This window comes from Eleginops maclovinus, chromosome 23, assembly GCF_036324505.1.
Source record: "Eleginops maclovinus isolate JMC-PN-2008 ecotype Puerto Natales chromosome 23, JC_Emac_rtc_rv5, whole genome shotgun sequence".
NCBI lineage: Eukaryota > Metazoa > Chordata > Actinopteri > Perciformes > Eleginopidae > Eleginops > Eleginops maclovinus.
Window position 1 is genome coordinate 20,898,864 of NC_086371.1, and position 243,793 is coordinate 21,142,656.

The following is a 243,793-nucleotide window of genomic DNA, read 5'->3' on the forward strand; positions in this document are numbered from 1 at the left end:
AATATTTGGTGTGGCCACCATTATTTTCCAGAACTGCCTTAACTCTCTTGAGCATAGAGTTCAGTAGAGCTTCACAGGTTGCCACTGGAATCCTCTTCCACTCCTCCATGACGACATCAAGGAGCTGGTGGATGTTAGAGACCTTGCGCTCCTCCACCTTCCGTTTGAGGATGCCCCACAGATGCTCAATCGGGTTTAGGTCTGGAGACATGCTCGGCCATTCCATCACCTTTACTCTCAGTTTCTTTAGCAAGGCAGTGGTCATCTTGGAGGTGTGTTTGGGGTCATTATCATGTTGGAATACTGCCTTGCGGCCCAGTTTCCGTAGAGAGGGGATCAAGCTCTGCTTCAGTATGTTACAGTACATGTTGGCATTCATGGTTCCCTCAATGAACTGTAGCTCCACATAGCCGGCAGCACTTATGCAACCCCAAACCATGACACTCCCGCCACCATGCTTGACTGTAGGCAAGACATACTTGTCTTCATACTCCTCACCTGGTCGCTGCCACACACGCTTGACACCATTTGAACCAAATAAGTTTATCTTGGTCTCATCAGACCTCAGGAGCACTGGTGACTTCAACAACGCAAAAAGACCTGGACGTCCACGGAAGACAACAGTGGTGGATGATCGCAGAATCATTTCCATGGTGAAGAGAATCCCCTTCACAACAGCCAACCAAGTGAAAAACACTCTCCAGGAGGTAGGCGTATCAATGTCCAAGTCTACCATACAGAGAGGACTGCATGAAAGTAAACACAGAGGGTTCACTGCACGGTGCAAGCCACTCATAAGCCTCAAGAATAGAAAGGCTAGATTGGACTTTGCTGAAAAACATCTCAAAAAGCCAGCAGAGTTCTGGAAGAACATTCTTTGGACAGATGAAACCAAGATCAACCTCTACCACAATGAAGGCAAGAAAAAGGTATGGAGAAGGTGTGGTACAGCTTATGATCCAAAGTATACCATATCATCTGTAAAACACGGCGGAGGCAGTGTGATGGCTTGGGCATGCATGGCTGCCAGTGGCACTGGGTCACTAGTGTTCATTGATGATGTGACTCAGGACAGAAGCAGCCCAATGAATTCTGAGGTGTTCAGAGACATACTGTCTGCTCAAATCCAGCCAAATGCAGCCAAATTGATTAGGCGGCATTTCAGATGGACAATGACCCAAAACATACATCCAAAACAACCCAGGAGTTTATTAAAGCAAAGAAGTGGCATATTCTTGAATGACCAAGTCAGTCACCTGATCTCAACCCCATTGAGCATGCATTTCACTTGTTAAAGAGTAAACTTCAGACAGAAAGGCCCACAAACAAACAGCAACTGAAAACCGCTGCCGTAAAGACCTGGCAGAGCATTAAAAAGGAGGAAACCCAGCGTCTGGTGATGTCCATGAGTTCAAGACTTCAGGCAGTCAAAGGGTTTTCAACCAAGTATTAGAAATGAACATTTTATTTTCAGCTATTTAATTTGTCCAATTACTTTTGAGCCCCTGAAATGAAGGGATTGTGTTTAAAAAAGGCTTTAGTTCCTCACATTTTTATGCAATCTTTTTGTTCAACCCACTGAATTAAAGCTGAAAGTCTGCACTTCAACTGCATCTGAATTGTTTCATTTAAAATTCATTGTGGTAATGTACAGCACCAAAATTATTAAAACTTTGTCTCTGTCCAAATAGCTATGGACCTAACTGTATGTGTCTGTAATGGGCACACAATGTGGAAATAATCAGAGAAACATAAGTTTGCAGCAACAAAGTCTATTTTATTTAGAGAGAATCTGGCAGGGCCTTTCAATAATAAAGACCTACTGCATAATGACATCAATATATAACAATAAAATACTAAAAGTACTTCAGTTTATTTTTCTTTCCTCTTCAGAACATTAATGAAAGCGTCTTTGGGAACTTCCACGTTGCCAATGCGCCGCATCCTCTTCTTACCCTCCGCCTGTCTCTTCAGCAGCTTCATCTTCCGTGTTATGTCACCTCCGTACTACCAGGACAAACAAAATACACAGATTTCAACGTGTGTTGGTTAGTGGTGCATTTGTAAATTCAGCAACTTTTGAGCGTTAAAATCCCACTTACACATTTAGCCAGAACATTTTTTCTGAACGCCTTTATCCTGAAAGAGACAAATACAATTCATTGTTCTTTATGTACTATATATGCATTGTTTTGAATCTTATATAAGTCTAACAAAGCCTTTAGCGGCCTGTTATACTTACGTTTCCCTCGCAATGACCTTGCTTCCAATAGCTGCCTGTATAGCCACCTCAAACATCTGCCTCGGTATGGAGTCTTTGAGTCGCTCACACATGGCTTTCCCCATGTTGTACGCGCGCTCTCTGCAATGAAAACACACCGGTTAGTAACAAAAAACTACCAGCAAGAAGCGCAATCCATCAAAAAACTCAACATACAACAGCTGATAAATGCAGGTAGGACATTCAGTCAATCAATCAATCAATCAATCAATGTGTATTTATATAACCCAATATCACAAATTTGACATTTCTCTCAGTGGACTTTACCCTTTGTACAGAAGATGAATATGACACCCTCTGTCCTTAGACCCTCGCATCGGACAAAGACAAACTTCAGAAGAAACCCCAAAGTTAATGGCGGAAAAAAGGAAGGAAAGGAGGGATCCTTCTCCCAGGACGGAGAGACGTGCAATAGATAGTCGTCAATATAGCAGCTTACAATAAACACTGCAAATTTTGAAAAACCCACATTTTGTTTGGAACAATTGCAGGTAAAATGCTAACAAAGCAATGATCTAAGGAAGGGTTGTTATATTCAGCATTAAAAACTCAAGTCAATTCATGTGAAAGAAACTTCAGAAGATTGGAAATTGTTTTCATAAATGTGGGACTTTTGCCGGAGAATTTTTGAGATTTTTCTCAATAATTTCTATCATTAAAAAACAAATCCAAAACTATTTTCCGAGATAACTTTCAAAAAATGTTCTGTTAATTTACAACTGTAGTTCTGTTATTTTCTGAAACATTAACCGCCTTTTTTTTGTTCACATACAATTACCCTAATACGCCGTTGTACTTTATAAGAGTTTGTAAGAGTATTTTATTTTTTTTTACTTTGGACAGACATACTTAGCACTAGCTCCAAACACACAGACAGAAAGTGGTATTCATCCTTTCAACTCAGCAAAAATGAATAAAGATATTTCCCAAAATGTCAAACTATTCCTTTATTCATTATAGCAAGGCAAAGCATTAGAACGCATTAGACTACACATTTTAGAACTTACAACACAACTGTCTGCCGTTCATATAAAGTACTTTGGATAAGTACTTGTACTATACAGATGTAACCAAGCCTCACTTGAGCTACTCTGCTCTGTGATTGGTCGCTTTAGGATAACGTGTAGCTCCAAGCCTTACAGCATAAATGGTCATAAAGCAGCCGTTGTTGGTGAAGCATAGCACTCTTCAATTACTATAGTCCGTGCTGCCTTTGGTAGCAAGTACATTCAATTCAGATCTGCTGTGCGTCATCATTTTTGGCCCCTGAGTTTACTCTTATGTCCTTGTCACAAATGGAACAAAGTCCTTGTCTGCTGGGTAAAGTCGTTGTAATATATAATGTCACCACTGGCTGCCGATAGGTCATTTTTTAATGTTATCCTTGGTGTTGAATTACATTTCATGCTCCATAGGCTGAGAAGAATTACTATAGTAATGAGGGACAATACAACCTTGAAATTATGTAAACTCGTAAAATCTACCAGTGATAACAATGAACTACAGGAGCCTGCTGGGACAAAGAGAAATAGGAAATCCTGTTAAGCAGCGCCAGGGTTACTCCTCCTGAGACAAGTGAGGATCTCCTTCTATTCTAAATGTTCAGTGAAAAAAGGAAAAGGTGTATACCTGTGCACAATGGTGATGAGTTCTTCCACAGGTTCCCCGTTCAGCAGGATATTCATCTTTATCAGATCAGCAGCCTGGTAGCCTGCGTTCTCATAGTCGAAGCTACAGGAGATAGAATAATATAAAGCCATAAGGAATACAATATTATTATTTATTCATCCGCACTCAAAACAAACCTTGAAATGCATATTAAGTGTTTACAATGTGGACCCAGTGGTGGAAAGTGTATTTACTCAAGTACTGTACTTAAGAACAAATTTTAGGTACTTCATTTTATACTACTTAATACATTTTATGTGCAACGGTTTTAGCAAATGTTGTACTTTTTACACTCTGGGTTTATTTTAAAGATTTATTTTACTTCATACATTCAGATTCAACAGTTCAAAACAATAGAATTATTATTTGGCAAAGATTAAAACCATCCAACACTATATTTAACTAACTATAACCGAGTGTGTAAATACAATTTTTTGGGAATTAAGAGGTTCCAAATATTTGTATAAATGTATTTATATAAACCCTTTAAAATATTTGAATATTTTATACTTTTTTTTGTGCAATGAGTAGTTTTACTTCTTGTACTGTACTTTAGGTACCTTTTCCTAATCATACTCAAACATTTTTATTTAAGTACTATTTTAAAATAGTACATTCACTTGAAATTGGTTATTTTTATAGTGTTTCACAGTACTTTTAAAGAATCGGAATATTTTACAACCACTGTGTGTATCACATGTATTTATCCATAGCAACAGTGTTGGAGAGTCCACACAAGAAAAACTGAAACGCTGACATTAATTAAATGTATTATGTCAACACATTTCACATAGCTGTATTAGGATAGTTGAAAGCAATAATATTAAGTTGAACGTAATATTTCTTTATTTAAACTAATTATTATTACTCTCAATAACCTAATACAGTTATGTGAAATCTGTTGAGATAATACATTTAATTAAAGTCAGCGTTTGCATTTTTTAAGTGTTTAAGTGATAACATTTTGAAATAAAAAGTAGTTTAAAATACTTTTCCTATGTAGGGCTAGTTAACCAAACTAGATTTCTGTGTACTTAGCAGTAATTCATCTTCTTCAGTATGAAGTAATTGGTAGCCTCCCCAGCGCTTTGCAGCACTTGCGTAGATGTACCTGGCGTATCCAGAGGACATTGATTTGAGCAGGTCGTAGAAATCCACAACGATTTCATTCAAAGGGAAGAGGTACTTCATCATGACTCGCTGGTCGTCTATGTACACCATGTTCTTCTGGATCCCTCTGCGATTCTTTACAGAATCAACAATAAGACATCATTTCACATTCATTTACACTGCCAACAATTCAAGGAAACATAATAAACAAGGAGACACTTCTCTTGTGTGGAAGAGCCCTAAATTAATGTGTGAATGTTCCATGTTGCTCTTACCAAGGCGAGGGTCATGATCTTGCCGGTGTAGGTGTCCGGAGTGAGAATGGTCCCCAGCACCATAGGCTCCAAATACTCTGACACAACGGATCTGTCTGGGAAATGAGACGGGTTCACCACAGTGATCTCCTCACTGCCATGTTCCTGCAAGGAGAACAGATAACATATAAACCTCAAAATAAAACTGGCCTCAAAATCGTTCATGGTTTAAAACTCATATTCCTTCCAACAAAACACTCATTCCCAATCTGTCTCTGAGGTTATAGTCACAAATACATAATAAACCGGGTATTACACTTTAAAGACCTAAACATTGTGCATTTGTGGTTTTAATATACATTTTAAGTCTTCATTTTCACTAAATTACTGCTAATGGGATAACAACTTTTTGTTGCTTTCAGGCCTTCAAATTATTATATACAAAGCATGTTGATTTTCCTCCAAAGTATTCTATATATACTTTAAGTAATCAGGAAATTATATTAGCATCATTGACAAGTGAGACAGAAAAATATCATAATGGTTATGACATACAAGTTAGTAATACAAATCAACTAATATTTAATTACAAATACAGTAGACAAAACCACAAGACACTACTGTATACTGTAGATTTATTTCTCCTGAAGTATCCTTGACGTCGTATAAAAAGGAAGAAATAGCAAGCATATTTTGTAACACCAAAACCAAATCAACAGAAGCTCTAAACAAATATAAAAATTGCCCTTGCAATACCAGTGTGACCAGTCACATTCCACTCTTAACACTTCCATAAAAATATGACACATAATCTGTCTTTTCAACATTAAAAGTGAACAACAGGAACATCAGGCGGAACCGTCTCTCACCTTGATGAGTTTGGGTGAAGAGAAGACGGCCTTGTAGGGAACAGTGGGTGCTGTTACGATCACCGAGGCGTTGTATTCCTGCTCAAGCCTCTGGTTGAACACCTCCATATGCAGAAGACCCAGGAAGCCCAGTCTGCAGGGGCACAGGAACACTTCCATTTTATAACTGATATTCATTCTTTCTCTTACAAAAAGCATGTTTAGAAAGAGTTTAACTGTGAGTAAGAGTCACAGAGAAGACTTAAAAGATGAATATTCCAGCGCAGTGTCATTGTTCTGAATAATCTAAATCATTACCACTAAAAATCATATTCAATTTCATCGCATGGACAAATATGACCCGTCAAAATCAATGATCACACACAGGGTATGCTATGCTCTTAAAAAGTTGTTGATTTTTCTTATAAATCAAATCATGTGATGCCCAAGTTTGTGAAGAAATGTATGAAACTACATTTGGTTACTTTAATGAACAGCAGATCCTTTTCTGCAGCACTTTGCTACATCATCACCACAAATGTGTCTTTTGTTGGCTGTCACATTATGAGCCACTCCTCTGTTCTGTGATATCACATCATGTTATTTGGAGTGTGGATGGAGCAGCTAGCTTTTTGCCTGCCATCATGTCGACAGAACTGGAAAAGCATTGGTTGAGGCTTTTCAGTATCATTAGGCGGTTATTTTGGCATTCTTTTGATGTGTTTATAGCCACGAAATCTCAGCAAAATATGTTAATTTTGGGTTTACAATACTGTAGTAAACAAGATTCTTTCAGCCAACATGTGACATGCTAGAGACAGCTCTGTGTGTGTTTCTGGAAGACGTTTTGAACTCGGACACGATAGCGTTCGGTTTCCCAACATATCTGTAACTCTGTAACAACATGCACAACGCAGCAGGAGTGGTTATTTCAGTTCGGATGGAGAAAACGTTGCCGGCACATTTAGTTTGAGCAACACAAGTAAACAAATGATGCCGCGGTCAAACTCGGGTGAGTCCTGCGAGGCAGAAATGTGCTCCTTGTACGCAACATTAGGACCTATATTTCATTCTAATTCAAAGCAGGGATCCTCACCTCCAGCCGGCTCCCAGGGCCATACTGCTGTCTCTCTGCACTGTGACACTGGAGTCATTCAACGTCAGTCTGTCGATGGCACTGCGAAGGGCCGGGTACTCCGACTGGTCCATGGGATACATGCCTGGGGGCCAGGAAACAAATATGTAGATTGCACAATCTCAGAAAAAAAGAGCTGTTTCATTTATTGTGTAAAGCACTAAGTGCACCTACTGTGCTAGCTAGGGAGACACGACATGCACGAAGGGCTTTTAGCTTTGAATACATCCATTTGCGGATTATGAAAGAAGCAATACAAAAAAAAAACACTTACTCTAAGAGCAAGACATAACGACTTGTATTCAATGTGAGTGTCTTTGTTGTGGTTTTGTGCATCTTTGTATTCTTTTTGGAGTGCATTTACAGTGGGGCAAAAAAGTATTTAGTCAGCCACCAATTGTGCAAGTTCTCCCATTTAAAAAGATGAGAGAGGCCTGTCATTTTTATCATAGGTATACCTCAACTATGAGAGACAGAATGAGAAAACAAAATCCAGGAAATCACATTGTAGGATTTTTAATGAATTAATTGGTAAATTCCTCGGTAAAATAAGTATTTGGTCACCTACAAACAAGCAAGATTTCTGGCTCTCACAGACCTGTAACTTCTTCTTTAAGAGGCTCCTCTGTCCTCCACTCGTTACCTGTATTAATGGCCCCTTTTTGAACTCGTTATCAGTATAAAAGACACCTGTCCACAAACTCAAACAGTCATACTCCAAACTCCACTATGGCCAAGACCAAAGAGCTGTCAAAGGAGACCAGAGACAAAATTGTAGACCTGCACCAGGCTGGGAAAACTGAATCTGCAATAGGTAAGCAGCTTGGTGTGAAGAAATCAACTGTGGGGGCAATTATTAGAAAATGGAAGACATACAAGACCACAGCTAATCTCCCTCGATCTGGGGCTCTATGCAAGATCTCACCCCGTGGGGTCAAAATGATCACAAGAACGGTGAGCAAAAATCCCAGAACCACACGGGGGGACCTAGTGAATGACCTGCAGAGAGCTGGGACCAAAGTAACAGAGGCTACCATCAGTAACACACTACGCTGCCAGGGACTTAAATCCTGCAGTTCCAGACGTGTCCCCCTGCTTAAGCCAGTACATGTCCAGGCCCGTCTGAAGTTTGCTAGAGGGCATTTGGATGATCCAGAAGAGGATTGGGAGAATGTCATAAGGTCAGATGAAACCAAAATAGAACTTTTTGGTAAAAACTCAACTCGTCGTGTTTGGAGGAGAAAGAATGCAGAGTTGCATCCAAAGAACACCATACCTACTGTGAAGCATGGGGGTGGAAACATCATGCTTTGGGGCTGTTTTTCTGCAAAGGGACCAGGACGACTGATCCGTGGAAAGGAAAGAATGAATGGGGCCATGTATCGTGAGATTTTGAGTGAAAACCTCATTCCATCAGCAAGGGCACTGAAGATGAAGCGTGGCTGGGTCTTTCAGCATGACAATGATCCCAAACACACTGCCAGGGCAAAGAAGGAGTTGCTTCGTAAGAAGCATTTCAAGGTCCTGGAGTGGCCTAGCCAGTCTCCAGATCTCAACCCCATAGAAAATCTTTGGAGGGAGTTGAAAGTCCGTGTTGCCCAGCGACAGCCCCAAAACATCACTGCTTTAGAGGAGATCTGCATGGAGGAATGGGCCAAAATACCAGCAACAGTGTGTGAAAACCTGGTGAAGACTGACAGAAAACGTTTGACCTCTGTCATTGCCAACAAAGGGTATATAACAAAGTATTGAGATGAACTTTTGTTATTGACCAAATACTTATTTTCCACAATAATTTGAAAATAAATTCATTAAAAATCCTACAATGTGATTTCCTGGATTTTCTTTTCTCATTCTGTCTCTCATAGTTGAGGTATACCTATGATAAAAATTACAGGCCTCTCTCATCTTTTTAAATGGGAGAACTTGCACAATTGGTGGCTGACTAAATACTTTTTTGTCCCACTGTAAATGTGCCTGTATAGTCATTTTATGTTTCTTTGAAGTCACTAGTCTCTCTTTGTAGTGTTTCTGTTTCTCTTTGTCTCATTGTGGTCTTTTTGTTGTCTTTTTATATACGTTAGTAGTCATTGTGTGAGTCTTTGTAGTCGGCTTTAGTCTCTAGGTATTTTTTAGTCTCTTTGTTTTCATTTTGAGTGTCTGTATAGTCGTGTTAAGTCTCTGAAGTCATTTAAGGCTAAGGAGTCTCCTCCTGGTTTGTACATGTCTGTTTGAGTGACATTAAATAGTTAGAAGCCATGGGTAATTATGGTAATGGATAAAAAGTAAAATATTTTTAAAGAATCATCAACTCCAGTTCACATTTTCACAGAGATTTGTATCTTGACAGCAGGAAGCAGATAATCAAAAAATCTCACCAGCAAAGACCATTGCTTTGGCGGGTTTAAACCCCGGAAGAGCTTCCACTGGGTGTTCTTGGAGGTAGAGAGTGTCCCCAATCTGGGCCTCCTTCACGTCCTTCATCCCTGATATTATGTAGCCTACTTGACCTGCAAACCTATACAAAAACACAAGGAGAGGAACAGATTCAAAGGTAAAACCCCTTCAGTGCATGCCGTGTCTCACAAGCTAGGAAAGTAAGTGCACTTAGTGCTTTACACAATAAATGAAAGAGTTATTTTTTCTGATCTTCACCGCTGACCTTTTCAACATGCAACAAATCAGATAACAGCTGTATGTAGCAGCACAAGCTAGCAGGGGACGTAACCATAAAAACAACTGGCTGTTTGCACCGCCAGGTTCCTTGTCCAACCCCAGAAAAATGCATATCATGCAAATGCAGCTTAATAAAACAATTTATTATCGATTGTTTGATGTATAAACATTTTAAAAAATGTATACCATGCCAACTAAAATGTCTTGAAGCCTAAGATAATGAGTTTATTATCATACAAGTCTAAAAAGCAGCAACAACTGAGAAGATTGAACCAGAATGTTTGGCACTTCCGATTAAAAACACAACTAAATGACCAAAATTAACGACCAACATAGTTGCAAATGATATATTCTTTATATAAGATCAGCTGCATAGGATGACTGAAGTGAAAGAAGTGACTAGAGAGGAGAAAGAGTGAACGGCACATACAGCTTCTGTGTCGGGTGCTCAGCTGGCCGGAGGAGCCCCAGCTCGTTGACCTCGTAGGTTTTCCCGAGATACGCAGACACGATCCTGTCCCCTTTTTTGACGCGACCCCCGAACAGAGCAATGTTGGCCACCACCCCTCTGTAGTGGTCGAAGTTGGAGTCAAACACAAGGGCTTTAAATGGCTCATCAATACTTGCCACGGGCCTGAGAAGACAAGCGCAAATAAAAGAGCTTCACCTTTATGTGTCAAACGTGTTTCCTGAGAGAAATAAGACTGAATGAAGCTTCTTACGGGGGAATTCTCTCCACCACCGCTTGGAGAACCTGTTCAATGTTTGTTCCAAGCTTAGCTGAAATCTTAACCAAGATGGAATCACAAATTAGGAGGGAACATTTCTAAGCAATAATGAAATACAGCTTACATTTACTCCGACTCACCCTAATGCATTCCTCAGTTGGAATATCGAAAACCTTTTCAATCTGTGACTCCACTCGTTCTGGATCAGCATTTTTTAAATCAATCTGAGGGGAAAAAGTACAATTAAAATGACACGCTTAATAGTAGTCAAGCAGACAAATAACAAAGGGATAAAGATATTTGTACCTTGTTGATGACAGGGATGATGGCCATCTGAGCTTCAAAAGCCAGGTAGAAGTTAGCAACTGTCTGCGCCTGAATCCCCTTCACATGACAGCAAAAATATTACATTACGAGTACATCAACAATAATTTACTGAGTGAAAAGAGAGCAACGATTCTGGGTTTGTACCTGATTGGCGTCGACAATCAACAGGACACCTTGGCAGGCTGAAATCGATCGAGAAACCTCGTAACTGAAGTCAACATGACCCTATAGAAAAGAGAATCACCGGAGATTTGGAGATTTACTGTTGGTCATATCACTGTCACACAAGACAAAAGAATAGTTCTCCTATTTTAATTTTCATATTGCTAACTTCAAGTCTTTAGAACAACACCAGAATAGAACAATTCAAGAACAAACATTTTTGGTGTTGGAATTGGTTTAAAGAGGAAAAACTCAAAAAGGAAGGATCTGGTAAATGAAATATATAGAACTGAAAAAATATCCATGACAATTACAAGACATCACATCCAGCTTAACACTGACCGGCGTGTCGATGAGGTTCAGGAGGTACTGCTCTCCCTCGTGGCTGTAGATTAGCGAGGCCGTCTGCGCCTTCACTGTGATCCCCCTCTCTCGCTCCACCTGAAGCTTGTCCAACACCTGCTTGTTCTTGTCAGTCTTTGCTATGGCACCTGTTTGTCAGTGACATCCATAAAAAATCTGAATCAGAAATCCTTTATTTGTCCCACAGTAGAGATATTAACATTGTTACAGCAAAGGGGACAAAGCAGATAAAAGACAAATAAATGAGGGTAGTAATAAATTAAAGAGGCCCTATTATGCTTTTTGGGGTTTTCCATTTCCTGTAGTGTGTTATATAAGTTTTAGTGCATGTAAATGGTCTGCAAAGACTAAAATCTATTTGTTCCCTCCAGGGGAAGTTTCTCTCCTACACACTCCCCCTCTGGAAGAAATGCCTCAATTGGACTCTTTTGTTTACTTCTGTAACATAGTGACATTACTATGTGACACTCTTGCTTCTATTGGCTAGCGCTCCAATACAATGTACATGATAGGCTCAGGGGTGGGACATCATTAAGCGGTTGACCATTCACAACAGAGCCAGCCAGCTAACCAATCAGAGCAGACTGGGCTCTGGTTTCAGACAGAGGGTGAAAAGAGCAAAGGCAGTATGATAAAATAAAGAGCTTTCTGAATACTTAGCCATGTAAACATGTCACAGTAGAGGCACAAAATACAAATATGAACCAGATTCTGAGCATAATAGGGCCCCTTTAAAACTAAGTTGGAAAAAAGCTGATGTGCTCATGTGATGAGGAATCTTACCTGTCATTTCCAACAGCCTGTCAGCCAACGTGCTTTTTCCATGGTCAATATGAGCGATGATGCAAAAATTCCTGATTCTTTCCACAGGGAACTTAGACAGGTCAATAGTATCCTTAAAGGCAAAAGGAAAGTCTGCAGATTATTATGAGAGCCATTTAACAACTGCTGAGTGTGACAGTAAAAAGTGTCTATTAATACTGGTTGAGCAAATAATAAACAAATGATAATATTAGGGGATAGAATTTCTTTAACAGTATTCTAATAAAGTACTAAAAGTAAAATTACCACTTCTGACAAACAAAAGAAAACTAAATCTTTCAGTTTATTATTAAAAAACACAAGCAAAATGTAAGTAGAGATACATGGTTTTCAAATGGACATGAAGGGTAAGAAAGATTTTAGTAAAAGAGCTGTCTGATTAAGGTAGTGAAGTAAAAAGTGCTAGTCAATGGTTTAGTTATTAAGTAGGGCAATAATGACACAAAGAATAGAAATACTAGTACCCTGAATATGTGCTTAAGTACAGCTCTTGCTTCCAGCCCCTATCTGTATAAGGGCTGCTTATTGATTTAAAACTACTGTATTACAGAATGATGAACGGAGATGAACTCACAGAGACCATTCATATGTTCCAGTATTAGTCTGTCAGCCTACCTTGTCTGTTTTAGTGCTTAGCATCCTGCTCGAGAATACAGGCAGGCCTTTCATCCATCGGTGTCTTAACAGTGTGTAGGTCATATTACAGCTTTGTATTTTCCTTCTGTACTCTTTGAACTGTAAAACACGTCTTAATAGTGGTGTGTCACAGCACCGCCTCACTAGAGAAAGCGACATGTTGTCGTTAAGCTGCAGTCAGTTACGGCATGAAGGATAAACAGTCCAAACTGTGCGCTGGAGTTAGCTAGCTAGCTAACTAACGTTCAAATACTTCTGTAAAGTCATTATTAAAATGTAGACTGTGGCCACATTGACTGAACATTATATGCTGGCACGGCGAAACGAAACAGGTATATTTTAAAGTAAATAGTACTGAAATAACCCCGGTGCATGAGTTCTTAGGGTGCTGACATTTTGGGTGACAGTTCACCTGCAAAGACTTCTGGGAAATGTTGTCGATTTTCCAACCGGAGATGATAAAAACAAACAAGAGAACTATAAGTATTACTTCCGGTTTCATTTATGCCGATCAAAACAAATGAATCGACAACGCTTTCCTTTCACATTTTCCTTACATAAATATTCTACTGTTGCTCTTTGCTGTATCGAAAGGCTTTTTTTAAAATGCCAAATAGCTTTGCTTAGCTAACCTCAAATGCTGTCAACGTTGTCTCCCTTTAATGATATTTTTTAAATGATATTAAGGTTAAACATTGCTGCAGCCTGTTTACTTTTATAGTTTGATAGGCTCCTTAAAAGTGTAACGGTGCACATTTAGAATAATGTAATGATATGGACTACGTAAATCGATATTTTTGAAAGATTTGAAAAGCATGGGAGGAGGATGATCTTGACACATTTTTATCTTTGGAAATCCTCGGCAGACGGAAGTCCCGCCTACTCAAGCTGTTAGATGAAGGATAAAAATGGATATCAGTTACTATGACAACGAAGCTACCTCTTGCACAAGAATAGATTACTGCTTCTCTTCTTTGTGCAACCAGAGGTAATAAGCCTCCATTAGCCCTAGCTTCTGCCTGTCATGTAATCATTGCTTCTTTCTTTTTTACTTTTAAGGTTTGTATAGCCTACTGAGGATTGAATTCGAGTCCCAGACCTAATGATCATATTTCCCTAAAAATTGTACAACCTTAATAATCTCACTGTCCATTAAACAACATCACCTACACACACGCTTCCTGTTTTGAAGACATTTACAGATTCCTCAATCTTATACATAGCGTCCTCTGCACAATCATACATTTTTACCAAAAACAAACCAAACATAAAATGGAACATAATATTAGATCAATGATAATAAATAACCATTAACCTAATTTTGGTGGTGTTTGTGTTTGTGACTTCCTGCCATAACTTTTTGTTTGGCAGATGACAACTTGGATTGGAAACAGTGTTCCACCTACCACAGGGTGTTGTAGGTGGAATTCATATGCTTCCAAACGTTTTGATTTCCTCTAAAAAAAATACCTCAAGAGGGTCATTTTAGAAAAACCCTTTCTGCTAAATTTGATGTTCGCATACAACAAAACTTCCCTCTCAGGTATGATGAATGATGTATTTTTCTAAGATTACAGGAGATTAAAAGGTGTGTGAATTGAAACAAAACCAGCTGTTTAGGTTTAGAAGAAATTCATGGTTTGGGTTAAAATAGGTATGTTTGTTATGTAACTTAAGTTATGTACTTAAAATATGTTACATATATCAACAATAATAATACATTTGATTTGTATTGCACTTTTAATTTCAGCAACCTCAAAGTGCTACAGAGCAGGAAAACAAATTAGTTAAAAGGAGAACCTATAAAAGACATTTAGCAAAATGCTTTTTTTTAAAGACAAACTACCTTACGTATACGATCGCACCTACTTTTACCTACCATGATCTTTTAATAAACCTCACGAAGAAGTTGTCAACTCTGACTTTTGGATTGACAATGGGCACGAATGGGCAGAAGTAGTCTTCTTGGTGAATGTCCTGTGTTTATTTGATCCATCCCAACAGATCTCCCAATTGTTAGTACTTTTAGCCTCCTTAATGCTTTGCGCAGTGAAGCGTTTGCCTGACAGCAGCATTGTATCAAGTTTCCTGAAAACAAAACAATCAAATCATGTATTTTGATTCCACATAACCTTTCTTAGGCTTAGCTTTTCCCAGGTTAATTCTCCAGGAGTGCACTGGCCTGTTCTCTTGTTACTACAAATAAATCTAATTTAGAATCAGGTCTTTAGTCACTGTCCAATTTAAAGCAGCAGCTTGAAACCACTACTTATTCTCTTCACTTGGACTTTCTGTTAAGAGTTGAACTCAGGAGTTGAACCCTACAAAATGCATGCTATTAGTTTTCCTATCTGACACTTTGAATACATTTCAATGATCTTCAACTATGAAGATTGCCAGGACATGTATGTAATAATCCCTGCTCTGCCTTGCAGTTAGACACCTCCCATCCATCAGGATCGATTTCTGTCAGGCCACAGCCTCTGAGAGGATGAGCAGGTTCAGCTGTGGTCTGAGGCGATGGAGTTCGAAGAAGAGGAGACCTCACACCGCGCTTGAGTGGTGGAAAGATCCGGCCAGAAAATGAAACTTTAGCGAGCGCTGCATTACAGCTCAGTGCCACAGGGCTTTTTCTGTGGGTTTTACCAACACACTCATAATGACAGTCCCTGGCAGCGTCCAAGCATTCGTGACAGCATCCTCTCTGCTAAAGAGGCGCTTAGTTGGCTCACTCACGCTCCCATGATCTGATGGGCTGCTGGGAATTTGGGGTTATACGGAGATAAAATGGAAGTTTTTTGGACACTGCAGATTCCAATGGGCTTGTTTTCTTTGGACGGTTTGGATGGCATGAAGTGTGTTCATCCATTGTTTGGAGAAACATATTGCTGTAGATGAAGCCAACAGCAAAACATCAATGTCAGCTTAAGTGTACACTACAATTTCACTGCCTTACAGTATCAGCTAATTGCGGTGGCCAATGGGGGCAAATGGCCCAAAACACTTACATTAGGAGGAATGTTCTAAAACATATGCGAATTAAGAAACATCTTCAGCTGTTTCTAACACATGCTTAGCATTTTCAAAACATTTACGAGTTTAATAAAAGCGCTGTAAATACAAAACGCTGAAGGAAGCTCAAAAAACATTCAGGCAGTATGTCTCTCACGTATAGTTAGTCTCTTTCATAATTGTAAGAGTTTTGAAATGACTAGGTTAGCTACATTAGCTAGCTAGCTTTAGTAAACAACAAGTTTCGTCAAGTTAGTCAGTGTTTTTAATTTGGTGAAGATGTTATGCATGTGTTCTGGCACATTTTTGTTTTTATATTTGCATCGTTTCTGCAGATCATTTTGGGCCGTTGTAGTTTGTTGCCCCTGTCTGCCACCATAGATAATGGGACAGTATGACATTATCATATTTGTGTCATCTTCTAAAAACTGGCATCAGTCAGGCTCTAATTCAAAAACATGGCACGCACTAGATATAAAGAATTGAAATGATATGTTTTATTAGAAACTGTGCACCGAATCAAGCATCCACCTTGTGAACAATCATCTGATCTGGAATGTTTAAGATTCTACCAGGATGCGGAATTTCAATTAAAAATAATTTCTTACTGACAACATCATTTCTTAAAAATAAATATAAAAGCTAGTTGTTTTTTGTTCATGCAAAGTTTGAGTCAATAAAATAAGATAGATATTGGCGTGAAGCAAAATATCACTTTATGAGGAAAAACTTACAGTAGAGTACCATACTGCTTATGGCTGCTGATATGGGGCTTGATACACAACTTGTCTTCTTGATATACAGCATCTGTGATATCTTCAAAATAGGTTTATACTTCTTTTTTTTTTTTTACCACAGTGTCATATGCTCATAAAGTACAATCATTGGTTGTCCCTGTTATTTTGTTGCTGATGGAATTGGATTACATGATGACTGTATATGGCTTCAGAGTTAATTCAAAGTTTTAGTGACAATCAATCTGCATACAAATACAAGATGAAGCTACACATCTATGACCATTTTCTGAGAAAAAAAATAAGTTAGTCCCAAATCCTGGCTGTATCTTCACTTGAAGCAAATAACAGATAATAAATACTTGGAGAAGAATGTGACTGTTTTCTACCAACGATTGATGGGAGTTGATATTGGCACAAAACAGTCCTGTGTTTGCTGTTTTATCCCTGTAATTTGTTTGAATAGCTTGTGTGATCATGAAATGTGTTGTGAGGGGACAGACAATGGGTATGAAAGATGGCAGACATGCTGATAAGTAGTGCCACGGAGCTGAAGTCTACACCAATACATCCACACTGTCCTCCAGAGTCACTTCCACCACAGGTAAGTTTAAAACAAAGCTGCCATATAATCATTTAAAATAAGTGATGAGATGTTTTCACACACAAATAAATAAATATTTTAAAAGTAAATACTTATTATCTGTACTTTTTAATTATTGTTAATCATTTTTTAAACATCTAATCGTGATGTCTGCAATGTGTTGAGAGGACGTACCTACAGAAGATTATGGTCATGCTCAGGAGCTCTGAAGTTGCTCTTTAGCCTTTTGTAGTTTGTTTTTTTTGGTTTTAAATCTATACATTCTGTAAATCAACTATCCAGTACCAAATGCCAATCTGACAAAGTTAGTTGGCTGGGGAAGAAAGTCAAACTAATTAAATGCTATTCCAAGATATTTTCCTCAGGAGTTGGAGGATACCAAAATAGAGGTAAAAGAAGAGCGAATACTGGACTTACTTAATTTTGCTATGTGTCTGTTAGACATTTTTATCACTTTGTTTGACAATAAGTTGAACAAAACTTTCAGACAAAATTTGACCAGGGATGTGTGTCTTTCAGCTGTGTATTGTGTTCTTTTCTTGTAGAGGTAAAACATTGATCAATATATTTTTATACTGGAGGTTATTTTATTCAATGATGTTGCTGTTGCCTCTCAAATCCCTGATACATAACAGATACAGTTCATAGACTCTTATCATTAGGCACGCTCTTGCTCATAGTGTTTGAAAGTTAAGCTATATAGTTTATTAGTTTAATTCAGGTTAAACATAAATCCTTTTCATTATTCTTAAACTCTGCCATGGCTAACAAAACTTAACCTCATACAATTAGTGTGCAAACATAAATCAAACGTTGTTCAATGCAGAAACAATTTTTGACTGAATATCAGCTTCATTTGTCCTGAATAAAAACAATAATTACTTTATATTAAGCATTACTAACCTTACGCTTGAGTTTTTATCTTTTAACACCTCAACACAATCAGAGCGTGTTTTGTCATTCTGTTTTTTGATTGTTTCTTTTCTTACCCAATGTGTTCTCATTACGTTTCACAATAATATTTTCCTTTCATTCCAAATGATACCACACAAGCATACTAATGTTATATGTTTTCTATATTTAACAACCTTTTGGGCTTGAGGTGTTTAAATAATTCTGGAGGTCAGTGTGTGATTGTAGCCCCATACCTGCAGTCACAGATTATCATTGTAACAATATTATACAAAATGTGTTTTTGCATTGGCTTGGAGAAACTAAAAAATTGTCAGGCCACTCTTCGATGGCAAAGAAAGTAATTCAATGTGATAAAAATCAGTCCCTTTCACTCAAAAGGGGAAAACAAATCTATCATATTAAGAGAGTGGAAATTACCAGCAAACTTCAACACATTTAGAAATAAATAAAAGGTATGTGTTCATGTTTATTTCTTTACTCTTCATTTGAGTTGTATGTACAGTGGCCACATACTGTAACTGGAAACATACTTTCAAGGAAATATGCACTCTAATAGAAGTAATCACACGATATGTCACCATGAAACCATGAATATAAATATACATACACATTTACAAAAGCCGGGCTTTTCAAAAGTGCTGCAGACAGTGTAGAAAACAGGCGGAGATAGAGGATCACACTGCAATCCAGGACTTCACTCTGCAAAGGTATATGTACACAGTTGCTGGAGGTATTTGGTTCGTCTCTTGGACCCAAGACCAGAACGCACTACAACTGGCCTCTAAGTGGAGGGGACCATGTCCTTTATAATGGGTTCTCTGTTTAAGTATGTCGCCCAGTAAACAAGGTTGAAGCTACCAAAGAGAACCGGAAACAGGACCCTTGACATCCGGTCAATTTTGCTAACGCTGTTGAATGTCTTCTTGCTATCTGGTACTTTGCCATCTGCTCTGGGCTTGTTGGGATCCATAGCTCCACCTTTGGCGATAGTTGGAAGTGTGCTGGAGTCCTTGGCGATGTTTGGCGCATAGTTGGCCACTGCTACAGCGTAGGCATTATTCTTCTTAGCGACAGTAGCCCTCTCTTTTTTCTGTTGAAAGACCACAAGGATTAGATGTGAAAGGTTTAAAAGACAGACGCAACCCTGAAACCTGTCACTTGTCTATCCATGAATTTAAAATACATGCAAATGAAGCAGCGAAGGCAATGGATGTCTTCTGGTAATAAATCAACCACCCTGGAGGCCAAATATGTCAACAATTGGACATGGATGCACTGTAACTTTCACAGTTTTTTTTGCCTTTTATTACTTCCCAGGACGAGGTCAAAAAGGAAGCAATGTTTCTAAAAAAAACCTTTAACTTTGAATGTTATCAACCCATTTAATGTCCTTTATTAGTGGTTATCGGAATCTTAGATTTAAGGTAGTGTAGCCCTGCTTTACCACCTAGTTGGCTCAGTAGGCTGTTATCATTCATCACCGTGGAAAGAAATTGTTAGGCGGCAAACTATAGTGCCTACAGTAGTTATGAATTGCAAAGGAGGAAGTCAGGTTAGGTATTATAAAGAGAAGAGAAGGTCAGACCATAACACATTGAGTTGTTTGAAGTTACACAACTTAGTTAACATGCATAACCTAAATATGATACATTGACATTTACTTAACTGATATACATATCTAAAGTTATGTTACAAACATACTTATTATACCCAAACCACAACCATTTTCTTAACTTCAGTGAGTAGTTTTGTTTGCATTTGAAATGATAATGATAAATGTTTGAATTGTCAATGTTTCAGCACTCCACTCTCCAATCTCAAAGCATTACTTTCTTCAATGCACAGTGGTCACATGCCAATTTCTTTGGAAATGTAGCCTGTCAAAAGGTTTTTCAACTGGTTACCTTTTCAGTCACAATACTCTTTCCATCCCAAGCCCAGCCGCGCTTTGTGAAGTAATTCACAGTGGCAAACTCTATCAAAGCAGAGAAGACAAAGGCATAGCAGACGGCGATGAACCAGTCCATGGCAGTGGCGTAGGCAACCTTGGGAAGTGAGTTCCTTGCACTGATACTCAGTGTCGTCATTGTGAGAACAGTGGTCACACCTAGAAATGGAAGGAAGAAAATCATTAAGAAATGATTGTGTTATATAATACACATACATACATAACACTGTAACAACTGTTTGACCTTTTTAAGAATAAGCATTAGTCTTTACTGTCCTTTGTTCTTAACAGTATAAGGTCACTATTAGCCTGCTCTACCCTTAAAGCCATTGACCGTCAGTAATGCTTTAACTGCTCAGCAGGTTTGCTATCTTTGGCCAAAGACTTCTCTACCTGTTTTTCTTTCTATAAGCCAACCAGTCTTAGATAACTGTTATTAGTTCCACTTGGCTAACAAACAAGTCTAAAGCATGTTGTCCAGCGAGATTGAAAGACCCCTGAAGCCTTTTTCCTTTTTATTGTGTGTTCTCCTGTTCTCCCCTAGATCATCAATTGTCATTGCTGTATTCATTCTCCTGTGCTGATAAAGGGGATTTTGACAAACTAGAGCAAAATCGTCATGCTATCATGTGTGTGAAATCCCTTATTCATTAATACCATTCATGTATGGATAACTGAACCGACCCAAAATGTTAAGGGGCTCCGCTGGCCTTCCCCTTAAATATGTTTCTCAAAGACAACTACCGGCTGGGAGTTGATAAGAAAAAAAGGCACAAAGAGAACAAAAACTATCAAAAAGAGATGAAAAACATCTAGAGACACCATAGAAATTCCCAACAACTATGAAAGTGGGCAAAACAATCACAAAGAGATTAAAAAAAAGACTACAAAGACACAAAAAATGGTTACAAAGTAACTCAAAGAAACTACAAAGAGATAACAAATACAACTATTAACAGACAATAAACAGCTACAAAGAGACATCGACAAAGAGAAGTGTAACAACTTCAAAGGGACACAAAGATGCCAAACAACTATAAAGTCTGAGTGTCTTGCTTTTTAATGTAGGGCAGGTGGTGGGGCCTTTTCATGCATCAGCCCAGGGCTCGATTGTCTGATAACCCACCCATAATTACGTTAATGACAGGTAAAGACACAGGTTTATTGCCCATTTAAAATGTATCTTTGTATGAGAGATGGTATGACCATTGACAAAGGCAGACGCTTACCAAACACAGTCCTGGCTGGCACTGATTCTCTATTCAACCAGAAAGACACTTGGGAAAGGATGACTGTCATGATGCATGGGAGGTACGTCTGGATAACAAAGTAACCAATCTTCCTCTTCAGATGGAAATGAGCCGTCATCACGGTGTATTCACCTGTGGAGACAATAATCACAGTCACTTTAAAGCACCACCATTTCAGATTATTCTATCAACGTTTACAATTTGATGTTTGAATCATTTAATAATTGAAATTATTATTTTAATATGTAAAGTAATATCTGCGTAGCTACATTTCAGTTGAATGCTTGTAAATATTTCATATAGTGCTGTTGGACTGCATTTAATCCTCCAGAGGAGATTTGTTTTTGTTAAACTCTTACATGAACTCTGGTTTGTAACTGGATCATTACATACATTTGATGAAAATGCTATATTAAGGCACTGGGGTGTCCTTTTGAAAGTCTCTTAAAACATAAGGTCAACATTAACATAACTTTCTATTAGTAATGACGTCTCCGTTGGTCAAGCTTGGTGTCTCTTGCTTCAGAGTCGGTTTCTTTTTTTTCTGTAACCTTTAGAGAATAAAGTTACCTTTTGTAACTCCTACTGTAAAAATGATACATTGTTCCATGTTCTCTGTTACTCCCCAACCCCCCATAAAAACTATCAGAGATGATTTTAGCCCGATAACTCCATATAGCTTCAAACTTCAGTAATGTGTTTCGGGAGAACATTATATGTACATACATAAGCTTTATGAGAATGCTTGTTAAAGAGGCCAAAGCAGTATTAGATGCAGATTAAACAGACTACTTCAGCTGTTTACAGTATTATTGTATTGTACATATTTGATCAAATAATCTATCAAACATGGAACAGTAGGTCCTGAGCAAAGCCTTGTATCTGACGAGGCTGTGAAACAGTACCAATGCCGCAGCAGCAGGCAGGCCTTCCAAATGGAAGATATCTCAAAGAGACGCCAAGATTAGACATGAGAAGAAAAATATGTGTTACCCATGGCAACAGAACAGAGAAACATAGCTCATTTGCTGCGATCCTGAAATGAAGGCCTTGATACACGCTGCCACTTGGCAAGAGGAAAGTCCTTTTCAGCAGTGGGAAGGGGGGAGGGGGTGTCAATTCCAAGGACTAATCCCAAAACATGTTTTATTCCTTCCTTTTTTATATAGCTCTGTGGTTGAGTTGCCTATGTGTTGCTATTCTAGCAGTTCTCTTAAGACTAATGCTCTCTCTTTAAACATAAACACACACACACACACACACACACACACACACACACACACACACACACACACACACACACACACACACACACACACACACACACACACACACACTCAGCCACTGGAATTTAGTGGAATCGAGTGCACTTTCAGTACCCTATGGAGCTCTATATCTTCTGTAATTTAATTTGCATGCCAGCCTGTGTCGTGGATGGGGGAGGAGGAGGATTTACAATAATGGAAGGTGGCTAAATCTTTCTGTAGATGAGCCTGTGATCGCTTCACTGAGAGGTAAGATGTAGTTACTGAGGTGTCACCAATTGGTTTGTTCATGCCCTGCGTTTGGCATTATGGCAGGTTGGTGGGCTTTTGGCCGTCGCAATCTTGTTTGGTTTAAACCAGAAGTATCAATATTTGATAAAAGGGTGAAGCTGAATACAATCATTCACTTAAACATGCATTTGAGGCAAACGTTTGTAGAACTGGACACACACTGTATGAGGGTTCAAGTTCTATGACGAAATGCCCAGACCATAACATTTTCTGTCATTCACAAGGCAGCCAAATCCTAAAGCATACCCTGCTTTAAGTCTATTTTTTTGTATAAAGGCCCAACTTAAAAAAATATTTTGTTTAAGAAACTTCTCACATGAACAGCCAATCGAACCAAATGGGAAGGGTTTACTTTTTTGTATGTGCCTTTTTGGGAAGGCTACTATATAGTGTACTTTCTTAAAATTGGAGACTAACTAAATGCTGATTCAGCAGAAGCTGAGATATCCTGTCTTTTATTCCATGGTTTTGGTTAAAAACTGCATCCTACATAAACCATAATGCAACTCTATGGCGTTTCCCATAACACGTTACCTGACAGGGAAAAACGGCATACTCATTACACCCATTTTGTTACTTCTGTTAAAAATCTGTAGGCTCTAAAGCCAAGCTGAGGTTACTTGAAGACATCATGGAGATCCTTTATAAGAAACTGGTGGAATGCCCCAACAACAACAATAGTTAAAGCTGCATTGAAGAAATGTTCGGCCACTAGAGGGCACAATCATAAGATATAACTATATTAACCTGACGCACCAGACGGGTTGTTACACAGAACCATCTGAGAAGCCGTCATTGGAAACTGTTTGCAGAAGGGCAATCACTTTCAAAAACACTTGGCAGGTGATTAGATCAACCATCTGTCAATCAAACTCTTGCCAAGGCCAGTAGGTTGAAGAGCGAAAATATTTCTCTGAACCTTCTTACAAGAGGCATTTTCGTGTGATCTTGTGATATTTGCCAAAATCTAGCAGCTGTCCATGGAGACAGATAAACGACACATTCCTACCAAAGCAGACAAAGTCAGTACCGTAGACAAGTCGCATTACTGCAGGAACACCATATAAAATTCAATGTGTGAAGTAAAACATAATTTCTGTTCAGTGATGATGTTTTTGTCTATAATGCATACAGTAACACAACAATGTGTTAAAAAGCATACCAAACACGTGAGCTCATGGAAACTACAACAGTAAGTGCTTTAAGGTAAGAAGTCGAACATGGTTATGTGACACATGAATGTATGGCTGAAAAATGGGAGTTTCGTAACTAGGTGTTGAAATGTTCGGAGGTTTATGCAAGATGTCCGTCCTCGAAGCCTGAGAGCACATTCGTTCGCGCCAAATGACCTAGTTTGCAAGTACGCTACACCAAACACTGACACACTAGCGATGAATGATTAATTTAAAATCAGCCAATCAGATAATGTGGAGTGACTAGTTAAACAGCAGAAACAGTCACTGGCAGGCATTCTGGCTTCTACCGAGGATGCATGCACCACTTAACCTAGATAGGAGCATTTAGTGCATGAAAGGATAGTCTTACTCAGTGAAAAGGTAGCAGGGATTCCCTTGATAGTAGAATGCAGTCACAGGGGAAACACTATACCGCTAAATGATACCTATAGGCAGAAAGTAGTGTTGGACCATATGGTACAGGGATGCAGTTATTAAAGAGTGTTTTTCTGTGGTCGATGCATAATCGGGATAAAGACCCTATAAATACCTTAAGGATTCTGTATGCTTTTATCTCGATATAAAAAACCAGGTCTAGATTTCACACATTTTTGGGTGATTTCACCAACATCAATATAAACACCTACTGTATTGCATAACAAAAAAGTTCCAAGAGTGAAAACAGGATCATCTTCTGAGTAAGAAGACTTGCTGTACATGCTCGGACACATAAAGAAGATCTCTATCTCAACAGCTTTGCAAACCGCCCACTACTCCTTTGACTTTGCAGCTAAAGACTGGAGGCCTTAACCCTGAGATCAATATACTCCACCAGCAACAAACTCCTCAAACTTTTCCACGATCATCAAACTCATTCTTTACTTTCTTCTTAATCATGATACTCATTTACATTTCTACCACATGTTACCATTTGTCCAAAGGTAGGATCATTGGAGAACTTTATTGGAGGTCATTGGAGGTGGAGCCATTGTTTTCCAAGGCACAAGTTATTCTCAAGTTGTTGCAATGTAGTCCCAAGGCAAATAGGTAAAGCCCTGAATTAAGACCCCAAGGCATTTCTTAAGTCCAAATCCAGCATGTCCGAAGTCCGATTGTTGGATGAGTTAAAACTACATAAGTGAAACTGAAGTCCAACTAGAGTTGCAAGCATTTTAAGTCAAATGGAGTTAGAAGTCATCAAATTTGTGACTCCAGTCTGACTTGAGTCCAGGTCATGTAACCTCTGCCATTTTCCAAAGCAGATTTGAAGTTTCTGCCCTTATTAACCTACACAAACTGACAAAAATGTCTGAATTAAAAGTAGAATAAAACACATTCAGCAATCCAAAAAGATACCCTGCTTTAAAAGATGTTGCGCAGTAATGTTTGCATACATCAGGGATTAAAACACTAGTCCCCTGGTAATTACAGCACGCCCACACATTTCTCACCATTATTATGATCAACGCTATCATGGTCCTGCAGGAACTGTTTTGTTTTTCAAAAGCTTCTCCAATAATGTTTTCTTAAGTAGTATTGCTAAAATTAGATCAGTGCTGTCGCTCAGTGACAGAGAATTGTGCATCCTTTCAGATCTTTTCTTCACCTATACCCACCCCTTCAATACCATTTTTAAAGGATTTTCGATCAAGATTCTCAAGGAATACGCAGCCTTGCCATCATTTACTTGAGAGAAACATTTCTGGGATAAACTGGTTTTAAGGTTCATCTAGGCCTGGCTCCTTGCTCTCTGTATAACAAACCATTGGTGACGTGGCCATTCCCTTTACGAGTGGCCTGACAGGTTAGATTGGCAGACTCATATCATTCTAATTTGGCTCTAAATTTTCCTAATGACACCTTTTCACAGATTGCATGTGTCGGCTCAATGCAAATTGCCACCCTGTGGACTTGGGTATAGAGAGGGTGTGAGGCTATAAAACCCGCTGGTAGACAAGCCCGAAGTCTGTGTCATCTGTTGCTGTGCGAACATTATAGCGACAACTACAATCATGTAGACGCTGAAACCTGCAGCACTTGACTGAAATAATTGTTGGCAATTTTTCTTAGCCAAATTTTTATAGGGTAAAGACTGCTAGTATTTCTGGACAATCAGATTCAAATAACACTCTAATACAGTATTTAGTTAAACAGCTCATTTTAATTCTAACATGAACTAGCCAGGCGTCACTTTCTGTGATCACATGTTGCAGCACTGTTCTGGCACCTATTCAAAGACCCTCACTTTCACATTCACATCCACTGTGCATGCTGACGTGTTCTTGCTGCTGTTACTGCTGCTCCACTCCACTCAGCCTCCACCTGCTTCGGTTCTGCTCTGCTTGTGCGCAGCCCGGAGGGCGTTTATTTCTAAGTTAATAACCACTGGGGGATTATTTGCACTGGTCCCTGCATGTTATTTATCAATGTGCTAAGTATTTCATTCTGCTGCCACGCATTGCCACTGCAGGGAGCCTTACTGACAGGAGCGCCATGTTGCAGAATTTCCATTTTTATTTCCTGTGTGACACGATAGTTACAGACAGAATGAAGCTTAAAACATGGAACCTGAACGGTGCAAGGTCGATTTCTTCTATCAAGCAGTAAAGATCTGGCATATTAGACAACCGTTTTTTATTTGTATCAAAGGATTGTAATACATATCTTTGATCCAGGCTTGTTGTTCCAATCTCTTACATTTTTATAATTTATTTCTCTTTGCCTGCATACAGTCTCTTTCCGGTGGCTCCCTATGAATGCATGCATGTATGTACAAACTCTTATTTCGAATTTACAATTCATTACAGCCTTCATCTATGATTTGCTTACTGCCATCATATAATCTCCCGTCACAGGGTGTCAGATACCTTGTCACTCCCAGCATGTAAAGGCAAACAGCTGCCAACCTTCTCTAATCCCTCTGGAAGAAGCCTCAAGTCTGGTCTCAAAGCCAATTTATTTATCACCATTTTTTCTCATCCTTCAAGTCATTTCCTCGTCAATGTCTACTCTCTGGACAGCAATGGTATCCATCTCATCTTCACACACTTAGTCATGTATAGACTTGTGTAAGCACACTCTAGTTCTGGCACCCTTTCTTGGCATTGGTATGTTTGCATGAAATGTGTTAGTCCTATTTTTAGCCCTCATTATTTCTTTCTTCTACAGCCTGTTTTTCAATGTATTTGTGTCCATTGTTTTCAGTTTTCACTTAAAACAATGTCAGTGTTGAATCATAAATAAATTCAATTAGACATCTGATTGTCTAGGATAGATGATATTTCTATTTCTGTGCAGACCCCTGAGAAAGCCAATAATTATTCAAGACATCATCTGATGGATTCATTGACGAATTCTCAAAGCTTTTAAGAGTTTTTGTTTTTACACAATTTCCGATAAAATCTCTAATTAGAACACTTGAAGGAAGAGGTATTGACCATTTAGCTTGCCCTTGCAATCCTTTTGTGAGTTTGCCCCATAATGTGCTATTTTAAACTGGGCACTAAAAGTAAAAAATAACTAATTCTGTAACCCACGAATAATGTAGTGCTCCACATGGTTTTGTATTTTAGGAGCAACACAATTAAAAGGCCAAAAACAATTTTGACTCCCTTTAAAAGGGCCCTATTATGCTACTCTTAAGGATTCATAATTGGATTTGTGCCTTTACTGTTACATGTTTCCATAGTGATTTCATTCTGCAACAGTTTCAGTCAGGGGGAGTGTGTGGGAGAGAAACTCCCTCTGGAAGGAACTTTGGGATTTAAGCTTTTGCAGACCATTAACATGCTGAAAAACCTCTAAAAGACACTGCAAGAAAGGGAAAACTCCAAAAAGCATAGTGGGGCCTCTTTAAAGCTTTTTATCCAAGTCCATGTTTTATAACTCCAGACCTAGTCAGAGTTAATTACCCCGTCCACTAACGAGCTTGTCGCTGTTGGGATTCACTTGCTAACGTCTCCTGCCGGTCCATTTGAGTGAAATGCCACATTTTCAACGCACATCGACTCATTCACTTTCCGGGCTCCAGAACATAGATTATCATTGTCATTTCAAGCATCACTGCACTTTTGTGAGACATTTCTGTGGCTTTGGGCACCGACCGACGTAAGACACTTAAATCACAGAAGAACACAGCAGCTTGTCTTTTCTCCTGGAGCTCCTCTCTTAGTGTCTCTGACAGCTACAGTAGGCAGATGCGCTCCCTTATGTCTAATTTTGCATCAGCATCTGTCGTCTAGTCCTTTATTTATCATCCATTTGAAATCCATCCAAAGAAACTGTGCTGCATTTAAAGGTCTGCCACTCTTTGTTCTCCAAAGTGGGGGTTATAAAGTGCAAAAGGCTTGTCCCAGCAGCAACAGCTCACCTGTCATGCTGCTTTTTCTTTTTTTTAGGTCTCCAGGCCACACTAAATGTGGATTTACAGATACAGAACAAAGTAGAGTGTTAAAACCTAAGAAATCCATTTTTTCCCTGTATTTTTCAAGTCAAATAAAGTAGTTACATAACATTGTAAGTATTTCACAGCAGGCTAGAGTGACATAGAGTTGGTTCAACATCAACCAAAACAAGCATATGATTCTCAAAGATTAAAATCCCACAGTCAAACATTGTGTAACAGAGATAATTAAGAAGCAGCTCAAAGCTAGATGTCATCACAGTTTCAAGCTTAGTGTGGTTAAGCTATTAAATACCTTGTTTACCCACTGTAAGGCTGCAAATTATTCCAATTTAATATTTTTAGTATGGATGCAAACTTGTTTGATTTCTATTAGGGCACTATTATGCTAATTTTCAGATTCATGCACCTCTTCTCACTCTCTGTCAGAAACCAGAGTCCAGGGTTCTCTGATGGGTTGGTTAGCCGCTTAGAGATTTCCCACCCCTAAGCTTATCAAGTCCAATGTGTTGGAGTGTTAGCCAATAGAATCGCCAGTGTTACATAGTGATGTCACAATGTTCTCAGGTGTAGCATTTTAAATGTGTGCTTGCCTTTGTATTTTTCATGTTAAGCCAACTTATTGCATTTGCCTTATATCTGTCCCTTTAATGTATCTATATACATTTCATGCTGTGGTTTGATTTTGTTGTGTAGTAACCATACACTGTTTTAGTAATGTGGCTACATCATTGAAATACCAACGGTTTTTTTGTTTTTCTCAAGCTTGAGGAGCATTGACTGCAGAGGATGGAAGTCATTGAGGTGGATTTTATCATCCCCTGTAGACTTTTACTACTTAGACCTCTATAAATGCTTACCTGTGCTCGATTTGATAGTCTCCTGTCCGACCGTTTGTCCAAGCAGGTCATACTGGTTAAGGCGGGAGCTTTCTCCTTCCACCACCACAGAGTCGGAGGCATTTCGAGTCCAAGCATATGTCACTTCTGAGATTGTGTAGGCATCTAAAAAAGAGAAGAGGGATAAACCCATAGGGGATAAATGTGGGGCAGCTGCAGCTATCAATGATTTTACCAGAAATTATTTCAGTGACCCAAATGAAAAGCCCCGACTACATTGTGTTTGAAGCTGTGTTTCTGGAAAATAAAGGATACTGTAGGGAGAAAAATATCTTGGTGGCTGAAGATGGAATTCATACCACCCAAACAAGCAATTGATGCTCAGTGGCATTTGCCCTTTTCAATCAGTCGCACTGCGTACATTGAATATGGAATTTGAAAGCTTGTAGCTAACCTATGTATATCTGAGGAAACAGAAAAACTGATTTTTTTCCCGTTCAATACACATTATTGAAATATTCTGCCAATCATGTCATGCTACAGTACTGATTGTGGTGTACAGAAAAAAGGACATAATGCGTTTATACTTTTACATTTCCTTGTTTGTAGATCAGTATTTTGAAAAAAGCTTAAAGCAAATCCAAATGTAAAGAAGCCATGGAAATGAAATATAGATTAAAAAGTTATAAAATGGTAAAAAAAAAAATATTTGAATGAGATTTTTAACTATAACTCTCTTTTAATTGCTGCATATTTAGTTAAAATGTGAAGGGTTACTGCCACAAAAGTGAGCCCTGCATTCCAGCTTCACTTGGTTCTTAGGCTACTGTCTTTCTAAAGAACCAGTGAGCAGAAGAAGAAGAAACAAAAGGAAATAGCATTTTTCTTAAAGGTCCCTCAGGCGCTAGCATCATCAGAGGTACTCACAGCTGCCAAATTTTAGTGGACAGGAATGAAAGTCCATGGGGAAATCCTCCAGATGCATTGGGCACTCTGCATGCACAGTTAACCTGCATCCAATTCACAGAAAATTAAAGAGACTTTCCAAATGCATGAAAAGTAAACAGTACAGATTAGGCACGGTTTCGAATAAAAAAAGCAAAACCTCATACGCCTCATGCACTATTCAAGACACTTCCCATCTGTAACACCTTGGAATAAAAATAATTCATCTTGACTGTAAAGAGCAGAGCAAGGTAAACAAGGTGCTGCAGCAGAAATCGAATAAACAAACTACGTGACGTTAGCTTAGATAAGAAATGCAATCGCTGTGAAAATAACTTCAAATAGATTTTCATGAAAAAGGCATGTTGACAAAAATGATAGCATAAATTGCATAAAAAGGGATGCATGAAGAATACATTTGAACATTGGTTCTGCATTGCTTCTGGACAAACATCTTTAATGCGAGCACATGCTAAGAACAGTAGGTATGTCTGTCAAGGTTAAAGAGTGTTTGCCGAGAGGATGACCACTTTCATGTCTGTACACTCAATATGCAGCCACTTCTAATTTCATAAGCCCATTTAACAAAAGTTATTAGTTTTAATCCAGAGAATAGGTATTAGGTGGTATGGCCCTAACATGTAGCGACCTAAAGTCAACGTTTAGACATATTTTATTAGCAGATTACACCAAGTTAACTTATCTCAGGTAACGTAATGTATTACGTGAATAAAGAAACGTGTTTTGGTTTATGCTAAGAAATGTTGTTATGGTGGACATTATTGTGACCTGTACATGTATTTTAATGACATTCATAGATTCCTTCTTTTCATTTTTGCTATTGTGTTTTAGCCTCTGTGGGTGACTTTGTTTGACTTTCCTAAACTTTTGTATTGTTTTTGTTTGTTTTCTGTATGTTTTAGAGATTTTTTATCATGAAGTCTGTAGTTATTTCACATTGATATTTCAGATCTTTGAACGAGGGAAATGTAATGTGATTGGATAACTTACGGGAGGGCTACTTTATTCAAAAGCTATTCTTTTGGCCCTCCTGCTTTTACTTTTAGTTGAGTTTCTTTTACCTTGTGTCTGTGTTAATAACAACCTCAGTCACCTACTTAACTTACTTTTGTGACTTCTATAATGTAAAGACTTAACTAATGTACATACTTTTGGGAAGGTGCCTGATAGTTGCATTTAACGGGCTGATAACATTGAAGTTTAATGCAACACATATTAAGCTGTAGCTAATAGCCTGTAAGCAAAGCACAAAAAAAGTTGGGAATAATCTTGCCTAGCTTTGTCCAAATATTACAGAATCAGCCGTTGACGTTTAATAATATAATTACAAGCTAAGTTTTGGTGATACAGGATGTAATGTTGCAGACTTTAAGGCTAATACAGACCGCTGGCTATAGTTAATATTAGGCGTAAAGACATGACAGTGGTGTTCATTTCCTCAAGACAAGAAAGTTTATAAGAGTATCACCTACAATGTCGAGAAATACCTTTAAATCTATCACAGCAAATTAAACACAAATACAACTTTGTGGCTTTTTCTTTAGACATGCTCCTTGAATTACCTCATGGTGTACAGCAGCGTCCCGTCATCTTTGATCCTTAGCAGTTTATTCGGCATTGTCATGTTATGAGCCACAGACTTCTTCCCATTGTGGAAGAAGGTGTCCGGAGTCCAGATTTTACTTGCCATCAGGTTGTTGAGCGGCAGTATATTCATCGGCCCGTTAAATTTCAACCTCTCGTCCTTCCAGCTTTGCCGGAAAAAAACATCGATGGTGTACTCCTGTAGGGAATAAAAGAGTAAATAATCATTATGATGCTGCAACTCTCCATATGAAAATGAGCAGCATTTCTACTTTAAAAATGCACAAAAAAAGAAAGCATTCCCACTGCCATGTTTTCTCTGAGCCTACAAGCAGCAGCTCTTCACGGCTGACTACACCTGCCACTTTAAAATTCGGGCGCTGAATGGCTTTCCCTATTTGTCAAAGATCCATCAAGGTGAGGCCCGTGTCTCCCTGTTCCTCTCAGCTTTTCTAAGCGGGTGTTTTCTAAGCTTGCTCTGAGGCCGAGACAACCCCTTGACCTACAATCCTCTGTTGTCAATAAAAAAACACACACAAGAGAGGATTTAGGGCAGAAAGCGTTGCACTGTGAAATGTGTGTTCATGTGAGAGCCAATGTGTGTGTCTATGTGATTTGAGCTCACAGCGAGCAAAGAGTGAGTGGGAGATAAATTCCTCCAGAGTGTATTTTTCTGGTCACAGTTGAAGGGCCTCTGACATCTAGATAAACTGAAACCAAAACGTACGACTTTCTTTTAGCGGCTCTACACAATAAATTACAGTATAGGTTCATTAAAATGTTGGTTTCATTTTTGTTGTTATGGACAGCTTTAGTATTGGACATCATAACATTTTGCATTCTTAAAGAAGTTGGGATCTGGTAACATGACAAGATATGTCAGCTGTCAGTCAATCAGACAAGTTGTAAACAAATCAATTGTGTAGCAAATCAATTTAAAGCTCATTTTTTGAGAGTGAAAATGGATTTCCCTCAATGTCACTAATAAACATTGCACAAATAAAATTGAAGCAGGAAGTTATTTTAATCTTCCATAGATGTTTAAGACCACTTGTTTGTGTCACTGAAGAGCAAACACAGGAGGTTCACGGTTTACTAAAAAATACCTTCAATCGCAGGTTCTCTTGTATAGCAGGGCAAGGCTAACAAACAGACCAATACTCTTTGATGCACAGCAAACAAGGATCCAACAAGCAATGACAGGAAACCAGGACTTAAATACATGCAGGACCAATCACCAGGACAAGACACAGCAGGAAAAAACAAAACAAAGGGGCATCAGGCGAACACAATCAGGTAACCAAACATGAGGGAAAAAACTGAAACAGGAAGTGAAAACAGACATAATACAGGGTAACGAGAATTTTGAAAATAAAATAGGAAACAGACAGATCATGACAAATAATTTAACGTTGCTTATACATTTGACATCCTCCTCACAAGGAATAACCTCCAAGGTCCAGAAATGGCTTAAGTTAGCCACACTGCTGCACTGGGAAAAAAATGTCCCTTCGATACGGTGAACATGGGCTGTTTTTTTTTGTGTTTGATTCGGCCAACATACAACATCATGCTGCCATTACCCTCACTGGCCTAGTTTGTGTGAATCCGCGCCTGGAGATAGTCTCCAAACAAATGCACAATTTCCACCATTTGAGTAATATGTGATAGCTGTTATAGAAATACCTGAGCCTTTCAAAAGATGCAAGTTTTTATTTCTCACAAATGGGCTTGGTGCAGGAAACTACAACACCTGAATGAGTTCTGTTTCCTTTCATGTGGTTGGTTGACAATAAAATCTTGACTTACTGTAGCCGATAAAACCTGTCTGATCACTTCACTGCTTGTGACTCCTGCCCTTTCCGACGTGTAATAAAATTGATTTATGCTTGAATGCACGGTTACTACACACACCACACCTAGTACGTTCTGCTGCATAAATCTGCATAAAGACAATAGATCTTTTTTATTTGCGTAGATACCTTTAGCCTCTTTGTTTGGCTAATGCTCTTTTGAAGCTAACACAGGATATTTTCAGTTTTTACTTGTTTCATTTTGAAGCTTTGGCTGTCAGTAGTCCTCCTATAAATCTGTTGGAGGCCACCTCAGCAATCGGATGAATTGCTTTACAGTATTTGAATAAATCAATCGGGTCAAAGGAGAATATATTTCAGGCTGTGCAACATTAAAACCTGCAATAAATCACATGTAATCAGCCTTGTGCTTTATTTTGATTAACCATATATACAGCTTAGGAATAAATAATTCTATATTTTCTCAAACATGAATTTAAAGGCCTTATCCCATAGATCTTCTTTTTATCCTGACATATTAGTCACTTGCCGACCTCTGCCAGTGATATTCAAGGAGGTTTTAACCTTGTCTCTGTCCATCTGCTTGTTGGCAAATCATTTTTAGGAACCATTTGGCTGAAATCTAGCGTAGTAATCACCCTTGGGTAAATTTGTAGGTGGTGATCTGGGACTTCCTCAATGAGATCATTTTAATTTGTAATGTTTTCATATTTTGTGTGTTTGATCTGAGCCGCAGAAGTGCTGTTTCATGTTTAGAGTGCCCTCTAGTTTACATATCTCAGAGGCCACAGCATTGAACTCAAACATCATAACTGCTAAATCAATAGATCAATCACTTGGAAAATGGGTCTTCATCAACAGAACGGATGCTGATGATATGATGTGAGGGACGGGCGCATGTCAGTATGATAAACAGGAAAGCCCAGGATAAATGAAAAGGAGTGACTGGAATAACAAGAGGACTTTCAATAATTTATAAGGAGACATTCATCAGATGAAAAGACATGGTGCTGTGGTGTGGAAAACTCAGAACATTATGAAAGCCGTGTTGATACTAAAAACAAAGCCGAAGCATCTTTTCTTTCTTTGAGTAAGGTATGAATATTATCCACAGTGAAAATAGGGATGAAAACGTACTTTTACCCATTATGCTTTTTCTTTTTTTTCTTTGCTGTAGTGTGGTATACAGGTTTTAGTGCATGTAAATGGTCTGCAGAAGCTAAAATCCCTGTATTCCCTCCAGAGGGAGTTTCTTTCCCACACACTCCCCCCCTTCCTGAAACGCCTACATTGGACTTTTTTGTTTACTTCCTGAACATAATGACATCATTATGTAACACTCAGCCTTCTATTGGCTAGCTCTCCAACACTGTGTGTGTAGGCTAATGGGTGGGACATCTCTAACCAGCTAACCAATCAGAGCAGATTGGGCTCTGGTTTCAGACAGAGGGTGAAAAGAGGTGCAGCAGCACAGACAGTATGACAAAAATAAAGAGCTTTTTGAACATTAAGGAATGGAGACATGTCACAGTAGAGACAGAAAATACAAATATGAACCTGTAAATGAGCAGAATATGGGGCCCTTTAAAAAAAAAAAAAAGGTATGTATGCTCTCACCATGTCTGTGTCTGAAACTGGTCCGAAGCTGGTGACATAGATATTTGTCTTCACCTCTGTTATCCTGTCTGAATAAGAGATAAAAACAAGGCGTCAAAACACTTAAGATGTAAAAACAAGAACTTAAAGAGAAGAAGTTAAAAGTCATTGAAGTGGAAAATATTTGAGGTTTTTGGTCCTCCGAGACCTGTGAAATGTTTAGTATAAACAAGAAAATCTTACTGAAAATTATAAATGAAAAGTTTCATTTTTGAACTGTTTTAAGGAGAAAACAACTGCAAATGAGGAGTCTCACAATGAGCATAAAAGAGTTACAATCTCTAAAATTGTAATCCAATCAAACCCAGTTTGTGAAGCTATACTTGGTTGTCATTACTTTGTTTTTAACAGCCATTTATTGAATTGTAATTTCATTTTTAGTGTCTTAGTCAGCCATTCACATTACCTACGCACGACTGACTTTACTGTCCTACAACCTTATTAGAGCTGTATTACGGCACTGTTAATGAAAAATTAACCTACTGCTGCTGCTGCTTCACATTTAAAACATTCAACTGGCAAAACACAGGGAGGCTTTTATTGTGAAGCATTCAAAGGAAAGGCAATGTATTTGTATTTGGCTAATGTTTTAGACAATGCAGCAAATAACGTTGCTCTCTGCTTGTTGAAGATTTGATTAAATTGTAAGTCATCAGGGATTTACAGGGTCTTCCAATAGACCAATCATATAGCCAATAACATTTTCCGAGTCAGCATATTGCTCTCAATATCCTTGTTTATTGCCTTTAACTAACAGTATTCCCTCGCAGAGCAGGTGTTGTCAGCATTCCTGATAAACAGGCTAAAGTAAATCTTAAATAAAGAGTTTCTATCGGTAGCTATCCACATGTAGGGAGCCTAAAGCTGGATGACTTGGCCTTGTGCCCTGACAAGACTATGCAGTTGTGTAATTTAATCAAAAGATGGCATCGATTTGATTCAATTGAAGTGACAAATTGTATCTTGTGCAGAATAAAATAGTGAATTGTGGCCTTGATGGGTTTTTTTTCTCTCTATGGACACCCCTGGACTTCGTTTTCTCAGTTTTCTTTAATAAAAGAAAGAGATGTCAATAGAACGTATAAATGTGACTCGATACATCATGTTTTGATTATGCACCAATAACTCTTCACATTCAAGGATGTTTTTTCTTAAGGTCACATACGGTTCAACGATGCATGAAGAAGGACACATTTTTTGCTGATAAACCCTGCAAGTTTTTATCTGAAGTCATTTGTTTTGCCAATCAGATGAACTGTGCACAGACTCAGCTCACCCTTACGTGACCTGTTCGAGTTCAAAGGCATCTCTTGTAAGATTAGATTTGTTATACCACAGTCACATGCAAGATATGATTTCAAGCGTATACATTTGTTTGAAATGTTCACAGTGATGCGATGGATAAGGAAAAGCAAAAACTCTCATGTGCTTCCTGTTTAAGTGGTAATGTGCTACGTGCGTCCACGCCGCAGCATCAGGTCCATTTGCTTTATCTACACTCTGTCTCTTTCAATAATTACTGAAGCTCCATCTCTCATGCTCAGTCAATTCAAAAAGCTTTCACGTTTTACTCTACACTCTGTACTACACGGCCAACAGCATCTCACACACGATCTAAAGAGATTATTACTCCCCGATAAAGTGCTCTTCTGCATGGCAAGGGGAGCCGCCATTCAAGCCCGATATTATTAAAATGCTTTCTTATTTATAAGGTAATGTAAATCAAGAGAAAGTGGCAGGTCGCCGGGTAATAGGTGCAATCCATTTAGCACGACATGCAGCCAGGGCGCATTTATTTATGTAAACCAGACCTTTGTATGTGAATCCGGCTGATTTAAATTGATTATGTTTTAGTGTGATTCACAGAGGCCTCCATTAGTTTGATTTCTTTAAAGAGAAATGCTCTTTGTGGATGCACATGTGAAACAGCATCTCGGTTTAAGCCTTGTTGGAGAATAAACGCAGCACTGTTTCTTCTTGTAGAGAGAAACTCTGTGGTGTTCTGGAGGTTAATACTGTGAATTTCTCTAAGCTGTTTCTAAAACGGGTTCTTTTTTACAGTCCTTTGTATCTTGTTTTGGACATTTCTTAAATTCTGGAGTCAAATTAAATCCAATAATTTATTTTCTCTGCCATGTTAGCTCTTTCGGGGCAAGAAGACAAATTATTCTTCTGTGTTTTCTACAGTACTGCAATACCTCATGGTACAAGTGTCTGTCCACCACTTTAAAGTCAAACTGCTCCGCCGGTTGAATATCTGCTCAAAGGTCAATCTTAGAGAGAAGAAACCTACAATAATCACATGTTGAGGCTGGCTAACAACATTATCTCTGACCCCAGCCATGTCCTGAACAGTGAAAATGAATTGTTACCATCAAATTGGAGATACAGGGCCCCACGATTTAATCAGGTTAGACTGAAGCAATCTTTTGTGCAGCAGTCAATCCTTTAGATTAAATACAGAGATAAATCCCAGGTCCAATATACGATATAGGGTCTTCTGTTTCTCTTGAGTTAAATGGTTGTTCCCTTGTATCTTGTCTTAAATATGTGTCCTTGTTGCAAATGAAGCTGCTGTGATGCAAGAACAACTTGAGACTTGATCTGGCAATAAAGTATTATTGTAGGGTACCCTAAATTATCAGAACATGTTTGTTTTTTTGTATTTTATATGAGAAGCTTTGTCCACATTTCCTATGTTTTATAAAAAGTATTTCTTGTGTTTTTCTTCTTACTGTACAGCTGATTTATAATATATTATTCATTCATTTGGAATGAGAAATGCACTTTTAACTCTTTTGGGATATTTATAGTTGATTTTTTAAAATCCAATTTAGTTTGGTTGACCCCAACTGGATACTTATTTTGTTTTGGACTGATTTGACTTTTTTTAACGGTGAGTCATTTTTTGTGTGTATACAGTGTATGAATTGTTATGTACAGTTAATGCAAGTTTGTTGACTTTAGTTTATCCACCACCATCGACCGTGTTCAGGATTTATTTTTGTTAAATTGCAGCCAGCATAAAAAATCAGTATCAATAAAAACAACCTACAACAACGAAAATAAACAAAGCTCTGTGGAGAAACGCAACCCACCACCAAGTGACTCCTCCAGTCCATTTGCATTGCATGAGTGGAGCAAACTCACAAGCAAAGCTAACCTTATTTGCACAAATGATGCATCCTCGCAGCAGCAAACCTAGGAAAGCACAGCCCTCAGGGAAAGTCCGTGTTTTCCATTTAAAAATATCCAGAGTGCATTTATTGCCCCAGGACGTCAGGACACTTATTTAAAGGAACGAGGACAATACCCAAAGTTCATTTATTCAGCAAGAATGGTCAGAAACATGTGCTCATACACTCACATGGTGCAGACGGGCCTACTGAACCATGTTTAATTGGTCCGCCAAAAAAACCTGTCTCCTTGAGGGGTCAGCACATCCTGCCGTGTGACTACACAAAGGTCAACGTAATTCCTGCCAGTTCCGACCAAAAGCATCCACAAAAAGAAAATGTTGTTCAGCTGGATGGGGCAGGGTTTGTGAACAAAATCAATCCGGAGTAAATGTCTTTACACCCGATGTGTTGTGCTGTAGGTGAATGTCTTTAATGACATCTCATTGTATGAGCAGCTATAGTCAGCAAAACACCAACATTTTGACAGTACATTATATGTTATTTAGCACTTATATTCAAAGCACTTCAATACATATTCATTATTGACAGCCAATGGGAGCAATTTTGGGTTAAGTATCCTCCAAGGACACTTCGACATTTTAACTACTGGTAATCAAACCACTGACCCTCCTATTGGTGGAGGCCAATTTCCCCTGAGCCACACCCATCCTTATTTGGTCAACTATCTAGTTAACCAACCCAACCAAATTTCAACCAATCATAACACAATGACAAAGGTTAGCTTCAGCTTCAGTTTTATGTTATGGGATGCATAATGCATTTGTTACACTGCTTTTTTTTACGAAAGCAGTCTAACTTTAAGGTTTTATTGGAATAACCGTGAATAATTTGTCTAAATAAACATTGCATAATTTTCTAAATTGGAACCCATCTATCTCTTAAATTGTCTGTTTTTGGAGTTTTGCAGTGTATATTTTTTCCAGCAGCTGTTACAATAATAGCAAGCAGCGAATGCATCAAACTCAACATCAACATTGTTTTATTTTAATATGTGTCTGTTACGTATCTGACACATCCCTACGCAATACCACAAACCTTTACTAAAAACCTAAAGTCGTTTTTTGCGCTTTTGTGGTTGTTTTGATTCAGAACAACAGAAAATATACCGGCCACGGTAGATAGGCTAACTTTATTTATATTTGAACTAACATGTAATAATTACAGCTTAAATATGAACTATTTAAGGGTTAAAGAGAAAAATAGAATGAGGGCGCTGATCTTGTACATATGATATATCAATTCTCGCAATAACATGACACCGCATACAAGATGCTTCACGGACATAAACAACAAAGAGAAGTCGGAGCGCTGTAAAAACAAAGCTGTCTATGCCGTCTGACGCTCTATTTGATACAATTTTTATATTTTTGGAGTAATTATACAGTTTTTGACAAACAGAAATATTGTTTTCTGGCATCAATTACATTTTACATGGAAAATCAGCATATTGGTATTATGGCGCACGCTGAAAGTAAGAGCGCCCCTTATTTTTATACAAAACCCTGGTTTCCTGTCTTGGGAGATGCATGAATGGATGTACAAACCAAGATATCTTGGAAAGCTTTATACTTAAGACATGCGAAACTATTTTTCTCCAAACTCTCAAGTTGCCAGCTCACATTGGAAATGTAACCTTAGCCAGCAACTTTTAAACCTCACAACAACTCCTGCATCCCTTACATTTTGACATCATTTTTTTTGCTTCAAAGCTGTAACATAATGTATTGCTCTGAGGGTGAAGTCGTGGTAAGATGACATGTTTTTGGGTTGGAAAACAAATTAGTAGCAGAAGTGTGAATATGAACAGAAGTGAGCTGCCTCACACTCACACTAATGATGATGTGGGAGCAACTGTGCTTTCTGCATCCACTCTGCAGCCTGGCTAGATTTGTTGTGAAAGTGAAATAAAACCAAATGCTATATTTTAAAGTAACTTGGTATTGCTTCCACACTTCAAAGTAAAAATTAAACTGGATTAAAACAAGGTAGGGTTACATTTGAGTCCCCAGTCGTTACATTACGGGCTCTTTTTTATAAGAGCCAGGTATGTGTCTGCTTCAAAAACCAATAGCCATGTTTAAACATCAATTTCTGCAGTATACAGTATTTTCTATAAATAAATTAAAGAGAAATGTGCACCCTAAGCCCACAAGGAAATTCATTCATTGTTGAAATGATTACAGCTGCTGTTTTTTTTCTCATTCCCCTGAAACCTTCTAGTAGCCTCGAGGGAACACGTGGGATCATCTTGAAAACCTCTGCCCTAGATTCATATTTCTCTTCTTTATCATTTGATTATCAATCGGAGCGGTAAACTGTTTCATCTCTTGTTCACTGCAATAACACACAGAAGGATAGGTTAAGATGTCATGCACCTTGGGAAAAAAATCTGAACAATATCTCATTGTTCTACTTTGATATAGGAGCATACCATTTCCTTTACACTCCATGGTTACAGCTCTGTAACTAATTCTACCTTTATGAAGCTTTTTTTAATGTTTTAATTGGAAATGTATGTTGTTTTAGAAGTATTAAGGTTATTTAGGCTGTAGTCATTTGTGGATTCACTGCATTACATTACACAGGTGTTCCTTTTTTTGGTCCATTTTGCATAGCCGATTAAAACTGCTATTTTCTTTGGAGGGAATTGAAAAAGATGTCTACGAATGATCATGAAGGAAAGTTCAATAACTATGAGGTCAAACTCTGTATATATAAAGGCAATGTGTAATGATGCTGTAAATAAAAGATTGAATATTTCAGGGTTCACAGAGAGAGACTATGGCATACAGTATATTTTAAACACATGCTACTTGAACCGTGAAAACTTTAAAAGAGGCACATTTTGTTTACCAGAATATGCTGTATGTCTCGGTAAACACACTCCTGCAGCTGTGATGAGGTGCTTTTTGAGGCATTACAAACAACATGTTATAAACTTAGGCTCAGTTAAGCGTTAACGTGTTCCTCCCACAGATGAGACATAAAGCTCTAACGTGTCTACAATGTGGAAAACCCCATCTGATGTCACTTTGACTGCTCCATGATGTAGTCCATATGTACATTTATGGGTACAGTATATGTCTTAATGGACAGGGATGTCATTCATCTTAACATTTATGCTTTTTTTACGCATCAGACATAAGATAGCTGCTCTGTCTCTCTAGGTCCAGTTGCACAGGCTGAGTGCTGCCAAGCTAAAGGAGATCTGTTCCCCATATGGCAGCTCCTGGACTGGGCTGATGGCCCCAGGAATTTGAAATTCAAAAGGAACCAAATCCTGAGGGAGGAGCTCAGCTTTGGGGTGAGGGGCCAGCTGGAAAGGAGAAAGGTGAGGATTGAGAGGGAAGCGCTATGGCCGTGAGAGAAGACACAAAGAAGGCACAAAATGTCTTCTGCGGAGAGGGATAAATATTGAAGTCTGTCGCGATTACATAGCTGGAAATGTGTCAAACCTCACAAAAGCTCAGGAAAATGCTTTTTATATTATATGTTATACTACATGTGGTTATATTTTATATTTTATTTTTCCAACTTGTAGATTTTCTCATATTAAAACCCATAATGCCACAACTAGTAAACGAAATATATAGTTTTTGTCAACTTGCTTACTGCTAGTATTTACATTTGTCTATCGTGAGGTGTGCAATAAGATTCTCTTTTTTTTGGATCGGAATAGGAATTGATAAACTTGCATCAGAGATAATATGTCAGGTGTTGGCTGTGTGGAAATGTATGTGGCTAAATAGCACTCAAACATTGATATGTCATATTTAGGTCTTCGAAGTAAGCGAAGCAATTTTAAGGGTTTAATATGGAAGTGACTGCATGTCAGAAAGCTTGTCTGTTAAGGACATGTAAATATCATTAACAAAGAGCAGCTTTTTATTCTGTTTAATGTCACAAACAACCGTCGGCTTGACAACCTACATCGAGAAATATAATCATAGTCTCTAATTTAGCTTGACTACATGCTAAGATGGTGAAGCAACTTTTTGAGTTTTTATTTGGACAAATTTGCATTAGAGAATACAGAATACAAATACCATACAGGACATGGAACAAAATAATGAAAGCTATATTATTATAAAACATTTTTGCAAAAAAGCATGTCAATAAACTGTAAAGGGAAAGTGCATGGCTGGACTTCAATGTGATTCTCATCTCTGAGTATGGCACTTAGGGAAATTGAGATTGACACAGATGATTTAGAGTGTATTGGTGGCTTGGCAGATTTCCATTGAATAAACATTAACCATCATGCCAGTAATGACAGACAGGCTATGGCTTTTTGATCTGAAAGTGCAAACATCTCGACTCCAAATGTTTCGATTGTCTGGTCATATGATATGGTCAAATAAATGTGCTACATTTCACTCAAAGTAATCTTTTAAAAATATATCATCCAAGAAGGGATGGATCCAGGATGTTAGAAAGATCCAGATTCAGTCAGACTCTCCAAAAGTTCAACCATGCAGCACAACTGAACTGACACTACGCCCACTCGTTCAGCAGGCGTTTTCCCCAAAAAATGTAAGCAAGAATATAATCCTCTGCAGAGTTAAATGTGGACAGTTTTGCTGCTGTGACTTTCCACGAAGTAAAGTGAGCACTATATAACTTGTTTTTTGTTCAAAGGATGTGTTTGTCAGTTTATTTTTGAGGGAGTTGTTGCCAAAGGTACTACAAATCTGATGTTTAATATTGTATTTGACTCCAAATGTGCCATCAACTGGGCTGTATCATTACAAATTGGAGCTCTAAGCATGTAAAATGATTATGTTGGATGATAAACATACTTTCGGATAAAGTTAAATGATAATGTTCTGTACATCCAGAGAGAGAAGAGGATTTCCTTACCACCAAGCCCTGGCCGTAGACGGTTGTCATATCCATCCAGCAGGCTGTCCAGGATGCGCGTAAACAGGGTGATGTTGGTTTGAAAGGGATTAGATTGGGCATCACAGCTCACTGACCTGGGCACCGGACAAACAACAAGAACATGAAGAGACACTTCAACAAGAAGGAATTTGTTTGATTAAATGTTAAGGCTATTTAAAGTCAAAACTCTAGTGTTTCACAGAGGCCTGATTTATGGGGAATAAAAAGGGGTCATTGTTATCTGGCAGAGATTTCACACATGCCCACACAGACGCACACACATACAAATTGTTTCTCATCCACATGGATGACCCAGTTCAAGGCAGAACATTTGTGAGCCATCTGATCTTGAAGCCAAAACACAACTGAATATGCAAATGTAATCAGAGCTAGAGATTCATTGTAAATAAATTCAGATAAGGGCCTACATTAAAGCTTGACATTCACCATTGCCAACAGCTCTAGTGATGTAACGAACAGGTTTTAAGGCGTATTCACTTTAAGCAGGAATGTCTACAATAGTCATCATTTTACACTTCTGGGTGATTTCTGTTAACATATTTGTGTCATTAACATCAGAGAAAATGTAGCCTACTTATTATGTTATAACCTAAAAGACTAGGAATATTGTATTTATTATCTTAAAGTACAGTAGGTTAGCAACAGTACTTTGCCTCAGTATCAATCACACTCCTTTTTAGAACAGCACTTTGAAACTCTGTTAGCATATCATATTAATAAATCCTTATAAAATCTGCATTACATTGTGTGTAGAAAACATAAGGTGGATGATATTATAAATTAAACCTTTACATTTACCCCTGAACCTGTTTATTTATACCTTTTCAGATCATTTGTATTGTTTTGTGTTAGCATAAGCTTGCTAACATAACTAGCTGATGTCAAGGTTTGCTTGAAAGTTAGCATTTTAAATTAGTGAAGCCATAAGCTAAGAAATAGAAATGTTTGTCTCTAAAGAAGACCTGTTTTAAACAATTTCAGCTCTTACATTACTATTAAAGATATCGTAGGCATTTTTTTGTGAAAGTTAATTAAGCTGTGTAATGCTGTGTTGAACAAACCTCCAGCTTCCTGTTTGATAAAGTCAGAAAACTTCACAGTTAGTTTTTAGCAAAATGGTTCCAAAGCCACAAAAGCTTTTTAGAACAACACAACACGTTTATCCTCTTTAATTTGTGAACAAATAAAGTGTGGTGGGACATTTCCTCATCTTAGGTTTCACAGCACACATGTCCTAATAAGTACTGTAATCACATAAGCACAGGTGTTACTAATTATATTAAGGATGCTCTACTCAGGTTTCTCAGATAGAGACATTGAGCCATCATTTGGGCTATAAAACGCAAATGCCATGAATCTGATTCTGACATAATTGGTTGTATTTTGTACTCCTTTGCATCAACTGTAACATGTGAAAATATCTGCCATGAAAAAGGCTATAGCCAAGCACAGACAGTTTGGCCGCCCCCAGACAAGGTTTGTTGAATCTAGTAGGCAACAGTAGTGGGGACACAGTTCTTTTGAATAATGGATTATTTAAATTACCTGTCATGCCTGTGACATTGACAGTTTCTTCCTTTTGTCAACTGTCCTCTAGTGTGAGCGCTCAAATTAACCAAACTGTCACTCCCAATGTGCAATCCACAGACACCTTTACACCTGATGTGTTAATGTGAGATGTCCTCTGATAACACTGTGGGAGCTTGACAACAGTCCAAATGAAAGCTTTATATTTCAGACTTAATAATTTAAACTAATTACACCTTATATAGTCTACTGTATATTATCATATTGGCCTATATTTTCTTTTAAAAAGCTTCTATTTCGTATTCCCTTTGAGAAAAAGGCTACACAATTACAATTGAAGGTTGCTATTTGCTGTAGCAATTATCCAGAATTAGAATGGGCCATTAAAATAACTGTTAAATAATAAAACTCAAGCTGCTCTATGGAATGTGCAATATCAAATAGCCTAACCTTGGAAACCAGTAGCCTATATGGATTATAAATTGTATTATAGGCTAGATAATTACCTACATGCCCTGCGGGTTATTTTTGTGGTCAGACTGAGGATATAAAGGCGGTGAACTGCCTCTCCTGCCTCCTGCGCATTGAGTGCCCACTGATAATGAGCCCTGCGTGATAATAAAATAAAAAAAACTTGATAAATGGAGACCTCCAGTCCCCAGAGACTCAGTGGGTGAGTGATCCTCGGCATTCAGCTCGTACACTATCATCGCTTCAAGGCGTCTCCCCCCATTCAAAGCACTCACCTGGTTTTCCAGAGAGCAGTGAGCGCCAGCAGGCAGAGGAGAAGTGGAGGAGCGCTCTCCCTGCTCCACATGGCTGCTTCAACACCTACACACAGCAGGGCAACCGCTGCAATGAATGGACGCGCAAATTAACCGGCTTGACATGCAAGTGGATTTATTTATGTAACATGCAGACATGATATGCAACACTTATATGTGGGGATTCCCCTTCAGCGGACAAAAAATAGAAGAAGAAGAAGCGAGTGCAATTAGTATTCACTGACACGTCCCACGCCTCCACTCGCTGAACATTGACAAAAATGTTGCAACGAGAAGGATCTGAAGAAGTATTTAGACGATAACAAATCATTAAATGCAGAAGATAATCAATAGTATGAGAGGAAATATGGGATCAGGATCTTCTCCATAGTAAATAATAATGCAATAAACGTTTCCTTTGTGCCTGAGAGAGGGGATTCACAAAAAAAAAAACACCAAAATAAAACCCACTCACCTCAAAGGCAGAAAGTACCTGCTGCAGCTGGAATCGTCGAAGATGCAAGAAAGTTAAATCACCGCTCTCTTCTGTTTGGATGCGACTGAATGAGTTCAAGTGTGTCATGAGAACAAAGCTGCGAGCATTGATAAATCATAGTCCCAGCCAGCAGCAGGAATGCACCCGAAATGCACAGGCTTTCATAGTGTACCCCCTCCCCAAAAAAATGGGAAAAATGATAACAATGAGATGGTAAGAAATTAAATTTAAAACATAAATTAAAAAAAGCAGCAGTTGCAGGAGATGATCCTAGTGTATTTAAATTGCCCCTGTTCAGCTTCCCCCCGCAGCTGGTTAAAAAAAAAAGCTCGATATGAATCGTGATAAGCAAGAAGCACATCTCAGTCTCCCTCATCTCTCCACACAAAAACTACAAAGGCTGAGGAGGAGACACACTGGGTCCTAGAGACGGTTTGGTATGCCTGCAGACCAGTGGGGATGTTAATGAATGTTGTTTCCACTCAGAGCCAATGTACGATATTGATTATGCAAAACAGCCAGGCTTTGTTGCATGGTTGCGATGGAAATTGCACGTTTGGAAATGGTGTCCATGGGTTCAACCATTTTAGTCTGTTGTGTGTGTCACCAACTGCTCACCATGAGTCTTGGTTTTCTTTTAATTTCAGGCTACAAAAAAAGTCTGCGAATTAGAACTGTGTACTTTTGAACCATGGGACACTGAAACACTCCACTGAATTACTGATTAATGATGTTTTTTTTTATCATCTTCTGACTTGCATATTGTTGGCTGACCTATTCACTGTGGGTGCTCTGCTTTGTGCATGTATGTGCCTAATAAAGAGGGGTTTCATCCTCCGATTCTATCTCTATCTCTGTTTGTTTATGGTCAGTATAAACTGCTTTTTATTATCCAAATTGGACAATATTGGTGTATACGTTGATTGGATTTAAAGGTGCCCTATTATGATCATTTTCAGGTTTCATATATGTATTGTGTGCCTGTGACATGTCTCCCTGCTTTAATGTTCAAAAAGCTCTTTATTTTTCTCATACTGCCTGTACTGCAGCACCTCTTTCCACCCTCTGTCTGAAACCAGAGCACAGTCTGCTCTGATTGGTTAGCTGGCCAGCTCTGCTGTGATTCGTCAACAGCTTTGAGATGTCACGCCCCTTAGCCTATCATGTATAATGTGGTGGATGCTAGCCAATAGGAGCGCACATGTTACGTAATGATGTCAGTATGTCCAGAAGTTAACTAAGGAGTCCAATGGAGGTGTTTCAGGCAGTGGGGCAGTGTGTAGGAGATACACTCCCCCTGGAGAGAAAATAGGGATTTTAGCTTTTGCCGACCATTTACATGCACTAAAACCTATATAACACACTACAGGAAAGGAAACCCCCTGAAAAGCATGATAAGGCCTCGTTAAGACTCTGTGGTTGAAAAAGGTACAACATGTAACTCTTATCACTATGAAAGATCCCCAGAATACATGAATACAAATCGGTGTTTTTATTGTTGGCAATATCTACATTACAGTTTGTAAATGAGGCAAACTACTTTTGGTGAATTTAGGAAAATACTGAAGTGGACAAGGTGAATTAATAAATGTGTTTGGATGTTTTCTACTATGGTCCAAATTAAGTGCCAACATTCACAATTAGGACCTTTTTTTCTTTGTGTTTTGTGTGTGTGAAACATAGTGAATGGATGGCCCTCTGCTGTTGCTAGGACTGTTATTTTGTGGTAGAAATGGTTGTCCTTTTTTAACTAATTATTGTAGCTGAAATGTTTACAGTATGTAGACTCATTTTCTTGTAAGCCTCAAATCAAAAACTGACAAATAGCAAAAAAAACAACTTGTTACATTTTGGAATAGTTTCCTTAGTGCTGTTTTTCTTTAGGATGAGGCCACAGACTTTAATGTTGAGATTTTTCTTTCAGCGCCACACACTGCATGTCTTACATTGGATAATTGTAACATCATCTAACATGTGACTAGTTTTTCTGTCTATTGCAGTATTTCCAAATGCAACACCAGTGTGCCATCCATTGGTTTATCCTGTATCCTATATCCTATATAGAATAAATTCATCATTTAAGTTGACATTGTGATCAGATGGTACACATTTTCAAATATATGTGTAACAGGAGATCAGAAGAAGACAGGCAAGCAATTTCTGCCCCAGAGTCTCATAATAGGTTAATATAGCGATGAATTATTCAAGTGTATGATCCTACAGCTGTGTTAAATAAATAAAAATTGTGTGTGGTTGGATCCTCAATTGAACGTCTCGTCGCTATGCCTAGAATTAATTTTAAACCACCCAATGGTCACTTCAGTTTGTTAAAAGTGTAATATATGTAAGTTTTACATCATAAAATCCGGCCTGATACAACAGTGTTTATTATTAAAAGTGGAAGATTTCAAGCATTTATTAGGTTTAAAGTGTTTGGTAATGGGTAAAAATTATCATTATATTTCAGAATCTTTTTCTTTTAAATAACCTTCTCAATAATAACACTAACACCTTCTTTTTTTCATACATTTTTAGATTTGAATTTCATATATTGTTATATGTTTATGTTGTAATTCATGTTTTTCCTCCTTTTTTGGGGGGGGGGTTTATCCTTTATTTTTTTACTTTATTTTTTAACATTTTTGCTATGCCAATGAAATAAATTTTTTGTAAATAATAATTATAATTATCTTTTTTTTTTTTTTTTTAGATGCATAGGCTATTACGTCTAACCGTGTCATATGAACTGTGGTATATAAATAAACGTAACTGTCCTTTATATCATGTAACTGCGGCAGAAGCAGAGACAGGTTGGTAAAATGGACAAAAGAGCATTAAGGAGACCTGATTTAAGAGGCAGCAGAGAAAGTGAGTAATCTTTCTCTCTCTCGCTCTCTCTCTCTCTCTCTCTCTCTCACACACACACACACACACACACACACACACACACACACACACATACACACACACACACACACACACACACACACAGATCAAAACAGGTTGCTGGACCTCAGGGGTCGCTCCATTATCAAGCAGCCGCTGCCTACCTTTGCTATACTTCAGTCTAGCAGGCTGTCCCATTGATCTCTGCTCTAATCCATACCTGTGACAGGTGATCGATGAGCCAGGTCATCTCAATAACGCTGACCCCCGGGGCCATCAAGTCCAACAAAGCAGGTACGAAACAGCCTGCGGCGGAAAAGCAAGGGCATCAAGGACAAAATCTACCCTCCTTTATTCTATTCATCTGTGTGTGCACATTTAGATTCCCACTAAACTCAGGTTAAACTCGAGTTGTTAGCCTCCAAGTTACACACTCTTACAGCACAATGTTTATTGCAAGATGTTGCATCAGACTCCACTGCCAAGCCTGAGTGTGTCCCAGTTGGGCACAATGAGTGACAATGCATATTGATCAGGTCCATGTGGAGGTAGGTATGATTCTAGTTTGAAAGGTAGCATTTAATATTTAATTAAAATGACAAATGTAATCCTTTTATCACTGTCCCTCCTGGTTTATGATCAGGTAGAAGTCATGTGTGGAAGGGAAAGCTGCTCAAATCGTGTTAAGACTGTAAATGTTACAATGCTCTGATTCCTGTCACTTTGATTCGAGAAGTGCATTCTAAATACGCAAAGCAATTCACCATTTGTATGTTAAAGAAGGGCACAGCAATTCCAATCTGGCGTTTTCTTTACCAGATTACCTGCAAGAGGCGAAAAATACCAAAGGAGCAATACAAATGCAGATTCAGACAGGCAGGAATTGAGAGATGTGCTTTCATTCAGTCGGGGTGTAGCTCAATAAGGATCTGGTCGATCAACAACAAAAGGTAAAAGGCGGCGCTGATTGAATTATTTTCCTTGTCAGAATAAATATGAAATATGTGCGTAACTATAGCCCGAGCAAAAATGCTTTGCTTGTTATAGAATGAAATACATCAGAATAAAAATGCTTGACAGACATGTGGGGTGATATGAGTCACATGGATGCATAAATAGCAATGCAAACACACACACACACACACACGCACGCACGCACGCATGCTTGCACACACACACACACACACACACACACACACACACACACACACACACACACACACACACATACACACACACTCTCAGTGTCCTCTGCTGGAGAAACACAGAAACTGGCTTCTTATAGATTTGGAAACAGATGACAGTATCAAACATTTTCATGATTGTCTGCTTTACAACTCAAAGCATCTTCTCAGATTTCTCTATTTGTCATCCTGCCGAGCAGCTAAACATAATGTCAAGTGTGCCGCCTTTGATACGCTCCTGATATAAGAGTGCAGCACCAGCTGGTTGTTGACTCCAATGACATTTTGGGGAGAAAATAATACCTGAGCCAGTCATGCAGCTTTCTGTTGTCAGTTGCATGTCAGCGTGAGTTGATTCACCAGGCAATGCTGGAAATGCTAAACCAGTCTCAGGCCTGTTACCTCGGCAACAAGCCATGCATGGCAGAAGAACGATGTTGCGAGAGAGAGAGAAAAAAAAAAAGATGAGGAGCCCATCTTGGAGCTCTGACACTCTTAAAGTGATAGGTCATCCCTTCAATCACCCCCCCCCCCCCACACACACACACACACACACACACACACACACACACACACACACACACACACACACACACACACACACACACACACACACACACACACACACACACACACACACACACACTGTAGAACTAACATTAACCATTGTGGCCCTCCTCCTTTATTATTCTTGCTAATAAAAGCTCTATTGACTGTATTCCTTCAAGGTGATCCAAATTTAACACAACAGTAAATATTCATCTGGTTCTTAAAATTTTAACCAGGTGATTTAAATTATAAACGGGGAACACACACAGCAAACGAGGAGCTTATTACACTAACAACATGCTTTGTTACATTTAAACGGTCAATAGAAGAAGCCAGAAGTGGTCTCAAAATCTAAACATTAACAAAACATGATTGCTGTGTCTCAATTTGCTTATTCTGTGCTATAAGTAGCCTACCCTGATGGTGCACTCATAACGGTCAAAAAGTTGAGTGTTGAACATGGGCACTTCTCACCAAGGGCGGTTCTGGGGAGGGCTAACAGGGGTAGGCTAAGTGCCTCTCTAACACTGAGCCCCTGTGGCCCCCCTTGAAGAAGAGTCAATGACAATACCTTTTGCGATGGTGTTAAAGACTGTGCTGTTACTTGAGCCAGCGTTAACAGGAAATTGTTTTTGCTTGAAATAATGTAAATTAATAAAACAGTAACCGACACAAATTCAGTTTCTAAAACCAAAAAACAATCATTGTATTTTATAGTTTTTATACGCTAGGACTTTATAATGAACTAAAAATGTTTTTAAATTGTACACTGTCTTTGTCTGGCCCCAGCACTGCCCCCGAAGTAAAATCTCCGTTACGTAGCTCCGCCATCTTGGCTACGTAATGTTGTGCTACCAGCTGTGACTGCGGTTTCTCTGGAGAACACAGCACTATACCAATAAAGTTACATGTGTGTTTCCTATAATTGATACATGGACCACTATACTTCTGTAAAAAATAAAAAGCACTAGTAATTTCCTTGGGTTGAGTGAGCAGTCTGTGATGATTTGCGAAGTCATTGTTAGCTAGCAGCGGTATCATCTTGGTAGCACAGAATGCTAGCTAGCTAGCCAACAGCAGCAAAGGTCACTTCTGTTGAGGACACAACAGTGTTGACGGCGCACTACATGAAGTGTACTAAGGACAGTATCCAGACACAACAAGAGTTGGTTGGTGAATGTGATGTGGTGTGGGATAATTTAAACACGTTTACTTCTTAGATATTATGATAAAGTTAAATGTAAGTATTTCAATGTGATATTCATGAACAACAAAAACGACAAAATGTCTTACCAGCCATAAAAGCACAATGACAAAAAACATAAAAGGTCTAAAGTGCAAGGGTGCATCAAAATGGGATTGCAATGAATAATTTAGGCAGGTTCAAAAATAGTGCATACAGAATAAAGTGGGTGAAACAAAAAAAACATGCTTATATAATGTGTTTATTTTTCCAAAACAGATTCAGCATAATAAGTTAAAATGAAGAAAGGTTTGCTTGGACTTGATCATTCTTGATCAATTCTAATATCCACTAATAAACTGACAGAACTTGTGATTTGGCACAAAGTCAGCCTTCATGTATGACAGCACTGAGCATTCTCTTTAAACTCTACAATCAGAATCAAAACAACTTGTGTACCTGAACGCCTCGAAGAAGACCCACGAAAGAGAAGGAAGAGGGAATATAATAAAGTGAAATATTTCTTGTAAAAATAAACTTTTTGACTTTTGGAAATTGAACCCCAACAAATGGCTCTAATATTTTGTTGCTAATTTAGATAACATCTGACAGTTCAACAAACATTTCATATTGAATAAATACTTTTAAAGATTGCTTAAAGACAGTCCCAGCCTGTTTAAGAATGTGAGGTGTAGCATTGCATTTATACTGAGTCTTCAGCATGAACATTAAAATTAACTTGGCCCCAATCTCAAACAAGGCTAGGTAAGTCTGACATTTCCTTTCATGTCCAGAATCTTAGAATAAGCTTTAGTTGCATTCACTTGGTACACAATTTGCTGTTTGCTCACCGCTAGAGTCTTGCAGTAAAAGCTGATAGATAAGTTTTCTTTCTATGTCTGCCTCCCTTGCAAGCTTGCGCTGCTACATATCTAATTGGCTGTGGTCGAAAGGTCAGCGGTAAACAAGGTCAAAAGTTAAAATATATAATTTGAACTTTGAGCACAGCACTCAGTGACACTTTTGAAACTTAAAACCCGTCAGCAGGACGTAAAAGACCTGAATGTTTGATTGACAGGTGCCGACAGCTCAGGAACACCTCAGCTCTTTGCCCAAAGCGGTGCACATGGAGACAAACAAAAGTTCACTTAGAGTTCATGGTATCAGCTGCCAGATGATATCACTGTTACAAAACACATCTTTTTTCTACCTTTCCTCCACTCATATATGAATCACAGGCGCATTTAGCTTATAATAATTAAAAGGTTGCTTTTCTGACCCTTGCCAATTCTATTTGTGTAGTCGAGTATTCTGCACGCTGTTGCTAATTTACCCTCAGGTTACCAAGGAAACTAAAGCAAGTGCTGTTTAGCATTGCTCTGTGTTTGGCTGGTTCGTCTGCCATCTTCAGCTCCTGAGTTTCTACAATAATTCCCTTTTTATCCATGGCTATATTTAACCGCCGATCCAGTGTACAAACAGCAGAGAGATGAACCGTGGGCTCACACCTGCTTCCTGCTGCTCGATGTCACATGATCACTGTCACGATGCAGGAGAGGAGAGTAAACATGACAAAGATTTTAAATTAGGGTCATTAAAATAGTACAAGGCTGATAAAGCACTATTTAATGTGAATACCTGAAGAGTGTATCTCCTTTTCTTTATGAATGGTATTTAAAAGTGAATCCAAACATATGTTGTAGACCGTACCATAATGAAGATTGATTTATCGTTCTTTTAGAGATGGAAATAACTAATACAAACAAAAAGAAAACCCCTTTTGAGTTTGAAAGTTACATTCATAAAATGTTATATTTTACTCGACATGTACTTTATTATACAATGGGGGTTTTATCATATTGTTAAAATGCCAGGTGTGGGTATGTCAAAGTTCTTCTCTTGTGTCTGTTTAAGTTTGCTAACGGGTTAGTAATCAGTTGCTTATACAGCAGCAACGTTAGCATTCTTGCATCTCTAAAAAATACACTCTGTGTATACAGTGTAATATACTTGATTTTGACTACTTTCAGGCCAAAACAAAATTTTTCAATACTAAAGATTTTATGATTTTTTGTTATGCATATGAGAGGTTATTGAACAAAAAAATAAAATATCTAACAAATGATTTGAGTTTGAAGCCCTTTTCTACGATACTGACTATGATCCGGAATTAGAATTAAATAAGTAATGCCAGGTGACTTGGGGTTTGTGACTGTTATTTAGAAGGAAATAAAAAACAAAAAACATGGATTTTTACATAAACACTCGAGGTTAGAGTAAAACATGCAATACAAATAAACATTAAATTAAAGATATGCATACAAACATAAAAAGTTAAAGAAAATAATAGTATTACTACTTCAACATTTACTATTTATTTAGCACACACTTCTGAGGGTAATGAGGATGAAGGACAAATAACAGTGGTAGTAGTTGTAGGAATATTAATGGTGGTGAAGGTTTCAAGTATATTTCCAGTTGCTGCTGTACAGTCTAAACAGCCACTAGATGGCACAGTAGGTTTAACACACTGGTGTTGTTGTGAGCCTCTAAATCAGTAAGCAGAATAAATTCACTGATTACTGTGCATGTATTTTTGTCCGAGCACACTTTGTGGTCTTAAATCATCCATCTCTGATTTCAATAATCCCTATGTCTTCTCTTTTTCAAAGCATGTCTGTTTAACATTGCTGTCCAGGGATAGAGCAGTGATTAAACTCCTGGCAGTGACACATTATCCTGGTTGACCTATGACCTCCTTTTATTGACGTTTTCTCACTCTGTGACTGGTTTTCTCATTTGTTTCTGCCTGTTATATTATTGTTTTTCTATATCGCTAATGCAATGTAAAGAATGATTAATGTCCTATGAATGAAAACGTGTGTAGTTCTCTCCTTATCAGGAAATGTTGAAATAAATAAAAATAAACAGAAAAGGAAAATAATATATCTACATCCTGCTATTTATCAGATAGTGATATTTTTGATAATGTCCTCCCGTCCAATGGGGCTTATTATTCAAACAGATATTAATTACAGCTGGCTGATTTTATATTTCTCAAATACAAAACATAGTTTTATTTGTAAAGACATCACACAATGAGAACATTTTATATAATCTAACTTGAATATTTAGGGAAGATTTTTATCGAAGAGAAAACGTCTGCATCTCTATGAGCTTTTCATAAAATCCACTTGACTAAATTATTTCAAAATACAAACATCCTCATGCGTGATTTAGACTCAATAGTAACCACAAACTTAAAAAAGGAATTAATAAAGTCACAAAAAAATGCTGACAAGAGTGTCTAAAACTGTATTTCAGAAATATGTATCCAAAATCACCACCATGGTGCTGCTGATTTATTTGCAATAAGCTACATTTACCCACATATTTGTGACTTGATCTAACTCATCTATGTTGTGAAAAGGTCAATTAGAAGCAGTAACAATGGATTTGAGCAGATAAACAAGCTGTAGATCCCAAATGTAGATATTATCCCTTTGCAAGAGTGTTACGGCTAATGTGTTAGCAAATATTTGCCCAATACACATTAGGCTGAATGAGCAACACACGAGTCATTTGGACCTGAATTTCTGTACACCTGATTACATCTATTAGATGAAGTCCAATATTCAATCTCCATTCAGCTCGGTTTTGCATGAGGGAAATTTCCTCCAGCTCCTCGGTAAAATATCTGACTCTTTAATTGTCAAACACTGGGCTCTGTTTACCAGCTATCTCATAACTCTGTACGTCATATATTTGTCCTGAGCATGTTGTGTACAGTGGGTTTGTTTTTAATTTTTCAGTTCGAGCGGGAAGAGTGAACCAAAGCAGTAAAAATGCATGCCAAAACAAAGAGCTGAAAGACATTTAAACAACAAAGACGGATGATAAGTCTCCTCTCCTTCACGTCATCTATTGTTATCACAAATACATCAATGAGCTGCTTAAATGAATCTAATTGTTGTGTCCAATATGTCCTACCCATTTAATTTGATGAACATAGCAATTTGTCATGAGACAGATATGAAAGCTAGGTTTCTTCATTATGCAGATTTGCCAGCAGAATGCCAACAGTCGTCACCAGCCTCACATGTGATGAGCTGTGACACAAAACTGGCAAGCTAACCCACCAGCTGCTATTTTCCGTGAACACATGGCAGCGAAGAGAGGAGAGACTTCTCATCTTGCCGTCCACTTTTATATCTTGCCGTGACATTTTCTATCTCGATTTTGCATTTGTTAAATTTGATCGATGGAGAACACATTGTTGATTAACACTTATGCTGAGAACTAGGCAAAAGACCCCCTAATTCTAAATGGCCATGTGTACATACTGTCAAGTGAAATTGGACACAAGTAGACCCTTTAACCTCTGAAAGCTTTGCTACCTTTCATGTGAACTCTAACACCACCTGAGTCAGGAAATCAACCTGCACTTGTTCTCCCCTGCACACACTTATCAGATTAGCCCTCTATTTTGCATGCTTTTAGCTAAATGCAGCAAGCAGCTTATCTGACGGATGTTCTTGCACAGCCAATAGTTTAATGTAATCACTATATGATGACACGGAGCTTCCAGCTGTCTCACTAACATTGCTGGCACATTTTCAGATGCGTAATTTGCGCTGAGATGCTCTTGAATGCAGCAGGCTGGAAATTCATATGGTGGATATTTCTCTCAAGCTAAATAATTTCTGGAGTTTCCAATGATAATTTGACATGACACTCTCTTAGGTGTCAATTCTAAAGCTAAACTAATAATTAAATGTATGTGAAATCCCACTATGTAGCCTAATGTGTTGTTTAAAGTAAGGAAACGACAAGGATTTATGACCCAACACTGCAATTTCCCTCAATGTTTTATGGTTGTACTAGTCTTCTCTGACTAACAGACTTCAGGGTCATTTTGATATACATTCATTAAATATTTACAAGTTTATTCAACTTGGGATGTTAGCAAAGATTTAGACGTATGAAAACAAGCTTACTGTATGCTACTGTAGCTGCTGAGCACCACACAGTAAAGACGGAATAAGTAAGTGGCTAGCTGATAAATATAGCGACCATTTACTGTACCACTTGTGGTCCATGAAACAAGGATTTGTATAAACTGTTTAATTATGTTTCTTTAAAACAGTGCACTGGATAAGGACTGATTAGTTCAAAAATACTTTCATCAGTAAATAACTGTAAACATTTGAGAGGATGACAAATAGTTCAAGTCGAGACAACGTAAAGTCAGCCTTTTTATAAATTCAACTTGGCATTATTAAGAATAAGAAATCGTATGTCATTTCACAAGACTATTTGCATTCAAAGTTTCTGCACTGTTGTTCAAATATTATTACAACTGGAGATTCTGTTTTGGTTTGATTTTGATGTTTTCCTCCTTTGGTGCAGCTTCAGTTTATGTTAGGATGCAGGATTACAGTGCACATACTGCATGTCATTTTCTATGCTTTTGTTAACATTATGGCTGTGGTTGGAACTCCTACTGTTGAGAGTGTTATTCAGACAACGACTCGAGAAATCATTGTTTCATGTAACAAATAGGTGACCTCACTTTATGTGTGTATATGTTGTGTGTACATTGTACATGTCACTGGGGAGATTATTAACCCCCAATATCGTTGCACATGTGCTTGAAAGTAAAATACAAATGAGATGCACTCTCATCATGAACCGAGGGCCTACACGGTATTATCTTGAGCTATTGCATTGCATTCCAAAAACTGGTTTAATTGAAGTCACCTGAAATAATTCACACAATCCAGTTTATTTTACAAACCTTTTGTGTTAACCTCAAGAAAACCCCAGATACTCACCCTGAATTACACCCCCCCCCCCCCCCACCCCCACCCCAACTGTCAGATTTAGCCTGAAGGATTTTTATCTATGAAGACAGATGAGTGATGAGAATAATAATGTGGAGGGCAGACCTACATTGTTACTGTGCTAATCTCTTGAGAGTGGTTCATGAAATGAAACCATTCCTCATTTTGCTGGAGACTCAAAGCTGCCGTTCAAAGTGGTTACACAATAAAAGACAATCATCGATTTTGTTTAAAATCCGAAAATTCAGTATGCAAGCCCATTTCAGCAAATGTGTTGAAAAAAAGACGAATGTGAAACTTTCTTGAAATGAAGACTAAATACAGCTCAGATAACGGCTTTTCTCCAATTAAGAATTGAGTTTTGCAAGATAAGATCCCTTCTCAAGTTAAAAAATGTGTTATCAATTAAACAAAAGTTCCTCCTTGTTTTTTATACGTTTTTTTAATATGAATTCATCTTTTAAAAAGGTGGTCAATATAGTGATCCTTTTTTTTCATTACTAGGCAAAGTTAACCATAGTGTGTTGCTCCCTCTGGTGGTTAATCTCGTTCAAAATGTCACAATTGAAGTGATGAGATTAAACTAAAGAGCAAGACAAACCCCTCACTGTCTTTCAGTAAATCAAGTTCTAAGAAAAAATATTATTATTATTATTTATAAAAATAACGTTCTTATTGTCCCTTACTTTAATTGACTTCAGGATATTTAAAATGCTGTTTTTGCCACCGTGTAACAAAATACAATATAGGAGATTCGGAAAGTTTCAGGAAAAAATATTGTCTGTCTTTTTGTCTGATCCATTTATATAAAATCCTGTCTGAAAATGAGCTGATCAGATTTTGGCCAATGGTTTTTCAGGTTGTGCAACCATTAGCCAATAACCATCCAAGGTAACACCCGCCTACCTTATCACCTGAATCTCCTCCTAGAGCACTATTGCGTATTTCTAAGCCAATCATCTCTCAGAGGGGCGCGGCCAACAGCAGCTCATTAGCATTTTAAGCTACAGACACAGAATCAGCACTTTTGGAACAGGGCTGAAACAGAAGGATTTATGGCATGGTTAAATGTGTATTTCGAGCCAAACACTTCAGAGACATGTTTTGTATATATCTGAGACCTATAGTATATCGTTGAAAAAGAGCATAATAGGGGACCTTTAAGTAGATAAGGTAAATGGGTAAACTCCAACCCCTGCTTTATTATTGTTGTATGTCAGCTTTTCAGACGACCCAAATTAAGAACAGTTCGATGTAAATGGGAATGAAGTGTTCTATCTTTAGTACCTCAGACTTTGAAAATCAATAGTTGTTGTGGCCAGTGAGCCACACACGACCAAAGACGCTCGATCAAATTTCTCATTATCATGTTAATAACAAAGCAAGCACTATCTCTACCGTGGCACACAACTCCTACCTGATCAAATGCATAGATCTTTAAAATAAAAATGGCTCAGTTGATCCACTAGAGGGAGCCTTATGCCATGATTTACTTCCAAAGTCCTCCAAAACTGCAACGAATGGCCCATTTTACCCAGCCATCTGCACTGTGAAGAAGCTATTTTGATGCTCTTGAACTATTTAAGCAGCTGAAATGACAATGACTAACTGAGAGTTTAATATCGGGATGTGGTTCAACTTTCCACTCAGACCTGCAGCTTTCAAAATGGCAAGCTTGATTGATTGAGTCAGGAGCATCTTTAACTGTCTGTACAACAGCATGTTTGTCAGAAAAAAGAAGAAAACCCACAACATGGCTTTGACAGCTCCATCAATCATGCACACATTTAGAGCACCAGAATAAACACTGCACATCAATCTGTTGTTGACAGGGTCCTCATTAGTACATGGATGTTCTGTGTTTCTCCTGTGAGATGTGTTTTGTACACTGTTGTGAGAGACAGAGGGAGGCCAAAAGGGAGGTAGTAACGGCAAAATCAATTTCACACATGGCTGCGTTTAGGAGAGGTGAGTGGCGGCGGGCATCTTGATCTGTCCATCAGCCCGAGTGTTTGTCACCGCCGAGGCTGCATCATAACTCCTGTTAGACTAAGCGATTGACGAGGGCCAACAACCATGACTACATGGATGATGTGGCCATTAGAGCGAAAAATCAGGCAACCCACTGCAATCCCCAAACGCACTGTGGCCATATGACATCTCTGTCTGCAGTGGTGCTGAGCTCATCCACCGGCTGTTTAACCTTCAACAACCGTTCTCAGATGAATAATAAATCAGGCCACAAGGAAATATTTGCTGTTAGTTGAGAGCGATGTGTGATTCCTTGAGATATCTTGTTAATCGTCTTAAATTAATGAGGGAATACAGATTAAATTACATCAATTATTAACCAAAGCTGTACTTTTGTGACAGAGGCCTTTTTGCACCCATACACAGCAATCAATGAAAATGTCACTTTGTCCAGAGAAAGGACTCAATGACCAAACGTCCCTTGCTTCACCTTTACCAGACAGGACAAAAGAGACAGCAGAGAGGACAATTTTCTGACGTCATGTTGGGGATATTTAGATAATAACGTCCTTCAGATATTCAGAGATTCAATTATCAGCAGTCTCTTTTCTCATTACCCCTGAGGGTTGAAACTGCACAAGGTCCTGATCACACAGGAGGCTATTTAAGTGACTTTCAGTTGGGTTGAGGTATTCTGGGCTATTTCTAAAAAGGAGGACAAATAGAAATATGACATATTTGTGTCCAGAGGGATCATCATGATTTTTTAAAAAAAAGGGTTTTATATGCTTTTTGCTTAGCATCAGAGGAAAAATAGATAACATTCTCATATATCTATGCTAAATATGAGGCTACAACCATCAAAGGGCTTAATCCTATGTTCCCAGGGTATAAATGGTTATAGATTGGTTAGGGCTATGTCTGCAGATCAATTGTAAAAGAAAGGAGGGTGATGTTAAAATGCAGTTTGAATGGTTACACATCCATCCAGCCACTGTGTAGAAAAATAATGTCTACATTCGTCTTGCAAATTTGAGGGCGTAGGTTTTAAGAAGTATGACATGAGGTCTGCTTAATGTGTCATAATAAGAGGATATTGAGCTGGCTAACATAAAACCCTCTGAAACATAGATAAGCTTCCCCAGCTTCTTTTAGCATAAAGATTTTAGTCTGCTAGCCAACTTCCCGGAGTTTAATAAATAAAGTTGAGTTTTGAAGGTGTTGTAAGGTGGATTCTGTTGCCTATGGACATTCAGGCTATCCATTTCCCCTGTTCCACATAAACTGAGCTAAGCTAAATTTACAACAGGCTGAAACAGTGGCACTTTTAGACTATTTCAAATGAGGATTGGCCATTGTTTGTCTCAGAAAACTACAACTACTACCTTTTCAAAACTGCTTATAAACTGTAAATTAATGTTGTGTTTTAAATATATTAAGTGTTTTTTTTAAATTATGTTTTGATGAACTGTATTTCTGTAACGTGTCTGAGTTTTTAGAAAAGCGCTCTATAAATAAAATGTATTATTATTATTGTTAGAAGCTGAACATCAACATCAAGTAAAATGGGCGATGTGTAGCTTTTCATAACTCAAATCCTTAACCTTTTTTAAACCTAACCATTTTGGCATGAAAAAAGGCTGATCTACCACTTATTTCTAACTTAATGAAACCTTATTTTTGGTTCTGAAACATTCAAACTATCCGTGGTTTGGAAGGAACAAAAAAAGGCAAAGTTTTCTCTGGCGATTGTATTGGGATAACAATAAGCAGACATAGGTTAGGTTCTCCAAAATACTGACGATAAACAGATGATAATATATATCATATTAATTGGTAACTGCTTTTAAAATTGTCTCTCTCCCTGAATAAAAATGAGGTGAATAATGGATAAAAATATTTGCCACAGTTCAGAGATTTAGCCTGTTTAAGGCTAAACATTACAGAAGGACTGGTCCTCCTTGCCACCCCGAGACAGCCATTACTGTTTCGTTGTATTTAGTCTACAGATATGATAGTGGTATGAATTATCCCAACCAGTCTCGAAGAATCTCAAGAACGCAACAATTCCGTAAATTGATGTCTTAAACACAATCCAAATTGAAAGAGCTGGGGGCAGTTGTGCACTCAGACTTTTATTAGGGTTTTTTTGTTATGTAATTTAGCTACAGTATATCCCATTACCCTATAAAGGTTGTGGCGTTGGTTTCCAATGCAGCTTTATGATAACAACACTTATTGAGCTCAGCTCCAGTCACACATTAAAGAAGGTTCCGAAGTTTAAAACCAAGAAATGCAGCGAAATAGTGTTTTATGTGTTAAAACGGAAACAACTTAAGCAGGTGTTAGACACAATTGAAGAAGGTGGTTGGCAGAAGTCAGCTCCTGAGCAGTTGTTGAACAGTCACATTCCTTTATTGCACATGCCAAAATGTCCCTGAACAAACAACCAACTCACGGTTTATAGCAGCTGTGATCTGCAGACAAATTGCTTTACTTCTCTCTTGGCTTGCTCATGCTAGGACTGTATTTTTAATATTTTTCTACTATTTGGCAACCCATTGTGGCAGTAAAGAAGCTTAAATCCTACTGTTACATAAAATAATAACTTGTCTTTACTACTTTCTACTCAGACTGATCCTCAAATTTCATCTTTTCGCTATTTCAATATTTCCAGATTAGTTAATCCATCTCGTATAAGATGCTTTGTGAGTAGGTAATGTACAAGAGAGACTTCAAAGCTCCCATCAGCCTAGTTTGATTCTGATCAAAACTATGTTTTGTTTTTCATCCAGATGATCTTATGCCTGTATTTTCTCTTAATTGAAATTCCACAAAAGCTACTACCAGAGTCCCCTTGCTCTGTCAAATGGTTTAACATTGCATCATCTAGCCTCCTGGCACCATTGCAACAAGTCTTAATATTCAACTGGAAGTACACTGTAATCATTAAATATAAATCTGTTTATCCTAATAAATTCATATATTTACATAGCGTCTGTGAAGTTCATTTCAGTCAGCGTCACAAGCATCCTATCATCTGGCCAGGTGCAGCGTACAAAAATAGGAAAATGAAAAAATCAGATTCTTTATCCTGACTGCAGGCCAGAAGGGATCATGAGGCAGTCAAAGCCGACCCGGACCTTTTCAGTCTGACGTAGCATGATATAAGAAAAAAAGAAGACTGTCTCATATTCCATTGAGCAGGTGGTCTTTCTTAATTAGACTCAAATATTTCTAACTTGGTTGATTTGTTCCCATGCTTGCTGATTGAGGACCATAGGAAGAACAAAATAGTTGTGTTCTCCAGGATATGGAAGTGCTTCACAAGCAATTTGTTTATCTGTTTAGAAGGAACAATACTTTCCTCGTATTGTTTGCAACTCCCATAATCCTTGTTCGCTTCCCACCTGTTGAAAGAAAGTCTTCACTGTAGTTCTCAGAAAAAGTCTAGCCACCTTTCGCCACCATAGTGTCCTTTGATAAGTAGACCACCCAGTAGACCATGTTAAAAGCCCCGAAGGACACTGGGAACAGGATCCGTGCATACTTGTCAATTTTGCTGGTTCCTCCCATACCAGCAGTGGTGGGCTGGGAGCAAGGCGTCTGCTTTATCTCCGGTTTGTTACCCATCATCTGGATGCGCTCCAGCTTGGGCCCCAGCAGCTGCTGCAGAGACGATGAGTTGGCGTTCTGTTTGCACGGCGTTCCCGCCATCACGTCTGGTGTTGAGGCTGCAGCCTGTGGCGTGCTCTTTACCAGCTGGGCGGAGGATGAGGCCACACTGAGCAGGCTCTCAGATTTAGGGCTGGTGCGAGAGAGTGCGGAAGAGCTGCCGTTAACCCCACTGGCTAAATGTTGTACCGGCCTAGCTCTCCCCACTCCAGAAACGTTTATGGTGGACTGGGCTCTCTGGTGACTGCCGGACTCTTGGTAGGAAATATAGTTCATCCGCTTTCTTAGGTTACCGTTGCTATCAGGATTCTGATAAAAAGGAAAGAAAAAACAATAATTACATGAGTTGAAAACGTTAGCATGTCCATGAAGGAGGTTGTGTTTCCAATTTGGTTTGTTTGATGGTTATGGTCTGTCAGCAGAATTAGAGAAAATAACTACTGGCCTAATTTTTATGAAACTTAGTAGAAGGGTTTAGCATTAACCAAGGAAGTGATCATTACATTTTTGAAAGCATTACAGGGAAGATACACACATTATTTTAAACTTTTAAAACCAAATGGAAATATCAGCTCAATTAAATTTTGAAAATGTACAATTACTATGTTTTTATCAGTCTCTAAAATCCAGTTTTAGTCAGTTTATTTCTTTATTATCCATGTGTTTCATTATGAGCTCTTTACCTGACTGCTTGTAGAGTATATCTTCAAAGATATTTCAACATGATCAAATTGAGTCATGAAATAAGAAGAGTTGTTTTGTTGAATCGTGGATGTACATTTGAGAGAAAAAACTCAGGATTTGGAGTGTAAATAATCACATCCCTGCCGTCTGCCTCGATTGAAGGCGTTCTGTGAGCAAGGTAAAGCTCTGAAGAGAGCGCTGGGCAAGGTTAACCTCTTCATATTGATCTGATTTCAGTCTTCCTGAAACATATGGCCTTCATCTGGAAGCAGATGATAGAGTTTGTGCATTACAGATGTCACTTACCGAGGATTTCACACAAGCTTAAGACAGAAAGTAGGTAGCACTTCATCGGGGCGGTAAATGCAGTGTAGCTCCAAAGGAGCTTATCCTTTGAGAGTTGATGTTTTCTAGCAGGGAGAGTGTGATGCTGATACTAAGGCATTTGCAGGAGTAATCCACCCCCCGAAACTGCAAGCATCCAGTGTTATTGTGCCCTGTGTATGTCTGTGAATAGCGGGGTTTGCTTTCTATCACCGTGCACGTTGAAGAACTGCCCCTCGAGCCAAGCCCTTTAGTGAGCGGCAACAGGACCTGCTCTTGAGGAAAAGAGTATTAATTCTTCCCCCCAGTGCCAGAGCCTTTCTGAAACCTATACAGATGTACCCGGGCTGCGTTGCCTTGGCAACCTACTAATCCACTGAAGTGCCGTTGTCACTGTACTGCATTCAAGCATGATTACGCCACACTAGGATTTGGACCGGAGGGGGCAACTTAAAGTAGTTAGTGTAAACTGACATGTGCATTGCTGGTTTGCGTCAGCTTCGTTGACCAGTTAACATTATATATTCAATCTTAGTTCTTTAAAAGTCTAATAAATGCGCACCTCACCCTCCTTTATACCTCCAATCTGTAAATAGTGTTTGTACAGCATCAAAAAAACATTGCTGCAGTTGCATGAACACTGATATATGGCACATTCGTCATATCCAACTAGGGGCTCTAAAATAGCTTCATGGCATATTCATGAATTGTGTTTCAATCCTTATGTCAGCTGCCATGGTGTCAATGTAATTTGTTTCAACTGGTGGAACAGAAATAGGATATTATGTCAATGTATTCATGTCGTTTTTTCAAAATAAAGGTCCCGCAGTGAATACTATCTTTGAAGAAAATCATTGACCAGGGAAGCTGTTTAGTTTGTTTTTTGCACAAAATGTAATGCCAAATAAAATATAGATTAATTCCCACTGACATTTGAGGTAACAGGTATAATGTGTATTTATGTGTGTCATTTAATGCCTACCTAATTTACCACATATAAAAAGTAGTTTTAACAAGTCCAAGCTGCAGTTGAGAGAGCCATTATCTGTTTAAACAGGTGAGAGGAATTCATGTTTTGACCAGGAACAGTAAGAGTCCCAGAGAGATTTTGTTATAATTTAACACGTCAAAAATGTTATGTAGGTAAAAAAAAAGTTACAATTTCTTAATTGCTCATGTTTACAGTAATAGTACTTAGTAAGTTGGATTTGAGTGTAGTTAGTTTAAATTTACGGAAACTCTAATCTTTGATATAAACTCAATTCAACTTTCACATACAAGCAGATTCTGATTATATATGGAAGTCGAAACTTTCTTCAGTTTTCTCTATTTTTCTTTCTGAGCAGGAGCACAGCTGACGATCCCCAGGCAGACCCACTCCTGGCCACTCAAAAGTCGAGGCTAAAGGCCAGATACAGTAAGCACATAATAAGGGACATGCTGTGTAAGTGATCCTTGAAGTTAAGTGCTTTCAGACCATTCGCCATGGCTACTTTGAGGGAAACAAAAAAAATCACCTGCAGCACTTCCTCTGTGTCCTTGACCTTCACAGGCGTTGTTTGGGGGCCCGGAGGACATTTGGCTGGCTTCTTTTTGGCCCTCTCGAGCTGGGCGTTGGTGAAGTAGTTGACGGCAGCAAACTCAATGAGCGCGGAGAAGACGAAGGCGAAGCAGACGGCGATGAACCAGTCCATGGCGGTGGCGTATGAGACCTTGGGAAGGGAGTGGCGAGCACTGATGCTGAGTGTAGTCATGGTCAGGACAGTGGTGATGCCTTTAATAGTAGGGGAAAAAAGAATAGTGTCAAACCTGCATATAAGTAGGAGCTGACATCAGATGTTAATTGTAAACAAATTAATAGTTGTGATTTTAAATGATTTACAATGAGGACGAAATGTCTGCCATATGTAACTGCTGTTTGCACCTTACAGTAGATAAGTGTGCATCAAACACAGCCTCGTTGGAGTTTGAAAAACCCCAAATGAGATGTTTTCATGTCAATGCTAAAGAAATGGTGATAAAAACCATTTGCACGGTGTTCAATAACCCATATACATGATGTTGCTCTTCATCAGCATATTTCATTAACTGAATGTGGGGGATAATGAACCAAATATTTCCGGCTCTCTAAGAGGGAAGACATGAACAAAACAAAATGTGTTTACCTTTAAATAAAACCTGTTTACTACAGAGCAGAACAACAAGCTGTAAACACAACAGTAACATAGTATAACCTTATAAAAGTGACATGGATCCATGACATTCTACCTTCTCTCTTTTTTTTTTTTACCTCCAGATAAGTATTTTTGTTGTTGTTGTAAAACTTATTTTACAAGAGTCTCAAGTCCATTTTTTAAAAAGGTCTTTAAAAATTCACAACGCAAGGTACACACATACAGTGGGGCAAAAAAGTATTTAGTCAGCCACCAATTGTGCAAGTTCTCCCATTTAAAAAGATGAGAGAGGCCTGTAATTTTTATCATAGGTACACCTCAACTATGAGAGACAGAATGAGAAAATAAAATCCAGGAAATCACATTGTAGGATTTTTAATGAATTTATTTTCAAATGATTGTGGAAAATAAGTATTTGGTCAATAACAAAAGTTCATCTCAATACTTTGTTATATACCCTTTGTTGGCAATGACAGAGGTCAAACGTTTTCTGTAAGTCTTCACAAGGTTTTCACACACTGTTGCTGGTATTTTGGCCCATTCCTCCATGCAGATCTCCTCTAAAGCAGTGATGTTTTGGGGCTGTCGCTGGGCAACACAGACTTTCAACTACCTCCAAAGATTTTCTATGGGGTTGAGATCTGGAGACTGGCTAGACCACTCCAGGACCTTGAAATGCTTCTTACGAAGCCACTCCTTCGTTGCCCTGGCGGTGTGTTTGGGATCATTGTCATGCTGAAAGACCCAGCCACGCTTCATCTTCAGTGCCCTTGCTGATGGAAGGAGGTTTTCACTCAAAATCTCACGATACATGGCCCCATTCATTCTTTCCTTTACACGGATCAGTCGTCCTGGTCCCTTTGCAGAAAAACAGCCCCAAAGCATGATGTTTCCACCCCCATGCTTCACAGTAGGTATGGTGTTCTTTGGATGCAACTCTGCATTCTTTCTCCTCCAAACACGACGAGTTGAGTTTTTACCAAAAAGTTCTATTTTGGTTTCATCTGACCATATGACATTCTCCCAATCCTCTTCTGGATCATCCAAATGCCCTCTAGCAAACTTCAGACGGGCCTGGACATGTACTGGCTTAAGCAGGGGGACACGTCTGGAACTGCAGGATTTAAGTCCCTGGCGGCGTAGTGTGTTACTGATGGTAGCCTCTGTTACTTTGGTCCCAGCTCTCTGCAGGTCATTCACTAGGTCCCCCCGTGTGGTTCTGGGATTTTTGCTCACCGTTCTTGTGATCATTTTGACCCCACGGGGTGAGATCTTGCGAGGGGCCCCAGATTGAGGGAGATTAGCAGTGGTCTTGTATGTCTTCCATTTTCTAATAATTGCTCCCACAGTTGATTTCTTCACACCAAGCTGCTTACCTATTGCAGATTCAGTTTTCCCAGCCTGGTGCAGGTCTACAATTTTGTCTCTGGTTTCCTTTGACAGCTCTTTGGTCTTGGCCATAGTGGAGTTTGGAGTATGACTGTTTGAGGTTGTGGACAGGTGTCTTTTATACTGATAACGAGTTCAAAAAGGTGCCATTAATACAGGTAACGAGTGGAGGACAGAGGAGCCTCTTAAAGCAGAAGTTACAGGTCTGTGAGAGCCAGAAATCCTGCTTGTTTGTAGGTGACCAAATACTTATTTTACCGAGGAATTTACCAATTAATTCATTAAAAATCCTACAATGTGATTTCCTGGATTTTTTTTTCTCATTTTGTCTCTTATAGTTGAGGTGTACCTATGATAAAAATTACAGGCCTCTCTCATCTTTTTAAATGGGAGAACTTGCACAATTGGTGGCTGACTAAATACTTTTTTGCCCCACTGTATTAGTGTGTTAGCGCCATGTCTTCTTTCCGGCTAGAAAGAAAGTGTTATTATAGCGTATTCAAATACCCAACATGGGGTTGTGGTGAAATTTAGCTAAATTCACCAGCCAATAACTTCTTTTCATATAAATAAAATAAGTATCTCCACAGATTGTACTTGACAAAATGTTTTTTTCCCTGGACAAAAAACAATTAAAATCTGACTTCAAAAAATTGAGCACCAGGGTTTTATTGCCTCTCAGGGCTTCTGTACAAAGTATTACGATCTGAGGGTACAGTCGAATTGTCAAAAAAGCAGCTCCTATTGTCTATTCCAATATACCATCACGGGGTTAAGGAATAGTGGATAGGAGAATTCAAAAAGAATTAGGAAAAGAGACTGCGGTGCTTTGAGAATCCGACTGCACTTACACTATCCCACCTATTGATGATGCACCAGCGGATGTTATTAATGTGCATCTGCTGTGTGAAACTACAGCTTGTATAAAGCGGACTCATGAAAGCGCATCTACTTTACACCGTGCTCTCTTATGGTGTTGTTTATGCTTTGTGAACGTGGACAACAGTGAGACATATATTCTTCATTAGGTTGGAATTATAAGGAAATAAAAAAGGAATGTGAAATTTATGCCTGTGACAAATACTGTGAAATGTGGACTTTATTTGATAAGTTCAGTTAAAAAGTAACGTTCATATTTCGCCTTTTGATTAATATAGTGCTGAACGTTCAAAACAAAGCACTTTGGCAAGTTATAAAACGCTTAATAAGCACCGTAACTTTCATGATACGCATTTTTCGGTCACGATCGGTTGTTTCCATGAACAGCCGAATGTAGTGTTGTGGGCAAAGTTGCGGCTGCAAGGCATTGTTGGACAGCATTTTCTCCTTTCCTTTCGTAAATGAGGGTCCAGTGTTTCCTAAGCTAGAGGAGGTTATGAAGGAAGTTTCAAAGCTCCTTTCCTATCATCTAGAGAATTCGAACAGCTCTTATCATGGCTGCCACTGAGGTACTTCCGGGTCATTTCACTCCGTTAGGAACCTTCCTAAGCTAACCTGACAATTCGACCGCAACCTCAGTTTTCTGTGGTTAAACTCCGCCAATAGCATTATTTCTGCCTTTAGACAAGCTGTACCTCCACATAATGTTTGGACAACTTCCAGTCTGATGTATTTACAAAGATAGGACAGTAGCAAGAGCTTACAGCTGCACAAAGTATATCTGCTACTCAACAGAAGCAACCATGGACTCTGAAAATAAAAGGAGACACTGATCTGGCCAGCACGCATAATCCCATGCAGTTCCTACAATAACAGAAGGTTACAGTATAAGCATGTAGCTCGCCACGCGTCCTTGGTATTATTAACCAATAGCAATAATGTGATTTGGAGAAAATCCCCTTATGTCGTAGACCTAGAACAATATGTGCCGCGGAGTCCTTGCTGACATAAATTCATCCCCTGCGCCCGGACATGACCCCTTATAATTACCTGTCAATCAAAAGCAGCTGGATGACATTGATAGGTGAACTGTGGCTTGAGGCCACATACTGAGGATATTATCCTCTAATATGAAGCTGTCAACATAAGCAAAAACTGCGATGGTTGATAGATATACTGGAACTCTGCAACTGTAGCAGCTTGCCTTTCATTTTTCCAAACACCTGACTAAAAATGCTAGAGATACATAACACATCACCAAATTACATATTCATACCAACTGTTTTGTTATCACCTCTGCTCAATGACAGGTTAACAGCCTGCAGGGGATATATTGGTACTTCGGCTTCCACCCAAAATAGAAAACAGATGCCAAATATCAGTAACATTTAAAAGGATAACCACTGATCAGATTCCTCCAAAGTCTCAGAAAATACATATTGCATTTCTTTCTAAGATGAGTAGGAAATGAATATTTCTGTAAATAAAGAACAGTGCTAGAGCACGTAATTGGTACAGTAAGGTTTATGCATGCTCTAGATATTCAGGTTGAATCTATACAAACCAAAGTTACACAATTAACAAGTAAAGTTAAAGGTGTTTTCAAAGAAGATTAATGGCTTTGAAGAGAGTAGAGATGAAAGCTACAGTTCCCTATTCATAACTGTTGAAAAGGATTAGTAGAGAAAATATTCCAGATACTTTTAAACAAATAGATGGCTTTTAGCTTCTTGTTGGTACACCTGTCTGTTCCTCCAAACATAATCTATTGGAGGTGATACAATGACACCTCATTCAACCCTTATTCAAAAATAAAGGGGCCCTATTATGCTCATGTTCAGCTTCATATTTGTATTTAGTGTTTCTACTGTGACATGTTTCCATGCTTTAATGTTCAAAAAGGTCTTTATTTTTCTCATACTGCCTGTACTGCAGCACCTCTTTTAACCCTCCGTCTGAAACCAGAGCCCAGTTTGCTCTGATTAGTTTGCTGGCTGACGCAATTGTGATTGGTCAACCACTTAGAGATAAGCCTAAGCCTATCACTTACAATGTGTGGGAGCGCTATCCAATGTATCCAAGTGTGTGGGAGAGAAACTCCCTCTGGAGGGAACTTAGGGATTTTAGCATTTGCAGACCATTTACATGCACAAAGACCTAGAGTGTGAGATTGCTCATGCATCTAAAAAAGGCAATTGAGTATTACATTTTGTGACATCCTCTAACTTTGATTGGCCTCACCTGAATTATCGTGTTCCGTAAACATTGCAGTGAATACAGTCACATCACAATGCCTTACGTTGAACGAGCTTGTTAAAAATCATGCTTTTCACTCTGACCCCTCTAGCTCTAATCCTCCATCCACTCCCTGACAAAATGCTTCTTCAGGCTCATAGCAGGACACTGTGGTTGAGTCATTGAGGCGGGACATCAAAACAGAGTGTGGCTGCAGGGAGGAGGAGGAGGAGAAACCCAAACACCAACCAACCACCCTCCTCTCCCCTTCACCCAAAGCCAAACACGCACATTTAAACTCAGGGGATAACAGCAGAAACCCACTGCCTCAGAGGATCACCAGATACAACAACAGTCATGCTGCTGTGAAGCCTCTGTGTGTCGTGCGGGGCAGTATGGGGCGGGGGGTCGTGGAGCTGGACTGTCAAGTTACATTGGTCACTGCAGGAGAGCAGCATTGATCCCACAGTGCTTTAATACACAACATCGAGAGACATTTTTACTGAGGGTCACAGAGTCGCTGACAGCACATACTGCACAGTCAACAGAAACACATGGCATGTCAAATGCACACAGAGGATACAGGTGTGTGTGTAGGTGTGTGTGTGTGTGTGTGTGTGTGTGTGTGTGTGTGTGTGTGTGTGTGTGTGTGTGTGTGTGTGTGTGTGTGTGTGTGTGTGTGTGTGTGTGTGTGTGTGTGTCACCAGCAGCAGAAACATAAGAGACTATGTTTTTTTTTGTCACCATTAGTGAGTCAGTTTGCTGTCACAGACTAAATGCCACTGCCAGCCAACAACAGGCCGGTTATTATGATTCTAATACATTGCCTCAAGTGATGTCATTTGAGTCAGCATTAGTTGGTGAGCTTATCATATGTCTGTGGCTCATAACGCAACTATGTTAACGGCTCGAGGCTAATGTTAATTTTGTTATCCGTTTTATTTATTTGGGATTAGTCATTTGTCAAATGTCCTTTTTTAGTTTTAATCATATCTCGTCAAAATCGAGGTTGCATTTTGCAAAGTTTTAATTGACATTGACATAAAACAATATTTAGTCAGAGTTTTTGTTGAAGAAATTAACACTGCTTTAGGCTACATTAGCTTCTACTAGCGTATTGCACGCAAATCTCCAACTGAACGACAGATGAGGTGCATTGTGGGTAACAACGCCACCAGTTTTGAAAAGGAAAAATAATGCATGAATAAGAATCCATTATTTAGCTATTTTTTATATTGTGAAATATCCCATTATTTGTTTTATCCTTTCCATTTCGTAAAAATGCAGATATAATGTAGCCTACATGGTAATAATCCATTACAAAATGCTCCATAAATGAATGGTTTATTTAAGTTATAAGTTAATAATCAAGGTAAATAGAGTTGCTATGTTGTGAAAATCCCTTTGACTGTTTTAACTTAACCATAATTCCATTAATTAATAAACATTTTACAGTAAAACGTATCATTTTTAATCAATAAATCCCTTAAAAGGGGGACTCTATTTTAAAGTGTTGCATTTTCACTTAGAAATGAACTTATTTACCACATGATACATTAATAATAGTTATATTTTCACTAACAGACCACTTTCATTTTTTAACTTTAAAAAGTTGAATCATTAATTCCTACTGATGTATTCCTTCTCTTTAAATACTCAAGTAAAAATAACCTCTTGGAATTGATGCTCCCCAACATAATCCATCAGTATTGTTTTGGAAATAGAGGACGAGCGTAAGTGCAATTATCATTGAATGACTTTCCATCAACATAAGTGGAGGAACGTGGTCGACAAACGACCAGACAGAGACGCCCCTTAATAATAAAAACAACAACACCCAGCAACACTGGTCCAGTTATAGCAGCTCTGTTTGTAGTCCTGTGTCTCTATGGATACACACTCATCAGTCTGTTCTGACAGGCAGAGACCCTAATGTTTTACCAGGGGAGCCATTAAACGCATCTGGGTCACAGTCCATAAACTGAGAGCAACTGATGATGTAGAAATGGTGGATTATGCAACAACCTCTGAAAAACATGATAAAATGCCAGATATTATAGAAAGATCACACTAACATCTGTAGAAACCTTGAATCTAAATCACCAACGAGTATTTTGAATACTCTACCAGGGTAACTTTCCCATTTCAACCTTTTGAGAGGGGTATTAAAATTGCACCTCAAGCAGTTTTTATGCCTTCTACAATGAGCCAAAACACACATCTCTTGTCTTTGCTCTAGGCTTCTTTGCTTAGAAGATGGCTGAAAATTATTTTCCCTAATGCTGTCAGCTGTTTGTTTTAGCTTCAAACCTGGCTTAAAACTAACAGCAGTGAGTTTGCAATAAAGACGAATAAAAAACAGCAGCGCTCTACTGTATATTCCCCATAATCACCTCACACTGGAACATAATCTTGTTGTGCAGAGTACACACAAATGCAGACACAAAGTAAATAAACCGAGAGGATGTGAGGGATGTGTGAGGTTTACATACCGAAGACTGTGCGTGCCGGGACCGATTCTTTATTTATCCAGAAGGACACTTGGGAGAGGATTACTGTCATTATGCAGGGGATATACGTCTGAATCATGAAGTAGCCCATTTTACGTTTCAAGTGGAAGTAGACCGTCATCACCACATATTCACCTGGAGGATCAACAGAAAGGAATTACTTTTATTAACAAAGAATTTTTACTCGCACGCCGACAGATTTCATTAACGCAGCTTTAGACAGATGGCGCTTTTTATTTTTTTTTATCATTTTTCTGTGCTCCTCTACATATTAATACATGCCACCTAACATGGTTAAATGTTTTTGTTGGATACTTTGGGATTGATGTGAAACGATAGCCCCTCTTTAGTGCCTCAACTAAGATGTTGTCGGGTTCGATTTAAAGAGGCTGCTGTCTGCTCGTCATGCTCCCATGGAGGGCGAAAGCCCCAAAATTCTTCCCCTATCAACCCTCTGTGGTACATTTGTACAGTATGTGTCCCATCATTCATGCAGAAAATACAGCGTATATCTGGCAAAATTTGCCAGGTTTGACAATACAAACTGACAGCCAAATATATTTTCTTTCAGTAAAAAATAACATGTTTCTACAATTCAAAGAAGGAAAAACAAGCATTTTTCTCGCCACACTTCAGTTGACCAGTCAAGCAGGAGGAAATCTCACCTGTAATGGATTTAATGGTTTCACTGGAGACCGTCTGGCCTATGAGATCATACTGAACGAGGCTGGAGGACTCAGGAGGGACCTCCACTGAATGTTCGGGCCCCTTGGTCCATTTGTAGATCATCTCTGTTTTAGGATAGGCATCTGTGAGCAGAAAACCCCAAGATGTGAGTCACTAATGTCAATTATGAACAATGGATAATATAGGGAAAAAGCATGTGTGTGTATGTAACGTGTCTTTATAGAGCAAACTGTCTTGTCGACATACATAAATGACTATGATGTGATTTTAAATGAGTTGTTTGTATAAATTGTCAATCCAACAATTGTCAATAAACATTGGTTGGCCTTCTTGAAACCAACCAACCAACATGGATAAAATCTTCTGCTACATCTTTTTCGTGATCAAGGTTGTAATAGCTTAGAACTCCTATTTAGTTAGTTAGTTATTTAGTTATTGGTTGAACTAGAATAAAAATAAAGAATGCATTGCAGTTCTTTTTTTAGTTTAATATATGATATTTAGTGTTATTATCATGTCAACATACAGACAACTCTTTCTGCTCAAATGAAACCAATGCATAGTGGTGGCAGTCAAAGTTCATGAAGGTCACATCTGTCATATTTCACTTACTAATCCATCATTCTGAAATCTCTTTCACTAATGAAAGTTTTACATATTTATATTTTAAAAGGTATCGTAGTATTTTTTTAGGTATCATAAAGCAGCACTGTTTTAGCTTTTTAGGGGAAGTTAATTTAAGATTTGAGCATGTTAATTAGGCATAAATGATGATCATCCTTCAAAATGACGGGATGTACTACACAAACAAAATTATCTGTTAAATTCTGATTAATCAGAAGCCTTGTGTTATTTTTATACATTCCTTTAATGACAGATGTTAAGGACCTGGACACTTATTTTTATTTTTCTGCATATATAAACCACCGTCAGAGGCATTTATTTAAATCCAGAGACAGATTCAGTTTCTGTTCGAAACAAATGTCACAGTGAACAAATAGTGGAAGCAAATCATCTTTATGTCAAATCACGTCGGGGAAGAGATGAGGAGTTTTGTTTTGAAACAAAATTTTGAACTGAGCCATGTTGGTTTTCAAAAAGCTGACTTCAAAATCAAACAGATCACTTTTGAGTGATTTATCTGGACATCTCTGAAATGCCCAGATAAACCCCTGTGTCTTAGGGATAGTCTACTTCATAACAAGTCTTTTTACTTCGCAATGGTTTTCTTTATGTATCCTGGCAAGGTTGGTCAGTCTGTGGATGCATAACAAAAATGCCAGTTGCCTTCGCCTGCCACTCCCTATGGGACTCCACATAGGCAGGATACCAACTGTGCTGCCAAAATGAAATGACTCTGGTGTGTCATGGAGTGGAACGCAATGCCTGTGCACACAAGCCCAGATGGAGTTACAGAAAATGAGACGTAGAGAGAAAAGAGTGATGGAGGAAAAATGAAGGCAGAGCAGATAGAAAGCAAATTAGCACGCACACACCAGCTATGGAAAATAGCTGCATAGGTCTGTGCTATCCTGAGGCAGAGGAAGGGATTCTGACCTTTCCTTTGCTTCAGGCCGCATCAGATCCATGGCTGCTTCCTTCTGACTGGAAGCTAGCAGCAGCAGAGCATAATGGTGAAAGGAGGAGGACAGGGAGGGGGAGACAGATGACAATACCTCTCCAATGTCACCACATTCGGTAATTGACGGGCAGAATGGGCGAATGCAAAGGCAAACTCGTTGTCTTTTTCTCTCCTTTCTCCTGCAGATGTAATCTTCAAATTGCCGCTTTACTCCGATAAGATGGCGCTGAGAAACTCCTTTATTTAAGATAACTCATTTCTGCTGACCAGTAGGCCCACTATAAACACTGGTGCTGAGCGAGAGCTTCATTGTTCACGATGAAGAATGAAATGCTTTATTATTTAGTGCTACTATTCAGTTGCTTTGTGTCTCACAAAGTGCTCAGCTCCTCTGCACTCTTTTCAGAAAAGAATATATTTCAGTGCTGAGCTGAGAACAGTCATGTGATCAGGTTTTTTATCAGACCAAACTTAGTGACAGACCTACCTTAATATTTTGCTCAAGAAGGCACTACATGTAGCATTTGCAAATAAAAACATATCTACTAAAAAGCTTTATAAAACACTGGTGTTAAACAGTTAAAATCAGATAAGACTATAAATGAGGGGATCACTTTCTTTGGTTTAAAAGGAAAAGTTTGACATTTGCTCCATGAAAGATCGATAACACTCTGATTATAATGTTTTAAAGCCGCATGTAGCCAGTTAGCTTAGCACAAAGACTGGACACAGGTGGAACCCACTACACTCTTTACACTTTACATAAATAAAAAAAACAAGATGTTCATCGACATGTTAATAAGCTGCACTGGTTGGTATATCCTGTTACCTGTTCGATAGTGCTTAGAGAGGCGTTTTTCCAGTTCTATATGCTATGCTATGCTAAGCTAAAGGGCTGCTGGCTTTGGCTTTACATTTGCCTTGTGTGGTATCATTATTCTCATATTACTCCCAGCAAGAACGTTTAAAAATCCAACTATAACTCTGAGAAGCATGGTTGTGTTTGTTATCGGTGCTCAGTCTCACCTAGGTCACTCCATTTCTAATGAGATGAATTAAAAATCCTAAATTGAAATTGTCAAAACTCTGCTGAAACTACCTGCTGCTTATTATTTGCAAATTGCAGCCTGTTTAGGGATGTAAAGTAATCCAGTGGGTCATCTTTGGAACAACACTGGGGGTCAAAAAATGCTAAATGAATTGATTTGTTTACAGCAACAATAATTATGTTAATAATTACCTGTTTGATCATACAGATACATTTAATGTTTTCGGTCTAATAAGCGTCTCTCCGAAGGTTAACAGAATGTATTTGATGTTAAACATCAATGTCACTTGTTTGCAAAATGTATTCTAAAAAAGTTTCAAATTTGAATAGTTGCTAATAAAGGCACTGTTCTTTCCATCTCTATTCATACTTTTTTGTATCCATGACAAACATAAACCCATACGTATGCAAGACTTACAACTTCCAAATTTGAGGGGGCACGCATGTCCATCCATGGGGAAATCCACAAGCTTCATGGGACACTCGGCACTAATGGTCAACCTGTTGCAGTACAGGAGAAAAACATCTCCATAAGTGTCCAAATAGACACAAATGTTTTAAGAATGTGTGCAACATTCAGGGACAGCAACACTAAAGTTTGTCCAATATGTAAATGACCAAGGACTTAGATGATCGGCATATAAAGGTGAGTTATATTAAGAAGAATATTAAAATCACATAAGGCAGAGAGCTGACAGTTATTATAGACATACATACATACATACATACATACATACATACATACATACATACATACATACATACATACATACATACATACATACATACATACATACATACATACATACATACATACATACATACATACATACATACATACATACATACATACATACAGTGGGGCAAAAAAGTATTTAGTCAGCCACCAATTGTGCAAGTTCTCCCATTTAAAAAGATGAGAGAGGCCTGTAATTTTTTATCATAGGTATACCTCAACTATGAGAGACAAAATGAGAAAAAAAATCCAGGAAATCACATTGTAGGATTTTTAATGAATTAATTGGTAAATTCCTCTGTAAAATAAGTATTTGGTCACCTACAAACAAGCAAGATTTCTGGCTCTCACAGACCTGTAACTTCTTCTTTAAGAGGCTCCTCTGTACTCCACTCGTTACCTGTATTAATGGCACCTTTTTGAACTCGTTATCAGTATAAAACACACCTGTCCACAACCTCAAACAGTCATACTCCAAACTCCACTATGGCCAAGACCAAAGAGCTGTCAAAGGAGACCAGAGACAAAATTGTAGACCTGCACCAGGCTGGGAAAACTGAATCTGCAATAGGTAAGCAGCTTGGTGTGAAGAAATCAACTGTGGGAGCAATTATTAGAAAATGGAAGACATACAAGACCACTGCTAATCTCCCTCGATCTGGGGCTCCACGCAAGATCTCACCCCGTGGGGTCAAAATGATCACAAGAACGGTGAGCAAAAATCCCAGAACCACACGGGGGGACCTAGTGAATGACCTGCAGAGAGCTGGGACCAAAGTAACAGAGGCTACCATCAGTAACACACTACGCCGCCAGGGACTTAAATCCTGCAGTTCCAGACGTGTCCCCCTGCTTAAGCCAGTACATGTCCAGGCCCGTCTGAAGTTTGCTAGAGGGCATTTGGATGATCCAGAAGAGGATTGGGAGAATGTCATATGGTCAGATGAAACCAAAATAGAACTTTTTGGTAAAAACTCAACTCGTCGTGTTTGGAGGAGAAAGAATGCAGAGTTGCATCCAAAGAACACCATACCTACTGTGAAGCATGGGGTTGGAAACATCATGCTTTGGGGCTGTTTTTCTGCAAAGGGACCAGGACGACTGATCCGTGTAAAGGAAAGAATGAATGGGGCCATGTATCGTGAGATTTTGAGTGAAAACCTCCTTCCATCAGCAAGGGCACTGAAGATGAAGCGTGGCTGGGTCTTTCAGCATGACAATGATCCCAAACACACCGCCAGGGCAATGAAGGAGTGGCTTCGTAAGAAGCATTTCAAGGTCCTGGAGTGGCCTAGCCAGTCTCCAGATCTCAACCCCATAGAAAATCTTTGGAGGGAGTTGAAAGTCCGTGTTGCCCAGCGACAGCCCCAAAACATCACTGCTTTAGAGGAGATCTGCATGGAGGAATGGGCCAAAATACCAGCAACAGTGTGTCAAAACCTTGTGAAGACTTACAGAAAACGTTTGACCTCTGTCATTGCCAACAAAGGGTATATAACAAAGTATTGAGATGAACTTTTGTTATTGACCAAATACTTATTTTCCACAATCATTTGAAAATTAATTCATTAAAAATCCTACAATGTGATTTCCTGGATTTCTTTTCTCATTTTGTCTCTCATAGTTGAGGTATACCTATGATAAAAATGACAGGCCTCTCTCATCTTTTTAAATGGGAGAACTTGCACAATTGGTGGCTGACTAAATACTTTTTTGCCCCACTGTACATACATACATACATATCATATGCTAGAGGGTTAACAAAAGGCTACTTAAACTTGGCCATCTCCACTTAAAACTTAAATTAGACTTTATGAGTTTGCTATACTGAATTTAAGATTTCAAAGTTTGGTTGCTTCTGCTCTGCCTCCAAACAGCTCTGCTTACACATCATGAGCCACTGGCTTTAATTTCACAGCAAATCTGCTCAATAGCTTAAAATCAAACAAAAACTTTTTTCTTTTTATCAGCACAAAAACAAAATGTTTAAAAAGTGAACAGCTGACACCCCCTCAACAATCTTTGAGATACAATGGAGAATTTAGTCTAAACATTTCGCTTTGAATACGGTTGTGGCGTAAGCTACGGTACCTCATGGTGTATAGGATGGTGCCATTCTTCATGATGCGGAAAAGCTTGTTGGGGGCTGTCATGTTGTGAGCGACAGACCTCTTCCCATTCCTAAAGAAAGTGTCCGGTGTCCACACTTTATTCACCATAAGGTTATTCAGCCTCAATATCTCTATCGGGCCCTCGTACTTCAACCTCCGGTCCACCCACGTTTGCCGAAAGAAAACGTCCATTGTGTATTCCTGAGGCGGAGAAAGTTGCAAATGTCAAAGACAAGCATGCGAGGTCAGGTAGGTTTTCAGGTGGGATGATATGAGTTCATGATTATCAGCATCGATCTGGAACAAAGTCTGGTAAGTAAAATATGATGTTTGCTTCCCACATACTATAGTGCATGGGTGGATTATGAGACAATGGGCCCCTGGGCATAGACATGCAAAAGGCCCAAACACCTCTTATACTGCACACAGAAGAAAGACATACATAGTTTAGTTTCTTTTTTTATTTTATTTGTGTCGTAATTCTATTTCTCTAAGTAGTTTTGTGACAATTTGCATTTTGCCTCTCTGTGGTTGTTTCCTGTAATGGTTGTTTCCTGTAGTCATGTGTGTCTTTGAAGTCATTGTGTGTCTTTGTAGTCGTCTTGTGTCTCTTTGTACTCATATTGTGTCTTTGCGGTGGTCTTGTGTCTCTTTGTACTCATATTGTGTCTCTTGGTGATTTCTTTGTGTCTCTTTGATGTTGTGTTGTATTTCTTTTTAGTCACTTTATGTCTCTTTGTAGTCATTCAATGTCTCTTTGTACTCATATTGTGTCATATTTCAGTCATTTTCAATCTGATTGAAGTCTTGACTGAAGTCTATTAGGTTTCTTTGTGAATTTTTAAAGCTGTTTGTTATCTCTTGTAGTTATTTTGGTTTACTTGAATTATTTTGTTTTTCTTTGGAGAGGTTTTTAGTGATGATTTTGAGTCCCTTTCTAGTTGGTGACTCCTTAATTGGCATTTTGTAGGTGTAGACAAGGGGGGCCCCTTAACGTTTGGCCCCTGGGCTTATGCCCGGAAGCCTTTAATAATCCATTCATGAAAGTATTGAGAGTTGCCAGTGCGTTTCTGTTTTAACTGGATTGAGAAACAATTTGTGTAGAAATTCGTATCCTCATTATATTATTGAATTTCAGTTTGTGGGTCGTATACAATGAAAAATTAAATACCAGTTCCATAAAACACAGCAAACACTTTTAACCCTGTGTTCCCTCCCTGTACAACATTTCTATCAATGGAGTACAGTCATCAACAGTAGTAAATAAATCAAGATAAATAATCAGGATAAAATAAAAAAGTTAACTGTGTTTTCCATACTATGTACGAGATCACATCATTAACACAGCAAACACTGGTAAACTTAAGGTTGTTGTGCATACCATTTCAACATCCGAGACAGGTCCAAAACTTGTCACATAAATGTCAGTCTTGACTTCCGTCACAGGACCTATTGAAACAGACCAATGTAAAATATAATGTTCAAATCCTTTACATGTCACAATCCAGCCTCAGTCTTAATCACACTTCAACACACCTTAAAGACCTAAAGCCCATCAAAACCAAAAGACATGCAATAGCTCATACAGAGCTTTAGTGCCTTTGCACAATGAGAATGAAAAAATAGCTTTAACGATGTTAAACATAATCCTGTTTGATTTTTTTCCACTCAGTGAATGGATGTGGGGGCACACTGTATAGGCGTTGTTTATAAATGCAGGGATAAGCTGGTCTCTCTGTATGCATGTGTGTTGACAGGCTGTTTTGCACTGGGAACCAAACGAAGCTGCTTCTTAGCATGCAACGATGTACAGAACAACCAAATCCGTACTTTTAGCACTTGAACTTTCTGCATGAGCATTAAGTGTTTGTCCCGCAACATACACAATGTTATGTAGCTGCAGTGGTAAAATCTACAGCGTTGCATGTGCGGTGACACACATGACCGTGAAGCAACATGTTCTACATCAACCACACAGGAGTTAAAAAACAAACCAAAACATGGCATTGTTGCTATCATGTTTCTATGAGCACCACATACTGTATATCTGGAAGTTTCTTCCTCTTTAATGTTTTTAAAGGGCCTTAAAATCGCTAATCCATTAAATACAGATTAGCAATTAAGGGCTCTGCAAATTAAACTGACACATTGGGTAAATTCAGTGCTCAATAATGAGTTTACAGTTATCTTATCGCAATGGATGGTGTGTTTTAAGATCGTAAGGCATACAAAAGTTAAATCATATCAATAAATAAAAACATTTCGTTTCAGAGGTGAAATAAAAACACATAAAGGATGTATGTGGGGTTTCAAGTAAGTTTACAGCTACATTTATAGGTGTATTTTAACATATCTCACACAGAAAAGTCAAATACAATATACATTTGTATTTGACTTGTGCTTGATCATTGGTAGTTTTCATAACGAAAATGCTTCCTCGTGCACACGAATATATAAAATTGTTTTATTATCATTATTATTTATTTTTTATTTTACTTACCACCGAATCCAGGTCTCAGCCTGTTGTCATAACCGTCCAGAAGTCGGTCTAAAATGCGCGTAAAATTCTCCGGATAGATCCTTTCATCCTTCTTTGTCTGTCCAGAGATTTTCTTTACACTAGAAAGAAATAAAAAAGAATAATAGTACCATAACTTCATTTCTTTAAAAAAACAAACTCATTAGCATCGTTTCGGTTCAAGTCTCTCGGACAGCGCCACTGAGCCACTCACCAAGTCGCCAAACAGAAAAAGTAGAAGAGGGTCCGAACAAAAGCCGGGCACATCGCTGCCACCGTCTCCTTCTTCTTGGCAGAAATCATCTTTGCATGCCATACTTCAAGCCTCTTCACATCTCACCACTGCCAGATGCCTGCCTGTGTCCCGGGGAACAGAAGGAGGGATCCGCGGCGGCACATAGGGGGCAAGTTCTCTCGCTCATGCAGTCTCTCACACGCACATACACACCTTCACCCCCAGCCCCGGTCACCTCTTATCCGGATCTGAGCTGCTGGCGCTGCTGCTGCTGCTGCTGCTGCTGCTTGCATCCAAAGAGAGAAACTCTCTCCTTCTCTCCCTCTCTATTTGCTTCCCTGTCTCTTCCTCCCTCCCCTTCTCTCCCCCTCTCCCCTCTCTGTCTCTGGTTGCTTTCTCCTTCTCACACACACCTGGTCAGGACACAGATTAGACGTGCACTGCTTTGAAAATGACTTCACCAGTCACATCACTGACTTCCTCCCCCCTTTAAAACTAGGAAAAAAAGGATGTGGATAGAAATAGCTCTTTTTATCCTCAACATCTGAGCATTTACAGGTTTCGTGATGGCATGACCTTTAAAAAAAAAAAAAAAAATCATTAGATTTCTTTCAGTTTTAAAGATTTATTTTCTTTAACAGGCTCCTTTATGCCCTTTGACCCCCTGCTACAATCAGCGTCCGTCACTCCCGCTGCTGTGTGAGCGCAGCCCAGCCTACATGTTGAACTAGTTTCAGGAATGCATTGGTGGCGAGCGCCTGTATTAAGATTCAAATGGGTCAGTCTTGTCGCAATACGCAATCACACACACACACACACACACACACACACACACACACACACACACACACACACACACACACACACACACACACACACACACAGTAGAGGAACTGGGACAAGCCACATGCTGCTTCACAGATTTCTCTGCACCTGGGACAAGCACAAGACCTTCACTGTGTGTGTGTGTGTGTGTGTGTGTGTGTGTGTGTGTGTGTGTGTGTGTGTGTGTGTGTGTGTGTGTGTGTGTGTGTGTGTGTGTGTGTGTGTGTGTGTGTGTGTGTGTGTGTGTGAAGGTGAAGTGCAGTTAAATCTTGCAGGATAAACAAGATATGTCTGGGTTCCACCACAGTCGCTTTCCTGATTAGTTTTTAAGTGCATACAGTTAAAAGAAACACACATACACACACACACAGACAGGGATAAAACATGAGCCACTCAGCGCAAAGGAACGTTGAGGAAACGTTTTGTTGATACGTTACAAACTGAAGTCATGTCGAGAGTCTTATAACGCAGCCCCCCTGCACCGCCGCCCACCCCGGTCCTCCCACAATGCTACAGTGCAGGGCAGCTCTGTGGGGGATGAGTAATATTCATGCTCTTTGTGAGGGCAGGAATTCATCCAAGTAATGTTTCTTTTCTTTCTTAGACACCTCATTACAATATGTTCTTTTCACAGGATCACTTTCAGTACATTGTAAGAATGCTCCGTCCAATGTGGAAATGTCACACTTTTTAGAAAAGTCACGTTGGCCTTATTATGGCACATTGACCTTTCCTTGTAAATCTGTTCTGGGTATAAATTACGTGATGTAATATTGTGTATAATATTATATTACATTTGTGGTGCCAGCAGCACTTTTTACAGGTTCGTAATTTCATTTTTGTTATTGTACTTGTTTTTATATCAAGTTTTTTCTCCGATACAGTTTGTCCTGAGATCACTTGAAAACAGGTTTTTCTGCTTATTTGCCCTGCAGCAGAAATAACTGCTATGATAACCCAGTTTTGTATTGAGCGCAAGAGTGTGTGGAGTAGCAAGACAAGGTGAGGCACAGCTCCATGATTGCTGGTGTGTTTTGTTGTGAGGGGTTGAGGGTCACGACACCAGAGGGTCGTTACATTACCTCCCGTAGGATCCGCACGGGGCCTGGTGACAGCCTTCAGAGAGAACACACACACACACACACACACACACACACACACACACACACACACACACACACACACACACACACGCTTGTTAGCTGAAGCTCAGCACATGAAAGACTGCTGTCTTTACTGTATGGCAGCAACCGCGAGATCTCATTAACTTTGGGGATACAGATTTGGAGAACAGCAGTCCAATACGCCTCGTTATTATTCTTTCCCTCACTGGTAAACAGAAGGGGAACTTTTACTGGAGTACAAGTATGAGGTCCTCATATACCCTACCTTATTTAAGTATTTTCTATGAGATAGTATCCCTTAAATCCACAACAACAAACACACAATTATATGAAATTTGATCCTAAACCAGCATATCTATAATGACTTTTGCTTTATGACATAGTCCATGCAATGTCTTCCAAACAGTTATTATTCATCATTTACTGGCTTTGTGTGTGTACCAAGGAGGAATAAAGTGGTGCTGTGACAACATCATTTTGTAGGCTTACCTTAAAGTTAGCGTCAACAAAAAGCAATGAGATTTTCCCATTGGAATTCAGTATATTGTAGAAAATAAGATCTGTTGCATACACACATTCGTGATACTTACACACCTTGTTCAACAGAATAATCTCCACATACTAAAACCACTCTGGGATTTTTAAAGCATAAATGCAATTGCCAGAAGTAAAATGCCAACGTAATGCTATAAAAACGTAATCACAGTAGCATGGCGGCGTATCAAAAAAACATTGACTTTGGGATGTGAGAATTGGAAGTGGTAAAATGTTAAGTTATTTCTGGGTTTAGGACTAATTTCTGCACCACTATCTTGCAAATTCAGCATTCCTATGGATGACGAACACTGGACAAAAAAAACATTTTTGCTATACACAATTGTTCCTCAGCCCATTAAATGGTTATTAAATGTTAGCGCTACTGTTCTAATGCTTTTGAAACAAGGAGGAGAGTGTTGACAGTGAACCAAGAGTTAAGTACAGTAAATATCAAACAAAACAAAAAAAGGACCAAAGTTGCAAGCAGCACCAGTTTTGAAATTTGCTAAATCGAGAATAAAAAGAAAATTATGCTAAACCAATCTAAAATAAGCTATGCTAAATTAGGCAGGCAGGTGGAGATGGTGTTGTTTTAGAAACTTAGATATTTCAGCCAATGGAAGTTTCATTGGAGCAGGTAAGTCAAACCATTGGGTTAAAGCTGTTCCATTTCCTGCTTGCTCAGTTTCACAATAAAAGCCTCTGGCAACTGATCAGCAGGTCCCTGTATCTCTTGTCTTAGAGTGTTGAATCTTTATAAAAAAACACACAGCTCAAATCTACTGCCCACACTGTTAGTGCCTGAATGCAACATGTGCCTACATGAGAAGCCAAATGCTCTTCTCCTGTCTGGTTGCAGCCTGAATAGCATAAATGAGTGAATCACTGTCAAAATACTCGTACTTTTGACAGCCTTCAAAAAAATGTTAGTGTAATTGTCCTCCCTGAATCTGTTTTCTAGGCTGTTATGAGGAAAGAGTGCTGTAATGGCCAGGTAGGGAAAAAGCTTCTCTATTGCGCCGGGGGTTACGATTGATGAGGCTCATTGTGGCAGTGCAGGAAGCTAATGAGTCAGAACCACGAGTCAAGCTGTCGGGAAATCACACCGCCCCAAAAAAAGCCCAACGTGACATCTTCAACACCAAACAAATGCAGAGGGAGAGACACGCAGACTGAAAAATTAATCACCACCAGAGAGCGGAGCTTATGCCACTGCTTTACTTCAGCTGTAATTCATTTCTTTAAAAAGCATTTCAGCTTAACCATGCACCAATGACAGCCTGAAAGTGAGTGTCAGCACATTTACAGACAGACAAAAGAAGTGCGTAGCAGTTAAGGCAGAATTAAACCTTGTCCTCTTCAATCATCAGCCTTTCTACTTCAATTGGCAAACTCTTTTTAACACATCAGGGACCACATATATGGACTTACCTTTAAGTAACACTAAAAAAACACCCGTGGACCCGATAACAGGTCCCAAAAAGCTTGGGAATAACTCAAAAAAGAACAGGCTTTTAACATCAATCTCCCAGTGGACAAGGTTTACAAACTTTTCAACCCCTGAAATTAAATGTGTTGTTCAGCATTAGGTCGTATAAAAAAAAATCTTGATTCTGCTTTTAAGATGTAAAAATTACACTCTTACTCAGTTAGAGGGAGAGAGACTGAAGGGAGTTTGTGGCAAGTTTAGATTTGTTTTTCCCTTTTGGACACAGCTACAGTAGTGCATTCATTTTACTTCCAGTCCTTATGCTAAGCTAGGCTAATTACCTCCTAGCTGCAGAATTCTGTTTATGACACATACACAGTCAAATGACATTTCAAACTTTGCTATAACCTTTTATTTATTATAACCTTATTTATTTAGTTGTCTACTACTTATGGAAGTAGAGCTGCTGATGCAAACCAGGGAGTGTCCTTTTCTGAGGGACATTGTTTTGTATTACTCTGCTATTTGTCGCTCATCCATTAAGATTGTTTCTGCCTTTAAAGTAGCACTCACAAATACTTCTCAAACAAAACCATTCTAATCAGGTAATTAATACATTTGCCCCATGTTAAACTAGGGCTCAATGCAGAACAATGGAGGCATTTTTTCACCAAAGCTGCACGTCCATGCCTAACATAGCTGATGGAGAACCCAGCTTTGCTATATGTGCTGAAACCGAAGATAGAAGATCTTCCCTCAGCTTGAAGACAGGCATGTTGTTTGGTAGCTGACCATGACCTCTGTCCTCCCTGTAGAGGCGGAGGTGTAGCCAAAAGTAGAATCTCCCCTTCGGGTTAAAACAGCCATAAAAAAAAGGCTTTCACTGACATACATATATACAAAAATAACATCAAAGTCCACTCATTCATGTTCAGAAGAAAGAAATACTGACATGAGTCCTTTCCTTCGGGGTTGTAGTTACAAACTCATAGCTCACATCGCTGTTGGCCATTTCCCACCTCTATTATGACTTTGTAGAAAAATAGCAAGATGTGACTACAACCAAGGAAAGTCTTGACACAGGTTATTACCAGAGTATGATTGACAGATTAACCCTTCATTCTATATCAAATATGTTCCTGGTTCTTCTATCCTAACCCTAAACCCATTGCTTAAATGTTTAAAAAAGTCCTGCAAAAACATAATATTTTCAACGACGCATTGAGAAAACAATAGCCTAATACTTCTTCTATTGTTCAGTGAAATTGCCACCCACAATCATGGAAAATGAAGTTGTCCCATCCAAAGGACGCATCATGCTGAACCATTATCCACTCATGAAACTCATTGGAAGTAATTTATGCTTCACAGTGCCATAGTAGCCTCTCATGTACTTTGGTTAGCCTGCCCACCCATTACATGCAAGTACTCAACAACACTTGAGTGCCCCATTAATGTACAGATGACACATTTCTAGACAATTCTGTCACCCTTGAAGTTTAGGTCTGGGCCGTAGCGCAACTGGAAACCAACCAAAGTGGTGGGCACGTTGTCTTAAAACTGCTTCATGGAAAGTAGAACTTTAACTTTCATTTACATTAATGCTCTATCTTTAGCCAAATAAAAAGAAAATGTCCATAATAACAAACGTTCACTAGTATACCCTAATGCCTGGTCTCACAGCCCTCTTTCCTGACGTCCCGGCTTCTAAATATAGGCATTTGCCCTAATTTAAAAGGAAAGTTGGGTTTTGGGGGAATATAACTTTTTTTCCATCTGCAATAAAACTCATTTGTGGCTTTTCTGTGAGAAGGTACAGTGTGCTGAATAGTGAAATCAACCTGTCTCAGCTCAATTATTCTTTAAATACACCTTCTCCAATGCAGAGGATTGAGTGCCTTTTTCTTAATGTTGTTAAACTACTGCTCTGGCAGCAAGTATGCATACATAATGTTTAATATATCCACACTTGTATATCACACTTGATAAACATGCAAATCACCACATGAAAGTTCAACCAGCTATCAGTATGAAAGGGTGCTTACCTTTCTTGGTGAAACTCCTACTGTTGCCATAGAAATACAGTCCATGCACTCGTTTATAGTTGCATGTCAGGATGGCATCTTGGGAATAGTTCCACATGTTGGGAAATACGATAATTGACTGTGTTCCTTGACTGTGCATTCAGCTTAGCTCAGCTTAGCATAAAGTCTGGAAACAGAGAAACAGCTATCCCCTGTGCTAAGAAAGGTTCCGAACTTAGTGAAATTCCCCTAAAGAACCTAAGTGTCAGCCATAAGACAAGAGCTTTTCAATTCTCTAGATAATATCAAAGGAGCTTCGGTTTTAGTTACTACTCCTTTAGCTAAAGGACACATTTGACCCTCCTTTACAAACGAAAAGGACAAAATGCTATACCACAATACCTTGCCAATGCAACATTTAACGTGACAACATTCAACAATTCAGGTCATGTCAAGACAAACTCATATCATTTAATTTAACGGTGCTTGTTAGGCAATTGATAGCTTATAACATAACTTGCATAGTTGGTGATTTTTTTTCACAATTCAACCACAACATGGGACTCTCTGTGATGGCCACAGCTACAAATGGAAATGTAATCACAATGTACACTCACTTCCAGTTTCTACATACACAGATTCGTTTCAGTTGCAGTCAACCACACCAACAATAAAACCACACATTGCTCAAATGTTTTTTAAACCTAACATTATTTAGTTTAGGTGCACACATTTCAGCATGGTTAACACTGGTCTTTGTTTATATTTTCTTTGTGTTTGAGTTGCCGTGGTCCTTGGGGAGGTTCCTTCCTGGTTGAGCAAAAGGTGTGGCTAAGGGGCTGAGGACTGCTAAATACTGATGCAGTCAATTGGGCCAAACCATTTGCTTTAATGTCAAGGGTGGATTTGGGCTCCCTAAGTGTTCTTGTAGGGTCCGTTCAGTAGTTATCCCTTGTTTGTTATGTGGTTTGGCCAAAGTCCTTTATATGTTCCCTTATGTGTTACTTTCATAGGTTGGTTTGTTCAGTTTACATCTTGTTTAGTTGCTGTTGGTAAGCTTCTTGGTTTATTCTTTTTTTTCCTATTTTTGGGTAAATACATTTCTTGTTGCCTCACTGCTTTGTCTCTGACACATATAAAGTTCTAACACATCCAACAATTGTGCCTTCATGCTGCCCATTGTTCTGATGGTCGATTTTCTTTCAAAACCCTATAGTGCCAAATGTCAGAATAAAAGCGCATTTTAGGTTATATGAGTCTGAATATGGAAGAACTCTAATTGACTTGTGTATTTGGATCAAGGGTAGAGTAAAATGCTCAAAAAAATGCATTAATGTGTTTTTAATGTGTAATTTGCCCAATCAATCTTATCTGAAATTAACTCACCAACTTAATATTAGCAACAAACAGGCTTGTAAACATACAGTAACCAGCATGCAGAGGAGCACAGCTGTTGTAGGAGGTGAGCTTTCCTTTTTTCCTAAACATAGGAGGGAAATGAGGCGTTCACACATTTAGAGATCATTTCTGGTGATGATTTTGAATCCGTCTGTAGGGGATGTGGCCGATGGGAGATGCAAGAAGAGGCGTAAATGTTGGTGGGAGAATGTTTGCCCTGTAGCAAATGTGTGAGTGAGTGCATGTGTGTTTTTCTGTGCATAAGAAAGTGTGGTTTTCATGAAAAAATTCATTGGAACCACTCTTTTTATCAAGTTTCACAAAAAAAACAGAAAGTAAAAAAACAATGAAGTTTACCATTGAACATTATATTTCAACAAGTTTTAACTACAGAAAACCATGTGTTTTTGTATTTCTATATTTAAAGAGGACATACTATGCTAATTTTCAGGCAAATATTTGTATTTTGTTCCTCTGCTGTGACATGTTTACATGCATTAATGTTCAAGAAGCTCTTTATTTCTCTCATACTGCCTGTGCTGCTGCACCTCTTTTCAACCTCTGTCTGAAACCAGAGCACTGTATGCTCTGATTGGTGAGCTCGTCGGCACTGTTGTGATGGGTCAACCGCATAGACTGTATATATTGATGGACAGAGGTTCGTCCGTTAAAAGTGAAGCAAGCGCTAGTCCAGAGCCCCCTGGTGGCTGGCTGCAGTACAATGCGTAGCTCCGCCCATTCCCATGTATTTTCAATGGGCAAGTAACCAACTTTCTATGTCACTTTTCTCACCTAAAACAAATTTTGCATCCACAACTTTTTATTCGAAAAAATAGCTTTCAAGGTGCTTCACATCACACCATTTTTCTTTTTCCCGAGAAATTATTTTCTTTAATGTTATTTTAATAAATATAAAAGGGGCGTGGTTACACTTTGATTGACAGTGCAGCCGCTTGCAACCTCCTTCAACATTTCATTTCGTTCAGAGTAGCTGTAGGCTCGGCTGTAGTGGTGTTCTTTTGTCAGGCAACTCATATTTGTTTTATTTGCTGTTATTACTTTACATTTATATATTGACAGTCATGTCGTGTTGTGCTGTTGATTGTACTAACAGGCCATCTCAGGGGAGCTCTGTGCAGTTTTTTCGGTAAGTGAATATTAACTTAATATTAGCTAGCGAACTCATTAAAATGACGGTAGCGATAGCTTAGCCGCTAACGTTAGAAAGTTAACTTAATTTGACAGTAATCTATAGATTTTCGGACATCCTTGAAAGGATTATGGTCATATACCAACGAAAAACAGATAGATTTGTATGTTGAAGACGATGTTGTATAGTTTCAGCCAGTTTAGCCCCAGAGAGTCGGACTCGGCCTGTGTGTGTGGTGGGGAACGGACGGAGAAGGGGGCGTGTTTCACTCGATAAGGGGCGTGTTTCACTCGATGAGTGGGCGGGTCTGATCGCGACCTCCTCTTCACTGCGCATGCTTCAGATTCTACTGCGCAAGCGTACTTCGAACTGGCTCCAAATTTTCAAAGATGGCGTCGCCTCGGTTGCTTCAATTCTATAGAACACAGCTGAATGGAGCCACTCTGTCCATCTATATATACAGTCTATGGTCAACCGCTTAGAGATGTGTTGGTAATCTCCCGCCCCTTAGCCTATCACATAAGATGTGTTGGAGCGCTAACCAATAGCAGCGCAAGTTTTACATAGTGATATCACTATGTTACAGAAGTAAACAAAGGAGTCCACTGGAGTCATTTCAGGCAGGGGGGGAATGTGTGGGAGAGAAACTCCCTCTGGAGGGAACATTGGGATTTTAGCCTTTGCAGACTGTTTACATGCACAAAAACCTATATCACACACTACAAGAAAGGGAAACCCCCAAAATGTATAAAGGGGCCTCTTTAATATCAAATGCCTTATTTTTGGTTTAATTACCTTTAATGTCATAAGACTCAATACAGTCGAAAATAAACAGTTCCTCTCCTCTCGATGAGGCTCGCAATGTTTCATGGCGTAGGACATGTTGGAATCACAATCCCAGTTTGCTTCTGCTCCGCTCCCCACTCTTCTCCACAGCAGCCCGCGCCCCCCCACCGACAACAGCAGATGTAGCCATAACACTTTACTGAGCCGATTCTGCTGAGCCATGACAATAGCGACAGAAGCAGGGTGGCACCATAACCTCGGTATCATTGACGCACAACACGCGCACACACAAGGACATACTTGGCTTGTTGTATGGAAACTGTGTCATCATTTTAATCACTGCAGGCAACTTGGAGTCATGGGATCCAGTTTGGATGCCAATTTATGGAGCTCGTTTCGCTTGAGAGTGACATTATAGGCTCTTCTAAAGTCTAAAAGCAGTGTAAACAGAATGCAATATGTCCTTGCGGAAAGTCGCTTTAAAAGGACATTTATACCTGAACAGATCTGGCGATTAGAAACACAAAGCAGAGTGTTTCAGCGCCTGCAGGGATTTTAGCAGCAGTAGCCTGCAGCGCACATATTATCCAGCCGTTAGAGACTTCAGCAGGGAAAAAAACCGAAGATTAGGGTAATGAACTCAGGTTCTGTGAAGGGATCCATCCTCTAATGTGCACATTTCAACCTTAAGCCAGCACCTGTTTCTCTGATGTTTTCCTTATTAAGGGGATGAGAACCACTTTTCATTGTAATGGTTACAAAAAGGACATTTGCGTGACAGACGTCAACATGATTCTTCACACAATAAGGAATATCCTGAATTAGAGATTTTTAACATATCTTGCAGTGAAAATGGGATTTTGATCCATGGAAGCCCTCGGTTTCCTGGCCTGATTGCTGGGAAGATCTTGCTTTATTTCTTCTCTCTATTGAGGTAGGCACTGTATAAATAGGCACACTGGAAATAGACCCTCACTCTCAGAGGAGCCTCTCAGGAGAGGACCAACAGCCATATTTCCAACACTGAGATATAGGTCGCACATTACATCTGGATTGTTTTTAATGTGTTGTGGAATCCCTTCTCAATTTAAGAAGAAGTTTTCAGTCATACAGGAAACTGATTCACCAAATTTGTTTCAAAAATAATCTTCCCTCCTGCAGCCAAAAACATTTACCCATTTGCTCTCCATTTAGGTTTCTTCGCCTCATTATGCTTGTGTCATGAGTGTGTGCAGGTCTGTTTTCGAGCTCTTTTCCATCCCTGTTTTAAATAATTTCGCAATTATGTTGTACATGAACGGACATGTTTCCCCCAAAGACTCCCATGTTCCTCACAAGGTGCTAATGAACGTTGATTTCACATTATCTGTCAGACATCTGATGGGTATAAAACCCCTGGGTATAACTTGTGAACTTTTGATGTATTTGTTTAGGATTCAGCCTGGGAAACCTATCCAATTGTAACTGAATCGTTCTATGGAAAATCATCAAGTGATTCTATATGCTTTAAAATGTAAGTTGAGTATAACTTTGGTGTAGTAAAAAAACAAGTGTATGCATACTGTTCAGTCTGTTTAAAATAATTCAAAGGGAAAGCAGCAGCTATTTTCTGGTCACTTCCGGGAGCAAAACACAACATCAACAACAACAACATATTGTAATTTTGCCATAAGTGGTGAATGACAAACCTTTTAGCAAACAGTTTCCCAGTTACATCGAGCAAAACATAGAACAATTCCCATTCATTTTGAGTCATTGAGTCTAATATTCACTCTCCTTCTAAATCTCTTTTGTTCCCCACCTACATCTGAGGGATTTGTATGTGTTATAAGTAACTATTGCAGTCATTTAAGCAGGAAATTAACGCAAATTGAAGTCTTTCTCACCAAAGGAAAACTCTGAGTGCTGCTGCTGAAATAAATGCTGATGCAAGCACTGAAGAACAACCAAATGTAGTGTGTTGTAAAATAAATAGAAATGAGCTTAAAGATATTAAACGCTCTGTAGGGCTGAGGGGAAAAAGTGTCACTGATTTTAATACACATAGCCATTTGATCCATTATCAACATAGAATATCAATCAGGCAGGCAGATAAAAAAAATTTTATGTTTTTATCTATGTAATAAGTCAAGACGTAGAAGTATCTAATACAATAATTCAGCGTGTTGGTGGCTTATGACTTTTTATGGATCTAGTTGAAAAATTCAGCCCAGATAAGGTCCTTAACAGTCACTCATTTTCACAACAGGATATTTCATTTACTGCCAGGTTGGCTATCAATTTGATTATAGATGTTGCACTCAGAGTTTATAGATAATTTGAATGTAAATAATGTTTAAACAAATGAGTCAGGAAATAGCTTAATATGCTCATGTGTCCAGTATTTGACAATATAGCACAATATTAGCAAAACACTAACAGGGTGTGAACACATCTGCTGTGAATTCTTGTGTCATATTGGCACCAGTATTGTCGCCACTGTTAGATTATGGCATGGAGGCTGATCATCATGTCAGATTCATTTAGTATGGTCCAGTAACACACAGCAGATTCTGATACTGGTCGATGGCCAATACGTTGAGATGTCCACCGATTGTACAAAATGATGCTGCGTTTGCCAAATGATACTTTTTTTCCATAATGAATAGCTCTAGCAGGGGCGTGGTGTTATGTGGCAGAAGGAGACACAGGCGGAGCAAGAAAAACACAGTAGAGTCTCAAAGGAATAAAATGGCTGCCGAAAGGAATCTAACCCAACTCTCCTTCATTTTTGCGTCCCTTGAGGGGCAGAGCTCTTCAAGGGAAACTGATTTGCATGCAATTGTCTTCTGATTAAATTATAATCTATTGTAATACCTCAGCGATGAGACAGTCTTCCTTATAGGACTTGAGTTATGTAGCTCCACCTGATAACCATAGAAGCTTGTGAACAAATCAGCCATTACAAACAAGAAGTCACTTCTTTGACACTGAAATTGAGAAGTGACTTTAGCTTCAGTGGTAGATTGGGTCAGTCATTATTTTTGGGATGCTTGTTTGAGCCACAGCTTCGCATGACAAGGCGTATTTGAGCAAAAAACTGAACCTCAAATTGCTTCCCAAAGCCACAGGACCATTCTCCGGCATTTTCCTTTCCTGTGGTGACAGAACTTACAGTAACTATGATAATGAGCAATGGTGATAGTAGGCAGTAAAATCATTGAATCCCAACGGAATATAAAACAAATATCATTGTTGAAAAATATATTAAAGACTATTGTTGTCTTACCAAGGTTATTGAATTCACTTCTGGTTAAATTACTGTTTTAAATGATGTACATTTCTGGGCCAAGGTGAAAGAAATCATTATCCTTCTCAATTAATGATTAAATTCAAGGGGAGGATCCTATAATTCTCAGCAGTCTCAATGGCAATTAACTTTTCTGGGGTACAATCAAAGAGGCTTTATAACAAAGGATGACGATTGGCATCCATGGTATGAACTGGTATACACTTCCTGTCTTCTAAGTGGGTGTGGTTTGATGTATTTATATTTTATTTATTCCAACACTGGATATTAACACAGCTATCATACATATATTTTGCAAAATAGGAAAAGTACTAGTAGTAGTAGGGCATTCAGACATGATAGTTCTTGTTGCGATTTCATGAGAGTTTGTTGCTGAGACAGACACATCTTACAGATTGGTAGTGAAAGTGCACATTCACTTACTTTTTCTGTTAGAAAACAAGATCTAGTGTCAGAGTGTTCATAAAATAGTTAGCTTGCAAGAAATTGACCAAGTATTTAATGTTTTGACTTTTTCAAAATTAAATGCCTTTCCTTTAAGATGTCTGGATGCTGTGAAATACTCTCCCGAGCATACAACACCGACAACATTTTCTCTAAATAAGACTATGCATCTCTTTGTCAACACATTTTTAATTTTATGTGGATTAATTCTCCTAGGATCAGAGCAGACAAAAAAAGACGGATCCTCCAAATATGCAGCAGTACATTCCCACAACGAGAACACATGGCTCAGAAGTATCTCAAATTACAAATGGAAAAGTGTTAATTCATTCACTTACAGTACTACAAAGAAAGGCAAATTTCATAAATGCACTAGAATAAGTTATAGGTGTAGTCTTTGGCAGCATATCAATGATAACGGTGACTAAACTCTGAGTAATATGACTCATATTGATTCAATCCACAGCCAGTTCATCAAAGCTTGTACTTTTCTACACATTTCTAGAAATACAGCACACAGAAAAGGATGTTTTTTTTGCTGATGTGTAAGATTGCATATGTTGATATGCACATTTGAGATGTTACATGTGTTGATGGTTTTCTGGAACTTTATACTTGAACATTGTACCTGGCTTCTTATTTAACACGTTAATATTAGCAACGAACGTCCCTGGGTGGGATTGAACCACCAACCTTTCGGTTAACAGCCGAATGCGCAAACCAATTGCGCCAAAGCTGGGGAACAATAGTCTGTTAAGGGGAGGGAAAAAAGGAAGAGGAGGGGGAAGAAAAAAAAAGGGAGAAAAAGGAGAAAAAAGAAGAAAAAAGGAGAAAAAGAGGAGGAAAGGAGAGAAAAGGGGACAGTGAAGCATATATTTTTTTATCAACCAAACTTTTATTACAATAACAATATGATATATGAACAATATATGAATCAAACTTTTTTTTTTTCTTCATGTCCTCCAGCCACTGTTCTTTTGGGACAGTTTCAATCTTTGGGCAGTACACCTTTCCTTTATACTGGCTGTGTCCAGTCTCTGCCGTCCTAAACTCCTTACACTGCTTACAGGTGTTGTGTAGTACCCTGCGGGTCAGTTTGCGGACTGGAGGAGCAGGAGGAGGAGGAGGAGGAGGAGGCATGAGGCTGTAGCTCAGGGCCTGTGGGGCAGCCATCAGGACAGGCACCTGAGCACCTACTGGTCCCAGCAGCATCAGCTTCGGAGATGAACTTGGAGCTGGAGCTGGAGCAGGGAAGAGCTGCCGAGGAGTACGTGGCCTCACAGCCACAGGTGTGGCGGGTGTGTGTGTGTGTGTGGCGACTGCGGGTGTGTGTGTGGCGACTGCGGGTGTGTGTGTGGCGACTGCGGGTGTGTGTGTGTGTGTGGCGACTGCGGGTGTGTGTGTGTGTGTGTGTGGTCTTTCTCCTCGCTTGGCCCACGGTGCTGCTGGGCAGGTGGTACTGGTGAGCCGGGCCAGATTGGGGGGGTGCAGACACGGCCCGCGTTTTGGCTGTGGGGAGAGGGTCAGCCGCCACAGACAGTCGACTGGGCAGGTCCAGCCCCTGCATGACCACCGCAGTCTCCTGCCTCTGCACCCTCTTGCTGTTCCACTGGACCAGGGTGGTGTGGCTCACGTCCACCAGCTGCATGGAGGTCTTCGGCATGACCTCGGACCCCAGAATACGCCGCCTGATCTGGCGGTAGTCCTCCAGGACGAGGTCAAACCTAGACACTGTGCCAGTCCCCTTCTTCTTGGGACTGCGGTGGATGGCACAGAGCCTAACGAAGATGCTCTCCACGAGCCGGCAACAGTCTGGCCACTGGGCAATTGGGGCAGAGGTGGTGAGGGCATGCCTCTTTACGCTCTCCACCCCCGGCGTGAACTCCTGCCTCTTCTTAGGACTCCTGAACCTCCCCGTGGCCAGCTTGGTCTGGTGTCTTGCGGCAAAGACCACCCGCTGCTGGTCGTAGGGAAGCAGTTCCTGCCAGAGGCCGACAATATTGTCCACCTGAGAAAGACAAGAGCCACAGAGACAGCACTCCAAAAGAGGGTGTGGCCTATATGTCTTAGCCCCGCCCACTTTTATTGAAATTGCAGGTTTGATTATTTGATTTCCCTTTCATACAGTTAAGTAGAAGGAGCCTTAATACAAACCTGTATGAGCTAATTGTGCATATGATTCTAAAGCTTTCATCTATATCTTGATTTCAATCATTGTAAATAGGGACGTAGAGTGACAAACGACATGGTCATGTGCACATTTGAGATATCACATATTTTGATGGTTTGCTGGAAATTCATCCTTGAACATTGTACCTGGCTTCTTACTTAACATGTTAATATAAGTACCGAAAGGGGGGGCTTGAACCATTTAATATTTTTTGAAGTAGGGAAAATACTCTCAGACCTTTAACAGGACCTTCTTTCGATGAAAGTGAGGCTCTGCTGATAGATTGTCATTTCAATGATTCAAAAGAGGTCTCAATTTTTGTGTTTCATGCCAGGCTGAGGATCCACTCATTTCCGGGTAAATACTTATTCGGTGTATTCTAGCATTAGACATGCTTATGAGTGTACTATATTTAGCTAATGCCTTTCCAATATCCAATTCACAGTGTTATAATTCATTCAATTAAACAGATTGTCTTTGAGTACATTGGATGATTATAACGCCAAATATAATCAATTGAGCATATTCATTACATTTCGAGGCATTTACAATCACGACCCTCTGATATTCCTTTAATATTTATAACTGACATAGTTATTGTGTGAAATACTTGGCAGAAATACATGTACGAGTCAGTAAGGAAAGACTCTTCCAATTGTGATCACATAATTCACTGAACACTGCTGTGAATGGATTTAAAATGTAACCCAGAAATCTGAAATTAATACGACTGAACATTTATAGGGGCCCTACAATGTTTTTTGGTGTTTGCCCTGTGCATGTTAATGGTCTGCAAAGGCTAAAATCTCTGTGTTCCCTCTAGAGGATTTTTCTCTTCGCTTTATCCATGCCAATTTGAGCAAATCAATCTTTAAAGCTGTCCTTACATTGATGTCAACGGTAAAAACAGATAAAAAAATAAGAGAAGGCCCTGATATCTGAAACCTTGTTGTAGATATTATTAGATATGTTCAATAAATATTGGCAGAAACTTTATATTATTATTATTACTGTCCATCAGTAGACGTATACTGTTTGACTTCTTTTGTAAAAACAAAACATATATAAATATATTTTTGGCGAATTTGTGAATTGATTCAGAATCTTATATGTTTCGATTCCCTCATGAATAGATATTTCCCTCACCCCTAATGCATATTGTTTCTGGCTAGAGAGGAATATAATTTTGTGATGTTAAATGAATATATTGCTCAGGTAATGCCTTATGCTCTTATTTTTATTTTTTTTTCTGTGGGTATACATTTATGTGCTTGATAATGGATGTGCAGTTTTTTTGTGTATTCATTGAAGGTGGCGGTGTTAATTGCGTTTAAAGGAAAACTGCCATTATGTATAGCAGACTGAATGCTCACCTCTTATATAATATCCTCTGTCTTTGGGCTACAAAGCGGAGGAGGCGGAGGCATTATGTAATGCTCAAGCAACCCATGCAATGCTGCAAGAAGGCAGCTGCTCTCCATCTCATCTGCATTAAGACAGAGATACTGTATGAAGATCAACTTTCTGGGAAACAGAACTCAAGGACCAAAGTTTTTCGTTAAGACATTTTGTTGCAGAAGTACAGATACAGACATATAAGTGACAAAAACAATGTTTTATATATTGTCCATTCCCCCTATTATCCCCTTGTAAGATGAAACACCACAGTTTAATGCTTGACAGTGTTGTTTGAATTTTCAAATAAACAAACATGTGTTTACCTAGCCCAATATTCAGATTTATAAAACATATAGGAAAATGTGTCACATAAAATGTTATTTAATAAAAAAATGTTTTAAAAAATATATAAATGAATTCATCTATACATTAATTAAAATAAATGAATTTAAATTAAACTTAAAAAGAGTTGCACCACTTATCTTATGAGACTTTTTTTATATGCAAAGTGCAGTTAAGTTCCTTTTAAAGCACTATACAAATAAAATGTTTTAATATTATAATCGTTATTGTTATAATTATTATTTTGCATTAGTATTACTACTATGAGTATTAGCCTTTAAATCACTTGACACGTAAAATTTATTTTTATGTTTGTGTTTTGGTTTTATTATTTATTTTTGTATATTTTTCTAATATATCTCAAAATAACTCTTGACAAAAATTAAAATGTCTTCATTACCATGTAAAGTGCCTTTTTTTTTTTTCAAGCCCTATACAAAATATGAATCCTGTATATATTTATCATTTGGAGTTTTTATCTTGAAAAAAAAAAACACACACAATAATTATTGACAATTGGACTTGCTGTGAGGGATAACTGTCGATCAGTAGCAATATTAAGCTTCTAATGTAGAAACTTAGAAGATGTGAGACTCTATTCCTTCATGAATATATTTGTTCCCCACCCCTGCCTATTCATTCTGGCAAATAAAATGTATTTTTACAATAATAATAATAATAATAATTATTATTATTATTATTAATATTAATATACATGATAATAAAGCACCTGTTTACTTTATGTTTCCTCTCCATCCCTTACAAGCATGAAACTGTCGCCTTAATATCTGAAAAAAAAAAACACCTTTCCTCTCTCTTTACACAACGTGCCCTTTTTGCAGCGAGAGCCAACACTCCCCCACGTGTTTGCATTTTACTTTAGCCTGACAATCTGACACTGGGATTTCCTACAAGCAAGTGTGTGTAAAGTGTGTGGGCTGCTCTGTGGAGCTGAGATGTGCAGGGTCGTGTGGATGCGTGGGAGATTTGTACAGTATCAGCTTCTAAGTATATTCACTGGAACACACGATAAACTGAAACAAGTGTTGGCATCCGAGTCAACTTCGTTTAGGAAGACGTTATTATCAGGGTTAGGAGGGTAACTTTAGGAGTGCATTATTATTTTTGTATTATTTTAAAGAAAAAAACAACTGCCTTTCATTGGGCAAATTTACATACAACCACTTACAAATCAAATCAGATTTGAGCAAGAGGAAACGCTCCGTTTTACTTCTACACAAACAGTAGTTATAGATCACCCTCACTGTTATTTTTTAAATATGTGGGTCCAGCTACTGAATAAAAAAATCATGTTACATGTATTCTGTCAGTCCCGACGTCTGGTAATTAATGTCATAGTTGCACTATTCACTACATTTCAAATCAATATATTTCCGTGTATTTTTAGATCTGATATCTCAGTTTCTTTACTTAAGAAAGCACCGTAAGTGTTGAGTTGACTCTCTGATACAGATTGTGTGATCTGTCTATGCCACCTAGTGGAGGATTAATACGACTGACACACAGAATTTACTTGGCCCAATAGGAAAACATAATAAACAATCCCCAAGATCATCATTTTAAAAAGAGACGTGTTTGTGATAAAAATGTGATTCAGAAGCAATTTTACACCAACAGTACTTTTGGTATTGTTTTCACAGTTAGAACTGTTTACAAGTCCTGTGCACATTTATCGTTGGTACAGGAAATGCTGAGTTTGGTTTCTTCAGAAACCCAAGAAAAGGAGATAAATGTATTTTAAGGACAAACTTGATAATGATGTTGAAAATATGTTTTATTCATGACTACAACTAAACCCTTAATTTGTTGTTTTCCTCAAGGATAGATAGATAATGCCAACCTTATCTAGTGTGGTATAACCCTGGCTCGTGTGTTATTGTTTTATTAATATTCCTTGTATACTGAATCTGCATTAAGTTCTAGTTTTTCATTCAATAAAAGTATAGTTTGGCCATGAAACAGAAATAAAATAAACAACTATTGTCCTTGTTTAATGAACACGTTTTTTTTTCTTTTTTTAAATCTCCATCAATTATCTAAAAATATGTAAATTCTTATACAATTACAGCTACAGAAATCGTGGAAATTGTTACAATGCAAACAAGCTTGATCAAATTGAAAAGGAGACCGTGAATGCTACAGTGAATGCAACCGTTACCAAGGCAACAGTACACAAACGAAGAGCCCAGTCTGGAGATGTGTGACGCTAACAGCAGCATTATCTGGCGGTAGGTGGAATACATTATGAACATCAAATTAAAGACGTGCGTAAAGACTTAGCTTCATGCTAACCTGCACAAATGAAAAGCAACACTCCGTTTCGTTACCAGACAAACTGGGCTAACTTTACGTTAGTTTAGCAGGTAAACAGATTAGCCTAATTCAGCTAATTACTTCCGGGATAAAATGAAAACAATCCAAACGTTATATATTGACAAAGTACACAGAAGCTTTTTTGAAGGCCCATAAAGACAAAATGTAGTCAAATTGTTTATCTTAATTGATGGAAGGCCTACAATAAGTGGCTGTCTTTTGTCAAATATAAATAAATATTCGAAACAGCAAATTAGATATTATATGTCAGCTTTATTATACGCCTGGTCCCTGGGATTGATGTGTTTCAGTCATTTTGTATAAATAAAAAAAGAAATCCTTAACATGTCATTCCTGGTTGATTAAGAATCTCTTTTAAAAGTTTAGCAATCTGGTTTCTTGTGATACATTAGCTTCCATTTTTTTCAGACGTGTGCATAGTACAAAATGGTGAAAAACAAACCTTTTTTCGCCCAGTGTTGCCACAGACACCCGATTTGTAATACTGCAAGTATATAAATATTGCAACACGTTTACCACTGGGCCATGAGCAGGAATCACAGTTGACAGGTGAACATTTATTTAGAACAAAAAACAATGAGATTTTTACTTTAAGGGTTTGGAATTTATTTGCACTATTTAAGCACAAGATTAATTGAAAATATATGTATTTTAAGTCTGACACAAGGTAGTGTAAAGGGTCTATGTAATTAGCAATTATATCTGTAATTTTTTTGTAAAAGTTGTGATATTTAAATAAAGGAATAGCTCTACACACGTGTTCAATTAGAGTTACAGATAAGTAGATTTGCGCTTGGATAGTTTTATCAAGGTTATGTGGATTTACCCAGCTCTGCTTTAAATGACTTCAATAGTTGTAAAATTGAGAATTCATGCTGTTTGTTGTTTTTAAAAACTGTTTAATATTTTATTTCTGTTACCTGCAGACAAACAAAACTCTGAGCTAGCGTGTTGCCAGATGGTCAAGTCACCTCAGAGATGTCATCACCTAATCCCAGTAAATATTTGTTATAATACCTTACGTCACACATAAGACCCAGTGTCACTACAGTCAGTGATTAATCATGTTACCAACAGAATCCCCGGAGATTTCTCGTTGCAGCATTGTTGTTTCAGAGACTCTCAGTACTGCCAAATCACGCAAACCAGGTACAGTAGCCAGTGACAGATCTGTACAATACAAGCCAAAACAATGAGATTAAAAATGTTTTATTTATTATTTTGTGTGAAGACATGAGAAGGAGAGACACTCGACAGAGCCCATTCAAAGTGCCAGACAGCAATAGCATGTTCCTGCTGAGTGTTAATGCAAAAGCGGACCAAAAAGAGGTTGGTTGTGTGTACAAATTAAGTTATTTTACATGGTGTGTGAGACTCATGTCTGGGAACAGAAAGAAACATATTACCATGTTAAAGTCCTGCTGCTGTTCTCCTCCATGATCAGGAGATGCGTAAATTCCTGGCTTTGCCAATTAATGAGAAGACGACCCACGCTGCTCGAATGATGGCCAAGATGAGGAAAGAGCTGCAAGAACAGGTGGAGGAGGAGGAGGAGGAAGAAGAGGAGGGAGAAGACGAAAGGGAAAAGATAAAGAATCTCAAACAACACAAGAGTAGGACAGTTCTCCCTAAACAGACATCCACCAGACATGAGCTGAAGATGGCCATGATGAAACGAGGTGAGCGTGGGAGTGAGAGAGTGGAGTGGTACCGTGGATAACTTGTTAACGTAAATGTTGACTGTTGTATTTCCTCCATCTACAGAAAACATTGCAAAAGACAGCAAACAGGACTTGATCTCCATGGAACGGCAGAAAGCAGTATTGGAGGTAAATATACAACTTGTATTTCCATATTTTCTTTAGTTACAGAGCAGCTCTAATTGCTGTAATACTGTGGACTAATCAAAATGTTCGACCTATGTTGAAATGAAGATAGCCTGTATTCAGAAATCGGGCCTTTAAGCAAGCTATGATCCTGGTTGTGATGTCACAAACATACTGTTTATCAGTAGAAAATGCTGCTACAGTGACACAGAAATATCCCAGCAGCAGCAAAAAGTGGCCAACATCTCATCAGCTAATTTTTATATAAATTGATCGGGAGAAAAAGAGAGAGAATCTTTTTTCCTGAAACTTTCTGAATCTCTTAAGACAGAGGGGACACATACAGTAATTTAAGTGAGCTTTTCATCACAGCTCAGGGGGCTGCTTTGCCTTAAGGGTCTCCCGATATGAGGAAAATATGCAATAACATTGTTGAATATCATGATTACTTTATTAGTTGCGATGAAAAAACAAATGTTTGGGTCTACTTTAAGTGTAATTGTATTCTTTTGCTACTTTCAATATACTGCTAAAGTACAACAAATAGCTTGTTTAAAAAAAAAAGAAGAAATTATTGACCTTACTTTCTTTTAATAAACACATTTGTGGACACAAAATATACCATTAAAAAATGTTCATTTTATTTTAGAGTGCAGTGTCATATTAATATTCTATACTAACCCAAAAAATCCCTGAGTGAAATATCGCAGTTGGTCGTAATGTGTTTATCAAACACCGTAAATATATATTGTGCAGCAGTTATAATCCCTGCTAACACACCCATGAGGAAGATTGTGAGAAGCAAAAGAACCTGATACAACCCCTTATTCTACCCTCCCCAGATGTCTCTGATGATGAAGAGGTCCGAGATTTTGAGGATGGACAAGATCATTGCAAAGGAAGATAGACAGCTGAGGCAGCTGGAGAAGAAAATCGAGAGAGACAACCTGAAATTTGAAGAGTTCCTCAGGGAGAACGAGAAGAAATCTGTGGAGGCCAGATCATTGTGAGAAGATGTGTGTTAAGCTGGATGCTTGTTGCATGTTAAAAAGAGTCGCGCTCTAACTGACTGTATTGTCTCTGTTGCCAGCTTTGAACAGGAGGCAAAGGCCAAACAAGAGAAGAATGCTGAGATCAAGAAACTGACGGCTGAAATAGGAACCATAACAAGGTAGCACTATGATTACGTTGTATAATTACATGCAGTTGCCATCGAAATTATTCACCTCCAATTGCACATTAGATTTATTGGCAAAACATAGAATTTCACAGCTGTTTGCAATAAACAAATGACACAAGAACTATTTATGTAGTTCAAATAAACTAATATTGCAAGGGTTTTCATCCAAATTCAAAACAAAATGCTAATTTTAATGACTACTGCAGTCTCTAAATTATTCAACCCCCTGTCTCAAGCACACCTGTTGCAACTAATCAAGGGCTTCATTAGTTCAGGTGTGCTTGAGATAGAACACATACGTTCCTGGACTGGCTAGGGGTTTGTCGAGGGTGGCGTTTGAATACATGTTAGAAATATGGCTCGGTCAAAAGAATTGTCCAAAAAGTTCAGAAAATCATTGCTCAACCTGAAGCCTGGGCGTCATTGGACCTTCCAATCCCAATGATCCCAAGCATATCTCAAAGTCCACCAAGGCTTGACTTCAGAAGTAAAAATAGAAAATTCTACAGTGGCCGCCGCAGTCACCTGTCTGGAACACCTCTGGTGGGATTTGATGAAGGCAGTTGCAAAATGCACACCCAAAAATATTACTGAACTTGAGGCCATTGCCCATGAGGAATGGGCTAAGATTCCCCAGGAACGCTGTCAGAAGCTGGTGTCTGCATTATGCATTACATTTGCAGCAGGTCAGAACAGCAGAAGGGTGCTCTGCTAAGTTCTGAAGTAGGCTGTCATGAAGGGGTTGAATAATTTCGAGACTGCATTAGTCAATAAAAGTAGTATTTTCTGGCTTTCTTAATTTGGATTAAAACCCCTTGTAATATTAGTTTCATTTAACTACTTTAACATTTCTTGTGTAATGTGTTTATTGCAAACAGCTGATAAATTGTATATTTAATAAACCTAATGTCCAATGGGGGTTGAATAATTGTGACTATATGAGTGGGCGCGTTACTCATGTTGTAGTGTATAAAAGTGTATAACAATAATCATTTTAATGCAAACATTTTTTTGTCAGTGAGATTGCCAAGTTTGAAGATATCCTGATGGACTACAAGAGGTACAAGGAGCTGCTGTTTGAGTTGTCTCCTCCAGAGTGGCAGGAGGCCCAGAAAAGCAAGGCCCTGACTGAAGGAGAAGCTCAGGGGAAGGACAACAGGGAGCCGGAGGAGTCAGCTGTTAGGAAGGGCAAGTACAAAACCAAGTGAATCAACATTAAAGTCATTATAAAGACCATGGTATGGAAGCCCAAGTTATTTCAAATTAAAATAGCCAAATGCAAATAAAATAATAAAAATGTGCGTTTGCATTTGCACTAGTATGGACAATTTATGAACGTGTTTAAAGGAAAAATTTTAAAAAAGGTTTTAGAAGTACCACACTTTAGCGTGAACAATAGTTACTTTTTTTCCATGTGTATACAAATATTTAATTCAGATTAAAAAAAATGCTATTTTCTTCTAATTAAGAAATAAAAATGGCCAAAATAATTCAATATAAACGTGTACAATTTAAATGTAAAATCAGTGATAAGTGGTCCAAGAAGCCCTATGTTTAAATGTGTATGAATAGTGTTCTAGTGTGAGAATAGTGTATTTGTAACAATAACATACGCACAGGTTTGCAGATGGAGGTGTTCAGTCCAGGCCAAGAGCTGGCGTCCATCAGAGAGACCAGGCTGTCCTCAGCCAACAGCGCAATGTGAGGAAACAAAGACACATCCAGCTCCATCACAACACTGATTTCTGTTTTGCTTTTCATCTATTATTTATTATTTATATTCATACACAACACAGCGATAAATAAGATGGGCAATTTATGACTTCCGATAACAGTAAATGCAAAAATAATAATTGCTTATATACATAATAGAGATGGATTTAAAATAATTGGTACAAATTGAATACCTATGTACAGAAGCACTTAAGGCAGACCTTTGGGTGTGATCAACTTGTTTCTTTTTTTTTTAAATAGCATGATTGAAATAGATTTTTCTCCTGTCTTAATTAAGACCATTTGGACATGATTTCATAAGTCATTTTCTCAGATTTTCTGCAATCAGAATGCTTTTGAATATCATTTGGTAAAACTTTCTCCTGAGTCTAAAACTCCTTATATCTTCCAGGGTCAACATTTCCAAGCTGGATAGTGACAGCTTAGAATTTGAGGTCAGTTTTCCAAATCTAAAATATCTAACATCTTTTTATTTTGCAGTATTATTGCAGTACTGTTTTGCCCACCTTCTGTAATATCTCTGCAGGATGATCCGGAGCTGTACTTCTCTGACCCCCAGCAGCTAATGAATCTGGTGTCGGAGCTGACGGAGCAAATTTTGTCTCTGATTCAGAACTCTACGAGGGTGGAGGAGACTCTGGACAAACTCAGACAATCCATGGACACAACCAGCAAGAAGATGTAAGCATCACGGGTCAAAGGTCAAAGCTCTGGGGTTGAATTCTGCCTGTTGTATTGCTTTGAAATAGGCAGACTTATGTGCTCAATTATTAAACTTGGGTCTGAAAATGTATACAAAATCCATTGAACATTGAATCCCTTCTGTCTGAAGTGAAAAGGATAAGGAGCAGCTGTCACTGCAGATCAACGACATGAAACAGAGAATCGACGTAGAGAAGGAAAGAGGCGCCAAGCTCGGACAGAAGGTGGAGCTCCATGTAATACTGAAGACAGAAGACCAGGTGAGGAAGCAGCCTCTCTAATTTAAGATCTTAGTGACAACAATCAGGAAGTCAATTTTTTTCTTGTTTCTTTCTACTCTTGCTTGCAGGACGTTCTGTTAGATGATCTGGGGGAGAAGGTGGACGATGTCCATCGCTGCTGCGTGGATGACAGAATAACCAACCTCAGCACCTTGGAGAAGCTGGCCAATATCGAGAACCGCATAGCTTTACTGCTGCAGAGCCTCGAGAGCATCCCTGAGGATAGCTTAGAGATGATGAAGAAGATCAAGGACAGTGAGAGGAGGAGCAGGTATGTGTCAGTGGAAAATATATATGATCACTTTCTCTTCCCTGAAAGAAAAAGTTGATTGAGCAACAACTTTATTTCTGATTCTAATATCAACTGCTAAAATGCTAAACATTGATTGTTTTTCCTTTAATCAGGGTTACTACAGATTCTTAAAAGATATAGGAATCATTTAAATAAAAGGACTTCCGATACATCAGATCAATGCACTGATAGTGGAATCACTTCTTTCATTTTGGTTACTGAAAAGTTTGTCTTAAATTTAATTTAAAGTGGTATTAAAAACTCTTAAAAATGCATTTCATTTATTAAGTTAAAAATATGGACTTAATTGGTATTCAAACATATTGAATCAATTATGTGAAGAATAACTTTCCAAGTGACATCATGCAGATCAGAAGTGTAGAACTGACAATTGTTTTTTCCCCAAATGTAATTAAAAAAATACAATAGCTTGTAATATTTTAAAAAGTTCCTATTACTTTATGTCATCATCATGTTGCAGGCAGCGTGAGGAAAAGCTGCGAGAGCAGAGAGAGAAACAGCAGGAGAGGATGAGGAGGTACCTAGAGAGATCTCTGGCGGACTCCAAGAAAATAGTAAGTCATTTCCTGCGTTCCTGTGTGGCACTGGGTAAGATATGGATGAAGTTTGTAGGAACAAATAACAGCTCATTACAAAAAGACAAAAATAACTTGTTTATACATTGTTTTTTAAATTGTATTAGCTTTTAATGTTTTTGATGATTAACAGAGGCTCCACCTCATACAATTACTGTCTTTTAAATGGGAAACGGTTTAAAATGTGTCTAAAAACAATCAATACAAATCAGAAGCAATGTTTATATGTGTGTGTATTTCTTTCAGACTGGGAGGAAGCTTGTGGCCAGATGCAAACCTGTTGCCCAGAAGGTCAGAGTCTGCAATGTGGACAACACGCCTGATGAAGACGAGCTGCATGTCTACCTCTTCAGCGATGACTTAGACTAGAGAAAAAATCTGAGCTATAATCCATCGAGCACAACAGTGAAAGTCAAAATATTTCATAATATAATCATGATTACCTGCCTTCACCAAATCATGACATAAAACCAGATAGATTCCATTAATCATTAGCTGAAATTTGAACACGACATTATCATGCATGATAGTGTGACATGAGCAATGATGTGTATGTGTAAGAGAATCATGAAAAGAATAATAAGTCTGATTGCAATGAGTGTTTGGTTGTATCACTGTTGTGAAATCGAACATTTAGCAATTTAGATAATTTAATCATATTCATAATCATTTATAAAACATGCTTTCCTACTTCAAATCTGTTGCTGACTGTGTAGAAAAAACGTTGTTACTTCCTCAATTCAATCTCGGCACGTTTGTAAGACAACTCAGGATGTGAAATTTCCCCTGTGAAATTAAAAAGCTGACAGTCTGCTAAACTTTATTTTTATTGTCATGGTATAATATGACATCCTTACAGCTTCATTAAATAATTAGTTTGAGAAAATAATCCTCTTCTGTCTTCCCAATGTTTAACTTAATGTGTCATAAATTAGATGATTAGTTGTTTCTCTTTCATTTATACGAAATACACATTTGTTATCGATAGCCAAAATTCTTGAGGCAAATCTGTGATAAATGTTATGCTTGTTTTGGAGATAGCAAATATAAATGGGAGATGCCATTCCTACTTTTAGTTTTGCTGTAGAAATAATAACGTATATGTTATCTGTACATCTGTTTGTTTAAGTAATTATTAAAATGAACAAATAGAGGGGAAATCCAATTTGGTAAGTTCTTGAATGTTCAATTCATTAGGTTCTATCAAAAATTGGTTATAATTTAGGAAAACCCGTCAGAAACGACAGCAGGTGGTGGTGTCGAACACATGACTCTGTCATCATCGGGAGAGGAAGGAGGATGAGGAAGTAGCTGCTGGAGCAGGACTGGAGATGTAGCTTCCCACACCAATGCACCAGCATCTGTCAGGACTTTACTAGCTAGGCAGCTAGATAATAGTAATATTTTTACAATGCGATGGGTAACTGCTGGGCATACTGTTCTGGGCTCTTCCGGAGAGAGGCCAACAGGATCCAGAGAGGAGGCGGGTGAGTGAAACATGACATTAGCTAGCTGTGCTAGCTAGCATGAAAGCATCTGTGAAGCAGCAGCGTCCGGTTACAGCTAACGTTAGCTCAAAGTTAGTTAGCCGATAAGTGGCTCCACTTAGGACTTATTGAAAGCTGTATATGTGAGCCTGGTGGGGTTGTTGTTACCCAGAGATAAGGGTTAGCTAGTGGTGAGGCTATGTTTGGGTCTGTGAGGGGTCTAACCTGCAGCCGGACAGTCCAACAGTTAAGACCCCACCCCTATTGTCAACAGTGGTCATGTAGTTTAGCTAGGTCTAATTAAAATAGCACTAGCACGAAAAACACTGAGCTAAGTCTTTAACAATGATTTTACATTTATATTTGGACATTTTAGCTCAATGTGTTTTTAAGGATAGGCTATCCTGGGAATACATTTTCTGTTTCTATGCATTATTTGCAGGCCTTTATGTCACCAAATTTAAGTTAATAATTAATGTTTTTTGGTCTGACTGCTTTGTTCAAATCACAGAAGGCTTCCTCTTTTATAGTAGCTTGCTTTCACACTTAGCTATACAGTAAATGTATCCATATGTTGACATATTGGAGCTGACAGATAAACTTATACGTAGCACTGTTTGGTTGGAAATTTGGAAACATACATTATCATTTTGTAAACGTCCACTTTAAGTGCTCCTATTATGTCTGGTTTATGACACCCCATGGTTCTGTGCGCACTTAAAAGTAAAATAAAAGGAAGAATATAAACCTAAAGTGGACATCTTTGAGCTTAAATACATCTTATCTTAATCATGGACATAAGTCAAAAGAGAGCAATTGACCTATTGCACTGCAGACATGTCTTAGCACACAAACACAGGTGTGATCAATATTGGAAATTAAGGCCTCTATAGATTTATGCAAGTCTGTTAAAGGGCCCTGGTCCCTTACTTTGTGTGTGTGTGTGACTGTGTGTTTGCGTGCGTGCGTGCATGCTTGCGTGACTGTCACTTTAATAGAACTGAACCATCTTTTAATATTATTAATTACACCTGTGCTTTATTTGCTGTGACAGTAGCAAATATTTGCCCTCTAAAATGAACAGTGTTTGATAATCCATTAACTGTTAATTCCAAGAGAGCCATGTTTATCCAGGACTGAGCAACACAACAAAATGCATTGCATGTACACCTCTCAGTACATTAAATAAACCATGAGAACAGATTGTTATGATTCAAAGCTTATCTATGAACTTCGCTTTTGTAATTGATGTTTGGGTCCTCGTTGTACCATGTTACAAACGCTGTGTTACTTACTGCTTCATTATGTTCAGCTAGAGACATTTATTACATATGATATATATTTATTTACTGTGCAATGAGCTAAATCTTTCTGGCCTTTTACACATCACTTCCATTCAAACAGGCTGAAAAGATAAAAGGTCATAATGTTGGCATAAAGTGGCAGAGCTGCCGATACTGATCTAGTAGAAACACAGAAGCTGCTTTCTCTTCTTTATTTATAATTAATTACAATATAATCCTCAAACTGCTCTGTCTTTTTGCCACTTTTGAAATGACATCTTTAAGCCATCATCCAATTTTTTCAGAATATTGCCAGTATAATTAATATCTCTCAATTATTCCTACAGTTCAAAATACTTCCGGAGCACCACCACAGGGGAACATTATACAATAGAGGTGTGAGTCGTTCATTTACGAGCATTATGTTCAGATATTAAAGGTGACTCTTCATATAATGTAACATGTGTCTTTTCATTTTGCAGTTTGAAAATCTGGTAGAGAGTGATGAGGTAAGTCTCTTCCTGTTATGATGATGTTTTCATAAATAACAGCTTTAAATAAGTATAAGGAAAATATTGTTCTGTCAACTCTTGGGAGAGACAGACAGACAGACAGACAGGCAGGCAGGCAGACAGACAGACAGACAGACAGACAGACAGCAGCATTGTGGGCTGTCATTGCACATTAATTACAAATATTTGAAAAATAGAATACAATTAAAACAAACATAAACAGCAAATGTACATGCCCACTGTAAAGAAAACTATCAATAGAGTGTCTAAACAATGCATCATATAAAATATACACAATCAATTACAATACTCCATAATAGACCAATCTTCTCTAGAAACAGAAACAAATACATAGGGTGCTATATACATAATTAGCTGTTTTTATTTCTTTAAATAAACCTTTAAATTAGATCCCATGAGATAGTATTAGTACAATTTGTAAGAACAATATGTTCAAATGTGTGTTTTATAATGCTAATTAGAAGCTTCTTTTCTTCTGGTAGTCCCCAGATACCCTTTACTTTCAGACTTCACTTTGTTAGCTTTCTTCCAGTGATGGATAGGACATGATGGGTGCAGCCACTGTGCATCACTGTGTAACTAAATTACTGTCTCCAGATTCCCAGACTAGTAGCACTCGAGTCAAACACGGCAGCTGGGCATCTGACGCTGATAACTATTGCTGTAATGTAATGTTGTGTTTGTTGTATTGCAGGCTGAGAGCCCACAGCCCTGCCCGAGGTAAGAGATCTGGCGTGAATGAAATAAATAATCATACATTTTCTTTGACAAAGAACACTTGACCTTTAGTTTTTTTGTTGTTATTTTATAGGCCCATCAATGAAGATGAGATCAAGAACCTTAGGGAGCACCGCTACACTGCACTTTCAGATCAACAGATCGTGATTGACCAAAAGCTGCAAGCGGAGGTGAGACACACTGTCTTATATAAACAGCGACCATTTTATTTCATGTTTAAGACCTATTTTTTATAACGTCGTATCAAGGCCATTCTAAATACATTTTTTTTAAAAGCAGTAATTTTAGAGCTCTACAAGAGGGGGGGGGCGACAATCTGAGTAAAAACCAAAAATGTCGAAGTTTAAGTTTGTAAATTAAAGAGATAACAGGTTGAATATTTAGTTAGATTAAAAAGGTCAATTTAAGAGATTTCTTTTTATATTTACAATTTAAAAAACTGAAATATTCTCTGAGATCATGAAGTTATGAATTTGTGAAAAATAAATCAGAGTTTTTATGTGATTTAAAGTCACAAATTTACAATATGTACATTTTGAAAAATAGTGAGGTTTCTTTTAACAACTTCACTTATCTTTGCAAGGTTGCAAACCCAGTTTAAAGGACAGGTAAAGCAACTTGTTAGTGAGGAGGTTCAACGTATGGAACAACCTTGTGTTCTTGTCTTCTACAATGGCCAAATTCAAATGTCTCTTCGAAGTCGGGATAAAAAGAAGAGATTTTCGACTCAAAAATATTGTGCTATTGCTAAATCATAATGCAAAATATAATTTGGATAGATCTTGTAATCCAGGGGGTGCAATAGGGTTGACCGAAACCAAAGTTAACTGTTTCCGTGTAAAAATATTTTATTTTGAGGTATTTTTAACAAATCAAAGTCCCCCCTCCCCTCACTTTGTAAAGTATTTAATTTGTACCTACAATGGCCTTCATTTTGCCTTATTTTTAATTTGCTGCATTGTTTTTTCTGTTTTGTAATTTTCTGTTCTGTGTTTTTTGTGTTTGTGTTTTATTTTTGTTATGTCTGCCCAGTTAGAGGCACAAGAGGAGAAGTTGAGGCTAGAAGAGGAGGCTAGAAATGCCGCCCAGCGCGAGTCCGCCAGGTTGGCGCGTGAACGAAAGTTGAAGGAGGTGAGGCAGCACTGAGCGCTCCCTTCTGCCACTTTGACTAAAACAAACTAACTCTTCTAACCCGCCGGCCCTGTGCACAGGCTTCCCAGCGTTTCAATTCCTCAGCCTTATGTGTCTTTAAAGGAGATTTCTCTGTTCAGTCTTTTGTTGCCCTTTTTAATTTGTCCTTGTCATTGTCAGTCTTGTTGCTTAATTTTACGTAACAAACAACTTGTTAGCATTCCTAATTGTCATTGAGGCGGAGGAACAAAGCTAACTATCAGTAATTCAGTCTTTCTTAAAGACTTAAGATTGAAAGGTTTAATTGGCGAATGCTACACTTTTCACAAAGTCTGAGGCTCTTTCAAAAGTGCACTATACAATATATTTAAGACATAAAAGAAAATACCTAAATAGTGCAAGTAAAAATGCAGGAATAAATAGACTGTGTACATGTCAAATTAAAGGGGCCCTATTATGCATTTCAGGACATCTCTAAGCAGTAGACTAATCACAACAGAGCCGGCCAGCTAACCAATCAGAGCAGACTGGGCTCTGGTTTAAGACAAAGGGTGAAAACAGGTGCTGCACACAGGCAATATGTGAAAAATAAAGAGCTTTTTGAATATTAAAGCATGGAGACATATCACAGTAGAGGCACAAATACAAATATGAACACCAAAATGAGCTTAGTAGGGCCCCTTTGAATAAAGTAATGTAAAATGAAATACTCCACAGCGAAAAAATTGCTTATCGTAAAAACATATATTTTATTTTTTTCTAGCACAAGTGCAAAGAAACTCTCATATATATGATAACCCGTAGATGATGTACAATATACAGCAAGGGCTAAAGCGTAAAAAGACCTGCTATTACCCTCCTTTCCAAGCAGTAAAATGAGAAAACACAAGGCTAATGCTGCAAATAATACCATTGTTTCTGCCTTGGGATTTTTCCATTACAGTCCTCACAACTAGAGAAATGTGACCCATTGGATTGTAATAGTATTGCAGCAAGACACACATTATGGCTGTATATTTCCTATACTATTTCAGGGTACAGCTTGCTCCAGGGGGAATAGCAGTCATTGAATGTGAAATAATGAGTATGGGACTTTCTTTGCTTCTCACGCCTCATTCCACTGCTTTCTGCTGTCGCTTTGTTTCTGTTGTTTGCTCAAATGTTTCCTTAATGGCACCAAAGAATGTCTTTTTTCTTTAAGTTTAAGTCTATATTTTCATTCTGAGAAGGATGTTTTTACTCGATCTGTGGGTTTTTTCTGTTAGCAGCTGTCTGCCCAGAGGACACGGGGGAAAGCAGATGGCTCCGGCGGTGAAACTCAGCAAAGAAAGTGAGTCACTAAAGTTCATCAGACAACAGGACGGCTGTGTGGCTGAGGACACGCTGCGGTCATGAGGCCCCGCTAAGGCTTCAGTAGGCGCACTGAAGTAGACACAATTAGTAACGCTGGATAATAATAATAATTTCAATTGATATAGCGTCTTTCTAGTTACCCAAGGCCACTTTCCATGGTGTGAGTACAGACAGAAAACAAATAAACAAACAAAAAAGTAGGGCAAATAAAGGAATAGAAAAATAAATATAAATAAAAACTAAATAATGGCAGTTGTGGTAAAAGAACGGGGGACTAAGATGAGTTAGTGGTCAAGGGCTTTGGTGAAGAGGTGAGTTTTTAATGAGGATTTAAAGATGTCCGGGAGGCAGCATTGCAGATCTCTGCAGGAAGAGCATTCCGGAGGGTGGGGGCCGCAACAATGAACGCCATCTCACCAACGGTTTGGAGGCGAGTGCGGGGAATAGAGAGACGGCCCGTGTCCGAGGACCGCAGACTCCATGAAGGGGTGTAGGGATGGAGGAGGTCCGATAGTTACTGTGGAGCGACGCCATGGAGAGACTTGTAGGTGAGGAGGAGGGTTTTGAAAGTGATCCGGGACTTGATCGGGAGCCAGTGAAGGTGGATGAGGGTGGGGGTGATGTGCTGCCATGGCTTGGTGCGGGTGAGAACTCTGGCGGCAGAGTTCTGGACCTGCTGGAGCCTATCCAGGGTTTGGCTGGGAACCCCGGAGAGGACCCCATTGCAGTAGTCCAATCGGGACGTGATGAAGGCGTGTATGAGCGTTTCTGCCACAGAGTCGGAGAGTGAGGGCTGGAGTCGGGAAATGTTTTTGAGATGATAAAAAGCAGATTTAGTGACTGATTTGATGTGAGTCTGGAAGGAGAGGGTGGGGTCCAGGATGACCCCCGGGTTGCGGATGTAGTTAAAGGGCCAATATGTTTCATTGCTGATGAGGGAAGAATTAGCACTTCCATCTGGCAATCAGTTAGATGATTATAATTTACCATCTATTCAAACCTTTTACATGTATGGCATTTTCATGTGTTGGTGATTGGCAGACAGCACCTATTATATTTTTTAAGAGAGAAAAGCAGAAAAGCTTTTTTGAATGATGTAATTGTTTCTGCAGTTAAAGATAAGTAAGGATTAAAACAGCTAGCCTGTCATTTTTGTGTAGCTACTTACTAAAGAAGTCAATAACTTGACACCACATGTTAATTTAAATGGGATTTTATTGATTTTAAAAATTGACATTTTGCTTCTGCTAAGAGAAAATAGTCCTTTTCACTGAGCTGCTGCGAACATCAAATTAAGGCAGCACTGATCAAGGTTTTCGGCTCAGTCAGTTTGCATTTTAATGTCCATTTACCAGTCTCTAAACATTGCCACTGCTGTGTTCCTGTGTCTGTTTACTTACTGTCTGTTTAGCCACATTGTATTGATTGTTGTTATGACCCATTCCAGGGCTCCCGGGGATTTTGACGTCTACCTCCATCATGTGAAGGCCCAGTCGGACGCCTTCAGGAGCAACAGTAAGTGCATCCTCTGGCCTTGGTAATATTAGCTCCAATAATAAACAGGTATACAAAAGTTCCTATGAAAATGCCCCTCCCTTTTGTGATGATTGACTCTTTGTTTCCAGGACTGCCGTCAGACACAAACGTGGTGACCCCCAACACTGAGTACAGCTGGGACTTCACCACCAAGACACGCTCCACCAACGACGACGGCACCTCGCTGGATCTAGAGTGGGAAGACGAGGAAGGTGAGGGTTTCATTTCATCTGTGGCAAATCACTAATCCATCAAACGCTCTCGTGACATCTTGACTGATGTTCAATCACAGAACGCTCTCGTCCTCCAGACCCGGGCTCTGGTTATTTGTCAGCCGAGATCAATTCTGTTTTCAATGATTGCAGCAAAGCGGGGGGAGGAAGAGGGAGAGCAGGCTGTTTGTGCTCAGTGCATACAGTAATGAATAAAAGCATCAGGGTTATTTAGGTTTGGCAGTAAATTCTGCTGATCTGAGTGTGTTGGGCTGTTCTTGGTCCCCACTATGTTATTTCAAATCATCTTGAAACCCTCCTGATATGTCAGGTTTTCAAAAGTGATATTTGTAAATAAATATATAATTATATTTTGTACATATGAATGGGCAAATGTTAAAAACAATATGCATTTTCTCTTCAGGTCAATTAATGAAATATACATAATGTTAAGCTATGGCCCTTTTTCTCTTGAGTATCAATTCTCAGTGGTGGTTTGAAATCTTGAGGCAGGTTGACTCAAACATAGTAACTCCATAAGGTTAGAAATAATGTAATTAGCTGCAAATAGCTTTTTATATTAGCGAATAACTCATTAATGAATGTAGTGCGCTGTGTAATCACAGAAAAGCACATTTTACCCCATCAAACAAATCAATTGATAGGAGTGTAGGTAGAATTGCATAGACTTAGATGTTCTACAGCCCTTATGTACATTAATTGCCTCTTAGTTATATGAGAGGAAAATATATATATATATATTTAAATTATTAACATTATGGCTGAAAAATATATTCAAATGTTCATGGTGTACTGTTCAAACAAGGATTTTTGATCAAGTCTTTAAAATACCGTTTGTTGGTTGGCTGGTACTCCTCTGCAGCACCACAACACATCATTGTTAAGTTTTAAATGTGGTTTGGACATTGTTAAATTGAAGCAGATTACAGCCTGCAGGCATGTTTGACTTCAGTGACATCTGCTGTCAGAATGAAAAGCTGCCTTCCTTGCGTTGCAGGAATCAATCGTGCTCTTCCAGCCTGGGAGAGGTCTCGGACGGAGGAGGACATCCTGCGCGCCGCCCTCAAGCCCGGCGGCAAGCAGTTGACCAGCGGCCCCACCTCCACCTCGGAGGACTCCTACGCACTGGAGTGGGAGAACGATTTTGTGAGTACGCACCCAGAGGACAGCGCAGACACTGAGTTCGAAGGGTTCGTCAATCCCGTCCTAGACACTCCCTCTGAGGACGCGTCGGACCCTGGCCTCAAGTTGGACCATCAGGACAGATAGTGTCCAGCACCAAATGAGACGTTTGTTCTGTCCTCTCTATGTCAAAGCTCACCAGCTTCGGCCTCATCGAATGGAAACTCTTCATATTTCTGGACTCTGACGCTGTGGGAATATGTTGTGCTACTCACTACAGTACGCTGTAGTGATGTCTTTATCAAATACTCATTTTTCAGTGCCTTCATTTGCCATATTAGCCGACCATATATGCATTGTAACTTACACAGATCAGTTACCATCCATTACAATTAAAGACGTTGTGTAAAAAATAAATTCTAGGCAACTACAGAATGAGCGCTAACGTTAGCTTAAAGCTGCATTCACATGATTCGCGGTAAAGCGGCCCGGCGCTGAAATTACCGTTCTGTTTCTATGGAGACAGCAGTGGCAAAATTGTCGCTCAGCAATGCGCTCAAAGTTCAAATCATTTTAATATTGATCTTGTTTACCGCTGACCTTTCGACGAACCACCAGTCAGATGACAACTGAATTAGCGGCGCCAGCTAGCAAGGAGGTAACTAATCTCAACTCGCTGTTTTCACAGCAAGGCTCTGCGCTCAAACCCCACGTGAGCAAAGAGAAAGTTGCGCAACACGTGAATGCAGTTTAACAGAAACCTTGATCCTTAAAGTTAATTAAAGAGTTAAAATGAACAAAAACTACTTATCTGAAATCTCAAGTGCCGCACAAATTTACCTCGAGGCGGTCTTCCGGTCAGACAATTTTTGCTAGGGTGGGTTAAATCGTATAGTTCTGATAATCCAGCAGGTGAAATTATTTCAACCCGAGGAGTTTAAGGCACACAACACAAGGTGACGCTAAAGCAGCAAGCAAGAACATTTTCATTGACAACGATAACAAAGAGCTGCACCAAAGTTTTTTAAACACCCCCTGTTTAAACAATCATACAGAAAATACCCCAACATAAAAACGCTGTGTGTTTTAATCACAGACGCAAACTAGACTTTTCAATTGTTGTAATTTATTACTGTTGTTTTTAAAGCCCAGCATGAGCATGTCTCTGCATTTGAACTTTCCTAACTGTTGAGTAGGGCTCTAACAATACATTGATCTGGATCAATTCAGTGTTTTAATGATCCGATATCATCCATGCAAAGTGAAAACATGACACGCCCTTATTTTTTAAAATAAAAACAAATAACAGATTTTAATTTAAATGTCTAAAAGAGCCCCTTCACAAAATTGTCAAATTATATTATCGATGCCTTTAGATAGTTTTCATAAATAAAAACTGACTGTGGTAAACGGGCATATGATATGGTCCCAAATCGAATGCAGACCCCTGAAGGGAAGTGAATGGAAACTTGTGATATCAGCAAATGTGTTGTATCTTTTTTAGGAAGAGTGACTATATCTGAACCGTACAAAACATGTTGTTTACGTCCGTACTAGCTAGCAGCAGCAGATTGTCATGACTTTTGGTTTGTAAAGAAAATACACAAAGCAAAAAGCATCAACAAACTACAGCAACTTTAGCATCACTAAATCCTGTTGAGCCTGGACCCAAGATCGTTTCTGCAGACGCTCTGGGCACAACATTCATACTTTTTTGTATAATTTTTTTACTGTTTAATTGAGGGTGGTACGCCTGGGTGTAGAGCATGTCATGAAGATCAACAAATATGGTACGTAATGTATGAGACAGTCATTTACAATTTAGGTCAAAACAGCTTTCATATCTGATTTAAATGTATCAATATTCAGGTCGGTGTTCATAGGAATAAAGAAACTCTCAGTGTCCGTTTGCAGTTCCAAGCCCGGTGGTTTTATGGTTAGAAATATACATATTTCTAAAAACATCTGCCAACAAAGAAACATTTTATACCATTTTCTTGAAGTTCAAAAACAATAGCACAGAACAGCGACATCATTGCCAGAACTCAAAATATATTATGGATTATTAAGGAGAGTGTTCTTCTGCACCTCTACACACAGTATATATACAGCTCTGGAAAAAATTAAGAGACCACTCCAAATTTTTCTTAAATCTTTATCTCTACATGTATGGCAGCCTTTCCGGTGTTAGTTGAATTCCAACACAGAGATAAATTGTCAGTTGTTTAAAGAATACAATTCATTTAACTCAAAGACAAATCTCTAAATAAAAAAACAAAGAGAAAATGATAATGCTGAAGTGGTCTCTTAATTTTTTCAGGGGCTTTATGTTCCCTATTCCAAAAATAAATAAATATCTAAACTGGCAATTTCGTTTCTCATCTTTAATTCCAGTAATGCGCTTTAACTGTTTTTTTGTTATTGTGGATCATAGCTCTGATATACATTGCAGAGGAATAGCTGAAGAATGTACAAATATGTGGAACAAACATCACTTTATTTAGCAGCTTAGAAAAATCACGGTTGATTTCTGATCAGTTTCTGGCATTAGGTGTTCAAAATGTCTTCAGGAGACAAATTATTTAATTTAATATGAAATTACTCTGGACTAAAGACATTAATAAATCCGTATCTTATTATTGATTATGGTTTAAAATAAAAGCAATATTTTGTGGAGATAATGTGAAAAGATGGAGGTCATGAAACATTCAAAATGTGGTGTAATAATATTAATAGATCTAATGCTGCTCTCCGGAATCTGCTGTATACATTAATCTACTTCCTGTGCTTGGACCCTCGCAAACATTTGTGTTTCACATTAATTATTTAACCTGTTTGAATCAAAGGTAGTTCACTGATTGCACTCCAGTGTGGATTTTTGATTTTGGTGTTATTATCTCTTAGAAAACATTCAATGAAATGATTTTTATTGTGTGAGAAAAGGAAACTGATCCGAGGAATGTGCACTGCTCTTTGAAGTGTGTAGACAAGACCAAGTTGATTTTCATTTCTTATTTCACTTTGACTTTTGGTATGATATTATTTCTGATTAATCACTGTAACTTTTCTGTACATTTACATTACTTGTCACACTGAGCCTGAAATAAAATATAGAAAAAATGCATCCTGCAACACCTGCACTGTAATGACCAAATGCAAATTGAGATGAAGCACAGCTAGATGTAATACATTTAAATAGAAACCTTACTTTCACAATTACTAGAAGTAAATTCTAACATTTAGCATGTGTGAAATATCGCCTTAAAAATCACAAAGTACAAAACTCAAAGAGTGACAGACCAAACTTAAAGGCGACTTCAGAGAACTACAAAAAAGAAAAAGCAAAATGAAAATGAAACTTTCATCACAACACACATCAAAGAATCTACAATACATGTTTAAACATAAAATTGCGTAAATTTAGGTACAGTATGGACTCGGAGGTGTTATGAGACAAAATATGGGGCTGCCTTTCATTTATATTCCACTGTGTTTCTGTGTTTTGTTTCATCTCTGAACATTTTCAAGGGTTCAAGTCCCTTTAAAGGAATCTATGCTGATGAAAAACTGTAAGATTGTGCACCAAAGCCTATTTACTCTGTACAGCTTATCATGTTTTATTAAAGTTGGTTATAGTATCTTTATTACGGTGTCTGCTCATTTTTATGATTCACTAAAAGTCCCTATTATGCTTTTTGGGGTTTTCCCTTTCCTGTAGTGTTTTACATAGGTTTTTGTGCATGTAAATGGTATGCAAAGGCTAAATTCCAAAAGTTCCTTTCAAAGGGAGTTTCTCTCCCACACACTCCCCCCTGCCTGAAACGCCTCCTTCGGACTCTTTTGTTTACTTCCGTAGTATAATGACATCACAACGTGACACTCACGCTTCTATTGGCTAGTAGTCCAACACATAAAAAGTTATAGGCTAAGAGGCGGGACACCTCCAGGGGTTTGCCCAATCACAACAGAGCAAACCACTCAAAGGAGACCTGGCTCTGGTTTCAGACAGAAGGTGAAAGAATAATGTAAATAATGAATGTAAGTACCAAGTGTAAAAGAAACAGTGAAGTATATACAGATCATTTTAAAGTAACAGACTTAATGTGTTATCAAATAACACAGGTTATTGAGATGGAGCTCAGACACACCGGCAACATAAATGCTACTCTTGACAATTTTTAAATACAGCCAGGTTTCAACTTCCTCACAGTTCATGTTCAAAGTGTTACTCATTGAATGTTCTGAACTCTGTGTGTAATGCGTTTCTTTTCTTTTTTTAAAGTTTGTTATAAGGAAGTAATGCATTTCATATTTCTGTTATGCAAAAGAAAATGTTGACACAATGACTGAACAAGCAAAGAAAGGTTTTACACTCAAAGGTAAATACACCAAAAGGATCTATTTTTTCAGGCGATAACAATCTTCAATATTATATGTGGATGATGAACATTTCAGAAGGCAGGGAAGTGAAAAAACTAAATCTAATTTCCAGGTTTTTAAAAGTTTGTAAATTGGATAGGCAAGTAGAAAAATGTTGACTGTTACAGTCAACATCAATAAATGTATGACAGTGTTTTATGGGGGGTTTATATTTCACAAACTTTATTGCTTCTGGATTTTTGTGATTTTGTTTATTTCTTAGAAAGGCAATAAATAACCTTTAAAATAAATGTTAATGATCCCTGTCAACTCAAATTGTCAAAGCAGAAAAAATACGTTGTTATATATATATGGAAATTAATAAAGTACATTTACTCAAGTCCTGCACTTAGGTACACATTTGAGGAACTTTACTCGTGTACTTTCATTTTATACTTTTACCCTACTGTAGTAGGGTAGTAGGTTGGAAGCAAATGTTGCACTTTTTACTCCACTACATTTATTTGAAAGATGCAAACTAGTTACTTTATAAATTAATATTTTTAAAATATGATTATTTGGTATAGAATAATATATAAGTAACTAAAAGCATGAATGGGTAAACAGAAAATTAATGGGCACCAATTTTGCGAAGAAGTTTTTTGCTCAAAAATATTTCACGGTCCTAGCTTCTTTAATATGAAAATGTACTGCTTTTTCTTTTAAATATTTTTGTTGCTTTTTCTGCAATAAGCACTTTTACTCCTAGTACTTTGAGTACATGTTCCTAATTGTACTTAATTCAGTATTATTGATGCAGTACTAACTTAAGGTATTTTTACAGTGTGGTATTAGAACTTTTACCCAAGTAAAGAATCTGAATAATTGTTACACCACTGATAAGATGTAATAAATTGAACGGAAGTCTGGTTTGATAAAATACCTTAATAAAGTCTATGAAATATACCTTTAAAAACCCAAATCCGGGTGTATGTCGCCTGCTAGTGGTTGAACACCGACATCGCCTTTCATTTTGACCTGAAGACTGAATGGGGAATCCGCACTCCCAACATTATCCTGCAGAGAGAGTAGAGGCTCGTCAACAGACATTGGTGTGCAATGGGGATTATTATTATTTTTAGATATAGTTAAATTAGTTTATAGTGCAAGGACTTTAAAAGTTTGGAACAAGTGACTACAAAGGACAACAATACACAGCAAACCGCAGTGCTCCAGACTGAGTGGAGCCAGCAACTTGTGAGACGTCCTAGAGCCGCAGCACGACCACTGTAAGCACTACAACTTTACACTGAAACATCATAAACGCATTTAAAACACCCGTAATTGTATTTACGTTTTAGAATGTGCTGCTGATATTATATTGGACTTTCATGAACGTAACTATATAGCAATAACTGTCAAAGGCAGAAAAAGTTTGTTCATTCGTAACATTCACCTATCTCTGAGCAAAGAAAACGTGCTTCGAAAAGTTAACCCAACTGATTTTGGATACCAATATTAAATATTAATTATGGTTTGTACTATGGTGGTGTGTTTTATACAATATGGAACCGAAATCTCCTCAGCTGTAACGCCAAAGCGAGCCCTAGTTTATCAGTAAAGCGGAGTGATATGCACTCCGCCTCTCCAGTCTACTTGTGTCCAGGATCTGGAGGACATGGCACGGGGAGACGGAGAGAAGAAACGCTGGAAAACGAGAGGAAATATTTAAGCGTGTAGCAACTGCAGCTTTAACGTGACAAGAAAACTCTTTGCCATGGCTCTCATGGTGTTCCGTTGAGAGGTATGTTACTAAGCGAATTGTTTCATTAAAAGTGAACTCCAGTGAGCTGCATCAGCAGGATACGCTGGGCAGAGGAGGGCTGGGCTAACAGCTAGCATAGTATTAGCCTCAGTTGTGAGGAGTTCAAAAAGTTTCTGGAATGGAGGAAGAGGAGGAAGGGTGAAGTAACTTCGACTAACCGTTACGAGGTAAAAACTATGGCTCCAAAAGGCACGTTTTAAAGAGGAAACAGCGTCCTAAAGTGTGAAACTAGATAGTAAAAGTTGTCAGTTGTTATTAGATGTGTCTGACTGTAAATGTAAGCCAAACAAGTTGTGTACTGTTAGCTAAGCTAGTTAGCAAATTACTTACATTAGCTTGCTACATACCAGGGTAGGCTAACAGCCCTGGAATAATGTATAACATTATGACTGTGCGTGTTTTTGTGCTACAGTTCATTCAGAGCAGTGTTAAAAGCATTTTTTTCCTGCTGTTTGGGGATCTGTGTAACGCTAGATGTTTCTGAATCTCCTTTTCCCCTTTCTCTGGGTGCGGGGTGCTTACTACTCACCGGATCGTTCTTCCATATTGTCTGTGTCCTGTACCTCATACATGTCAAGCATTTCAGGCAGATCTCACACACACAGATTTGATTGCGTTTTTTTCCCCAATTTTACGTGTTTTGTAGGCAATAACTAAAGCATTATTTTTTACTCAAATGGGAACAGGCTGGGACAAACGACTTTATTATGCAGGCCATTTTTAACAGAGTTTTTGTTGTTTACCACTTACAGTTGACTTATTTTTTTCACTTTTTATCGAGTAGTTCTGGCTTTTGGAAAGAGCTTCAGATGAGTATTGATTCTAAATTATATCACATGGTTTTCTAAAACCATTTCAAAGCGTGTTATCTTAAGTTGAAAGTATAGTATGCCATGAACTGTTCAAATGTATGCATATTGGCCATGGAAAGTAGGAAAGCAATTGCCTCTCTTTCAGTCAGTAAAGAATATGTAGTTAGTACTCTTAGTTACAAATGTATATCAACCATATTCTCAGGTATTCTGAAGACATGGATCACAAACCATCTTTAATCATGGTTATTTGAGTTAATTTAGGCATTGATCAGTAAATACTGGGGTCCAGGATTCCCTCAACTCCTCTTTCAAAAGTGATGGTGTGTTCAGTCAAGAATGATTTCATTTTCAGCCTTTTGATGTCCTTGATGGCAGGCACACAAAGATCTGGCAGTGTAAACCTTTGTCAGTTTGTAAAGATTTATCTGAAGGATTAGTCATTTAGATGCAAATCAACCTTTATACAGCATCAACTCAGGCAAGTAAGATCTATGACCAAACACTATGTTTCTGCTCGTTTCAGGAAGATAGGACACGTCCTTATGTTGAAATCTATTATTTGGCATTGCTCACCCTTATACAATGAACTGATGAATCACTGCTGATGATCTAAAAGAGGACTGACTGCATCCAGCTCTCTGACTGATCAGGATATGTGGAAACAGCTGCTGGAACATTATCTGATGGATGTCTGAAAAATGTACAGGCTGGTCATTTTTATTTGTGCCAACATGAGTCCTTAGGAGGTTTCCCTCCGCTTTCATGTGCCTGTAGAACAATGAGCAGTGGAAGTGGGTGCAGTGCTGTTGGACAGCTGTGTGCTGTAAGGGAGGGATCGGGGCAGTGATGGGCCGAGGGAGGAAGCAGCTCTTTGTGGTCACATCCTTTTTGACTAAGGCCATTTTCACAAGCCCCCAAACAGCTGCTGCTGCTGCAGGCTGCATGTGTTTGACTGTCTGCTGTCTGCTGCATGATATGGAGTGTCAGATATCACAGCATTTCATTTAGCGTAGATATGCATCAAGAAGACGGTTTGAAAAATTAAGAAATGGATAAAAGAGATAACTATCATGCTGCGTAATAATATTATTAGGCTCTAGAAAAAGAAAGGGGCTTTGTTTGTATCTAATGCCTTTTGAATTTGTAATGTATTTTAAGGTCTCAGTACTAAGCGTTTGCAAAATTAGGAAAATGGTGTGATTTATCACATGTGGATCTAAACCAAACAAATATCTTAGCCCATCGTTTTACTCACTTGTAACACGGTTACAAATACTTGTATGCTGATAAAAATGATGGATTATGATTTTAAACTTTTATGGTATTACATGCTGTAGGGTATGTATACTTGCCAGCATTTAAATGCCGATGGGGGCCATTTGTTGAGTTGTTAGACTGTCTTTCACGTTTGTCTTTTCATATATATGACACGTTCTGCATGCAACACTTAGCACCTATCAGTCCTGCTGGAATTTGGGATGACGCATTTATCTGAGTCTCTTCTTGGAAATGATGAGTCGGATCAAACAGGGAATAGGGTGCTTTTTGATCATCGTACTTAGTCACATGCTGTGCTGAGGTTCAGACTTTATTTATAGTTGAATTTACATTTCAATATTTTTTTGGTGATTTTTATATATTTACAAAAGTCAGGAAAAATGGGCTTGTTTATCTACAGTGTAAATGTAAGTGCAAATAATTGAGTCAGTTGCCAATCTTTACATGTGTCTCTTTTCTCTTTGGCAGAACGCTTGTGAACCAGTTGGAGAAGTCAGTCCGGACTGAAGAGGAGCTGGGAGTTGTTGTTAAAAAGCAGCGTCTTCCTTATTTCTCAGCCTGTCTTCTTGCGCCGGTGAGACCTGCTGCATTGCTTCAGTTGGACAGAGGTCCTGATCTGAGCCCCTGCAGCCTGCACCCCCCCACTCCATCAGTGGTGGTGACCCAACTCCGGACTGCTTGCTGCAGGGCCCTTCCTGAGCAGCAGCAGCTGCGTCCTGCTTGCTGACTCCCCTCCCTCCCCTGCTTCCTGTCCTTGGTCAGACAAGGCTACAGCCTCCTCTCCCCTACCCCACCCCTCATCTCTGCTGGCCTGTCACACACACCCACACTGAAGTGGGTTCTCTTGTTAAACACACGTTTTAAGCTACCAACGCTATTCGGAGACCATCAACAGGGGACACCTAGACTCCCCTTTGGTCCTCCCCCTTTTTTAACCTACACTGCATCATCCAGCATGACCTCCATGTCCAGTCTCTTCTCCTTCACGAGCCCAGCAGTCAAACGCCTGCTCGGCTGGAAGCAGGGCGACGAGGAGGAGAAATGGGCAGAGAAGGCAGTGGATGCGCTGGTGAAAAAGCTGAAGAAGAAGAAAGGTGCCATGGAGGACCTGGAGAAGGCTCTGAGCTGTCCCGGGCAGCCCAGCAAGTGCGTCACCATTCCCAGATCATTGGACGGCCGTCTGCAGGTGTCCCACAGGAAAGGCCTGCCGCACGTCATCTACTGCAGAGTGTGGCGCTGGCCTGACCTGCAGTCGCACCACGAGCTCAAGCCCCTGGAGGTGTGTGAGTACCCATTTGGCTCCAAGCAGAAGGAGGTCTGCATCAACCCGTATCACTACAAGAGAGTGGAGAGTCCAGGTATGTGCTCATACTTTCTGCTAATAGTGACGCACAAATATCAACTTGTCAACTTGACCTTTTTTGTGCTGGACACTTATTTTTAACTCATACTCCTAACTATTATTTTTCCTATACTCAAATTTTATTTCAGAGTGCTATCTATCCCAGGGGGAATTTTGTTACTTATTTTCCATTTAAGATAAAATAAATTCTAGTAAACATATTGATATAAACATAAGAAGATGAAGTAGCAATTTTGCATTTAATGCTAAAAATAAAACAGAATAAAAATATCTAAAAATAAGAAGTTGAAGTAAAAAAAGGATAAAATAAGAACACCTTTATAAACGTAAGAAATTAAAGTTAAATGTTCAGTAAAATAAACAATAAAATAGAATAAACATCTGTAGATTAATACACATAGTGCATTAAAATACATCAAAAAAAATGCTGAGTTAAAGTAGAAGTGTACAATAATTTCTTATATTAATGTATATTTTTTAAATCCTTTAAAGTAAAAATGGGCACGTTTGTGCAATGCATAACAATTATACATTTGTTTTATTACAATGGCTTGATGAGCATTATTTCTAAATTGCACAGTTAAAGGTGTTCCGTTCACATTACCTTTCCTCATTTAAAAAAAGTTTATTCAATAATTCAGTCATTTCAAAACGGTTTGAGATTACATTTAAAATATGTGACAGTTAGCCCAGCGTAGAGCTGTGCACATCCCTGAGCTAGATCTCTGAGCAAACTGTGTAGCTGGTAAACAAATCCACAGAGGTCAGGAGGCTGTCATCACACGGGCCGTTCCACCCGCCCCCGTACATTTCACAGAAAATCAATATCAGTAGCTCTTTTAGGCTCTTATTAGATTATATGCCTCAGGCACTCCAGATGGGGTGTGGCATCGGAGAGTGGATCACTAAATGCATAAAGCACTCAGACTAAACTTCCAGCACTTTCTCATCGCTACCCCTTCTCTTCCTCTTTCTCTCCCGGTCCCTCACACACTGCATCACACACACTGTTGGGTGACCCTGAGGGGACAGCCGCTCTGACATTACACTGCTCTGGGACTGCCAGCTCTGTATTGACCAGTCCGACGATATGGATCACATGTCAGTCAGGAGAGGCTGAAAAGCAAAGCTCATTGGGTAGCTTTTGGAGGGACAGCCTTGGAGCCGTGACGCTTAGAGTCACTTAGGAGATGATAATCAAGAAGCACTCTATCTGCTTCACGAAGTCCACAATTGAAATAAATGTGGATGACCTCTGTGGTAGTGTCTTTGCCAAGATCTGAAGTGGCTTTTGAGGAATTCAGAATTGTTGCTGTTCAGTCTTGTTTTGGGGCTTCGAAACTGGGATTGAGCTTCAATCTGAATCAGAAAACTTTATTTATCCTGTGGGATAATGGGTTTAGTGAGAGACAGTTCCTCCATTTTAGAATAAAATAATACATTAATAATGGAGTTATATTTAAAATATAATCAATATATTTATATAAGCTTAAGAAATGATAGTAATGTGCAATAAAATATTTATTTAATAAAAGAAAAAAGGGCAAAATCTATTTGTTAAAAAATAAGTAAAAATATCTAACGTTTATTATACAATATGTACAGTGGTGTGTTAATATCAATAACATATGAATGCTGCTGGTAGTACTACAAAATCTAACAATACATATGTAAAAAAGTCTATCACAACAAATACAGGGGTGTTTAGTATTAAAACATATATTAATGATAAAAAACAAAATACTGTGCTCAACAATAATGTCCTTACTCAAGTATTTTAAGTGTTAATACCAGTATGAATTATTGCAGGGGGTACATAGTGAGTTTTTCCCCAGAAAGAAGTGTGACTGATAAGAAAATACCTTCTTCGCCGGTCTGAGCTTTATTAATTTCTTACGCCCAATTCGTGTTCCTCCTCTCTGTTCCTCCATCAGTGCTCCCTCCGGTCCTGGTCCCGCGGCACAGCGAGTTCAACCCGCAGCACAGCCTGCTGGTACAGTTCCGTAACCTCACCCACAACGAGCCGCACATGCCCCTGAACGCCACCTTTCCAGAGTCCTTCCAGCAGCCCCACAGCGGGGGCGGCAGCAGCACCGGCGGTGGGGGAGGAGGAGGCGGAGGCGGTTCCTTTCCCATCTCTCCCAACTCTCCGTATCCCTCGTCCCCAGCCAGCAGCGGTACTTATCCAAACTCTCCGGCCAGCTCGGGGCCCTCCAGTCCATTCCAGCTCCCAGGTACGACAAATACACCCTCTATGTACCTGACCCTGGGGGGCCAAACTATTGTGTACAACAGTCTCTGGTGATACTTTAGTTTTTGAGGTTGTTCAATGTAAAGGGAAACATGACAGTGTTGGTCGCAAATGTTTACAGTAGAATTGGATCAGAGAACCAGATAAAATCCATTTAATATGCATTTAATTTCAAAATACGCAGTGTAGGGACAGTGTGGGTGCAGTAGATTGAAGTTTCATCTTCATTGTTTACTACAACATCAGACAATTCCATCTTGGAAGCTCATATTCAGGTTATTCCGAGTAACGCTTTGAATGTCTGCCGTCTTAATTTAGGATGTCCCGTAAAAACCCTCACTTTAAATGAAGTAATGAATCCACTTTCTTTAATTATATAACTCATAAGTGCGGGCTTCTCTTTGTCTGTGGCAACCAGGAGAGCATAGCGCTTTTTCTTTTTATCCCAGTGAGAGTTGTTAAATAATATTTTCCTTTTGAAAATGTTTTCACACCAATCAGTGCGTCTTAACTTCGTGACGCTGGAGTTATTTTCTTTTTTTAATTGCACAAGTTGAACACAGTCCTATGCAGTCACTCCTAGACTTGAATACAAACCGTATAATGTTACTCGTATAAGTGAAACCTAAGATCTGCAACTCTGCAGACATACCAGTGTTGAACTTTATAAAAAGACATGGAAAAAAGCTTTGCGACATTCAAATGATGTATTTCAAAGAATGAAGCCTCACACTTTTTGGTATATCCCTAGTTTTAATCCCATGCATGACATCACTAGGCACTGAAAAAAGTTTTACCCGGTCAAGTTATTTTATTGATCCAAATAAAGCTAAACCCCTGAATGAGAACAAAGGAAATGCCAGCTAAGCATTGTCTGCCAGAGCCAGGGCTGCTGGCTGCTGTCAAGGCGCTCACTCAGCGGAGCAGGCCCCCCTCTGTTTCATGTCACTGACTGGAGACACAGCGGACACGACCAGCATGAATAAATGTCACTTCACTGAGACACTCCTCTGTCATGTTCAGGGGTCTTGATTTGTTGGAGTAATACTTTTGTGGTGCAGTGATGACATATTTTTGTATCACATCCGGTGGTTTCAAATAGTTGTGCTGAAAATGTTTTTAGAACATCTTAAGATGTTATGACTTGATCCTGATGGGTATTAAGCATCTAAATAATTGACATTTCCCCACTTGTAATCTAAGTGGAGGTTCGATGGATTGTCGTTTTCAAACTCTGTTGGGAATGGGTTAGCATGTGGCTTGGCAAGTGAGGGATATGTGAAATCTGACACCGTATCCGGGGTCCAGATCCTGTGATGATTGTCCGAGTCTGGGGAGATGTGTGTTTCTGAGTGTGTGAGTGCCAGCTGCAACAACTGGTCTCATCCTCACTAACTGGTCTCTTAATGTCTCAGCTGACACCCCACCCCCCGCCTACATGCCCCCCGACGAGCAGCTGGGCGGGGAGAGCCAGTCCATGGAGACGAGCAGCACCCTGGTGGCCCCCAACATGGCCAGAGGAGGTAAGGTCAAACACATTTAGAGACAATAGCGCTTCACTAATAACAATACTGAGGGTAAAATACCAACCAGGAAGTACATTTAGGAGGTTTATGAAAGTCAAAGACCGCAGACTAAAGGCATGACTTCACTTCGCTGGAAAGTTGCTGTAAAATGTTCCCCTAGTCTCAGCATATTTGTAAGAACAACTGAATGCAGACACTATCCATGATGATGTGCTGCTGTAAAAATGAAGCCAGGCTTTTGTGTTGAACTGCCCTATTTGTCTGTGACTTTAAAACTGCAAAATGAAAACATAGTTTCCAATTTTGTACAAAAACAATTTGAGGATTTAATGATCTCTAATTAAATCGTTTTTTGCACTGAAGGACATATTTTCGGTACGAATAAGTGCTGTGAACGAGCTGCTTTGCAGTTGTTTACTACACTTATTTGTTATTAATTAATGAATCCGGTTAAAAATATTTAGTATGTGTTACGGTAGGAGCTGGTGGTCCCAAAACCCACCCTGCCATAATTCATTCTCTGTATCTATTACTTTTTCTCTGTAAGATAAATCTTATGTCTAATACTGTCTAGTAGATATGTTTGTAACGATGTCATCAGCCAAGTTTCCGATTCGCCTGTATTTATCTCCCCTGTCCCAGACGTGCAGCCAGTGGAGTACGAGGAGCCAAGCCACTGGTGCTCTATCGTCTACTACGAACTCAACAATCGAGTGGGCGAGGCGTATCACGCCTCGTCGACCAGCGTGCTGGTGGACGGCTTCACTGACCCTTCAAACACTAAGAACCGCTTCTGCCTCGGACTGCTGTCCAATGTCAACCGCAACTCCACCATCGAGAACACACGGAGGCACATCGGCAAAGGTACGGCTAATGGCTACGGCAGCAGGTTTTTGAGGTGTTCAATCGTTTAAATTTGATTTAAATAGCCCGATACAAAAACCACAGAAGAGCAGGTTTTGCAAAGCTGCGTGAGTATCCTGACCCCTCTTATGTCTGTGTCTGTTATCCAGGAGTTCACCTGTACTACGTGGGCGGGGAGGTGTACGCTGAGTGCCTCAGCGACACCAGCATCTTTGTCCAGAGCCGCAACTGTAACTACCACCACGGCTTCCACCCCACCACCGTCTGCAAGATCCCCAGCGGATGTAGCCTCAAGATCTTCAACAACCAGGAGTTCGCTCAGCTCCTGGCCCAGTCGGTCAACCACGGCTTCGAGGCCGTGTACGAGCTAACCAAGATGTGTACCATAAGGATGAGCTTCGTCAAGGTGAGGCCCTCATGAACTCAGGGGAGGCGAAACATGTCAACTTTTTTTTAAAGCAAAATTCCTCACAAATATCATGTTGAGACAAAGAGCATGATGATGGGAGGCACTGTTGTTAAAAAGCTTTGCCAAATGTTGGAAAATGCCTTATTTACCATTGTATTTGAATTGTTAGTAATAGGCTAGATTTTGATATATGCTCTTTAGAAAAATACTTGATTTTGAACATAAGCTAGTATTTATTATATAACGGTTTGTTTTTTTAATCGTAACAATCCTGTTGTATTTTTTTGTCTGCTGCCGTCCCTCTAAACGTTTTTTTTAATTGTGTTGAGGGCTGCAAAGATTAATCAATTAGTTGTGATAAGTAATTTTTAAGAAGATATTAAAACAGTTTTCATTTCATTTTTCTGACATTTACAACTATGACAGCATGGTGTTCATACCTTTTTGAATTGTGGAATAAAGAAAAATGACATCACATTTTTTACCATTTTGTAACATTTAAGAGGCAAAACAACTAATGGACATTATCAAAAAAATGATTGCCATTGAGAATAATCATGATCAATTACTTTATATTGATCATTTCTTAAATTTCCTCTGCCTCTTCGTAGGGCTGGGGGGCCGAGTATCACCGACAGGACGTCACCAGCACCCCCTGCTGGATCGAGGTGCACCTGCATGGGCCCCTCCAGTGGCTCGACAAGGTGCTCACACAGATGGGCTCGCCTCTCAACCCCATCTCCTCCGTGTCCTAATGATGGACTTGTGGGAGCTCGGGAGAATCCTTTCTCCTTTTTTTATTCTTTTTTTTACTTTTCTTTTCTCCCCCCTTAGTGATTTATAATTTAAGGTGGTCTTAATGGCTGAACTGTTTACACTTAACTTTGGGAAGGGATATTGAACTTTGGCTGGAGATTCGACAACAGCAAACAGCCGGTATGAATTGTTGAAGCAGATTACCGAGTGGAGGAAGAGAGGAATAAAGAGCAGTTACGACATGGACACACTGCTGCTTGAGAATGCTACAACACCTGCAAGAATCCAGGGCTCCTTTGTCAAGCTTGAATCTGTCAAATGTTAATTTTTTTTTGCAAGTTTTTATTGTTTTGTTAAACGTTTTTACTTCTCTGTATGTGTAGTTTTTAATGTAGCAGAACTGTGTCACTACTCTGCCTTATGTCCGACAGACAAATTGGAATTTTGCCGAACACTTTTCTAACATCGTCGTCTCCGATATTTACAATTTTAAGATATAGACACGATAATGTTTACCATTAGGCTCGGATATAACAAGTGCTTTCTTTTTATAGTCTCTACTGCTAGAAATGAACACTGAGCTACCGCCCTTTTTAACAAGTACGCTGACCTGATAGTTTCGATATGGGAGATCAATCACTGAGCAAGTTTTAACACGCCGTAAGCTAACAACATTGTGAATGTTACATCTATCGCGATAGAAGTAGTCATTTATGATATATCCAGACAATACTCGTCAAGTTTGATTCTTGTTTGTACTCTCGAGTTCAAGTAAGAATGTTTTACATACTCACCGTATTAACAATATTGTGCACTCATCGATTTTGTGGAGGCGTATTTTTGGCGTGGGTACCAAGGCATTATGTTGATAATTGAATTCATTATCTCAATGAAATAAACAGGTTATTTGGTAACAATGATGTGTATTTTATCTCTATTTCTGTTCTTTTATACTTTTAGAAGTACTTGGAAAGATGTAAAAGGAAAATAAGTGAATCCAATCATAGAATAAGAAAGCCACATTTAGGGTTAGCTATGCTATGATGTATAAATTGAAGTATTAAAGGAGTCTATAAATAAAAAGTTTAAACATTGTCAACAATCTGAAGCAAGTCTAGTTGCCCTTTTATAATATTAATACTTATTTTTTTATGGTACTCAAACACACTTTACATTTACAGATTAAAGTTAATATAACACAACATTCCATATGTTGTTGTTTAATAAATAACGTTGGCCCTTAGGAAATATCCTTTGACTTGCATTATTGATGAAAAGCACTTTATGGTGGAAAGCCGTACACAGCAGATATTAGATTCAGAGACGGAAACAAATATCTATAAGTAAGTAAGACTTTTTGATTAAAGGGAGATGAAACATCCTTCGGCCAAATGTGTAGACTGATTTAGGCCCACATTTGCCTACTGCATAAGTCATAACATCCTTAGTGTGCAGTATCCCCACATTATGGCAGCATAAATCTAACCTGCATGTAACCTGACAACTTCCTATTGGTCCACGTTGGTTCTCTACCGTAAATCTCTTAAAAGACGGGTCTTGCAACTATAGCACATTCAATACAAGACACATTAATCTACACATACATATAAGGAAATGCGTGATTTAATACAAATACACTTTTTCGAATATCTAAGGCAAATATTCTCTTCGAAATGCTCTAAATCCGAGTAACTGACGGAAAAATGCACTATGAAATTGCTCTTGCGTCATTTTACCTCAGCAGCCGGATGTGATGTGGCTCCTAAGGAGCAAGCCAAAGATAAACACGTAGCCAGACGAACAGGGGCGAGGATAATACATATTATAGAGGGGCTACCGTGAAATGATCGAAATGGAGTAGGAGCTAACAATACAGAGATTTTTAGCAGGCAGGAAGCTTTGTCGAATTAACAAAGGAGCAAGTCTTCCGCAGACATCGAGTCGGTGAGTCCCGCAGAGTACTGACAGCTGTAACGTTACCTGCTAGCTAGCTAACTTTAGCTAACCCTAGCTAACTATCATAATTACCTATCTTTGACAGTTAACTAGGTGCTCTCTGTAGTAAAGTAATATTACTCCTACAAATGGGTATACTTTCAGCTTTCTGAGAAGTATATAAATAGCTCACAACTAAAGTAAATGTTTATTTTCTTCTTGCAAAAGCTGTTACAAGGTTGGAGGTTTTTTAGGCTTCAATGTATTAGGTTAGCTTTAACGTTAGCGAGCTGGGTTAGCCAAAACAGATATTTATTCTCTGGGATGGGTCATGTTGGTCTTTCGCTACTTTTATATAAACAGAAATAAGAGTAATGTTAGTTTTTGGTGTTGCATTCAACTTGAGGAATTGACCACATTGACACAGGCATTCAATACCTGAAACAGTGGGAGTGTACACAATGCTAACCAAGTGCAATGCTTAGCATTTGTACAGGAGCAAAAATAAATCTAGCATCAATGTTTAGATTTTGAACAGGTATATGCAGAACATGCTATGTGGCCTGATAAAACACATGTACTAAACACAATCTTCCACTTGAGCTATGACTGGGATATATATTGTAAAATAATGCTCTATCATGTTATAGCAGGTGTTTTAATGAAAGTGGGAACATAATAGTGTACAAAGATAAAGTATACCTTGATATCCTATTATAATCAGATTGTTTATTTTGTAAGGAATAATTTGGTGTAAGGATCTTTTATCAAACCCTTTGTCAGATTGACAGCTCTGTGTTTACTCCCTTAACCTGTTCTAAACAGCCCTAAATGCTTTGTTATTTGACCATCTGAAGATGAAGATGAAGATGAAGATTCAACTTCTGTAGTTAACACTTAAGAGCAGGTGTGATTCTTGACAATTATAAATATCAACCAGTCAGTAATAAGCACATCACCCTTTTTGAATTAAAATGCTTCCCCTGGATCCAATCACATCAGTTCTGAAAATGCTACTTTGCATCTATTTCCACATGAGCAGTTAACCTTACTTTTCATCTGAGATATGGGACATTATCTAAACATGGACTAAGCATTGCGCGTTTGTTCAATGTAGTTATTAATAGTACCAAGTTATATAGTGGCATTCTTCATTTATGCAGGGTTTTTTCATCAAAATTCACCCATAAGGGTCTAAGACATCTTCTAATGAACAAAGATATGAGGAAACCAATCTTATTGTTTGCCCTCGGCTACACTTCATTATCAGAGTATTTGGATGTTGTTGCAGTAAATTGTTGTAATCATTAGTATGAGCAGTATTTGCACAGAATATGTCTTCCTGATCACAAAATAAAAAGCTTGAAATTGGAATCTGTAGGTACAGATATGTCTGGTGCCTATATTTGACAATATTCCTGTCAACACTGTTCTGGAGAGTTTTGCCGTTTGTTGTTAACAGATGGAATGCATTACTTACTGTTCAGAAAGCAGTGACATGCGTTGAACAAAAAACAAATCATCATAATCTATTTAGCTGCTAAACCGATGATAATAACCAGTTAAAGTGTTAGTTGTCTGCACACAAGTGTAAGGAAAACAAAGGCATTGTACGTCGCATTACAGTAAACAAACACTCCTCAGTGCGACTGCATCCTATTGCCTCATTAACCCTCAAATATCATAATCATACATTATTGATTATTATCTTTTAACATCTCTAAAGCTTTGCTGTTGGGATGTTTTTAACCAGGGAGACAGGATACAAGCATGATTGTGTCCTTAAAATGTTGATGACAACAGAGTGTAGTTTCACAATGAAAGATTAAAAGGCTGTATATTTGCAGCGAATTAAATCATGAAGTCTGATTTACATCATCCACTACATCCGTCAGCTTTCACTTGCATCAACCTCCTCTCTCTTCTTCTGTTTCCCCTCCACAGTATCTGTAGCCGAGTCCAAAATGGTGCGAGCAGCCTTGGTGACCGCCACCAGCCTGGCTCTGACCGGGGCCGTGGTGGCACACGCTTACCTCCTCAAAAACCAGTTCTACCCGACTGTGGTCTACCTCACCAAGAGCAGCCCCAGCATGGCGGTAAGAGCAGCGTTCAATCCAAGTCAAATCCTGAGTATCCTTTGGAATATTCAAATATTTTACCTAAGGATGCACAGATTCAAAATGACTCGGCCAATACTAATATCGATGGTTAGATCAATTTTTTACTTTGCAGTAACAATGTTTTTATTTTTATTTTTGTTATTTACCCAAACCCCTGTCCACATGCAGACACACAGTCTTCACATTTTGTTCTTCATTATTTAAAAAAATTACAACATCTTCTTTGCCAACAATATTAAGTCACATGGTCTTCACAAAAAAAATGGATAAACATCGGCTGCTGCGAGTTTTATGTCACCTTATTTGTTGTCTGCTGATGTATGGCCCATGCAGCAGTGCGTCCCTTTTATTAATTACATTTAAACATGACAATAGTTCCTCCACATTCCTTACAGCGACATTGTAATGACTCATGTTTTGGTTTCACTTTTGTTTCTGGTACCAGGTGTTGTACATCCAGGCCTTTGTGTTGGTGTTCCTGCTGGGAAAGTTCATGAGGAAGGTCTTCTTCGGACAGCTTAGGGCTGCGGAAATGGAGGTAAGTTCCTGACTCATTACAACAATAAGCAATGCATTGTTTCGGTAGACAACGATTGATCTAATCTAATGTGCATTCTGTTCTCTCCCTCACCAGCATCTCATCGAGCGCTCCTGGTACGCCGTGACTGAGACGTGCCTGGCGTTCACCGTGTTCAGGGACGATTTCTCCCCGCGCTTTGTCGCCCTCTTCACCCTCCTGCTCTTCCTCAAGTGCTTTCACTGGCTGGCTGAGGACAGGGTGGACTTTGTGAGTGACTCCATCTTTATCTTAACTAATATAAAGTATGTCTGTGGCTTAATTTATTACAGTGACATTAAATAATCCCTGTTTCAGATGGAACGGAGTCCGAACATATCCTGGATTTTCCACTTCAGAGTGTTATGTAAGTTCACCTTGTCATTATCAGCCACGTCAGAGATCCTTCTCCCCGCCCTGCTCTGGGTTTAGTGTTTGACTTCTTTCCTCATCTCATTTGTTGTATTGACTTATGAAACACTTCTTTAAGCTAACTGAAACTGTATTCAAATCAGTGCTGCTTGCACATGAAGCCAGGTGCACCACGCATGAATGGACACAACAACACAACATTTAAATATTAAAACAACATTCTTAACACTGCTGGAAAAATAACTCATTGGCACTTCTTTGGAGATTTTGCATGTGGAAGTTTTATTGTTGTTCTTTATCCCCTGCAGCTCTCATGGGACTGCTGGCTATCCTGGACTTCCTGTTTGTTAACCACGCCTGTCACAGCATCATCACCCGAGGAGCCTCAGTCCAGCTCGTCTTTGGATTTGAGGTTTGTCATACTTTGAAACTGAATTGGAGTTTTGTGTTTATTTGGTCATTTAAACAGGCATTAGACAACCGCAATGTGCAAATGAGCATATGCTGTCGCCTGGGTACTTTCAGCGTCTTTTGGAGATAGTGCCAGTTACTTTCTTTAGAAAAGAGTTGCTGCTCTGTACGGGACGCACAACATTATCTTTCCACAGTTTGCTCGGTTGATGTACAATCTGGCATATCCACTTCTGGAGATAGTAACTGCAAATAAATTACATTAATATTATTTGGTAAATGAGGAGAGCTTCTGATAGTTACCAGGGAATGCAAAAAGGTTATCCTCTTCATGTTTTTGGTGTCCAAAGGTTGCGTAATTACTTTGTTCCGTTAATTGAGACGTTCATTTTTTGCGGGAAATTGAGCCCAGTAACAAAGAGGTTAAAGGAAGTGTTATAGGGAACCAAACTAAACTAAACAGAGCGATGATAAATATATAGTTCTAGTCATTACATTGAGTATTCAACAATTAATCCGCCAAGATTTATCACTTTAACGTCTTTAATGCAAAACAACATGTCTATATTGCCACATATAACCGACAATATTAGAAAGGTTAAACGGATGTCATGTTGAGACGGGTTGAAAATAACACCCCCCAATGCTTCACCACAACCTCATACCTTTATCCTTTACGTACTAAGTTCTTCATCCCCACACACATAACACCTCCCACTAACTCCTCTCCTCAGTACGCCATCCTGATGACCATGGTGCTGACCACCTTCATTAAGTACCTCCTGCACACCATCGACCTGCAGAGTGAGAACCCCTGGGACAACAAGGCCGTCTACATGCTCTACACCGAGCTCTTCACAGGTACCCAGTCCTGCAACGCCTCAAAGCGTCACGCAGGGATATTTTGGTGGTAGCAGACCAAACTTGTGGCAGCCATACTGACGTTATAGTCGATGTTTTTTATTCCAGGTTTCATCAAAGTGCTGCTGTACATTGCCTTCATGACCATCATGATAAAGGTCCACACCTTCCCGCTGTTCGCCATCCGGCCCATGTATCTGGCTATGAGGTGAGCAGCTGAGTTTGGTCATATCCAAATCTATGATGATATTTCATAAATAATAGTTTCTATTTTAGTCGCTTTATATCTTTAGAATGCATATGTAAGGCATGTTCTGAGTTTGGTATTGTTTTCTCTTTTTCTCTCAGGCAGTTCAAGAAAGCTGTGACAGACGCTATAATGTCTCGGAGAGCCATCCGCAACATGAATACACTGTGAGTAATAACACTCATTATTTTTAGAAAGCTCCTTTTTAAAGATAGTTTTACAAAATGCTGCAACAAAGAAAAAGCAGGATAGTCAGAATAAAATATAACAGGAAGAAAACAATAACGAGACAAAATGAACTATAGTTAAACAAGGATAAAAGCTATAAATAGAATCAGAATACCTTTAACGTCCCACAGAGGGAAAATGTACATTGACAAAATAATGTCAACCCTTTTTATGGTTAGCTTAATTCATTGTTTTACATAGCCTTTGGTTAGTTGCAACAAAAACTGAATTGAGGACACATTTGTATTTATTTTTCTAATTGTCTTCACAAGAATCTGCAGGTATCGCCCTGACAGTGTAAACATTACTAATATTAGACATGATAAATCAACATTGAAATCTTGAAGGATAAATAAATAGATGGACTAAAATATGAAAGTATGTGATTTTTAATTTAGTTTAGCTTTAGAGGTTCTCTGCATATTTAAATTTGGTGTAAATACTTGGCTTTAGTATTTTCTTTTTTATTCTCTTTATATTTTCACACATTGAGGAAAGGATTTGGTGTAGCTATATTTTCGTGTGTGTACGTTTCTCTTTAATGACACCATTCACTGATTTTAGTAATCCTTCCTCAGTGGTATTTGAAAGCAGACAAAAAGTTTTGATTTATACTAAGTAAAAGTCAGAATAATGCCTTAGCGTCATTTCTCTTCTGATTGTTTTCTGTTCAGTTATCCTGATGCTACTCCTGAAGACCTGCTGGCCTCCGACAACGTCTGCATCATCTGCCGGGAGGAAATGGTCACTGGAGCCAAGAAACTGCCGTGTAATCACATTTTCCACTCCAGGTGAGTCCCGTGGTCAGCCTTCTGACTCTGCGGAAATATTTCAGGCTGCAAACGTAGATGTGAGACAGTCGGGCTCTACAGTTATTGTTGACACACACAGTTCCTAAATTTAAACAGTAGTTTGCTAACAGATAAAACAGGACCTAAAACAAGAAGCTCTGGTTTTTACATTGTGTTTAAATGTTTGTTTGTCCTTGTACTAATAATGTTACCGCACCCCCCCTCCTCCTCCCCACAGCTGCCTCCGCTCCTGGTTCCAGAGACAGCAGACCTGCCCAACCTGCCGTATGGACGTCCTGCGTGCAACCAATAACAATCAGACTCCAGCCCCTGCTCAGGCTCCACCCCCTGCTCCTGCTGCACCTGCCAACGCCCCCGCAGCCCCGCCCCCCAATGGTAAGAGTCGCAACCATGAACACATGACGCCTAGCTATGTGGCTGCACAAGACTAAAGCAGTCTTTGAAACAACTTAGGCAATAGCATGGTGCAGGAATGAGTCCTAAACCAGGAAATAAGTTATCATTTTACCACTGTCCTCTTCTGAAGTAAACGTTTTTATTAAATCAGTAAACAGCCCACTTGGGAAGCTTCTACTTGTCTTAGAAACGTGTCTTTTTCTGTTATATTACAAAATCCAATAGAACATCTCATTGGGTTTTTATGGTAGCCCTTTATGACAACTTCCGGGTCGGCCTACAGAAACACATCATCACTGCACCACTCTATTCTGCACATTCCAAAAGCTGAGAGTACATTTACCTCTAACACATACTGAAAACCTTTTCCATTGGTGGGATTTAAGTCACTAAGGGCTTTTCACACTGCACACCAGAGATATAACACTGGCACATTCCAACCGACCTAGCCCGACTTTAGCCTAAAAGTGAAATGGCCTAAAGTAATAAATGGACTTTCCGGCAATCTAAGGCCGGGCTAAGAATAGGCAGCATTTCATTCTGTTCAATTCGACCCACAGTGGCTTTACGTTTTTGAGAAAATCGTACACAAATCACGATGTTTTTGTGTCCAACTTTTCTTGCTTGATAAACATGTAGCGTTTCCCGCACTTTGCAAAGAGGATCATTAAAAACACATTTCCAGAGCCTTCTCCAGGGTTGTTAAGGATCTCTTTTGTCCCGTTTCCTCTCCAGTAGCCCCAGGCATGCTACCTGGCTTCCCTCCTGGCGTCTTCCCCTTCTGGGGGCCATTCCCTGCAGTGCCCCCCCCTGGTGCAGCCGCCGCAGCTCCCGGGAACACAGATGCTCCACAGAGCACAGAAGCCACCCAGGCAGCCGGTAAGGACCACTCCCTACCTCACGAAAAGTAGAAAGTATCTGAAAAGCTCTCAGAGAATGCGTGTGTCTATGTTGTTCTAATGTTGTGTTTGTCCCTTCAGGGAGCAGCGCGGCCGGTTCGTCGACTGCAGACGCAGCGGCAGGCGCTGCTGCTCCAGGATCAGCCATCCCAGGCTTCCCCTTCTCCTTCCCCCCACCTCCCTTCCCCTCTGCACCGTGGATGCCCATGCCTCCACCTCCGCCCTTTGGTAAGAGCACACATTCTGTCCCGTCTATCAGACTGACATAAAGACACGCTCAGTGTCGTGTTACTCCTCTATAAGAATAGAATTTATGTGGATGAGTCACAGGTATGATATTGTTGTCTCACTTCTTTGAAAAGCCTTTGTTTAAGGACGTGCTGAAGGTAACCTTAGCAACAGACTATCCCGTCACACTGTGTGAAAGTCCCTGGCACTTCCAGCTACAGTTTCTTAACCATCACAAGTCTGTTCAAAGTTATCAAGAGTGGAGGCCTCTCACTGAAGGGAGTTTTCATTGTTTTCATTTGGTTTTGGAAAACTGCAAGTAGTCTGAGCTTCTGCAAATTAGTTTAAAGCTAAATAAATACAAGTAACAGTGGCTGCATGGATCTAGTGCTACAATTAATGATCATTGTGCTGATTATCGATCGGGGTTTTGGTTTATAAAATGTCAGATAACGGTGACACATGCTAATGAGTGTTTCTTAAAGCGTCCTAAAATGTATTTTTTGAACTTAAAAACATACATTTGACTAACCATAAAGAAACCAGCAAATATTCGTAATGAGTCAGCTGGAATAACCATTTTTACTTGCCAAATGGCAAACAGGGTCATTAAAGTTGATTTGCTTACTAACCAATAATCTATGCATCGTTACATGAAGCTGAAGCAGCTGCTACTCAGATCAATAATAGATTAACTTTATTAATTGCTCGCTACTTAAAATCAAGTTTAAAGTGTTCACACAAGACAACAAAAAGTATTTCACAATGTCCAGAGCACAACCAGCTGAGCTTCCTCATGTATACTGTGCATTTATGCTAATATAGCTAGTGTTCACGTGTTGAGGCTAAGATGAAATTTGTTTCACATCAACTGCTTAGTTTAATCTTCTCTCTCCTCTCTCCTCTCCTCTCCTCTCCTCTCCTCTCCTCTCCTCTCCTCTCCTCTCCTCTCCTCCTACAGTGTCTTCGATGCCCCCCCCTCCTCCCTCCCTGTCACGGCTGTCGGAGGAGGAGCTGAGGCAGCTGGAGGCTGATGGTCGGCAGGGCCTGGAGGCGCGGCTGCAGTGTCTGCAGAACATCCACACACTGCTGGACGCAGCCATGCTCAACATCCACCACTACCTCAGCACCGTCGCCACGCTCAGGTAACCACGGCAACACTGAAGATGTCCTTAAAGGCAGCTGACACACTCATGCTGCGGCAGTGTTTCCCACTTCATAATGACCTCGGAATGATATTATTATTTATTATTAGGTTATTTTGAGGGTATGCATTCGATCTTTTAGTAGAATCAATATGTGTAAATCTTTCAAATAAAATGGATTAAAAAAACAATAACCAATTATTAGTATTTTTGCCATAAAGTAAAAAATGTCTGCTGGGATTAAGTCGAGCTAACCTTCCTCAATTGGGCATGTGGTTCCATGACATAAAATACACAATTTCCTATTTGTGTAACTTAATTTTCTGTATGACTCTGAACTCGGAGAATTCTTTTATTTAAGACTTCATTATCCTAGAAAATATTGAAGATTTTTTGTAAATGTGTAAAATTGTGTTATTGTTCCCCGTAAATCCACATTTTCATTCCACTAAATATGACTTTAATCTCGTAAATTCAGTGTTTGCCTCTATTACCCCCTCTCCCTGCTTTTCCTTGACAGCAGGAAAAGGAAAAGCATGTTGGCCTTAAAATGCAGTTTTCAGTTGAATGCCTCATATTTCTTTGTCTCTGTCCTCCACAGTCCTCCCCGGGCTGAGGGCAGTACTGCAGAAGCCAGCGGGACAAACGCCAACCCCACCTCTGCTGCTGCTGCTGCATCTCCTGTATCCAGCAGCAGCACAGACAGCCCCTGCCAGGAGAAGGACTCCAGCAGCTGTAAGTCCACTGACACTTCCCACCAAACAGGAAGACAATCAATGAGATTAAAAGGACACTTTATTCACTAAAATCATGACCACAAGGTCTAGCTTCCAATATATTGGAGAGACGGCATATATGTCTATGTCGTATTCTGAAGAGGAGGAACATGTATCTCTGATGTGTGTATGAACGGTCCCTTTAAAAAAAGATGTACCCTGATTAAAAATGTTTTTCCTCATCTCTTATTTGTAGCCGAGCAGGCAGAAGGAGCGTCCTCTCAGGCGGCTGACTCTACTTCCACCTCCTCGGACACGGACAGAAAAGAAGAGACGGATGATGGAGTGGAGGAGGCTGGGGTGGGTGAAGGAGACGAGAACGGAGAGCCCAACGCCGCAGAGTTGAGGCGCCGCCGCCTTCGTAAGCTCGAGACATCGTCGGCACCATCCTCCCCGCCTCCGGACAACTGATCCCCGTGTTCTAAATCGGACATTACGCAGTCGACTGACAGGAACTTTGATACTTCGTCTCTGCGGTCCTTTCTTCCTCGCGGCCTTCCACAGGCTCGGGTTTGGAACTGCGTCGACCCGGACTCAGGACGCGATGATCGGTACCGCCTTTCTGGAGTGTTTCTGCGTCGGAAAGCAATAGCACCACCATTTACGCAAACCTAGAATGACTACTGCAATAAGACTGCAGATGTTTGTGAGTTTAATCAGGCGGGAGAGGAATCTCAAACCTTTATTTGGTCGAAGTGAGAGAGGCGGTGTTCAGATTTGTGTTTGGTAGTTTTACTGTCGGTGAGGTCCTCGCCTGCACTTTGATTTTTCTTTTCTTAATCCCGTTCATAGACATGTTACACCTGGATCCAGATCCAGTGAATTCAAATCAAAGGGGAAGTAGTTCCAACTGCTTTTGGCTTTTTTTTTTCTCATTTTAACATCATCATCCCTCTTCTGTTGCCGCTGCTGTAACATGCTGATTTATTTGAATGTGTACATACTGTATAAAGAGTTTTAATAGGATGATCTGTACATAATGCAGAATAAACTGTTTGACTGGAGTGGCACTGCACGTATGTGGGAGTGTGTGTTCAGAGGGATGCCGCAGAGGTGGAATGTGTTGAAGTGACGCTCGTAGACTGTGAGCACTTTGTGTGTCAGAGCGTAAATGTCGCCTTTGAATTAAAGATTGGGCTGTAAAATTAAACCTTTTTATCATTCGTATGTACCCAACTTCTTTTAAAGATCTCCTATTATGCTCTTTTATGGCATATATTATATGTCTCAAATGTATATTACAAAAAACCTCGTCTCTGACGTGTTTTGCTCAAAATACCAAACAGATCATTGATTTTAGCATGTCCGCTACCCCTCTGTTTCAGCCCCGTTTTCGAAAGTGCTGATTCTGTGACTAACTTTAAATTTGAGCTGAGCTGAAGCTGGCCACGCCCCTTTGGAGCGTCATGCAGCTCTCTGTCTGAAGTTTCTAGAGAAGTTTCTAACAGAGAAACTCAGCGAAACGCTGCCCTGATTAAACGCATATTATGTTCCAAACCACATCCAGCATTATTTCTGAAACACTTCTCAGTGTTTACCACTAGAACAGAGACATTATATGTATTATATAAACAACAACTCTAAGTCCCTCCTGCAGACATCCTGCTGAACACACAGACACACAGAGGTGCTGCAGAGGGGATTCAGCTCGCGACTGTAAATTGCGGATGATAGGTTGGGATGTGTCACGTGGGCGTAACGTTGCCAGGAGTTCAATGTAAAGCCAGCCCACATTTCCAATATGATGTCATAACCTCAGCAAATCTGGATCAGCTCGTTTGTACCCCCTTTTTAGAGATGTTGGTAAGGAGGGAAAGAGAGAGGGTTGTATTTTCTGACACTCTGTGAGTCTCTTTACACACCGGGGACACAAAGGTATGTATAAAAGGCATCAAAAAGTGCATTTTACATAATACAGGACCTTTAAGTTAGCTTCTAGGATAAAAAGGTAATGTTCTCCTTTCAGAAAAGCCAAATAAGACTTACCAGCCAGAAGGTAAGGAATGCACTGCAATTGACGGGGGCAAAAGCAAAGATTTATTTAAAAAAGAATCAGTTAAAGAGGCCATATTATGCTTTTTGGAGGTGTCTTTCCTGTAGTGTGTTATATAGGTTTGTGTGCATGTAAATGGTCTGCAGAGGCTAGAATCCATGTGTTCCCTCCAGAACATCTATCCCTTTAAGTGCTGCAGCTATGCTTTAACTTACAGATCTGTACTTTCTGAGTGATTTCCCAGGAATTCTCGAGACGGGAATATAAAAAATGTCCTTAAAAGGAAAGCTCTCTTCAAACCAAACTACATTTTCATTCAGTATTCATTGTTCATCGAAAACCTTCATTTGACTTTTTCTTATTTCTCTATATTATGTTTTACATTCACCTGGCTTTTGTTTTTAATTGTGCAAATTATTTTCCTGAATAATTAGTAAAAAAAATGACATCATTCTTTTTGGGGAAACTTCCTTGGAAATGATTTATGTTTAATCATAAGAGACTTTTCTGGTTAAATAAAATATAAGAAACTATGCAAAAAATAAATGCCTTCATAAGTTAGAATATTTTTTAAATTAAATTAGCTAAAGAATGTAATGCACTGATGACTTTTCTCCGTGTTTGTTTTGTGCTTCACAAAAGGCTGAACAAACTCTTTAAAGATCTTTATTGGTCGGTTGTTTACACAGTAAATATCAGCGGTATTTACATGACTCGCTATTAGGGAGCCTCTTTCCAGTAAACAAAGGATTGAAACATTTGATTGTACTGCAGATATAAAATAAGTTAAACTTTCAAACTAATATACAATTATACAGGGAAGGAATAAAAATCCAAATTAACTTTAAAAATGAACAGTAATGCTAAATTTACATTAAAAAAAAACTAAATAGCAGAAAAGAGGAATGTGTAAGAGTCGACCTGCTGATGTGGAATTATAATGAAAAATGGTCAAAAGACATTTATACTTTACATTTCAGTACATTCTCTGCAAATACATTTGGTCAGTGGTTGTCGCCAAGCTTATGAATTACTTTATGTGCATTAATGTCAAGGAATGCTATCGAAGCTAAATGTGCAATTTGTCGGGAATGTAAGAGCTAGTTACATCAACGATAGAACAAGGTTTGTCATATATAAGCGAACACACTGTAAACCACACTTTACCCTTTAGAAGGAGATCACTGAGCACCATATCTGTCGGTCATGGCTCACCTAACGTGTTCCCTTTGAGCCGAATGTCAATATATGCTCTGATCAAAATCTACAAGGTGCTTTTTCTCTGTTTGTCTGATGAGTTCCTGAGGATCTCAGTGCAAGAAGGGTCCACAGAGGGAGGGGCTGCTGGCTGTGTGCAGCCTGAGCTGGAGGACTCGCTGACCCTGATGGTGGGGAGGAGTCCGGGTCAGTTCTGGAGGTCAGTTCTGGGGGGTGGAGTAGAAGGAATGGTGCTGGTGGCTCTGGTCTCGAGGTTTGCTGGCGAACAGGAGAGGAGCACTCTCTGATCCGTACCAGCTGAAACACAGTCAGAAGAAACAGGTCACATACATGCATAGACGATTACACATCTTTTAGTTTGGGCATGATTTGAGGGGTTCTTTCTCATATTTTTGAAATTCAACTTGAGCTCCAATGTGTGAGAAATAAATAGAGATTCTCATCGAAAAAAAGGTCCTTTTTGAAACCAAGCCCCAGGAAGTGAACATACTTACATCTGAAAGATTTAAATTCTGAATTGTAAGCATACATTATATTCATTACTTTCATATCAAAAGTAGAAATATAGGTAGGTATAACTGTCCGCATATTGATTTCTAATCCCGCTACCTTTGTGAGGACAGTACCTTGAGTTTGGATGGGAGGCGCGTGCCCATGGCATAGGTGCATCCTCATCGCTACCCTGAGGGTCATCAAAGAAATACGGTCGAGGTAGGACCCTGTTGTTGACGGCCATGCTATTGCTCTGTGGAAACAGGAAAAAAACAAATACTGAAATCTCGTTGTTTAGTCGACATGCAGTGCAGTTTCTGTCCAATGTGCTCTCTACCTCTTGAGCGGGCCGGCGCACTCGGAAGATGAGGATGAGGAGGCCGGTGGGGAGCAGCTCCCAGATGAAGAGGATGGCACCGAAGGCCAGGTAGCCTGCGTCGCCCAGCTCACTGCGCAAGTCAGCCTACACACACGCACACAAACACACACGTGGTTATTTAGCAGTGTTTGCAGGCCATTCTTAAAGTATGGACGAACATTACTGCTGAGCGGTTTACTGACTCTGCGTCAGACTTTGAGTCGGTCACCTGGTCGGAGACGTTGTACCAGTCGAAGTTGAAGGACTCCACCCGGTGGCTCTGAAACAGGATGAGCACCGTCAGGTTGTAGCAGCCTCGACTGGCGAACAATAAGATGACTGCTGCTCCCAGTGCAGCGGTACGACACACCGTGGTACCCTGAAAGGGGAGAAACACACCAGGTAGAATGTATTTGTGGTATTTAATGTGGAATTTGTATTTTCTATAAGTATACCTATGTTTGAAAGTAGCAGACCAGTGATTTGAATTGTACTGTTATTTTTCTTCTTCTGATTATTATTATTATTATTATTATTATTATCTTATTATTGAACGTATTTAGAATTTGGTCTGATTGGATTTATTTTATTTTATTTGAATTCCTTATGTTTTAATATATAATCAAACATGTATTTCTTTTGGTACAAATTTGTTCAGAAGCAGCATCCTAGTGATTTGTTTTTCATTTTTCTTTGAGATTTGTTAAATTAATTTTGTATAATTATTATTGAATTTCAAACTAATCTAGATATTTAATTTACCTCTCATTGCATTGTTTTATTTTATTGTCATCCCCTATTTTTTATATTTAAAAATGTAGCTTGTTGTTATTAGCTCTCCAATATTATGTTCATGGGTGTACATGTTTGTCCCACAAAATCATTTTTTCTAAGTCTGCCGCTATCACACCTTGCTGATCAGGTAGGCGCTTGTGGAGTGCGAGTGCCGGGCCAGGACTATCAGCAGGGCGGCCAGCAACACCGCGTCCAGGAGGAAGAGCGAGTCGTTGATCAGGACTCGAACCAGGACCAGATTCCAGGTCCGCTCCCCGGACTCTGCATCAGCTCCGTCCCTGAGAGCCGCGCAGACCACGTTCACGCTGAGGAAGAGGGCGCTCATTGCACCGTACATGCAGCGCGCCAGCCATCTGAGGAACACATGGAACAGATTAGTACTTATCTGGTCTCTAAATGACAAATTGCTTTTTTTCTTTTTAATGCAGATGAAACTTACACTCCTCTGTCCACATCTGAGCTGTAATTCTCCCTCACTTTGAGTAACACCTGTGGTACAAGAGGCAAATAACCAACAGAGTAAACAAAAAACTGAAAGCAAAATAATTGTTATCAGGCATTTTCAGTCTGCCTGACGCTTCACAAACCTTCATTATTTGTCACAATGCCACCTGCTGTACATCGTTTATTTAAAGTTTTCTCAGTTTTGAGTGAGTTAATTGGTGGAGACACATAAAAACTCTTATAAAACAGGAAGTGGTACTGTCAGCAAAATATTGATAGTCGAATACTTTACAACGTACGTATTGCACCATTAACGTGATTCAACATCCGTGTTTTCCAAAATCTACCTGTGTCATCCCGCCCCAAAAAAAACCTGCACAATCCAATAGTACGTTAGACCTTGAAACTATTTTACTTTCACTTATTTACTCATCATAGAAAGTCTTTAAAATGTAATGGTTACATCAGACCGTGATTTTCACAATCTTGTTATCCATTTCTGTGAGCTAAGAGAGTTTTATCTTGTTTTCAAAAACCGAAAAATAATCTGGCACAAATTGGAACAAATGTTTTGGAATCTATTAAGCAGAACAATTCTGGTTTAAAAAAACAAATATATATATTTTCTTTCACAATAGAGTGAATACATTGGATTTTCTCGATTGCTGGTTGGACAAAATAAATACTTTTTAAATGCTTTACAACAACTTGCTATAGGTTCCAGTCCATCAATATTTCGCTGGTGTATCCTAGCTTTCTTACCTGAGTGAAATACAGGTTGATGAGGCTGAAAGTGAAGAACTGCAGACAGACGGGGAAGCAGTAGAGCAGCCAGTACGCCGCCACGGGCAGGTGGTTGGCCTCCAGAGCATTAGAGAAGTAGAAGGAGAAGAGGGTGGTGCGGAGGGCAGCCCAAAGCAGGCAGATGAAGAGGAAGACGCTCTGGTAGCTCCATCTCTTGTGTCTGTAGATGTAGAGGAGCCAGAGCTGGGCGTACACCACCAGGAAGAGTCCGGCGTACAGAGAGGTGTAGAGGATGGTGAAGCCCAGCTGCACCGACTGGGCGACGGCCGGGCTCAGGGGGATCGGGACGGGCTGGATGGAAGAGTTAGGAGGCGGCGAAGCTGTGACTAGAGCTTCCATTGGAGTACTGTGTGGACTGACTAAGTGTTCATCATCGTCACAGAAAAAGTGTCAAAGCTTCCCCTGTCAAACACATCGGATCACATGGGAGACCTGGAAGAAGATCACCAGAGGTCAGCAAGGCCTGAGTAGAAAAATGTACATCTTTATAGCACTTTGACTGGACGAAATAAACCATGAGACCATAATAGTTTGGGGGCAATGTTTTGTTTTTGAGACTTGTTTTTTTCCATCACACTTTCTTGAGATTCTCAAGAAAAATAATTGATGAATAACTAAATTGATATACAATCATAAACAAAACAAAAATCCCCCTTACTATTAGTTCTTTTTAAAGTGTTAACAGTTACTCATTTCAATTTCCCAAAATGTGCTATAGTAATAAAATTATATAATTTAATTGTGTCATATATTTCAGCATAGCTATTTGTGGTGGAAATTCCAGACTTAATCCCCTTTCAGTAATAAATGAAAAAACAAGTTTCAACCAAAGTTGTGTTATTTAATAAAGAGTTGAAGTGTTTAACAGAATCAATCTATGTTCAGCTGGAAGGTCAGATAACCCTCGATCAAACAAACGACAACAATCTTAAAGGGAAGAAAATAAAAGATGGGAACAGCCAATCAAAGCACGAGAACATTACAGTCTATTGAAATGGTGGAGAATTATAAACGTTAACATCGGTATGATTATTTACCCAACAATGGTCACTCTTCTGTCTGTGTAATGTTAGAGAACAGAAGGTAGCAAATTTGTATTTAAGGTGTGTGACTGCCTTGGAGGGACAGCTGTAGTGGGCCAAGGAAAAATAAAGTTAACTGAATGACACTTCAATGATACATTTCCATGATAGCATTGAATTAGGTTCAATTAACCATATCTCAGTCATATGTTGATGCATGGCTTGGGCATGGATAGCACTTTATGAAAGGTGGTGTTGCTCTGTTGATTGATTTTGGGTGAAAAGCTTATGATTTCATTTATATTTCTCTTGTAAGGGATCCACTGTGAATAAGGACCAGTGGAGTTTCGAAGCACATAATGGAAGTGAAAGCAATACTTTGTTGATTCAGAAGTGAAAGTACAGTAAAAATAAAAATAAAAAGGCATTTCCCAAAAATGAATGTAGTAAATGAACAATCATGATAAATGATTGTGATCTTGATATGGATCAAAATGATTCCGGTTTTCATTTCGGCCGCAATCATGTAGCTCTTCTACTAGACCAGCAGTCATTCAGAAAATACTTGCAAAAAACATAAATATCTGACAATTAAGTCAAACATGATCATATCTGAGTCTGCAATCTACATAAGTCCTTTCGCTAATATTGACATACATCCTAGTGTTTCGAATATTTTTTATTCAGTATTTAAGAAACACATTTAAGCTGATTCAAGAGGTGATCACAACACTTGTGACAATCCCATGACATAATTACAAAGGGCAGACATCATTTTTCCAGCTTTGTCAGCTTTTACATTGATTTAAACAGTGACCCTTTTAAATAACAATACAAGTCACATGATGGTGTCTGTTGATGACACCACAGGAAACAACTACAGTAATCTAGCATGTCAAAACCCAAAGATTCTCTTTCATTTTCGACATAAATAACAACATTTCAAACTCTAGTTATGTCATATTTGTGGCACTATTGGATGTCCTTATAATGTACAGATTGTCGCTTGGGTAGTTTTTCCGTAACCTTTGAAACTCAATAACCCAGAGAAAAAAATCTCTTTACTTTAGTCTTTGGAAAGATAAACAACCGCTGCTCTACTCGGACTGCTAGACAACAGCGGCTAAGCTAACTGAAACTAACTTTGTTAACTAACGTCAGAATGAATGTCAACTATTTCATACTCTCGCCCAACTATTCTTTGCTTTATCCCAAGCAAACACACTATATGTATAGGCTGTCAGTACTCATTTAACAAAAACAACAGACCTTTTTGACGGGAGCAGGGTCAGCGGCGGATGACTGTAATCCCTCGCTTCCGTGTTGTGTGCTCTGCGTGACGTCACACGGGAGGAGCCAGTGCTTTGAATCCAACTCCCAACCGCCAATCAGCGGTGACAGGAAATCGCGGTTTCTTTAAGTCGTTGTTTACTTGTCTCAAGAAGCACGGCGCATTAATATCTAATTAAAAGGTAAGAGTGATTATAAGTCACTGATAAAGGTGATAAATTAGCACTAGTAGGTGTCCTATTCAACTATTATTTACAATACCTTTATATTTACTAGTGGATAAAGTGGGCTCTCTTCCACAGACTCATTACCGTTAATCCCTTGTCACGAAGGTGTTGCATTACTAACAAAGATGCCGATGGTGCTGCGGTCACGAAAATCCCTCGCCCCAAGTAAAGCAAGTGAGGGAGAGGAGAGTGAGGAAGAGTCCCAGGACACAGCCCCAGTAACTAATAGAAGGTCGGCCCGCCCGCACGGGAGCACTACGTACGAGGTGGGTATTTTTATTACTCAGCTTTTCCGCCTCCTCTTCCTCCTCTTCCTCCTCCGCTGCTGCTGCTGAACACTTCAGCCACGTAGCTCCTCGCTAACGTCAACGGCGGCTGCAGCGTTAGCTAACCGGACAGAAACAACACAGGAAGGAGAGTATCAAGACTACCTTATTAAAGTGACGTACATTTACTGCTTTAACCACTTTAACGTTTGTAGTATTTGCTTAGCCGGTTAGCATAACTGTTAGGAGCTAATAACTGCACCGTGAGTGTGAAGCACTGCGCCCTGCTGTAGTTTACTGCATCATGGTGAGTTACCCTCCCTTTGCTGACTGATTTTATATATACAAATATGACAAGTTATTGCTCCTTATATTACTTTCTTACTCTTGAATATTAATATACAACAGCTGAATATGTCTTTACATCTTCCATTGTCTGTGGTGTAAAGTCACTTTTCTCAAGTACACTGAGCACAATTTTGAGAATTTAGTTTGTTGCTCCTTTGCTCTTTCTAACCAACTACAATACAGAGGTAAATCGTGTACTTTTACTCCACTGCATTTATTTTATACCTTTATTAATTAGCAGATCTGGATTAATGATGTGAAATATGATAAAACCTTAAATCAGACTTCAGTCACACCTGTAGTAAATTCAGCAGCTACCCTGCAGTATACAGTCATTCAAACTAGCTGCACCTTTACCGCTTTGAGAACACTTTAATGATCAATAATTACAAAACATATCAGAGATATTATAAGAAAGTGGCCCGATCTGCATAATGATTACGTTTGCTATCAGTACTTTATGTATAATTTGATGCTAATACTTTTCTACTTTTACTTGAGTAACATTTGCAATGCAGGACTTTTACTTGTAATTGAGTATTCCTACACTCTGCAACTACTTTTAATCAAGTACAAGATATGAAAATTCTTCCACCTCTATCCATTGTGTTTATGCTTTATAACAGTGTTTCCTCCTTGTTAACTGTGAATATATTGTGTCTTCTTGTCCCATCAGGAGTCAGATGAGTCAGACTCTGAGTCTGTCCAGAGCTTAAGGATGGAGGAGACACTTCAAAGCACCCCTGCAGAGCTGGAGGAGGATACTGCTGAGGATGCTCATGTAACGGTAGGCTATAATTCACCTCACAAAACAACCCAAACAAACACACCTCTCGCTGTAAGATGTTTACCAAAGGCCTGAAAAAGCTAGTGTGTGCAGCAGCATGTAATCTTCAACAGGATCGATTGGAAGGCTAGTGTTTAAGTGTCCTAATCTCATTTAGCCGGTGGTTCAGAAGTAAAGCTCAGTTATATATTTAGCCCATATGTTCACTATTTACGTATAAACCGGGGAACCCATATATACTAGACTAATATGTGAACCAAAAAGTAAATATATATATTAAGCGTAAATAACATTTAGATAAATCATCATAAAAAATGTATCTAAGTAATGAGAAAGTCAGCGAAAATAAATGCTGTCCAATTGACATAATGTGTAGAAACGCTGATCTTTGCTAACATGTCCACAAATGTACTAAAACAGTATTAAAACAGTCAGGCTTTAAGTGTTTGTATTTATACACGGATGCTTTCAGGAGCAGTTGTCATAACTCGCTTTGCTTCAGTGAATATCATAAAATGTAGTTCAGAGCTAGATCAACATATGATATTAAGCAATATTAGCGCACTGCAGTTAAATCGGTGAACAGGCAGGCAGATAATTTAGTAAATTGCAGTACACTTAGTATAAACTAGTTAGAGGTAACCTAAAAACTATGTTTTAACTCCATTGATTGCTGTTTCAGTTTCAACTGAAAAAATGGTCTCGTTTGTTAATCGTATAAAAATGTAATGTGATGGATCATTTAAAAAAGAATGAATATAAGCATATTTTGATAATTGCTATAAATCCTTTACACGTTGGGCTGGAAAAGTTTTACTCCCTCTGCAGACTTTGTGTGTTGCCATAGCAGGGAAAGCACAGCTGTTACTGATAACATTAACGATGGCTCAGCTCTGTTGTAGTGTCTCAGTAAGCTGTGACCCTGACACTGAGCCAGCAGGAACTCAATGCAATCTACCATCAATTATTTACACCTGGGGTCTAATAATGTGACATGTCTTCTGTGGCATTACAGAAAATAGCAAGCGCAAAATAGAAACATGAAGAAGAAAGGAAAAAATCACATATTGAAACGGGTTCCACCGTGCGGTTGCAACACCGGATGACATAAAGTGAATAAACGTTTAAAAAATATAGTTAAAAGTAATCATTTATTTTGAGGCAAGGACTACAACACTTGTACAACAGCAGCAGTTACATCAATATATCCTGTTAAAGTTCAAATTCTGTTGAGTGTTTATTTTCTTCATTAATTTCTACAATACCAGCCCCACCCTAGCTCACATGTTATTTAAAAAATACTTTTTCCTTTATTTATATTTCTGTCAGGGAACTAAATAACCTTTATTTTTAGTTTCTACATTTTTGACTATATTTTCATAATTCCCTAAAGACTTATGTTCCAATGAAAAAATAAACCAAATAAAAAAAGTGTAAAAGTCTTTACTAAACAGAAGACTAAATAATGATAATCACTTTGGAGTCTACTTTGGAACGACGGTTGCCATTGGATATGCATGTATACAATTGATGGAATTAAACTCAAAGTAAAGAAAATTGATTGTTCTTCAGAATGTAAAGTTCAAATATGTTGTAGCCATGGTGATACATTCATAAACAAATATGTAGAAATGATAAACAGTCCGTGGTGCATCAGACAGGAGAGCTCATTTGAATAGGAGTGGCTATACAAGCTTTCTCAGTGCTGCGCAGCCACCACAGGTAATACTCAGGGTTATGGTATTGTTGTCGAACAATAACAAGGAGTTTGCAAATGACTGTTTAACTGCTAGCTTTCAGGAAGCTGTTTCAGGTGTTCAGCGGTACTTACTGTAGGGTGTCGTCATGAGTTTGAAGTCATTTCACTTGTGCGTAAGAGGTGCTGTAGATATTTCTTTCAAAACAGCTGCACACTTGATGCTTATTTCTAATTTAGTGCTGTCTTCCTCAGGAATTGAAGTATTGTAGCGTCTTGCTAGAGCGCCTGGGGGCTGAAGAAAAGGCAAGTAAAGAGCTTGAAGAGAGAGAAGACATGAACCGAAAAGGTGGGAAACCCATCTCCCGGATCCCAACTTTCCAAAAACGACCCAGCAGTGCAATCCCAACACCGGAGCTGCATGTTCCCAAAAAAGATCCCCCTGTCCACGTAGCTCAGCCTCAGGAGAAATCTGGGAGCGGCGGTGCAGAGGCCTTGAAGCCCAAGCTAACCGATATCAGAGAAAAGGCATTCCCTTTACCGTCAGTGCGCACCCCCAAGATCGGCTTTGAAGCGGAACCGTACACTGCAGTTGCCTATAGTCCCCTTATCACAGCTCCCAAGGGTCTTTATGAGTCTGCGCAATACTCCCCCATGATTGTGAGCCCCAGGCCTGCCCTCAGACCGCAGCAGGACGGGAGCCAAACGCTCGAAAAAGGAGCTGACACCATACTAGATGCCCCTGACTCTCGGGTGCAAGAAGAGGGCCCCATTGGCCAAAAGCCTTTTGAAGACACCAAGGAAACGTATGACGTTGCGGTTGAGAGCAGGATTACCCTCACTGCCTATGGAGACACCAACAAGTCTGAAGACGACCTTCACACAACTGAGGTCAGCGATGTGGAGGCGATCATGGACGAACAACCACCGTGGGAAACCGAGCCCAAGAACCCGCTCGAATTCAAGAACAGTAGATCTTCATCAGAGGCTGAATGTGAGGATGATTTTGCAGAGGAAAAGTCAGAGGACCATGATGATGATGAAGGGGAATTGAAGGAGCATCAAGAACCTCTTATAACGTCTGAGTTCTTAGGTCATGCAGAGAAAAGCGTCAGCGCTGATGAACCGAGCTTTCCTGCAGCACCAGGGAAACCTACGGAATCTACCAAGTCGACTAAGGTGGGTAGAAAAGATTCCTCTCACATCAGTCACACAGTTGTCTCTGGGGTCTTAGTCACTCAAACAAGAATTTCACCACACCCTGCAGTAACTGCTGTGGTATGCTACGCAGCCCTCAGCTGTTTTCCAGTCTTGTGACAAAAGCTGCGATCCTAACTTTCACAATGTTGCTCGTGTTGTTCTGTAGAGCTCAGGACGCTGCAGTTTTGCGCTCTTCTGCTTCCTTCCCACCGTCTTGCTGCTTGTCGGGGGGCTTGGTCAGCATGTGTGGCACTATGGGCTCCCCATGTCCGTGGCCCAGCTCATGTCTCAGATGGAGCTACACTGGATGGAAGGCTTGCTGGTGTCAGAGCCCTGCACCACTGACTGTCGGTAAGACACAATCAGGCAAATTGTTTGTCCATCACCAAAAATGTTGTTCTATTGAGCCACCCACTTGGATAAAAGAGTTGAATTTGTAAAATGTACCCTCATGAAAACTCTTGACACAATCATTCCCCTTTTTATTTACAAAGCTATCCGAGTATATATGCACCCCTCTACGGAAGCTTTGATAGGCAAGGGAGAGGAAAAACATTTTGGGGCCCTTTTTCTTTTTTCAGATCAGATCTAAATTGTTTAGTACTCAACACATTTGGAAGAGTATTGGAAAGCAGAACATTTACATATTTAAGGCTGGACAAAGCGTTTTGGGTCATTTTTGCACAGAAAAATGACTTTGGGGAATAATCGATGGTCACAATAGTTGCAGACTATTTTGTTTTATGATACTTGTTTTTATTGTCACATTTTTTTCCCCAATAAACTAAAGACATAGAGGAGTCAATTCAGATTCTAAATAAAAATTGACCACAACAATTGTTTTTCTTCTGCTGGCCTCTCAGGGCTTCCCTACCATAATTACTGTCCGTTTAGCCGTTTGGAAGCTGAGTTTTGAGCCACAGCTAAATCATTATAAACCTGTTAAACTTTAAAGGTGAGCATCTCTTTTGGTTTAAGACAATTTCTTTCCCCCGTGTTCAGGGTGCGGCTGGTGGAGAGCATCCCCGAGGGTCTCTACCCGTCCTCCCCCCGTCCGGGGAGAGCATCGCAGACAGCTGGCTGCACCTGCTGGACAAAGCCAACAGCTCGGTCCACGTCGCTGCGTTCTACTTCAGCCTGCGAGGCAGCGAGGTCCCAGACGCCTCGGACTCTCAGGTCAGTTCAGCGGCACGCCCTCAATGAAGGTTGCTGTTTTTATTTCAATAATGTGTGTAATATCATTTCCTCCTATTTTGCAGGGGAGAATGGTGTTTGAGAAACTGAAACGACTTGAATCCAAAGGTGTGAAACTTCAGATCGCCGTCAACGCCCCGCAGACCTCCCCTCAGGACACGGCAGAGTTAGCTGCAACAGGTACATCGTCACCAACGACATGGAGAGCAATGTGTTGCACCATACATCACAGCTGGACAGGGCAACATCATTTGGTTTCATAACACACAAATGTCTTTTCAATATAGTTATTTCACCATTTGTGTAATTGGGGATCAGTTTATTTATTTAAAATCATTCTCATATTGTTTGCAAAATGTATGAACAGTATGTCTTTATATTAATCAGAATCAGAATACTTTATTTATCCTGGGGTAAAATGGGATCTAAATACATACCGGTATATAAACATTGGTTCAAGTAAGAAGTCCAATAGAACAAATACAATTGAATAATATTATTCAAATAAACATAAGAAGTAAGAGTAAGAAAGTGCACGAAAAGATCAATTATAATAAATGTATTTGTATAAAAATGTGAAGTTAAGTCAAATTGAATAAATGATCAAATCAAATTTAAAACATTCATATATAAATATAATACTGGATATTTGTTGTTGAACACTCATTAAACATATTGTTGAAAATAATTAGCAGTAATTTACATATTTTTACTGTAATATATTCGTCTTCATCCATTTATTAGTGACTGCTATTTTTGTATGTTGTGCCTTTTTTTATATTTAATTTTTTTTATTGTGGGAATTTAATAAATTGCATTTGAAGGTGCCTTTTTGGGCACTCAAGGACACCGTACAAAGATTCTTCTTAAAAAGACATTAAAAGGAAACAGCAATAAAAATATAGAATAAATAAACACAATAGAAAGAGACGGAGCAATTATCATCAAATGGAATAGGCAGTTTCAAACAGATGAGTTTTGAGTTTGTTTGTGAAATGGGGAAATGAATGGATGTTTTTGAGTTGGGGTGGTAATGAATTCCAGAGATTGGGAGCAGAGTGGCTGAATGCTCTGTTCCCCATGGTAATGAGACGGGCAGAGGGGACAGACAGGTGTATGGAGGAAGAGGATCTGAGGGAGCGGGAGGGAGTGGGAACATGGAGGAGGTCGGACAGATATGGGGGGGCGAAGTTGTGGATGGCTTTGAATGTTAACAGGAGGACTTGAATTGAATACGGAACTGAACCGGGAGCCAGTGGAGCTGTTGGAGTACAGGAGTGATGTGGTGGATGTAGGGGGTCCGAGTTATGATGCGGGCAGCTGAATTCTGGACCAGTTGAAGTTTATGGAGGGATTTGTGAGGGAGGCCAAAGAGGAGAGAGTTACAGTAATCCAGACGGGAAGTGACGAGGATGGCGGCAGTGTGGGGGGTAAGGGAGGGGCAGAGGCGATTGATTTTTCGTAGGTGGAAGTAGGCAGACCGAGAAATGGGATTGAGAGGACAGTGTGCTGTCAAGGATGACACCCAGACTCTTAACCTGGGGGGAGGGTGAAACAGAGGAGTTATCGACAGTGAGTGAAAAGCTGTCGGTTTTGGATAAAGTGGATTTGGTGCCAATGAGGAGAACCTCAGTTTTGTTACTGTTTAATTTAAGGAAGTTTAGGGTGAACCAGGTTTGTATTTCAGAGATGCAATCAGTGAGGGAGGGAGAGTGGACGAGGGTTTAGTGGTGAGGTAGAGCCGGTTGTCATCAGCATAGCAGTGGAAGTGAATGTTAAATTTGCGGAGGATATTGCTGAGGGGAAGGAGTTAGGTGATGAAGAGGAGGGGCCCCACCTGAAGTGACGGCAGAGGGGATGGATTTAAAGGACTTGAGTTGAATGAACTGAGTGCGGCCAGAGAGGTAAGATGTGAACCAGTCTAAGGGAGTGTGGGTGAAGCCAATGGAAGATGGCCTGTTGAGGAGGGTGGTGTGACAGATGGTATCAAAGGCTGCACTCGGGTCAAGGAGGATGAGGATGGTGAGGAGTCCAGAATCAGCTGCCATAAAGAGGTCGTTGGTGATTTTGTTGAGTGCTGTTTCAGTGCTATGAAGTGGGCGGAAACAGGACTGGAACTGTTCATGCAGGTTATTGTTGGATAGGTGAGAATGTAGTTGGGAGGCAACTGTTTTTTCAAGGATTTTGGAAATGAAGGGTAGATTGGAGTCAGGATGGAAGTTGTTGGAGGGGTGGGCGCCAGGTTTTTTCAGAATTGGGGTAATGGCAGCAACTCTGAAGGATGTAGGGACAGTTCAAGGGTGAGACAGGAGTGGATGATGGCAGAAATGAGGGGGACCAGAGAGGGGAGGGAGGCTTTAACAAGTTGTGTGGGGAGGGGGTCCAGTTGACAGGTGGATGGCTTGGATTTCCGGATGAATTCTGTGATTTCTGAGTGAGTGGGGAGCTGGAAGGAGGAGAATGAGTGTGTGGATGGGTGAAAGTAGGCTGAGATGCTGATGTGTGGGATTGATCGAAGGTGCTGGTGGATGTTCTTGATTTTTGCAGTGAAAAAGGACATAATGGAGTTGCAATTTGTATATATGTGTCTATGTTTGATAACGTAAGTATTTCTATATATTAACTTTTATTCCTCTGGGTTGTGAGAAACATCACTTTGATCTCCCTGTCTGTATCTTACACACAGAAGATTGACAAGAAAGCTGACTTTGACTTTGATGCAGGCTTGCCTCCCCAATCATGGCCCGTCACTACCTTTGATGTTTATGGTTTGTTTTGTTTTCAGGTGCTGAAGTGAGAGAGGTGGACCTGAAGGCTGTGACCGGAGGCATCGTCCACACCAAGCTGCTGGTGGTGGATCAAAAGCATTTCTACCTGGGCAGTGCCAACATGGACTGGCGCTCTCTAAGTCAGGTAAATCAGAGTAGACGTGTCGTTTCAACTAATAAGACAATACTGCTGATGTATACATTGGGTAAAATAATCTGGATTATTATTATATTGTGCATTCTACATGTTGGTGCTGGTTTGAGGTTGTACTTCATCCTCAGCTGGAGTATGTGAGTGACACAATGTTTCCTGTTGAGCAGGTGAAGGAGGTGGGGCTGTGGGTGGAGGACTGCAGCTGCCTGGCTCAGGACGCCTTCAGGATCTTCGGGGTGTACCGGAGCATCGGAGGATTGAACAACGGCTCCCTGCCGCCGTACTGGCCCGCTCGTTTCTCCGCCCTGTCCAGCTCCCAGAGTCCCCTGCACCTCAAGTTCAATGGCGTGCCGGCTCAGGTCTACCTGTCTGTAAGTTCAGGCCTGGTACATTAAGGCTGGTGCATATGTTATTATAAAAAATACTGCATACCCAAACTGATGTAACATTTCCTTTTTGTTTAGACTATTTTCAAACCCAGTCAAGTCTGTACATTTAATCCAGGTTAAGGTGCGCTTTGTTTTTTCACCTGTTATGACGTGGTATGCCCTTTTTCAAGAATCTATTTGTCAGAGTTGGTAATAAATACATTTTATTTAGTTTTCCACTTGAACTATTCCATTTTTTGGATCATTTTCAACTCTAGAATGAAACTGAATACAAAAAAGGATGTCTATCTGGATCTTAAATAAAGGAAATATCAGCAGCAGCCGAACAGAGTCGGTAAAACACGGATGTTATTCACAGTGAAAATTGTTATAAGCGTCTTTGTTTCCCCTGTAGTGACCGTCCTCTCGCTGCTCCAATGATTCTCACCTCCTCTTTTCTGTCTGTGTCCTGCAGAGCGCCCCCCCGCAGATCTCAGCGCGCGGCCGCTCAGATGATCTCTCCACCATCCTGTCCGTCATCGACGACGCCCAGAAATTCATTCACATCTCCGTCATGGACTACCTTCCTCTGTCTCAGTTCTCAGAGCCACTCAGGTGACGTTACCCTCTACTCAACGATCCCAGACAGAACACCAATAGATTCCTCACTCTGAATAATATAGTAAAACTCCATCTCAATAGTTGGTGCAGGAATGAGTCCTCAAACCCAGAAATGAGTTAGCATTAAACACTTCTGGACACTGGAAATAAGGTCTTTGGTTAACACAAACTTAAGCAAGTTTCATGTTTTGTTTTACAACAGCAAATAGGTCAGTAAATACTCCACTGTAAATTTCCAAAGCCTTTGTGTGTCATTAAAAACGGCGGTTGCTAAAAAGTGGCTAAATGAGACAACTGAACATCATTATCGCCTTTAGCCTTACGTTAGCTTTTGACTTCTAGCAATAGCATATGCACTTCAACTTCTATAAAAGTGGTGTTAGTATGTGGGGATTATCCTGCTGAATAAAACATGTAAGAAAAATAAAAGTGAGTTTGCCGCAGATTATTTTTTATGCTATGAACTAAAATCCAATGGAAAATGGAAGCCCCTGCAATGCTAACTTCCTGTTTGTCCGGAAAAAAAGACATCACTGCCCACATTCAGTCGTGAAACCTGGTAAATAGATACGTTTAAAAAGCATTTACTGAATCAACAGTCACAACACTGGATCCTGATTGGCTGACAGAGCAGCTACTCGGAGTAAATTGAGCTTCAGCTGCTGATTTAAAGCTTTCTAGTTCAAAGGCATTATCCTCCTCTCTCCTTTGGTGTAGCCCAGTAGCGCCACAGACGGTTTGATATCGATGGTGTATATCAAAGTGTGCGTTGTTCTCTCTCTCAGGTTCTGGCCGGCCATCGACTCGGCGCTGCGCTCCACGGCCTGCACCAGAGGCGTACAGGTCCGCCTGCTGGTCAGCTGCTGGAAGCACTCCCCCGCCGCCATGTTCCCCTTCCTGCAGTCCCTTCTGCTGCTCAACCGGCCACCACTCAAATGCAACATTGACGTGGTGAGTTTTTTTACCCTACATAATGACGTGGCCCTCAACTGACCCGTGTGTTTTAAACCTCTGCTGTTTGTTTCCGTGCAGAAAATCTTCACAGTGCCTTCAACACCGGAGCAGATGAAGATCCCCTTCGCACGAGTCAATCACGCCAAGTACATGGTTACGGACAGAGTGGTGTACATAGGTATGATATTAACACTTGGTGTTTTTTTATTATTACTGTCAACCTTTCAAAATTATAGCAACTGTGTAAAGATCCAGAAATATGGTAGGTTTTTTTTTCAGAGGCTTTAAGGTGATTTCACTTAATGTTACTTTATACTTTTACTCCACTTTAAATGTATGAAAATAATTACTTATTTCACAGGTATTATTTCATTCAAATAAATATATAAGAATGTTCCTAAACTTAATTTTAATTTAAACTCAACTTGTGTGTGTGTGTGTGTGTGTGTGTGTGTGTGTGTGTGTGTGTGTGTGTGTGTGTGTGTGTGTGTGTGTGTGTGTGTGTGTGTGTGTGTGTGTGTGTGTGTGTGTGTGTGTGTGTGTGTGTGTGTGTGTGTGTGTGTGTGTGTGTGTGTGTGTGTGTGTGTGTGTGTGTGTGTGTGTGTGTGTGTGTGTGTGTGTGTGTGTGTGTGTGTGTGTGTGTCCGTGTCCGTGTCCGTGTCCACAGGGACCTCTAACTGGTCCGAGGACTACTTCACGCAGACGGCTGGGGTCGGCCTGGTGGTGAACCAGACGGGCTCCAAGGTGAAGGAGGGTCAGGGGACGGTGCAGGCGCAGGCGGAGGAGCTGTTCCTCCGAGACTGGACGTCAGACTACGCCCGCTCTCTCTCCGTGGACGACGTGCACATCTGCCCGCACTGACGCTGTGTCCTCTAATAAAGCTCATCTCGCCTGCTCCTGCTACTTGAACTCTGTGAAGAATCCTCTTGCTGTACCGCGGGAATGAACTCTGATTTTATTTCGCAACTTGCTGCCTGATTTTCTGTATATAATTGCATTTTTTTATATTTTGAGACGTGTTATTTTTTAGATTGTTCTGATGGTTTTCTCAAGGCATAAGGGAACTCGCTTTGTACACTTTATTTTATGCCTGGAGCATTCTGTATATTTTCCTTATTATAATGCGGGATCCAAGCCTTGTTTCTCTACAAATGTTTCTTCTGTTTTTCTTCAGAATGAATGATAGGAACCATGTGCGTCTCACGGGGGAAGGGTGGTTGGGAGGGATAGGGAGGGATGAAAAGGGGTGAGGTGTTAACTGTACAATATTTCTTTTTTAACTCAAAAAAACTTAAACTTTGTTAATTTAAAAAAATCTCATGCAGGAAATAAAACATTTTCCAAAGAGATGCATAAATAACGGCATTGTTAACGCTGCTTGAGCTATGGGCTGTTAATGATGGCGTGTAAGCCATAAGTCAGTCGATTAGAAAGTTCCTGTAAATACTGTATTGCTCATACATAACTGACAAGACATTTCATTTCAAAATGTTCTACCACACAGAAAATAACTTTCTCAAATTGGAGTGAGCGTTCTTAGTTTTTTGTCACTTTTTCTGGCCTCTGTCTGAAAATGCCTGTTTGCGTGATCACTTCCTCCCCAGGGTAATGTATTGTACGCTTCACATTCTGTTTGTGTTACTGACTGAGCAGCTTACCTGATGATTCAGTTGAAATAAAACCTTCTTGGTTGGAATTGGAGAGCTTCATGAGCACTGTACTTTCTGGAATATAATGGAACTACATTGCACTCCGCTGGTAGTACTAAAAGGGAAAAACACAATGTGTCCTTCGAGCAATAATGATCTGCTGATTCAAGATTATCCACAGATATGGTTGTGATTAATTTACTGAGTATACAGCCATGATAGCAGCTCTGAGACACTGTGCTTAAAGAGGCCCTATGATGCAAATTTTTAGGTCAGTTTTTGTATTTTGTGCCTCTACGGCGACATGTCTCCATGCTATAATGTTCAGAATGGCCTTTATTTTTCTCATACTGCCTTAATTATTCCGCCAATTCTTTAATACTAGCTCTATTGTGATTGTTCAAAGCGCTAAGAGATGTCCCAGCCCTAAGCCTATCATGTACAATGTGTTGGAGCGCTAGCCAATAGAAGCGTGTATTACCTAGTGATGTCACTCTGTTGTGTAAGTAAACAAAAGAGACAAGGGGAAGTGTTTCAGGCAGGTGGGGGGGGCGGGGTTGTGGGAGAGAAACTATCTCTGCAGGGGACACAGGGATTGTAGCCTTTGCAGGCCATTTAAATGCACAAAAACCTTTAATACTTACTACAGGAAAGGGAAAACCCCAAAAACTTAAATAGGCCCCTTTAACTTTAAGCTAAATACTAACATGGTCAAAAGTAATCATAACACATCTGCATTGTTTGTGAACTCAAGTGTGATCATCAAAACATTTGCTGACTCAGAGTTCATGTTTTATTTTCACATTTCAAAATGTTTACTTTACGATCCAGTTGATACAAAATATGAAATAGAAGTAACAAAAAAACAATGGAAACCAACTACAACCTATGTTAGCTTAAAATGATCTCTAATGTGCAAAATAAAACTTATTATTTTTATAAAGCATGCGATACAGAAAGTATCTTAACAAAATCTGCTTCAGTTACAGGTTCATCCTTCCTCAATCAAGGTTAGAGTCTCTGCTGCTCCTTCATCCACCCAGCTGTACATTCTCAATGGCTAACAGACAAAAAGGAGACAACGGAAGGGGAGTGACCAGTATGGCAGCAGCAGCCGCTTTTCTGCCATCTCTGATCACGACAGTTATCCAAATCCTTTTCTATCTACGCCCCGAGGGCTCTCAGATTCAGGAGTGTTTAATCTGACAAATAGCGATGAGTCTCCCCCTGGTATCATTCCATGGAGAGCTGCACACTGTCCGTCTGGCCTTGCTGCTGATCAAACTTTCTTGCTAAAAGACAAAACATCTAAATTAAACCTCAGAAAAGTCAGTTATAAGGTGTTAACAGAACTGCATTGATGGATGAACCGATAACAAATGGGTTGAAAATCCTTATCCCTTATGGATTTTGTCCTGCAGATACCCTGATGCTTACCCAGAGAGTACATCTCCAGTTGCTGCCGCAGGCGGACCTTCTGCAGGCTGTCATAGAAGTTTGGCTCCGGGCTGCTACCAACGGTGGGAGGAAGGGCAAAGATGCGCATGATCTTCCTCTTGTTTCTGGGTTTTTAGGAAAAATGCATGAGAATCCATATTGCTTATACAGAATATCAGTATTTATTTCCTGACAGAAGTTGAAATTTAAAAAAAATATGATTGGAGGATTATATGAAAGCCGAATTCACCAGAACACACCATTTACTATTTGTAGTACTACAGCAATGCCACATAATGCACGTGTATTTCAATGTTACCATGAAATTCATTGAATTACCTAAACTGTCAATGCAGTCTGGTGTGAATTTTAATATTTTGAGATAAGTAGAAAAACGGAAAACTATGTGACATGTACATAATCAAACCATGTATTAGTTTAGTATTAGCATTTATTAGTATTTTAATTGAAGACGTGAAGGGAGAATGCTATGACTTAAACATAATATCAACATTTATTTCTGACAGCAGATTCTAAACTTATAAACTAATCATTAATGCAAATCGACTTCAAATTATAATTCATGAAGTTTGGAGGATTTTATGCATGCCGAATTAACCAAATGACAACAATAAATGTGTAAACTGCTAAATCAATGCCATATAAATCCATTTTCTTTTCATCCTAACAAGGCAACATTAAAATATAAAGATGTTCAATGGAGTCGAGCGTAAAACGTAATATTTTAGATAAGAACCGACGGGACAACTCTCTGACTGAACCATACACATTAAGTGTTCATCTATATATTAAAATCCAAGCGATACAGTGAATAGTTGAATGCAGGTGCAGACTGTCTTACTTTCTGGCGTACATGAGCAGGCCGAAGCTGACCAGGATCACCAGCAGGTAAACATTTGTGGCCTCATTCCAGGCTTCGTGCACAGAGTAGTCAATGGACTCGGGCTCGTTCCCCAAAACCCCGTGTCCCCCCATGTAAACACAGCAGCAATTCCCAAATTCTGCAGTAAATGTGAAACAGAAATTCTACTATAGCGGCTTTCTTATATCTATCACTCAACGAAGGATGCTCTGAGAGTTAACAGTGTAAACACTACTACGCCATATCCGCCTTCTTCGTCTTTTTTCTTTTGGTTTCTGGGTACCTCGCACGCTACAGGGCGCGTTGTTCCCCCCTGCTGTCCAAAGTCTGAACTGCAGCATGAACAGACAGACACACAGACACACAGACACACAGACACACACACACACACACTAGTAAATGTGCAGTAGTGTTTGTTGTTACAGAGTCTAATAATTATTTGTAATGTATTGTATTATAATCACACACATTCTGTGTTCTGTATCTAACAGAAGTTACTACCTGACTTGTTAGACCTCAAATCAGTGGGTGGAACATCTGAAATTCAGTCCCTCTACCCATACGACAATTATGTGGAGACTTCCTCCCTTTATATTGTGTCCCTCTCGTTTTCCTCTTCCCTTCTGTTGACGTGTTGTTACCCCTATACACTTACTGGGTGGAGGAAGGCTGCTTTGAATCAACTTTAATGGCAGCTGTCAGGAGGGGAGAGAGCACACTTAAAGGTTTGACGATGCGGTATGATTGGCTTGTGGAACAGAGATGAAAGTGATAGGTTGAGCTGGGGAGTGAGGGGTGAGAGAGAGTAGTAAAATGGGAATATGTGGATGATAAGATATAAAGACGGTCTTCGTGGTTGAACTTGCACTGAGCTTCATTTAGCGGTGCAAGAACTTCCTCATATTGACAGCGAAGAACGCAATTAAAAGAAAATTAAATAATAAAACATTTTAATCAATAAAAGTGAAAATATTTGATAGATTTGTTGTAAATGTAATAAAATAACGCACCCACACTTAAAATACAAATAATAATACTGACCTAATAAAGTGCCATCACTGACGAGAACAGTAGGATGCAACAGTGTAAGTTTATTTGTCAAGTATACAGTCAATCAACACATGAAGAAAAGTATAGTTGCAGCTGATGGTTCATATCTTAACATGTAAAATAATAACAATGACACTGAGGGAAAAATAAAAAGTGTTCTTTGCACAAAACCTGCTTTTTAATCATTATTTAATCAGTCCAAAGTCATTCACTATCATTAATTACATGGTACCTTATATACACAAATAACTTTGTTGCATCACACGGGCTTATTTTATTTTTTTCAAAATTATCTTATTTTTCAAAATAGAGTTTTGCTAATTCATACCTACAGAATACATAAAGCGGCATTTAACATAATTGCTGTAATAATAACTTTATACATGGGAGAGAAGAGAGCCAAAGCTCAGTACACGTAAAGTCTAAGAAATAACGGAAGGCTTTGAAGCCAATGACTGCGGGAAAGGGGAGGAAAAATAAACACATACAAAAGAAACAATCTCTGGTTGCTACTCCAAAGCAATCTGAGGTGTGAGTGCTTTTCTTGTAGATTCTCAATATTTAACGTAGCAAGATGAACCCACTTCTGAAAGTAAATGGCTCAACGTTAGATGCACATGCTTAAGAAACCAGCTTAAGGTCAGCGCCGAAACCAAACCAGCCATACAGTACGTGGACACTCGTAAGACTTCACCTCAATCCTCAAGCGCTTCAAAGTTATCATGGTGGTCAAATCACAAGTAAATAACAGAAAATATAGAACTATTAAGGTCTGTCTCAGGTGAAATACAGTAGGAGTGCTGGCAGAGAAACAAAGATGTCTGAGACCATGACCAAACTCAAGTGACAAAACGCTAAATGCTTCAAAATAAGACTCAAAAACATAGAGAAGAACCAGTGTAGCATTTAAGCAAGGATACCAATTTCTACCGTGTCATACGATACTGTATATACACACATAGAAGAGGGGGAAACGTGAAATCAAACATTCATCACCAAGAAGAAACCTGCCAACAAGCAGCAGGTAAATAAGCTGTTATTTATCATTTATTTACAGCACGTAAGCTATTTCTTAAACAGGTTCGTATGCAGTAATGAAGCAGGTTGGTTAGCTGTTGGACCCCGCGAGGGCTGGGTGACGGAGTTAGACATGCAGATTCAGTGCTCCCTCTAAGCCTTCAGAGCGGAAACTCAGCAGGTAGAAAACACAGATGATTCACCCATGAAAATAAACTCTCATTTAGACTGCTTAAAAATGCTCACCAACGCAAGGTTTAGATCTCAAGATTTTGTGTTTACACATTGACGGAATGGACACTTCGCACTCGAGATACTTTGACGGAAGCCCTTAGGTTCATAGACATGCTGTAACAATACCTCCAGCAGTTGAAACCCGAACTGCACGTCGACAGAGGTTGGTTAGGGTTGGACAGATGTAAATACTTTTAAACCAGTTTGACATTAAGCTCATATTGGGATACGATGGCTGTACCAAATTTGACCAATAGGGGTCACATGTCAAGCAGCAGCCACACATTACTTTTGTTTCAGTGTTTACACATTTGTTACCCCGTCTGTTTTGATACGAGAGTAAGATAGCGCGACCGATCTAGATATAGAGACGTTAGCATTAGTGCTGTGATGTGGCTGAATGCTCAATCCGGTTTAGGCGGTTTACATCAAATAAAACCAGTTTAAGCTTGTTAATTGAAATCAACCCAACTCTACCAGTGCTGATAACTGGAGATAAGGACGTATTTTTTACCAAATTAGACAAAAAACTTCCCCCTTGCACATAGTTATGTTGTGTTTTTTCCATAGCCAGACTTTTCTTTTCCAGGATTGGTCATTCTGTGGGGGGAGGCTGTATTAGTGGCAGTGCGAATACACTGTTGCAGCATTTATAAGCAATCCAAAACAAATGTAGAGTACAACTGAATAGCATCAAAGCCTAATGTCATAATTGCCTAATCAAAGCGTTAGCTGTAATATAGCATTATTGCTACAGCGGCTATCCGTTTTAGCACTAGCGGAATCAAGCTATGCTGAGGCTACTATTACTGCTCATTACATTACTCTGCATAATTGAAGCCTACTGAAAGCGGATGCATGCAGTGGTCTGTGGCTGGGTCGAGCTGAGTCAGCAGGCGTAGAGGGAACACTGATTGATTCACTGGTGTCACATCAGTATGTCCAGGTCGTCCCCGTGGTCGTCCTCCTCCGTCACCCGCAGCGCCAGCACCTCCTCGTTCAGGAACAGCCCGCTCAGGTGCTCCCTGCGGGCCTGTCGCTGCTCCTTCAGCTGCCGCTTCCTCAGAGCCTTCTGCTGAAGCTTGCGCTGCTTTGAGCGTTTCTGAAGAGATGGCAGGGCAGGAGAGAGAAATTCATAAAGGGACAACATGAGGATAAGATGAGTTGAGTGACACAACAACAATTTACAAGAGTATGATCAGAAATACTCCTGTCCTGAGGCAAATGTAACCCTAACGATGCTTTCCTGCAGTTAACAGACATTTGTATTCATATATTAATCTGTGGATTAGAGCCTTGATGTATCTATTATTAAATCTAATAAACAAAAAAACCCACTTTCATTATTTCCAGGATTTGAATAAAAAAATTAAACATATTACTTAATAAATAACAAATGCACATATCAAATATCTCGGATGCTGCCATGCACCTAGAATAAGTGAATGTAACTCTGGTTTCTGAACTAAAGAAAGAAAGAATTGACAATTAAACTGTCTGTGACTAATGGCGTTGAATATTCCAAAAAACAAACTCATTTTGACGGACACAAACCTGATTACAGGTTCATTTTAAAAAATGTAACAGGTAGAAATACCTTCCATCTGTTTTCTGTTATGCGATGGATCATGTAGCCGGGTCCCTGATGAAACCCGGCTACATGGATCCATGTATTATTTTAAATGATCCTGTAATCATCAATTTTCTGCAGTGTCTCTTTTCAATGCTTTAAAATCTGAGGAGACGGCAGCATTTCCTGCCATTCAGTCCAAGCTACACAAGGCTGGCCCTACAGGGACATTCCACCACGGATCAAAGACGTGTGAAGTGTCACCACAGTGATCCAGAAGGATTAGTATTCGTCAACAACAATAATAACAATACAATTAAAAGGAAACTAGCTTTTCTACACATACATATGCACACGCACACGCACACACACTTACTTTAGAGTCCCTTATACGTTCTGCAGCACTGGAAAGGTTGCCATCGCTGTGAGCTCTGCTTATGTTAGCGACACTGCTGCCACTGCAGGCTGAGGCTGTACCACCTGCAACACAACATGTGACCGTGTTACAACCAGGAAGAATCAAAGGGAAGTCAAACATCTAACTTAATGTTGTGATTTCTTATTATTTCACCAACTTTGTCTATCTGCCTCTATTGCAAAAATACGGAGTGTAGAACGGTAACTGTTATTGTAAAATAACACCAGGGTGAAACTGAATTTCCCCTCAGGAATAATAACGATGATCTTAATGAGTTGTGCAGGAAGTTTTTTCAAAATGAGTTTCCATTTTTACCGTTCGGGTTCCGTTGTCTATAGTTAAATAATTTTTCGGAAGTAATTTTGATAAGATGCTTAAAAAAATGTCTGTGGATAAAACAAGCGTACACATATTGTTCTAAGACATTTAATATGTCAGTTAATACTCGCTGGTGAATGTCCTAGGTTTCTATGTGTCTTTAACACAGCGTGACTTAACAAACTAACAAACGTCATCACTCCAATCATAGCCGCCATTAGCTTAGTAATGGTCACGTGTAGTCATATGACCGTTCTGTAGTTCCTTTCTAACACAAAATATCTCAGCATTTAAGCAGCGCTCGCCCTAATGTTGGTTAGATGCATGAAATAATCTATTGTTAACACAAGCTTAAGCAATTTCACGTTTTGTTCTATGACATAAAAACCGTCAGTAAATACACCACCGGTGAATCTCTGAAGGTTTCTATGTCATAAGAACAGCGGTTGCTGATAGGTGTTGAAATGACTGTACTAAACATCATCACACCGAACATTCGCCGCCTTTAGCTTAGCGATGGTCACGTGTAGTCATGTGACCGTGCTGCAGTTCCTTTACAGCCAAGCATAGCTTTCAACTTGGAGATTATTCTGCTGAACAAATCTCTAAAGTACCATAAACGTGTGTTTGCCACTGATATTATGTTCTGCAGTATTGCAGAATCCACGACAAAAATCCCATTGGCTTTTTGGTCCAAGGAGCCCTTGCGATGCTAACTTCTGGGCCGGTACACAAGAACACAGCTCCCTGCACCCCTTTATATCTGGACCCCATCGTTACACCATCTGAAGGTAGCATCTCACCTGCTACAGAGTTGGAGGCGGTGGAGCCGGTGGAGGAGCTGGCCGAGCTGACCATGCTGCCGTTGCTGCTGCTGGCTGCGCTGACCCCCCCAGTGCTGGCGCTGCTGTGGCTGCTCCTCTTCCAGCTCTCCCTGCTGGCCCGCTGCCTCGGGCTGTGCTCTCGGATGTAGTTACGCACCTGACATCACAGGCACCAGTTATTTACTTCTCACATCCTGCAGGACTGAAATGTAATGCACTGGTGGTGTTAATCACAGCTGCTGCCCACCTGCTTGAGCTTCTCGTCGGTGAGGCAGTTGAGCTCGATGATGAACTCGCTGTCGGTGGGGGAGATCTGAGCACAGGGGTCGATGATCTTGATGATGTCCAACTGCTCCCTCAGGCCCATCTCTGTGCTCACCTTTCGACTCAGGTATTCGATGTACTCCACCTGGAAGTGGAAGCACGCACATGAAGTTTTCAGGTATCTCTGCCCACAGTGAAGACTTGAAGGTTGATCCAAGGTGTTTAACTGGACGTAATGGGGTGTGTCTAACTGCTGCAAACAATCCCTGGATTGGAAATGGATAGGGCTGTATATTTCTGATAATGAGTAAAATAATACACCAGAGACGGGAGAAGGGAGTTGGGATATGGAAATGAATTCAGACATACCACTGGATGTGGTGATGCATTGAAGCACATGTAGTTACCAACTCAAGTTCATTTGAGGTAACGGATATTACAAAAGTAGCTCAAACAATTCCCACAAACAACAGCAGCCTGGTTGGGTGTAAACGTTTTCATACATTCACACACATCATTTAAAAAAATGTTTTAACTCTCATACTTTGTTTCTTGATTGTTGATACAGCTAGGAATATTGGGGGTCGGAAAGGAGCGGAAACTTATTCAAACTAAACAAAACAATGACTACTACAGGCTTCTCCTAAATGTGTTATGTTATCTGACTGCTTTTAAAAGAATGTCTAAAGTTTGTGAATTATGACAATTACATGCATAATCAACATTTTGGAAAGCTCAGCTTCAACTAAATGAAACATGGAAAACATTTTTGTATTGAGATGCAAGTCATGCCATAATCTAATCGTTACCGCACGTGCACGGGAAACGATTCTCCGGTAGATCAATAAAAAACAAATGAGTAGCTGGGTCAGAAAGCCACTCAGTGGTATTATGGCCTTAATGGCTTCAAAGCACCGTGACACAGAGAGGTGTGTTGGTGTTTACTTGTTCATCGTTGGTCATGGCGCTCCATGGTAACTCGTCGAGGTTGCGGTGGGGGTGGGGCTTAGGCTTCCTCTTGGTGAACAGACATGGTGAACTGGGTACGCTGGGGATGATGTCAGAGAGGACATCGCTGCCGCTGGCGATGTCACTTCCTGGCAGCTGTGGGGAAAGTAACAAGACAGGCAAACAATGAGGAGCGGAATAAATTAAGGAGTGGACAACATCCTGCTAATCAGCTCATTTTTTGGACAACTGCCGTCCAGCAATTGGAAGGTTGGGAGTTCAATCCGAGCAGTCACCATTAGAATTTCAGTGATTTTGGTAATGAATTTAACATTTTTGACTATGGGCGAGTCCACTTCACTAGTTAGAAACTTCTCCAGAGCTTTTTTGTGTCATCTTGAACACAACATGTTAAAAAGTGCTGCTTAATGGAACGCTTCACGGACACTAAACCACACTGATACTAACACTTGTCTTCTATGTGAGCAAAATTAATTAGCCTTTTTAATTTAATTTGCCAAAGCTCACATACCAATTACATCAATGTGCATGTTCACTGCAAAACCCACACCGGCTGTGAGCAAGAAAAAAAATCAGCCGTTAAAAAGAAATGCCATCTGAGTTGGATAACCTGCCGGGAAAAAGCCACCAACCTGCCATTCAAACTCGCTGTCAGACCAGTCCCAGTACGTGCTGATGGAGGAGGAGACATCGCTGCAGACACTGCCCTCTGGAAACAGGTCCAGAGACGTCAGTTCCTGGTCATCCAGCAGGGAGTAGCAGTCGTCCTGATCCCCCACAGACACGGAGGAGAAAAGCTCCTCGCTGCACTCTGAGCTGGCCACGCTCGTCCCACAGGAAGTGAGGTTCCACCTGCGCACAACAATGACAGCCCGTCAAAGCACTTTCTAGGAAATGTTAAAGTTATGCCAGAACACAATAGTTCTGTTCGTCGAAAACTGTACAATTAAATGGAGCTCCGAATCAATAGGGGATGGATGTCCGGTGGGTCTGCCGGTGGACAAGTGGCAGGCAGCAGGCTGACACTGAAACTGTGATTTCTGAATTAGATCGTTTCTTTTACTCTCCTTTTTTCTGTAGAGGAAGTAAAGAAACCGAACTCTGGATTTATTTGATGTTTGAGGTGCAATATATGACTCAGCAGCTTTAACACATGAAGACACTATTATTTTCCGCTTCCCTCTAATGCATTATTTTCGCCGGAAGTGAGCGTCCCGTCATCTTGGCCGGAAGTGGCGTTATCGTCTTCATACTATATTGTTTCAGCTATGTACATTCTTTTAAAATGTCAACAAAAACATGGATGCTGGAGTCGCTGAGGATGTTCATTACATCATGCGGGACACACGCAGCTCAGTAAGAGCTGCTTTCACTGTCTCTAACAAGTCACAAGCCGGCTGAATCAATCTCGTTTACTATAGTGGTATAAACTCAAAGTGATGTGTTGAATAATAAGTCAAATAAACCTTCTATGAGGATTAAGGTTTTATTTCAACTGTATGTAAAAAATGTGTTTGTAGTTTGATCAAAATATGTGTACGAACAAAAGTATCTATAAAAAGTCAAAAATGAATTAAAAGTATAACAAAAATATAAAAGCATTTGTTAGCAGTTGAATGCCACCAATAGCTGTCACATGTTGCAGCACTTGGGGGGTCCGTCTTTTCAGTACTGTACCATTGAGATGAATACCCAAAACAATAATGATGATTCTTTCTTGACAAATAGCTTTTGGAAAAATATCCTGAAAGTGAGTCTACCTGACAAACTGATGACACACACGTGAACACAAACACACACCTCTGGTCTACTTGCCTGTTGCTGTGGAAGCGGTGCAGAGGGTCTGTTCTGTGACAAGATGAGAGTTGACATCCAAAATCACTGACGTCCAGAGTTCCCACATCACTGAGGTTGGCTCTTTGAGAGAGGAGAGGGAACGGCTCCTCCGGCGCCAAAAACTTCTCATACAGAGACTCAGACATGACCGGATGGATCTACAGAAACAGAGGCAAAGATAAGACAAAGAAAACATAATAGGGCGCATATCAATATAACGGTCCGTTATTAACGTCAAATGATATTCATACATCTGACACACTCTCAAAGAGCTTTCTAAAACAGTAGTAACAACTGCACCACAATATGGTTTATTGCTAAGTGGATTTACCGTCAATTAATTTCTGTGCTATACTTAATTGCAAAAATCAAGAAACAAAAAGGAAAATATAAGAAATATGACAATAAAGATATTAACTCAAATTAAATGAAAGTGTGTGCGTTTCTAATGTCCATTGCTTAGATTAAAGATGAGCAAATACTTGTCAATTTTAGAATATGTTATGTGGGGTGGAAATGAATATGTAATACAAAACTCTTACAAAGTTGCTGATCTTTAAAGGTACATTTCTCTTTTTTTTATCAAATGGTAAAGCACCTTTATATACAGACATAATGAACATACACAAATGTGATATTTAAGGTATTTAGTTTAATTTTAACTTTATCTGATGGACTTCAACATTGTTACTTGTAAAAATGCTCCATGTTTTGACGTCATTGTTGTAAATAAACGGAGTTGAAAAATGACACTACAAAGATGTGGCACAAAGTCACTCAATAAAGCAAAACTTCGTCCAAATACAAGCAGTTACATACAATATAAAAGCTCCTTTACATTTGGATCTTTGCTGCAAACATTACTGACATTAGTGGCCAAAACCTGCCTTATAATAAGTGCTAATAATGAGCTTTAAAGCATGTTAAAGACATTTATCATTTTCATTTTTGACATCGACGTTAAGCACCAAACTCCCATAATTCTTGTTTTTCTTAACAACACAATAAGATGTTTGACAGTCACGCAAAGCCCACCAAGACAAACTGAGACTACACCATTAAAGAAGGAAGCCACATTAGCTTTGATAACTCAAACGTTACCACACACGGTATTATTGTTTTTCGCCAAGGCGCAGGTTCTGTGTTTGGAAAACAACACACGCTAACATCATTAGCTAGTTGCTAATCCTTCAAATGTGCAGGTAGCGTTTACCAAGCCACAAAACGATATCTGACTAATACTTTTTCATTTATAACACACCTGAATGTTTCATACACCTGGTAAAGTTATAATAACGAAGTTAGGTACATTAAAACACCAACCTTTTGTCGTTCAAATAATAATCATTTCTGCCACCTCCATTTGCAAATCCTTTCTCTTCCACGGATGAGCTAAACTGTCACCGCGAGACTCCCGCGAGCGAGCACTGTGTCATGTGACGAGAGGCGGAAGTGCTCATACAAACAGAAAAACTAGCATAAGAAAGAGCACTCTGTTCTTACATTTTGACCATTTTGCAATTTGTTATCGCAAAATACAACATATTATTGCATGGTAGTCATGTCTTTAAGCCACACAAAGGACACCAGCTTTTTGGGGGGCAGGATACCCGCAGAAATCGAGTCAATGCCGAAAAACCTGAAGGATGTGGACCAAGAGTTGTTCAGAAAAATACTAAAAGGTAAATACTAGCTGTTAGCAAGACATGGGTGTTTTGAATGTCTGAAGTTTATGACTTTTTGCAGACCGTCTGTATAATATGTCTTTTGTAAATGCATTGTAAAAGCCACAAACATGGGGTCGTTTTCAAATGTTTATAAGGTAATCATTGAGTAATAATATTGGGCTTCCAACAACCTTTACTGTGAGATCTTAATAAAAAGTTAGAGCAAAAACAGTTTTTTGAGAAAAGGATAACATAACATAAGGATAAAACCATGTAAAAACATAGCAGCACAACCCAAACAGATATACTAATAACATCACTGTAAAGGGCATACATAATATATCAAAAGAAAAAGTCAAAGTTCTGTTTATAAAAAAAGATCTAATCGTAATCAGTCAGTTTAGCGGAAAAAAGTTCCTCACATTTCTAAAAGCCTATTAATCCAAAATAAATCCTAATAGTTATAACATGAATCTAATAATACAGAGACTAAAGATCTCTCAGAAGATGATAAATTATTTCACTTTCATTTGTTCAAACAAGAAATATAAATATCTGTGGCCCAAACTTAACAATAAGACAAATAGCCTGGAGTATTTTATGGAACATAAAAAAGTGTTCAATTATGATTTAGCTAGTTCATGAAAACAACCCAAATAATTGTATCTGCAGGGGACACTTGATAGTGCCCAATATCCCTGAACAAGTACTAATGAAGCATTACATAGGAGAGGTAAATATGCCTGCTCTTTGTCCAGCTGTGGTCAGCGCCCTGGAGGGGAAGGACAGCAGAGAGCTGATGAAGTCGATAGCAGAGAGCAGCGTCATCCCCCAGGAGAGGCTCAGTCACATCGTGGCTGGAATGTACAGAGTGCTGTCTGAGGCTATCCGCATCCCCACATCGTCTCTAAAGCAGGAGGTGAGCTGCTGTAAAACACTGGAAATGACATCATGTTTACACAATATCAGTCCGTGTGCACTTCAGAGATGGCTTTTTTCCACAGTACACATTTCAACATGTTATAGTGGCATTAATAATAACCAGTTTATGGTCCTGATTTACCAATGGGCCTAAATTCAACAAACAATCATTACTGTTATTAGTATATTCACAAGATCTTTTTTTCCTTGCTATTACAAGACAGGAGATTTGTCCTAATTCCGTACTACATTCTAATTCTGATTGAGTCTGTGTGTTGAGATTGGACTGTGATTAATCAAATATACTCAAAAACTCACCAAAAATCCCATTAACTTTGAGTATGCTGTCGATTATGGAAGCCCATTTCTGCCAACGCCAATTCAAAACATGTTTTGTAAAAAACATCCTTAGTTTGGTATGAGATGAAAAAAAAAGTTCCTGCAAGTCATTATAATGAAACACTTTCTCAAAATAAATCTTTTGTATCCTTTATTTAGATTCTATGTAAAAAAAAAAAAAAAGTATTTCCTTATTTTGGGATACTACGACATTATTTTGAGATACTAAATCAACATTTCAAGTTAGTTTCTGATTATAATGATTAATAGTAGGCTACCCTTCTTTTTCCTCATTGGCATAAATGGACTTCTGAAAGTCGTTCTCACATAAGACATTTTAACAGGCCACAGTAGAAAAAGAACATTTGTTAATACTAAAAAGTGCTTCCACCTCTTGTGGTTATCTAAGGAAACACTTCCTTGTTCCTGCCACTTCAAAAGCATCTTCTCACACATTACAAGATGTTAACAATATTGAATTGACCTAACCCTTGATATGTGTCCCTGTTTAGGCCTTCAAAGAAGATCTTAGAGAACTGAGGCAAGGCTCATCTTCATTTTAACACATCTTCTATTTTTTAAGTCATTACCTCTGCTGCTCATACTCAACACACTCTCAACCTGAGATGCTAAATGATTATGTTTTGTTATCTAGGATACCTGAAGACTTTATCACAGATTTTGCCAGTGTGGTCTTTGGAAGCAGGTATGTTGGATTGAGAGTCTCAAAATACAGACCTTTTTCTTTAAGACCTGTTTTTGTGTATTCTCATAAAGGCATAGAAACAGTCTAAACTCAGGCCCAGTTCCAAACCGACCCCTACATCCTACCCCTACCCAATTCCACTATTTTTCCATATTTGTGCGTGTGGTTGTTCCAACACATTGTGTCGTTCCAAACCAACTGGTGGAGAGTGGAAGTTATTTAATCCTCCAACAGGAAGTGTGCTGGTCTTGACTTAAGCAGCTGCCATACCTGACCAGGTGCAATGCTGTTTCTATCCGTCAGTGAACATGCTGTGTGAAGATAAACATTTATATTAAACTGCCTAAAAGAATATCGACATTTAATATTTTCATTCAGATGTTAACAACTTCAAAGTTAAAACCTCTTTTATAGCATATTTCAAAGTTCTTTACTGCAAATGAAAACATTAAAGCATTAACAGAAATACGACAGTTCTCGTTCCTGCCAGAAACAGGGGAGTGTATTTTCACCCTCCACCTTAATAAAGAAACCTCATTCAGCTGAGAGTGAGACTACAGTCAGACTTCATTCAGTCATGGAGTGAGAGTGTGGAGGGGTAGGTCTGGATTTGGGCCACAGTGAAGAAAACATGCCTTTTTCAAAGTATAACTTCAACTTGTTCTGATCAGAATTGTGTTTGGCTATGAGTGCCATTCATTGATACATTATTATTATTGCTTTATATTTGCAGACGTACAGCTCTAGATGCAGCAACCTCTCAGAATGATCCGCACCTTCCCACAGTGGAAGACTTTAAATGGAGAGTAGATGTTGCCATTTCTACAAGGTATAGATCCAATACAGGGAGGGAAGGCCTGTTTTTATTTTTCAACATACAAGCAGAATATTTGATTATTTCTATTTATTTTAATTTTATTTGTAATAGAATGTGTTTCTGTATCTCCCCAGCTCGTTAGCCCGATCCCTGCAGCCCTCTGTTCTGATGCAGATGAAGCTTTCAGACGGGAGCTGTCAGCGCTTTGAGGTACTGAACCTGAAAAGTGTACCCAGATTATTGTATTATTATTGTATTGGCTAGCGCTCCGACACATTGTACATGACAAACTAAGGGGCGGGACATCACTAAGCGGTTGATCAATCAAAACAGAGACGGCTTCTTTCCCCCTCTGGTTTTAGACAGTGGCTGAAAAGCGTTACTGCAGCACAGGCAGTTTGGGAACAATATCAAACATTAAAGCACGGACACGTGTAAATGAACAGAATACAAATATGAACCTGAAAAACCCTTTAAAAAACGCTGAAAAAGAACAGTGTTGACCATAACATTTCTCTGCATTCTCACTCAGAATAAACTATCATAAATGTTGTTGATTGTAAACCATTCAATTTTAGAAATCCTACCACTTATATCGTTACTTCATTAGTTGTTTGCCCATATTGGGACGCAGTTCTCACAAAATGAGTTATAGCGTCCCATTCATACTTTTTTTTGTTTCTTTTATTTCCATGACTAAAGCTACTTAATATGGCTTTTTTACGTTAGTTATTGGGTGCTCCAAACTTTTCAGACTAAAGTCGGGTGTCCTTGACTTAATTTCCCCTTTTTTGTTCCTATTTCCGTGTCTTGTGCACACAGCACTGGAGCTTCTTGCCCTTCTAAGGAGATTGGCGTGGCATTTGCATTGTTTTGAAGATCACCTTGCAGGCGCTTTCAGTTTACAAGGCCAAAAATAAATCGCTATTACAACGCAGCCTGGTACAAACAATTGATAACTATCTGTGTACAATTGTTGATGTATTTGCTATGTATATTTGGTTACACTCAAACATTGTACAATATAATTATCTGTCACCGTACATTCTAATTTTTGCAAACCTAAATGTATTTTAGAACACATTATAAAGGTCTCCTGTGTATTTTAGTTTACCTTTAGCCTGTGGGTCGAAAGAGTTGGTAGTTAGCCAGCGAGCTAATGTAGGTCGGTTTTACATAATAGGATCCAAGTGGAATAATTGAGGTAACATTTATTAATAACAGCCTGACCTAGAACCTATTCTTGGCCAAGTGTTGCTGATACACTGTGACAGTATAGTTTGTTTGTACACTTAGTGTACCACAATATGTACCTCATGGTAGAATAGATGGATACTTTAGAATGGTTCTATCCCTGAGAAAAAGTAAAGAAGTTCTAGAGGAATTACAGCATAACCTCTGCCGGTATTTCTTTAGTTAAATTAAGTTTGATTTACAGTAGAAAAGACCCAATTATCAGTTAAAGAAAGAAAGAAAAGTCATAATAATGTGACTTTTTAAATAAACAAAGGATAGTAGTTTAACTGTGACAATGGGAAAAACAATAATAAACTAATAACATCAATAACTTCAAAGTTCTCATTGAAATAAATGCAGTCCATGATAAATGATTCATTATGCTTATGATACACAGTGAGAAACACATTTTTTAAAATCAAATAATCTATAAGTTAGTACAAGGTTTAGTCAACAGGGGGCGCCACATCCCATACTCAACCAATCGATGAATCAAATTGAATTCATAAAACACATTGAATACACAAAGGTAACACAGCGAGCTTTAACAGCAAAAGATCTACAAAAACTATTATTAATAGTATTTATAATATTAATATTATTTATTATTATTATTGTTTTTAAATATATTTTGGGTTTATTTATTTATTTATTTGAATCGTATTCATTTTATTATAAAATGGAAAACTCAGAAAACCCAATTTCCCCAGGACAAATACAAAATTGAGCGTCTGATACCCATACATTGCATTAATCAGTTTAGATTACAAACCTCTCAATAACAGCTAGTATCATATTGCCAGGATATTTAGTAAATCGTCGTGAAAATGTTATGCTCTATCAGACATCTTTCCCTGTCTTGGCTATGCAGTTGTTTTAAAATGGGACACTTTGTTCCTCTGTTAACTCATCAGTCATTTATCATTTATTTTTCTTGTGCAGGTGCCACTGTCTAAATTCCAGGAACTCCGTTACAACGTGGCTCTGATTCTCAAGGAGATGAATGATCTGGAGAAGAGGAACATTCTCAAAATCCAGGATTGATATCCCAATATTTAAGAAACCTCTCTTTCTATTTAAAATTCAGTGTAGTTCTGTAAATAGCACAACTCATTTTAAGTCATATCTACTATGATATCCTGAACGATAAAAGCAATCTGCCTCTCATGGTGCAACGATCTGATCGCGTTGGCATCCAACATACTTGACTGCTGAGTGTAAAATGATAGGAATAGTTTTTCAGCTGACTACACCACAGGAATACCTTATAACCATGACAAAAAGCCTCATAGATTTAAAAATAAATCTATAAATTCTGAGTCTGAACATTCGCTTATAGAACATGAGGGTGTGCAAATGAAAGAATTCCAGGACGTTTTTCTACCCATGTTTGTATGCCAGTGTATGCCAAACCAGTGACTAAACAAAATGTGCTATAATGTATAAATTAAGATTGTATGTTTTTTGTATGTTTGCCATAATAACAAATACTTTTTACCTCTTGAATCCCTTTTCTCTAATAAAATATGTCCATTCGTTTATCTACACAGGCTGATTTCTTCCTTTTTAACATTATGTCACAGCGAGGGAACAATTCAAAGGGCATTTTGTGATAAACACTTTCACCTTTCCAGAACACTACAAACTCACCTAGGATGATAGACGGCACATAAATTAGAGTGCTTGTCTAAAGAGATAAATAGCTGACAAATGAAATTATTAAGCTGTTCCAACAGCTACTAGCCTTCAGTCATACAGTGATATAAGGCTTATACAGGTTATTGTGAAAGTGAACCATCCAAAACAGAAAGGTATATCTTTTAATTTAAATAAAAATGAAATTTCATTTGAAATTGCATTCATTTTTAACAAAGCACTTAATTAAAATATTTTAATTCATGGAAGTTCATCCAAACAATGCGTCACACTACCAACAAGAAGTACATGGAACATAACAGAAACACCACTTATAAATGAACCAAACTCTAAAAGATAAGGTTAAACCATTTTAAATAAGATGCAAGGCTCAATTATAACATTGAAATCATTTAAACATTCAACATTTTTTGGTTAAAATTTAAGAGCAAATTGTGATTGTACACGTGAACTGAAAACACTTTGATCTTTTATGATACCATCATTCATCAAAGTACAGCAATAAGACAATTATGTGATTTAAACACAGAAAATATATATATATTTAACAAAAAACCCATTTCTTTATTAAGAAAATATCATTAGGTTATTTTGAAAATCTCAACCCGAATTGAGACCAATAAGAATTCAAACCCTAAAACAACATCTGTTCCAAGTACTTAAAGATTCTTGTCACATTGGTCCTTGATTCTCATATACATCCTCTATTCTTTTGCATTTCTGTATGTTCTGCATTCTTTCCCAAATGAAAAAATGTGATACTTTCACTGTGAAATCTCAAGTGCATGCTTCTTATTCATCACATGAATACCCATCTTTATTATGGTCAAGTAAAGCCATGTATAAAAGCGATGGTGGGAAGTACATTCACTAAAGCACATTAGACTTTTAACAAATATTGAACTTTTTACTCAACTACTTTAATTTAACAACATTAGTTAGTTTATAAAATGCAGGTTCATATTATTAATAGAAAATATAAAGAAGCTAATCAAATGAAAAATGTTATGGCAGTATAAAAAAGTTCACCAGCTGAAAAATTAGAATCATGAACTCTTGAACACAATATTGTATCACTTATAATCCTGTGATAATATTATACTACTGTTTCACATAATGAGTACTCGTACTTTTGATACTTTAAGTATATGTTGATGTTATTATTTTGCATTTTTACTAAAGTAACAGTTTGAATGCAGGAGTTTTACTCGCAACACAGTATTTTGATATTCTTAAAAGGCCCTTTTATGCTTTTTGGGGTTTTCTCTTTCTTGTAGTGTTCTATATGTTTTTGTTCATGTACAGTGGGGCAAAAAAGTATTTAGTCAGCCACCAATTGTGCAAGTTCTCCCATTTAAAAGGATGAGAGAGGCCTGTAATTTTTATCATAGGTATACCTCAACTATGAGAGACAAAATGAGAAAAAAAAATCCAGGAAATCACATTGTAGGATTTTTCATGAATTAATTGGTCAATTCCTCGGTAAAATAAGTATTTGGTCACCTACAAACAAGCAAGATTTCTGGCTCTCACAGACCTGTAACTTCTTCTTTAAGAGGCTCCTCTGTCCTCCACTCGTTACCTGTATTAATGGCACCTTTTTGAACTCGTTATCAGTATAAAACACACCTGTCCACAACCTCAAACAGTCATACTCCAAACTCCACTATGGCCAAGACCAAAGAGCTGTCAAAGGAGACCAGAGACTAAATTATAGACCTGCACCAGGCTGGGAAAACTGAATCTGCAATAGGTAAGCAGCTTGGTGTGAAGAAATCAACTGTGGGAGCAATTATTAGAAAATGGAAGACATACAAGACCACTGCTAATCCCCCTCGATCTGGGGCTCCACGCAAGATCTTACCCCGTGGGGTCAAAATGATCACAAGAACGGTGAGCAAAAATCCCAGAACCACACGGGGGGACCTAGTGAATGACCTGCAGAGAGCTGGGACCAAAGTAACAGAGGCTACCATCAGTAACACACTACGCCGCCAGGGACTTCAATCCTGCAGTTCCAGACGTGTCCCCCTGCTTAAGCCAGTACATGTCCAGGCCCATCTGAAGTTTGCTAGAGGGCATTTGGATGATCCAGAAGAGGATTGGGAGAATGTCATGTGGTCAGATGAAACCAAAATAGGACTTTTTGGTAAAAACTCAACTCGTCGTGTTTGGAGGAGAAAGAATGCAGAGTTGCATCCAAAGAACACCATACCTACTGTGAAGCATGGGGGTGGAAACATCATACTTTGGGGCTGTTTTTCTGCAAAGGGACCAGGACAAATGATCCGTGTAAAGGAACGAATGAATGGGGCCATGTATCGTGAGATTTTGAGTGAAAACCTCCTTCCATCAGCAAGGGCACTGAAGATGAAGCGTGGCTGGGTCTTTCAGCATGACAATGATCCCAAACACACCGCCAGGGCAACGAAGGAGTGGCTTCGTAAGAAGCATTTCAAGGTCCTGGAGTGGCCTAGCCAGTCTCCAGATCTCAACCCCATAGAAAATCTTTGGAGGGAGTTGAAAGTCCGTGTTGCCCAGCGACAGCCCCAAAACATCACTGCTTTAGAGGAGATCTGCATGGAGGAATGGGCCAAAATACCAGCAACAGTGTGTGAAAACCTTGTGAAGACTTACAGAAAACGTTTGACCTCTGTCATTGCCAACAAAGGGTATATAACAAAATATTGAGATGAACTTTTGTTATTGACCAAATACTTATTTTCCACAATAATTTGAAAATAAATTCATTAAAAATCCTACAATGTGATTTTCTGGATTTTTTTTCTCATTCTGTCTCTCATAGTTGAGGTATACCTATGATAAAAATTACAGGCCTCTCTCATCTTTTTAAATGGGAGAACTTGCACAATTGGTGGCTGACTAAATACTTTTTTGCCCCACTGTATATGGTCTGCAAAGACTAAAATCCCTGTGTTCCCTCCAGATGGAGTTTTTCTCCCACTCACAAAAGTTTGTGAGGTGTCTTTGATGACCTATTTATGTTCAGAAGGTGCGAAGGTACACTCATATGTATGATCATGCCTTATGAGTGTGTGTTTCATAATGCTCTGACTTCCATAATTTAAGATATGGGTCAATGACATATAAGGATTTTCAACCAGCCAATTTCAAAATGCGAAAAAACAAATGCATCTATTCAAAATAGTTCCAGCATTAAGAACCTTTTGTATGCATAAATTCATATTTAAATTATTATATTGGTGATATAAGGGTTTTGGTCACCCTGCAAATTACATAAAAAACTCAATTCACTTAAGTGTACTGTAAATATTAGATATTTTATTTCTAATTTATTACAGTAAATGCAATAATTGGCAAATAATAAAGAAAAATGTCATCACAAACGTTGTAAAACAACAATATTAAAAAGCTTCCTGCTCGCAAATTGTCCGTAACAGAGATGCTGTCCCACCTCTGATTATACTGTGAAGCTATGTCAGTCCGTCTGTTTTTACATGTGTGTCAGTCGGTCTGCTGCTGTGAATATCATCAGTCAGCGGTTTGTGTCCGTGCAGGAATGAGTTCACTGACCAGACCGGCCGACCTACATCCCCAGCACCACACTACACTACGGACATGGACACTGATACACTGAACGGCCTGTAATCCCCACTCACACATGCAGGGTTTTCGTTTTTTTTAGGCTGCAGGATATACTACTTCAGGCTGTGCTTGAAATACAACGTAGGCTATTATCGGAACAATTTGGAGGGCAATCCTGTAAACCAGAGTCATTAAACATGGAGATTAACCTACTTCTATCAGCAGCCACTGTGTCCAAATGCAGTTTGGAATAAGAACTCTGATCTGAAATAATGCTACAAGCACTATGCCACTTCTATGCAGTCACTAAAAACCCCTTATACAGTTGTAGGCAGTATAATATAATAATACAGTGACATTTTCTCTTTAATACTAATTACTGTGACTGTGTGTTTGTCTGTCTGCTGCAAATCTTGCATAGTAACCCAATAGTTTTTGTACAAATGTATGAGTGTAATCTCCAGGACTTCTTGAGGTTTTGGTTATTTAAAAGCTGAAAATAAGCGATTTTATTGATGTTTTAAACCGTCATTGATTGATGACGCCTCACTCCTCTTTAAAGGCCAGTACAGGCCTCAAGTGACCAACAGCTGCTTCTGCATAATGGCATTTTCTAGCTATCCGGTCTTACCTGTTTCAGTACAGATTTTGACCTAAGTCAAGCCTATAATCTTACATCCATAAAAAAGTTTTGACCTATTTTATATTGAAACACATGCAGATTAATTCTGTACCAAAATGGTATGATCAACACGAAACAAGATAAATGAATCCAGTTGTGGTTACTCTGCTGCCATTGTGTCTTTAAGGCTGCCGGGAGTCACAATAAAGTGAGATTAATCTCTTCTTTGTTTGGAAAAGCAGAGGAAGACTCACCTGGTGGATATCTGCAGTGGAGTGACCTTTTGTCATTTGTCAACTCTTTTATGCAACAATAACTGGCTGAAGTTACCGGAATTGACTGCTGCCTGTCACCGTTATCAAACAAAGGCTGTGTCACTGTTTGATATTTGCCTTATGTCATCTGACACCCAGGGAACTGATGTGAGGGGCACTGACAATGAGGGACATGTTCTTGTGATAAAATGATCCAGTAACAGAGTACAGAATAATAGCTTTAAAGTAAGTACTACTTAATCTATGAAGAATACCTAGGTAATGATTTTATTTAGATGTTTTCAACAAAAAGAAAAAAATGTATGTAAGACATTTTTGTCACACCTTATCCATTCTTTGTGTCACATAACTGCTGTTCCTGTTGAATGAGGGTTGAAGCCGGTGACATAACAGGCATGACTCAAGCAACAAAAATAAAGAAGGCCTAGACAAAATCCCATGGGTTAAACATTTCGTTCCAGATCAGTACAATTAACCACACACACACAAACTGTTGTGCATTAACAATACTTGTGTGAAATATCTACATGTTTTACAGTTGGATAATTTTATGACTTTTTATTATCTGTATGATACTGCTTCTTATAATTATACCATGGATGTTTACCTATTGGATTGTTGTTGTATTAACGTGTTCTTCTTTAATTGATGTTAGTCTACTCAGTTGGTTTGCCTTTTATCAGAACTGTGCCCTTTGCTGACATTAATTTCCCAGCTGTAGTAGGAATAAAATAATTGTATTACCAGAAAGACTGATGGCTAACATATGTCCACTTACTGATTGCACCAGTCCCCAATTAATTTGATTTAAGTGTGTTTTTTGGTAGGAAACTTTAGGTCTACTCTCTTGATCAGGGGCATTCCAGTTTGTGAAACAAATAATATATCATGATTATTAACATTAATTACACTGAATAACTTCCTGAAATGTTACAACAATACATTTAACTATTGAGTAGAAAGCCCAGTGACCTCGGATGCGCCCCCCTCGGATTCCCACACTGACCCGCCTATGTTAAATAAATTCCCGCATGCAGGTCAGACAGGCTCCGGCCCCCCAACACTGAAACTGTTACATGGCAGATTGTTTTGTAACCGGTTTCCAAAACGTCCAATCAGAATAGCTAGTCGGCGTCACATGACATACATTTTACGTAACCGTTTTTTTCCTCCTGCGTCGCTCCATTGAGAATAATATGGACCTTCCCCGACTACATCATGAGCAAGCACTGTAGTCAGCCAGTACTTCCAGGCATGAGAGAACAGACATTGGTTAGGGACTTCTGAAACTGTTAGTCATGAGGACAGATAGTGAGAGTATGCTTCAGTTTGCAGCGGAGGCTTTCCAGTCGAAAAACTTCGACCTAGCTGCGGATATCTACGAGTGCCAACTGGCGGGTCTAGGAGATCCAGGGAACAGACAGGAGCTGATGGTGAAGCGGGCTGACGCGCTCGCTTTCGGGGGCAAATTCACAGAAGCTCTAAATATGTACCGACAAGCCTCGGAGACAGACAGACTGGGACCAGTTCACCTGAGCAACCTCGTAGACTACCTGGCGGGTAATATCAGGAGGCAAGCCGTGGGGGACAGGACCCCGAGCAGGGGAGGTGAAGCAGGGGCGGCGGCGGGATGCCCGGGAGTCGGTGCCACAGGTTTCGAACAGTTCTCCTGCCGGATATGTCTGAGCTTTCTGTTCGAACCGGTGACTCTGCCGTGCGGACACTGCTTCTGTAAGAAGTGTCTGGAAAGGGAGAGGAAGGATAAGGAGCGGCCGGGGGTCTGCAGAGAGTGCCGGGCCAGCTCCGGGGCAACGGAGGTCCAGAGTTACCGGATCAACGTGGTGCTTAGCAACCTGCTGGCCAAGTGGTTCCCGACCCCTTACCATGCCGGCCAGCTGAGGCGGGAGGGCAACGCGCTGTACGCCGAAAGCAGGCTGGAAGCAGCGCTGGAGAAATACAACCAAGCCATAGTGATAGGTAGGACAACCACTGACTTATATTTTTGAGGAAAGTATTACAAAGTTACGTTAATTAAAAGGACATGTTTCTGCTGCGTATGTGACTGGGCCTAATATGCTACTTTAACCTTGTTTTAACTGTTTCCCTAGCAGTATATTTGTCTACTGCGTATGTCACAACGCTAAATATATTTGCCTTTAACTTCAGGTTTTTCATGTAGCATGTCAGTTGACACACCATAGAGACATAACGTCTATCTTATAAAATGACTTTGTTTTATAAGTGTGTTACACAGTGTGTGAGTATGTAACTGCCTCTGCCACAGAGCCATGTGTTGGATAACACCGTTACGTAGGCTGGGCTAGTGGACCGAACATTGCGTAAGCACGTAACCCGCCCCCCTCAGTTCCCTCATTGTGTAACGTCAATCACTAACTCAGGAAAATGTGGGTCAAGGCTACTATTTCAGGTCACCCCTAGGAACACATACATTCCGGGGTTTTATATTGGCAGAGGTGTTAATGACACAGATGAACTGTGACCTACAGACGGGATTATGAGTACGGAAATACCCTTTAATAGACACAGATTTAATATACATTTTAGGATCAAAACTCTGCAATAGAGCAGCCTTTGTCACTGTGCACATTGGTTGTTTTGCTATTTATCAACCTAAATGTTTCGTTTTGAATTGCCTAGTGTTGGAGAAATGGGCAGCAGAGATATCTGCACAGAAGGAAGCTACCTAAAGATTGGCATACTCACTCTTTGACAGGAGTATTTAGGTAGAAAATAAACAGTTCCTTCATGAAACTGGATAATCATAAAACCTGTTAAATGTTACTTTTTTGGTAGATGAAATGTCCCTTCTAAAGCCTTGTTTGGTAGAGATGGTGGCACATGCATTGGGGCTCCTTCCCTGCTGCAGTGGGCCCGGGTTTGAATCCAACCCAAGGGCAATTTATGTTCCAGCTGATGCTGCAGTGGAGATGCTCAGACACCAACAATACTGTGTTGATCATTTGCGTAGCTCCCACAGTCATAGAATCCAATTTTTCTTGTCTGTTTCCAGGATCTTAATGTGCACCAGCATGCTATTAAAAGTTATTCTGTGTGTTTGGCAAAGCTGATTTGATAAATAATGAGTCACAAAGAATGATGTAACTGCAATGACTTGCAGAATTGTCCTTTGAATCTGGAGGGGTGATTGGCTGCGCCATTAACTGCGTCACTCTGACTCATTTTTGGTTATTAACTAAAGGCAATGGAACACTTGCTTCACCAAAGAATGTGTGCAGATTAGTTAATTAATGAGCTTGTACTTGCTGAATCTTTCTATATGTAATCCTTTCATCTATACAGCTCTGCAAGAAATTAAGAGACTTCTCCAAATGTTTCATAAATCTTTATCTCTACATGTATGGCAGCCATTCCAGTGTCTGTTGAATTCCAACACAGATCCAACTGATATCCGGTGAATCTATTATTTTATGTTAAATATATGGTTAGGAGTTCATTTTAAGTTGGATCTTGATTAAAAAAAAAGTCTTCTAACCTATTTTTACAAGGGGAAACAAAACCATTTTAAACGTTTTGCTAAAATAATCTCCTCCTATCAGATGTACTTACATCCTCTGATTCCCATATGCTGCGCATTTACATACGTCTTAATAGTTATGAAACCTAAAATGTGGGTGACCTTGATAGCGCTGCATGGTTTTGTAAGGCAGCACTTTTCTTTCATAACGTGTTTTGTAACGTGGAAACTGATCCATTTAAACATTCTCCTTTCATATAACTTGGATTCTTATATCACCAGCAAGGTCAGCTTTGTAGGCCATTAGAAGATAAAGACGTGGTAGCTGAGGACGAGCTTTCCTTTCTTTTTTTATTCTGCAGTGTGTTGTGAAACAGTTGCCTCAGTATTGGGGTCACTAAACTGACCAGGTATGTAATGGTTTTAACCTGGAAGTTAGCACAGCAGGGGCTCCCTTCATTAAAAAGCCTGTGGGATTTTCTCCTAAGCTAAAGGTGGACTCGTGTTCGTCATGATGATGTTTAGTGTTCTCATTTAGTCACAGTAAGCAACCTCTGATCTTATGAAACACAGCAGCTTAGACATTCACTCGTGGGGAATTTGCTGACACATTTTATGTCGTAAAACAAAGCTTAAAAATCTATTAAGCTTTTTTTGACCACATACCTTTTTTCAGGATCCAACCAAACTCAAAATTAAGAAATGTTAACTTTGAGGCGGCGGAACTTATATCCAAGTTTAGGACTCATTCCTGCACCACTCTGTTGCATAGGATGTTTCTCCTGACTCTGGTTTGGTCTTGTGCGCCACATGACATGCCAATTATTAGGGCTTCATGGGTTCATGGGGGAGACTCTTTGGTAGCGGGGCCTGCAGTCTCAATGTTGTTATTGTTGTTTATGCTGTCCTAAAATGCTAACTCATTCCCACACTATTCTATTCTCTTGTAACAATGTAACTATGGTTACTAACTGTCCCTTCTCTCCTCCACAGCACCCATGGACCACATACTGTTCAGTAACCGCTCCCAGATCCACTCCAGTCTGAGACACCATGAGAAGGCTCTGAGAGACGCTGAGATGACCTGCAGACTCAGGCCTCACTGGTCCAAGGTATGGCCCTCAGATTGTTCCGCATCATTAAACCGGTTTATGTTCGTGAAATGAAAACAGCTCTTGCGTGGATGTTGGATAAGTGATGTGTGGTCCTCCTGCCTTCAGGGTCATGTCCGTAAGGCGCAGGCTCTGGGGTCTCTGGGCAGGACGGAGGAGGCGCTGAGGGAGAACCTGCTCTGTCTGTCCATAGAGCCTGACTGCAGACTGGCCAGGACTGAGGCTCACAAGGTGAATACAACATAGCGGTGCACACCCACAGATGATATCAATTTAAAACACACTTATTAAATCTTTCATGCATGACAAACATTTCCTATTAGATTTATTATAGATTATATTTATTTAGCTGTAAAATTAAATCTGTTACTGTGATGTGATTTAATTGTTTTATTTTTAATATTGTGACAAAGTCTTGTCTATTCCTTTTCCCTTTTAACTATGGCATTTCTTTTTATAATTAGGTCATTCAATCACTTGTTTATGTTCATTTCATGTCTATTTTTCATATTTTTTTCATATTTTTCAACATCGTTAAGTTTTCCGTTTTTTAGAAAATAAAAACGTTGCACCTTTCTGAACATTTATGTTAAGTTTGAGTACAATCAGGGTAATAGTAGTTCAATCTATATGAAGCATAGAGTGTTCTAATATTACTTTAAATGTAATAATCACATCAATTTTGTTGTATTTTCTCAGCTCCTCAGTGATCTCCTGGCTCCAGTTACAGATCAGGTCCCTGAACACATCTCCGACTACACCAACTTACTGTCTTTCAGAGCTCACATCAAGAACAGCATCACCATCACCACGCCCTCCCAGGTAAGAGCTGCTCCACCTCCAGCTGGCAGCAGTTATACAAACAATAACACTGAGGGGACGTGAGGTTTCATTATCTTCTCCTTCTCTCAGATTTTCAGTCCCAGCCTGATGTCCTCGGCACCTGAGAGATCAGACGTTGGTGAAGGCAAAGGTCAGATGAAGCCTGAGGTCAGGAGTCTGGACCACAGCTTCCCCCTTAAAAGAAAATGGAGCAGCACAGAGGAGAAGGGAGGACAGGAGGGAAGAGAGGATCACAAGAAAATCAAATCTGGTGAGCTTCTTAGTTTGTGCACACACACAAATGCACACTCTCTCTGTTAGCAGCAAGTGTGTCTTATCTTTTATGTGATCATGTCTCCATTCAGAGCCAGCAGACGTTACGAAACCCTTGAGTTCTGGAGATGTCTTTGACCCGGCAGATCTGGAGTGTTCTCTTTGTATGAGGTGAGATTTACAGCTTGTAAATCTTTATACCCACACTTATCACCCACCATGCATTTAATCCAAGTCGACTAATTTTTCCCTCTCAGACTTTTCTACGAGCCGGTGACAACTTCCTGCGGTCACACGTTCTGTCTTCGCTGTCTGGAGCGATGTCTGGACCACAACCCAAAGTGTCCGCTCTGTAAAGAGGAGCTATCTGAGGTAATATTCCCCTAAAACCATAACAACACGTGCAATTCAATGTCATTTAACCTGGATACAGTATGTTAGCATAAAATCGTTCAAAATTACAACTCTATTTCTATCTATTCCCCAAAATTGAAACCATTTACTTCTCTGTGGAAATCATGGGTATTATTTATTAGCATGAGTTAGCATGATGCCAGAGACTGCTATTGAACTAAAAACATGTCGCAATGACATGAATGTAACTGATAGTGGAAATGCCACATTTTTAAGGAATATGTTGCCCCACTGTGTTTAACTTGGATCAGTTATGTCATGTCGGTCACCTAACCGTTCGATAAGGTCATTTTCTGGGCCAAGAACAGAATCAGATGACATCATGAGGCAAAATGAAAAGCAAGCCTCAACATGGATGTTGTTTCAAAATGTTTCTGCAACAATGAACACGTTTCTAACATCGGTTCTGTCTGTGTCTCTCCCCAGTACCTGATCCAGAGGCAGTACTGTAAGACAGTGGTAGTTGAGAAGCTCATATTGAGGTATTTCCCCTCAGAGTTTAAAGAAAGACAGAAAATCCACCAGGACGAGATGGCTGAGCTCTCCAAGTAAGTGTGTGTCCTCCTCTGCTCTCCAGTGTCTTATCATCAAGTTCTATTTGATCACATAACAGATTATGGTTTACAGTGGACTGACACACAGTAACTCCCTGTGAAGATCATGTACTGTTGTTTTACCCCCTGACCTACAATGTGACACACTGATCTCTCAGAGTGCGTCATTTCAGCCTTCAAGTGTCACCTTACTGGAAGCTGAAGCATACTGTAAAATACAACCCCGTCTAAACTGGAGCAAAAACGATGAAGCTTTTCATAATCAGCCAATATTTTGTGTTTTACATTTCGCCTTAAGATTCGTTGTAAAGAGTAAGGATGCATTTTCATTTTCAGGTTCATTTGTATTTTTTTCTCTACTGGGACTCGTCTCATACTGCCTGTAACCTCCTTCCCCCCTCTGCCCTGTGTATATATGTTCTTGTACCTGCTGTGCACCCCGTTAAACCTATGCTCCTTTCTTCTTGTCTCTCCTCAGTCTGAACAAGAACGTGCCTATATTCGTGTGCACCATGGCCTTCCCCACTGTGCCGTGCCCTCTCCATATCTTCGAGCCGTGCTACAGGCTGATGATCCGACGATGCATCGAGACGGGAACCAACTGCTTTGGCATGTGTCTGGGAGACGACCTCAAAGGGTCAGTGCTTGGAAACTACCTCTGTGTAATTGGTTAATATGTCTTTAACACACGTGTATAACAGTGTGTATCCATACTAATGATGATATTTCTCCATCTGCCTCCAGGTTTGCAGACTACGGGTGCCTGTTGGAGATTCGGGATGTGCAGTTCTTCTCCGACGGCCGCTCAGTTGTGGACACCATTGGCAAGCGGAGGTTTAAAGTCATCCAGCACCGCAAGAGGGACGGATACAACACGGCCGATATAGAGTACCTGGAAGATGAAAAGGTACGAAGGGTAAAGGGAGAAGATTGCGGAGTAAAGAAAATGACCAGAATAGGTCATTCTAACTCAAAGTGTGTGTGTGTGTGTGTGTGTGTTTGTAGGTGGAGGGCGTGGCTGAGCGTGAGCTGCAGTGTCTGCATGACTCGGTGTACGACCAGGCCCTGGTTTGGGTCAACTCCCTGAAGAAGGAGCAGAGGGAACGCATTGAAGGACACTTTGGACCCATGCCTCAGAAAGACTCCAAACTTCAGGTAAACAAAGACACAATTTAAAATATTCATACTTCTTTCAAATGTGTATTATATTTCTATGAAAATAAAAGATGATTTGTGATGCGCCATCCACAGAAACCATATATTTACTTGTACTATTAAATCCAACAATGGTGATACTGTACGACATGATGCTATATGATACGATACTGTAAGATAATATAAGATGAAACCTTCAACACATCATTTGACAGATCAAGAGTGAATTATTTTCTTTTCCTGGACAAATATTTTAGACAGCAAACATGGAAACAGACATTTATCAAAACACCTTAATCCATGAAGGTGATATCCTCAATGGCATTTTACCTTGCATTTGATGTGGGATTATACTCATATTTAATAAAATCACTGTTCTGTTAATGCAGCCATTATTATCATAATGTGACCCTCATTGAACTACACCTCCTAAGATTTCCTTTATTCTGCATCTCCTCCTCCTTCAGGACAGTCCTAACGGCCCCCTGTGGTGCTGGTGGCTGCTAGCAGTTCTTCCGTTAGAGGGCCGGGCCCAGCTGCCCTTCCTGGCCATCACCTCTCTGAAGGATCGCCTCTGCGGCATCCGCAAGGTGCTTCTCTTCATGGCCCACAGCAGGCTCCGGTGACATGTTCTACACACAGCGTTCACCAGGCCTGGATAATTCAGTAACCCCCTCTGCCCCGGCAAACACAACCCCCTCCTCATCCTCCTTTCAAAGCAGCAGTTGACCTGCTGTTCTTCTCCTTTTGGATGCACAAAAAACTGTTGCACCTTCCTTGATGTAGCGCCATGGCCTCCTCTACTCGTCAAAGATTATTGTTTGTTAAATATCGATATCTTTCATTCATAATCTACGTTCAGACAGGACGGGGAAAATCTGAAACGACTGATTCAGAAACCATCCTCACCTTCCATTGTTACATTTCTTGTCGCTGTTACAATGCGCACATAGTATAGTGATACGTTTTTTTGTCCGATAGACAAAAAACTGTGGTGCTTATATGTGTTTGTTTCTCCAATGTTGCCTTATTGGCCTTCCTCCATTTTTGAAGTTCTATGTTCTTCCTCTTGCACAAATATTGTGAAAAACAAACTTTTCAGATTATGAGGGACTTGTCCTGTCTGAACATAGCTTCAAAGCAAATTCCTGAGAAAAGACTCACACGAGACACCAAGCATGAGTTTACCTTTTTGTGTAAATAAACTCACTTCTGTTGCATAATAATGCAAATTCAGACATAATTAATTGGTATGCCCATTACTTAAAGTAGACATCTGCAGTTAAACCGATGTGTTTACTATTCTGCCCCTTTTTTTACCATAACTTTAAATGTATTCCTGGGCTGCTATGGTCTTCCTTCTGACATTCTGATCCCTGTCTGACTCCATCTAGTGCAGCTGAGTAACAGTTTTACATAGGCGTGTTTTGAGGCGTTTGTGTGTTCAATTCATCATTTTATTTTTTTTTTGTCTGATTTGTTTCCGTTATTTATTTTTGCTGTTATTTATGCATGCAGTGACATTGTTTACATTTGAGAGAAAGAGATGTTGAGCTGCTTATTTTCCAAAGGCTTTAAAAAATATAAATTACCATTCATCCCATAAATCATCGATAATGCCCTGGTATCTGTAGGGAGGAATTACTTTTAAAAAAAACACTCTGTATACAATCATGAGCGGGAAAAACATGGCCGCCATTAAAACACTGCCCGGCATAAACTGTAGTGGGGGCAGATTCTCTTCCAGGCCACATATTTCTAGATCACTGGTGAGCCAAATGAGATGGTTTTTTGTTGTTGTTTTTTTTCCAATATCTGAGCTATATAAGATTCCCTCTCTTTAGCGGAGACACTTTTAAGATAGCCAATCAGTAATGCAGAGAGCAACACCTGGATTTATGATTCCATTATGTCCTAAATGTATTTATTCAGTATTTATTCTGACTTATTTTGCACTTCCACTTTGAGTAAGGGAAAGAAATGCCTCAACATTTGGATTACCACAGAATTAAGTTTACTTTGGTGAGCGTATTTGTAGCAGGCCAACAATACTGCGAAAAATCTGTGATTATATGAGATTGATGATGTTTGCTATGAGTAAAGGCCAGTGCCTTCTGTCCACAGTGTGAAAGAAGTGTGGAACCTTTTTGTATGAAGTACTACATACCATTTTAAGTTTTATTTCACCTTTTTATGGACATTTATGCATTAAAAGCATGACTTCCACAGAAAACAAGTATGGGAATAAAATAACATTTGAGAAAAGGATGTCGTTTGACAACGTTTTGAGGCCTTGCTGCTGTCTGTGACATGACTGTTTTTACATGGCTAAAGCTAATCTCTGGAAAAATGCAAGAGATTGTTGAGCTTTGCCTTTAGATCTTTTATTTTGTATACATACATTTGATGTTTCTATCAATAGGGTTTTTTGTGTTTTTATAATTTTGTAAAATGTTATGTGTAAGTGCACAGAGATTATCAAGTCAAGTTGCAATGTGACACAATCAGAACTCAATGCCTCACTTATGACCCAAGAGTTCATGAACTATTGGAAGATGAAGTCTTAAGAGAGAGTTTCATTCGTAAATAGTTAAGATGCTATGATGCTTAAACTTGGCCGGAAAGGGAAAAGGGTAAAAACATATCAGACAGATATTCAGAGACTAATGTACTTCATGAAAGACGAGAAAGGAAATACAATAACATAATGTTATCCTCATTTTTTATTTTTAAGATGTGTACAAATCAGAAAAAGAAAATCAGCCTGTACAGTAAAGCATCCTGATGTTCTGTCTGGTTTTCTTTACATTTCTAATAACAAAAGTTAAAGAGTTACACACAAATACATTTGGGCTTGGAACTGATACCCCTCTGAATTATTTTCAATTTTTGCCTTAAATTGGGCTTCTTCCATTTTCACTAACATATATTTATATATAAACAGCAATGACCACTTATGTTTGCTCAAGTTTTGAGCAACAACCCGTTCCTCAGAAAACTGGCGGGGATATTTGTGATTAGCATTATTAATAATATACCACAAAGCTATTCTGTTTCGTACTCTAGTTACCTGAAATATTACATATCCACTTTTGTCTCGGATAAGCTTCCATATGGCTTTCTTTTTGACTCAATTTAAGAGGAGGAGGAGTTAAACAGGGAACATAAAGGGTTATAATCTAGTTGGGACGTGAATACACTGTCAGTTTGAATCCTGAACTTTAGTATGGGTTAAAGATGACTTTTCATGGCTTCATGGTATCATTTTGACATTTTGTAGCACTTCCAACTTAACATAATTCACGCTGACACCGACCTTACATCGGGTTAGCATCCCGCTTACTCCTGTAAGCCTAAAATGGATTGTACCTTTTGTCAGACAGAAGAAGTGCAACCTTTTTTCTTTTGTTTCCCAGCTATGCAAAAACAACCAGCATGATATTTTATTGCCAGTTGATATTATGATCTTCCAGAAATTAAACATTGATTATTTAAGTAGTTGAAACTACCTCTAGCATCCTCCTAGAGCACTCCCATGTGAAAGAAAAGTATGTTTCCTAATTCTCTAATATTTTGTGAATATGGTTTACTTTGTTGAAAGTGTAATTTGAGAGTCAAACAAAATGTGCGCTATCATTGCTTCAAAATGTTATTTTTCTAAAATCCCAATGTTAAAATGTACCATTTTCATCAACAAAACTTAAACTTGTCCATTTTTATGTTCCTGTGTATGTTTGTGATACTGATCCCAAATATTTGAAGTATTTGCAGGAGCACTTGATTTATCTCACATGGCCAGGTGAACAAACAAAAAGTAAACAGAGTCATTAATAGCATCTCCTACTGTATATCAGAGAAAAGTTTCATACAACAATTGTGCTTTACTGACCCTAATAATCCTTTTCTTTTTAAAGAAAAGTGCTCCTCATATTTTCAAATATTTGCATGGACTTTAGTCATATGTTGCTTCCATCAAATGCTTTTAACTTCCTGTACTAGTCAATGGCCTCTACATGTGTCCTGTCGCACAAAATGAATGTATGAATGTCTTTTCATCAGATGTTTTCTCTAAATGTTCGTTTTTCAAAGTACAACTTAAGTGAATATTACTTTTGCAAATGTAGTCTTGAAATTACAACTTGTGAATAAACCAAAAGGACTGTACTAGACTCCCCTGTGTTTTTTATTTATTACAGCTGACTGAGTTTCTGTAAAGGATCAGATTACTAATCAGTATTATGTTCAATAATTAATAAACCGATATTGAAATCTGGATTATTTCAGAGCACCCAAGTCCAATGTGGGTGTAATGGAAGATAAGGTCAGCATTTTTATTAAGAATTACCCCCGGAAGAAAAGATGAATAACTGTGGAAGCCTAAATGGAACTTAGTTGAATCGATTGTTTATTGAAATTGAAAATAAAAATGGATTTATCATCATTTTCATGCAAGTTGACAATTGCAAAACAGTTGGACAATTTAATTATTTTAAGTTGTGGAAAGTGAAAATTGTTAAAATGATCATTTAAATTAGAGAAATTTCGATTTTCCATTTATGGAAACAATATATGAATCAAAATCAAAATGCTATTCTAACCATTTCAAATGGAGTCTTTAATGTTATTTTCAAATACTTTTCCTGCTGAACAGTGGAATAAATAAAATGTAGTCACTGTTAGCAAACTTAACAAACTTGCATAGCTGCACATCCACCACCGCTAAGCTAAAGCTGGCTAATGTTTGGTATCATGACGTTTCATTTAGCCACTCGTTAGCAACGACTATTTTCAAGACAGATAGAAGCTTCGGACATTCACTGGTGTGGTATCTAATCACATATTTTAAGTCATAGAATAAAGCGTTTACTTGTGTTAACTACATCATTCATTTTAGCCATCTAAACAAAAACTTGACTTGAACAGACAAGTGAACCAGAATTTTGAACTAACTCCTGTACCACTCTTCTAGACTGTCGTGCCAGTACACATTGAGATTAAAGAGGTTAAAAAATGTAGTTTCAGATTGGACGAGGGCAGGACTGTGAGGTAAGGTTCAACATTTCAGATTTAGAGAGCTTAGATTATTAGATAAATGCAACACTTATATTTTCTGGCAATGTGCAGAGAGTAGCATTCATAAGTCCTGTTATATAGCAGTTAGGTAACAACTAACATTTTTAGAGTGCAAGACATCTGAAGAGAACAAAGGTGACATTCAGAGAAAGAAAATAAGCTTGGGAGAGTGTATGTGAGAGAAATCTGACATGTGTATTTTGGAGCTAGAGATAACAACATGTAAAAGCTTTGGAGTTTTGGATCAAAAGCAGGGAAAATGACAGCTTGTTTTTTAAACAGACATACCTCTCCAATATGCTTGAGTTGCACACACAGAAAATACACACAGTTAAGATGTGCAGCTGAATGACAGATAGAAAGGGAAAGCCGGACAGACAGGAAGACTGTTTATGTAAGCAATGCAAATGTAGGTCAGTCAGTTAGAAACTTACAAAGAGGCAGTAAAAATATCAGAGAAGGAGAGGCGGAGGGAAAGAGCAGTGTCCTTCCTTTTCTGGTTTGCTCTTAAAGTGTTGCTCTTCAGTTTAATTACACTGCAGATTAGAACATTTAGCTTGCTGCAGTCCCATGAGGACTCTTAGAGATTTGACGGCCTACTCATGCCAAACCCTATGCCTCTAAATATAGAGATATAGAAGATAGTGAGGCCAGCATATTGCATATGGTAAATGTTTTTCATCAAAACCTTCACTGTGTTCAGGATGTATCCTATAAACCAAACAAGACTTATTAAATGCACTGGTTGGTCATAGTTGCTAACACTGACATAAATTAAGACTTCAGTCACAGTGAAGTAATTCCTCCACAACCTAAAAAATGGTTTTAATTCTGAAAGTCTGATAATATAGTCCGTACTGAGGACCTATCATCTGTCTCTAGATTTGTATATGATATTGTTCTGATCGATTGCACTGGTCAGACAAATATCTCCAACTGGAAACCGAGCGGACAATGAGGGCAAAGCAGGTTTGAACCAGCTAGTGTTGCCATTGATGTGTTAATTGAAATTCTCTGTCACAGTAGGATTCAACTGGTCAGCTACAGTATAATGTCACTGGAAACAATTACAGTGTGAGACCCTGTCCTCAGCTGGTTCCCACATAGAGGGCAATGAGGTCGGGTGAGTCTTACCAAACCCAAAAGCATGTAGAGGGTTTCAAATGTGCTGATATATTTCCTGTTGAAGTCCAGCTCAACCTCTGCTGCCAGAGAGATGGTGTGTCCAAACATAACACAACAAGCTTTAGCAATCTGACTGAAAATGCATGAATTGTAGCAAAAAAGCTGCAGAGCATTTGATCGTCTTCCAGCTCGTGTTTAGTTTTTAGGCCAGTGTATGCTACTGTTATGGTTCAGTCTGTTTTCAGTGTAAAAACCTGACTGTATGCTACCTGCCCAGAACCAGACAGCGGACAGACCAAGTTAGTGATTAGCTGTTGGACAAAGTAGCAGCTTAAGATCCAAAATATTCCGTTAGGAGATGGTGGAGACCAAAACAGAGCCAGACAACTACAGCAGAAGCAGAAACAAGACTTCAAACAATGTTAGCCAACATCGAAAGTGACAATAAACCTGTGTTATATTCACAGTTTCCGTGCCCTTGGGTGGCTAAAATCGCAAGTTATTGAAGTTTCAATCTTGAAGGTCATCTGCTATTGGCACAAAGAAGTTTAGCCTCTGTGACCATCAACTAATATTTGGCTAGGTTCCAGTGTTGCCAGTGTAGATCTGGGGGAAGACTTCCGCCCTGGTAAACTTTCTACAGTCCTATTAACAACCTAAGAGAAGAGAATGGTAGTTGGGTCATCTCCAGCGATTCTAAGAGCCCTTAATCAAAGATGGCTGCCCTCTGCCATATTGATAATTAACTTCTAGCTTACATTGATGAACCATACATAGTTTTCAGGGATATGGCATCAACTAATACAGTATTTCACAAGTGTCCAGTTAAAACTCAGTAAACAGTTGTTTATTTTTAAGCTAAATCATTGTCAGACGATATCAAACGGAATTAAAGGATTGCACTTCAGCCTATGCTCTTCGCCTCTTTTGTATACCATGCAACCAAAACCTGCGTGGGCTACTACAAACAGAAACCAGAACTCTTCCGATAGCAGTATCGTGTCCCGTTGCCCGCTGTAGGCTGGTTGCTAAAGTGAGCAACTTAAACTGTCCTGTTGTTATTTCAAAACGATACAAAGTCTGAACTGTACTAAATGCTGTAGTGCAGCTATAAGGAGGTTAGACTGTGTGGGAAAATTAATCCTATTATCTGGTTACTTGAGTTTTATATTTGTCACGCCTCCAGGGAGAAAAGTTATATATAATGTCTGACACACATACGATCAGACATGGAAGCAGTTTAGCGTTACATTGATTTCAACACAGAATTATGAGAACTGTAATTACGGTCAACTCTAAGAAGATTTTTCCACAGCAGGATAAGTAGCTTTTTTTATTTATGCAAGTCTTAAAAGAAAAGTTTGGAAAATGTCTTACCAATCGTAGTTGCCTAAATCCACATTAAGCCCCCCCCCTCCTAACCCCCCTTATTCTGCTCCTCACCTCTGTGAATGCTGCCAAGTTGGTCGGTTATGTAACCTGTAACTGAGAAGGTCAGCACCCAGCAGTCATTACCATGGATACTTGGCAGGGACACACACATCAGACATCTTGGCAGGTCCAGTTCTGAAATGTGTGTGTGTGTGTGTGTGTGTGTGTGTGTGTGTGTGTGTGTGTGTGTGTGTGTGTGTGTGTGTGTGTGTGTGTGTGTGTGTGTGTGTGTGTGTGTGTGTGTGTGTGTGTGTGTGTGTGTGTGTGTGTGTGTGTGTGTGTTTGTGTGTGTTTGCATGTGTGTGAGTCTGTGTGTGAGAGATTATGCGCGTGTTAGAAGTAGGGCAGCAGCGGCATTACCTAACTCACCCAGAAAAGACATCTGGGGAGTTTAAGCAGCCCTCTCACTGATTTCAGCTTCCTCCACGCACGTGCGCACACACACACACACACACACACACACACACACGAAAATTAGCTCATGTTGTACACAAACACTTGGCTCAATTTCTGGCCACACACGAGGAAAAGCCACACACACTTCACAGATGTGCATACATGTTAAAGTGTTCAAAATATTGCACATCATTCATTTTGCTCTGTATCATGACAAACAAGTGTCACTACAAACATTTGATCTATTGAGCCACTGATTGTTGTGATTTGATTTATTGTCAACTGTTAGTTACTTAAAGGGGCATTACACAGATTTTTTCACATGAAAGTGAGTTTACTTAAGCTATTAGTCAATCGACAGAGGAAATTTAAATATTTGGCATCCATTTTCCTAATCGATTGAGAGTTTTAAGTCATATTTCAGCATCTCATATATTTTGAACACCGCTTTTTTCTTCTTAAAATCTTAAATTGACATTCTTAAGGTTTTGGACTGACGAAAAAAATATATATATTTAAGGAAATCACCTTGAACATTGATCGATTAACCTAGAAGATAAACTGCAGATTAATTGATAATAATAAGTGTTTGAAATGAAATGCAGGATCCAGTGTTTTTGGAGCTTGAACCACATGGGGGACGATAAACCAGGATATCTCATCCTGTACTGTTCTGCTTCAATGTTGACCGTATTTTTTGTATTGCGGGAGAGAAACTCCCTCTGGAGGGAACTTTGCAAACCATTTAAGATGAATAATTAAATAATAAAACCCCCAAACATAATAATAGGTGAAAAATCCACAGAGTGTAACATTTAAATTGAGATTATTAGTTATCCTGATGTTGCTATAACCCAACATTTTCCTAGAAATACAGGAGTTGACCTTGGTGACTACGGTAGTATCCTTCTTTCTGGCCAGATTCTATGCCAGAAAAAATTTAAGGAATACTGATTTATCACTATAAAAAATGATTGCATAGAGAAAATCAAGTCAAGACATGAGGGTAAAAAATAAAAATGCTTTAATTAGAGACATAAAATACATGCATGCTTTCTTTTGAGTGTTCGACACAGTAGTTAAGTATTACATTTCAAACCCAGATGGCTGGATTGTGTTGCCGTAAGAAAAACCCATTTCCTTTATAACTCCACTGCAGAAACATGACAAGCAGAAACACTGATTTCATTTGTTCTTTACTGCACATTTTATGTACAAGACAAATTCTCCAAAGGCAAAACGAAATAAAACAAAATGCAATAAACATGTATAGTCACTGTGATTAGATTTCTACTCCTTTAGTGATGCTTTGCATCATGCTAACCTGTTGTTATCATCAATCCGCAGTCTAATGATTTCTGTTAATTTACATGTTTTTTAATTCTTATTGGAAAATGTATCTTAAGCACTCACAACACGCTGTCAACATGATGCACAGGTAAGTATTAAAACGTGAAAAACAATATGATCATTTTTTCTAGATTCCTGTTCGATTACTTTTTGTAGATTTCTGTATGACACCGACAGACACTGTGTAGGTATTCAAAAGATCAAAAGATACAATATACATGAAACAACCTGCATCATGTCGGACACACTCAGCACATGCTAACACAACAGACATTAGCTGAGTGTCAGGATAACCTGATGCACAGACAGCAGATTGTAGGAATCATGACTCAGCTAATTTGACCAAAACTCGTGACCTGTACGTTCAGCAAATTCTTCTCCAGCTTAGCTTACATGTTATCCCATTTTATGCTCTGGTCACAATATTTTCCACATTCCTCATGTGAGAGAATATATCGCTGCCTTAAAATACACACACACACACACACACACACACACACACACACACACACACACACACACACACACACACACACACACACACACACACACACACACACACACACACACACACACACTAAGAATGACAGAAAGATTTATGTCTCTTTATCATCACTTCCTGTTGAAAAAGCATCCTCTTTATAAAATAATTTTGTCATCCCTGAACTGTTAAGTGATATCGAGTGAGTTATTTTGGATAAAAGTTAATATTTGTACATCTGTTGCAGATATTTCCTTTCATTTAGGCACATTTTAACATACTTAGACTGTTGGAAAAAATATTTATCTACGCATTTGGGGTCTGTCGTTTAGAAACATGAATGTACAACATTAATTAAGGAAGAAGGAGTTACATTGAGCCTCTCTTCAGCACTGATTGGAGGGTTTGCACCAATCAGAAACCAGGATAGAAACCAGTAAGTGAGAAATACAACAACAACAACAACTGTGTGCAAATGTCCATCTAGACTCTGTGGACCCTGTTTCCATCACTGGACGATCTGGGGCATCTCGCTCCAGGCTTTGGCCTTCTTCTTGGCCAGCGCCATCCAGGGTGGCTCATCCTGGGGCAGGGCAGTGGTGGGCTGGCCCCGCTGGGAGGCTGGGGTCTGGCCGGGGAGCCCCGGAGCTTTGGACTTTTCTGGGATTTTTGTGGAAAAAGGTGGGGAAGTAAGTGTCTTGGATGAGGTGGAAGGTTTGGAGGGGGATGTGCAAGGGGGAACTTTTTGGGGAACAGGAGTGGGAGTAGACGAGGACAGAGATCTTTGGGGAGAGTGAGGTATGGGGGCAGGTTTGGTGGTGGCAGGGGGGAGCTGGGGTTTAGGAGGCTGAGGGGGGACCGGAGTGGGAGGAGAGAGAGTCCTCCTGGCCTCCTTCTCTGCAGATGCTGCAGGCTTACTGATCTCCAATGCACTCACTGGAAGAGAAGAAATAATTGTTGCAAACAAAAGTCAAACAAAAGGCCAAATCTAAATACTAAAGATGCATTTAAAAAGTATTTTTTAAATCTATATACGTATTTTAATTGCATCATAATTATAGTTAGTTATAGTATATAGTTTCTACTATATATAATATATATTGACACGTTTGCCTCTTCTTTTGTTTATACATAAAATGAAAATATGAAAGAAATGAATAAATATATTCTTATTCAGTTCAGATCTGCATATTTATTGAGCGGTTTCCGGAAACCACTTTTTATTTAATCTCAGAATAAATCTATTATATCCTTTTATTTGTTTATAGTTTGTATCAGTGAATTATGCTCATGCATATTCATGAGCATAATTTTATAATTATTTCAAATTGAAATGAGAAATGATGCAACAATATATTATAATATGTGTTTATTATTTGGCTGAATAAAAACATTTAAATTAAAGAAAATGTTTTTTATACAATAAAATTGTAAAATAATATCCCCCCAAAAATATCCCACTAGTTTCATACAGAATGAATGACAGTTGTTTTTTTGAAACAGCACTGTTCACTGGTAGTTTGATCTATTCAGGTTTCTTTTGGTTTGTTTCTTGATGTAGGGCGTTTCTTTCTTTGTAATATATTCAGTAATTTAACACATTCCTCAGCAATTAAATAATAAATCACAACTATGTAATTTGACTCCTGTCTAGTTTGCTGCAGTAGCACAGTCTGTCCACATGAGGTCAGAATTGCACCAAAAGTTGTACTTCCTGCAACTAAGGCATAACAACTAATAGTGGAGTGTAATCACTCCTAGGGTCCAACAAAAAAAAAACAGCCTTTTAAACAGTATACCTTCAAAACCCTAAACGACCTGGCCCCTCCCTATCTGACCTCAGCGATGCTAAAACCCTTAAGACTAACAGGACTAAGCTCCAGACCTGGGGTGACAGGGACTTCTGTACCATCGGCCTAGAACGCCCTCCCTATACCCATCAGACAATCAACCACCCTATCATCATTTAAACAAGCCCTCAAAACCCACCTCTTCAGACAAACCCCCATGAAATGACGCTGCCAATCCGAATGTTAAATTGTCTGTTTTTGTTGTACGACTGTGTTTGTTAAACGTCACTTTTGTAAAGCGTCTTTGTGCGTCTTGAAAAGTGCTATAGAAAAATAAAGTGTATTATTATTATTATTATTAATATACACATTTTCATGAATCTAATTTCCAGTGATCATGTGTGATTGTGTGTGTGTGTGTGTGTGTGTGTGTGTGTGTGTGTGTGTGTGTGTGTGTGTGTGTGTGTGTGTGTGTGTGTGTGTGTGTGTGTGTGTGTGTTTGTACTGACCTGTTTTGTGGCTTGCCACTGAGCTGACATTCACTGGCAGTGAACTCTTCCTCTCCGGTTCCTCCTGATGACAGAGAGCAGCACACTCAGTTATAAATCATGTGGCGGGAAATGTGCGGGGGTGTAACTGTTAACACATGGAGGCCAAAACAGGATGAACCATCATCACATCCAAGAGCACCTGCATCTGAAACCATGTAATTTTAGACCGAACCAAAACCATATCCCCATGTCAGCTATGCTAACTTCTTCAGCATACTGGACTGTGACTCATAAAGCTGTCACAGCCCTGGTGTTAAAGGTATACTTAGATAATTTATTATTATTGTATGAGTTACTTAACCATGGCGGGCGAGCTAAGACATGCACTGCTGTGGACAGTGCGAGCAGCAATATGTTTTTGAGACATCTAGAAAATCAATATCAATTCATATATTTTTTTAATGTTCACTGCTTTACCTTGCTGTCAGACAGCCTTTCAGACGGGAAACTGAAGCTGTTATTATAATTATGAATGAATGATGTCAGGGCCTGGGTTTCGAGCCACTGACCCTCTGATTGGCAGAAGTCCATTAATCCCTGAGCCACATTTTTAAAGCCACCTGACTCCTTTATCAAAAACGTGCATTTTGCCTCTCAGGAAAAAGAGGTGCAGGTCTACTGATTCGTTAGTGTTTGTGTTATTGTCAGACTTTGGTGAATTTTAACTAACCTATCCAAACTTCAGAGGCACACACAAACACATACTTGTCGATGGAATCTGGTGGCATTGAAGAACATTTGGTTTCAGTTATCTTCAGAAAGAGATGTCTGACATGTAAAGTGGTAAAAACAGCTTTTGACTGAACTGATCAAATGTTCTCAAAGTGTTTGGTACTCCTGTCTGTTCCTCAGAACTGGGGGTGCGCAGACCACCATCTACACTGACTATCGGTTAGTGTCTCATACTGCACAACCCCACTTTAAACAATCCAAATGGTCTCTTGAAGTGCAAATTTCAGCTTCAACAGTTCTGTCCCCTCAAATTGCAAAAGAACAAAGCTTAACTGAACCCTTACCAAGCCCCCCCCCCCCCCTTAGAGACCAATGCAAATAATATACCTGCACTCTTTGTTGTTGGGTGTTTGTTTTGTGCTCCTCTGCTCATAACAAGTTGACACTATGTTTTTTTGAGTCCTCATTTTGTCTTATGGCAATGTGTGTTTCTTACTAGTGCAATCAATATGCTGTATTTGGATAAACATGTTATACAGAACTGACATATACAGGACATTAAGAGTGCTGGCATGCTGCATGTGATCACCTGTTTCTTTATTGTACTGTGAACTACAGTACCTGTGGTTTTACAATTGCTTTTTTACTTGTGTCTTTTATCCTATCTCCTCTATCTTCTTGTCTTTCCTCCTTTCTTCTTAATTAATACTTGTGATGTATTTAGCTTTTAGGCTGTCTACTATCATCTGGCCAGCGACAACAGCTGGAAATGAGCCATGTTGGCTCAAGCTGCCCAATTTACTGTGTTTGTTACAGTGAATTAATGGGGACTGCCAACAAAACCATAAAGGAATAAGCTAAACTAACTCAACTTTATGCTAACACTAATGACCATAGCATTTTATCCTATCGTATTAAAAAATGTCCCAGTCTGGGGTTAAATAAAGTATTTCTGATTCTGATATCCAACCCAACAAAAGTACATCTTTCAAAATACTTTCTTTTATTTTACTTTTCCCTCTCACTTGAATGGGAATATGTATCCACATCAGAGACAAACCCAACCAAACAAACACTGATTACCTTCCTGACAGAGACCTCATCAAGGGAGCTTTCTTTGTAGATCTTCTGTTTCTGTTTGGCCAACGAAATCCAGCTGGGAGAGCCAGATCCAGCAGAAACACCTCGAGCTGGAGCTGGATCTGAATCAATTACATAGCAGAGAAGCTGTTACACCACAGGCTCAAGTCTCTGGGATGCTGTAAGCATTGCCAAACAGCTTATGGAAAAGAGAAAGGTGTGTTTATGTGTGTGTACGAACCTGTCATGCGCTTGTTTTTCACTCCACTGTCTACGTCTGGTTTCTTAGGGAGGGCGGGCTTGTTGATGACAGGCTGATTTATGGAGGGCTTAACACTGATTGGCTGCGGAGAGTCAACTCTACAGCTGGTTGGCTGAGCTGGAGGCTCCATGGAAGGCTGAAAAACAGAAAATAAGATCATAAATACAACGATTCAATACAAGACTTATTTTACACCTGCATTCAATGCTTCTTTTGTCCACTTGGGGGAAGCAGAAACAAAACCACACACATTAACACAGTGCTCCTTTATTTTTGGTATTTCTTGGGAATTGTTTCTTAGAGAACGCCCTTTAGAAGCACTTTCTACGGGGAATGAAAAGTTAACAAAGCAAACAGTTATTATTTACACATCCAGGAGATAGGGGGCAACATTTGTGACGATAAGTCTAATATTGACTATTTTATAAACACTGCTTTTTATTTTTTCTCTGAAAACAAAAAAGTTTTATGCCTTAAAACCAAGCAATTAGCTTAAAGAAGCAACAACTCTTTTTAGTACTCAGGGCTTACTGCAGGATACAGTGGTAATTCTCACTATGAGCACCACCTTCCATATGCAATGTGTTATTTGATGTATTGTTAAATATCACTTATAGCTGCCTAAACCCTAAAATACCTTTGATGATGAATTCTGGTAACTTTAAGTTTTCCTGCATTAGGTTGAGACAACTTCAGATCTCTATGGAAGCCAATTTTCAAAAGCATTACAAAAAAATTGGAAAAAAACATTACGTATCCCAAACTAATGATAAACTTATTATTTTAAGAACCTAAGTCAATATTCTGAGTGACATTATTACAAGTCATTACTATTAATATTCTTCTTTTTGGTTTTTGTTTACTGGATTAAATGGGTCCCCATAAATCGTTGCAGAAACCCTCAGAACCGACCATCTTCAATGCTTTTAAAGAATGAAGCCTGTTGCTTAGGGACATGTTCATGTTTTGAAGCAAAACTTATAACAGTAAGAACAAAGTCAGGAAAAGCACCTCTGTGTTTTCCTCCTCCGAGCTGAAGCGAGGCAGAGCCGACGTCTTCCTCAGCCGAACTCCAAATGGATTGTCGGGGTTTCCCTCTACCACCACCGAGCTTTCTGTAGGCGGAGAGTGGAAAAGTTGGTCTGTGGTTTAGATTTGTTTTAACTCCAAAGGGCGAGGTCACCTCATTTGACATACAGTTCAGCAGACTACTATTTTTCTTCAATATAAAATGTGGACTTAAAATAGTTACTCTCGGACTCAAGAAGAACATGTTTATTGAACCTGATGATAACCCCTGGTCAACTGCCTTCAAATCGAGAGAGCCAGTAGATAATATTACACAGACACTGAGGCAATTCATATGCATGTTTTTGCAACCGATGTACGTTATATAGTTTATTAATTATTAATATAATTTCACAATATTTATGCTGTCTGATCTGTGTTTGGTTGTGTAAAAAAAAATCATAAAATCGTGATTATAACCCAAGGTAAAATATAAAATCGTAAAATATTTTTGAAAATAAGAAGAGAAGAATAAAATCAAAAAAATAATCAACAGCCAATTCCATTTCTTATTTAAAAACAAAACAAAACAAAACAAGAAAAAGACAAATCAACAACCCAAGTAATGAAATCTTCCATGATGTGCATTTTTTTACATTCAACGTCCTCACCTTCTGTGCTTGCAGCAGGTGGGGTCTGCGGATGACTGGATGATGGAGACAGTGGGGTGGGGGTCCCTGCGGTGGTGGGGGTTCCTGCAGTCCTCGCTCTTCCCGGGCTCAACACCACGTCAACCTTCGCCGGACTTGCAGGCTCTGCTTTCCCTTTACTAGCCTCCACCTCCACTTCTCCCTGCCCTGTGACTGCGGACGATGAGGAGATGGCGCAGGTGGCTTGGGAGGAAGGAGGTGTCGAACTCTCCTCTGCAGTCGCCGAAAGACAGCGACCTCTGCCATGCGGGGGTGATGGTGAAGCGGGTTGGGCTGGACACCCGGTTGACCTCTTCCTCCACAGAGAAAGGAAGTGTAGCTTCTTCCTCCGAAGCCGACTGTTTCTCTTCTTCTACTGTTTCCACATTATCAGCTGCTTCTTCTTCTTCTTTTTCTGGGTTCTGCTCCTCCATTTTGTGAGGTGTCTCACTTTCTGTCGGCTGTGTGTCAGGTGGGGACTGTGGGAAGAAAGATGGTGCCTTCTCTGAGCTCGGAGAGAGTAGATTTATGTGGATGGTGGTGGTCTTGCTGGGAGAGAGGCTTCCACTCTCTGGTGACGCAGGCTCGTGGTGTGACTCAGGGAGAAATAAAGAAGAAGGCTTGACAGAAACTTCTTCTTCTTTTTCCACTTGCTCCATGTCTAACTGTGGTGTTTCTCCACCTTCCTGCTGCAGATTTTGCTTACTTTGATCTGCTTCACCATCTTCCTCTTGCTTGGATTTTTCTATGTTGACCTCTACGACTTCCTCCATCCTCTCTTCTCCATCTTCCATCTCCTCATCTTTGCTTTGATCAGAAACTACCTGAATTTCATGCACCTGATAATCCATCGTTTCACCATCATCTCTAACCACAACATCTACACCCTCATCTTCCTCCTGCACCTGTATGTCATCATTAGCTGCATCAGGGAACGCCTCCATTATCTCTTCTGCATCGTCCCCCTCGTCCTCTAATGCTTCCTCTGCTTCCTCTACTCTCTCCTCTGCTTCCTTCACCTCTTCCTCCTCCCTCTTCTCCCAGCCCTCCTCTTCCACCTCTGGCTCTTTCTCCAGCTCTATGGCCTCTTCCTCCGCTTCCTCACTCTCTGCTTCCTCCACTCTTCCCTCTTCCTCTGCCTGGTTGACGGAGTTTCCTGTATCATTTTGTTCCTCGGGTTCGACTTCTTCTGCGTCCTCTTTCTCTTCTTCCTCTTCTCGCTGGAAGATAAAGCACAGAGGAACATAAGAGAAGTAGAGATTTGTTTCTTTAACCGCAGGGGATACAGTTAGCTAGGAGTGGAGCATTTAGTTGACAAAGAGACAAATATTTTTGGTAGAGACCAAAAACAGAGCTTAAAGGAGAGTTCATTTTGGGCTAACATTCAAGGTGAACAGAAACACGACTTGAATGAATGCAATGAATGTTGCTTCATGTCTGCTGGTTATGTAGATCTGTTGTTAGCATGCTATATGAATTTTACAAGGCGATATTACAGTATGTCAATGTTAGTGTTTAAAAATATTTTAAGCTCTCACCCAAAATGGTTGAATAAATTAAAACATAATATTTGGTTTCGATTGCCAATATACAGAAGAGGCAAATGAACAAGCACATTCTGGTGATCCAAATTCTAAATCTGATCTAAATAGTTTCCCTCCTATGAGCAGTTCAGTAGGGATCATCTTTTAAATTACTTTTTTGGGAGAAATTGGAAAGAAAATGTAAGGCAGGTGAACCAGACACCAAATAAAATTCCTTGTATGGTTAAACGCACCTGGCAATAAACTTGATTCTGATTTTGATTCTGATTGTCGAGCACATTTTTACTGTTTGTTGTTGTAATACTATGTCTTACCACAAAAAGCTGATAGGCACCATATTCAGAAAGGAAAAGACCTTTGATAATTCCTTCCAGGTGAGTTTTAATTTCTCTATGCACTCTAAATACTAGAGATACATCTCTAGTCAAAGAGAAACATGACAGTAAAATAAAATAACTTGCCAACACCTGTTAAGTACCTTGAGTTCAGAGTACATACATTTTTTTTAATCTCATGAATCATGAATGTTAAAAGTGAAGTTTAGAACATGGTGTATTGTTACACCTCAGCTTCTTGTGGCCGAAACAAATATTACAACAACAAGCACAAAACTAATAACACCTGTGATCTGTCAAAAAAGTTATTGACACAAGAGAGAAAACTATTTAGATAAAGCTTAGAGAATGGATCTATCCACCAAACTATCACAAAGGAAATAAGTAAGAAATACATACGCAGTACTGACTGACTTCTTCCACCAATAGCCCTTCTTCCTCTATGGCTGCTTCTTCCTTAACTTCCATTGTATCTTGACAAGAGGCAGTGCTTAAAGTTGAAACTTCTTCCTCTTCCTCTTCCTGTGTTGACTGAGCTGACAGGATGGAGTGAAGAGGAGCAGCCTGATAACCAACAGGCTGCTCCACCTTTGCCTCTTCTTCCTTCACCTCCTCTCTTTCCATCTCGAGGGCTTCTCTGTCCTTCACCTCCTCCTTTATCTCCAGGTCGACCCCCTCAGTCTTCAGGGAGCTCAGGACTTCCTGCAAGAAGGAGCTTTCCTCCTCCTCCTCCTCCTCCTCCTCCTCCTCCTCCTCCTCCTCCTCCTCATCCCTGTTCTCCTGGATTCCATCTTCTTCTCCACTCAAGTCACCCTCGACCTCCTCTGCTCCATAGGTGATGCACAGAGGGTCGGGCAGATAATCTTTGGGACCAGCAGGGGGCTCCGGTGTGGCTCTGTAAGCAAATATCAAGGAGTCAGATTGTTAGAATGAGGAAACAGACAGACAGGAAGTTGAGAAAAGATGAAGCAAATGATGTGTAATCACCCGGGACTGTCCGGAGAGGAGGCCCTGGAGCCAGGCTTGGAGGAGGGCAGGGGCCTGGTGTCCAGGGATTCCTCCTCTGGGAGTCTCGGCTCCGTAAGAGAGGAAGAGTCCGGGCCGTGAGAAACTTCCTGTTCTGCTTCACACTCGTCCTCCTCCTCATCGCTCAGCAGGGAGCGTCTGGAATGCTGTGGCTGCTCCTCCTCTTCCTCTTCTTTTTCCTCCCTCTCTGGAACACAGACAGATGCAAAGTTCTCACACTGATGATACACTGGCAGCAAGCATATGGAAGTCTATAGGTGCCAATGTTACAGTGAAACAATTGTCCTAAATAAAGGTACATTATCATTTTTGAGTCACATTTTACTTAAACAGTCATTTTGATTGTACTCCTAAGCATAACACTGTCATAAATATAATACAATTAAATGTAACATGGATGTTTCTATTATTGTATATTGATGGACAGTGTTGGACTTGGTATAGCTTGAAAATGAAACTAAAAACTTTAAATTCATCATTAAATTTTAAATCTTTTTCTTAAATCATGTCCTGATTTGAGTTTTTATTTAATAAAACTATTAAACGTGCTTTAAAATAGGGTTAAGTTTTACTCAACCAGAAAGAATAAAAATATTTGTAATATTTTCAATTATGACATTTCTGATTTAAACACATGAGGGACTGACTTTCTTAAGAAGAAGAATTACTTTATTAATCTCAGACTGGGAAATGAAATATGACATTTCCAACTGAATAAATCATGACATTTTAAACATGGGCAGTGAGAGTCTTCCATACATGCAGAGTCAAACATATGGAGTAAAATCAAGCAGAGCAAAAAGTGTTCTGACCTTCTGCTGGATTCTCTGGTTCTTGCTCCTCTGAAGCTGCTGTTATGGAGGCGTTCAGTGTCCCATCCAACACAGAGTCTCCCTCTGCTTTCAACTCCAGCCTCTGCATGGACGGAATATATTTACAAAGAAATAGTCTTTATCGCTCATATCTTTTTATTACCAGTCTGACTGTCCTTGACTAAGAGAAGCGAACTATTCTGCTAAAGTGAGAGAAGAACACTGGCTCTATAGAATAGAATTGGAGGATGAAACCCTCTTTATTAGTCACATACATGCACACAGCAGAGCCAACACAGTGAAATTTGTCCTCTGCATTTAACCCATCCTAGTACTAGGAGCAGTGGGCAGCTACTGTGTAGCGCCCGGGGAGCAATGGGGAGGGGGGGATCGGAGGTCTCCGGTGCCTTGCTCAAGGGCACCACAGCAGGGCCTGGGAGGTGAACTGGGACCTCTACAAGTAGCAGTCCACTTTCCATATTTCAAGTCTGTTTGGGGACTTGAACCGCCGACCCTACGATTCCCAGTCCAAGCCCCCTAGTGACTGAGCCACTGCATGGCTATGGCTGGCACAATCAGGTAACATTTGATCATTACTCAATGTATACCTGTATATACACATATTGTGTTATGATTGGCTGAAGAGGATCTATCAGTCAATGCTCCAACTTTCTTTAAAAGAAGTAAAGTTTCTTCTTTAAAGTGCGGGAGGAATGACGTGTTTTAGTAGTCCAACCCAAACCGCACTGGTTCCATCGACAAAAAGCTAATGTGATTTCTCCATTGGATGAAAGTTATTGCTAGAAATAAAAACTCTGTGGTAAACAACTTTTATGATACTTTCCCACCTACCTGTGATACTGTACCTTTTTAAAAGCTAATGTTAGGATTTAAACTTTCATAACTATTTCAGGGTTGTTGATTAGATGAGTTCCACCGTTTGTTTTACAAAGCTAGCTGCTAACAAATAGCTAATATAGCTCATTCAGCTATTTGTTAGCAACTGCCTTTTTTAAGACATGTAGAAGCTCTGTGTGGGTATTTACTGACTTATTCTATATTGTAGAACAAGTCACCCATTGACTTAGGGATGAAGAACCCTGACATGCAAAACAAGTTGACTAATGCCTAGTCTTCTCAATGGAGATGGAGACACTGATAATATAATGATCATATAAGTTAAAAAAGAAAAGCCCATGTTAGCCAATGAATAAAAAAAGTAGAAACCAACCACTTTGATAATTTAAAGTATTGGGTGATCCAAAGTGTATTTGCTCATGTTTGTGTGTTTGTACTAATGTCTTACAGAGATGTTTTTCCTCCTGTTGCCGGTTTTGAGTCTCAGGCCCAGCTTGTGTTTGGCAGCAGAGTTATCCAGACAGCCGAAGGGGCTGGCCGGCTGGCTGAAGTCCCCCGGGACCACCAGAGGACTCATCGCTTGGCTGGAGGCCGAACAGGACTGCTGGAGAGAGGACACAGAGGGTCACTGATTACTGAGTAACAGAGGAAACACTCCTGAGAACACAGGTAGGGTCGATTGTGGTAAAAGGCGGAGTTTCCCCTAAATAATGAGATAAGGAAACCAGAGGGAGGGGGAGGGAAAGAGAGAGAGAGAGAGGGGTCCAGCTGAATAAATATTAGCTGTCCTTATCCGCAGCACCAACACTTACTCTGTCATCACTGGAGAAGTATCCCTCTCACATTTTCCCATGTTTCAACAATAAATATTAGAGATGTTTTCCCTTTCTTTCACACAAAAAAAGTCCAAATTATTCACAGTTTGACATCTTGACACTTCAGGTGATGTAACTTTTTCACCACTGTCAATGGTAATCATGACTTTCTTTATAATCAAACTTTTCAAATAAAATTACTTTAAACTTTTCTTTATTAGCAGCCAGAGGACTTACAGAAATTCACACAAAAAAAAGTTTAAAAAGGGCCCTATTTTACTCATGTTCTTGTTCATATTTGTATTTTGTGCCTTTACTGGGACATGTTTCCACGCTTTAGTTTTCAAAAAGCTCTTTATTTTTCTCATACTGCCTGTGCTGCAGCACCTCTTTTCACCCTCTGTCTGAAACCAGAGCCCAGTCTGATCTGATTGGTTAGCTGGACGGCTCTATTGTGATTGGTCAACCGCTTAGAGGAGAGCTAGCCAATAGAAGCGTAAGTGTGATGTAGTGATCTCATTATGTTAAGGAATTAAACAAAGCAGTGCAATGGAGGCGTTTCAGGCAGGGGGGAGTATTTGGGAGGGTTAGGGTTAAACTCTCTCGGGAGAGAACTTTGAATTGATAATAATTTAGCCTTTGCAGACTATTTACATCAGGGGTGTCCAAACTACGGCCCGGGGGCCAAATGAGGCCCACAGGCCATTTTGAATTGGCCCTCTGCAAATTCTAAAAGTATAATGTAATATGGCCTACAAATAAACTTTTGCTTGTCTTAAATTGTACTTCTCAAATATATATGTTCAAATATATTAATGAGCACAATTTCAAATAAATTTAGTCATTTAGAATTCAAAACATTTTCTAACAAATCTTAGTTGATAAAAAACAAGCTTGAAATTTAACCTTCATATTTACTCCTTATTAACCCTAAAGACGATGTAGGCTGTTTTTTTCTGAAAGCATTTTAAAGTTTCGCGCATTATTCACTTACATTTGATTTGTTTTGGTAACTTATAACTTAACTTTTGAGACAATTTTCACCTCTATAAGTGGCCCAGCTCTCCGTATATATTTCTCTGTATGTGGCCCTCAGTGAAAAAAGTTTGGACATCCCTAATTTACATGCGCCAAAACCTATAAAATACACTGCAGGAAAGGGAAACCGTAAAACAGTATAATAGGGCCTCTTTAATCTGTTTTCATCAGATTCCTCCATAAATAAATTGATAAATAGATCACAAGGAGCCGCCCAAAAAAACACTCTACCTGAAGATGTATTGAGTTCTTTCCCCATAGCCAAATGCAATATATTTCTTAATCCCTTGTATTAGGTTTCTTAGCACAAGTTTCAGAGATGAACATCTCCATAAACAACAGCAAATGCAACTAAAACTATGTGCACGGTAGATACCACTAGAGGGCACATGACATGTTTTATGATTTGGGAGAACTCAACATTTAAAACTCACATTATTGCCTGATGTGAGTAAAACGCGAACAAAACAAGGGATTGCGAGTTTAAGAGACATAATCACGTTTTTTATTTGTCGACATCTAGATTTGTGTTTATTGAGCTTTCTGTGTGTGTGTGTGTGTGTGTGTGTGTGTGTGTGTGTGTGTGTGTGTGTGAGTGTGTGTTTGTGTGTGTGTGTACATGTGTGTTTGTGCATGTCTGTGTCTGAGAGAGAAAGAGGCGGGTTAAAAAGAATTTAAACTCTATAACTACAAGCAGACACGCTGACTGCCAGAGAAACCATTGGAATGCACTCTGAACCCACACACAGACACACACACACACACACACACACACACACACACACACACACAGACACACACACACACACACACACACACACACACACACACACACACACACACACACACACACACACACACACACACACACACACACACACACACACACACACACACACACACACACACAGTGTTATGGACTGAGAAAAGCTAAAAAAAAAAAAAAAGGTCACTAACACAGAGAAGAGCACATATGGAAAGTTACATAGAGAGGAAGAAGATGTTACACACAGATACACACCCTTAGGCTCCAGGGTGTGATTTCAAGCATCACATACAAAGCACATGACAGCCGTTTACTCTGCAGCTGATGCAGTATGTATTTTTGAATTTACTGTCTGAAACAAAGTTGCATCTAAAGTGTCCTCTTAACTTCATATCCCATCATTCAAAGCCAAAGTATAACATGAAAGACAGAAATAAATATCCATTTGAGTTTTAGTAAAGTTGAACAAATGTGTTTGAAGAGTCAATCTCATTTTAGTTCTGTTTTGGTCTCACCATTTCATGAAATATCTGGTTCCTTAGAAGCTAAATATGAACATCCTCCCTAAACTGCTGCACAGGCTTATTACGACCCATATTTACTTTAATTGTTAGGAGGCCACCTCTAGTGACCATAGTAATTATGCTGGGAGCAGAGAAGGAAGTCAGGTGACGTTGTAGTAGGAGCAACAAAATCGGCGGAGGATATTGTAGCGGATGGATGGGACAAACATATAGGGCTGTTTGTGTCCTGTGTAAAAATCCATCCTTTCAACCTACTTGTGTAACGCACACTACTTATGTCAAACCCATAAAATACTCAACTTACGTATGTAAAGCGAACCAACACAGGGACTTTCACACAAAAGACCCCTCTTTGTCTCCTGTTTAAAACAGTTAGCAGAGTTAGCCTTTTTCTTAATTTAGCTAGCTAGCTTGCTAGCTTGAAGCCAATAATATTGGAAGGAATTATGCAATGTTAAAATAAGATGATAAATCGTACATTTAAAGTACATTTCCAGTGATTGTTGGCAAACTTTAAATCCCCAAACGTCAACAAAGGTTACGGTCCCAGCTCTGTGAATTACATTTTAGTGACCCAGTTTCCGTTGTGTTTTGGGCTTCCTGCTGTGTTCTTTATTTGCAGCGTTTTGTTTATGCAGTGCTTTTAGTAAACCCTGCGCATGTTTCGTGAAGTTGGTGAATATTTTCTAAATGCTGTGCATGTTTTGTCTAGTGGATAGAGATGATTCTTCATTAGCATGTGTTTTGGCACTTCGTTTCTGAATCTTCAGCTCATTTCTCCTAATGGAAGTGTTTTGGGACGTTGTAACGTGTTTGCACCTGCTGATTAAATGATGCAAAAAATATTTGTTTGTAAATCTGTTGAAGGTTTAAGGGCATGTTGAAAAATACTGATCAACTTTAACACCCATTGTAAAAAAAGGAAAAGTCCTTTATTTCAATCTCAAAGCCACTCAATGATCCTCCATCTGTTATTTACAGTACATTTGAAGACAAACTGACCCAGAACCAACTACCCTATCTGCTCTAAAGTTGAAATGGAAATGTTGCCTAGCTAAAACTGTTAGCCCCGCAATGACATTAAAGTTCATTTTCAGGTGAAACTCTAAATAAAAACCTTCTGTGTCTCTGTGAAGTATGCTATTAGTTCTCAGTGAGTGGAAAAGCTCAAAAAGAAAGTGCCACTGTGACTGCAATTCATAAGTCTCTTCGACCACATTCCTGTGTGTGGAATGCACTTTAAAAGGGATATTTCCAGGTTTCTGTGTGCATGTCTTTGTAGTGGGTCATTTGTGGTCCTTTTAGCGGATAAATGACTAGCCAAAGACCCGTCTGAAAATGCTATAACGGCACTATCATTAAATGCTCATTTGTCATACTTTGCTGACTGTGCTTTCTGCCCACATTATAGCCAGTGAGGCTAAATAGATACTCTAGTTATTTTAGGACATTTTTCAAATCACAGATTGGTACTCTCCATCGGAAAAGTACTTTATTGGAGGGAACTTTTTAACTCACAGTGGTGTTAGGTGGCTTGAGGCACATTTCAGGTCACATGGGCTAAACCACAAACATACAGAAGCTCAACAGACAACAAGTACAGGAGGGAGAAAGAAGAGAGGTAAAAAGAAATGGGCAATAAAACTGGGAAAAGGGAAACAGAGCAAGAGGTCAATTTGCATGCCTTTTATTTAGTCATAATGCAGTGATTAGATTGGATCATGAGATGTTTTTTACTGTCGAAGTCACATGAGATGACTTGAATTGGGAAGGGGTTATTCACTAACTGTCATGTAGATCATGTTTGTTTTTATGATAGCACCACATATTGGAGTTTAGAAGTGGATTTTTTTTAGGATGATCGAAGGCAGTAATGTACAATTACAATGAAGAAAGTAACATCGCCAGTAAATTCAGCACGTGTAGAGCATATTCAAGTTTTCATTGCAGTAATTCTGTTTGTATTGTGTTGTACGTTCCCCATGTGAAAAACTGTCCAATAATTATTAGGCTAATTAAGCATTACGGATGGCATAAAGAATCTAGCAGAGAGCTATTTGAGTTTCCTGTAAAAACAACTAGGAAGGGACTTGATTGTACATTTACAGTAGCCAATAGCACTGCATTATTCCTTAAGCTGGATTCTCGATACACAATGTGCTCCTTGCTCATCGCCGAGTTGGGCACGAAGCCTTGCATTCAAAACAACCAGTTCAGTTTTGTTTTCATGGTTACCTCCCTGCTAGCTTGTGACGCTACATTAGCAGCATTGTATCTATCTTATACAAAAACAAACCATAATATCTCCATGTTATATTGTTTCTACAGTACCTTTGTGACCTTACATAACATCATTGTCACTACATCAAATCTACACATTGTAATACACAGACTCCATGATAACTGTTTCAGAAACCTACCTGCGTGTATGCTCCCGACAGCACTAGGAACAGTTACTGGAAATGTTACTAAGCCAGCTAGCAAGAATAAAGATATGATAAAATATAATTAACATCTTTAATGGGCACACATTTTCTACTGTATTCTTTCCAATTAAGTTGTAAAAAGCCTTTTTGTGTCCCCTGTAAAGTCTGATAAACTCATGTGATGCCTTAAAGTCTGGGTTAGTTGGCTATGACGACTACAAATTTTAAATCAAAATGTCCAACAATTTCATAGGAGTGCAAGCTGAACTGGTGGAGTGTTTGTTTACCTGGTCATCGTCACTGTCTTCTCCCTCCAGACTCATGCGGCTGTTCCTCTGAGCCTTATTCTGACATGCAGAGAGAGAATCAGTGTTAGCAGTGCCGTCTGCAAATAGCATTCAGGTATACTGCAGGGTGGGACATTACTCAATAATGTGTTACCATGATTGTGTGAAGCGCGTTGTATTCAGGGGGACTACAGGGCAGGCCATCGTCCTCAGACATGGTTCCAGCATCGTCCGCTCTCTTCACACACATGAGGGACGGAGGAGAGCCCAGTCTGATGGCCTGTTTCAGCTGGAGCTGCAGAAAAAAACACAATATTTGTGTTTGTACATCTACTGATCAAAACACCTGATTAAGAATGAAAAGACTTGGCCAGACTTGTAGATATTACAGCAGGAAGTGAACGTTGATTCCCAGTTATTTTGCGTGTGTGTGTGTGTGTGTGTGTGTGTGTGTGTGTGTGTGTGTGTGTACTTGGGGATGGAGGAGAGCCAAATCTGAAAGCCTGTTTAATCAACTACAGCTAGAAGATAGCAAAGGTGTGTTTAACTAAACATTTTTGTGTTTACAAAGTTTCACTTCTTTACAGCCTGAAAATCCCCACTAATGTAGAGTATGATTAACAAAGAATGACTTGTGAGGACATTCAGCTGGTACTCAAGATAGAAAGTGTTTATTTAAGGCTTTTCGTGTGTGTGTGTGTGTGTGTGTGTGTGTGTGTGTGTGTGTGTGTGTGTGTGTGTGTGTGTGTGTGTGTGTGTGTGTGTGTGTGTGTGTGTGTGTGTGTTTGTGTGTGTGTGGGAAGGTATCACAGAAACTCAAAGACTTGTTATCTCGCTTTTACGTGTTTCACTGTAACAGTCACTCAAGGACATCTGTGCAAAGCAAACACTGCACAATGCAGCTTTTCTTTAGCCGACTAGACACTGGCACACACACCAAGACCTTGGCAGAAAGACACCGACCCCTGCAGTTTCCAATGTTACAATCTAAATATTGTTACTGTAACTGTGAAAAAGTGAGAGCAGAAGCTCTAGCTAAAATAAGGACGTAGCAACATGTTAGTTAACCATTAGAAGCTGTGGGAAGCCAAACTTGCTAGTACTTAAAATTCATTGTATTTCTGATGTACAACCAAAAATTAATTTGGAAAAGATGTAGATAGGATTTCCTGTTTCCCCGTGTTTCTTTTTAACTGTGTTTGGTTAACTTAATTTCAAATGATTTTTTGGGTAAAATATCTCAACTGCTACAGAACATGCTAGCAAATCCATGATCATGTCAAATTCAGTTAGCTAGATTGAGGTCATCATTATGTGACTGTAACACATTTAAAGCGGAAAATATAATGTGACAGTTAAATAAATGTCATTAATGTCAATTAAACAACAATAATTATGTTTGGTGGCAAGTCAAACATTTGATACATGTGTAAAATTGGGCTAATGACCTTCATTGTATGATCTTGTTTGTGGTGTCTAAAGTGAGTAACCACCATATACGACTCACAATGTTGCAGTGTGCCTTATGTTATATCATAACCTCCCAACATAGTGATCCCTACATAGTTTGATTATATTTTAGTTATTTTAATAATCAAACAGGCAGATCAGAGGGAGGCGGAAACAAGTCAGTTTATGGAAATCAGTGGGTTTACTTTACCCTCAAGGGTTTATTTTATCTAATCTACATTCTTGTGCAGTTTTGACATTGTTTTATAAATGATTATTATCATCTGTGTGGTTGCTGTGTTGACCACAAACTAATCACTTTTTTAAAGTAGTGTTATAGCCACAGTAGAAAGTTTTACTTTTGAGCAAATCCCCTTAAGATGCTGTTTAACTCTCACTCCCACTGAAGGTGGCTTAGTGGAGCAGTTTAACTGGAGGTCATTCCATCCGTCTGGCTTTCAAGTTTTCCCTTTTTAGCCCGCTGTTTTGACAGACATTTGTTCCAACTGTCTGCTTTTCTTTTCATCATCCACTCCTTCACTTTGCTGTGACAAACACCACCCTCTGTGATGCACAATGGCACTGCTGGTCTGGCTAAATTGACAGCAGATCAGCTTGTACCAGATCAGCAAAGAGTCATAGAACTCCCAAACACACGGATTGTGAGTCTCTATTTGTCTATTATGCCTCATTAACCTGCAGCCAAATTCTTTCTCTTTCAATTCCTTGCTTGTCTTAACAGGCACTTGGAGGTCAGGGTTGTTACTCTTCTCCAGGAAGAGAATAACACTTGTTGAGACAGGAGCTTAATCGTGGCTCCTCTGGTTACAGTGTCTCAAACTTAAAGGACCAGTTAGGCTATTTATAAGTATTTACCTGTAGTGATTTCACTTTCCCATGGATGCTGTCCTGAGATGCCCCAAGAGCGTCGTTGGCCTCTGACAAGTCCGAAACAAAGACAGAGTCATGGGACAAGGCCTTGCTGCCCAGGCTGATCTTTGACCTTTGGAGAACAGGAAGAGGAAGATATAAACAAAGAAAGAGATGTTTCACAGATTCTGAAACACAACAAACAGAGCAAAGAGGACTGCATGTTGGTAGGCCCCGATGGGTCAGAGGTTTAAAACAAATAATTGACCATTAATTGTGAGGGCTTGCCAGTTTTTCACCAAAGAAAATCATTAAAAATTAATCGATAATCCTCTTTCTGTTCATGTTTGCTGTCCAACCAGATTTTGCCATTCCCCCTAATGCACTTTGAGAAATAACACAGAGCGACTTCAGTAAAATTGGTGCAGATATAACCTGTGTGTACGAGGAAAAGTAAATAGTAGACGAGGCAGGAAGTGGCAGAGCTTAGGAAAACAAAAGGAAATCAGGACTGTCCACAGGAAGACACACTCCACTATTTGTAACAAAAACAGGAAACCACAAGCCTAAGGATGAACAGAAATGAAATGTCTTTTGAATGGCTTTTCTACCATGAAACAAATCGATTAATGGGAGAAAAACAAACAGATTTGCCCAAAAGTTTAAAACTACCCTGAAGATTAAGGGTTAACATGTACAGTACAGAAAAAAACGACTGCAATGGAAGTAACTGGAGTATTCAAAATAACTTAAAGAGGCCCTGTTATGCTTCTTAGGGTTTTCCCTTTTCTGTAGTGTGCTATACAGATTTTTGTGCATGTAAATGGTCTCAAAAGGAGAACATCCCTGTGTTCCCTCCAGAGGGAGTTTCTCACGCACTTCCCCCCTGCCTGAAACACCTCCCTTTGACTCCTTTGTTTACTTCTGTCACATAATGACATCACTACTTAACACTCATGTGTCAATTGGCTAGCGCTCCAACATGATTCATGATAGCCTAAGGGGCGAGACATCTCTAGTCGGTTGACCAATCACCACAGATCAGGCCAACTAACCAGTCAGAGCAGACTGGGCTCTGGTTTCAGACAGAGGGTGAAAAGAGGTGCTGCAACAGGCAGTATGAGAAACATAAAGAGCTTTTTTGAACATTAAAGCTTGGAGGCATGTCATAGCAGAGGAACAAAATACAATTACGAACCTGCAAAAGAGCATAATAGGGCCCCTTTAAAGTCCACACAAACATTTTGATGAGAAATTCTATTAATTATGGTAGCCCTGAGAGGTAAGCAATGTAAAACATTTTTTTTGTACACATAATTTTCTCCTCTGTGTTTGTCAGAACAAGTTGTTTGCTGGCATATTCTTTTCAAATTCCTTCAAAAACTAGAAAAAAAGAGTTTGGCAAAAGTTTTCCCCACCTGTTTCACAAATGAAAAAAGCAATTAAGGGACTTAGAGATCTCCCTGTTCTTAAAGAACAGGAGAGAAAACAAGCCTCTGTGGCTGTGAGGTATTGTGGTTGTCTAACAATGGCAGGGGTGTGTCATGCCGATGTATCCTTGGACAAGATATTTAACACCAAATTGCTCCCGATGGCCTAGTATGAGAAGCAGGTGGCCCCTTGTATGGCAGCCTCTGTATGAAAGAGTGAATGTTTACTTGTATATGTAAAGCTCTTTGAGAGGTCGTGCAAAACTGGAATAGCGCTGTATAAATGAAGTCTATTTACCAGTTGACCAAGAAAATGATTCACCAGAATATTATTCTTCACTTTCCTCTCGGGGCTTCCATAGAAACCTCCCATGTGAAGGAGTTTTAGCAGTGTATTAAACTGTGTCGCTGTTTCAATAAAAGTGTTGATGTCAAAATTGTTGTGTGTTCTTGTTTCTGTGAGTCTGATCTTACCCAGATCCTTTCTCTTTCTCCGATCGAGTGAGGGTGTTATTTTCTGAAGTTTTGCCGACATTGTCTGTTGATTGGCTGGCTTTGAGCCCAGTATCTGCTCCTGCTGCTGGCTGCTCCTTTCTCTTCTTCCTGGCAAAGAATTTTTTAAATGTCTGGAACTTGGACTTCTTCTTTCCTGCGAAGACAAATGAGAAAAAGAGAGGAAATGAAATAACCTAATTCAACCCCCCTCACGGATACTTTCTCCTGACGCACTTTAGTGAAGCGTTACAATTAACTGTGCAGTGATCTGTTAACGAGACAATTACACACACAGCTTCTTTACACACTGCCCTCATATGAACTCTAGTTTCAGCAATGAGCTCTGTGTGGCTGTAAATTCCCAGGTATGCATCCCTGGAGAAACTACACACAAAGACTGGCGTACATAAAGAAAGATATAAACATGCACAGTCTCATGAGCTTGTAAACCCTCCCCCCCTAGTGATTCTACCTCCATTACCACCGCAGTGTAAAACTCAACAACTCCTTACACAGCTACAGAGCTTACACTGACTTTCAGTGGTCATCCAGAACTTGAAATGCCCCCTGGCCATTTCTCTCTCCCACATTCAACAGGGCTGCTGAAGTACAAAAAACTATAGTTCATTGGACACTTGAGGCTGGCTCCAAGAGAAAGTCATCTCCATGGACCCCCTTGTTAAAATACCCAACTTTACAGCAGAAATAAACAGCTTGGTGTAAAAATGCAAGGATGCAGTTGTTCCACTTCTTACCAAACAATAGTGTTTTGGCATAAAAAAACCCTTCAATGTTCTCCATGTTTTACTCAAACAGGAATTCCTGCAATTTCAGATCCCACTGGCTTTTGTCTGAAGAGGATTTAGCGTTTACTTGCTAATACCACCAAAAATAGTGTCCCTTATCAACAAGAGGTTCATTGTTGTTGGACTCTTAACCGATGGGTTTTGGGATTACTTTTGCTTTTGAGATTGCATGCCAGCTCAATGTGAATGGTCAATACTACTTGGACTACAAAATGTCTTCAAATGTACCACAAAGGGAAACTCAATATCCTTTTATAGAGATTACATCGTGGGTAATGTCAGCATGGGAAAAGGGATCCAAAATAAGCTATGTCTTTTTCAATGTCCATTGTGAGTCATAAAATGGTATAGAAGTTCAACACTTTTAAAGATGGTCTGCATCTACAGTTTCAAAGCATTGAATGTGAAGCAACCCCAATGGAGAAATAAATCATGAATTAAATAATACCCACAGTCTGGATGTCACAAAACAAAAGAAAAAGTAGCAGTAAACAAAAGTGAGTAAACAGTGATTCAAAGCTGTTGAAAAAAAGAAAAGAAAAATGTGATCCAACTATTTTTTCTAACCCTGGGCCACAAAAATGCTTGAGACGGAACTTTAAAAAAAAGACACATTCTTTTCATACATGCAGGGTAATTTCGGTCTTTTTGCCTGCAGGGAATCCTTGAGCAACTCTTCCTTTATCTAAAATTATACCTTCTGGTTAGAACTAAATCACACTGAAAAATGTCTGGAATCTCAACCTTGTACTGCTTAACATTTCTGGGGAATTTCTTAAAGAACTCGTGCAAAAATGATTGGGCTCATTCATTTATTCATTCTGTATCATAGGTAAATGTAATTTGAGATTGTGTAAATAAAGCTCCACAACATTAAGCACCAAATCAAACTGTCTACATGGAGTAGTAAATAAAGCACCTGACACACAATAATGCCATTCTTCATCCACTTTCTGTAAAGAATGTTGGCAAATTGTCGTCTCTTTTGTCCGGACTTTAAAGTAAACTGCTTTGTGTTATTGCATGGCTTCCAACAAACTTTTATGAAGCCTTTCTGCGCTGCCAAGATAAAAAAACTTGGAGGAAACACCATCCAAGGGGGCCATTTAATGCAGTATTTTAGGTACAATGCACTCTAAAGTTAAAGGTCTGCTTTCCGAGAGTTTAAAAAGGCCACCACTTCAATTGAAGGTCAGAGCAGCTCTATGGTCATTGTGGGTCTGAGATGCTGTAATTTGCCGAAATACTGTACGGTCTCTCAGTTAAGAACAAGGGTACACTTTCATGATAAAAATAACATCATCCAGGGGAAGTGATCTGAGCTAAAACACTAAGAATATGGTGACCTTTGAGTGAAACAATGCGAGAGTGAGAAAGAGGAGAAGAGGGAACCTAAAATATCTCTACCGTGTCTTTGGGTCAGGAAACTATGGGTATTTGGATATTAGAACAGATTCTAAGTGCAACATTGGTTAGCTCGTCCAGAAAAGTATTGCATTCCCTGCATGGCCTTGGGGAGATGATCCCCGGGTCGACTTCATAGTGCATCACATGGGCTCCCTCTGCAAAAATAAATGGTATTTTTTCCATTGGATTTTGGAATGTTCCGATAAAATAAGATCTGTGGCAAAAATGTTAAGGATACTCAAACATTTAGTTCAGCAGGATAATCTCCCCATATAAACACATTTTTAAAGTTAAAATGTTAATGCAATGGCCAGTAAATAGCTAACGTTAGGCTATAAGCTAACTATAAGACAGTCACATGACCACGGCTAAGCTAAAGGCCGCAATATTTTTGTAAAAATGTTAAGCTTTAGATATTCACAAGTGGGGTATTTACTGATGCATTTTATGCCCCATTCCGTAGTTCTTGGAAATAAAGAAAATCTGAAATCGGCTGGTTAGAATAAAAAAAACCAACTCAGTATTGGCTAATTGCAATCAGTAAATGTGTTCTATCAATAGAATTACAATTAAAATAGCAATAAGATATAGCTGGGTCAAAAACATTAATTCAAAAGCAAACTTTTTTTCAAGTCCAAACACCACCAGTGATATATATACCAGTTTATTAAAAGTTCAGTTTGACTACCATATGATGCATAAGTGTGAATCTTTTTCTGGGATTTTTGCTTATTTACAGTATTATGAAGACAGCAGGCCTAAACTTGTATCATTTCCATTAACAGGGTCTGACCCCCTCAAACGGCAGCCCTCTGCTGGCCTGGTACCATCACTGGGTTGACTGCGACACATTGAGACAGACATGAGTGGCAGAGTGGTTGATCTGTTGAGTCACGCCTGCTGGCAGCTCAATCATGCCAGTCGAATAGAAATCACTCACCATACTAAGTGCTAATGGTCTGTTTCCTGCAATAATAGATTTCCAATAAAAAGTCAGAATTAAGCTCAGGCAGAGAGACTGTTTCCACTCAGTTGGCCTATTCAATAATCCCAGGCGCACTTCAGCTAAAAAATCCTGCTGTGTTTTCACCCACACACACATTTTTCTGACCTCCAAATGCACTTCTCACTGGTTCAATTATATCCCGGGCATGCTCTCCATCTGTATCGACAGTGTGCATCTGGGTTTGTGTGTGTGTGTGTGTGTGTGTGTGTGTGTGAGATGATGATAACTTTCTGTGTTCCTTCATTTCCTGCCAACAGCAGCGAGGAGATCTAAAGCTAGCTTGATCTTCTCTGCTGTGTCTGTATACATAATCAATATATCTCTGATATGACGTAGATTTTCATATAGTACTACTACCCACGCATTCTCCCAATAATGATGTTGTTATTTTTTTATTAACTGAGTAATCATGTAATAATTGGCTAATTATCACTAATTTACCTTGAGGTAGCAGGTCCTGAGAAACCATTGTGTCCTCATATCACATTTTTTTTAAAACCACCTGTGTTCACCAATTAGGAACAGATGACAGAATATCAGCGTCACCCAAAAATATAAAGTTGACAACTTTACGTTTAATAACGTCAGTGAGCTCTATAATTTTACATAATGAAGAACCTTTAGTCTTATATGCCTTTGTCCATAGAAATCACATTTTAACTGAACATCTCATCAAAGCGTTACCTGAGCACTCCTCTGCGACCTCAGCAGGCTCCTCATTGGCCATCCCGTCTGGAGGTCCTGACGCCATGGCAGAGCTGTCACTGCTGTGAGACAGGGAGTGAGACTGATGAGCATCACTTATTTCTCAATAATGCAAACTTTACATGACTAACTGCATGATCTAAACTGATTGCACAATACAGCACTGATAAAGGCCTAAAGAAGGCGAGGGAGGATGCCTAAGCTTGTTAAATATTTTAGGAAATTAAAAAGCATGAACTAAAAAGTGTTTTTCCCCATATATTACATGTTATGTGATTAGGCTCGCTGTATTTGAATCTGATTAAAGTCCGGATTGGGAGTGTCGTGACTGCCGGTAAAAGTGGCTTATCATGGGCGGGCGGTAAAATCTGCAATAACACAGTTCTGCACAGACAGTACATTTAAAGTATCATATATGTCTATAACAAGCAGCTGCCTTATGAAATATGTCCCTCAATGAGAACATGTGTAGTGGGTCTTGTTGGGACAAAGTTGGTCCTTAAACTTTAGCTGTCATGTTGCACTTCAGTCTGATCTAAATCTCCAGGCCAATCCTTTTCTGCAATCCAAACAGTCTCAGCAGAGGCATGTCAGCTATGTTTCCAATGTTCTGCTCTGCTCTGCCATCTACTTCTGTCTTAACACCAGCAGATGCCCAGCAACCACTAAAACAAACTCAAACACTAAAATCAAATTACAAACTGATGTCTTGTTATTGCTCGAATTGTGCAACAGAACCAGGTTCATAGAGCACTGCTAGGTGAACCTCTACAAGACATCAAAAGCAGTTTTTATTGTAGACTTTTTTTAAATAAGTAATCACAAAAAAAACAACTGTTTCTTTTGGAGTTTTTGAATCGATTGCATGATTTTATTCCACAGGACTATTAATAATCCTTGCGCAGCAGACAGGAAGTTGAAAGGCCGTGTGAAAGTTCAGCTCCTAAATGTCGAACCATCTGCTCCGTTTTATTCGAGACAACTCCCCTTTGTTAGCTAACAGTAAACCGATGCTCTTAAAGTACTGTGGATAAAATCGAATACAAATTCAGGAAAATAGAAATATAAAGACCTGAATAGTTTACACCAAACAAAATAAAAGGAAACATGTCTTAGCGTGACAGGAATTGTTTGAACTTGATGTGTCTGATGCCTATCAGCAATAAGATTCCTCTGGCATTACAGAGATTAAGAAAAATAAAATTAAAAGGTATTATTGTTGTCTTTGGGCAACTGGCAATCTTATGACTCCACCAGTGTACTTAACAGAGAGTGAACAAAAGAAAAAAGGGCTTCCAGAAAAGCGAGCAAAGTCAAAAGAATCCATAGTTAGTTCAGAAAATATGTGTTTGTAAAGGTGGTATGAAAGAAAGTCCGTCTTCTTTTTTTTGAGAAAAACGTACTGATGTTAAGGGCGAATATTAGATGCTCAATGTTCCAAAAAAGGCTAATCTGTTTTTGTTTTTTTTTACTGAACACATCCTAAAATCTAGTGAAACAATGTAACTTCAGAGCAAAAATGTGATATGGTTGATATTTCCAGGAAAAGCTAATAAATTCACATTGACTATCTGAACCCTAAACTGTTTAAATATAACTTTAGAGGTAATTGTAACGTTTAGAACGTTTACAAGACAGCGATGTTTTCCACGTTTGCTGTTAGTGTAGAGGCTCTTTGTCTCCATTAATGAAGCATCTGGAGAGCTTCTTCTCACTATGTTTACAAAGACTATTTATTATAGAAACGGATGGAACATTCCAGAGTTTGTTGACGTGATGCAGAGCTTTCTTCAGTATTACCATTATGCAACCATTGGCTATGATCATCATCCTAACACTGGTCATGAGAATCATCATATGTCAGAGAGAAAAAGCTGTGTGAAATACTTCCTAAATAAACCTTGGTATTAACAGTAGTTCCATGTTTGGGATGTTGCATCACATACTCATAAACAGACACACACTGATGTTGTTGCTGCTGTTATGAGCTGATAGTGCTGGACAAATCCATTTCCTGTCTGAAGCCACAGGAAGACACTACAGTTAATAGTTCACACACACACACACACACACACACACACACACACACACACACACACACACACACACACACACACACACACACACACACACACACACACACACACACACACACACACACACACACACACACACACAAACACAGGGTGGTTCAATAGCCCTAATAATATCTCCAGGAAACAGATACTGATACACGGACACAAACACAGATAAATACAGACATTTATATAATATTGTCTATGATATGAACTCTATGGGATAAAGACAACCAAATAACACCAACACAGGACTACATGTTCTATCAGTAGAGGAAAACCTGAATAAACCACAATAGGCAAAGATTCAATCATGTCCAATTTTAAATGTCATGAATGGGAACTACATAATTCAACGTGTACACACGTTTTATTGTAGTTTAAACGTTTGTTGAGATGTTTTTTGGAGATATGCTAAAGTATCATGCCTGCTGAAAAGTTTTATATTTCACAAAAGCTGATACACCTGCTACAACTACTGTAAGGTATCATTCAGTTATTTAAAAATATTTAGTTTTTTTGCGGATTAAGATCAAATTAATTAAAGGTCCCCTATTACGCAAAATGCACTTTTTGTTGTCTTTTCTACATAAATATGTGTCCCCGGTGTGTAAGGAGACTCACAGAGTGTCAGAAAATACAACCCTCTCTCTTTTCCTCCTTACCCACATCCCTAAAAATGGGGGTACAAACGAGCTGATCCAGATTTGATATGACGTCATATCGGAAATGTGGGCTGGCTTTACATTGAACTCCTGGCAACGTCCCCCCCACGTGACACGTTCCAACCTATCGTCCCCCATATACAGTCGCGAGCTGAATCCCCTCCGCAGCTCCTCTGTGTGTCTGTGTGTTCAGCAGGATGTCTGCAGGAGGGACTTAGAGTTGTTATATATATAATAAATATAATGTCACTGTTCAAGTGGTAAACACTGAGAAGTGTTTCAGAAATAATGCTGGATGTGGTTTGGAACATAATATGGCGTTTAATTTTTTTAAGTTTCTCCGTTAGAAACTTCTCTCTTCAGACAGAGAGATCATAAAGCGGGGCCAGCTTCAGCTTCAGCTCATTTGCATGAAAGAGAAAGTCACAGAATCAGCACTTTCGAAAACGGGGCTGAAACAGAGGGATAGCAGACATGCTAAAATGCATGATCTGTTGGTATTTTGAGCAAAACTCATCAGAGACATGTTTTTTTTAAATATATTTGAGACCTATAATATATAGGTCCAGGAGTGGCTCAGTCAGTAGGGGCTTGGACTGGGAATCGTAGGGTCACCGCTTCAAGTCCCCAAACAGACATGAAATATGGAAAGTGGACTGCTACTTGGAGAGGTCCCAGTTTACCTCCTAGGCCCTGCTGTGGTGCTCTTGAGCAAGGCACCGGACACCTCCAATCCCCCCTCCCCATTGCTCCCCGGGCGCTGCACGATAGCTGCCCACTGCTCCTAGTACTAGGATGGCTTAAATGCAGAGGACAAATTTCACTGTGTGTGCTCTGCTGTGTGCATGTATGTGACAATAAAGAGGGTTTCATCCTCCGATTCTATCTATCTATGCCATAAATGAGCATAATAGGAGACCTTTCAGTTCAATTAATACCACTCCTCTGTGCGTCGAGTAAGGAGCAGAAGCTAAGCGGCAGTTAGCTTACTGTATGCTATGACTGCAAGCTAGGTGAAACAGCTAGCCTGGCTCCCTTCAAGGTAAAAAAGTCTGAATATATCTACAAAGCTCTTTTATTAAAACATGGTATCCTCTTAGTTACAACCAATCATACAGTAAATAGATGTGTAGAAACAGCACATTTCTGTTTCACAAGGATTTATGTAGCCTACTTAAACAACTTGACAATAGCTAAGCTAGGCTACAACAAGCTAATCGACTCCAGCCTCTCCCTTCAAACTTAACACAGATATGATTGTGTGATCATTATTCACATCTAATTCTCAGCAAGAGGGTGATTGAGGGTATTCCCAAGATGAAAAGTCCTTAAGTCAAGCAGAAAGACAATTTCCTGTGTGAGTATTAGGTTCAAGGTCAGAGGGTCAGGGGTCAAAATGACTGACCTGCGCCCACTTCCAAAGCCGACTCCCCATGGTGACATCCTCCTTTTCATCTGAGAGAAAGATGGAGGGATGACAGGGAAGGAAAGAGAAAAAGGTAAACAAAAAAAGGCAGAAAAACAAATTTGAAAGAAAATAAAGAAGCAACAAGAGGTGGAAAGGGATGAGAGGATGAGTAAGGGACACATAGATCTAGAGAGAAGACATTGAAAAACAGAGAAGACAGGGACAACACAAAAGAGATAGGCAGGGAAGGGGTCAGAGAGAGGGGTTGTGGGAAAGAGCAGCATGAGAGGGAAGAATAAACGGCTAGATAAACAGATGGATATTAGGAAGAAGAGACAGACAAAAGAGAAAACAGACTTACAGTAAACACAGAGGCCTTCCTGTGTAAAGTTGTTACCAAAGATGGTAAGGACTCACTTTGTGAATTTATTTTCTCACTCACAAGTAGTCAAATAAGTAAACAAAGAAGTTTAAAAATGGCTTCGCAGAAATGAACTCGCAAAGACAAGAAAAAATATAGCTTTGAAGATTGTTGTGCAATCTATATGCAATATATATTAAAAAAAACTGATGGTACTTTTGGACAAAAAGAGATTAAGTGTTCATTTCAATTTAACATTGCCTCCTTAACAACTCAGCATTCCTCTCTCATGCCCAAATGACATAATATAATTGTATTTAAAAGGGAACAATCTAAAGGGGCCAAGTCTTACAGTACAACTATTTGTCACGCACCGGTAAAAGGGGGTTAACCTGATGAACAGTCTCTACAGTCTTTTGTCTGACAAAAACCCATTACTTAGATTAAGACATTAAAAGCATTTTTACAAGTTCCATGTCTGAAAAAAGGCTATTGTCTTGTAGTTGATATTAAACATTTGACAGCTGTAAACCAAATACAACGCACAAACTAAATCAAGCAGTAAAACATATTTTTATAGGTTCACGTGTTGGAGAGGGTGTGGAAAGCTTATAAATATATGTCACAAAGCGCAGCCAGAAAGCCAGTTTATGCATGTTTTATTTATAATGTGTGTTGTGTTTTTAATATTATTGGAGTGCGGTGCTTTTGTTTTTGTTTTCCGTTTGATTCACCTGGCAGGCTATTTGGGACACTGACGAGACACCTGAGGACGCACCTGAAGCGCACCACATAATTAAGGCGATCCAATAAAAGACGCCGGGAGAAGGAGAGAGGGGGGAACCGGACCAGACGAGACGTGGTGCAGGCGTGCAGGAAAGCGGATTTCAATACGGTACGACACTTGGAAACGGAACGACGGGAATATCGGGAGTACGAGTGATTAAACCTAATGCCGTAAAGACAAACTCGCACATCGTCACCCCAGCGCTGCCTTCTCGACCAGGAAGAGCGTGCTGGTAACTGGAGGAACACACGGACCCCACATCTCTCTCTCCCTCTCTCTCTCCTCGTCTATGGCCAGTAGCTGGGCAAAGCCCTGATCCTTTCGTTTTACTTATTATAATCTTTAGACTTTTTTTTATTATGATCCTTTTGAATATAGAATAGGAAGCATCAAAATGTATGTTTTTGTTATTGCATGTTTTAAAAACGTATAAAATAAATGTTATAAACTAAGAACTTGACTGTGTGTGATTCAAAACTGGGGTATTTAAATTACCTGTGAAGTGTCTACTTTGTGACATATACGAAGAGTCTTTCTCAACATGGAAACTGGTCTATATTTCACAGTCCTGGAAAAGCATTAGGCAAGCTGGAGCTCCCTCTTTTCGTCTCACAAACAAGAGCAGGTTACATCATTTTGTTTATCTGATTCTTAATCTTCATTATTTATTTGTGTCGCTTTTTCAACTATGCTTCTTTCAGGGCACTTTTACAGCATGTACTTTTTTCATTTTGCATTCTTCCACGACGTTCCTGGCAGCTGTTTATTAACTGGGTTTCTGCAGCCTTGCAATGCATGCAGTGTAAACACTCTCAGGCACATCATTAACTGTATTTGGAAGCTCCTCAGTGTGTGTATGTGCATGAGTGTGTGTGTGTGTGTGTGTGTGTGTCCCTCTTATTACATAACAATGGATTAGCACGTCGTAGAAGGTATTCTGACCCGTAGGGGGTCCACGTTTATTAGGCACATGAAAAAAACCTCATTACAAACCACAGTGAGCACACGGACACACAAGCACACAGCCAGATGCAAACATACAGATTGAAGATAAACATGTCCATATTTGCCCATGGTTTGTGCTGAAAGGGATGGTTTACATTTTTTTTAAGTGGGGTTGTATGAGGTACTTATGAATAGTCAGAGTATAACCTACAGTAGACAGCAATCGTCACTCCCCCAGTTTGGAGAAACAGGCAGGAGTACCAGCAGAAATGAGCTTATGTGGATGGGCGCAACAGCAAAACTTACTTTAGCCACCAACACAAATTCAAATTGATTGAAGTGTATCTTATCATTAGAAGATTTTCACCTGAGGCAGCCTTTACAAATGGGGGACTAATACTATTATCTATACTCTGTTCACATCCACCAGACTCCCTTGACAAAAAAGCAGTAATTCTACCCAATAGAACACAAAAGTTGCTTGTCTGCCGCTGCTTTGATAAATGTGTTTGACTTATTGCGTCACCGATGATTCCAAAACTACCCCTGCAACACATAAATACACCTTGGTGCCATGATGTCTGCTATGAAAATAGTAGAAACTCAGGTAAACATGGGAAAGAATGAGTAGAAATTAGCTCTTTTGTCGGAGATGACTATGACTTGACTTTGTCCACAGGGTTCCTGTCCTTCTGACGTAAAACAAATCCAATCTAGTTGAGCCTTAATCCCTAAATGGGACCAGTCACCAGACTCAGAGCTCGACAGGCTTATGGTGCTGACTAATTGGCTCTCGTCAGCAGCGACATGCAGATGTCTAACATGATGTCTGACTTTCACGACTGAAAATCCCCCAATAGAATAATCAAAAAATAAGCTTTTAATACAGATGATAAACCTTTTCATGATTCTGAAAACGTTTCTCTGTATACAGTCACACTTAAGTTCTTGTCTAGGATAATGTAGTCTAGTAACATCTACAGCCTCTATTGTAGCTCCTATATTGGACTTACAGCTTTAACAACACAAATCCACTCCACCACAGTCCTAATCCTTCAGTACAGTCACTGGCAATGGCTTATATGGACCTTATTACATTAGTACAGCAATTAGAGACCACATAATAATAGATTTACAATGAAACAGCAGCAGAGGCAGAGCTTAGAAAAGTTACAGCAGCTTCTAACTCAGTTATTTCGACACACATTCAGTAAAACACATCACTGGGAAAACCGCCAAAATGAAACTAGTTCTTCCGTAGTCCAGGTTTAACGCTTGCGAACATTTTTTACAGAAATCGTACCAGTAGTTTGTAACAGTGCAGACAAACCGACAAACAAACCAAACCCAAAAACATAACCTCCTTGGCTAAAGTAATTGCAGTAATGATTTCCCATTAGGCTCTAGCGTCTAGCGGAACAAACCCCTTGTCTGTGTGGCTGTGAACAGTGAAGAGAGCTAAACCTTAGTCATGTGAGAGCCGTTAGAGCTAACATTGTTAATGAATGAAATTCTGTTTACCACCGTACAGTCCACCCCTTGATGTGAGAGTACTCATTCGACATGCTAACACCATTGGTTTTAAATGCTTTTCGGAATAAATTGTGATGTTTGAGGGGATGATGGTTCTTTGGGGTTTCTGTGTGTGGGGAGGACTTATCTGGACTATTACATAGGGAGGGAGGCTGTGCTGCAGTGGGTTAGTGTGCTGATCCTCAGATCAGGGGAGCACTGGTTCCATCCCCACTCAAGTCAGCATGTCGTTGTGTCCCTGCGCAAGGCACTTCATCCCAAATTGCTTGTCCACAGTATTCAATGTATGTAAGTCGCTTTGGATAAAAGTGTCTAATAAGTGACATGTGATGTGATGTAATGTACATTACATGTAATGTACAGTTCTGACACACAAAATAAGCCTGAATCTTGGTTTCATCTGAGTGAGAGAAGATGAGAGGCCAAGCCAAGGCAGTGTAGATACACTGGTCGCATTAATATGATGTTAGAGGGTCCATAAATAAAGTCTTTCCAAATGGAGAAAGGGACATATGCAGGGAAAGATCAAGTAAAGTTGGGAGGAAGGAGAAATATTGTTGTGCCAAACTCGGCTGACTGAGATGAACCCTTAAGACAGACATGTTGTTTGTACAGACATAGACAGCATGCATTTCAACTTTAAAGTGTGATACACAGTAGTACAGGACTGAAGCCACATGTGGATTAGTTTATCAAAAACGGAGGACTCATAATCAAATGTTGTTTGTTATTTTTCTTGTTGAACAGTACATATTGTAATTTGATAACAATGTAAAAAAGTGAGTCATCAACCAAACACATGAACAGAACTTAACTCAGTTTTGAATAGACTGGGTCATTTGTTCCCAAGCTCAATATCTTCTTTATATGAGACATTAGAAGATCTTTCGTAGAGTTTTATGTTCTTAATAATCCTTTTTCCTTTAGTTGAAATGTTGAGTGTATGTCTCCCGCAGGCAGGTCATTGGCTAAATGGATTTTAAACATTCAAAATGCATTTCAAGTGCCCATCTCCAAACATTACAAAGATAGCCCAATCTGTTATTATGATGACACTGTCAAATTATGGCCCTCGGAAAATATAGGGATGATGTCCCCCTGCTAACTTGGAGACATATCGAGTGTATAAACATGAAAGTACATCATCAAATAGAATTTAGCTCTAGATAGCAAGTATTTTCCAGATTATCAAACCAGACTTCAGACTTTGTCATCAATTGACACCTTAGATAAAGTAAATGAGCTGTTCCTAGAACTGGTTCATTCTGGGATGGATTATTGAACGCTATACAAGGTCCATTCTGGCTGTTACATTCTGCCATCTTGTCACATGTCTCTCGGCAAGTTATCCAATAAAACATTAAGTGGGAACAGCACGTAAAAAGGGAAGCATCCACACAGGATAAAATATTTTATTTTCACATTAGTCCCCCCCCAAATGTTAAAAAAGCTTTTACATGAGTTTTGTTATTGTGTAACCCATCTTCATTCTTTAGAATGAAGAAGCTCAATTTGACCCAAAGGGCCATAAAAGGATATGAGAAATACATTAGGAATGCGGCCAGATAACAGAGCTGAAAACCAATATTAATTTTTTCCCTCCTCCCCTTCTTTGTCTCTTCATTCTTTTTACATCCAGACTTGAGTCTAACCACACATACCTAACTGGGAACATGGCCTTCAAAACCGGGGTATTTCCTCTTGACCTGTTCAACCATTCAACAGCTGCATAGTCAGCAGGAGACGGTGACTACAAAGGAAAGTATCCATTAAATTTCCCATCTGAGCACTAAAGAATGTCACTGTTACTTTGACTTTCCAATGCCTTAGAATGCAAAACATATTTAATAAAGTAACAGTACTCAGTACCAAAGAATTGAATACAGTTAAGCTACATTCTATATTTTTACTATACTACTTTTAAAAATGCTAAAGTTGCTTGTGTGAAAAGGATTTCCTGTAACCATGCTGCCCTTTAATGTTTTAAAACACTCACACTTTCATTTCTCATGACATGGAGATTTAAGTTTGTGTATTTCTGTATATTCTTGGCCAGCATTCCCATTGCTACTAGCTGTGAATTGTCAATGTAAGGTATTAGCTAGCTAGTGCTACCAGAGAGTTTTATAATTTCTTTAAATAGCTATTGAAAATGTCCCTCATCATGTCTCATGTTTTCTATCCCCTGCACATGTTCCAATATACAATCATTATTTAACATTGCCAAGCCTCATAATGTAGCAGTGAAATAATGTCCTCTGACACACAGGGAGGTACAGCACACACATGGTATTTCTTGTCAACAAGAATAATTGACTCGTAATCACATGTAGGTTTAGCTCATTTATATTGCAACATCCTAAGTTTATATTTGAGAGATACTTTCTTTATTTTTTTTTAACTACACAGGAGATAGCACAATTCTGGAATAGCCTCACACCAACCTGGCATTCTACGTCAACTTCGGATTCAGGAAATGATTGTCCCATAGCGCCAGAAGGCCTGTTAAAATGTATTAAAACTGTATTTTCCGGTTTTGGGTTTCTCTTGTCTTGCTCTTCTTCTTATTTTCGCTTCTCCATCTTGTCCTGTTTGAAATGGGGCTGTGCTTAGCAACGAGCCTTACATGGACTCAAGACAGAACCTGGCCAAACACTCTCATCAGTCACTCTGCACAGTCTACATTCATTTACAGCTGCATCACCATTCCTGCTTAACAAACTCAACCTACTATGGTTACATAATGATTTTTGGACCAAGGAAATATTGGGTCCTATGGTCGAATCAAATAAGACAGGTCTGAAAGATCCCTAAATCTGCCAGATTTCTGCAAAAACAAAATCAAGATTATACGTGGCTTAGTATGTCAAATTTGACTCGGGCGCAATAGGGCTAAAGAATCGGCCACAATCTGTGTTCATGTTAATAGACTCAGGAGCTAAATCTATGTTCGACTTCTCCTTTATAAAATATGTTTGGCTCTGCATCCTTATTGCTTTTCAACAGAAATACTTCCAGCAGTTTAAAGTGATAACACAGATGTACCACTATAGTTCAATGGTTTCTTGATTTCTGTTGTTTTAACAAGTTCTTGATAGACAAAAGCTAACTTTTTTTAGGTATACACTTTAATATCTGTAGTTAGCCAGTTATTTTAGCTAATGGTATCCTTGCGATTTTGGCTGAAAACTGTAGTTGCTTCTAAAAGTCTTGGTAGGGCGGGTCGTTTCTTTACTCTCTTCGGTTCAGCCTCTGTTGAGGTCTGTTTGCACTGATAAGCACTCATACTTCATACTCATACACTCATATTTCGGCTGCTCCACTCTTCTCAAATGCATCCATAGAATACTGTATGTGGTTACATAAAGAAGCTAGGGAGGTGATTACTCTGTCAAATGTTTAGTTAGTTTATAGGTATCTTCAGTCTTGAGTGTGTCTGGGTTTTTCTACATACTGTGTTTGTAGTAAGACGAGACTCAATTCACAAATTCCTAGTTTCAATATGAACCAATTCAAGGAGTTCTTAAGTTGAATCTGTGTGTAACAGTCTTGCAGCTCATTCCCACTCTTAATTCACTTTCTCTCTGAGTGTGACACACAAACAAAATGTTTGTCTAAGACAACTCTGCTGAGAGGGCAATAAAAGCTTGCATTGTTGTCATGTCATGAGACTGAAAAGCCAAAGACAAAGAAAGTGGAAGGGGGTATCAGTGCGCCCAACACCACATCCCCACAGATCTGGTACAAAAAAAAAGATACTTTACTATAGTCAAAAAGCTAAAGGCACTCATTATCCTAACCCTCTGTGGTCCTATCACACTGCCAAGCCCAGCCCTATATATAGCCAGTCAAAGCATTAAAATCCCTCAGGACTCCCACCAGCTAAAAAAGAAAACATGCACTCCTCAAATTTAAATAAGAAAAACAGTTTTATATATCCACAGCCATGAGTTGAACAACAATATGATTGAGCCCGCATGAGAGAGCATTTACAGAAATGTTCATCTCATCAGATTGTCCCGCTTAAAACCAACAGCAAGTTTGGTTCTGGGATTTTCTGACTAGTCATTCACTTCCAGTGTAAAATCAGTATCTTTGGTCAATCAGCTCTGAGTCATACAGCTAACTGTCAGCACCAACTACAAGCCATCAATTGTCTCAATGAACAATAGGGAACAAGAGCTCGATTAGATGGCTTCAACAAAAGACAGTGTCAACTCTTGGACATCCCCCAACATATTCATTAAAATAAGCACACTTGAGTTAATGATTTGTAGTTTCTGTCAGCAATACAACTTGTGTTGTTTGGCACAACAGTAGGTACAAGAGATGACTAATGACAAACCCCATTAAAGGAGCCAAATAACAGTCTCATCCTGTCACACAGAACCAAATGTATTGTACATGATGAACTGAGATTAGGAATATTAAGATGTCAGGCGAGATGTCAAGTCAAGCTTTTACAAACTACCAAGGGATATTTTATGACTCATCTTGTAAAACATGAAGACATTTGCGTAGGCTAAGTTGTTGTCAGTTGGTTCAACAGAATTTGCTATCACAATATCATCATAACAATTTAACAGTAATACATTATTACAAAAACACACTTACTTTCTTCTCTTGAAGCATCCATAATTCCCAGCCATGTTGTTAAACTGTTAAAGATTCTTTCCCAACACTTCTTTGTGCCTCTTTGGAGAAATAAATATGTTTTTCTGGGTTTGTCCAAGAATAGACAACCCTCAAATCCAACACCTTGTTCTGTTGTCCCAATCCAACTCTTCCTGAATATCCAAGACTTCTCTCTCTTGGCAATAGAGAAGACACCGCTTCACAATAGGAGTTTGCTCTGTCTTCCAAGTCAGAACATCTTCTGAAGTTCTTCCCCTTTTTCAGCTCCACTACAGTCAAATTTCGTTGGAAGAAGCAAATTTCTTTTAACTTTGACAGCAACAGCACAACAGGAAGGCAATCCCAACAGATCCAGTACTCATACAACTGCAGCCAATGTATGATTATAACAGGATCACAATATACCACAAGAAGCAAAAAATTACAAGAAGCTAATTTGAATCTTCCTTATTAAATGAACCAGGAATGTCTTCAAAAAAAGAAAGCTTACTTTCCTAGAGAATTGCGCCTCACAGAATTATGGTACAAATCCCTGGAGTGTTAATACGGCAGTAAGCTATAGGGAGAACAATTGACTAAATGAGTGAGTGAGTGGCTGCTGCATGCCTCACTCCTGTTCTCCCGTCACCACGGCTGGTAATGCAACAGGGGGAGGGCAGAAGGAGGGAAGTGGATAAAGAGGGTGGAGTGAGGGAGGAGGCAAGTGTGAACAAGACACTGCCCCCCAAATCGTTCACCTCTTTCTTTGTCTCTCTACTGTTCAGTAGTATTATATCCTTTAGTATGTAGTAATCAGGTTCAAAGAGGTGCATTTATTGTACAATCTTTAACTTTGATGTGAAAATTGAAGGAAAACAGCCTTCGCTAAATGCATCACCAAATTAAAAACTGGCATACTGCGTCAACCTGGTGTCAACACTTAAAGGTGCCATAGAAAGGATCCATCTGGTGTTTTAAATTGTCCTCTGACGTCTACAAAGAAGGTATATAACTTTGGTTGATCCAAAAAATCTCCAGATGCGGTTTCACAGACCCATGTACAACCCTATGTTTTGGTGCTAGAATGAAACAAGCTGAATTGCCTTATTTGGGGGCTCATTTAAATAATTATGACGAGCTCTGCTCTGATTGGCTGGTTTACAAGGAGCAATCCATGGCTGCCTCAGAGCCCAGAGAAGTAAGTGAAGTTCACTAAAGTGTGAGAGATGAACCATGGAGGCTATTGGCATCCAACCTTACATGTTTGAGCCTTTATCGGAGGAGGAAACCGATGAATTTGAAGAGCAGCCA

General features: G+C 39.3%; 14 protein-coding genes and 1 non-coding gene across 21 annotated transcripts; 7 read left to right on the forward strand and 8 right to left on the reverse strand.

Annotated features, from left to right (window-relative positions):
* Positions 1 to 1,778: 1,778 nt before the first annotated feature.
* guf1 (GTP binding elongation factor GUF1) lies at positions 1,779 to 13,425 on the reverse strand. Its single transcript, XM_063875870.1, has 17 exons — positions 12,990 to 13,425; positions 12,336 to 12,447; positions 11,532 to 11,680; positions 11,172 to 11,252; positions 11,007 to 11,084; positions 10,841 to 10,924; positions 10,695 to 10,759; positions 10,403 to 10,606; positions 9,675 to 9,814; positions 7,258 to 7,381; positions 6,183 to 6,315; positions 5,335 to 5,478; positions 5,061 to 5,194; positions 3,911 to 4,012; positions 2,243 to 2,362; positions 2,103 to 2,139; positions 1,779 to 2,007 (listed from the first exon to the last, which is right to left on the reverse strand). The coding sequence occupies exons 1-17, from the start codon at positions 13,167 to 13,169 to the stop codon at positions 1,873 to 1,875; spliced, it is 2,022 nt and encodes a 673-aa protein (XP_063731940.1). The 5' UTR covers positions 13,170 to 13,425; the 3' UTR covers positions 1,779 to 1,872.
* A 3,115-nt stretch (positions 13,426 to 16,540) lies between these two features.
* On the reverse strand, positions 16,541 to 46,684 carry LOC134860240 (gamma-aminobutyric acid receptor subunit alpha-2). Its single transcript, XM_063877134.1, has 10 exons — positions 46,334 to 46,684; positions 45,841 to 45,946; positions 43,526 to 43,641; positions 35,427 to 35,494; positions 31,974 to 32,194; positions 30,373 to 30,455; positions 29,467 to 29,610; positions 21,453 to 21,605; positions 20,180 to 20,382; positions 16,541 to 19,365 (listed from the first exon to the last, which is right to left on the reverse strand). Exons 2-10 carry the CDS (start codon positions 45,909 to 45,911, stop codon positions 19,057 to 19,059), a joined length of 1,368 nt encoding a protein of 455 aa, XP_063733204.1. The 5' UTR covers positions 45,912 to 45,946; positions 46,334 to 46,684; the 3' UTR covers positions 16,541 to 19,056.
* A 15,540-nt stretch (positions 46,685 to 62,224) lies between these two features.
* On the reverse strand, positions 62,225 to 83,091 carry gabra4 (gamma-aminobutyric acid type A receptor subunit alpha4). The gene is made up of 9 exons (XM_063877154.1): positions 82,737 to 83,091; positions 82,505 to 82,623; positions 81,386 to 81,453; positions 79,985 to 80,205; positions 77,576 to 77,658; positions 74,506 to 74,649; positions 73,823 to 73,975; positions 66,171 to 66,427; positions 62,225 to 63,954 (listed from the first exon to the last, which is right to left on the reverse strand). Exons 1-9 carry the CDS (start codon positions 82,823 to 82,825, stop codon positions 63,421 to 63,423), a joined length of 1,668 nt encoding a protein of 555 aa, XP_063733224.1. The 5' UTR covers positions 82,826 to 83,091; the 3' UTR covers positions 62,225 to 63,420.
* A 13,337-nt stretch (positions 83,092 to 96,428) lies between these two features.
* On the reverse strand, positions 96,429 to 96,499 carry trnan-guu (transfer RNA asparagine (anticodon GUU)). The gene has a single exon. It is a non-coding gene; the product is annotated as a tRNA-Asn (tRNA).
* Positions 96,500 to 101,853: 5,354 nt separating this feature from the next.
* Positions 101,854 to 109,528, forward strand: cfap100 (cilia and flagella associated protein 100). Its single transcript, XM_063876620.1, has 16 exons — positions 101,854 to 101,922; positions 102,955 to 103,025; positions 103,106 to 103,177; positions 103,260 to 103,357; positions 103,473 to 103,707; positions 103,793 to 103,857; positions 104,697 to 104,860; positions 104,945 to 105,025; positions 106,053 to 106,222; positions 106,654 to 106,735; positions 107,160 to 107,202; positions 107,295 to 107,449; positions 107,601 to 107,730; positions 107,820 to 108,022; positions 108,525 to 108,618; positions 108,886 to 109,528. The coding sequence occupies exons 2-16, from the start codon at positions 103,007 to 103,009 to the stop codon at positions 109,006 to 109,008; spliced, it is 1,734 nt and encodes a 577-aa protein (XP_063732690.1). The 5' UTR covers positions 101,854 to 101,922; positions 102,955 to 103,006; the 3' UTR covers positions 109,009 to 109,528.
* Positions 109,529 to 109,903: 375 nt separating this feature from the next.
* Positions 109,904 to 121,699, forward strand: ap1ar (adaptor related protein complex 1 associated regulatory protein). Of its 2 annotated transcripts, none has more exons than XM_063875844.1 (10): positions 109,904 to 110,126; positions 111,757 to 111,805; positions 111,892 to 111,918; positions 112,637 to 112,662; positions 112,754 to 112,850; positions 113,713 to 113,811; positions 115,077 to 115,141; positions 116,612 to 116,679; positions 116,790 to 116,912; positions 117,931 to 121,699. In XM_063875844.1, the coding sequence occupies exons 1-10, from the start codon at positions 110,056 to 110,058 to the stop codon at positions 118,200 to 118,202; spliced, it is 897 nt and encodes a 298-aa protein (XP_063731914.1). In that variant the 5' UTR covers positions 109,904 to 110,055; the 3' UTR covers positions 118,203 to 121,699. The 2 variants fall into 2 exon arrangements, with proteins under 2 accessions (XP_063731914.1, XP_063731915.1); XM_063875845.1 differs by having other exon boundaries at positions 115,080 to 115,141.
* A 1,764-nt stretch (positions 121,700 to 123,463) lies between these two features.
* smad5 (SMAD family member 5) lies at positions 123,464 to 134,418 on the forward strand. Of its 3 annotated transcripts, none has more exons than XM_063875843.1 (7): positions 123,464 to 123,703; positions 126,801 to 127,690; positions 129,630 to 129,929; positions 131,362 to 131,469; positions 132,115 to 132,336; positions 132,486 to 132,742; positions 133,357 to 134,418. In XM_063875843.1, exons 2-7 carry the CDS (start codon positions 127,288 to 127,290, stop codon positions 133,498 to 133,500), a joined length of 1,434 nt encoding a protein of 477 aa, XP_063731913.1. In that variant the 5' UTR covers positions 123,464 to 123,703; positions 126,801 to 127,287; the 3' UTR covers positions 133,501 to 134,418. The 3 variants fall into 3 exon arrangements, with proteins under 3 accessions (XP_063731913.1, XP_063731911.1, XP_063731912.1); XM_063875841.1 differs by lacking the exon at positions 123,464 to 123,703 and adding an exon at positions 124,028 to 124,218; XM_063875842.1 differs by lacking the exon at positions 123,464 to 123,703 and adding an exon at positions 124,249 to 124,406.
* Positions 134,419 to 135,237: 819 nt separating this feature from the next.
* On the forward strand, positions 135,238 to 145,637 carry syvn1 (synovial apoptosis inhibitor 1, synoviolin). 2 transcript variants are annotated; one of them, XM_063876154.1, is made up of 16 exons: positions 135,238 to 135,445; positions 137,381 to 137,532; positions 138,002 to 138,094; positions 138,191 to 138,343; positions 138,431 to 138,479; positions 138,793 to 138,896; positions 139,630 to 139,756; positions 139,865 to 139,964; positions 140,105 to 140,170; positions 140,906 to 141,022; positions 141,261 to 141,418; positions 142,175 to 142,318; positions 142,420 to 142,566; positions 143,528 to 143,711; positions 144,313 to 144,446; positions 144,684 to 145,637. In XM_063876154.1, exons 2-16 carry the CDS (start codon positions 137,401 to 137,403, stop codon positions 144,896 to 144,898), a joined length of 1,923 nt encoding a protein of 640 aa, XP_063732224.1. In that variant the 5' UTR covers positions 135,238 to 135,445; positions 137,381 to 137,400; the 3' UTR covers positions 144,899 to 145,637. The 2 variants fall into 2 exon arrangements, with proteins under 2 accessions (XP_063732224.1, XP_063732225.1); XM_063876155.1 differs by lacking the exons at positions 135,238 to 135,445; positions 137,381 to 137,532 and adding an exon at positions 137,551 to 137,891.
* A 1,495-nt stretch (positions 145,638 to 147,132) lies between these two features.
* gpr137 (G protein-coupled receptor 137) lies at positions 147,133 to 153,344 on the reverse strand. Of its 3 annotated transcripts, none has more exons than XM_063876157.1 (8): positions 152,883 to 153,344; positions 150,550 to 151,054; positions 149,783 to 149,832; positions 149,459 to 149,696; positions 148,752 to 148,927; positions 148,528 to 148,653; positions 148,325 to 148,443; positions 147,133 to 147,995 (listed from the first exon to the last, which is right to left on the reverse strand). In XM_063876157.1, the coding sequence occupies exons 2-8, from the start codon at positions 150,928 to 150,930 to the stop codon at positions 147,886 to 147,888; spliced, it is 1,200 nt and encodes a 399-aa protein (XP_063732227.1). In that variant the 5' UTR covers positions 150,931 to 151,054; positions 152,883 to 153,344; the 3' UTR covers positions 147,133 to 147,885. The 3 variants fall into 3 exon arrangements, with proteins under 3 accessions (XP_063732227.1, XP_063732226.1, XP_063732228.1); XM_063876156.1 differs by having other exon boundaries at positions 150,550 to 151,023; positions 152,883 to 153,342; XM_063876158.1 differs by having other exon boundaries at positions 148,778 to 148,927; positions 150,550 to 151,023; positions 152,883 to 153,043.
* On the forward strand, positions 152,984 to 165,187 carry pld7 (phospholipase D family, member 7). Its single transcript, XM_063876153.1, is given in 14 exon segments — positions 152,984 to 153,085; positions 153,206 to 153,396; positions 154,421 to 154,531; positions 156,483 to 157,406; positions 157,594 to 157,778; positions 158,430 to 158,473; positions 158,476 to 158,603; positions 158,687 to 158,801; positions 161,407 to 161,534; positions 161,711 to 161,914; positions 162,387 to 162,526; positions 163,318 to 163,483; positions 163,565 to 163,664; positions 164,154 to 165,187. Coding segments are annotated over 13 exon segments (2,580 nt in total). The 5' UTR covers positions 152,984 to 153,085; positions 153,206 to 153,255; the 3' UTR covers positions 164,348 to 165,187.
* A 681-nt stretch (positions 165,188 to 165,868) lies between these two features.
* On the reverse strand, positions 165,869 to 167,725 carry smim19 (small integral membrane protein 19). Its single transcript, XM_063876541.1, has 3 exons — positions 167,435 to 167,725; positions 166,573 to 166,697; positions 165,869 to 166,427 (listed from the first exon to the last, which is right to left on the reverse strand). Exons 1-3 carry the CDS (start codon positions 167,566 to 167,568, stop codon positions 166,369 to 166,371), a joined length of 318 nt encoding a protein of 105 aa, XP_063732611.1. The 5' UTR covers positions 167,569 to 167,725; the 3' UTR covers positions 165,869 to 166,368.
* An 801-nt stretch (positions 167,726 to 168,526) lies between these two features.
* Positions 168,527 to 177,414, reverse strand: fam199x (family with sequence similarity 199, X-linked). Its single transcript, XM_063876298.1, has 8 exons — positions 177,279 to 177,414; positions 175,935 to 176,113; positions 174,752 to 174,971; positions 174,096 to 174,254; positions 173,134 to 173,295; positions 172,866 to 173,043; positions 171,703 to 171,806; positions 168,527 to 170,858 (listed from the first exon to the last, which is right to left on the reverse strand). The coding sequence occupies exons 2-8, from the start codon at positions 176,099 to 176,101 to the stop codon at positions 170,685 to 170,687; spliced, it is 1,164 nt and encodes a 387-aa protein (XP_063732368.1). The 5' UTR covers positions 176,102 to 176,113; positions 177,279 to 177,414; the 3' UTR covers positions 168,527 to 170,684.
* On the forward strand, positions 177,361 to 183,186 carry commd5 (COMM domain containing 5). Its single transcript, XM_063876299.1, has 7 exons — positions 177,361 to 177,637; positions 178,381 to 178,541; positions 179,395 to 179,423; positions 179,538 to 179,588; positions 180,322 to 180,417; positions 180,540 to 180,615; positions 182,584 to 183,186. Exons 1-7 carry the CDS (start codon positions 177,508 to 177,510, stop codon positions 182,683 to 182,685), a joined length of 645 nt encoding a protein of 214 aa, XP_063732369.1. The 5' UTR covers positions 177,361 to 177,507; the 3' UTR covers positions 182,686 to 183,186.
* Positions 183,187 to 188,962: 5,776 nt separating this feature from the next.
* On the forward strand, positions 188,963 to 199,751 carry LOC134859685 (LON peptidase N-terminal domain and RING finger protein 3-like). Its single transcript, XM_063876329.1, has 12 exons — positions 188,963 to 189,738; positions 192,251 to 192,369; positions 192,478 to 192,600; positions 193,069 to 193,191; positions 193,282 to 193,462; positions 193,557 to 193,635; positions 193,722 to 193,836; positions 194,305 to 194,426; positions 194,911 to 195,069; positions 195,177 to 195,339; positions 195,438 to 195,587; positions 196,055 to 199,751. Exons 1-12 carry the CDS (start codon positions 189,060 to 189,062, stop codon positions 196,211 to 196,213), a joined length of 2,172 nt encoding a protein of 723 aa, XP_063732399.1. The 5' UTR covers positions 188,963 to 189,059; the 3' UTR covers positions 196,214 to 199,751.
* Positions 199,752 to 204,619: 4,868 nt separating this feature from the next.
* On the reverse strand, positions 204,620 to 243,131 carry zgc:66433 (uncharacterized protein LOC321250 homolog). The gene is given in 17 exon segments (XM_063876408.1): positions 204,620 to 206,379; positions 207,743 to 207,806; positions 209,540 to 209,658; positions 209,778 to 209,934; positions 210,810 to 210,913; positions 211,478 to 211,733; positions 211,735 to 212,715; positions 213,774 to 214,269; positions 214,362 to 214,587; positions 215,213 to 215,315; positions 216,519 to 216,674; positions 221,927 to 221,986; positions 222,081 to 222,221; positions 224,252 to 224,378; positions 226,150 to 226,324; positions 230,074 to 230,156; positions 242,483 to 243,131. Coding segments are annotated over 17 exon segments (3,711 nt in total). The 5' UTR covers positions 242,518 to 243,131; the 3' UTR covers positions 204,620 to 205,951.
* Positions 243,132 to 243,793: the final 662 nt, after the last annotated feature.

Coding starts and splice junctions, on each gene's coding strand:
- guf1 (XM_063875870.1), bottom strand. CDS start 13,169: ATGTCGCTTTCTCTAGTGAGGCGGTGCTGTGACACACCACTATTAAGA. Junction 12,448..12,989: donor TAAGCACTAAAACAGACAAG/GTAGGCTGACAG, acceptor TTTGCCTTTAAG/GATACTATTGACCTGTCTAA. Junction 11,681..12,335: donor CAGGCTGTTGGAAATGACAG/GTAAGATTCCTC, acceptor ACTGACAAACAG/GTGCCATAGCAAAGACTGAC.
- LOC134860240 (XM_063877134.1), bottom strand. CDS start 45,911: ATGTGGAGCAGGGAGAGCGCTCCTCCACTTCTCCTCTGCCTGCTGGCG. Junction 32,195..35,426: donor CAGTTTCAGACACAGACATG/GTGAGAGCATAC, acceptor TATTCCCTACAG/GAGTACACCATCGATGTTTT. Junction 21,606..29,466: donor GACTATCAAATCGAGCACAG/GTAAGCATTTAT, acceptor TTGTCTCCACAG/GTGAATACACCGTGATGACG.
- gabra4 (XM_063877154.1), bottom strand. CDS start 82,825: ATGATTTCTGCCAAGAAGAAGGAGACGGTGGCAGCGATGTGCCCGGCT. Junction 81,454..82,504: donor GCTGAGACCTGGATTCGGTG/GTAAGTAAAATA, acceptor CTGTTTCAATAG/GTCCTGTGACGGAAGTCAAG. Junction 66,428..73,822: donor CCCGGCACGCACAGTCTTCG/GTATGTAAACCT, acceptor CTACTATTAAAG/GCATCACCACTGTCCTGACC.
- cfap100 (XM_063876620.1), top strand. Junction 103,708..103,792: donor GATGGCCATGATGAAACGAG/GTGAGCGTGGGA, acceptor CTCCATCTACAG/AAAACATTGCAAAAGACAGC. Junction 107,203..107,294: donor GTGACAGCTTAGAATTTGAG/GTCAGTTTTCCA, acceptor ATATCTCTGCAG/GATGATCCGGAGCTGTACTT.
- ap1ar (XM_063875844.1), top strand. CDS start 110,056: ATGGGTAACTGCTGGGCATACTGTTCTGGGCTCTTCCGGAGAGAGGCC. Junction 111,806..111,891: donor GGGAACATTATACAATAGAG/GTGTGAGTCGTT, acceptor TTCATTTTGCAG/TTTGAAAATCTGGTAGAGAG. Junction 112,851..113,712: donor ACCAAAAGCTGCAAGCGGAG/GTGAGACACACT, acceptor ATGTCTGCCCAG/TTAGAGGCACAAGAGGAGAA.
- smad5 (XM_063875843.1), top strand. CDS start 127,288: ATGACCTCCATGTCCAGTCTCTTCTCCTTCACGAGCCCAGCAGTCAAA. Junction 127,691..129,629: donor CAAGAGAGTGGAGAGTCCAG/GTATGTGCTCAT, acceptor TTCCTCCATCAG/TGCTCCCTCCGGTCCTGGTC. Junction 131,470..132,114: donor CCCCAACATGGCCAGAGGAG/GTAAGGTCAAAC, acceptor CCCCTGTCCCAG/ACGTGCAGCCAGTGGAGTAC.
- syvn1 (XM_063876154.1), top strand. CDS start 137,401: ATGGTGCGAGCAGCCTTGGTGACCGCCACCAGCCTGGCTCTGACCGGG. Junction 143,712..144,312: donor AGCACCGTCGCCACGCTCAG/GTAACCACGGCA, acceptor TGTCCTCCACAG/TCCTCCCCGGGCTGAGGGCA. Junction 144,447..144,683: donor GGAGAAGGACTCCAGCAGCT/GTAAGTCCACTG, acceptor TCTTATTTGTAG/CCGAGCAGGCAGAAGGAGCG.
- gpr137 (XM_063876157.1), bottom strand. CDS start 150,930: ATGGAAGCTCTAGTCACAGCTTCGCCGCCTCCTAACTCTTCCATCCAG. Junction 148,928..149,458: donor GCGCCTACCTGATCAGCAAG/GTGTGATAGCGG, acceptor CTCCCCTTTCAG/GGTACCACGGTGTGTCGTAC. Junction 148,444..148,527: donor TGCGCCGGCCCGCTCAAGAG/GTAGAGAGCACA, acceptor CTGTTTCCACAG/AGCAATAGCATGGCCGTCAA.
- smim19 (XM_063876541.1), bottom strand. CDS start 167,568: ATGGGGGGACACGGGGTTTTGGGGAACGAGCCCGAGTCCATTGACTAC. Junction 166,698..167,434: donor CTGCTCATGTACGCCAGAAA/GTAAGACAGTCT, acceptor CTAAAAACCCAG/AAACAAGAGGAAGATCATGC. Junction 166,428..166,572: donor ACTGGAGATGTACTCTCTGG/GTAAGCATCAGG, acceptor TTTGTCTTTTAG/CAAGAAAGTTTGATCAGCAG.
- fam199x (XM_063876298.1), bottom strand. CDS start 176,101: ATGTCTGAGTCTCTGTATGAGAAGTTTTTGGCGCCGGAGGAGCCGTTC. Junction 174,255..174,751: donor ACAGCGAGTTTGAATGGCAG/GTTGGTGGCTTT, acceptor CTTTCCCCACAG/CTGCCAGGAAGTGACATCGC. Junction 170,859..171,702: donor AACGTATAAGGGACTCTAAA/GTAAGTGTGTGT, acceptor CCATCTCTTCAG/AAACGCTCAAAGCAGCGCAA.
- commd5 (XM_063876299.1), top strand. CDS start 177,508: ATGGTAGTCATGTCTTTAAGCCACACAAAGGACACCAGCTTTTTGGGG. Junction 178,542..179,394: donor CATCGTCTCTAAAGCAGGAG/GTGAGCTGCTGT, acceptor GTCCCTGTTTAG/GCCTTCAAAGAAGATCTTAG. Junction 179,589..180,321: donor AGTGTGGTCTTTGGAAGCAG/GTATGTTGGATT, acceptor TTATATTTGCAG/ACGTACAGCTCTAGATGCAG.
- LOC134859685 (XM_063876329.1), top strand. CDS start 189,060: ATGAGGACAGATAGTGAGAGTATGCTTCAGTTTGCAGCGGAGGCTTTC. Junction 193,192..193,281: donor CCATCACCACGCCCTCCCAG/GTAAGAGCTGCT, acceptor TCCTTCTCTCAG/ATTTTCAGTCCCAGCCTGAT. Junction 195,070..195,176: donor CTGGGAGACGACCTCAAAGG/GTCAGTGCTTGG, acceptor ATCTGCCTCCAG/GTTTGCAGACTACGGGTGCC.